At 39.6% G+C, this 225,075-nt stretch overlaps 2 protein-coding genes across 3 annotated transcripts; one reads left to right on the top strand and one right to left on the bottom strand.

Moving 5' to 3' along the window:
- Positions 1-12,034: 12,034 nt before the first annotated feature.
- Positions 12,035-51,001, bottom strand: LOC124544691 (transmembrane protein 242). The gene is made up of 3 exons (XM_047123331.1): positions 50,693-51,001; positions 25,481-25,701; positions 12,035-12,426 (listed from the first exon to the last, which is right to left on the bottom strand). The coding sequence occupies exons 1-3, from the start codon at positions 50,727-50,729 to the stop codon at positions 12,292-12,294; spliced, it is 393 nt and encodes a 130-aa protein (XP_046979287.1). The 5' UTR covers positions 50,730-51,001; the 3' UTR covers positions 12,035-12,291.
- A 77-nt stretch (positions 51,002-51,078) lies between these two features.
- Positions 51,079-203,190, top strand: LOC124625818 (palmitoyltransferase app-like). 2 transcript variants are annotated; one of them, XM_047149280.1, is made up of 9 exons: positions 51,079-51,551; positions 51,625-51,785; positions 102,466-102,621; positions 113,224-113,361; positions 113,462-113,616; positions 138,620-138,737; positions 149,758-149,876; positions 166,142-166,277; positions 196,624-203,190. In XM_047149280.1, exons 1-9 carry the CDS (start codon positions 51,313-51,315, stop codon positions 196,944-196,946), a joined length of 1,545 nt encoding a protein of 514 aa, XP_047005236.1. In that variant the 5' UTR covers positions 51,079-51,312; the 3' UTR covers positions 196,947-203,190. The 2 variants fall into 2 exon arrangements, with proteins under 2 accessions (XP_047005236.1, XP_047005235.1); XM_047149279.1 differs by having other exon boundaries at positions 102,463-102,621.
- Positions 203,191-225,075: the final 21,885 nt, after the last annotated feature.

Raw genomic sequence — 225,075 nt, 5'->3', positions numbered from 1 at the left:
CTGGAACCTTTGTGAGGTTATGGGTGCTAACAAAAGTGAAAATAGCGTTAATTTACAACAATAATATAGGCTTGCTGAAACAGAAAACCAACATGGTATGATATTTATAATATGCGCTATAGTAACTGAATTGCAACTGCCATTTACCACAAAATATGTTATGGAAAACATCCACAACGCCTGAAAAAATGTTTGTTTATTCACATTGATATACACTGACAATTTTGTTGTTGTGGTCTTCAGTTCAGAGACTGGTTTGATGCCGCTCTCCATGCTACTCTATCCCGTGCAAACTTCTTCGGCCCCAAGTAAATACTGCAACCTACATCCTTCTGAGTCTGCTTAGTGTATTCATCTCTTGGTCTCCCTCTACGATTTTTGCCCTCCAATACTCAACTGGTGATCCCCAGATGCCTCAGAACATGCCCTACCAACTAATACCTTCTTCTAGTCAACTTGTGCCACAAACTTCTCTTCTCTCCAATTCTATTCAGTACCTCCTCATTAGTTATGTGATTTGTCCATCTAATCTTCAGCATTCTTCTGTAGCACCACATTTAGAATGCTTCTATTCTCTTCTTGTCCAAACTATTTATCAGCCACATTTCACTTCCATACATGGCTACACTCCATACAAATACTTTCAAAAACAACTTCCTGACACTTAAATCTATACTCGAAATAAACAAATTTCTCTTCTTCAGAAATGCTTTCCTGGCCATTGCCAGTCTACATTTTATATCCTCTCTACTTCGACCATCATCAGTTATTTTGCTCCCCAAATAACAAAACTCATGTACTACTTTAAGTGTCTAATTTCCTAATCTAATCCCCTCAGCATCACCCAATTTAAGTCGACTACATTCCATTATCCTCGTTTTGCTTTTGTTGATGTTCATCTTATATCCTCCTTTCAAGACACTGTCCATTCCGTTCAGCTGTTCTTCCAGGTCCTTTGCTATCTCTGACAGAATTGCAATGTCATTGGCAAACCTCAAAATTTTTATTTCTTCTCCATGGATTTCAATTCCTACTCTGAATTTTTCTTTCGCTTCCTTTACTGCTTGCTCAATATACAGATTAAATAACATCAGGGATAAGTTGCAACGCTGTCTCACTCCCTTCCCAACCACTACTCCCCTTTCATGCCCCGCGAGTGTTATAACTATCATCTGGTTTCTGTAAAAATTGTAAATAGCCTTTTGCTCCCTGTATTTTACCCCTGCCACCTTCAGAATTTGAAAGAGAGTATTCCAGTCAATACTGTCAGAAGCTTTCTCTAAGTCTACAAATGCTAGAAATGTAGGTTCGCCTTTCCTAAATCTATTTTTTAAGATAAGTAGTAGGGTCAGTATTGCCTCACATGTTCCAACATTTCTACGGAATCCAAACTGATCTTCCCCGAGGTTAGTTTCTACCAGTTTTTCCATTCGTCTGTAAAGAATTCATGCTACTATTTTGCAGCCGTGGCTTCTTAAACTGATAGTTCGGTAATTTTCACATCTGTCAACACCTGCTTTCTTTGGGATTGGAATTATTATATTCTTCTTCAAGTCTGAGGGTATTTCGCATGTATCATACATCTTGCTCACTAGAGCAAGGCTGTCAGTAGTTCTAATGGAATGTTGTCTACTCCTGGAGCCTTGTTTCGACTTAGGTCTTTCAGTGCTCTGTCAAACTCTTCACGCAGTATCATATCTCCTATTTCATCTTCATCTACATTCTCTTCCATTCCTATAATATAGTCATCAAGAACATCGCCCTTGTATAGACCCTCTATATACTCCTTCCAGCTTTCTGCTTTTCCGTCTTTGCTTAGAACTGGGTTTCCACCTGAGCTCTTGATATTCATGCAAGTGGTTCTCTTTTCTCCAAAGGTCTCTTTAATTTTCCTGTAGGCAGTATCTATCTTACCCTTTGTGAGATAAGCCTCTACATCCTTACATTTGCCCTCTAGCCATCCCTGCTTAGCCGTTTTGCACTTCCTGTCGATCTCGTTTTTGAGATGTTTGTATTCCTTTTTGCCTGCTTCATTTACTGCATTTTTATATTTTCTTCTTTCATCAATTAAATTCAATATCTCTTCTGTTACCCAAGGATTTCTATTAGCCCTCGTCTTTTTACCTACTTGATCCTCTGCTACCTTCACTATTTCGTCTCTCAAAGCTACCCATTCTTCTTCTACTGTATTTCTTTCCCCCATTCTTGTCAATTGTTCCCTTATGCTCTCCCTGAAGCTCTCTACAACCTCTGGTTCTTTCTGTTTGTCCAAGTCCGATCTCCTCAAATTCCCACCTTTAGTTTCTTCAGTTTTAATCTAGTTCATAACCAATAGATTGTGGTCAGAGTCCACATCTGCCCCTGGAAATGTCTTACAATTTAAAACCTTGTTCCTGAATCTCTGTCTTACCATTATATAATCTATCTGAGACCTTCCAGTATCTCCAGGGTTCTTCCATGTATACAACCTTCTTTCATGATTCTTGAACCAAGTGTTAGCTATGATTAAGTTATGTTCTGTGCAAAATTCTACCAGGTGGCTTCCTCTTTCATTTCTTACCCCCAATCCATATTCACCTACTACGTTTCCTTCTCTTCCTTTTCCTACTATCGAATTCCAGTCACACATGACTATTAAATTTTCATCTCCCTTCACTATCTGAATAATTTCTTTTATCTCATCATAAATTTCATCAATCTCTTTGTCATCTGCAGAGCTAGTTGGCATATAAACTTGTACTACTGTAGTAAGCGTGGGCATCGTGTCTATCTCGGCCACAATAAGGCGTTCACTATGCTGTTTGTAGTAGCTTACCCGCACTCCTATTTTTTTTATTCGTTATTAAACCTATTCCAGCATTACTCCTATTTGATTTTATATTCATAGCCCTGTATCCACCTGACCAGAACATTTAACCGTACAGTAAAGCTGCATGCCCTCAGGAAAAATTATGGCTGTAGTGTCCCCTTGCTTTCAGCCATTCGCATTACTAGCACAGCAGAGCCGTTTTGCTTAGTGTTACAAGGCCAGATCAGTCAATCATCCACACTGTTGCCACTGCAACTACTGAAAAGGCTGCTGTCTCTCTTCAGGAACCACATGTTTGTCTGGCCTCTCAACAGATACACCTCTGTTGTGGTGGCACTTACAGTATGGCTATCTGTATCGTTGTGGCACGCAAGCCTCCCCACCTACGGCAAGGTCCATGGTTTTCATGGGGGGGGGGGGGGGGGGGTATTATATATTATGTGCAACCTACAAGTCATTGTTTATATCTACACATTAAAGTTGTGGAAAATATACTTCAACAATTTATTTCCATAGTCCATACTTTTGAAGCAGACATTATGTTTGACGGTATGAAAAACTACTGCTTGCTCATCTGCAACATTTTTAATGTCCTTGCTGTCATTACTAAAATATCAGCTGTACTTCACGGTATTAATGTTTATACCAATGATCACAGACGAAATATCTGGGAGAAACAGCTGGTCAATAATGGATCTGGGAGGATTTTTTTTAAAGAAAGGAAGAAAAAGAGAACCTTGGTCACAGATATAGTCAACAGAAATAATGTTATAGGTCTTCCACAGAGTATAAATTACTTTTGTGCAGAGGACATTGATCTTAATAATCTGGTTCATAATCTACTTATGCCTGTTACCATGATGCTTATTGCTATGAGTTAGTATTTTGTTTAAGTGTATTGCCAAAGCATTTGAAGATCACTTTCAAGTATTTCATGTAATATTTTACCTTCATATTTTCTGTAATGTGAATATATCTCTAACAGATCCATTTTATGCCCTTCGTTTAGTTGTTGGAGCACCTTGACAGTCTGATATACTTTTGTCATTCTATACTTTTTTCCATAAATTTCATGTTTTGTTGCGTCTTGTAATATTTAGGTTCTAGGCAACTGATGCTTTCATCTTGTTCTTGTACAAATGTAATTTTCTGATGTAGGCTATTGCAGTAATTCATAATGTCTATTATGTCTTTGGCAACCCCTTTCACTAGCAGTAGTGTGACGTTTACATATCTCTTATAAAATTTAATTTTCTTTAGGAAGGATAAATGGCTGTTAATAATTTTTGTTCCAAATGATTTATGTATACATCAACTATAGTACAAGATATAATGGTCCCATTGTTATGTCATTTAGCTGCTTATAGATGTTGTCATTAAAAATAATATAGATGTAACTTAGGATTCGCTGGAGAAGTACCGATGAAATGGAAATGAGAAAAAGATGTTCATCAAAGATGAGGTCTACAGATTCACTTATCAAATAATTGAGGAGCTAAGAGTACAAGTGACATTTCAAAAGAAAGTGATCTAAGCAAACATCTGTCAAGATAATGTGTGAATCTCTTCAGGGTAAAAGAAGTGCAAGCAATTTCTTGCATAGTTCTGCACACTGTGATAATAAAGTTTAGGCTCTAAGCCAATGCTTGGACTGCATTTAGAATACAACTAGTACAAGTGAAATTGAGAACTGCTGCTATCTTTAATGAAGCTTCAGGTATGCATTTCTTAAAAGTATTGCAACAGCCTAATGAGTACACTTTTAGGATTACTTCTAGTAATGTTTAATGCGTGTTTAAGTTTTGAAATAGTGGATGTACACCTTTATGCAAAATCAGCACACTGACACAATAGATCACTAGTTGCTTGAACAGGGCCACAGGTAAGTAGAATGTCATAATGCAAAGAAACACTTTAACTACACTATGTGATTGAAAGTATCCAGACATGTTGCACATCCACGAGGATCTCCTCAGCACGGATCTATGGAACGAATAAATAATCTAATCTAATCTAAGACAGCTGGCTGAAAATGACTTACAAGTTTGTGGCACCCTCCATCGGTAATGCTGGAACTCAATATTGTGTTGGCCCGCCATTAGCCTTAATGACAGCTTCCACTCTCCCAGGCATATGTTCAATCAGGTGCTGGAAGGTTTCTTGGGGAATCGCAGCCCATTCTTCACGGAGTGCTGCACTGAGAAGAAGTATTGATGTCGGTTGGTGAGGCCTGGCAGGAAGTCGGCGTTCCAAAACATCCCAAAGGTGTTCTTTCAAAACATCCCAAAGGTGTTCTATAAGACTCAGGTCAGGACTCTGTGCAGGCTAGTCCATTACAGAGATGTTATTTTCGTATAACCACTCCGCCACAGGCCATGCACTATGAACAGGTGGTAGGTGCTCAATCGTGTTGAAAGATGCAGTAGCAATCCCCGAATTGCTCTTCAACAGTGGGAAGCAAGAAAATGTTTAAACATCAATGTAGGCCTGTGGTGTGATAGTGCCATGCAAAACAACAAGGGGTGAAAGTCCCCTCCACGAGAAACATGACCACATCATAACACCACCGCCTCCGAATTTTACTGTTGGCATTATGTACCATGATTCTTCCTCCACACAATGTTTTTCCACTGTACAATTGTATAATGTTTATGCTCCTTACACCAAGCAAGGCGTTGTTTGGCATTTACTGGTGTGGTGTGTGGCTTATGAGCAGTCGCTTGACCATGAAATCAAAGTTTTCTCACGTTCAACCTAACTGTCACAGTACTTGCAGTGGATCCTGATGCAGTTTGGAATTCCTGTGTGACGGTCTGCGTATTACACATTATGACCCTCTTCAACAGTCAGCGGTCTCTGTCAGTCAACAGACGAGGTCGGCCTGCACGCTTTTGTGCTGTATGGCTCCCTTCAGATTTACACTTCAGTATCACATCGTAAACAGTGGACTAGGGACGTTTAGGAGTGTGGAAATCTCGTGTTCAGTTGTACGACCCAAGTGACACCCAATCACCTGATCACGTTTGACGTCCGTGAGTTCCGCAAAGCACTCCATTCTGCTCTCTCACGATGTCTAACGACTACTGAGGTCGCTGATATGGAGTACAATGCACCTAATACGAAAAACATATGTTTTTGGGGGTGTCCAGATACTTTTGATCACATAGTGTACGTACTTGTCCCCAAGACAGGATGGAAGCAGCGAAGGAGGTTAGCCTATAGTTTTCTGTATTGTTAATGAAAAAGGAAAACTTTCAATTAAAGCCATGGGTGCCATAGCAAAGAAAAAAAATTGCTAAAGACATTCAATGAAACAAAAAACAATGGAGGAATGTTAGTACGATCAGAATCAGCAAAGAAAATCATCTAACAATGCAGTTCAAGTATTCACTAACAAGTGACCTTGAGTGTACTGAAGTGGATTTTAGACTGGTTGCCCATCAATACTACTTCTGCAGCTTTTGCATCAAGAAGAGTATGAAATAAAATTTAAGAAGTGAAAAAATCTTCAGGAAATAAACTACATCCCTCAAATTTATCATGACTTCTGTAACAATATATCCCATTTCCAGACTACAGTTACCATGGATGTAAGGAGAGGTAGTAGGGACAGAGGAGGACGTGGTCAAAGAAGGGAACAAACAAGGCTGCAAATACACAACACACTGCTACAGCATTACTAGTGTTGCCCCAGGAGTGACATTCTTCAAGAGATACCACAGAAGGAATCTATATTAAGGCACTGACAGTAAGGTGGCTATAGAAAATAACGACGACTAAAATCTCTCATATGTATTGGAGCCGTACCAATATATATTCATTTAGGTATTTTATTTGCTTTTTTCAGTTTATTATATTAATTTTGCTTTAATTACGCACACACACACTTGTTTCATAATGAATGTGTATTGTTCCAAGAGTACTGTACTGCAAAACTCATTAGAATAAAGCACAGTAAAGATGATGTTTTTGCCGTTGTACTTATTTTATGCTAAAAAGTTTTAAGACGTAAGGAGTATAAGTATTTATAATATACTATAAAAATAATGCAGAAGCCTTACAATCTTGAACCATATCTACAGCCAAACATGGACTAACTGATGGTTAGAAAAAAATATCTGACATTTCAGTAGTAATTCATGTAATTTATAAATAGCCATTTAACTTTGGCTGTCATTTACTCAGTTTGCTTCAGCAAGCACTTGTACTCCAGCCCCTCAATGATACATTACGACTGAACAAGCCAAACAATTGTTTTCATATCAAAACATTTGTTAAATGAAGAAAGAAAGATTAGGATCTAATGTTCCATTGACAACGCCATTTACTATGGTGTACACGCTTGGATGCAAAAGGAAATAGGCTGTGGTTTTTTCAAAGACCTCACTCCAAAATTCAATATAATAAATGTAGGAAATCTAAAAGTTTAATACTGATGTTCAGTTTGTATTGTGTTGTTTGCTGTGTGGAACTATGCCTATGGTGTCAGCCACATGTGCTGAAGGCTACATTTCCACTGGTCCATTTGTGCAGTGTGACACTAGTGTATGCACTCCTATTATACAAATGCTGCAGAGAATATGGCAGTGAAGTTCTTGAGGCAGGCCCTAGTGAATTCTGGCTGAGGTAAGTTACTAGAGTTATTGATGGTCTGGTGCCTCGCCACATTCTGTATGAAAGAAGTACAAAAGGTACACAGTGGGTTCTGTCATTGAAAATTCATGCACATCCTGATATTGACTATTTTAGGAAAAAATAATCCCTTTTGCCTCATCCTTGAACATGTCAGGATATATTCTGCTGTTAATTAATCATTGGAACTTTGCTAGCAACTACACTAAAATCCTATGAAGTTTGGAGAAAGTCATTTTCATACTCTTTTTCCAGTTACATTAAAATTTATTCTCACAAAAATTTAATAAAATCTTGATCACAGCATGTAGTGGAACACCTAGAAGTGTTTACCCAACAATGCCTCTTGATTACCTGAACTTATATATTTGCTTTTCTTGGACAGCACTGTTTACTGTTTAATATTAGAATGATTCAAGCATTACTAGTGTCCCATGGAGATTTACAAACATATGCATAACATAAAATTTATTCTTCTTTAGTGGTGTATCTGTCTTATGTCCTGTCCTGTTCCAAGCATCTTCCCTCATCTGTTTGTTCATCCTCTCTAATGTCATCTGTCATTCCAATTCTCTCCCTATCTTCCTCTCATTCCTTCCACCTTCCCTCTATAATTCTCTGTTGCGAACAACTCTTACCCAGTACATGTCCCAGCCAAGATTTTTTCCTCTTTTTTATCACTTCCAATAATCTTATTTTCTTCCTTACTTCTTCATTTTTAAATCTGTCAGTCCAGTTCACCTTAAGCATTCTTCTTCATAACCACATTTCAAAACTTTCTAAATAGTTTTTTTAGCTATCCACGATTCACTGCTTTATAACACTACACTCCACACACATTTAGCAAATCTTTTCCCGGCTCCATTCAAATTCTAGATGCTTTCAAATGCTCTCTTTCCTTTAGAAATCATCATCTTTATTTCTTCTGTACAGCTTATGCTACATGTCAGTAAACTTCCATGGCGCAGAAAGAATTTTACTTGTTCTATCTTTTTTCTATCTAAGAATATGTTATGTGCAGCTTCCTTCTTTCTTATTCTCATCACTTTTAACCTATATTTACAGTCTACACAAACACATTTTCAATTCTCAGCAGTATACCACAGTTGACTCAACTAAAACTCTTCTCCCACTCTATCATTCTTTCTCCAGTCCTCTTAAGACAACCTATAGCATCTCTTGTTCCTATACCCTTTCTGAACCCAAATTGGTCTTCACATTATTTTCTTTTAAATTCTCCTAAGTATGACCCTCGTTACGGCCTTTGTAACAGGACTGGTAAAACCAATTGTCTTTGTATTTGTCTTGTTTTGCACTTTTTTTTGTAAAGATACTAGATGATTCTGAAGTACACATTGAGGCCAAATTTCTGTGTCAAATTATGTTTACTACCTCAATCAAACCGGCTACTGACTTTCAAATTACAGACTTGCAGTGCTTCAGACGGTATTCTGTCACAACCCAATACTTTCTTTTCCCAGAGCTCCAGAAGCACTTTCTCTAATTCACATTTCTATATCTTACTTAGTACCTCTGTTTTCTTCATCCTGTTCCCATAGTGTGAATGTGCATAATCAAACAGCATGCGAAACAAGTGCCTCCATGGCCGACTTACAACACTGAGTGTTGTCACGCCTGTCTCCTATAGTGAATGGTCTACTCTACTGGTACTTGTCAAAGGAACTATTGGTACCCTTCAGCCCTGTGGCAAGTTAAAAGTGTCTGTAGCTTCACAATTCATTATTGATACCTATCCCTTACCCTGTCCAGACAAACTTTCAGCACAGCTTTCAGGGGGCCAATATTTTTCCAAAGAAGATTTGTAAGAAGTCTACTTACGACTGTCTCTGGACGATGATTCCAAATGTGTCCCTGTAGTGAATACTTTGTTCAAGTTATATAAGTAACAGCACCCGCCATTCAATGCTAGTGCCCCTGCCATTTTTCCAACGATTTCTGGGGCAGCTCGTGGTCTCCATGCAGTCGTGCTTTAACTACCTAGATGATAATCTGATTTCGGGTCACTCAACAGCCGAATGTTTGCGGAACCTTCATGCCTTCTGACGGTGCTACAGGCTGCTGGTTCTAAATGTAATTTGGACAAATCATTGTAATTAGGGTTCCAGTGTCACTCCTTAAAACATTTATTGACTGACAGCTGTTTGGAAGATTTCCATTTTCAAGTAAGTCTATGTTGTCGTGATGTGTACATAACATCTAGTGTGAATGTATCTCGTGGCAATTCTCATTATACTTCATGTGGAATTACAAAATATCAATTTCATGTCGATTTTGGGCTGTTTTATACTTTGTGGCATAATATATTGATATAATATTGTAGATATTTCCTGTAATTTTTTTGACTGTTCACACCACAGTTCTTTTATGATAAAACAGGTGTGCACTGCACCACAAGGGGCGGAGGTCTGTCCAGTACAAGGTCAGCCGTGCACGGACAGAGTTGGTCATTGTGTCTCAACACCAAGTCGGTGGAGGTGTGCACAATGCAGAGGCAACAGCTTCCGAAGCAATGGATGACTGCTGGTACATGCTTAGGGTGCCGGCCAAACCCATGGACCCAGATGGTGGAGCTTGGATGGAATCGCTGTGAGGCAGGTGCCAACAGGTCACATCACATCAGCCGGAGCAGATTTAAAAGCGTATAGGGCTGGAGCTGTACAGCAGCTCCGGTGGGCTCTGGTTCCCAACTCGAGTGAACGTGTATGAACTCAAGAACATATGAAGGGCTTCCTCGGGAGAAGATTGAGTGATATATTTTTTTTTTTATCTGGGTTTTGAATGTAAGGATCAGCTACTCCACCTCTCCATTAAACTGGGGATGATAGGGAGGGGCCATAACAATAGAGAGCTTAAACAGTTGGTTTTTCCAATTTTCTTGACAGTTCACACCATAGATGTTTTATCATGAAACAGGCCCAGCGCTTACTATATGGTCACCTACGAGACACTATACTGATGTGTTCTATAGTTATGAGACTTTGTACTGTTCTATATTTCATCTGTGATATTGTGGATCTCTTCACGTGGAAGCAGAATAAAACTTGGTTGGTATTACTTTCAAGGGGAGCCACTGAATATATGAGACTTTATGTTCAAAATTAGAAGTTATAACCGATATGAAAGTATGTCTTGTACAAGGATGTGCTGACAAGTAACACCAACAAATTTTTGTTTTATGAAAACTTAAAAGCTTTTTAAACAAAACAAATTTTATTAACATCATAAAACTTTATTCTTAATGCCTACATATTTATTTCTCGACATTCACCCAGGCGACTAACATATTTCTCCCAACAAGAGACCGGTTTGTTGATACCATCACTGTACAAGGATTGACTTTGTTGACGGAGCCACAACCTCACCTCTGCTTGCACTGCTTCATCACATTCAAAGTGAAGTCCTTGAAGGTATTCTTTATGTTTTGGAAACAGATAAAAAATGGATAAGACCTAGTTGAGACTGTATGGAGGACAATCAATGACAGTGAACCCATTGCATCGGATTGTTGCAGATGTCACAGCATTAATGAGCAGTCTGACATTGTCATGCTGAAGGATAGGGTTCTCCATGTGCATACAAACTCTCTGAATAAGTGTTTTTGATTACAACATGCTGTTTCTTATGCAGCAAAATAGTTATGTTACACATTGTCAGATTACACACTACAGTTCACAGCCCTCTAGTGGCAGAGGGTTGCAGCTTGCACCAGCAAAACAGAAAAGGCAACCTCAATCTGACAGAATTTGGTGCCAGATAAATATTAGCAATAACGGTGCCATATGTTTTCTTTTTGAGAATAAATTAACACCAGCCCACTCACATAGATTTCTGCTGATCTGTCAGCAAATGCACTGTCAGCCAAAAGGTACATACCTTACATTCTTCATGCAGCAATCAGTCCAACACTTAAGAGCATTCTTGATTTTGCAAGTCTTACAGATGGGGCTTCAAAATACATTTTCAAGTAGTAGCATAGTCTCTTTGTGTCACAGTTATTCCACCAAGCCCAGAGAATGGATAGTCTTTTAAAGATAAGCTGTTGAACCACTTTCTAGCTTTTCACTGAATTACACATGTACTGCACAGGCAACTATGGAAGAATTTTTCTCATTGTTGCCTGCTGAATGGATAAAGTCCCTGTCACTTTGCTATCTTGGATATGAACACACTTTTATGCAACTTCCTGTTGTCCGTTTTAACACTACTAATTCTTATGGCAAGATCCTCATATGGTCTGTGCCCACTAAATTGTTCCTTCAGAATTCTAAAATAATATTTACTTCGGTATACTAGTTTTATTAATAACCGGAAATATTTTGTGTAAAAAAATACAGGAGCATCAATTTATAAGCTGAAGGAATGAACTGGAGCAGGGCAGGACAAACTCATAAATTAAAAAGAAAAAAATTACCGCTGGACCTCTAGTATTCGAAGTTTTAAAGACTGCAGTTTCCCATTAAAAACGAGGAAAGAAGAAACACATATAAAGGAAAAATAACTTCCATCCCTGCACCAGGAGAGACAATTCTTTCATGTATCTTGCATCTTCTGTTCCAGGGTGTGGTTTACAGATTACAAAATTTACTTAAATTTATTTCATAGCTTTTAAATTATACAAGATTGAATTATTCTCTATTTGTAAGAAAATGATAAATGGGTATCCATGTCACAGTGGAAGTAGCATGCACACTAGCATAATTATATCTGTAGTGACAAACTACTTGATGTTTGGAAAATATAGTAGGTAAAACAGAATTTAACAGAAATTATCTTTTCAGAATTTTTTTGTGTCATTTAACATTATGAAACTCAACTATAGCTCAAGAGAATTACTTCTTCCCATATTCTTCTGAAATGTACTTCAGTAGATCTGTCAGTCCCTCAAATTCTGTCCTGCTTTGTGGAGGGTCGTTCTTTGGTATTCTTGGTAAAGCAGACCCCATTTTTTCTCTGAATTCTTGAAGCTAGAACATAAAGTTTTACTTACTGTTGTATTTAGCAATGTATTTTACATTACAGGCATTGGCTATTTGCATCTTTCACTGGTTTCATCAGTTCAACAGCCTACTGACAGTAATATGTAACAGTCTGCTCTCTGTTGAACAGAGTTAGGTTCCATATTTTAGATACAATTCTAATGTAACAAAAAGAATACTTACACCTCCAAGTTGTCACCTAGAACTACTGCTAGAATAATATATCAGTTATCAATTTTACAGTATTGTTTTGACTCAGAATAGTAAAAACCACATAAAATTCAAGATACACAGTTGGAAAATGAACAGACATAACATAGAAACACCATATTTACAGAAGGCAATACAGCCAACATGCTGTGAAAGGAGTTGGAACCCTGTACTGAATAAGAGAACCCAGCCTATAAAATCTGTATTTGCCTCCCCAAAAGTGTGAGCTGTTGTTTCAAGTATCATACTGGTTTAGTACACACTTAGACATGCCATTGCAATCTTGATGTGTGCAATTAACTGAATCTCAGAAAGTTATATAATGAGTCTGCAGGAGGTTAAGTCGTCATCCTGAAGACTCACATGACAAGTGTAGCACAAATTACAACAAAGCTGCAACCAAAGTAAGCTACGACCAATGGTATTGTTTACTGGAAGGTGGCCAACAAAAAAGGATGCTGCTAATCAGACCTAATCTAATATTGTTTGCCCACCTTCAATGATGTGGAAAGTTCCATTTAATGATAGCACATTCTGCCTTAGTGTCAGTGCACCATCAGAGCGAGTATCAAGCACTCGTACCCAGACCACTTCTGTATATCATTCCAGGGGGGAGGCAAGCCTATCAGAGATCACCAGTTTGCTGAGGGAATACTAAACAGTACACTGTACTAAACAATGCAGGATAGAGCCACATATTTATCCACTTAATTATTCCTGTTTCTATACCATGGAGATGTGCTCTCCCAGCAGTACAATGAGCATAGAAAAATCTCTCTCATAATCAAACATATTCACCAAGATACATCAACTCTTCAGACCATGACAATCATCAGCCTAGTCACACATTGACGAACACGTGGGACACAGTGGGATCATGTTGTGCATGGTCTGTAATTACAAGTGAAAATAGCACCCAGGAACTCTCTCAAGATGATGCACCACACCTTCACACATGATTGTAGCTCAAGGTGGCAATACAAAACAATGAAATGAATTTTTGTCTGTTAATGTATGAGTGTGTCACTACAATCATATACAGGGTGATTCACGAAGATATGCAAATATTTTAATATGTTATTCTACAAGTAAAACTAAAGAAAAAGTCCATATAAACATAGGTCCACATTGTTTACCTACGGAGTTATGGCTAATAAAAGATTTTGCCTGAAATTTAGCAACTTTGCTAATATGAAGCCATCACAAAACTGTACGAGGTTAAAGTAAAGTACGATTTCCATTTATTTTGTTGTTATTGGTCTGGTGAATCTAATAAAACATGTCCCAGATGTGTATCTGCAGTAGTTTTCCAGAACATCCAGACAAGTAAAGAAGTAATTTCACATTTTTTAAAAATTTATTAACTACCTGGCCCTATTTGTTTTTTAAATTCCAGACAATTGCACAAAGTTTTCACCAGGGGCTGTAGAAATTTAATTTTGGAAAAATAATGGTAACAACATTAACTGAAACTGTATGAATGTGTCAGATAATCTGCATTTATTAATACCATAGCACATGTGAATTCATGTTAAATTTGGTGGATCAAATCAAGTTCAACTGCAAATGTCAGCCACCCGGCGAGGAAGAACGGTTCTAGGCGCTTCAGTCAGGATCCGTGCGACCGCTATGGTCGCAGGTTCGAATCCTGCCTCGGGCATGGATGTGTGTGATGTCCTTAGGTTAGTTAGGTTTAAGTAGTTCTAAGTTCTAGGGGACTGATGACCTCAGATGTTAAGTCCCATAGTGCTCAGAGCCATTTGAACCATTTTTTGCAACTGTCAGTTCACAACCTACTATCATTACAAAACAAAGCTTTCATTTTGTACAAATATGAATTGAAGAGAAATAAATAATATAGAAATCATTATTAACACAAACATTGTTAAATAAATAAGTGAATACAGTACATTTACGCTGCTGAAGCTTGAAATAACAGCAGGGGAGGGGGAGGGGGCAGGGAGAAGAGGAAAGAACAGGCAGGTGCATTGCAGGATGGAAGAGATGTGTAGTACCGGAGCCAGGGGGCTTCAATAATGAAGGATATATTGTAGGGAGAATACTCACTTTCGCAATTCAGAAAAGCTGCTGCTTGTAGGAAGAACCCAGATGGTACAGATTGTGAACTATTCTTTTAAGTAAAGAACACTGTGTTGGATGGATTGTTTAGCAACTGGGTAATCCAGCTGTTTCTTTGCCACAGTTTTGCTGTTGCCATTCATACGTGTAGGCAACTTGTTAGTTGTCTTGCCCACATAAAAAGCGGTACAATGGTGGCAGCTTATTTGGTAGATTACATGGCTGCTTTCACAGGTAGCCCTGCCTCTGATGGGTTAGGAGATGCCTTTGACAGGACAGGAGTAGGTGGTAATGGGAGAGTCTATGGGATACATCTTCCCTCTATGCCTACTGCAAGGATATGAGCCACAAGGCAAGGGGTTAGGAGCAGGTACGGAGTACGGATCACTGTGGTTATGAACTGCAGGAATTACATGCCTGAGAGACTCCACCAGCTGTTAGATATGCCAGTTACAAATCCTGCCTCAGTGACTCCACTGCTGAAATCCAGCAGGATCTCCAGTTCCTCAAATGCTTAAAACCATCCCAGAAACTCTCCCTTGAGTCTACCTTTCTCCTCAGCCCTACCCATTACCCTCACTCCTACATGCTACATGCTTCTTAAAGTTCGTAAACCCAACCAGGTAGGACACTCCATCGTGACTGGTTACTGTGCCATCATAGAAAGAATCACTGCTCTTGTGGACCCATTGCCTACCCTCCTAAGTAAAACACAATCCTGTTCCTTTACCATCTGGAGCCCTGCTTGTCACTGATGATGCCACCTCCCTCCGCATTAAAATCTCCAGTGTCCACGGCCTTGCTGCTGCTGAACACTACCTTCTCCAATGTCTGATTGGCTCCAAACTCACATCCTCCTTCTTGGTCACCATGACCTCTATATATCCACTCACAATTACTTCTCCTTTGAGGGCATCACATACAAACAAATAGTGATACAGCAACATGCAACTGCATTGCACCTTCCTAACCACCTAGAATGCCAAATCCCTCATCTGGTTCAAATCCATTGATGATTCTTTGTGAAGACACCTCATCCACATTTCTCCAGAATCTCAAAACCTTTTCCCCCCAATTGCTTCATCTGGTCCTCTTCAACCCAACAAGCCACCTTCCTCAATGTTGACCTTCACCTCAAGAATTATTACATCAGCACCTCTATTCACATCAAACCTACCAACAACCAACAGTACGTCCATTTCAATAACTGCCACCTACTCCATACCAAGAACACCCTTCCGTAGAGGCTAACCCCCTATGGTTGTTGCATCTATGGAAATGAGCAGTCCGTGACTAAATATACCAAGCTTCTCACTGGTACCTTCACAGATTGAAATTACTCTCCCTTTGTTCCAAGACAGATCTCATGTTTCTTGTCTCTCCAGTCACATATCATCCCCCCCCCCCCCCCCCACACACCATCAGGACACAAATGAGCACTCTTCCCATAATTCAGTGCCACCCAGGACTGGAGAAACTGAATCACATTATCCATGAGGGTTTTGACCATCTCTCATCATGCCCTGAAATGATGAATATCCTCGCCACCCTTTCCACAATAGTAATCTGTCACCCACCGAATATCCTTGTCCATCCCTACTCCAACTCTGCTCCCAACCCTTTGCTTATGGCTCAAATCGCTGCAACAGACCTACATCCAAGACCTGTCCCATACACCCTCCTACTAGTACCTACCCCATCAACGGCAGGGCCTCTTGTGAAAGCAGCCTTGTGATCTACCATCTAAGCTACAACTACTGTGCCACTTCCTACATGGTCAACTGTGGCTAAGAGACGCCTGGATAACACAATTGCTGAACTAGCTGCCCAACACGATGTGATTCACTTTAATTTTGAGCTGGGCCTCAGTGCTTTGAGAAAGTGGCCATGTGTGTGTGTGTTAGTTGTGCTTGTGTGAATGAGTGCGTGTTTTCTGCTTTACACACACACACACACACACACACACACACACACACATACTCACTCTGATGAGACAAAATACTATGATCAAACAATGGAAACTCTAGTTTGGAATAACAACAATATTAAGAATAGGATAGATCGCTACTCACTGCAAAGATGACCCACTGAGTTGCAGACAGGCACAATGAAAAGATTGCTATCAGCCAAAGCCTTCCTTAGAAAAGAAAACATTGAAACAGGCAAGCACACCTCATACACACTCAGCTGCCATCACTGGCAGCTCCAAGTAGACATTATGATCAGTGCACATGGCTTGAATGAATGCTGCACAGTGATGTTATGGGCACATGACTTTCTGAAGGAAGTGGAGCAAAGGAAGGACCATGCTAGCCATGATATGGGTTGCAAATGGGGAAATACATAGGCATGCGACTTTGACAAAGGGCAGATTTTTGTGGTTAGTGTCTACAAACAAGACTTTTAAAAACGGCTAATGGCTCTGAGCATTATGGGACTTAACTTCTAAGGTCATCAGTCCCCTAGAACTTAGAACTACTTAAACCTAACTAACCTAAGGACATCACACACATCTATGCCCGAGGCAGGATACGAACCTGTGACCGTAGCGGTTGCGCAGTTTCAGACTGTAGCACCTAGAACCGCTCGGCCACCCCAGCCAGCTAAAAAACAGCTAATCTGGTTAGTTGTTCATGTGCTACTGTTTTAAGCATCTATGGAAATGATTGAAGTATGGTGAAACTGTAAGTAAGAGACAAGATGTTGGACACCTGCAACTCATCACAGAATCTGGAGATCACGGACTTGCTCACTATAAAAGGCAGGATGGGCAGCGATCTAAGGCCGATTCAATGACAGAGTACAATGCGCATGCAGGCACAAGTGTTTGGAGCTCACCATACAGCACACACTCTTGACCATGGTGCTCCGCATAAGACAACATCTACAGGTCCCAAGTTCGATGGGGAAAATCTGTGTGTATACCGAAAGGATAAGTTAATAAGAAATTGAGGTGGTGTGTTTATCACAGTAGACAAAAAACCCAATTCCAATGAGAAAGAAATAGAAGCATGCCAGTTTGTTTGGGTAATGCACAGTATCAAGGGTGGACATAAGCTTATAACTAGAGTCTCCTACTAAGCACCACTCACCTACCAATGTAACTGAGCACTTTAGAGAAAAACTCAGCTCATTAGTACGTTCCACTCCTCCAAAAATCAACTGGAATATTTTTAAGTTTTTTTAGTGGTGTGCATGACAAAAGGTCCTGAGAAACGTTACTAAATGCCTTCTCTAGAACAGATATTTTTGAACCGCACTCATGACCGAAATGCATTGGATCTAATGGCAAAAATTAAACCTAACCTATTTGAGGATATCCACACTAAAACTAGTATCAGTGACCACGAGGCTGTTGTAACAACAATGATTACCAAAATGAAAAGGACAACTGTAACAAGCAGCAACATTTATTTGTTAATTGAACTACACAGATACAGTAATGTCATATCTCAATGAGGAACTTTAAACTTTTAGCCCAGGACAGGAGCATGTAGTGGAACTTTGGCTCAAGTTTAGAAGAATAGCTGACTGTGCACAGTTCATGTTGGGAGAGAACCTTCATGGTATGTACTCACTGTAAATAAACTTCCAAAGAAACAGAGACTACTGAATAATTTATGTAAAACGAAGTATGGCACTATAGATAGAGAGATATGAAGTGAAATGCATCTGGCTGTGAAGAGGGAAATGCATGAGTCTTTCAACACTTGCCATAGGAAAACGTATTGAAAGACCGTACACAAAACCAAAAGAAATTCTGGTTGTATGTAAACGCTGCTAGTAGCACTACAGTTAGTATCTAGACACTCATGGACAAGACAGGAACTGAAACTGAGAGTCATAAAGCAGAAGCAGAAATGCTTAACTCCATTTTTAAAAGTTCCTTTACAAAGGGAAACACAGAAGTATTGCCCCAATTTAATTCTCATACCACTGAAAAGATGAGTGAAATAGATATTAGTTGCACTGGCACTGGAAACAGCTGAAATAATTAAAACTGAACGAAGCTCCAGGGCCTGATGGTATCCTTATTAGATTCTATACCCAATTTGCAGTTGAATTAGCCATTGGTTTAGTCACAATCTACCATAGATCCCTCTTGCCCAATAGCTGAAAAAAAGCACAAGTCACACCTGTGATCAAGAACAGTAGCATATGTGATCCACAAAACTACCACATGATGCCCTTGACATCTATTTCTTGTAGAATCTTATGACATACTCAGAGCTTAAACGTAATGAGATATCTCAAATAGAATGACTTTAATCAAGCAATGGAATCTCCAGATAGGAACATCAACAATGTAGGAAATGACAGATTGCTGCTTACTGTAAAGATGGCATGTTGAGTTGCAGACACACACAACTAAAAGACGCTTACCCAAAGCTTTTGGCCACAGCCTCCATCACAAAAAGAAAAACCCACATAATTCATTTACACAAGCAAAGACTGTGGCCGAAAGCTTCGTTTAAGTGTCTTTTAATTGTGCCTGTCTGCAATTTATCGTGTCATCTTTCCAGTAAGCAGCAATTTGTCTTTTCCTACTTTGTTGATAGAAGAACTGTATGAATGCCAACCACCATTGATTCTAGACACATCGATCACGTGAGACCCAGCTCATGTTTTACTCACATGGTATCTCAAAAGTCAGAAATCATGGCAGTCAGGTATATGCAGTGTTTCTTAACATCGGAAATGCATTTGCCTCTGTGTCACACACACACACACTTATTATGGAATGTATGTTCATATGGGCTATCAAACACCATCTGCTACAGGGTGGAGGATTTCTTGGTGGGGAGAACACAGCATGTTATCTCAGCTGGAGATTCATCAATGGATGTAAAGGGACTTCAATTGTGCCCCAGGGAAGTGTGTTAGGACCCTTAGTGTTCATGCTGTATATTAATAATCTTTCAGACAAAATTGATAGTAACTTCAGGCTTTTCACACATGGTGTAGTTATCTGAAAAAAGGTGCACAAATTTTTAATTATGATAAGATTTCAAAGTGGTGCAAAGATTAGGAATTTACTTTACATGTTTAGAAATGTAAAATTTTGCATGTAACAAAATGAAAAAACAGTATCCTATGACTAAAATATCAATGAGTGGCAATTGGAAACAGTCAACTCATACAAGTATACCTGGGTGCAACACTTTTGTATGGATTCGAAATAGGACAATCACATAGGCTCAGTTGTAGGTAAAGCAAGTGAAGATTGTGGTTCTTTGGCAGAATACTGAGTAAATGTAATCAGTGTACACAGGAGATTGCTAACAAATCATTCGTGTGACCCATTCTAGAATATTGCTTAAGTGTGTGGGACCTGTACCAAATAAGACAAACATATACGGAGAAGGGCAGCATGAATGGTCATAGGTTTTTTGAATGAAAGCTGCTAATTCTTGGGACTACGCAGATATTGTTAACAAGAAACAACAGTACAGATTATGTATATTGAGAGGCCAATGTTAGAGTACCCAGATTAATGAACAGGGGTCGACAAGAGGTTCACGAACTTAAACCTCTTATTGCCCAAACTGCCCATTTCTGAGCCAAAAATATCCTTCCCATTGTGTGAAATTAAAACATCAGGTTTTGGTGAATTGTGTGTTAGAAAATGTAAAAAGTAAGTCTTACTGTGATTTAGCATTAATTTATTTTCTACAAGCCACGAACTACTATAATGAACTGCACTATTTGAAACTGTGTCAATGTTGCACACTACATCATTTACTACCAAGCTAGTGACATCAGCAAACAGCAATATTTTAGAAGCACCTGTAATATTAGAGCACATATCATTTATATAAACAAGGAACTGGAGGGGCCCTAGCATTGATCCCTCGGGCACCCCTCATTTGATTGTGCCCCACTCAGACTCCCATCATAGCCATTCTCGACACTGTGGATAATGATCTTTTGCTGGTTGTTGTTAAAGTAAGAGGTGAACCAATTGTGAGCTACTCCCCGTATTCCGTAATGGTCTAACTTTTGGAGCAATATTTTGTGATCAACACACTCAAATGCATTAGTTAAAAAAAATGTACCTAGTGATTGAAAACCTTCATTTAAGCCATCCAGTATCTCACAGAGAAAAGAGAATATAGCATTTTCAGTTGTTAAACCACTTCTAAAACTGAATTGTACATTTGATAGCAAATTATGTGAAATAAAATGATCACTTATCCTTACATACACAGCCTTTTCAATAGCTTTAGCAAACACTGATGGCATAGAAATAGGTCTAAAATTGTCTACATTATATCTTTCTTTGTTTTTATAAAGTGACTTTACTACCGAGTAATTTAATCGTTCAGGAAACTGACTATTCTTAAAGGAAAAATTACAAAAATGGCTAAGTATATGGCTAATGTGTGCAGCATAGCACTTTAATATTCTTCTAGGTACTCCATCATATCCATGAGAGTCTTTAGTCTTCAGTGATTTAATTATTAGCTAGATTTCTCCCTTGTCAGGATCACAAAGAAGTATTTCAGACACCAGCCTTTGGAAAGGCATTTTCAAAAGAGTTCTATGATTCTAGAAACTAAGTTTTTATTAGTTCACCAGCAATTCTCAAAAAGTGATTGTTACATACTATATCTGATGTATGAGAAACAGAAATATTTTTACTACAAACTGACTTTATACTGTCAACCTTGTGCTGCTGACAAGACAAGACACTTACTTCATGACTGACCATATGGCTTTAACTTTATCCTATGACTTAGTTATTCTATCTGTGCACCACATTCTCTTTGCCTTCCCAATAACATTTTTAAGCACCTTACTGTTTGTAATGGCTGTTGTAGCTTGATTGTGACTACTTCTAATATTTGATGTAATTCCCACTTTCTTCTACATGATATCTTTATCCCACTACTCAGCCACCCAGGATGCCTTTTGCTGCTAGTAACCTGTTTAGAACATTCTAATAGAAAGCAACTTTCAAAGAGCATGAGAAATGTGTTAAGGAAAGTATGATATTTGTCATCTATGCTTTTGGCACTATAAACATCTTGTCATTCTTGTTCCTTAATGAGGTTTAAAAAACTCTACTGCTGTTGGATTAGCTTTTCTACATAGTTTGTAATTATATATAACAGCTGTTTGAATACAAAAACCATTTAGTGTTAAAATTTGTGCATCATGGTCTGAAAGGCCATTCACCATTTTATTAACTGATAGCCCATCCATTAATGAAGAATGAAAAAATATTGTCTATGGCTGTGCTACTGTTCCCCTGAACCTGGTTGGAAAAAACACAGAATTTAGCAGATCATCCAACATCCTTTTTCTTGCACAATCACATACAAAATTAATATTGAAGTCACCACATTTAGCTAATTTTTGGCACTTCCTATAAACAACAATTATTAGAAGCTTAGATTCACTGAATTCAACTGCCCCTGCACAACATTCAAATACCTGTTCAGTGCAGTGCTGTGATATGTCTACGGACTCAAATGGAATACTAGTTTTTACATAAATGGCAACTCCCCCACTCCACAAAGGACTCCTTAAAAACAGCCAGCTAATCTGTATCCTGGTAAAGGAAGCCTCTGAATTGCCAAATTATTTAAGTGGTGCTCCAACATACCAATAATTTCACAGAGTCAACATCTATAGGCAGTTCACTAACTTTATCTCTAATACCTCTTATATTTTGATGAAATATGCTAATTCCTTTACTACTTGGATATCTGGCCTCCTTTGAAGGTGATTCCTTTGTTAGAGGGATTCCTTTGTTAGAGAGACTTCCTTTAAGCAACGATACTTATCAGCTGATTTCAATCTAAAAAAGGTGCAGCTCTAACACCAACTGCTACAGGAATTTTCCCACGAGTGATCCCACCACTGCCCACTGCACTATCACCTATAAGCTTTGCCAGCCTCCCTTCCCATATCTTTTGAGGTGCAAGCCATGCCTAGTGAAACCTGATATATTGATAGACTCAACTGGCACCACTGCAGTGTGAGCCATACACTCCACCATCAGTGCCTTCTCCAGCCCTATGTTAACACACCTGATAGCAGCATTAAGATGAGGCTGATCATGACACAAACAGTTTCATGAAGTGCACATTAGTGCCACCAGTTTGAGTAGCTATCTTTACCAGACCACCACCTACATTGTACTCCCTGTCCCTAACAAGACTATTTTCTGCACCACCTACAATCACTACCTGATCCTCTTTCGTGAAACTCCTACATAACCCCTATGTTGTCAGTTATCTGAGCCAACCCTGTACTAGGCTTCGCAATGCTGGTGACCTGGTACCCATTCCCCAACACTTCCTGTAACTGCTAGCCCACACCTTTGCCATACGAACTACCTTGCAGCAGAACGTTCTTCTTTCAGTTAGAATTTGCAACTGACTTAGGCTCCCTATCTGCTGAGGACTGCTGCATGTTTCCTACACGTACAGCTACACCCTCAGCTAGAAGCATTGGTGTAAATTCAAGTGAGTTGCAAGAGTAAGATAAATTAGCAGCAAACTAGTAAATATAGGATTTTACCATTCCTAAAGGCGATGACATCTTTCAATAGTATAACTGTCTCTATACCGAGGCCAGTATCATACTACAGTGGTTTGAGAAGCATGGAGCCAGGTTTTTACCCACAAGCCGCTGGTCCCTAGTTCACAGGAATTATGTAAACTGTGAGTAGGCACATACCTCAAAGAACCCTACCAAGAACTTGTTGAATCTATTGCAAATAGAATTGCTGCTGTACCAAAGGTGGTTGTAATGTTTTGGCTTGTCAGTGTACATTGTTAAACAGGCATTTACCATTCATTCAGACCACTAGGAGGTATACTGGTTGTTTAGTATTGCAATTCATTATTTGAAAAAGATATTTGTAACTAACTTTCCATCAAAAATTAAGTGAATGCTAGGTTAAGGTTAACAGGAATAAAGTGTTGCAGATCTCATGAGGACTGAATTTCGATACTGATACTTCCTTTCTTGCACAGTGCTTAAATCACTTGTCATTTTACACTTTCCTCGTATTTCATGCAACAAAGTCAACATACCCATAGCAAGTCCTGCACAGTTGTAATCATTGCTTGTTCTAATGTACGTTTAATGCTGCTAACAGTGCAAGTATAGTGAGGTGCAAAACTTAAGGACGAAAGTAATTTTTGCATGAAGTGTCACTGCCAAGTAACATAGCTCAATGAAACTTGGCTGTACATAGAAAGAACTGCTACAGTGTAGTACAGAAGGCAACTGGGGGAAAAAAAAACCACTCCTCACACTGGCCACTATATTGCATGTGGGAATGGAGTGAAATGTCACAATCACGGCTGACCGGATAGTGTACTGTGTTCAAAGATTTGGAGGTTAGTGTGACTGTGCAACATTTTGCCTTCACGCGCTGTAACTGTAGACTATCGAAACAATCCTATTTGACAAAGTTCCTAGGTGTACTGCGTGTTCTCACCCCTTACTATACAAGGGTACACCCAGCACTATCAAACATGCTTTTGTGGTCCAAGTGCTATGGTGTGGGGAGGCACAATGTTGCAAAGGACGTACTGACCTCCAAATCTTGTAACATGGTACACTCATCAGTCAAAGTTATTTTGACACTGTACTTCTTTTCCACGTGTGTCTTTTCAGGGGTGCATTCTGTACTGACTTCACTTTTTTGGATGACAAGTGTGAACACATACAACAGTGCAGATGGAGGATCTTTCGGAACATGAGCATATTTGGTGAATGGACTGGCCCACACGTTCCCGTGACTTAATGCCATCGAGCAGTGTGGAATGTGTTGGAGAGTCATACTGCAGCACGTCCACACGCACCACCGACTATCCAGTAGTTGTCAACCACGTTGATGGAAGAATGGAACATGTTACCGCTAGAACTTACCAGCTTTCTGGCCAGCATGGGAGCACATTGCAAACTGTGCTCCGTCAACCACGATGATCACACTCCCTATCAAAAGCCATGTTCCACCTTTTTTAATGTGAAGGGGACTAGCATTAATCACAGTGGGCCCAGTGTAATTATTATCTTTGAATAAAAGTTTCATCTCTTTCTGTACTGTAACGCAGCATTCTTCATATGTGTAGTCCAAGTTTCTATAAGCTACACTACTTGGCTGTGATACATCACGCAAAAGTTACTTTTCTCACAAAGACAAAAAAATCCTATTTACCTGATGCACCTAATACCAATACTCATCACCACCATCTTGAGAATATTACAAACTAAAGTGGAAAACTGAGCACTGCCTGATTCTGTCAGTTTGGTTTTTCAAATTATCTTTGCACTTCTCTATATCACAGGCAAAACAATTTTCAAATATGGTGTTTATGAATCTATATATATCTTGAATTCCCATTTTGACACATGAATATAGGAAAAAATCATTTTATATTTATTTTAGACAGTGCTTATTCAACTTTCAAGCAGTCCAAATAACTTGTTCTCTGCCTCTGTTGGCAGTCATGGTCTGTAAAAGATGTTCATTTACATAAAAAAAACAAGGAATTGCTTCATTTCCAGTGTATACATGGAACCTTAAAACTCAAAATTGTATTCACAGAAAGGTTACATCAATGGTAAGAAATGCCCTCATTTGCAAAGCTCAAAGTTTTAAAAGAACCAATTAAGCATACATAATACTTGCAAAAAGTTACAGTTTTAAAAGTTAGCATTAATAACTGCTACAACAACATGTGCATGTTTACGAGAGAGACTATGCTACAGCTTAAACTATAATCCTTACATTATTTGCTCCTGAAAGTTTCCAGATTGCATAAAAAAGGCAACCACAACCTGCAAAAGCGTATAATGTTCCTCTACCCAGAGCTCTGATGGCTAGTGAGACACCGGTCTCCTCGAGTCCTTTATCAAAATTGGCAGGATCTTTCCTTTTGACCAAAGCAAGAGTAGAACCAAAGCCTATAAGTGCTGATATACTGCCCACAGTGGCAAGAAATGCAGCAGCTGGAACAATGTATAAAACAAGCCATTGAAATGGGCACACACACACACACACACACACACACACACAAAGGGCATTAAAAATAGTATTCCATATTTTGCGAGATGGTAGTATGGGCCAAAAGAAAAAAAAAAGTTCAGTAAACATGGGCTCTATAATGCATACACTAAGATCTATGAGCTCTTGTTCAGCTTTGCTACTGTGAAACATCTCTTCTATTGCAAGCTCTCTGCTATTACAAATGACCTACAGAATGCAATAAACAAATGAGAATACATTATTATGTGACTGTGAAACAGCAGAACTTCTAATGTAATCTGATTGCTATTACATATGACTTGCACTTGTTAGTCATCGCTAAAGGAGGTGCTCATCATGGTGTCCATTGATAGTAAGGTATACTTCTGTCTGATGTCTTAGGGAATCATCCACTCCCTGAAAAACTCCAGATCAGTCACAGATGCATTGCCAGGCATTGCTAACACATTCCTGTAGTGTTTGTACACCATTAACGGGATTATTATACATCCAAGATTTCAAGTGTCCCCGAAACAAAAAATTAAAGGGAATAAGATTGGGGAACAAGTTGGCCAACACACTGGATATTCCTGAGCAATCCATTGCATATTAAATTCTGTGAGAGATACACCCATACATTTAGGAGGAAACTGGGCTGGTGCACCAGTGTGCATGAACCTTATCCCCAACAGCTGTTAAAGTGGTACAGTCTCTAGCAGAACAGGCAAATTATTTGACAGGAACTGAAAACACCTTGCACCAATCAACCTATTTGGTAGTACCTAAGGTCCTATTAGTCAATCATCAACAATTCCTGTCAATATATTAATTGAAAATTGGAGATGATGTCTTGTTTCTTCAACATCTTTGCAACAGCAATTGGCAGAACTGCATTCTGGCAGACTGATCTTGGGGTCAAAGAGCTTGGAGGAATGTGCCCCTATTTGCTTCCTGTATTCTGTAGGTCATCTGAAATACCAAAGAGCTTGCAGCAGAAGAGATGTGTTTCACTGTAGCGGAAATGAACAAGTGCTCATGCACTTGACTGCAAGTGGAGTTTCAATGGTAGATGGGCATCCCGTACAGTGTGGACGGAGATCAGGAAGACTCAAGTGCTACACCGTTCCCCCTAACCAAGCTTGAGGTGAAGTCTTTCACTGAAACTGAGCCAGTGGGAATAACTTTACTTGTTTTAGGGAAACCTGTTCTGTCCAATGTCAAGAGGCGGCACACACAAAGCCGTAGCACTCTATTAATTGTTGGCAGTTCAAATGTAAGGTGAACAATACTATTCCTTAGGGAAAGGGATAGGGAAGGACACCAGGTGCACACAGAATCTCAGTGTGTGTGTGTGTGTGTGTGTGTGTGTGTGTGTGTGTGTGTGTGTGTACGCGCGGGCGCATGCACACGCCTGCCTTGGGGTCTCGTTCAACATGTGGAAGAGGTTATTCCAGCAACCACTGAGGGAACAGGGTGCAAGCAACTGCAGATTGTGGTGCACATTTGAACAAATATCTGGGCTTCAAGGTCATTCTTGGATTATTCCAGCAACTGGTAGAGAAAGTTGAGAAGACCAGCCTTGTGCACCGACTTTCAACAAAACTCACAATTTGCAGCATTGTCTCCAGAATTGATCATAACCTCTTGATTCTGAGTTGAGTGGGACTGAACCAGATATTTTGGAAGTTCTGTAACAAGTTAGGCTGCAACTGCCTGGACTTGCGCCTAGGGTTGGAAACTGTAGGGTGCCCCAAAATGGGACAGGTGTGCCCTACACATCAGAGGCTGCTCCTCCTCAGCTAGCTGCTGGCTGTGTTTGTGATGCACACAGGGACTTTTAGATTAAGAAACTCTCCATACAATCCAGATGATGACAGCATATTATCTTGGACAGAGAGCTGTTGTCAGATGTAGAAGTAACTTTGGGTGTGCCACAAGAAAGTGTGTTGGCACCTTTGCTGTTCATGTTGTATATTAATGACCTTGTGGACAATATTAATAGTAACCTCAGACTTTTTGCAGATGATGCAGTTATTTAAATGAAGTACTGTCTGAAAGGAGATGCATGAATATTCAGTCAGATCTTGGGAAGACTTCAAAGTGGTGCAAAGATTGGCAGCTTTGTTTAAATGTTCAGAAATGTAAAATTGTGCACTTCAAAAACCGAAAAAACATAGTACAGTATGAATATTATATCACTGAGTCACAGTTGGGTTTGGCCAACTCATACAAATATCTGGATGTAACACTTTGTAAGACTATGAAATGGAATGATGACATAGGCTCTGTTGTGGGTAAAGCACATGGTAGAATTTGGTTTATTTGTAGAATACTGAGGAAGTGCAATCAGTCTAGTACGGAGATTGCTTACCAATCACTCATCTTGCCTATTCCAGAATACTGCTCAAGTGCATGGACCCACACCAAAGAAGACTAACAGGGGATATTGAAGATATACAGATAAGGGCGGTACGAATTCTCACAGGTTTGTTTGATCTGTGGGAGAGTATTACAATGATGCTGAAGAGTGAACTGGCAGACTCTTGAAGACAGACAAACTATCCTGAGAAAGTCTACTAACAAAGCTCCAAGAACCAGCTTTAAATGATGACTATAGGAAATATGTATCACTCACATAGGGATTTTGAGGATAAGATTAGAATAACTACAGTATGTGCAGAGGCATTCAAACAATCATTCTTCCTGTGCTCCACATGTGACCGAATGGTAAGAAACCCTAATAACTGGTACAGTAGGACGTAACCTCTGCCACGCACTTTGCGGTGGTTTTGCAGAGTATGCATGTAGATGTGTATATTTTAGTATATTTTATCTTGTCTTGATCCATACTTCCACCTCTCAAATATGGAATACATTTCTTAAACACCCTGAATGTACATAAAAATAAAACCAGCCAATATTCTTCTCAAGCAGTAATATAGCAGGTTTCGCCAGCTGTCTGCGTGGCAGTATCTTCTGTAAATATTTCAATACATGAACATATGCTGATCCATTTTCATTGAAGGTAAAAACTTAAAGGTTATTATGTCATCATGTTGTTCCACAGTTTCTTCTACCGGTTTAACTCACATAAGGGGATCTTCTTCAGGATATTCTGGTATTCATGGTTAGCTAACAACATAGAAGATTTTGTTTTCTATATTGATAATGCTAATATTTGTAAAATACATCAAAGGGAAATCCAGTCAAGGAAACGAATATTATGAGACAGAACCGTTGGCCAGTACTTGTCTAGTACAGGATGTGAAACGTGTAGTACTGCCAACACACACATACAAAAGTGAGGCATTTCCTAGCTTTCACGACAGATAGTTAATTCCTCAGAGAGGAGACAGAGACAGAGTGGGGAAGTTTATAAGGAACTGCAGGTCCCCCATACTCTAGGATGAGAGGGCCCCACCTGTAGTTAGGTTGAGGGTAGGCAAAGATGAAGAGAGAGGTGGCACATAGAGTAGGTCAGGGATTGTTCGTTAGTAAGGCTTGATGATCCAAGTACAATGTGTCCACAACCAAGGTGGGACTGAATTTAATATTTGTAAATCCATTCTCCTCCTTGAAACTTTGGCATATAAATTTGTAATTTTTTTAACCACCTGTATATACACTAATGTGTATGGACTTGGATTCAAGCAGAACTGGGACTGAAAGATTAAGTTCTTTGAAACTAAAACTGAGAAATAAACACAAAATGATAATCAAAATAAAGGCAGGGTGTTTGGCAGTGCACATATGTGAAATGAAAATCATCTGTTGCTAGGTAAAATTCAATACTGTATTACTTTACCTCATGCATTCCAACACGCTCGAGTCCACCTTACCGTGTTGTTCTAAAGATGTTCTAGGCAGTGCTGTTCAAGCCAGTCCTATCTTCAGTGGCAGTCATCTTGAGGTCATAAAATTTGTTAGGAAGGTTGTGTCGCAGTGTTGACAGAATACTGTAACGTCAAGGAATTATAGGACACAGTGTTGACCAGTTACTGTCCCAAAATCACAGGTCTTATAACACCCGAACCGTGTGACATGTTTTGTCAACCTATGGAAAGACTCCAGTAACAACATGTGAACACAGCATTATGTCAATTGCATGTAGATGTCACCACTGCCAAAAAGCACAAGGGTGCTACAAATAGCTGCCTACCAGCAGCAACCGTCAGAGAAAACTTTGGCGACAGAGCAGCACACCTGTGTCTCAGGTCACACAGCCTCCTCCAGCCTGCCATGCTCCTCGGGCCCAAAGTTAAATTCCATTGTGCTGCCCATGGAATCCTAAGAAGACTTCACCTAGCCACCACCAGCACTGTAACCATGCAGTTCTTCTGACCAGCAAGAATGCTGCACGTTATAGCTGATGGCGCTACTCATCGCCTCGTCAGTGTTCTGTCTCCCATCAGCAGGCGTAACCTTCAGGGGTGACCGGCACCATTGCACCGATGGGAAGATGTTGCAGACTGACACCGAGCTAGGCCCACCAGACGAAAACATACACCTCCATCTGCTCATGCTTGATGCATAATAAAGAGTTTTCCTGAACCCCATCTACTTGATGTGTTCACTTCCACCTCTGATGGATTCCTGCAGTCCCCGTGGCTATGTCAATTGCACATTCAGTATGTGGGAGAGTAGCTACGACATTCTGACAACCGAGAGAATGGTTTTCAACCCCTCTCCAGTGTTTATATCACTACAGCCTACATTTGGTGGCAGAAGGGGGATTTGAGGAGATACTACTAATATCTTCAATGTCATCATGAGTAAGCAGGAGCAGGTGTGTATTTTAACTGCTAGTGAGTTCCTTGTTTTGCTGGGGAGGTATATACAAGCATAAATAGTAGATGAGTGTAGGTGTAGTTTGGTAAATAGTAGACAGGTAAGTTATAAATTTAGGAGTGCTCCCAGGGATCTACGCTAGTAATGGGTGGGTTGATGCCCACGGAGTACCAAAGTCATGTGTGGACCCTTTCTCTTCTTTTCCAGTTTCTGCACCACACTCCTCCTGCTTCTATCTATGATTATTTTCTCTAGTTCAGTAAGTGAAAGCTGTGATTCGGCATAGACTAGTCTCAACATGAATTGATTGCAATAATGTCCTATAGTAAGATTTTTTTGTATTTTAGTCATGCAAAATCTGTCCCAAAACTGCAAAGTATGGTGCTGAGATATCACACAGACATAAGATTGTTATCGGACATAATGTCATCACTATTCCGCTCCTGGCCCCTCAAAGCTCAGCTGACATGATATCAAAAAGTCTGCTTGAGACAACTGCTGAACCAGTGTAGGGGATTATGGGTGAAAGATCAGAACTGTCATTAGGGTAGTACTCAGCAAGTTTCAAGGAAAAAATCTGATGAGGAGAAAATGCTAATAGAAGTTGAAATAAGGTAGCACATATTGAAGTTGGTAGAGCATCTGTGGATAATAACATATATGTCAGTGATATAACACAGCTTATGGAGAACAATATGCTGAATGGTTCTCTCTGGGAAGATGGGCGAAGTTTTATGGTTTGAGCAATGGTTATCCAAGTGTTATGATCAGCAATGCAGATATAGTGACTATCATGAATTCTTCTCGTCAACCATTAAGTCCTCCTGGCCAAATTCTTGTCCTTGCAATTTAAATAGCAGATCTTATGATGTAATTATGAGACACACTCGGTTGATAGGATAATGTATAATGTGGGAAATTTGACGAACATATTGATGATGAGTGATATGTTGATGAAGACAGGTACAGATTTGTTGACCAGGACTTCACTGATTTACACTTAGCAAAGGTCTACATCACGTGTGACTTCATCCACGAACCACTGAAATGTTTGGGCAGCATTGCAAAGTCCAAAAGACATTCAGGTAAATTCAAATAGTCTGAATGGTGTGCAGACATTGGTCTTGGCAGTGTCATCCAGTGCCACAGGTATCTGGTAGAATGCACGAACTATGTCCAACATAGAAAAGATGAGCTTACTGTGGACACTGAACGTAAAATCTTTGATATTCAGCACTAGATATCAATCTGGAAGTGTTCTGGCATTGAGGTGTCTATAATTGTCACAGGGATGTCATCCATTATTCTTTTTTGGGAGCATGTGTTATGGAGATGACCAACTACTCCAGCATTTGCCTGGAGCTATTTAGGGAAATCACGGAAAACCTAAATCAAGATGGCCGGACGTGGGATTGAACCGTCGTCCTCCCGAATGCGAGTCCAGTGTGAGCACATTCAACAACAGAATAAAACACACATAAACACAAAGAGGAAACATAATTCAGTGACTTCACCAAAGATAACCACTAAAAAGTTACCACTTGCGCGTAGCATTTCACGGCACATAACCCTGCACTTCTGATTTTACAAAAATGTTTCACAGATATGAATAGTATATAATTATGTAATGTTCTGTAGTTTTAGAAAGGTCAAACAGGTATGAATTAGTGATTGTGTAACCATACAAAACCTCCCAGGATCCCAAAACCCTGTCCCTACAAGATGGTTAAAACTGTTGCAGGATGGACAAATGAATTTCAGACTGTCAAGTGTTCTACAGACTCGTTTTGTCTAGACTCAGTGGGATAGCATAGAAAGTGTTGCATGAAATAATGAGTGGACTAGGTGAACAGGTGGGCAAAACTAGCAATTAGAGTTGAAGTGTATAAATGTACCACCTGTCCTAGTGTCTGATCAAAGCACGTGTAAATAGTTTCTGGAGTCAACCACTGATTAGAACTATACAAACTATAGAGACCTGTCATTCCTAAAAGTGTCTAAGTGTCTGTCTTAACTAGATTTCATTGGATATGTACCACTGCTACATTCGGGAACAGAGTGTCTCAGAAAGGGAGAGGTATGTTATGGTGTATGCAGAACACTGCAGTGCCAAGTAATTTGAGGATATAGGGATCCATTTGCCATCCCGAAGGCACGAAGCTGACGACGCAACCAGACTGGAAACTTCTCTACACATCAACCTCTGCCAAGATTCTGGTAATGATGTGTCGACCCAGCATTATGTCAATTACACATGCAGGTCAATACTGGTAGACAGCAAACAATGTCAGTGTGATGGTGTACAAACAGCTGCCTAGCAGCAGTGAGGGCTCTGTGAAGAATTCAGCACCAGACTGCAACAGACTTGTGCATCAGGTCAGACAGTCTCCTCCAGCCAGCCACAGACCACCTTCCTTGGGGTTCAAAGATCAACACCATTGGGCTGTCTCTTGAATCCGGTGAAGCCTTTGCCTGTCTGTGCTAAGGACAGTCACTCGGGCCTACAAAAATGATGCACAAGCTGCACTGGCTACCGAAGCTGTGTGTGCTACACAGCAACTTATCACACGATGCCTCCCAACGGTGTGCATGGCCTCCAGGGATGACTGCTGCCACTGCACTGAAGCAAAGACATAATGGAATCAACACCATGCTGCACTCACTGGGCAAAGGTGCGCACCTTGCTCTTTTTCCTGCAATCCACCAATCTTAGTGCGCCTGGAACTACTATCCCTCTTTTTACAGGCCCCCTCCATTGGCTGCCGATACCACTGTGGATCAAAGACTTTACAATAGTTATTCAGGACCCTCAAAGGGCCCTTGAAGCGTCTCACATGACAACCTTTGCCATATCCATCACCACTTTAAAGTGGCTCTATGCAAAGGCTTGCTATCTAATTAAACACAGTAAGAAGGAATGTTGAAAGCACTGTGTTTCTTTCATGGGAACCTATGTCTCTTCATCCCAGATGTTGGCTGAGCTACTCAGTCAACCTGGGCCATGAAAGATCACCAACTCTTCCAGGTCGCCTCCTTCGTGGTGTGCTTTGCACCAATGCATCGGTTCTTGCTGAACACCTCCCAACCACTGTGCAATAATTTTGGTGCCCTCTTCTTATCCATCTACCTTTTGAATGCATAAAAGATAAGTTGAAGACTCCACTATCTTTTACCCACATAACTCTGCGTTCGCTAACCTCCCACTGATTGGGAACTGCTTTGGGCTCCAGATTGATCACAATAGGTCCAGGCTCTTATTAGCTTCATAATCCATGATCCATCATCTGAATGTCACTCACAGACTCCTTATACTCAGAGTCTTTGCCTGTACTGGGTTAATCAGTATCATATAGCGCAGTGTAGTTTAAAAAAGGCCTGTTGTATTACTATTCCAGATGTTCTATGGTGAATTGTCCCTACTGGAAACCACACTCCTAGGGGTACAAAAAGGCACCATGACTCAAATAAGATTGCTGTTACTTACGTGAACAAGTTTCTACATTAATAATCATTTTAGTAAAAGCAACAACGTGTGCATGAGACCCATTCACTCTGGGAGTCAAAGTGCACTACTGAAGTACATGGAGTGCACATGTTTACTTTCATCTTCATTACTGTGTGTGTGTGTGTGTGTGTGTGTGTGTGTGTGTGTGTGTGTGTGTGTGTGTGTAGATCTTATGGACGCTCAACGGCGAGGTTATCAACACCTTTACATATATTAAAAGAAACCAATGTGGATAAAGCATCTAAACTGTCTGTTGCTCAGTGGGAAGGAAACCTATAAAATTATAGTCATTCACTCGAAGTGCAGTGTTATGTGCAGTGTAATGCTGTGTGCAAGTGATTGCCATTTGTGATTATTATCTCTGGTGCAATCTCTGACTTATGTTTCCTCATTTGTTCTATTGTTCAATTTTCTAGTAAAGAAGTTGTATGAGTTACGGCGTGTTTATGTTGCAATTAAATAAATACAACTAGTCCCGCAACATTAGTGACCCGACGTGATGTCCGACGGTCACTAACGTGAAATTTGACGATCACTAACGCTCCGTATCATGCTGCATCGCATTAAATACGAACATCTGTGTCAGCCATGTTGCGCATCTTCTGTGTTCCATTTTGTCGTAACTCACGATGGCAGACCCACCACCAACTGCAGAAGGATCTATTGGCACAGTAATTAATCTTGTGACAGTAAAACCGCCACAGTTTTGGCAAAAGAGTCCCATGCTGTGGTTTTCTCAAGTAGAAAGTCAATTTGTGCTAGTGCACATTACCGCACACGAAACGACGTACAGTTATGCAGCTGCTGCACTCAATGAAGATATGGCCGCAGAAGTACAAGATATTCTGGTTCTGGCATCACCACCGAGTACTGATCGTTACACAACCATCAAGAACGCTCTGATTACCTGGCTCTTGCAGTCCACTTTCATCCTGGCTTTTTGCCTGGGAGGGGAGCCTACAACAGGTGGTGGCTCAGTCTTGGGGCGAGATGACTGCCCTGATCTGACACCAAGCTCTGCCGCCTCTAAAGAAGACAAGTGAGGTGTCAGATATAATGACTTCAACATCGGCGAGCTGTGTACTTCTCATCTCCATCAGTGGGCTATTCTTTGTCTTTGACTTTAAGTTTTTAGTCTCAGGTGGCTTCAGAGGCCCAAGCATGGAGGTGGAAGTGACAGTTTTGGATGGTGGACAAGGCTTTATCTTTGAAGGGGCAGAAAGTTCAACAACGTCAGCAACCACGGCCTTCTCTGAAGTTCTGAGGGGAGAGACAGGCTTCAAAGAAACTGCAGCAGTGCAAGTATACTGACAAAGACAGTTTTCTGGACTGGCTGTCTGAGAATGGAAGCAAAGAAGGCAATGAACATGGGCAGCTGCATGGCCTTGTATATCTTTTTGGTTTCACCCCCATACAGGATGCACTTTGTTGTTTTTATCTCCTGGATCTTCTGTTCTTCAAGGAAGACATTGCAATCCCTCTTCTAAATAGGATGATCCCCAGCGCAGTTTATACACTTCAGAGGAGAAGACCAACCAACTCAGTCATGGGCAGCTTTGCCACATTTACCACAAGTGGCTTATCCCTTACAACCAAGAGTAGTGCGCCCAAATTGCTAGCATTTAAAACAGTGAATTGGGTTTGGAAAATAAGACTGCTCGCTGAGGCGAAGGAAACAAGCCTTAATGTGTTATTGAAGTTTTGTGCTGCTGGAAGTCAGTACAAAAAGAGTCTGATTTCCCAAGATCAGCATTCACCCTCTTCATAATGTTTTGCATGTCAACAACGACTTCCCAGAACCACTCAGCTTTCAATTCTTCAAAACATATCAGTGATGACAAAATGTTGAAGTTGGTGTATCACACTTGGCTTGTTCTTCTGACATATCTGTCACAAAATGGAAAGGCAGAGAGACAAAGTGCATGACCATAAGCAGCAATATGGACAATACTGTAAGGAAGTGATACGTCCACATTTGAGGAAGTCACACATCAGGCATTAAGAAAATGTGTTCAGTTTCTGTATTCAATAAAAGACTACAACCTGTATGTTGACAGTGTTAATTGTTATACCTGCAGTATCTGGGAAACCCAGCTACTGGCAGATGAAGCTATTTTATTTTTTTCTGGAGAACTCAACTGTCACCAGCTACATTTTCTATTCATAGAGTTGAACTTAAAGCAAGTTGAAACCCATTACCAAGATGAATTTTAGCAGTCTAGTTAGTCAGCCTGTTCAGCAAAAGAAAATGAAGCAATCATCTCACCCATAAATCAAGGAGCACAAGGGAATAAAGAAAGTCAAAAGCTCTTGAGCAACAAAGCTGTAGTTTGTATCACTGTAGTTCCATACCATTCCATTCCATACCATTCCATAAATAGGTAAACAGTTAACTGACGTGGCACAGTTTACTGCAACACCGTATAAAAGCACAAACACAGTAAGAATGATTGACAAAACCATGAAGTTGGTCTCTGCAAGTAGTGTTTCACTCTTTATGGTGTAAAGAAGTAACATGGACTATGAAAGAGATGAACTAATGGTTTTTCTGTCATTGTAATTATTTTACTGTAACTGATGTACTGATCATCATTCAGTCTTGTTTCATGGAGTTACTGTAAAAAAGAAAAAAAATACCCACTGTATAATATGTTATTGGTAAGAATAATGCCCCCCCCCCCCCCCCCCCCAATGAACCATGGACCTCGCCGTTGGTGGGAAGGCTTGCGTGTCTCAGCGATACAGATAGCCGTACCATAGGTGCAACCACAACGGAGGGGTATTTGTTGAGAGGCCAGACAAACGTGTGGTTCCTGAAGAGGGGCAGCAGCCTTTTCAGTAGTTGCAACGGCAACAGTCTGGATGATTGACTGATCTGGACTTGTAACGATAACCAAAACGGCCTTGCTGTGCTGGTACTGCGAACGGCTGAAAGCAAGGGGAATCTACAGCCGTAATTTTTACCGAGGGCATGCAGCTTCACTGTATGATTAAATGATGATGGCGTCCTCTTGGGTAAAATATTCCGGAGGTAAAATAGTCCCCCATTCGGATCTCCGGGCACGGACTACTCAAGAGGATGTCGTTATCAGGAGAAAGAAAACTGGTGTTCTACGGATCGGAGCGTGGAATGTGAGATCACTTAATCGGGCAGGTAGGTTAGAAAATTTAAAAAGGGAAATGGAGAGGTTAAAGTTAGATATAGTGGGAATTAGTGAAGTTCGGTGGCAGGAGGAACAAGACTTCTGGTCAGGTGACTACAGGGTTATAAACACCAAATCAAATAGGGGTAATGCAGGAGTAGGTTTAATAATGAATAGGAAAGTAGGAATGCGAGTAAGCTACTACAAACAGCATAGCGAACGCATTATTGTGGCCAAGATAGATACGAAGCCCACACCTACTGCAGTAGTACAAGTTTATATGCCAACTAGCTCTGCAGATGACGAAGAAATTGAAGAAATGTATTATGAAATAAAAGAAATTATTCAGATAGTGAAGGGAGACGAAAACTTAATAGTCATGGGTGACTGGAATTCGAGTGTAGGAAAAGGGAGAGAAGGAAACATAGTAGGTGAATATGGATTGGGCTAAGAAATGAAAGAGGAAGCCGCCTGATAGAATTTTGCACAGAGCACAACATAATCATAGCTAACACTTGGTTTAAGAATCATGAAAGAAGGTTGTATACATGGAAGAACCCTGGAGATACTAAAAGGTATCAGATAGATTATATAATGGTAAGACAGAGATTTAGGAACCAGGTTTTAAATTGTAAGACATTTCCAGGGGCAGATGTGGACTCTGACCACAATCTATTGGTTATGACCTGTAGATTAAAACTGAAGAAACTGCAAAAAGGTGGGAATTTCAGGAGATGGCATCTGGATAAACTGACTAAACCAGAGGTTGTACAGAGTTTCAGGGAGAGCATAAGGGAACAATTGACAGGAATGGGGGAAAGAAATACAGTAGAAGAAGAATGAGTAGCTTTGGGGGATGAAGTAGTGAAGGCAGCAGAGGATCAAGTAGGTAAAAGGACGAGGGCTAGTAGAAATCCTTGTGTAACAGAAGAAATATTGAATTTAATTGATGAAAGGAAAAAATATAAAAATGCAGTAAATGAAGCAGGCAAAAAGGAATACAAACGTCTCAAAAATGATATCGACAGGAAGTGCAAAATGACTAAGCAGGGATGGCTAGAGGACAAAAGTAAGGATGTAGAGGCTTATCTCACTAGGGGTAAGATAGATAATGCCTACAGGAAAATTAAAGAGACCTTTGGAGATAAGAGAACCACTTGTATGAATATCAAGAGCTCAGATGGAAACCCAGTTCCAAGCAAAGAAGGGAAAGCAGAAAGGTGGAAGGAGTATATAGAGGGTCTATACAAGGGCGATGTACTTGAGGACAATATTATGGAAATGGAAGAGGATGTAGATGAAGATGAAATGGGAGATACGATACTGCATGAAGAGTTTGACAGAGCACTGAAAGACCTGAGTCGAAACAAGGCCCCGGGAGTAGACAACATTCCATTGGAACTACTGACGGCCTTGGGAGAGCCAGTCCTGACAAAACTCTACCATCTGGTGAGCAAGATGTACGAAACAGGCGCAATACCCTCAGACTTCAAGAAGAATATAATAATTCCAATCCCAAAGAAAGCAGGTGTTGACAGATGTGAAAATTACCGAACAATCATTTTAATAAGCCGCAGCTGCAAAAATACTAACACGGATTCTTTACAGACGAATGGAAAAACTGGTACAAGCCGACCTCGGGGAAGATCAGTTTGGATTCCGTAGAAACACTGGAACACGTGAGGCAATACTGACCTTACGACTTATCTTAGAAGAAAGATTAAGGAAAGGCAAACCTACGTTCCTAGCATTTGTAGACTTAGAGAAAGCGTTGGACAATGTTGACTGGAATACTCTCTTTCAAATTCTAAAGGTGGCAGGGGTAAAATACAGGCAGCGAAAGGCTATTTACAATTTGTACAGAAACCAGATGGCAGTTATAAGAGTCGAGGGATATGAAAGGGAAGCAGTGGTTGGGAAGGGAGTAAGACAGGGTTGTAGCCTCTCCCCGATGTTATTCAATCTGTACATTGAGCAAACAGTAAAGGAAACAAAAGAAAAATTCGGAGTAGGTATTAAAATCCATAGAGAAGAAATAAAAACTTTGAGGTTCGCCGATGACATTGTAATTCTGTCAGAGACAGCAAAGGACTTGGAAGAGCGGTTGAATGGAATGGACAGTGTCTTGAAAGGAGGATATAAGATGAACATCAACAAAAGCAAAACGAGGATAATGGAATGTAGTTGAATTAAGTCGGGTGATGCTGAGGGAATTAGATTAGGAAATGAGACAGTTAAAGTAGTAAAGGAGTTTTTCTATTTGGGGAGCAAAATAACTGATGATGGTCGAAGTAGAGAGGATATAAAATGTAGACTGGCAATGGCAAGGAAAGCGATTCTGAAGAAGAGAAATTTGTTAACATCGAGTATAGATTTAAGTGTCAGGAAGTCATTTATGAAAGTATTTGTATGGAGTGTAGCCATGTATGGAAGTGAAACATGGACAATAAATAGTTTGGACAAGAAGAGAATAGAAGCTTTCGAAATGTGGTGCTACAGAAGAATGCTGAAGATTAGATGGGTAGATCACATAACTAATGAGGAAGTATTGAATAGGATTGGGGAGAAGAGAAGTTTGTGGCGCAACTTGTCCAGAAGAAGGGATCGGTTGGTAGGACATGTTCTGAGGCATCAAGGGATCACCAATTTAGTATTGGAGGGCAGCGTGGAGGGTAAAAATCGTAGAGGGAGACCAAGAGATGAATACACTAAGCAGATTCAGAAGGATGTAGGTTGCAGTAGGTACTGGGAGATGAAGAGGCTTGCACAGGATAGAGTACCATGGAGAGCTGCATCAAACCAGTCTCAGGACTGAAGACCACAACAACAACAAGAATAATGCAGTAACAATAAAACTACCTTGTAAAATTTTAAGCTCTTGGTGTGTTAGGAAGGCCATTTACTACTCCATATCGCATGGCCAATCTTGAAATACATGATAAATTGAGCGGAAATACGGAAGCGTCCGATCCCACCCGTCTGCTTTGACCCATGACGTCACAAATATGGCGAAAACAAAAACAAACACACACACTTTCCACAAGAAGCCTAATGACACTAACGGGACAAGTGGGGGAAATGGGGTGTTTTAGGTGGGTGGCAAACTAAATATAAACAAATTTAGATGCCTTGCGTAGCTACAACGTGTAAGTGAAGACAGCCGTGCATGAATACCCACCCACCTCCCGAAGGGTCGTAACCCCTGCAACCCATAGAAGATAAAGATGCTTCAGTAGCTGATTAGTGTTTTTTGTCTTTAAAAAAAAAAAAAAAAATCACGAGATAGAACGAACAGATCAGAAAAGTAAATAAGATAAAACAGAACTGGAGACAGCCACACTCAAACCAAACTCCGCGCCGTCATGACGTCACACACGACAACACCCTTACGTCACGGGTCAAAGCCGACGCGTTGGATCGGACGCTTCTGTCGACCCAATTGTGCAGTCTTATTCTTGATTCTCTCAAAGGCTCTTGACTGTGCACGCGACAGATTCTCTTGCAGACAATTAATCATTATGATAAGAAAGGAGAAACAACAGCTACCACAGGGTGAGCAAACAGTTATCAAACATTTCAATATATACACTACTGGCATAAGGAAAGAATGCAACTGATTCACACTGTCATCGCATACCTTCAGTGATGGTCCTACCTCCAAGGTTCAATTGATCTGATTTTTGGAATATCCATTTGCCTTAAATACAGAATTCAGTTTTAAGCAGCCTAATCATGTAAGTAATATACCACTTACAATCTACACAGAAATATTCCCCGCAATTGGTCACTCTCTTTGACTCTGTTGTTCCTAGAACAACTTTTTTTCCCCTTGAAAATCCAAATATTCTGAGGCTTTGAAGACTAGTTCAATATTACAATACTACTTGTAATATGATTTAACTGTGTCATCTATGCCCATCAATGCTATGGTAAGTATAGCCTTCACTTATTTTGTATGATATTCTGATTCTGTATGCAACTAAGGATTCAGAAGCATTTAATCTAGTTATTCAAGGTGCTTTCTGGGACTTTTAAATCTAGCCTATGGCAAAGTTAAGAAATATATTATTTTTTTTTTTTTTTTTTTTTTTTTTTTTTTTTTTTTTTTTTTTAGACATCAAGGGTGTCATACGAATCTTGAAGTCATCAACTCTTTTCCTATTTATCAGTTCGTGCTTGAACTATAAGGATTTACACTATGTATTTGCAACCTTCAAAGGAAATATGTGACTGATGCCCATAACACTTGTTACACATTATATGGGAGGTATTTACAGAACATAAAATGGCAGGGGTCTTAACTATATCTCTAGAATTTGTATGCTCCAAAATAAAAAATTACAATCTCCATTTCATATAACCTCTATTGCATGTGGCAACATCTCCCCAGCTCTGTCCACCTGCGACTCATATATATATATATATATATATATATATATATATATATATATATAAAGAAAGGTCTTTAAATATGTCTGCTTGTGTCTGTATGTGTGGATGGATATGTGCGTGTGTGCGAGTGTATACCTGTCCTTTTTTCCCCCTAAGGTAAGTCTTTCCGCTCCCGGGATTGGAATGACTCCTTACCCTCTCCCTTAAAACCCACTTCCTTTCGTCTTCCCCTCTCCTTCCCTCTTTCCTGATGAGGCAACAGTTTGTTGCGAAAGCTTGAATTTTGTGTGTGTGTTTGTGTTTGTTTGTGTGTCTATCGACCTGCCAGCGCTTTTGTTCGGTAAGTCACCTCATCTTTGTTTTTATATATATTTTTTCCCACGTGGAATGTTTCCTTCCATTATATTGACATCATTAATTTGAATCCAACAATTACGTTTGTTATTGTCACTGTTCCATTTCGAAATCTTTTCTGTCGTCTTATTTTCCTCTTTCTGTTTTTGCCAGTAGTTTCACTTTGCATTCACCTTCTCCTTTTTACCGTAATCTGCTATACTATTTTATCCCGCCTATATATATACTCAACAATACGTAACCCACTTCCAAACTATAACCAAAAAATTTTTTTGCCGCTTTCAGCACTACCGCCGCTATAATATCCACCGTTTCTAGTTCACAAACAGCTCCTTTCACCTTTTAAACAACCATTTCGGCCAGTTCTAATAACTTTCGCTTTATTTCCATTTCCGTTTTTCCCACATCACCGATCATTTTTAGCCGCTTCCCACAGGTTTTAACGCCATTATTTCTTCGTCAGACAATTGTTAGCCTCATTTTCATAATCTGCCACAGGTCTTTAAATATGTCTGCTTGTGTCTGTATGTGTGGATGGATATGTGCGTGTGTGCGAGTGTATACCTGTCCTTTTTTCCCCCTAAGGTAAGTCTTTCCGCTCCCGGGATTGGAATGACTCCTTACCCTCTCCCTTAAAACCCACTTCCTTTCGTCTTCCCCTCTCCTTCCCTCTTTCCTGATGAGGCAACAGTTTGTTGCGAAAGCTTGAATTTTGTGTGTGTGTTTGTGTTTGTTTGTGTGTCTATCGACCTGCCAGCGCTTTTGTTCGGTAAGTCACCTCATCTTTGTTTTTATATATATTTTTTCCCACGTGGAATGTTTCCTTCCATTTTTTATATATATATATATATATATATATATATATATATATATATGTGTGTGTGTGTGTGTGTGTGTGTGTGTGTGCAGAGCAGCACTAACTGATTCTCTTGTATGTCCTTTCAGTGTACCACTCACATCTGCGTACTGTGTCTTGTTATGTGGAGATCCATGGAGCCTATGTTCTGTTATTTTTCAGTGCTTCATGAATAAAGCCAAATTTGGATACTTAGACCAGTCTTGTGTATTACTTACTTACTACACAATTGGTGACGAGTTTAGAGTGATTTCTGCATGTGCAGTCTTTAAGTGCAGTTTCATCAGGTTTATTCATTATTGGACATTGTGCTACCGGCCCTGATTGAACAACTTACTTCAGCTGTGACCACTTTGTTGTCTTCCATTGACAAACAGGGTACCCATCCACCGATCCATTCACCCACATTTCCTCCACATGATGATTTAGCTGAGGATTGGAATGCTTAAGAAGAGAGACTCAGACAGCATTTTCTGGCTTTTGGTGTGACAGATTCAAATTTGTGCAGAACCTTCTTCCTCTTGTGGATTACACCTAATGTTTGTCAATTACTGTGACAGCATACCCTTTACAAGAATCAGCAGCTCTTACTTTTAATCACTTGTGCAGTAATGTCCAACTACTATCGCAAATGAATGTATGTCATAGCAGCACGAGCTGAATTCTACTGATGCCGCAAGAAAACCAAACCAGTCATACAGGGCATGGGCAGCCAAATTTCACGGCCCTTGCCGTGTCAATTCATTACTGACACCCATCATGACTCTTATGCAGACTCAATGGTGTATGACACAATTACCTGCTTAGCTCCAGACAAGGATGTGTGCTACAAGGTTTTACTCTGAGAAAACCCCCCATTGGCAGACGTTTTGCAAATAGCACAATCTCTTGAAGTTTCTTGGGCAGCTGGTCACCAAATTGAAGAGTGCCCGACAGAAAAGCTTCTATCCACAAACTAGCATAGATTCAGCAACCATCATTCACGTGAAACACATTTTGCCCTTTTTCTCACATGATAACCTACAAGCCACAGATGAAGGGCAGTAAGCAGATTGCATATTCCTTGATCTCTGTGCCAACAGAGGAGAATGGTTGTCTCCTTTCCTCGACACACTAATAAGGAAGAAGGCAGTTGTACTCTAGGCCATTCAGTATATAGGAAGAATACACAAGCAGCTCTATACCTGCATGCAACGAGCTGCCACAATCTAGTGCAACGGCAGATAGTGCTGACCGCACTGATATGTAGGGCGCACGTCATCTGCGATAAAGAAAATCTTTAACAGATTCGCCATAGAGAGGAGGTGCTGAGTCAGACCTAGGAACAATAAAAAGACCTTTTGGACGAAAGTTTTAATGTGTAACAGTCTTCTCACTGATCCTGTCTGCAGCTCAAGACCTTCTCTATAAGGTGCAAATGTAGCAAATTTATCCTTTACATACCACTGTGTGTACATGTACATTATATACATTAATATACTCATTGGAAACTTGTCTATATCGAAAAATTTTCTGAATATAGTATGCAGTTTTGGTCCTTATGATGAAAAGCACATAAACACGGTGCAAATATAAATACAGGGCGTTTCAAAAAGAAAGAGCAGATTTCAAACATTTATTTCTCAAAAACTACAAATGATAGAAACACAATTCCAACGGTCCTTCACTCAATATGAGTACCAAATGTTACACAACAAATATCAAAACTGTACCTCAATATGAGCACCATTTGTTACACGACAAATATCAAACCGGTATCTCATTTCTTGCCACACACAACGCAACTGGTCTTTAGTTACCGAATTCACGGCCGCAACAATTCGATGTCGTACCTCTTGAAGAGTAGCGGGCATAGGTGGGACATAAACACAGTCCTTTATGTACCCCCACAAATAAAAATCGCAGGGAGTAAGGTCTGGTGACCTGGGAGGCCACAGACGATGACATTGATCTTGTGCTCCTGCTCTTCCAATCCACCGTCCTGGAATGGTGTTATTTAGGTACCGTCGTACAGGTTCAGAGAAGTGTGGTGGGGCGCCATCTTGCATGAAGATGAAGTGATTTGAATCTTCCTGAAGTTGAGGAAATAGCCAGTTTTCTAACATGTCCAGGTAAATGGTTCCTGTGATAGTTTTCTCCATGAAAAAGAAAGGTCCATAAACTTTGTTTACCGAAATTGCACAAAAGACGTTAACCTTTGGTGAGTCTCTTTCATGTTGAATAACGTCCCTCGGAGTTTCACTCGCCCAAATTCGTACGTTATGCCGATTAACTTTACCAGAAATGTGAAACGTTGATTCATCTGAAAAAATTAATCGTTCGGCAAAATTGTCCTCTTCCATGTCCTGTAGAATTGCAGTTGAAAATTCGAACCTTTTGTTGTGGTCGTCAGGACGCAATGCTTGCAATAACTGCAGTTTGTACGGCTTCATGTGCAGACGCTTACTCAGAACGCGCCATACCGTTGTTTTAGACATGTTTAGTTCGTGACTTGCCCGTGTCGTGGATTTTCTAGGGCTCCTTTCGTAAGCTGCACGGACACGCTCGACATTTTCATCCGATGTGCGTGGACGACCCGTGCTTTTTCGCTTGCAGATGCAACCATCTTCTACGAATCTGTGATGCCACTCATAAATTTGCTTATGACGAGGCGGCTGTTTGTTGAATTGACGGCGGAATGCACTTTGCACACCAACAATGGACTCTAACTTTGCAAATTGCAGCACACAAAATGATCGTTCCTGTGGTGTCGTCGCCATTTTCCTACAAACAAACGCCAGCGCCACTGCGGATTTGCATGGAACTTCTGCGCGGACCATTGAAAAACTTTGAACCTTTCTCTGACAAGAAACGTTTGAATTGTGTTTCTATCATTTGTAGTTTTTGAGAAATAAATGTTTGAAATCTGCTCTTTCTTTTTGAAACGCCCTGTATTACACTATGTTACACGTCAGTCTGTAAACACAATCTTTTCTTGACATTCACTTTTGCTGGCCTCACCAACAATCCAATCAATCTAGTTATCACCTTTCAACCTAACCTTGGCCTGGGACTATGCTACAGATCAATTTGTCACAAGAACCAACATTTCGGGAAAAGGGAGGGAGGGGGGTGGGTGGGAGGGGGGGGGGAGGGTGTTTCAAAGTCATACACTGGACCTCTTTCATAACTGTTGTGATCTTCAGTTTGAAAACTGGTTTGAAGGAATTAGCCAAAATTCAATGTAGGTACACGTGTTTGAGGGATGGGAGGGGTGAATTGCTTTGATTTCCTCTTGCTGTCAGTCATTTCTTCTACTTCCGTCTCTACACCAACTCCTGGGCATAAGCTTCTTTCAAAGATTTCCATGTCAATCTTCACTGGGCAGTTTGTATTCAATTTTTTTTCCTGCATGTCATTGGATGGAATTTCCCCATCCTGTCAAGAGGACTGACACTGCTCTTTGACTCCCTCAAATACACTGTATCAGTGTTTTGGTCCATTTAATGACACTTCAGTCTCTCTGTCTGTTCAATGTCATAGACCCCAATTCTTCTCCTTGCCTCTTTGTCTGAATCCTATCTCTCAGACTCACTCCAAGTGTTGGGTCAGATGCAGGATCAAGAAAGAACATATCAGGAAAAGAACAGGCCTCTACAGCATTGTCGAGCAGACAGTCGGACTAAAGTGGTTTAAACCAAAACACTGATGCAGTACCAGAACAGAATGGCCATGTTGGCTTATGTTAAGTGGCAAGTTGATCATCCACACTGTTGCCCCTGCAACAAGGCTACCACCCATCTTTAATGAACATATGTTAGTGTGGCATCTTCAGAGATATCAATCTAGTGTTATAGGAACCTACAAGACATGCAGAATGCCTTAGCACGGCAAGGTGCACAGTTAGTCGGGAGAGGAAGGGGGTGTTTTGAAGACAGACATCTCAAATTAAGTGTTATGTTTTATTACTATTACAGCTTTCCTAAAGATGTCCATGTATCTGACTGGCACATCTAAATAGCCTATTTTGAACGCACGCCTTCCTCCAACAGGAGAACACTTGAGCACACATAAAAAGATATTATGACATTAGATCTGGCAGATGTGGTGCACTTAAGATCACACCAAATATACAGCAGAGGGCATTCTCCCACCTACTTTTTTGTAACGCAGAAACTTGCAGATCTCTAATGACACTTCAAAAGTAGGTAACTTCACAGACAGCTTTCATTTTATATTCCTAGACAGAATGAGACACCGGTACTCACTGCATGAACATGCAGTGCTAGCCAGGAAGTGGTTATGGATTTCACACCAAGAACTTTTATTTCATCTCATTTCATGACAAGACCAATATCTTAATAAATGTCGCCAGTAGGTCTTGTTATGCGTCAAATTAAAGTTTTACTTTAGAAACTAGGCCTACACTTACATTTAACTGAAGTAAAACTGTATGGTTAAATGATGATGGCGTCCTCTTGGGTAAAATATTCCGGAGGTAAAATAGTCCCCCATTCGGATCTCCGGGCGGGGACTACTCAAGATACTCAAAGGGCGTCGTTATCAGGAGAAAGAAAACTGGCGTTCTACGGATCGGAGCGTGGAATGTCAGATACCGTATCAGGCAGGTAGGTTAGAAAATTTAAAAAGGGAAATGGATAGGTTAAAGTTAGATATAGTGGGAATTAGTGAAGTTCGGTGGCAGGAGGAACAAGACTTTTGGTCAGGTGAATACAGGGTTATAAATACAAAATCGAATAGGAGGAATGCAGGAGTCGGTTTAATAATCAATAAAAAAATAGGAGCGCAGGTAAGCTACTACAGACAGCATAGTGAACGCATTATTGTGGCCACGATAGACACGAAGCCCATGCCTATTACAGTAGTACAAGTTTATATGCCAACTGGCTCTGCAGATGATGAAGAAATTGATGAAATGTATGATAAGATAAAAGAAATTATTCAGGTAGTGAAGGGAGATGAAAATTTAATAGTCATGGGTGACTGGAATTAGAGAGTAGGAAAAGGAAGAGAAGGAAACACAGTGGGTGAATATGGATTAGGGGAGAGAAATGAAAGAGGAAGCCGTCTGGTAGAATTTTGCACAGAGCATAGCTTAATCATAGCTAACACTTGGTTCAAGAATCATAAAAGAAGGTTGTATACATGCAAGAAGCCTGGAGATACTGACAGGTTTCAGATAGATTATATAATGCTAAGACAGAGATTTAGGAACCAGGTTTTAAATTGTAAGACATTTCCAGAGGCAGATGTGGACTCTGACCACAATCTACTGGTTATGAACTGTAGATTAAAACTGAAGAAACTGCAAAAAGGTGGGAATTTAAGGAGATGGGGCCTGGATAAACTGACTAAACCAGAGGTTGTACAGAGTTTCAGGGAGAGCATAAGGGAACAATTGACAGGAATGGGGGAAAGAAATAAGTAGAAGAAGAATGGGTAGCTCTGAGGGATGAAGTAGTGAAGGTGGCAGAGGATCAAGTAGGTAAAAAGACAAGGGCTAGCAGAAATCATTGAGTAACAGAAGAAATATTGAATTTAATTGATGAAAGAAGAAAATATAAAAACGCAGTAAATGAAGCAGGCAAAAAGGAATACAAACGTCTCAAAAATGAGATTGACAGGAAGTGCCAAACGGCTAAGCAGGGATGGCTAGAGGACAAATGTAAGGATGTAGAGGCTTATCTCACTAGGGGTAAGATAGATACTGCCTACAGGAAAATTAAAGAGACCTTTGGAGAAAAGAGAACCACTTGTATGAATATCAAGAGCTCAGATGGAAATCCAGTTCTAAGCAAAGAAGGGAACGCAGAAAGGTGGAAGGAGTATATAGAGGGTCTATACAAGGGCGATGTACTTGAGGACAATATTATGGAAATTGAAGAGGATGTAGATGAAGATGGAATGGGAGACACGATACTGCGTGAAGAGTTTGACAGAGCACTGAAAGACCTGAGTCGAAACAAGGCCTCGGGAGTAGACAACATACCATTGGAACTACTGATGGCCTTGGGATAGCCAGTCCTGACAAAACTCTACCATCTGGTGAGCAAGATGTAAGAGACAGGCAAAATACCCTCAGACTTCAAGAAGAATATAATAATTGCAATCCCAAAGAAAGCAGGTGTTGACAGATGTGAATATTACCGAACTATCAGTTTAAGAAGTCACAGCTGCAAAATACTAACGCGAATTCTTAACAGACAAATGGAAAAACTGGTAGAAGCCGAACTTGGAGAAGATCAGTTTGGATTCCATAGAAATGTTGGAACGCGTAAGGCAATATTGACCTTATGACTTATCTTAGAGGAAAGATTAAGGAAAGGCAAACCTACGTTTCTAGCATTTGTAGACTTGGAGAAAGCTTTTGACAATGTTGACTGGAATACTCTCTTTCAAATTCTAAAGGTGACAGGAGTAAAATACAGGGAGCGAAAGGCTTTTTACAATTTGTACAGAAACCAGATGGCAGTTATGAGAGTCAAGGGGCATGAAAGGGAAGCAGTGGTTGGGAAGGGAGTGAGACAGGGTTGTAGCCTCTCCCCGATATTATTCAATCTATATATTGAGCAAGCAGTAAAGGAAACAAAAGAAAAATTTGGATTAGGTATTAAAATCCATAGAGAAGAAATAAAAACTTTGAGGTTTGCCGATGACATTGTAATTCTGTCAGAGACATCAAAGGACTTGGAAGAGCAATTGAACGGAATGGAAGGTGTCTGGAAAGGAGGATATAAGATGAATAACAACAAAAGCAAAACGAGGATAATGGAATGTAGTTGAGTTAACTTTGGTGATGCTGAGGGAATTAGATTGAGACACTTAAAGTAGTAAAGGAGTTTTGCTACTTGGGGAGCAAAATAACTGATGATGGTCGAAGTAGAGAGGATATAAAATGTAGACTGGCAATGGCCAGGAAAGTGTTTCTGAAGAAGAGAAATTTGTTACCATCGAGTATATATTTAAGTGTCAGAAAGTCATTTCTGAAAGTATTTGTATGGAGTGTAGCCATGTATGGAAGTGAAACATGATCGATAAATAGTTTGGACAAGAAGAGAATAGAAGCTTTCAAAATGTGGTGCTACAGACGAATGCTGAAGATTAGATGGGTAGATCACATAACTAATGCGGAGGTATTGAATAGAATTGGAAAGAAGAGGAGTTTGTGGCACAACTTGACAAGAAGAAGGGACCGGTTGGTAGGACATGTTCTGAGACATCAAGGGATCACAAATTTAGCATTGGAGGGCAGCGTGGAGGGTAAAAATCGTAGAGGGAGACCAAGAGATGAATACACTAAGCAGATTCAGAAGGATGTAGGCTGCAGTAAGTACTGGGAGACGAAAAAGCTTGCACAGGATAGAGTAGCATGGAGAGCTGCATAAAACCAGTCTCAGGACTGAAGACGACAACAAAACATAAAAAAAAAAAATTAAATTATCCACTTGAGTGAGATAGCTAGTGCAGTGCTCTCCAGCTACGAACATGGCAGGGATTTGCGTTCTATTACTCCACACTCAGCAGAAATCTTTAGCGACTCCAGAAACTAATTAGGCTCCTCAGCTTTATTTCTCTCTCAACCACAAAATTAATCTAATTATACGAATCTTTTCATGATTAAAAGACTGAACTTCAACAAAGCAAATCCAAGTGTTCTGCAGCTCATCAAGTGCAAAATTTCTTAATTCTCTAGACCATTCTTGGCATCCATTCATGTCCAAAAATACCGCAACATGTTCCCTGCATTGTCAAGAGACCAAACACCTGCATACACCGATTATGCGGGAAATAAGTTGCAGAATGCATTTTGATTTTGAGGTCTGTGTACCTACTACGATATAGCACTACTCCTGCGAGGAAGTCATTATTTCCAATATTCAAAGTGGATAAGTTGTACGAAAAGTTCCATTGTGACTTCAACATAAATAGCTACGAACCTTTGGCCTTGAATTTGTTGTCTTTATCTTCAGTCATTGATATCACACGATTAATAACGATAAGCGTTCAGTCAGTTGCTTCTCCTCCATTTCTTCTATTTATGCAGTTGATTACAGACTGTATTTGCGTTACAGACTATGTAAGTCTTAGAAACTTGTAAATTTAGTCATCACTTCTCACCGAGGCTTGCAAACACTAACCTATTTTGCTTGTTTCAACAATAGTTATAGATATCTAAATCGCATTTGAACTTCGCACAGACTACAGACGATACTCCGCACGATGCATTGCATGGTTCCCTTTGGCGCCCGATAGTGGATTGTTCGTTGTTGTAGTACTGTAGTTCCCCACGGAGTTTTGCTAGCGCTGTGATGTGTGTGATGTTGATTGTGTTAAAAGGGAGTGTAGCAGAAATAGCTGTCAATTATGTTTTTTGCTGCAAGTTCGAGGCATGTTTAAAGTGAAAATGGGCTATGGTTGTCGTGATGGAGTAAAAATGAAATACGATCTAACATGAGATTCCATAAGCAACAGAAGAGCTATAATGGCATTTAAATAGTGCCAAGCTGATTATTTCTTGTCATGTGCCCCTGGAGAATCGTAGCTTAGTTCAAAACTAATGGTCAAGGACCATAACCACATCTATCAACCTGTCCTCACAGAGTCACCAACTGGACCATCTTGTCAGTCCACTGACGAGGTTAAAAAAATGCCTCATGTTACACGGAAATGGGAATCATTTCCAGGGAAAAATCGGTTCTGCTGCGATGGACGAATAATGATGGCACCACAGACTGGCGTCTTTTACATTACTCTCATCCTTATAGTGGGAACTAGCGCACTGTTTTTTGCATTCGAGTAAGTAAAATCTTTTATGACACAGGATACCTCATCACAAGGGAGGCATTTCATGAAACGTTATCTTTTTCAGCTGCCCGTACCTAGCAACGAATTTGACGCCAGTAATACCCATCATCGGAGGAATCCTATTTATTTTTGTCATGTCAGCGTTACTCCGCACAAGCTTCAGTGATCCTGGTGTAATACCAAGGGCCACACCCGACGAAGCAGCCTACACAGAAAAGCAAATAGGTGTGTGCATTTCTTTCAGTTGTAGTCCATAGATTGTTGTCATGTCGCTCAATACTTCAGACGCTAATTAGCAGTAGTTGTTTTGTTTGACTGAGGTAAAATCAGTTATACGCGAAACTCTGTTTGTTCTTTTTGTACACTTCTGGTTAACAATCAACATTTGTGGGACATAATTCGATTTCACATGCATGTGGAACATTTAGTCTCACCCATGAGGGAAATTTACTGGACAGTTATTAAAGAAATATGTTTTAGCTTATAGCTATACTGCAGTCCATTGTAAATTTGTCATTTGTACAGAGAAACAGGATTATAAATAGTGTATATTTCAAGTTCCTCAACATCTTCCACCTTAATTTATAAAATTAACTCCGTCGACACCAAAGTATCGGAAAATGCTGAACAGGTTGTGTAATCTTTCATTTGTAACATTTTTCCATCTGAATTGTGGGTCTGAGAATTCATTATGATACCCACAGGCCCATAGCTTTATCTTTTTCATGAACGAAAATAATAGATCCAGGCCTAATACAGATGTTTCATTGTATTAGAGATTTGGCCTTCAAATTTGTTTCTATGAGTCATTTTGTTATGTTGAATTTTTGAATAAGGAAACTTAAGATTTTTTTTACAGCTGGCTTACATTAATCACTTATCTGAATGGAATATGAATTTCACAGACATTGTAACAAGCAGAATTGGACGTCTTTAAACTATCCTTCAAAATATCAGACAACAAAATGCCATTGGTATGGAATTGGGTCAACTGGACTTTGATACCGAATATTGACTTTGTCCTGGAATGGAATGGTGAAATGCTATGTGACAACATATGTGCATGAACCGAAAGAGAAGAGAACAGAACACCAATAAATTTCTTCTCCATCTATATTAGATTTTGAAATGTAGATTGTGGTGAGAGAATGATCCATGACGTAGTCCAAAGTCTAGGTTTGGCAAAAAGGTGATTGACTAAGACTTGAAGGCACTAGATATGAATGTAAACTCTTAGACGTGATGACATACTGATCTGTAGCAAGAGTTCTAGGTTAGATTAAAAGGTGACAGTTTGATTGTGAGTTGGCAAAACAGTATCTGACCACTTCAGTTAATCTATAGAGCCACCACCAGAGATGTATTAATATGTTTACATGGGTCAAGTGAGGATTATGATGCCACACATCAGCTTTGACCCATGACTTAACATTGTTAACAGATTAAAACACAGACTCAGCCCTTACCTATGTTGAATGATGCTTTTATTGGCTAAACCCTAGAGACTGTACTTGTAACACACTTTTACAGCTTTTTATGCTGCCAGTATCTCACTTGTGCATTCCACATTCCTCAGAAATTTTACAACATGATTTGATGGATTAACACTCCTGGTAGATAGATAGTCTGGGCTAATAGAGGAGCTAACACATCTGCAACTTTACAAACTGTTAAAAATTCCACGAGGCCTTGGGGATATTTCAATTTTATGAATTTCAGCTGCTTCTTATGACAATATTATTGTCATATAACAAGTAGAAGAGAGTGCAAATCTTAAAGAAAGGTCAGCAGTGAAATACAATATGTGGCACTGAAAGAACATTCGTTACGAGCACCAACATACAGCCAGAACAGAACTGAACTCCTGGACAGTGTGTGTGCAGCTATATGTAATCGTCAAATATTCCAGAATGCTCAAAAGTTACAAACATAAAATATATAGAGAACCTTCCGTAGATGATAAATACTAACATGACAAATAATTGGATATTTGACTGTTTTCTGGAAACCATCTGAAATTGTTAATCACATTATTTTATGCTCATAACATGCATTTCTTTCCATGTGAATTTCAGAATTAAAAGAAATTCAAATAATTTGGAAGTTTGCTAAAATGCTTCATTTGAATTGTGATGCCTGTGACACAACCAATTAGCATGCTTCTCCTACTGTCATAAAGCTCGATCACAGTACTATCTTGTTTTGGAATTTACATTTCGGAAATGGGTTACAGACGATGTGTAGTATCGCATTGTACAAATATAGCTATAAAAATTCCTGAAAAGTTGTTTTTGAGTGTTCAAAAGAATGAGAAGATGCATAAAATTTGGATATAATTTGTTCATAGAGATCCATATGAGATAGTGGTCACTACATGCGCTTATTTCTGTGAGGATCATTTGATATAAATAAACGCTCTACATGAACGCATTGTCACTTGTTGCGTATCAGGTGGCATGTTGTATTTATGATGTAGTGTTCACAAGATTGATCGTGTTTTGAAGTTCCCCCCCCCCCCCCCCCCCCCAATACTACTGTCTTCTTAAGTTTTCATTATTTTCGATACAGTTGTGTAAGAGCTTAAAATTCTATATCATATTATATTTTAATATTGTTTTCATTTATTAGCTTTGTTTCTGATCAATTTGAGATGAATCACAAAGGTGGTGTTAGGGAACTGGATATCATGACTTCATGTAGCTTTTTTCCTGAAGAATCCGAGAAGCCATTTAATAATTTGTGGCCCTATTATGCTTTCCAAAAAAGACATTGCAAACAGTAATTTTTCGCTTCAACTGTCTCCATTGGACTTGTCATAAAACTGTAAGGTTTTGACAATGAGAAAAATTGAACATTGCTTGGAACCCATGAGGAAATGTAATAAGACCATGACATTATAATAAAATGAAAGTTGGTCTCACTTTTAAGTAAGTGCTTAAAAGCACTTCAAAATTGAAGTGTTTGAGCAGCAGTTATGTATTCAGCAGAACAACAGATATTTTTAAGGTTCTGCTGCATCAACTGCATGTTTATAGACGTAATTTACTTTGGTTTAAATTAATGGCCTGGAAGAGCAGAAAAACTATAGCGTATAAATCTGTTGAAGGTAAACACGATGATGCTGTGCAGTTCCCCACAAGTCATATTACGCTGTTTGAAAATTGAGGAAAAAGATAACTGGAAAATAGCACTAGTTCTTGCAACAACCACAGCAATTAACAGTTAGCATTATCTTCTGAATGAAAAAGTTTCCACTGTGTTTCATTGTGCAGGCTTTCACATGTTGTTTTGGAAAACCTATTTAGCATGGTCCTAGCAATTAACCCATTTCCAGATTCCCTCAGTTTTAAGACAGTTGTTTGACTTATTGCTGTGTCACAGTACTTCCATCTTCATTGTCATGAGTGCAGTTTTCACATTTCTCATTTATGGAATATAAAAATCTGGGTTGTCTTTTAAGAGCAGAGAGACTGTAAATGCAACAACTTTCTAAAGGTTTCCACAATTAGACTTCATAAAATTCCTTTCCATTGTTACTTAAAAATTGTAAATTCATTTTCCTTCACTAAATAACTACACTGACTGCAGAAGTAGTACCAAAAAACACTAATAACTTTTTTGCCAACACTCATACAATACACATATAGCTTTGTCTTATTTCTAGCCTACGATGTCCATTCCTCGTACTACCTCTTCTTCATGACGCCTTTCCGTCCCCTGGTGGAATGAGGCTTGTAGAGACGCTACCCGTGCTCGACGACGTTCTTTACGCACCTTTCGCCGCCATCCTACGTTGGCGAATTGTATTGGATACAAACGACTCCGGGCGCAATGCCGTAGAGTCATCAAAGACAGCAAAAAAGCTTGTTGGGCCTCTTTCACCAGCTCCTTTAACAGTTTTACTCCCTCTTCTGTCGTCTGGGGTGGCCTGCGCCGGCTGTCGGGCATTAAGGCCCACTCCTCGGTACCTGGCCTGACTTCAGGTACTGAGGTCCTTGTTGATCCTGTGGATGTCTCCAATGCCTTCGGCCGCTTTTTCGCGGAGGTTTCAAGCTCCGCCCATTACCACCCTGCCTTCCTTCCCAGGAAAGAGACAGAAGAAGCTCGGCGACCTTCCTTCCACTCGCTGAATCTGGAAAATTATAATGCCCCCTTTACTATACGGGAACTCGAACGTGCACTTGCACTGTCCCGGTCCTCTGCTCCGGGGCCAAATGCCATTCACGTTCAGATGCTGGCCCACCTTTCTCCGGCAGGCAAAAGCTTCCTTCTTCATACCTACAATCGCGTCTGGACCAAAGGTCAAGTCCCCATGCGTTGGCGTGACGCCGTCATTGTTCCTATACCCAAACCCGGGAAGGATAGACACCTTCCTTGTAGTTACCGCCCCATTTCTCTTACAAGCTGTGTCTGTAAGGTGATGGAGCGCATTGTTAACACTCGGTTAGTTTGGATTCTTGAATCTCAATGGCTACTTACCAATGTTCAATGCAGCTTTTGTCGGCGCCGCTCCGCTGTTGACCACCTTGTGACCTTGTCGACATTCATCATGAACAACTTTTTGCGAAAGCCGTAGCCGTGTTCTTCGATTTGGAGAAGGCTTATGACACCTGTTGGAGGGGAGGTATCCTCCGCACTATGCACAGGTGAGGTCTACGCGGTCGCCTGCCCCTTTTTATTGATTCCTTTTTAACAGATCGCAAGTTTAGGGTACGTGTGGGTTCCGTATTGTCCGACGTCTTCCTCCAGGAGAATGGAGTGCCTCAGGGCTCTGTCTTGAGCGTAGCCCTTTTTGCTATAGCAATCAATCCAATTATGGACTGCATTCCACCTAATGTCTCAGGCTCTCTTTTTGTCGATGACTTCGCGATCTACTGCAGTGCCCAGAGAACATGCCTCCTGGAGCGCTGCCTTCAGCGTTGTCTAGACAGCCTACACTCGTGGAGTGTGGCAAATGGTTTCTGGTTCTCTGAAAAGAAGACGGTTTGCATCAACTTTTGGCGATATAAAGCGTTCCTTCCGCCATCCTTACATCTCGGTCCCGTTGTTCTCCCATTCGTGGAAACAACTAAGTTTCTAGGGCTCACACTGGACAGGAAACTTTGTTGGTCTCCACACGTCTCTTATTTGGCTGCCCGTTGTACATGTTCCCTTAATGTCCTCAAAGTTGTTAGTGGTTCATCTTGGTGAGCGGATCGCACTGTCCTGCTTCGCTTGTATCGGTCCATAGTCCGATCAAAGCTGGATCATGGGAGCCTCGTCTACTCGTCTGCTCGGCCATCCCTCTTACGCCGTCTCAACTCCATCCACCATTGGGGGTTACGTCTTGCGACCGGAGCATTCTACACTAGTCCCGTCGAGAGTCTTTATGCTGAAGCTGCCGAATTACCATTGACCTACCGGCGCGACGTACTGCTTTGTCGGTATGCCTGCTGGCTGTTGTCAATGCCCGACCACCCCTCTTATCAGTCCTTCTTCGCCGATTCTCTCGACCGTCAGTATGGGTTGTATGTGTCTGCCCTGCTGCCCCCTGGAGTCCGCTTTCGTCGCCTGCTTCGACAGTTGGATTTTGCCCTCCCTACCACCTTCAGAGAGGGTGAGAGCCCGACACCACCGTGGCTCCAGGCTCCGGTGCATATTTATCTCGACCTCAGCTCGCTCCCGAAGGAGGGTACTCCAGCTGCAGTGTATTGCTCACAGTTAGTCGAACTTCGTGCGCGGCTTGCCAGTCACACCTTTATTTACACCGATGGCTCCAAAACTGACGATGGTGTCGGCTGTGCCTTTGTCGTCGGGGCCGGCACCTTTAAATACCGGCTCCTTGACCAGTGTTCCAGCTTTACGGCCAAGCTTTTTGCTCTCCATCAGGCCGTTCAGTATGCCCGCCGCCACCACCACTCATCGTATGTACTCTGCTCTGACTCACTCAGTGCTCTCCAGAGCCTTGGAGCTCCATATCTGGTCCATCCCTTGGTGCAACGGATCCAGCAGTCCCTCCATTCTTCTGCTGCTGATGGCTCTCCTGTCAGCTTTCTGTGGGTTCCCGGCCATGGAGGAGTGCCTGGGAATGAGGCTGCTGATGCAGCAGCCAAGGCTGCAGTCCTCCTGCCTCGGCCAGCCTCCCATTGTGTCCCGTCATCTGACATTAGTGGGGTTGTTTGTAGGAGGCTTGTGTCTTTGTGGTGGGATACTTGGTCATCACTTCAAGGAAACAAGCTCCGGGCAGTAAAACTGTTCCCAACTGCTTGGACAACCTCCTCCCGACCATCTCGGCGAGAAGAGGTCCTTCTGACCAGGTTGCGGATTGGGCATTGCCTGTTTAGCCACCGCTACCTGCTCTCCGGTGACCCAGCCCCGCAGTGCCCTTGTGGTCATGCATTAACAGTGCGCCATGTTTTATTGTTGTGTCCCCGTTTTAGTCAATCTCGTGTTGTCCTGTCTCTGCCATCTACTTTACAGGATATTTAGCTGATGACGCTCGAGCGGCTGCTCGTGTTCTTCGTTTTATTACTTTGACTGGCTTGTCCAAAGACATCTAACTCCTTCACTTATTTTTTCTGCATCTTTGTAAGAACTTTCTGGTGTCCCCCCCCCCCCCCTCCTTTGAGTTTTACTAGATTCTATGTGCTCTAACAATTGTGACTGGGCGCTAATGACCTCAGTAGTTGAGCGCCCTTAAACCCCAAACAAACCAAACCCTACGATGTCATTGGAGCTTGAGCTGGTAACAATGTTTTCAGTAATGTGACCAAGTCTTGAAATTTAATGATTGTTAAGATTTAATTACATAAAAATAACAGATACTTTGTGGAAATATTGGCTGAAAATGCTCTTTGACTGTTATAATAATTCATAACAACAATTCAAACCATATTTTTAACACAAGAAAATAGTGTGTTGTGGCTGACCGGATTTGAATTGACAGCCCACAGCATGCCAGCAATGTAAATTGCTATGCTGTACTTCATGCAGACCTGCTCATGCATTACTTCTTCTCCTGGAGAAACAGTGATTCACTGTTTCAGAAGTTCTCATTTTAACTGACAACACTATACTGGATCTGCAAGTTCTCAATAGCCCCCTGTATGGCAGTGCGGCAAATCCTCAAATCCTGGTCATTTTGTCATGTCATTTTCACTATGATGAGCATCAAAGGTCGCTCCTCCCACTAAAGCTTTGTGATAGTCGAGCGTGTCTTCAATTTACTTGAATGAGAAACTCCATCATTACTCTTTGTGTATCAGAACTGTAGTAGGGCTGCATACAGAGTATTTGGGCAACATCTATTGTCTTCTTGATGAAAGGTCAAAATCCTCAGCTTCGTATGTGATGTCCAACAAGCCATGGAGGATGTGATACGGCTCAGAGTAGCACTGTAATACCTTTTCTGGCAGTAACACTTTCCGCATGGTGTAAAAATCCACAAGTCTCCCAGCCTGCATGTTACTGGCCAGAACTTCACATTATAATGCTCTCGGTCTTTCTACTGGCAATCCAGGGTCCTTATGCAAGCCAGTTTTTTTTTTCCTTTGGTCTTGGGCATCCTGAGGCTCATGTGGCCAAAACGGAGACAGTGTCATTTCGACGTTGTACCTGTGGAGCAGAAAGAAAATGGTGTGAAACCTGTAGTGTCTTCTTCTCTTTGCTGTATATGGATATCATGACATGCAAGGTTGTACCCCAATCTCTCTGTTCGACATCAGAAAACATAAAAATCAAATTGCCAGTGTCTTAAGTTCTGTGAGATGTTCATTTGTGGGTGTTGGGCATTTGTCATCCTGTGGATGAAGTTGCTATGTGAAATTCTCTCTGGTACTAGTCTCGACCGGAAAACTTTTCCACGATCAGAGATCACTATACAGCATGCTCTATGCTTGAAAATGATGCATTCTACAAATAACACTGCAGTGTTCTGAGTGTCGGCAGTCAGCACAGTGTTGGTGACAGTGCAGTGGGTGAGAAACTTAGTACAGACTGTTAGCCATGAATTTCTGTTTGTAAGCTTCGGAAACCTCTTCAAGAGGTTGATTCCAATTTGGTGGAATTGTGATGCTGCAGGCAGAATTGGTACCAGAGATAACTACAACATGTGCTTCCATTGTTGACATTCCGAACAAATCAGTAGAGACCTGGCATGCAGTATCTGCTCTAATTTGGTCTAGAGCCTTCATGAATCTCAAGTGACAAGATCATTGGAAAGGTTTGGTATAGCTGGCCTTAATTGAGCTGGGGTTATGAGCTTCATCGTATCATAGCTTCTCTTGTACTGTGTTGTGTGTATTAGTTGGAGCTCTCCTTTGATTGGTTCCTCATTGTTCGAAGTTTCTGTGGTTTTCAGCAATGCTAGATCTGGTACCTGGTGCTGGGTCAGACAGTGGGTTGGCGTTCAATGCCAGTGGCATAAAGCTGAGTTACCGGAGTCCTGTAGTGTTCCTGGTGGAATTGATGATAAAGATTGATACACCTCTTCTTCAACACATTTTATTGCATCCTGACTTACAGGGTCGACATTCATGGCTGCTATTTCTTGCTGATGTGACCCAATAGTTCTGGCTGCTATGAAGTTCTGTATCTCTTCTCTTACAACCTGGCTTCTGGCTTATGATACAGCCGAGGTTATGGTAATCTTTCACAGCTGCCCCCCCCCCCCCCCCCTCCCTGCGGCCTGGGGGGTAGAATAGGCCCGAGGTATTCCTGCCTTTCGTAAGAAGCGGTTAAAAGGAGTCTCACATCTTCTGGCCTTTGTGATGGTCCCCTGTAGGGTTTGACCTCTGTTTCTTGTTTTTCAAAATTTTCTTGAAGAGCGAGCCAATTGGGGAAGAGCACCTTACATAGTTAATCACGTCCATTGTGCATCAAGATCCATAGCTCGCTTTCTCATCGTGGCATTGCAGTTCCGCTCATCCTCCATCTCTTGAGTGAGGACACCTTCCTGTGTGCGTTTTCCTTCACCCATTATGCAGTGTCATTTTCTGCACTGACGAGGACCATGGAATTCTTTGCACCTCGTATCCAGCATGGTAGCAAGTCCGTTGTGGTGGGACTGCCATGTACCCTGTTGGTTGTAGCCCCCTGACCTCACAGGGATGGCTCTATGGCTCTGCTGATGCCTGCACCATTAACTCCCCACATATGCCAAGGAGTAGATGCCCATCACCCTGGGGCGTCGGGACTCCTGGCAGTGGCCATCCTGCCAGGTGGCCTTTGCTGCGGCTGCCTGGTGCCCTTGGGGAGGGCCCTTGGTCAGAGTGGGTGGTGTCAGGGTGGAAGATGTGCGATGAAGCATAACATGTCATCACTTGCTGATGATCAAACACCAGCAGTCTCAAAGTGTTCTATGCCTCAGTTCAGTGCAAGGAAGTAAGATTCTGTATTGTTCCTCTCCCTGCCCACACCATGGGAAGAATGCCAGGCTAAGGATGGCAGTGAACCTTATTCGCCCCAGTACCTCATATGTTCCGTATTGAGTGTGTCTCTATTTTTAGTGGCTATCAATGGCCTAGCACCAGCTGTTTGGCTGTCAGTCTCTCCTTCTCTATATGTGGATGACTTCTGCATTTTGTATTGCTCCTTCAGTACTGGTGTTGCTGAATGGCGCCTACAGGGAGCCATTCGCAAGGTGCTGCCATGGGCTCTAGCACACGGCTTCCAGTTTTCATCCGTGAAGTCGTGTGTCATGCACTTCTGTCGGTGTTGTACCATTCATCCAGAACCTAAACTTTATCTTAATGATGATCCACTCACTGTAGTGGAGACGCATACGATTCATAGGACTGGTTTTCGGTGCCAAGTTGATTAGGCTTTCTCACCTTCATCAACTTAAGTGGAAATGCTGGCAGCACCTCAATGCCTTCTGCTGCCTGAGCAACACCAAGTGGGGTGCAGATCACTCTATGCTGCTGCAGCTCTACAGAGCCCTTGTTCAATCCCACCTTGACTATGAGAGTCTGGTTTACAGTTCGGTGGAACCCTCAGTGTTGCGTTTCCTCGACCCACTGTGGTGCTCGCCTAGCGACGGGAACTTTTAGAATGAGTCCGATGACCAGTGTCCTGTTGGGGGCTGGAGTGCCTCCATTGCAGATCCGACGTGCACAACTGCTTGCACCAGTTATGTTGCACACATTCGTAGTTCTCCTGGGCATTAGAATTACTGTCTCCTTTACCCACCCATGGCAGTTCATCTCCTGCATTGGCGGCCTTGGTCAGGACTCACGATTGCATTTCGCGTACGATCCCTTCTCTCCAAACTGGAGTCCTTTCCTTTACCACTTGTGCTTGAGGTCCATTTATGTACACTTCCATGGTGTACACCTTGGTCGAAGCTTCGTGTGGATCTTTTGTGTGGCCTTAAGGACGACGTAAACCCCGCCACTCTCTGCTGTCACTTCCTCTTGTTCCTTGACGTGTTCCGGGGCTCTGAAGTGTTTACATCGATGGCTTGATGGCTAATAGTAATGTTGGCTTCATATATGACCACAGAGGCCATATTGAACACCATTCCTTGACCACTGGCTGCAGTGTATTCTCTGCAGTGCTTATGGCCATATCTTGTGCGCTTCAGTACATCTGTTTCTGTTCTGGTGAGTCGTTTCTTCTCTGTTCTGGTTCCCTGAGCAGCTTACAAGCTATCGAATAGTGCTACCCTCACCATCCTTTGATAACGAACATCCAAGAGTCCATCTCTGCCCTGGAACAGTCCAGTCATTCAGTGGTGTTTGTGTGGACTCCAGGTCACGTCGGAATCCCAGGCAATGAACTTGCTGACTGGCTGGCCAAACAAGCTATGCGGAAACCACTGCTGGAGATGGGCATCTCTGAAACAGACCTGCGTTCTGTCTTATGCTGCAAGGTTTTTCGGCTTTGGGAGACAGAGTGGCATAACAGTATGCACAACAAACTGCGTGGCATTAAGGAAACTGCGAATGTGTAGAAGTCTCCCCTGCGGGCTTCTCGCAGGGAATCAGTTGTCCTTTGTCGACTCTGCATTGGCCATACGTGGCTCTCACATGGTTACCTCCTCCGTTGCGAGGACCCACCTCAGTGTAGCTGTGGCTCCCAAATTACAGTCCACTTCTTGCTGGACTGCCCACTTTTAGCCTCTCTGCAGCAGACTTTTAACTTTCCCAGTACCCTACCTTTGGTGTTGGGTGACAATGCCTCAACAGCAGCTTTACTTTTACGTTTTATTCGTGAGGGCGAGTTCTATCATTTGATCTGAGTTTTAGTGCATGTCCCTTGTCTCTCTGTGTCCTCCACCCTAGGGCTTTTTGGTTGGAGGTTTTAACGTGTTGCAGAGTGGCTGGCTTCTACTTTTTTATTCTCATGATCAGCCAGCCATGGTAATCTGCTTTTTTGTTTTTAATCTCTTCTCCCTGTTTCTTGTGTCTCTCTGTGGTGTTCTTGCCCTGTTTTGTCCATTGTAGTGTTTGTTGTCCTTCTGTCGTTCTCCTGGGTCTTCCTTTCTCCTGTTATTGTGCCGTACATCATCTTTGTTTTCTTATTTCCCTTGGGTAATTGTTCTACTGGGAACAAGGGACCAATGACCTCACAGTTTGGTCCCTCCACCCTCCACCCCTCTTTTAAACCAATCAACCATTCGGATGACCTTTGTGAGTTTGTCATACCGCTTTCTTCCAGCTCTTTTCTATTGCATTCCTTCGATGCACTGGTGCCACTTGATGAATTACTCGGTTTTTGTGAAATCCTTTTCTAGAAGATCTTCAAACATTTCTTATGCAACTTCTTTCTTCAAATGTGAGACTTTGTCAGCTTCTGACATATTCGGGATTGATTGGCAACTCCATGGCGTGTTGTGTGTACCACGACCAAATAGTGGATAGAATTTGAAGGAAAATCAGCATTGGCCATATTTTGTGGTTTTATTGTCAGCAAAATCGATTTTCGGTCACTTAGTGACCATCCTCAGTGCTGTAATATACAATTAAAATTGGTAGGCACTGGTATCAAGCTATAACCCTACTCTTCAGTATTTTTTTTCTCCAATAGTCTTGCTGCTGATTGTATTAAAAAAAAAAAAAAAAGAATTCTTTAGTTGGGTCTGGAATTTATAATTTATCCCAGCTATTGAACTTCTCTTACATTGTTGTCGTATCATTTCTGTGCTGTGCCATCCAAGTAAAAGAACACAGTGGCAAACACATCTTGTCATCCCACCTGTTGTATTTGGCCACTTGGTTGAACCCATCAGCCATTTCGCCATGTTCTGACCAGCATCTCTAGAAAACATTGATGGATGCCTGAAATGCAGCTGTCTTGCTGCTTTTATGAAATGAATTGGTCTTCTAAATATATGGACTGTGTGAATGATTAATTGCTTGTATTCTGATTCCTGTCCATGTAGGTGGTGATGTCTTTTATATTGACTAATTGAAGCCACGATGATGTAGATGCTTTGAAGTACACTGCGTCTGCGCCAAATGGTGTCGTGTAGTAACCACAATCGAATCCAAATCTGAAACCAGGATTCTCTGTGAAATAAAATACTAAGCACTAAAAGCACATTTATTATGAACACCCTGTACAACTACAACAGAACCGAGCCCCTGGATAGGCTGTGTAGCTTTTTATACAAACATAAAATATTCCAGAATATACAAACATAAGAAATTTTGAAAACTTTCCAGAACTGTTAAATACTAAATGACAAATAATTGCGGGTGTTCAGGTTTGACTTGACGAACAATAGCATACCAGCCAGCAGTGCTAACGACTACAGCACACCACATGCAGCACAGCTCGCAGCAATATGTATGTATCACTCACCTTTGCAGTGGTGTGAGAATTAAACTGTGGCCAGTACTCCTGGAGTCTCCTTCGTACAGTAGCATTTAAAGTCTCCAGCATGGTGTCTTCTCTGACATTAAGTTTGCTCAAATCTCATTTTTCCCTTCCAGTCATCTCATGGTGTTTTTTAATTTGGAAATGAAATTAAAAATTTTCTTCATTGGCCTGTTGTCATTCGTTTCCTATGTTTGTTTATAGATCTTCATTTCTTCTCTTTGTGCAGTTATTATATTTCTTCTTTTGTGGTTTTAAAATTTTTTGGAATATTTTCCTTTCTTTTCAAGTTGTTCAAGTCGTTCATGTTCATCTCTTTTAGTCGATGTTATACATTCAGCTCCATATAGTGCTCCCACTTTAATTACTGTTTAATTACTTGCTTCTTCCAGTGCTAGGAATACTGTCTGTCTGTCCTTGGAATCAGAGGTTTTTTTTGAAATCAGTTAATGTAACCACTGTGCTAAAGTTCCACATTGTTCTGATCCTGAAGGTTGTTTTCAAGTTGAAAATTCGCTCTGGGCACTATCTGCATTTTCTGAACCGTGCTTGGTTCTTTCCAGTTGCGTGTTCTGCCTGGTCTTGCATCTTATTCAGTAGAGCTTTGGATATAATTTTGTAGGTGACTGGGAGCGGAGGTTTACCTTGGTAACTGAAACTGTCTGTCCTGACTCCCTTCTTATGTACTGGATGGATTATGAATCGTTTCCAGTTGTCTTTTATTCTTCCTTTCTCCCAGCAGTCTGTAATAACTGCATAAATGATTTAAGCAGCCCACTTCCCTCCCAGTTTCCACATCTCATCTAATAGCCTGTCTTCACCTGGCACTCTGTTGTCTTTCAGCTGGCCAATGTACTGTTCAGACAGCCTGATATGGAGTTGTTGTGTTGGTTCCTCACAGTTTAGAATATTATTGAAGTATTTTGCTAGTAACTCACATTTGTCTTTGTTAATGGTAATCAGTTTGCATGTTGAATCTTTGAAATGAAGGCTCACTGGGTTGTACCCTGTTATTTCTTCTTTGAAAACTTTGTAGGAATGTTCTGTCTGAAATTTGTATCTGTTTCCTCTAATTATTTTTTGTCATAGTGCTGTTTCTCTCTTTGAATAATTTTTTATGTCTGGTTTCTTATCTCATTGAATGTGTTCCAGTGTCTTTCCTTTTTATAGGAGCTCCATTTTTCCAAGCTATTAGTCTACACTCTGTTGGTTCATCAAACATCTTATTCCACCACTTTTGTTTCCTTCATCTTGCTAATTGTTCTAGGTTTTCGCCATTTCTATCATTGCTTCTCTGAGCTCATACCAGTTTCCCATCTTCTTTGTGTGAAGCTTTTTAATGAACTTGTTTCTGTTGTTTGAAAGAGATTTTGTGTCAATTCTATGGACTTTTTTAATTTTGGGGTTTGGTTTTTTAGGTTGAAAGTTGACTTTGATATCTATTAAAAAAGAAAGAGGTCTGAGTCTATGCCTAGTCCTCTACTGACACATACGTTCATGATTTTTCTATGGTTTTGTTTGGTCATTTCCATGTGATCCAGTTGATATGGTCCTAAATGTGTATTAGGAGAAGCCCAGGTATCCTTTTTACTTGGCAATTTTCTTAAAAAGGTTGGCATTAGTCTTAAGTCGAATTGTCTGCAGAAGTTGATGAGGCTTTCTCCATTCTTGTTGGTGTGTTTATGTTTAGGATAATTTCCTGCTATTGCCTTGTATTCCTCTTCTCTGTCAATCTGTGCATTGAAGTCTCGTACGAGTACTTGTATGTGGTGCTTTGTTACTTTTGATGTCTCATTTTCTATTGTTTCCCAGAATTGTTAGACTTTTTCTCAATTTTCTTCTGTTGTTATTGTTTGGTAGGTGCATGTTCATTTATGATGGTATGGCCCTTGTTCGCAGGTCTAAATGAGAGAAGTGACATTCGCTATGATGGAGACACAAAATTTTTTTATGGATTATGTTAGATTCTTTTTGGCCATGAAAGCTGTTCCAAGTATATTGATTTTCTATTTATTCTTAATGTGGTTGGTTTCCTTTTATAAATCCTTTAGCCCTCTGATTCAAATGCATTCTCATCTCCGTATCTGGTTTCCTGAAGTCCTAGTAGGTATGTGTTGCATCTTTTTAAAGTAAAGTGTTGATGTTCAATGTGCCTATCTGATGTTTTTTCTTAGGCGAGAAGCCCTGATTCTTCCTTACATGATGTTCCAGGCTTTCCTGAATCTGGTGGCCTACCTGCATTGCTGTTTCCGGTGGTAAAGCATTGTTTGCCTCCTGGAGTACTTTTTCATTCACTGTTTACCATCATGTCTTCATTGAAAATAAATTGGGAAGGGGTGTTGATGAGGTGGGTCTTAACAGACTGCCTGATATGGAAACAAAAGCCTTTCATAGCTGACCACTTTGGTAACAGACTCTACTGATTTTTGCAGCTGTCATCAACATGTAGGCAGGTGCTGATGACATAGCTGCTTGTTAAGAGTCAGATGCGATGTAGATCTTTGTTCTGCTTCGTGGCAGTTGTGCTTGGTGGGTTCTCTCTTCAGGTAGATCTGCCATACTGAGGTCTGTCCTCTCTGCCTCTACTACTACTGAAGTATCAGCTGTCTGGAGAAAATGACTCGTCCACCTATTTTGGCATTGAGATTAATATTTCCATCCACCACAGGCTCCATTGATTTTCTTCACCTTGCATTGATTGTCTGTATCATTGAGTACTGGGGACCCTGCCACATCAAGACTTATTTCTGTTTAAATATGCCTGGAATTTAAATAATTGCATTAACAGTATTTGTACAGTCAACAACAAATGCGCTTGGTGGAAAGGAAAATGCAGTAACATTAATTGTGTAAATGGTGACTAATGATTAGGGCTCAGATTTTAATTACCTAAAAAACAGTGAAATATGCAAACATTTATGACCTAAAACTTACATAAATATGATCTTAAAAAATAATAGAAGTTTATTTAAAGCATTCTTGTTTGTTTATTAAATTTTTTATTCACCATAAAGTAATACAAAATTCACTTCTCAAAATATTGTAAGCATAGTTCTTTATTTCTGTAGGGTTTGTGGCTAATTTGCACCTATTTTTTGAATGTCTGAATGTTTTATTTTCTAAACACGAAGTACAGTGAAAAGATCATCTATCAAAACAGTAAAACAATGTTTTTATTTCTACATAATATTCAAAGAGTTTCACATTATTTAATACCATATGTCAATCTTCAGTATCTACAAAGTTGCACTGGATCACAAGGTGCATTTTCTGGTTTTCCATCGTCAGAGATCTACGGTTGTCGCTGAGGATAGTTTTGTGCCTGTAAAAGCTCCTCTCCACTTTACAAGACATCAGTGGAGCTTATTTGAAGGCAGCCAGGTCACTGGAGTTCAGCTTTGTTTCAGTATCTTCAAATGTTGCAGCATTCCCTGAAAGACTGTCACTAATTTTGTACAGTGTAGAATATCCAGGATTCTGCTGGAGAACACTTTGCAATTTGGGTTTCACTTTGTCAGCCACATGACCACGAGCTCGACCCAACTCACTCCGCACATGTTGCACAATACTCAGGGCCTCACATAACTGAGTCCCAACAGCTTCCAGTCGTTTGATGGCTTTTGATATCACTGAAAAATTGGCGTTGGTGTATGCCAAGTTTTGAGACAATATATCTGTAAAAACTTCTTTCACAATTTTGATAACACTTGATTCATAGCTATCAAGCTCACAGAAGATTGTCTTTATTTGGGTGTAGTTGGTGCAGTAATACTCAGCAGCATTAAGCCAAGAACCCCATCGTGTAAGAACATGTTTAGGTGGGAGGGGCGTTGAAGATGCTTGTTCCTTGAATTTATGCACCTGTAGCAGAACTTTCACATAGATTTTCTTGCCACAGGAAATTAATTTGTCCACACCGGGTAATTTGATCGCACCTTTTCGGCAACTCTGTGCAACTCATGTGCAAGGCAAGTGGTGTACACCATACTGGGGTAGAGAATCTGAAGCTCTTTGGCTGCTTTAGCCATATATGAAGCACCATCTGTTACAAGCAGCAAAACATTGTCTCTTTTCACACCATCCGGCCACAGTAGCTTCAGAGAGTTGTCAAACAAAATAGCAATCGTCGAATTGTGTACTCTATCGAGAGCTTCACACGTTAGTAGGAACACATCTCCAGGGCCATCAACTTTCAGAACACCAACAACATCATTTGCAATATATCGCCCACTACTATCTGTAGTTTTATCTATCGACAGCCGGATCTTTTGCCCAGCAATAGTAATTCGTATTTTGTTGAGCACATCATTGTAGCATACGGATAAATAGTTCTTTCTCAGTGTAGATTCATATGGAACTGGATGTGTTGTGTACTTCTCCAAGAACCATTTGAAGTGTGGATTCTTCAGCTTTTCCAATGGGATGTTGCAGGATACCATCATCTCACACAAATCCTTGCAGAACGATTGCACGGTTGACGATTGACCTGTCTGTTCAGATAACAGTGTTTGCCTGCTGTTATTTTCAGCACTTCGTTTCACACAGCTGCTGTGTTTAGCAGTATTGTAGTGTTGTTGCACATTAAAGTGAATTTTCTGCACTAACTTTAACTTCACACAGTTTACAAAATAATATTGTCCCATCAGTACTAAAGAACTTCTCTCCAAATTCTTGAACATATCCTCCCAACTTCACGCTGTCAGAGCACTTTGCTTTAGGCATGTTGAACAAGGCAGAGGCTGTATTCAAACAGGTCACTGGGAACACCTGTACGACTGCAATGATTATTATGGCAGAAACTGCCTTTGTTCGCTCTGAGAGCGTATTGTCGACTCTGTACAAAAATGTTTTATGTTCGCGAAACGACTGTTGTGGTACACCGATTTTCTGCTACAGTCCTGAGAAATAAAGCTGTGTACTAATTTATCTGTTTATCTTTCATAATAGCACGTTAAATATTGTCTCGTGAGCAACATATTCATTTTCTTATTCGTGTGTCCTGTAAGATATGAGGAAAAGGGTATATGCATTTTTTTGCAGAAGTTGATGGAGATATGACCTATTACATTAAAAGTTAGCCGCAGTATGACCTATTACTAAAATTTGTTCAAATATGACTTTATATGCGCAATCAAAATACATTTTTCGACACTAAAATGCCTTGATTTGTGTATAAATTGTTCTAAAATTCACCCTATAGTTCAGAAAAAATATGACTTGTCATTAAAATCTGGGCCCTACTAATGCTAACTGTTCCTCTGCTTAGGATTGATGTAATCTGCTTGATTGGAGAACATCCATAAAAGTAAAAATGGCATTGTCAGCACAGTTGTTTCACATATCTACCAAGACAAATCATGTAACATGATTTTGTTTATGTTTCTGTGGCATACCTCTGTGTTTCTGCAATTCAAGAGCACATACCATTTTCAGTCAGTTCTGACTGTGACCTTTTGAGTGCTGCCATCTGTCAGGGATTATCTCTCACCGTATTGAGTACAGTTCCACAACACATATGTGTTTGCTGTAGCTGTTAGGATCATGAGAAAGAACAGTTTTGTTTTACCAATTCATCTATTTCTCCTTCAGTGTAACATTTGCCGATATACGCTTTGCTCTCATATTAAAACTGTCTTAATAATCTCTGATCGGAGGATGTAAGATGAGAATCAACAAAAGTAAAACAGGGGTTGTGGAATGTACTGAAAATCAGGCTATGCTGAGACACTAAAAGCAGTAGAGGAATGTTTTCACAAAATTTGACAACTATATAAAGCGAAGTTTTCAGGAAACATATTTTATTGAATTACTTGAACAGTATACATTCTGATGCCTTGCAAAATTATATTTTACAAATAAACTCTAGATATACAATAAAATGGTGGAAAAACACTTCTATCTGCTTTCAGTTGTAAATAAAAAAAATAATGTAAAAATCATGACTTTTCCAAAACTGAATATCTGCAGGTTCATTTTTTATAGCAATAATGTTCTAGTTTATTTTAATGTACTGAACAAATAATTATTTAATAAATGGGTTCTTTAAGGTACTTTATTTCATTAGTTTCACTGTCATGTTCATGCAACGGTCTCTGGCTTCTTCTGATAAAGTAACAAAAATTGTCTTCAGTTCCTTTACACCATCAGCTGTTTTGACACTTGCATGGTGTCTAGGTTTTATTACAGTTGCTCAATCAATGTCCTTGAAACATCCTATCTTAGATTTCTTCACGTCAACAGTGATCGGAGAGGAAACATATGTTGCGTTGACTCTGCAAATGGCACTAACCTTGTTGTTGTTTTTTTCCTCACAATTTTGTTTGCAAGATTAAACTGGAAAACAGTAAGCTTTGATAAAAGCCATGTGCTGCAATGGATTTGTTTCATTGAGAAGTACGCAAATGCATACATAAGTCATTTTTGCAAATTTTGTAGTTGTTGAGCTTTATGAAAACAGTTCACTGTTTTTCTATTTGGGCAGCAAAATAACTTAAGATGGCCTAAGTTGTGTATACATAAAATGCAAACTGTTAGTAGAAAGAAAAGGTTATCTGTAAAAGGTAAACTAGATAAATTTGTTAACACAGAATATAAATTTCAATGTTGTAAAGTCATTTAAGGAGTGTAGCCCTGTGCAGAAGTGAAACATTAACAGTAAGAATTCAGACAAGAAAGGAAAAGAAGTTTTTGAAATGCTTTGCCACAGATGACTGCTGAATATAGAATGGGTAAATCAAGTAACTAATGAAGAAATATTAAATCAAACTGGCAAAAAAAAGGGTGGGTTGGGGGTGGGGGGAGAAGAAAATTATGACCCGCAGTGTGGGAGTTAAAAATTACGGTGGGAGAGCAAAGGATGAACACAGAAACCAGGTTCAAATGGATGCAGGTTACAGTAGTTATACATAGAGGTAGTGGCTTATTCAGTATAGACTAGCATGGAGAGCTGCATCAGAACAGTCATCAGACTGAAGAAGAAGAAGAAGAAGAAGAAGAAGAAGAAGACTCTGTCACATGTTTTGCAACTCTTTGCTCTAGCCTTGTTTGTGCATCAATGAATTAGAATCTTTGTTTCAAAATTTATTGTGAATCTGTTGATGGCTGATGTTTGTTAAATTTTCCACGCAAGGCTTTGCCATCCCCACCTCTGCCCGCACAAAATCCCTATCTCCTTCTGTAAATATCTAAAAAGCTGTGTGAATTTTGGAATGTTGGAGCTTGGTATGTCATTCTGTGTGGCAAATGTGTTTTAAACCTCTCAACAATACTTGTAGTGTGAAATGGAGAGTATAAATAAAATCTGACACTAAAATTACAGAACCAGATAGATAGTTTGCCATTAAATAAAAAAAAAGAAATTTGTGCAACCTTCATCTTATTCAGTATTTTTAGAGTGAACTCTGAAGAATCCTGTTTAGAAGAAAGAAACCTATTCGTGCAAGCAGTGTTTCTCAGTGGCTCTTATTGTGTCAGTTCAAACCAAGCAAGGTGACACAGACCTTAATATAGTAAACTCACATTCAGGTTTGATGGGTTTGAGGTTTAGGTCTCCATCCAGATATAGGATACCCTGGTGTCTGTGTGGTTTCATGATTTGCTCAGTTTAGGTAATGGCCTGACTTCTAGGATGGTTTCTTTAAGAAATTTATATCCAGTTCCTTTGCTTGCACTTTTCTAGCTGATATAGGTCGCTGTCTCCGATGGCCTCTACAGAGCATTAAACTGTTACTTTCCTTCCTTTTACATCAGATAAATTAATAATGGAAATCTCAAATTTTACTCTCAAAATAACCTTGTGTAAATCTGAGAAGCTCCAGAATCTTAGAAGCTCCAGAAACTCTCCTACAGTTTAATAGAATTTATGTGATTGTACAGAAGTGTCATAATTGTCAGTTCTGTGTGAAGTTGTTATATTCACTTAGTATTATTTTGCTTACCTATAGCTTTGTGTTTTGAGTTAGCAAATGTGTATATTATCCACTCAGATGCAGCAGCATTTGATGGAAGAACAGCAACTGAAACCTGTGGATGCATCAGCAGTTTCTGGAACAGGAACTGAATGCATCAAAAGAACAATGTTGGTTGTTAAAACTGCTGAACAAATGCAATGCAACATCACTGAATCGAAAGTGAAATGTACCAGCATTTTTAGCATTCAAAAAATCAAAGGAACACTGGAACATGCACCTGTGCAGTCTAGATAAACATTTCAAGGCACGCCCATTGACAGGCAACAACCACAAATGGGCATACTTTCTGTTGTGGATCAGCATTGACACATTTGACCTGCTAACAAACCTCTCTGAACAAAAGGACATCCATAGAGAAAAATATTCTGAGCTGGTTAAGCACCTATTGACCTCTTTTAAAGCAAAAGCGCATGTGCAGGGGGTCACCTACAAATTTCTCAATACACAAATGAAGTCTTCACCGTCATACTTAGAATGGATGAATAGTTTATGGGATATGAACTAAGGATTGCAGTTTCATAGATCAGATTAAATTTACTTTTTGTTCAATAGATGCACAGTGAGGAAATCATAAAGGATGAAGAATATGCCAGAAAGCAAGAATACACAGTACATATTTACAAAGAAAAAGACATATCTTATATATCTGTCACAGTGAAATGGTCCTTACAGATGTGCAGTAAAAAAAGATTTAAAAAAATCATCGTTTAAACGTACAATAAAGTAAATCTAAAAAACAAAGATGATGTGGCTTACCAAACGAAAGCGCTGGCACGTCGATAGACACACAAACAAACACAAACATACACACACAATTCTAGCTTTCGCAACCAATGGTTGCCTCGTCAGGAAAGAGGGAAGGAGAGGGAAAGACGAAAGGATTTGGGTTTTAAGGGAGAGGGTAAGCAGTCATTCCAATCCCGGGAGCGGAAAGACTTACCTTAAAGGGAAAAAGGGCGGGTATACACTCGCACACACACACATATCCATCCACACATATACAGACACAAGCAGACATATACAGACGCAAAGAGTTTGGGCAGAGATGTCAGTCGAGGCGGAAGTGCAGAGGCAAAGACGTTGTTGAATGACAGGTGAGGTATGAGTGGTGGCAACTTGAAATTAGTGGAGATTGAGGCCTGATGGATAATGGGAAGAGAGGATATATTGAAGAGCAAGTTCCCATCTCCGGAGTTCGGATAGGTTGGTGTTAGTGGGAAGTATCCAGATAGCCCGGACGGTGTAACACTGTGCCAAGATGTGCTGGCCGTGCACCAAGGCATGTTTAGCCACAGGGTGATCCTCATTACCAACAAACACTGTCTGCCTGTGTCCATTCATGCGAATGGACAGTTTGTTGCTGGTCATTCCCACATAGAATGCGTCACAGTGTAGGCAGGTCAGTTGGTAGATCACGTGGGTGCTTTCACATGTGGCTCTGCCTTTGATCGTGTACACCTTCCGGGTTACAGGACTGGAGTAGGTGGTGGTGGGAGAGTACATGGGACAGGTTTTACACCGGGGGCGGTTACAAGGGTAGGAGCCAGAGGGTAGGGAAGGTGGTTTGGGGATTTCATAGGGATGAACTAAGAGGTTACGAAGGTTAGGTGGACGGCGGAAAGACACTCTTGGTGGAGTGGGGAGGATTTCATGAAGGATGGATCTCATTTCGGGGCAGGATTTGAGGAAGTCATACCCCTGCTGGAGAGCCACATTCAGAGCCTGATCCAGTCCCGGAAAGTATTCTGTCACAAGTGGGGCACTTTTGTGGTTCTTCTGTGGGAGGTTCTGGGTTTGAGAGGATGAGGAAGTGGCTCTGGTTATTTGCTTCTGTACCAGGTCGGGAGGGTAGTTGCGGGATGCGAAAGCTGTTGTCAGGTTGTTGGTGTAATGGTTCAGGGATTCCGGACTGGAGCAGATTCGTTTGCCACTAAGACCTAGGCTGTAGGGAAGGGACCGTTTGATGTGGAATGGGTGGCAGCTGTCATAATGGAAGTACTGTTGCTTGTTGGAGGGTTTGATGTGGACGGACGTGTGAAGCTGGCCATTGGACAGGTGGAGGTCAACATCAAGGAAAGTGGCATGGGATTTGGAGTAGGACCAGTTTATTGATGACATCTTCATGATCTGGACTCACAGTGAAGAAGAACTCCAGAATTTCCTCTCCAACCTCAACTCCTTTGGTTCCATCAGATTCACCTGGTCCTACTCCAAATCCCATGCCACTTTCCTTGATGTTGACCTCCACCTGTCCAATGGCCAGTTTCACACGCCCGTCCACATCAAACCCACCAACAAGCAACAGTACCTCCATTATGACAGCTGCCACCCATTCCACATCAAACGGTCCCTTCCCTACAGTCTAGGTCTTCATGGCAAACGAATCTGCTCCAGTCCGGAATCCCTGAACCATTACACCAACAACCTGACAACAGCTTTCGCATCCCGCAACTACCCTCCCGACCTGGTACAGAAGCAAATAACCAGAGTCACTTCCTCATCCTCTCAAACCCAGAACCTCCCACAGAAGAACCACAAAAGTGCCCCACTTGTGACAGAATACTTTCCGGGACTGGATCAGACTCTGAATGTGGCTCTCCAGCAGGGGTATGACTTCCTCAAATCCTGCCCCGAAATGAGATCCATCCTTCATGAAATCCTCCCCACTCCACCAAGAGTGTCTTTCCGCCGTCCACCTAACCTTCGTAACCTCTTAGTTCATCCATATGAAATCCCCAAACCACCTTCCCTACCCTCTGGCTCCTACCCTTGTAACCGCCCCCGGTGTAAAACCTGTCCCATGCACCCTCCCACCACCACCTACTCCAGTCCTGTAACCCGGAAGGTGTACACGATCAAAGGCAGAGCCACGTGTGAAAGCACCCACGTGATCTACCAACTGACCTGCCTACACTGTGACGCATTCTATGTGGGAATGACCAGCAACAAACTGTCCATTCGCATGAATGGACACAGGCAGACAGTGTTTGTTGGTAATGAGGATCACCCTGTGGCTAAACATGCCTTGGTGCACGGCCAGCACATCTTGGCACAGTGTTACACCATCCGGGCTATCTGGATACTTCCCACTGACACCAACCTATCCGAACTCCGGAGATGGGTACTTGCTCTTCAATATATCCTCTCTTCCCGTTATCCATCAGGCCTCAATCTTCGCTAATTTCAAGTTGCCGCCACTCATACCTCACCTGTCATTCAACAACATCTTTGCCTCTGCACTTCCGCCTCGACTGACATCTCTGCCCAAACTCTTTGCCTCTGTATATGTCGGCTTGTGTCTGTATATGTGTGGATGGATATGTGTGTGTGTGTGAGTGTATACCCGTCCTTTTTCTCCCTAAGGTATGTCTTTCCGCTCCTGGGATTGGAATGACTCCTTACCTTCTCCCTTAAAACCCAAATCCTTTCGTCTTTCCCTCTCCTTCCCTCTTTCCTGATAAGGCAACCATTGGTTGCGAAAGCTAGAATTGTGTGTGTTTGTTTGTGTGTCTATCGACGTGCCAGCGCTTTCGTTTGGTAAGTCACATCATCTTTGTTTTTTAGATATATTTTTTCCCACGTGGAATGTTTCCTTCTATTATATTCGTACAATAAAGTAAGATGTATATGATAATTCTTAGGCTATTCTAGCCATTCATCATCAAAGAGAAAATCCGTTTACAATATTTATTTACATTTATCATATTACTTCACTAAAGGTGTACGAAAATCTGATTTTATGTAATAAAGTATTTGATATTATTAATACTCATTAGTGAGAACAGGATGTCCAAATGATTGTCTGAACTCTCAGAACAGTCAAGGTTGTCGTACTGCATACCTCTCGTGTAGAATTTGGTCCAGAGTATAACCGTCTTCACTGGATGAAGTTTTAAAGTCTGCTACTCAATACACTGTAATTACTAATCAAGGGTGAAAATATAAAAGGTTCCCTTGATATTTTTTTTTAATGACCAGCTGCTACAAGTCCAGAAGTCCACGTTCAAGAAGCTCGTCAAAAGACTCAAACCCTGATCAGGAAAGATATTGGTCTTGCCCAAAATGTGGCATGAAACTTGAAATGAGTGGAAACTCAGGAATGCAGTATGCAACATTTGCAAGAAGATTGGTCACATATCCATCATATGCATGGGGTGAAGTAAAAATCATGTTCTACTGCCAGGAAACATCAGCATCCAAACCCCTGGACAGGAAAACACAAAATGAAGTAAATAAATTCGCATTTCCTGAATAACTCAACTGTAAACAAGCAGGAAAAATCTGTAGATCACTTGAAATCAAAGGCTGCACAATCAAATTTCTGCTGAATCCTGGTGCAACTTGTGCCCTGATATACTTAGATGCCCATGAATTAATGACATCACCAGAATACTTTAATTCAAATTGAACATTGAGACATTCAATGGATCCTAGACAGACTTAAAGCAGTGTCATTGGACAGATACAATGGAACATCCAGGAACTTCCATTCAACTCAGAAAAACAGCCAATCTCTTTGGCATGGACTGGCTCATTGTCTTAAAGTTGAATATCAGTGAAAATACGTCACTGATTGTAAACTTGATGGATCAAAACAGTTTTAAAGGAGCTGGGGAGAGGAAAAAACATGATCAGAAATTTCTTTTCCAGCCTGAGTCTGAGTTATGCACCTGCAAAACCTACAAACCAGTCCTGAAATTGCAGACAGTAGCCACAATAAAATTTTCCAAGGCCAGGCCAGTACCATTTGTTATGATGGGACAAAGTTAAGAAAAGGGATTGAAAGGCTGACCAAAGAAGGAATATGAAAAGCCAGTGAACACTAGCTAGTGGGCTACACAAATTGTGGCTATATCAATGGCAAATGGATCAATAAGAATATCTGAAGCCTTCAGAGTGACTGAAATCCACAGCTGGAAATAGATCAGTATCGAGTCCCAAGGCCTGAAGAGTTCTTAGAGAGAGAGAGAGAGAGAGAGAGAGAGAGAGAGAGAGAGAGAGAGAGAGAGACGGTGTGTGTTTCACAGAAATAGATTTATCAGGTGCATATGTGGAGTTAGAACTGACAAAGTAACGAAGAAGCTAATAGTCATCAATACCCCAGTTCAATTGTTCGAGTACAAGAGACTATTGTATGACATTGCAATTGCTCTTCCATGTGCCAATTACTTTGATGAAATTTCAACAGTACATGTATGGAATACAGTTTGAGTTGTTCATAGATCACAGGTCTCTGGTTTAAGTTCTGGTTTAAGTATTGCATCCAGTCAGAGAGCTGCCAATGATGATTGACCAGAGACTGGAAAGATGGACAGTCACACGGATGGCATACAACTATGAAATGCAATGCAGTCCCATAGAAATAAAGGGAAATGCTGATGCCTTTCAGGGCTGGCTACTGGTCTAGATGAAAAATTCATGTCTGAAGAGTCTTGTTGTCAGCTGTATGTAGATATTAACAAACAAATCAATTCATTTTCAGTTGATCGCAGAAAAAATTGAGAAGCCATAATCAATGGTGAATCACTACCAAACTATTTCTGTAAGGTCACAGAATTTTTGCAGGCATACTTTCAAAGAAAGGGCTGCCTTCAACACTGGTCATAGATTTTTACTTCTTCAGACAGATTTCGAAAGTGTCACTATGCCCAAAATGTGCTGAAAGAAAATTTTGTAGGGACTTCAGGGTAGACTTCTGGGGTATCATCAGAATAAAACAAATGGCAAGAAGGAATTGCTAGTGGGCAAAAATGTACAAAGAATTTGTAGAAATGGTTTCACAATGCAAACCTTGTCAAATCACAAAACCAAATGACAAAAAGGATTTTCGAAATTGACAACAAGTAACAGAACCATGAAAAGAACCAATATTGAATGTACTAAATCATTTTTTGCACAGCACCTTGATTCAAATGTGTGGATGCAGACTCAATGTTGTCATATATGTTAAAGTGATTTCAACCAGTGCAAAACCTGTAATATAGGTGCACAAAAAAATCTTTACTCTAGAAGGGCTCCCTGAGACCATAGTTCAGACAATGAGACACAATTTGTATCAAAGATTCTGTGAGAGGAATGGCATAGAACATCCAAATACAGCTCCATTTCACCCTACTTAAATGTGGTAAAGCAGAAGGAAATGTCAAATCAAACAATGGAAACTCCATATAGGAATATCAACAATGTAGGAAAAGACAGATTGCTACTTACCGTAAAGAAGACACATCAGGTTGCAGACAGGCGCATTTAAGACACTACCATAAAGCTTTCAGCAACAGCCTTCGCCAGTAAAACACACACACACACACACACACACACACACACACACACACACACACACACAAGCGAGTACACCTCATGCAAACATGACCGCCAACTCCAGCAATTTGTGAGGTTTTCACGCTTATGTGTGTGAATAGTATGTGTTTCTTTTTTACTGATGAAGACTGGCCAAAAGCTTTATGTAAGCATCTTTTAATTGTGCCTTTCTGCAACTTGATGTGGTTTATTTATTTACATGTCAAGTCCCGTAGGACCAAATTGAGGAGCAAATCTCCAAGGTCATGGAATGTGTCAGTACATGAAATTACAACATAAAAGTATTAACAGATAAAAATAAATGTTTATGAACTCGAAAAAAGTCAGTCCATAAGTTTAAATAAATGCAACCAACAATACAATAAGAATCAGCTAAATTTTTCAAAGAACTCATCAACAAAATAGAAGGAGTGACCCTTGAGGGAACTCTTCAGTTTTGATTTGAAACCATATGGATTACTGCTAAGAGTTTTGAATTTCAGCAGTAGATTATTGAAAATGGATGCAGCAGTATGCTGCACACCTTTCTGCACAAAGTAAGTCCAATCCAAATGCAGGTTTCATTTTTGCCAAATATTAACTGAGTGAAAGCTGCTAATTCTTGGGAGTAAGCTAGTATTGTTAACAAGAAATGACAGTAATATTTGAACAAGATCCTGAATGTGGGCTTTCCACAACAGTCTGAACACCTAGAAATTTGAACTTTTCAGTTTCACTAATCATATGCCCGTTGTGTGAAATTAAGACGTCAGGTTTTGTTGAATTGTGTGTTAGAAACTGTAAAAACTGTGTCGTACTGTGATATAGTCTTACTTTATTTTCTAAAAGCCATGAACTTAGGTCTTGAACTGTGCTATTTGAAACCGAGCCAATGTTGCACACAACATCCTTTACTACCAAACTAGTGTCAGCAGCAAACAGAAATATTTTAGAGTTACCCATAATACTAGAGGATATATCATTTATATAAATAAGGAACAGGAATGGCCCCAACACTGATCCCTGGGGAACCCCCGAATTGACTGTACTCCACTCAGACCCCACATCATATCCATTTTCATCATTTAGGATAATGACCTTTTGCTGCCTGTTGCTAAAGTAAGATGTGAACCAACTGTGAGCTACTCCCCGTATTCTGTAATGGTCCAACTTCTAGAGCAATATTTTGTGATCAATACAATCAAATGCCTTAGTTAAATCAAAAAAATTGCCTAGCGTTTGAAATCTTTTGTTTAACCCATCCAGTACCAGTACATTTTCAGTTGTTAAACAACTTCTAAATCCAAACTCTACATTTGAGAGAAAATCGTGTGATATAAAATGATCAATTATCCTTACATACACAGCCTTTACAATAATTGTAGCAAACACTGATGGCATAGAAATAGGTCTAAAATTATCTACATCATCCCTTTCTCCCTTTTTATAAAGTAGCTTTACTTCTGAGTACTTTAATCACTCAGGAAACTGACCATTCCTAAAGGAAATATTGCAAATATGGCTAAATACAGGGCTAACATGTGCGGCACAGTACTTTAATATTCTGCTAGGCACTCCTTCATAACTATGAGAGTCCTTAGTTTTCAGTGATTTAATTATTGACTCAATCTCCCTTTTGTCTGTATCACTGAGAAGTATTTCAGACATCAATCTTGGAAAAGAATTTGCCAAGAAAGTTACATGATTCCCTGCTGAAACTAAATTTTTATTTAATTTACCAGCAATACTCAGAAAATGATTGTTAAATATTGTACATGGTAAGTAGCTATCTGTCTTTTCCTACATTGTGTAAAGATTTGTCAGAACTTCCAAAGAAGCCATGAGAAAGCCTAACTGGTTTGGAGAGAAGAAGCAAGATGCATTGCAGACAATTTTGATAAATTATCGCACAACTGGTAATACAGTAACTGGAAAAATCACCTGCTGAAATACTTAGTGGACATCAGCCAAGGATCACATTGTTGGATCCTTTAGTGAAAAGGAAAAAAAAAAGCAAAAGAAGAATTAAAAGTTTCAAGTTTGCAGTCAAGTATGTACCAAAAATTTCTTGAAGAATTTGTCAAGAGAATTGCAATGGATCATTGGCAGTATAATCAGACAGCTAGGAAAAATGCTGCCTCACAGATTCATCAGAAAGCATCAGAACAGATTTGGATAATGCAGCATTTTGGATAATAGTAGCCTACACAGAATTGAATATCAGTGACACTTAATTCAACCACCTACTGAACTAGCAGTAGAGAAAGATAAAAATGGACTCCAGAGGAAGGAAAAGGAAAACAAAATTGGTGACGAAAAAGGTGAAGGACCCAGAAGTAGGAAACGAAATTTCATGGGTTGTGAGAGGATATGTCATGTTATCTCACCAATTACAAAATTGAGTCAAATTTACAAAAAACTTCGCAGTATGAGACCACTTATCTATATTATGATGCTGCTCCCTTATGACTTGGTGTATTAATGCACTGGTTCATCTACATCTACGTACATACTCCGCAATCCACCATACGGTGCGTGGCGGAGGGTACCTTGTACCACAACTACCACAACTAGTATCTCAACATCATGTATGCAATTCATAGACACACATGGCATATGTGGACAAGCATTGTCCTGTTGAAGAATGGCACCATAACACTGTCACACTACTACCAGCAGTGACTTAAAATCATATCCGATGGCACCCCATGCCATGCAACCAGGTGTAGCTGAATGGGACTTTCTCCCAAGTCGCCACCATAGTAGTTGACAAGAGTCATCTGGGCTAATGCAGAACTGCATTTCATTGCTAAACACAGTGTGACACCATTCTTCATCTACTGATGTTTCTTGGTCACAATAACAACTCCAGTTGCAGCCATTTGTGTTGTGCTAATGGTAGCCTATGCCTAGGAAGATAATTCCCTAGTCCATCTTCTGCTAGTCTTTGACCACTGGTTCAGGATGACATAAAATATTGTAGGAAGTTCCTTACTTATCAAATGGCAGATGCAGATGTGAAGGGGCTACCATGTGCTTGGCACACAACACAGCAACCTTGCCTCGTGGTGGTCATACATGGTTAACTGAAACCTTGATGTTGAGTATGCCTGCCCTCGTGTTCCCATGAGGTCCAACATTGGGCTATTATCACATGCAGTTCCCCATAAATCTTGATATTGCACGATTCAACCATCTGTCCAAATGGAGACCTGCAATATGCAATTGTTAATGGCACTGTATCACATGAGTACCTGGAAATTCCATGTCCTTCACAATGTTCACTCAGCATCTGATGTAACAATACTAAACACTCTGTTGATCATGCTACCTATTGTGGGCATTTCAGCTATAATCATTTGCATACCTGCCGATGGCGTGTTCTTCTATGAAGTTACATTGATACCCAGCCTTGTTTTTTGGGTGCATAGCTTTTCCTCTTCTTAACCCTTCGGTGGGCACGCCTGCGGCAGTTAGCCGCAAGATTTAGTTTTCTGTTAGTATCACAGATAGTGTTACAGTTGCGTCCATGTCCAGATACGTATTTGTTATTCTCAACAGATGTCACCACTTACTACATTTGTGCGATTCATGCTTTCAGCACTTTGGTCGTTATTGTTGTTTGAAACGCGAGTGTTGCATTTGCGGTGTGTGTGTCGCTACATGCCTTGTGATGTAAGTATTTTCTATACTTGTCTTCCTTTCGCCTCAAGCAATCTTTCTTCTATATTAGTATATAATGAATATTCAAATCGAATCAAAGTTCCCATATGCAATTTTCATTACTTTTTACGATCTTAGATCTTGATTCGTTACAATGTATTACTTTTATAAAAACACGTGTTTCATTAGGTCTTATAAAAGTGTGGAAATGGAGAAAAAGAAGGCCTTTGACAGGCACCGTCTAATTGAACGTCCTGAAGACTATGAGAAAGTATTGCGAGAATTGTCAGAAGAAGAATTACAAGAGTTGTCAGATTCATGTGAATCTGAGTCAGAAGAGGAGGTTATCGAAGAAGAAAACCACAGCAGTGACTCCGAATGATCAACAGAGGAAACAGATGACCACCTGGTTGAAGAGGGGAGACAACAAACAGATGATTACCGATTTTATGTAGGAAAAGATAAAGAAACTATTTGGATGAATGAACCCTTTCCTTCATCTAAAACCAAGGCCAAGAACATCCTAAAAGTTTCGCCAGGTCCAAAAGCCAAGTACTGAAATCGCAGAAAAAGAAATTGAAGCGTTTTGCTTATTTATTACTGATGGGATGATTGACAGCGTTGTGGAAAATACACTCCTGGAAATGGAAAAAAGAACACATTGACACCGGTGTGTCAGACCCACCATACTTGCTCCGGACACTGCGAGAGGGCTGTACAAGCAATGACCACACGCACGGCGCAGCGGACACACCAGGAACCGCGGTGTTGGCCGTCGAATGGCGCTAGCTGCGCAGCATTTGTGCACCGCCGCCGTCAGTGTCAGCCAGTTTGCCGTGGCATATGGAGCTCCATCGCAGTCTTTAACACTGGTAGCATGCCGCGACAGCGTGGACGTGAACCGTATGTGCAGTTGACGGACTTTGAGCGAGGGCGTATAGTGGGCATGCGGGAGGCCGGGTGGACGTACCGCCGAATTGCTCAACACGTGGGGCGTGAGGTCTCCACAGTACATCGATGTTGTCGCCAGTGGTTGGCGGAAGGTGCACGTGCCCGTCGACCTGGGACCGGACCGCAGCGACGCACGGATGCACGCCAAGACCGTAGGATCCTACGCAGTGCCGTAGGGGACCGCACCGCCACTTCCCAGCAAATTAGGGACACTGTTGCTCCTGGGGTATCGGCGAGGACCATTCGCAACCGTCTCCATGAAGCTGGGCTACGGTCCCGCACACCGTTAGGCCGTCTTCCGCTCACGCCCCAACATCGTGCAGCCCGCCTCCAGTGGTGTCGCGACAGGCGTGAATGGAGGGACGAATGGAGACATGTCATCTTCAGCGATGAGAGTCGCTTCTGCCTTGGTGCCAATGATGGTCGTATGCGTGTTTGGCGCCGTGCAGGTGAGCGCCACAATCAGGACTGCATACGACCGAGGCACACAGGGCCAACACCCGGCATCATGGTGTGGGGAGCGATCTCCTACACTGGCCGTACACCACTGGTGATCGTCGAGGGGACACTGAATAGTGCACGGTACATCCAAACCGTCATCGAACCCATCGTTCTACCATTCCTAGACTGGCAAGGGAACTTGCTGTTCCAACAGGACAATGCACGTCCGCATGTATCCCGTGCCACCCAACGTGCTCTAGAAGGTGTAAGTCAACTACCCTGGCCAGCAAGATCTCCGGATCTGTCCTCCATTGAGCATGTTTGGGACTGGATGAAGCGTCGTCTCACGCGGTCTGCACGTCCAGCACGAACGCTGGTCCAACTGAGGCGCCAGGTGGAAATGGCATGGCAAGCCGTTCCACAGGACTACATCCAGCATCTCTACGATCGTCTCCATGGGAGAATAGCAGCCGACATTGCTGCGAAAGGTGGATATACACTGTACTAGTGCCGACATTGTGCATGCTCTGTTGCCTGTGTCTATGTGCCTGTGGTTCTGTCAGTGTGATCATGTGATGTATCTGACCCCAGGAATGTGTCAATAAAGTTTCCCCTTCCTGGGACAATGAATTCACGGTGTTCTTATTTCAATTTCCAGGAGTGTACAAACCGATACATCCAGAATAGTAAAAGAGCTGAAGTTCAATATTCAAGAGAACAAAGACTGCAGACACACCACAAAACCAGAGATAAAGACTCTTTTAAGTGCATTATATCTAATAGGTATAAAGAAAGGAGGACACACACATTGCTGTGAACTGTGGGGTGCAGATAGTACAGGAATGATTATTTTATGAGCTCTCTTCAGCTATAAGCCCTTTTGCTTTCTGCTTCAAACTGTTACATTCATCGCTTTCTGCTTCAAATGCTTAGGTTTGACGACCTGGGTACCTGGAATAAAAGTAAACAAACTGATAAACTGGCACCTATTTGGGACTTCCATCAAGAGTTTGTCAACTGCTTTGCTCACTACAATGTCATCGAGTTTGTCACTGTTGACGAGATGTTGCATCCTTTCAGAGGATGCTGCAGATTTGTACAGTATATCCCTAATAAGCCTGCAAAATATGGGATCAAGATCTATACCTTTTTTATGCCAAAACATTTTACACCATGAACTATGAAATTTATTGTGGCAAGCAGATGCCAGGACCCTACCTGAAGTATTAACAAGCCTGATGACAGTGTGCAAATATTAGTGACACCAATTGAGAAAACAAACAGAAATCTTACAACTGACGATTACTACAGTAGCTACCCTCTGGCTGAAAATCTCCTCGGCAAAGGTTTGACTTTATTGGGAATCATGGAGAAAAAAAAAAAAAGAAGAACAAGGAAATACCTCAAGAATTCGAAGCAAATAAAACCCCAGTTATGTCTCTTTGGTTTTCAAGATGATTTTTGTATGGTGTCGACTGTTCCTAAAAAGAACAAAGCTGTGAATTTCTTATTGACAATCCACAGTACAAATGGAATAGATCAAGAGACTAACAAATCGAGAGTGAATTTGGACTACAATGTTACCGAAGGAGGAGTAGACACTGTAGATCAGATGTGCTCATCCTACAGTACTTCCAGAATAATGCAACAATGGCCACTTGCACTTTTCTACAGACATCTAAGTATTGCTGGGATAAATGCAAACATTATTTTCAAATTCAAGAATCCTGATAATAAAGAGTGTTGTTTTTTTTTTTAAGCATCTTGCTCTGGACCTAATGGAAGAACATCTGAATCAACGAGCGTTACTTGAAACACTCTCCAAGGATATCCACTCCGTCTTGACCAAGTATAGGCATGAAGAGGAGACCTAGGAATCAACAAAACCTGGAATTTGTTACCTATGTGGCAGGCATAAAAACAACAGAACCGAAACAGTATGTACGAAATACGAGAAAAATGTATGCAAGAAACATGGTGTCACAGATACAAAATGTGTGAATGTGAAAGTGAGCTGCAGGTGGAAGTTGAGTAATTTATTCACAATCATAAACAGGGGTGGGAGTTTACAGATGCACAATTTCATAATGTTTTCCCTTGTTACTTTCTTTTCATGTGAATCAGTGCAATTAAGTGATTTGATTAAAAGAACTATGAAGGCAATAAAGAATATCGGCTTGTTATAAATTACAGTGACAGATGATTGCCTGAACTGGTACCTTCCCAATTGCTGTTTGGTCCCTCTTCATGGAGCTTGAAAAGTGTGGTGGGAGATGTGAACAGTCACCTAAGATGAGTACTTCTGTGTGGAAAATCTCAAGAAGGTAGGAACACACCATTGAAGACCCTGGCAATTGTTAGTGACCAAACTGCAGTAAGTTCTGCAAAGTGATCTCTTTAAATCTTACCTCTGAAGAAATAATGGAGTAGGATCCTCCTGCTACTGAACACTGTTGTGCAACACATACAAAACCAGTGTTTCTAAGATAATCACCGCTAATGCTGTAAATGTCTCTTTTTCTTGAACTGGAGGACGACGGTTCAATCCCGTCTCCGGCCATCCTGATTTAGATTTTCCGTGATTTCCCTAAATCGCTTCAGGCAAATACCGGGATGGTTCCTTTGAAAGGGCACGGCCGATTTCCTTCCCCATCCTTCCCTCACCCGAGCTTGCGCTCCGTCTCTAATGACCTCGTTGTCGACGGGACGTTAGACACTACTCTCCTCCTCCTCCTCTCTTTTTCTTGAATGTGTCTATCTTTTGGTAGAAGGTGTCTGGTATCAGATCACATAGGAGAGAAGTGCAGCTGCCACAATGTTCACAGTCCCCACCTCATACATGTCTCCTAGAAATGAAAATGCACCGTCAAGACCACTTTGATCTTCTACACTTCACCCTGGAACATTGTGACCTTCTCACAGAAATATAGAAGGAAACACTTTGATCTCTTTTGTTAATTCTTGTAATAGTTTTACACTATCTGCTGTGGTCTGTGGCAAAAATGTCTGTCTTCCAGTCCCCAGTTTGACTGTTGCAAATGATTTCTTCGTAGATGATGATCTCTTAACCTTGGGCTGACACTTCACTGGGATTGCAAGGTCTTTATATTAACAGTATACCTTCTTACTTCAGAAGTGAACATTGGAGGGTTCAGAAAATCTCGTTCACTTTTCATAATTGTGAATGCTGCAATACCATTTTTCCTGTGAGGGAGTTGGAGCATGACCTTTCTTCGTCACAACTCCCCATCTCAGGACAACATGACATTAACATTCAGATGTTGCAATAGCAAGCACTTTCACCTTCATACGGCCCTCCAGGGGCTCGCTGCTCTTTGGCGGGTTCGTGCTCGGCTACTGTGGGCTCCCGGCCTTTGCAGCATTTTTCCCTTCCCTGCTCCATGTCTATCCTCTTGCTGTTCTTTTTCCTCTCCCTTGGGGAACATCTCTGGGCTATTTTTGAAAATGTATTCTGCATTTTCGGTAGTCAGTATCGGAATACTCTCCACTGTTCCTTTTTTTCATTCTTAGTTAACCTTCTCTTATCTTTCCTCCACTTTGGAATTTGAGGTTCCTCTTTTTCTTCCTCCCTGTGCACTCCTAAAGGCCGGCCCACATGTCTGACATGTAACAGGTGACTGGGTAACGCATAATTTCCAGCCCTGGGTCAACAGGTAGGGTTTGCACGTACTCCCTCATACAGGCCAGACTCAAGGAGGGGTGATTGCCTGAGCTGCTTCCTTCTCAAATTGCTGATTTGTCCCTCTGTCAGGTGTTCGGGAGGTGTGATCTGAGGTGTGTCACCTAAGGCGGGTGCATTCCCTTCTCAAGGGGGCCCCCAGTTGGAAGGAGCGTGCCATCAAAGAGGTTGGCAATCATGGGGGATTTTCTCGCAATGAGCGAATCATCTTCACAGTTGCCGGCTACGAAATGTAAATGGGATGAGGCTAGCGATTCAAGAACCCTCCGAGCTGCACCAAGATTCTTCATGGTTTCACGTACTGAAGACAGGCACTCCTTAACTATGGTAAATCCAGTTATTATTCAGAAAGTGTTGATGCAGTTGTTTGCCCTGTGAAATCCTGCTTTCGTTAATACAATGGCACTTTACTTTTGGAGACTACTTCTGATTCTCAAGCACAACAAATGCTTGCAGCTTCGCTCCTCCATAGCTATCCTGTTCGTGTTGAGGCCCATCGAATGCTGAATCCTTCCTGTGGTTTTATTTACGCTTCGCTGTGCGATGGTCTGACTGAGGCAGAATTCCAAATGTATCTCTCTAATCAGGGTGTCATAGCAGTCCATCGGGTGATGAAAAAAGTAGTTGCTGCATTAGTACCCACACGCGCCCTCTTTCTCACTTTTGATAGAGAGATTCTTCCGTCAAAAATCAAAGCAGGGTATGAAGTTATCACAGTCAGACCGTATATTCCAAACCTGATGTGCTGCTACCAGTGTTGTCATTACAGCCACACTCGAGAGTCCTGTTGATACCCAGCCAAATGTGTAACCTGTAGTAGGGATGCTCATGAGGACAATTGTTCACCGCCTCCTCCCCGCTGTATCAACTGCGATGGCAACCAAGCTGCCTTCTCCCACAATTGTCCCATGTGTCTTGATGAGTGGGCTGTCTAGGAGATCTGGATGAAGGAAAAAGTGCTTACCCAGTCACACACAAGTTGCTGGCTAGTCGGAAACCTGTGTTCTACCATCAGGCACCTGCAGTACTGTTCTTGCTATATCTTGCTCCACAAAGGACATGGCCACGCAGATGTGTGACCTCAAATTTAGCACAGTGGTTGTGAGATCACCCAGCATCATGATAGAATCCTCATCTCCTCCTCCAGCTGCGCAACACACCACAAAACTCTTGCCTCATGGGGCGAAGTGACCAGCTGCACAACTGGCAGGCCAGAAAGGACAGAAGGAATACTCCGGTGAAGACTTCCTACATCCCTCCAGCCAACGAACACCTGAGCCTTCCTCTGTTAACCTGAAAGGCTCTAAGAAGTCAAACAAAGGCAAACAGTCTCTCCTTTGCCAACTCAAAGATCCTCTTTGATGGTGTTGCCACGTGATACCCTCGTTTGGCTAACCTCCATATGCATACCACCAACCGTTTTTCTGCCCAAGACTCTGCAGGCCGAGAGCAGAAGAATGCCGATGCTTCTGTAGACCTCGTGGAGCAGGACCCTCCTGCCTCTGTGCCATGTAACTACGAGTCTTCGAAGGCTGGCACTCGGCAGCTGCCAGGGTGACACCCCTTTATTTTTTCCTTGTCATGACCCTCCTCCAGTGGAACTGCTCTTAGGCTCACAGCATCCACTTGTTCTCTGCCTTCAGGAAACAAAATTACGTCCTCACGACCGCTTTGAGCTCTCGCATTTTTTTGTGATTTATTTTGACCCTCCATCTCAAGGTCGGCTTTCCATCTCATGGGGGAGTCATTCTGCTCATATGGGATGACACTCATAATCAACTCATCTCCCTGACTACCTGCCTTCAATCTGTTGAGGTTCGCCAGTTCCTTCCTCACTTGATGTTTTCCGTTTGTACTGTTTACACCCCTTTGTCATACAATGTCACCAGGGTAGACTTCTTCTCCGTAATTGGGCAGCTACCTCATCCCTTTCTGCTCCTTGGTTTTTGCACCATCCCCTTTGAGGTTCTCCCAGAACCTGTCTGAGAGGTGCCCTCTTGTCTGACCTTCTCAATAAACTTAACCTCTTCTGCTTAACATAGGAGCGCTCATGTTCTTTTCAGAGAGTCACACACACCTATTCCCATTTGGACCTATCCTTCTGCACTGCTCAGCTTGCCCATCATCTTGAGTGGGTCATTCTCTCTCACACATACTCGAGCGACCATTTCCCTGTCCTATCCATTTGCTGACTCCGTGCACCCCCAAATGACAGCTTATTAAGGTCAACTGGAGGTTTTACTCCTCCCTTGCAACTTTTGATCAACAACATTTCCCCAGTTGAGATGAGCAGATGGAATATCTTACAAATGTTATCCTTACCGCTGGACGACGTTCCGTTCCTCACACTTCCTCTGTACCACTCCGTGACCCAGTCTTTTGATGGCCTGAGGCATGCTGCGGTGCAATTTGTGTGTGGAGATGTGCTCTCTGTGTTTTTAACTGCCATCCTTCGATGGCAAACTGCATTCATTATAAACAGATGTATGCACAGTGTTGTCGCATTCTTCGGAATAGCAAAAAAGCTAGCTGGATTTCATTCACTAGTTCTTTTAATAGTTCCACTTCCTCTTCCGTCATGTGGGCCAACCTCCATCCTGACAGTAGCAGATGATGTCATTGTGGACTCTATTGCTATCTCCAACATTTTGGACCACCATTTTGCAGAAATTTCGAGCACCTCCCACTATCACCCTGCCTTCCTCCGTTGGAAATGAGCGGAGGAGCCTCGGGCGATACCCTTCTCTTCTCCAAATTGTAAGTGCTACAATGCCGCCTTTGCTATGAGGAACTAGATCATACTCTCACTTCATCCCAATCCTCCGTCACATGGTCAGGTGCTGTTCACATTCAGATGTCGGAGCACATTTCTCTTGCTGGCAAGCAGTTTCTGCTTAATACATTTCCCAGACACTGGCGTGAAGTCCCTGTCATACACATACCTAAGCCCATAAGGACAAACACCTTCCTTCTAGCTACTGCCCCATTTTTCTCCCCAGCTGTGTTTGCAAAGTGATGGAATGTACGATTCCTGCTCATCTGGTACAGTGGCTCGAGTCTCGCAATTTACTAACCACTGCACAGTGTGGATTTTGAGTGCGGCGTTCTGCAGTTGACCATCTCATCACTTTGTCCACCCATGTCATGAATGGTTTTCTGTGGAAATCCCAGACTATAGCCATGTTTTTCAATTTGGAGAAAGCCTATGACACCTGCTGGAGGACTGGTATCCTCTGTACGCTCTACACGTGGGGTTCCGTGGCCACCTGCCCCATTTTCTTCAGGAAGTTTTAAGAGACTGAGTTTCCAAGGTATGTGTGGGTTCTGCCTTGTTGGACACCTTCATCCAGGAAAATTGTGCATTTTGCTATCGCCATTAACCCTATAATGGCCTATCTCCCACCATGGATCTCTGGCTTTCTTTTAGTTGATGATTGCAGTTTTCGAGACAGACTTGTCTTGTTGAGTAGCATCTTCAGTGATGTCTCAATTGTCTTTACTCGAGGCCCATCAACAATCGCTTTCATTTTTCCACTGACAAAACTGTTCATATGAATTTCTGGTGGCACAATTGATTTCTTCCACCATCTTTACATCTTGGGCCTGTTGCTCTTTTGTTCGTTGAAACTACAAAATTGCTGGGGCTCATGCTCAGTAGGAAACCATCCCCTGTCTGTTTGAAACTAGACTATGGGTGCTTCGTTTAGGCAACATGGTGCCACCCATCCTGAGCCTTCTTCTTCGATGAGTCCTTTGATTGCCAGTATGGGGTGTGTGCCTCTCCCTGTTGCCTTCTGGAGTTCACTTTCAGCTCTTGCTCTGGCAGCTTAACTTCACACTACATCTACATCTACATTTATACTCCGCAAGCCACCCAACGGTGTGTGGCAGAGGGCACTTTCCATGCCACTGTCATTACCTCCCTTTCCTGTTCCAGTCGCGTATGGTTCACGGGAAGAACGACTGCCGGAAAGCCTCCGTGCGCGCTCAAATCTCTCTAATTTTACATTCGTGATCTCCTCGGGAGGTATAAGTAGGGGGAAGCAATATATTCGATACTTCATCCAGAAACGCACCCTCTCGAAACCTGGACAGCAAGCTACACCGCGATGCAGAGCGCCTCTCTTGCAGAGTCTGCCACTTGAGTTTGCTAAACATCTCCATAACACTATCACGCTTACGAAATAACCCTGTGATGAAACGCGCCACTCTTCTTTGGATCTTCTGTATCTCCTCTGTCAAACCGACCTGGTACCGATCCCACATTGATGAGCAGTACTCAAGTATAGGTCAAACGAGTGTTTTGTAAGCCACCTCCTTTGTTGATGGACTGCATTTTCTAAGGTCTCTCCCAATGAATCTGAACCTCGCACCCGCCTTACCAACAATTAATTTTATATGATCATTCCACTTCAAATCGTTCCGTACGCATACTCCCAGAAATTGTACAGAAGAAACTGCTACGAGTGTTTGTTCCACTATCATATAATAATACGATAAAGGATCCTTCTTTCTATGTATTCGCAATACATTACATCTGTCTATGTTAAGGGTCAGTTGCCACTCCCTGTACCAAGTGCCTATTCGCTGCAGATCTTCCTGCATTTCGCTGCAATTTTCTAATGCTGCAACTTCTCTGTATACTACAGCATTATTTGCGAAAAGCCGCATGGAACTTCCAACACTATCTACTAGGTCATTTGTACATATTGTGAAAAGCAATGGTCCCATAACACTCCCCTGTGGCACACCAGAGGTTACTTTAATTTCTGTAGACGTCTCTCCGTTGAGAACAACATGCTGTGTTCTGTTTGCTAAAAACTCTTCAATCCAGCCACACAGCTGGTCTGATATTCCGTAGGCTCTTACTTTGTTTATCAGGCGACAGTCCGGAACTGTATCGAACGCCATCCGGAAGTCAAGGAAAATGGCATCTACCTGGGAGCCTGTATCTAATATTTTCTGGGTCTCATGAACAAATAAAGCGAGTTGGGTCTCACACGATCGCTGTTTCCGGAATCCATGTTGATTCCTACAGAGTAGATTCTGGGTTTCCAGAAACGACATGATATGCTATAAAAAAACATGTTCTAAAATTCTACAACAGATCGACGTCGGGGATATAGGTCTATAGTTTTGCGCATCTGCTTGATGACCCTTCTTGAAGACTGGGACTACCTGTGCTCTTTTCCAATCATTTGGAACCTTCCATTCCTCTAGAGACTTGCGGTACACGGCTCTGAGAAGGGAGGCAAGTTCTTGCGCATACTCTGTGTAGAATCGAATTGGTATCCCGTCAGGCCAAGTGACTTTCCTCTGTTGGGTGATTCCAGTTGCTTTTCTATTCCTTGGACACTTGTTTCGATGTCAGCCATTTTTTTGTTTGTGCGAGGATTTAGAGAAGGAACTGCAGTGCGGTCTTCCTCTGTGAAACAGCTTTGGAAAAAGGTGTTTAGTATTTCAGCTTTACACGTGTCATCCTCTGTTTCAATGCCATCACCATCCCAGAGTGTCTGGATATGCTGTTTCGAGCCACTTACTGATTTAACGTAAGACCAGAACTTCCTAGGATTTTCTGTCAACTCGGTACATAGAATTTTACCTTCGAATTCACTGAATGCTTCACGCATAGCCCTCCTTACGCTAACTTTGACATCGTTTAGCTTCTGTTTGTCTGAGAGGTTTTGGCTGTGTTCAAACTTGCAGTGAAGCTCTCTTTGCTTTCGCAGTAGTTTCCTAACTTTGTTGTTGAACCACGGTGGGTTTTCCCCGTCCCTCAGAGTTTTACTTGGCACGAACCTGTCTAAAACGCATTTTATGCCTTGAACTTTTTCCATAAATACTCAATATTGTCAGTGTCAGAACAGAAATTTTCGTTTTGATCTGTTAGGTAGTCTGAAATCTGCCTCCTATTACTCTTGCTAAACAGATAAACCTTCCTCCCTTTTTTTATATTTCTATTTACTTCCATATTCAGGGATGCTGCAATGGCCTTATGATCAGTGATTCCCTGTTCTGTGCTTACAGAGTCGAAAAGTTCGGGTCTGTTTGTTATCTATCAATAGGTCCAAGATGTTATCTCCACGAGTCGGTTCTCTGTTTAATTGGTCGAGGTAATTTTTGGATAGTGCACTCAGTATAATGTCACTCGATGCTCTGTCCCTACCACCCGCCCTAAACATCTGAGTGCCCCACTCTATATCTGGTAAATTGAAATCTCAACCTAAGACTATAACATGCTGAGAAAATTTATGTGAAATGTATTCCAGATTTTCTCTCAGTTGTTCTGCCACTAATGCTGTGGAGTTGGGAGGTCGGTAAAAGGAGCCAATTATTAACCTAGCTCGGTTGTTGAGTGTAACCTCCACCCATAATACTTCACAGGAACTATCCACTTCTACTTCACTAAAGGATAAACTACCACTAACAGCGACAAACGCCACCACCGGTTGCATGCAATCTATCCTTTCTAAACACCGTCTGTGCCTTTGTAAAAATTTCGGGAGAATTTATCTCTGGCTTCAGCCAGCTTTCCGTACCTAAAACGATTTCAGCTTCGGTGCTTTCTATCAGCGCTTGAAGTTCCAGTACTTTACCAATGCAGCTTCGACAGTTTACAATTACAATACCGATTGCTGCTTGGTCCCCACATGTCCTGACTTAGCCCCCGCACCCTTTGAGGCTGTTGCCCTTTCTGTACTTGCCCGAGGCCATCTAACCTAAAAAACCGCCCAGTCCACGCCACACAACCACTGCTACCTGTGTAGCCGCCTGCTGCTTGTAGTGGACTATCCAGCAGAATCCGAAACCTCACCACCCTATGGCGCAAGTCGAGGAATCTGCAGGCCACACGGTCGTGGAACCGTCTCAGCCTCTGATTCAGACCCTCCACTCGGCTCTGTACCAAAGGTCCGCAGTCAGTCCTGTCGACGATGCTGCAGATGGTGAGCTCTGCTTTCATCTCGCTAGCGAGACTGGCAGTCTTCACCAAATCAGATAGCCGCCGGAAACCAGAGAGGATTTCTTCCGATCCATAGCGACACATGTCATTGGTGCCGACATGAGCGACCACTTGCAGATGGGCGCACCCTGTACCCTTCATGGCATCCGGAAGGACCCATTCCACATCTGGAATGACTCCCCCCAGTTTGTACACGGAGTGCACATTGGTTTTCTTCCCCTCTCTTGCTGCCATATCCCTAAGGGGCCTCATTATGTGCCTGACGTTGGAGCTCCCAACTACCAGTAAACCCACCCTCTGCGACCGCCCGGATCTTGCAGACTGATGGGCAACCTCTGGAACAGGACAAGCAGCCATGTCCGGCCGAAGATCAGTATCATCCGGAGACAGAGCCTGAAACCAGTTCGTCAGACAAACTGGAGAGGCCTTCCGTTCAGCCCTCCGGAATGTCTTTCGCCCCCTGCCACACCTCGAGACGACCTCCCACTCTACCATGGGTGAGGGGTCAGCCTCAATGTGGGCAGTATCCCGGGCAGCCACAGCCGTAGTCCGATCGGGGGATGCGTGGGACGAGCTGGCCGTCCCCGACAAACCCCCATCCGGACCCCCACAGTGATGCCCATTGGCAACAGCCTCAAGCTGTGTGACCGAAGCCAACACTGCCTGAAGCTGGGAGCGAAGGGATGCCAAATCAGCCTGCATCCGAACACAGCAGTTGCAGTCCCTATCCGTGCTAAAAACTGTTGTGCAAAGAACGTCTGAACTAATCTACAGAGAGCACAAACAATTCGACACAAAATTTAAACGGTTATTAAAATACAAGATTGCCTAGTAAATGCAGTAATGCTGCTGCTTGCGCACTGTTGACACACTGCTCAGCGGCAGGAGGAGACTACGCGATTTTACAGTATTCAGGTACTAAAACGGCGATGCTACAACTCTCAAATACTGTAATACGCCCGAAATTTATGAATTAAACAATGCAAGTACCCAAAAACACGGAAAGAAATTAAGAATTAAACTATGTAACAAATAAGTCAGCTAAGAGTGTACGACTTGCTGCTGGCAGCTGCTTGTCCAACGGCAGCAGGGAGCAACTTTCCCAGTTGGTGTGAACCCTTCACCACCTTGGCTTCATGCGGCAGCCCGTGTTCACCTTGGCATTCATTTGCTTACTAAGAACACTAACCCAGCCTTCAGTTTCACGACCTTCACATGGAATTTCACAATAGTGTACACTGATGGCTCTTGGACTGACCATGGTTTTGGGTGTATATACATCATTGATCCCGAAGTTTTTTGGTATTTCCTTCTGGAACATTGCTTAGTATTTACAGCAGAGCTCTTTGCCCTGTATTAGGCCATGCAATACATCCAGTGACACAGGATTTTCAATTTCATCATCTGCTCAAACACTCTCAGAACCCTTCAAAGCCTCTGTGTGCTGCATACCATCCATACCTTAGCGCAGTGGGTACAGGGAGGCTGTCACTTGCTCACAGACTGCTTTGTGCAGAAGTGCCAGAGTTTACCTGTGTTTTTTTATTTGTAAAATACCTGTGGTGCTTGCTGGAGGATGGGATTCCCCCATACACTGCACAGGTGGGGGTTATGATACCACCTGCTCCTCTTTATTTGAGAGTTTTTGGAAGACCAGACTTTCAGTGTATTCAAGAGGACAGTGCACCATAGGACTCAGTGCTAATTGTGGCCTTATTGCTAGAGCAATCAACCCCTTATCGACTGTCACTCACCGCGCATGTCAGGCTCTTTGTTGATAGATGATCTTGTGGTCTATTGCAGCTCTAAGCAAGTCTGGTTACTTGAGAGATGATTTTAGCACTCTTGCAACCACCTCTGCTTGTGGGAGTGTAGGCTAAGACATCCACATTTTCACTGAGGAAAACACGTCTATGAATTTCTGGTGGCAAAAGGATTTCCTTCCACCACCCTTTGACCTCAACCACACTACTCTTCCATTCATCAAAACCACAAAATTCTTGTGGGTTAACTCTTAATAGAAAACTGTGTAGCTCCTCCTGTATACTGTACCTGGCAGCACACTGCTTCCATTCTTTGAATGTCCTTTTCATTGTAAGTGATACCTCATGCGGAGTGGCCAGATGGTCATTTTTGTTGATAATTGGTTCAGTGAAGCTGTACTATAGATGTAAAGTATATTTATCTGCACAATGATCAATTTTATGTCATCTTAACAAGGTCTATCTTCACAGGATCCGCCAGTTCAGAATCTGTACGCAGAAGCTGCCAAATTGCATCAACCATTGCAGTGTGGTATTATCCTGTGCGAAAAAGCTTGCTGATGGTGCTGTGTGTCCAGTCACTCGTCTTATGCTTCCTTTTTTGGTAACTCCCTTGAATGCCAATTTGAGGCAAGTTCTGCTACTTCTTGGAGTTCGCTTTCATATTCTGCTTTGAAAGCTTCATCCCATGTTTCTTGCTATACTATTTGGACTCTCATAGACATCTCTCCCCTCCCCCTTGGCTTCATGTGAAGCTTTGTGTCCATTTTGGGCCTGCTTTGCTTCCGAACAACACCTCTCTTGTTTTGATCATTCAGTAAGTAAGAAGGTAGGAAGGTAGGAAGGTTAGGGTTACACACCACACCTGCAACAAGGTCCCCTGAGACAGACCACAACCTCAGAATGAGAGAAGGAAAGGAATGAACTTAGCTGGATCATCTACATAAGAACTATCCTGAAATTAATGGAAACTAGGTAAAATTTAAATGTGGATGGGTACATAGGGATTTGGACTCCACTTCTCCAGAAACACTTAGCACCAAAATTTGTCCCTAATTCATTGAGTAGCAACCAAAAGCAGTGCCAAATGAAAATTGCTCACAAGTCTCTGAATGAAATTCATGCTAGTTGAGAGCTGCTTAAGTGGGTTGTAACTAATAAATAAAACAGTTTTATAAGAATTGAGCACCTGAATTAAATTAGCAAATAGTTTAATCATGGAAAAAGACAGTCATGTACATTACTTTGTGATTAAGTAATGACAAGACGGTGTGGCATAAGCAGTAATGTTGAAAATTGTCTGATAACTATGTGATTGTTAGACTTTAAGTGCATATAAGCTCTCATCTTGTAAGAATACTGTAGTTTGTTGCTTATGGTAACTTCTTAAAATGATGGCATACATTCCATAGTGGCTAGAAATGGCACTGTCTGCACCCAATGCATTTCCAGGATGTGATGATGAACCTCAGTACACCCAAGACTTTAGCTTCCTTCTATGACAATATGGAAGTAAATTTTGACTCTACACATAATTTTGAATTTGGGCTCTCATAGACATCTCTCAGCTGTAACTTTGTTGTGCTATTCTGTCACATTTTTAAGTACAAATTTGAAACTGTCATAGTTTGCTCTGTCATTTTTTAAATGGTCTGTGGCCTGTATTTCTCAGAATCGTGTAAGCTGCGTCTGTTCTGAGGTTTCCTTGCTTTGATTGAGACAAGGTGTATTTTTTGTTTCCAGTCAGGTCGTGAATTGTTTGTGATCCAGAGTATTTCATTTTATAACCCATTATCTTAATAAGGAGTTGTGAGTTGTGGTCTGGATTGTGCTCACTGTATGGATTCCAAACATACTGTAAAATATTGTTGATAAATTTGCACTATTTATTCCTGCGTTCATAACTAGGTGCTCACTATCCTGGAAAATAAGAGCATGTCAAAGACAATGTCAAGCATTTGGCTAATATGGCAAAATGCTGCCCATTTACATGACCCATAAGATTTGTTGTCTCAGACTTTTGTGGTTTAATATCTCATATCTTCGTGTGCCATGTCAAAACTGAGTAATAGTGTAAATAGTGCCATCTTCTAGTGTTATATTTGTCTATGTTACTGTTATTTTCAAATTGATTGATTATTGATAGCACTAAGGTGCTGTTGTCAGTACGACCAAATGTTTGGTGCTGTCTGAGAGGGTTTCTGGAGTAGACACCACCTTTTATCATAATTACACACTTCTGTGCAACAAACCCTTCTTTCCTCGGTGATGATTTGTCCCAGAATATGATGTCATGAGACTGTAGTGAATGTAAACAGGAAAGTATGTCAACATTTTGACATTTTCATCTCCAAACTCTGGTATCTGTAATGTAAAAATTGAAGGGCTAGACTTTTAAGAAGGTCTATGACATGCCTTCCATTTCACTTTCTTACCAATACAGACATACCAGAATTTAAAACATAGTTCGATTTATTGATTTACCCACGTACATTATTTCTAATGGTATGATCAGGCTGTGTGCAATACTGAAATGCATATAGGCCTTATGTTTTTTTATCTCATTTCATTGAGAGTCCATTTGCAGAAATTCACTTATTGATTTTCATGCAATAATATTTACATTCCAATTTGTTGAAGTTAGTGCATTAGGCTTGATGATAATACTTGCATCATCAATTTTATACTAATGAGTACAATGACTCATTCTTTTTCAAGCTTTAGGTCTGGTGCTCCACATATAATTGTGTGTTAGATTATACTGATTTGCTGTTCTTCCTTTTACTCCCCATCCCTTCCTTTCCTCCTCCCTACAGAACTCACATCCAACCATTGTTGTTTCATCTGAAAAATTTTATTTTTATCATATAAGATATTTTAGTATCATTATTATTGAATTGACATAGTTTTAAATTACTTCTAAATTCAACCATTATCAGTAGTAGTTAAAATGTTGTTGTTGTTGTTGTGGTCTTCAGTCCTGAGACTGGTTTGATGCAGCTCTCCATGCTAATCTATCCTGTGCAAGCTTCTTCATCTCCTAGTACCTGTTGCAGCCTACATACTGCTGAATCTGCTTAGTGTATTCATCTCTTGGTCTCCCTCTACGATTTTTACCCTCCACGCTGCCATCCAGTACTAAATTTGTGATCCCTTGATGCCTTAGAACATGTCCTACCAACCGATCCCTTCTTCTAGTCAAGTTGTGCCACAAACTCCTCTTCTCCCCAATTCTGTTCAATACCTCCTCATTAGTTATGTGATCTACCCATCTAATCTTCAGCATTCTTCTGTAGCACCGCATTTCGAAAGCTTCTATTCTCTTCTTGTCCAACTATTTATCGTCCATGTTTCACTTCCATACATGGCTACACTCCATACAAATACTTTCAGAAATGATTTCCTGACACTTAAATCAATACACGGTGTTAACAAATTTCTCTTCTTCAGAAACACTTTCCTTGCCATTGCCAGTCTACATTTTATGTCCTCTCTACTTCGACCATCATCAATTATTTTGCTCCCCAAATAGCAAAACACCTTTACTACTTTAAGTGTCTCATTTCCTAATCTAATTCCCTCAGCATCACCTGACTTAATTCGACTACATTCCATTATCCTCGTTTTGCTTTTGTTGATGTTCATCTTATATCCTCCTTTCAAGACACTGTCCATTCCGTTCAACTGCTCTTCCAGGTCCTTTGCTGTCTCTGACAGAATTACAATGTCATCAGCGAACCTTGAAGTTTTTATTCCTTCTCCATTGATTTTAATTCTACCTCCCAATTTTTCTATTGTTTCCTTTACTGCTTGCTCAATATACAGATTGAATAGCATTGGGGATAGGCTACAACCCTGTCTCACTCCCTTCCCAACCACTGCTTCCCTTTCATGTCCCTCGACTCTTATAACTGTCATCTGCTTTCTGTACAAATTGTAAATAGCCTTTCGCTCCATGTATTTTACCCCTGCCACATTTAGAGTTTGGAAGAGAGTATTCCAGACAATATTGCCAAAAGCCTTCTCTAAGTCTAAAAATGCTAGAAACGTAGGTTTGCCTTTCCGTAATCTTTCTTCTAAGATAAGTCGTAGGGTCAGTATTGCCTCACTTGTTCCAACATTTCTACAGAATCCAAACTGATCTTCCCCGAGGTCGGCTTCTACCAGTTTTTCCATTTGTCTGTGAAGAATTCGTGTTAGTATTTTGCAGCTGTGGCTTATTAAACTGATAGTTCGATAATTTTCACATCTGTCAACACTTGCTTTCTTTGGGATTGGAATTATTATATTCTTCTTGAAGTCTGAGAGAATTTCGCTGGTCTCATACATCTTGCTCATCAGATGGTAGAGTTTTGTCAGGACTGGCTCTCCCAAGGCTGTCAGTAGTTCTAATGGAATGATGTCTACTCCTGGGGCCTTGTTTCGACTTAGGTCTTTCAGTGCTCTGTCAAACTCTTCACGCAATATCATATCTCCCATTTCATCTTCATCTACCTCCTCTTCCATTTCCATTATATTGTCCTCAAGAACATCGCCCCTGTATAGACCCTCTATATACTTCTTCCACAATTCTGCTTTCCCTTCTTTGCTTAGAACTGGATTTCCATCTGAGCTCGTGATATTCATGCAAGTGGTTCCCTTTTCTCCAAAGGTCTCTTTAATTTTCCTGTAGGCAGTATCTATCTTACCCCTAGTGAGATAAGCCTCTACATCCTTACATTTGTCCTCTAGCCATTACTGCTTAGCCATTTTGCACTTCCTGTCAATCTCATTTTTGAGATGTTTGTATTCCTTTTTGCCTGCCTCATTTACTGCATTTTTGTATTTTCTCTTTTCATCAATTAAATTCAGTATCTCTTCTGTTACCCATGGATTTCTACTAGCCCTCATCTTTTTACCTACTTGATCCTCTGCTGCCTTCACTATTTCATTCCTCAAAGCTACCCATTCTTCTTCTACTGTATTTCTTTCCCCCATTCCTGTCAATTGTTCCCTTATGCTCTCCCTGAAACTCTGTACAACCTCTGGTTTAGTCAGTTTATCCAGATCCCATCTCCTGAAATTCCCACCTTTTTGCAGTTTCTTCAGTTTTAATCTACAGTTCATAACCAATAGATTGTGGTCAGAGTCCACATCTGCCCTGGAAATGTCTTACAGTTTAAAACCTGGTTCCTAAATCTCTGTCTTACCATTATATAATCTATTATTATTATTATTATTTCTTTCTTTTCTCAGACGTTATGTCTGGTCAAAAATGGATAGTGACGCGGACCTTGATCAAGCTTGACTTCCTTTTAACTGTACAGTATATGTTATATTGCATTTAGGAACTTTCGGGTGATTGAACATGTATCAATAATTACGGATTTCTGTACTTGTATATATGAGTTTGGATGTAGCTGTATTGCATTGATGTACTGGTGGATATTGTGTGGTATCGACTCCTGTAGTTGATAGTATAATTGGTATAATGTCAACTTTATCCTGATGCCACATGTCCTTGACTTCCTCAGCCAGTTGGATGTATTTTTCAATTTTTTCTCCTGTTTTCTTTTGTATATTTGTTGTATTTGGTATGGATATTTCGATTAGTTGTGTTAATCTCTTATTTTTATTGGTGAGTATGACGTCAGGTTTGTTATGTGGTGTTGTTTTATCTGTTATAATGGTTCTGTTCCAGTATAATTTGTATTCATCATTCTCCAGTACATTTTGTGGTGCATACTTGTATGTGGGAACGTGTTGCTTTATAAGTTTATGTTGTAAGGCAAGCTGTTGGTGTATTATTTTTGCTACATTGTCATGTCTTCTGGGGTATCTGTATGTGCTAGTATTGTACATCCACTTGTGATGTGATCTACTGTTTCTATTTGTTGTTTGCAAAGTCTGCATTTATCTGTTGTGGTATTGGGATCTTTAATAATATGCTTGCTGTAATATCTGGTGTTTATTGTTTGATCCTGTATTGCAATCATGTATCCTTCCGTCTCACTGTGTATGTTGCCTTTTCTTAGCCATGTGTTGGATGCGTCTTGATCGATGTGTGGCTGTGTTAGATGATACGGGTGCTTGCCATGTAGTGTTTTCTTTTTCCAATTTACTTTCTTCGTATCTGTTGATGTTATGTGATCTAGAGGGTTGTAGAAGTGGTTATGAAATTGCAGTGGTGTAGCCGATGTATTTATATAAGTGATTGCTTTGTGTATTTTGCTAGTTTCTGCTCATTCTAGAAAGAATTTTCTTAAGTTGTCTACCTGTTCATAATGTAGGTTATTATTATTATTATTATTATTATTATTATTATTATTATTATTATTAATGTATTGAAATGGCTTTAATGCTATGTTTTCTTTGCCAGAAGTTCCCAACAGTGCAAACTCTCCCACATATCGACCACCACCAAGGACAAAGGAAGTTCTCGTACGAGGACAGACAGTGAAGTTGAAATATTGTTTCACGTGCAAAATATTTCGGCCACCAAGAGCTTCGCATTGCAGCTTGTGTGATAATTGTGTTGGTATGTATGCTTGTGATTTTTGTCTATTAAATAAGCATGCAAAATACTTATTAAAGTATTATTTGTATGGTGTGTTCAGTGGCTGTAAGTAACTTAATTATAGCATAAAGAGCAAGCACCACGAATTCACCCAGTGAATTTATTATGTAGCATTTTCATGGACAGTGCTCTCTGGAATGTATGCTAGGAGTGGTAGCTGAGACATTTGTATGTTCTTAAAAATCCCTTCAAAAGAACATTCTTGAAATGTTAATAACTGTCAGTTATAGAACTGATTTATGAAACTTCTGTTGCAGACTATTTAATTCTAGTTTACTGAGAATGCACACAGGCTAAATTATATAAATAGTAGAGGTAGCACCAAGGGAAAGGTGTTAATCAAAATACAACTTCTTGGGGAGTTACAAAAATAGTGAAAGGTAAAAATAGGTGTCATTAAAAGTGTGCGTAAGAAGTGTTGGCAGAAACCTCAGGGAGAGGTTGTGCTGTTGATTAAAAAAAAACCTGTTGGCAGAATGGTAAAATACAGGAGGCTGACAAAAAAACAGAAATGCCAGGAAGAGGTAGGGTGAAACTGATGCAGCCAAGGACCAACAGTTGCACGAGGCGGTTAACAAAATGCAAAAAAGAGCAATGAGAAAAGTGAATGCAGCTGCCTTGAATGAAAGCTGTGAAAAACTGGAGACAAAAGCAACACACGCCTTTTTTGGAATAGTGTAGACCAGGGACAAGGATTTACTCACATTTCACAGGATCTCTGTTCAAAGATGATGATGGGGTTGAAGGACATTGAAAATATTACTTTGAGAAACTTCTGAATGAAGAAAACCAAAGAACCTTCTCAGAAAAAGTGGTGCCAATGGACCATAATATGGGATTGATAATAGGAAGGGTTAACAGTGCTGAAGAGAATCAAAGCTGGATGAAATCCCCATCAAAGTATACAATTATTTGAGTGTGGCAGTAATATATTGTGCGGCTTCATGAAGCAGTTCTATAAAGAAGAGGCTTTCATATGAATAGAGACGTAGTGCAGCCGTGCTCATTTACCAGGAGACAAGGGATATACAACACTGCTCATCATAGAGGAATTAAATTTACTGCATTCACCATGAAAGAATGGGCCGATACAAAATATCTGCAGGACAGCAATGGTTAAAGGAACAACATATGTTGTCTTCTCCCTCTGCTAGCTTAACCCTTTGGTACAGGTGTGGGGTGGTGGGGACACCCCAGACTTTAAAAACTGCCCGTATTATTAGATTAAACTTTCATAATTTTCTAAATCTCTTGTTAGCTTTGTAACAGTTATGTGAATAATTAAATTATAAAACATTAAATTCTAGTTACCATTATTAATAAATTGTCTCATACACTGGGGTGTTGGAGACACCTCGGACCAGTCCTAGTGTAACAAAAATCAAAATAATACTGAGCGTCAATTTTTTAAATTTTACAGGCATTTCATTTTCATTGCATTTCATGTTATACCGGGTGATCAAAAAGTCAGTATAAATTTGAAAACTTAATAAATGACGGAATAATGTAGACAGAGAGGTACAAATTGACACACATGCTTGGAATGGTATGGGGTTTTATTAGAACCAAAAAAATACAAAAGTTCAAAAAATGTCCGACAGATGGCGCTTCATCTGATCAGAATAGCAATAATTAGCATAACAAAGTAAGACAAAGCAAAGATGATGTTCTTTACAGGAAATGCTCAATATGTCCACCATCATTCCTCAACAATAGCTGTAGTCGAGGAATAATGTTGTGAACAGCACTGTAAAGCATGTACGGAGTTATGGTGAGGCATTGGCGTTGGATGTTGTCTTTCAGCATCCCTAGAGATGTCAGTCGATCACGATAAACTTGCAACTTCAGGTAACCCCAAAGCCAATAATCGCACGGACTGAAGTCTGGGGACCTGGGAGGCCAAGCATGACGAAAGTGGCGGCTGAGCACACGATCATCACCAAACGACGCGCGCAAGAGATCTTTCATGCGTCTAGCAATGTGGTTGATTCTAATAAAACCCCATGTCATTCCAAGCATGTGTGTCAATTTTTACCTCTCTATCTACATTATTCCATGGTTTATTAAGTTTTCAAATTTGTACTGGCTTTTTGATCACCCGGTATTAAGTGAACCCATTGTTATCTATTACAGTTATTGTAATTGCTTTCCAAGAAAAATAAAAGTCTTGGAGTCAGTTTACTTTCTGTCATTATAGGCTAACAACTCAATCAACAATATGTGTGCACATGAAGAAAATGAAAGACAATTACAGAGATTACTCGAAGTTGCCACAGAAGAAATCTATGACAAATCAGATTCGAAATCATCTGGTGGATATGGAGAACAGCACTATTATGAAAAGGCTAGATTGCTACTCACTATATAGAGGAGACATTTGAGCCACAGATAGGCACAACAGAAAGACTACTATACATTTTATCTTTCGGCCAAAGGTCTTCTTCTGAAGTAGAAGGTATTCACACATTGAACAGTAGCAAATCTCATGCACTCATGGCTGCTGTCTCTGGCTGTTGTGGCAGCATAGTTGTTGAAACAGATTCTGGGTATCCAAGGTGCAGTTTGATACAATCTTTCAGGAAGGCATAGCACGGCCATTGGAAAGCACAAAGGCATCACAGCTGCCATTTGTTGGCAAATAAGCCATTTGACTTGTATCTGTGCTGTAATTATAGACCACTGAATGCTCGGACAGTTCCCAAGTGCCTGGTGTGACACATTGGGGATTTTACGTAATTGTCATCTTTCTGGCATGCAGTTTTTCTTACACTGGTTGTCATCAAGATCTAGAAACAGATCCCATTGAGCACAGAGGATAGACACAAAATAGCCATCACAACATGTTTTGACTTAATGAATTACCCTACATGTTGTGTGGGTTGTGCAGTGCTGCACAGACTTTTCAGTGGTTTATTGGTAAGGTGCTAAGGGGCTTAGATCTCTGTTTCACCTACACTGATGTGTATTAGTAGCATCGTCATGTGCAAAATAACACAAATGCTACCTTTGAGAAGTTTTTCATCATGTTAAACTTTGTAATAAGCATAATCTCGCAAAATATGGTATCATAATATAATTGGATAGATAAAAAATCCACTCACCAAGCTTTCCTTCTATCCTCTTTGGAAAGTCCCACCTAATCTGGGTTCCTGGTCAACTTTTTGGAACTCCCCATTTCCTAAATCTCAGCGTCCTTTTGCTTCACCCCACTTCCTTACCTTTAACGCTTCAACTCTTGTGCCAGGAGAAGTAGTCACTGGCTATGAACACTTGCAAATTTAAGTATGTTTATATGTGTATGCTCCTGGAGCCGCTTGGTGAGTAGATTTATATGTATCCAATTACATTATATTTTCACAAATTGATTATTTTTGTTGATATACAAATGCTATATCAGCACTACATCTGTCCTGAGAATTATCTAGTGCCAACAACAGAATGAGAATTGTGCAGTTAAACTTCTATTATCATTTTATCTGCCTCACTGCCAAAGTTGAGGAAGTCCCAGTTGCCACCACAGTGCATAATTGCACATCATTTAATGGATTAAAGACATACAGAAGACTTTGGAGAATGTCAGATGAGTCTTGCAGAAGTTGCACTGCTCACACATCCTGTTGGAGACCTTTTCAGCTGTTTTAGCATGTTCAATGGGTGTGATTTTGCAGCAGCACATCAATGGAGCCTGGGTATCCTTAGGTTTTCTCATCAAAAAAGCCAACTCAAAAATAGTACTCTAGCCCATCATTTTATACAGAGCTCCTGGATGTCTGTGTATCCATAAAATGTTTTTGATTTATGGTCAAAGGCTAAGTCTGACCTTATGCACAGGCCATCAACTGCTGATGTTCACATTTTGGCCATTAAAACTGAACCGTGTAAATTTTATTGCATAGTTCACGACCAACATTCACAAATCAGTAGTGCCAAATAGTGGTTGCTGATGGACTGTCTTGAGCCTATACCATACCTGATCCAATAGCTTTCAACAAGCTAAAAATGACACAGAACAATAATGCAAAACTGAAGGACTTGCTGCAAGAAATGTCGGAATTTGCAGTTTGCTGTGATGAAGCCACAGGCTGGCTGCAGCAGTACATACACAGGTAACTACACTGCTGTGTAATCAAGTCCTTGCATAGCATCTGTGCTATGAAGGCACTGGTGACCCAGCACTTTTTTTCCCCAGAAAGATTGCTGCTCATGGACCGAAATGTGTGTGCCCTGCCAGAAGTGCAGAGTGACACATCATGTACAGGCACTGTTTCAAAACTTTGTTACTCCCAACACACAGTCTGCACATCTGCATGTGGATCTTGTTGGCCCTATTTGTTTCTCACAACTTTCTCTAATGCCTGACAGTGATCGACAGGTTAACAATGTTGCCAGAAGTAAGGTTATACAGTGTAGTCTTTAGACTACACCTTTACATTTGGTTGGGTAGTGAATCAAGGCTGCTTGGAATGGGCAACATCAGATCAAAGTTGCCAGTGGGATGCTGTAGAATGACAGTATGGCTTTCACCTGAAAAAAAAATAAAAAAAAAAAACATATCATACCTCGCAGCTTCTAATGGTATGATAAAAATCCTCCACTCCTTTGAAGCTGCACCTTTGAACTGCTATCCACAGTTTGTGCAAGCTTGTTCAACTACAGTTCATGTGTTGTTGACAGTCGGTGCAGTGAGTTTCTGGCAAGTGTGATACCCATGTAGAGTGCAGGAATTTGTCTGGCACTTGTGAATCTGTCAGCAAGCAGAGGTGCTGCTAGAATTGAGCTGGTTTTCAGATTCCCAGCTGCTCCTTGTACAGCAGCAGCTGCAACCATTGCGTACTTGCAGGTGTAGCCACCACACAACATCTTCTTTCAGCAGCTCCTATGGGTCTGTCAGTGGAAGTTTTGGGATTACACTGAGGTGACAAAAGTCATGGGATAGCAGTATGCACACGTATAGATGGCAGTTGTCACATACACAGGGTATAACAGGGCAATGCATTGGCGGATCTGTCATTTGTACTCAGGTTATTCATGTGAAAAGGTTTCTGATGTGATTATAGCCACGTGATAGGAATTAACAGACTTTGAACGCAGAATGGTAGTTGGAGCTAGATGTGTAGACATTTCGTTGTGGAAATTGTTAGAGAACTCAATATTCCAAGAACCACATTCTGAAGAACGTGCCAAGAATACCAAATTTCAGGCATAACCTCTCACTTTGGACAACACAGCGGCAAATGCCCTTCACTTAAAGACTGAGAGTAGCAGTGTTTGCTATAGAGTTGTAAAGACAAGCAACACTTAAATGAAATAACCACAGAAATCAATGTGGGATGTGTGACGAATGTCTCCGTTAGGACAGTGTGGCGAACAAAATTTGCTGTTAATGAGCTATGGCAGCAGATGACCAACGTGAGAGCCTTTGCTAACATTACATTATCACCTGCAGTGCCTCTCGTGGGCTCGTGACTGTATCAGTTGGACCTTAGATGACTGGAAATCTGTGGTCTGGTCAGATAATCAGATTTTAGTTGGTAAGAGCTTGGCATGTTGGTGTTGCACAGACCCCATGAAGCCATAGACCCAAGTTGTCAACGAGGCACTGTACAAGCTGATGGTGGCTCTGTAATGGTGTGGGCAGTGTTTACATGGAATGGGCTGGGTCCTCTGGTCCAACCGAACTGGTCATTGACTGGAATTAATTATGTTCAGCTACTTTGAGACCATTTGCAGCCATTCATGGACTTCATGTTCTCATGAAATTGCACTGTGCCACCAGGCCATGCACTGCGTCACCGTGCTGCAATTGTTTACGACTGGCTTGAAGAATGTTCCGAACAATTCGAGGAAATGATTTGGCCACCTGGATTGCCCGACTTGAATACCGTCGGACATTTATGGGATGTAATCGAGAGGTCAGTTCGTGCACAAAATCTGCAACGGTAACACTTTTGCAGTTGTGGAGACCTATAGAGGCAACATTTCTGCAGGGGACTTCCATTGACGTGTTGCTACACTACACTGGGCCGAAGGAGGTCTGACACCATTTTAGGAAGTACACCATGACGTTTTTCACTTCAGTGTACATCGCTCACATCCAGGGCAATTGCACTGTGTTAACAGGGCCGTCAGGTGACTATATTTTGGAGCATGTCGTATCTAGGCATGACTGAACCGTAGTGCTGTGCAGTTAGTCGAGAACAGTGAACCTTTCAACATTAGACTACACTTCTGAACTAGAATATCACAGATATTGTGGCTGCAACTGGCTGGCCTTACTGCTGTGGCAGGTAATGCCTGACTCGTGAAGTCTGTCATTTCGGTGATTGGTCTTGTGCTTAGCGTGTCTCACGTATCTTATTGTTGCTGGCTTACATGGAGGCCATACGGCAGTCTGATTTTTGTAGTTTTTTATGTTTGAATACCTACAGGTCAATGCAATTCTCAAAAATTCTCTAGAAAATTGACTTTGAAGTACTCCAAGCTACTTTAATTCTCTAAAGAGAGGGCAGTTTTTGATGTGCTGCTCCACTCTCAGTAGAATGGTAATTCCTGAGTGTCACTTAGCTCATCATTTGGATATTTTTCTATTCAATTCAAATAATTAAATTGTTAAATCTAAAATTAATCAAGTATGTGCTGATTAACACATTAAATTATGAGTTTTTGTTCTGTATTGTAGGCAACCACAGCCAAATGTCTATGTTTTTATAAGAAGGCAGAAAACAAGGCTCTGCCTGTAGAAAGATTTTTTATTAAAACTACAACCAATTTCACTCCAATTTATGTACATCCTCAGGTGATATAAATTGTCTACAACATTATTTTATGCTCTCTTGGTAGCCAGTTGTAATCATGACAGGGCTCCTACTGCTGATGTTAATGTTAATTTAGAACTAGAGCCAGATATTTTGGAGAGCGAAATCCAGTGGGCCCTTGAAAATATGGCTGATAACAAAACTAGTGGACATGATGAAATACCTGCAGAATTGTTTAAAGTCACTGGAAAGGATGCAGTGAAAGTGCTGCACTCAATATGTCAAAAAATATGGATCACGCAGCAGTGGCCAGAAGACTGGAAAAGATCAGTATTCATCCCCATTCCAAAGAAGAAAAGTTCTAAAGAATGCTCAGATTACCGAACAATCACACTTATTTCACATGCTAGCAGAGTTATGTTGAAAATCTTACAAAATAGACTTCGCCAATGTCTAGACCGAGAGCTACCAGAAGAACAAGCTGGATTTAGGAAAGGAAGAGGAACTAGAGATCAATTGCTAACATTCGGTGGATTATGGAAAAAACGAGAGAATTCCAGAAAGATGTGTACCTCTGCTTTATTGACTATGCCAAAGCCTTTGACTGTGTCGATCACAACAAATTGTGGAACGTACTGAAAAACATGGGTGTACCAAATCACCTCATTCATCTGATACGGAGTTTATACCTTGACCAAGAAGCCACGGTGAGAACTATGTATGGAACAACGAAATGGATAAAGATTCAGAAAGGGGTCCGGCAAGGCTGCATACTGTCACCGTACTTATTCAATCTGTATGCAGAACATGTTATGAGTAATGCAAGGCTAGATGAAGGAGAAACAGGAATTAAAATAGCTGGAATAAATGTAAACAACCTCAGGTACGCGGATGATACGATCCTGTTGGCAGAAAGTGAAGAAGAATTGAGAACACTCTTACAGAAGGTGAAAGATGAAAGTGAAAAGACCAGTCTTATGCTGAATTTGAAGAAAACGAAAATTATGGCAACTACACCTACCAATTCGTGCGATATAGCAGGAGACACCATGGAGGTAGTGACCACATTCAGTTATCTCAGTTCCCAGATCTCTGCTGACGGCGACTGCAGCCATGAAATCCGGAGACGCCTGTTGCTCAGTAGACAGGCGATGTCAAACCTTGACAAGGTTATAATGTCCAGAGATATAACACTAGCAACAAAGATCCATATTGTGAGGGCTATGGTCTTTCCAGTTGTGATGTATGGATGTGAGACCTGGACCATTAGAAAGGCTGAACGGCGAAGAATTGACTCCTTTGAATTGTGGTGTTGGAGGAAACTACTTAGAGTTCCATGGACTGCAAAGAGAACCAGCAGATCAATATTGGAGCAAATTAAACCAGATTTCTCCCTGGAAGGTCTAATGTTAAAACAAAAGCTGACCTACTTTGGACACACAGTGCGAAGGCATGCCTCGCTGGAAAAAACATTAATGCTGGGGAAGATTGAAGGAACTAGAAGAAGAGGACGTCAGAGGATGAGATGGATCGATGGCATCACAGAAGCAATGTGTTCCAACCTGGAAGGTCTACGGGAGAAAGTGCAAGACAGGAAAAAGTGGCGTGATTTGGTTCAAGGGGTCACGAAGAGTCGAATCCGACTAAACGATTAGAGAGAGAGAGAGAGAGAGAGAGAGAGAGAGAGAGAGAGAGAGTTGTAATCTATTACTGATGTGAAGGATGGGGAGAGGCTTCAGAACAGTGTAAAATAATGTTGTAGACACAATTTATGTCAACTGAGAATGTGCTTAAATTTGTGTGAAACCAGTTGTGGTTTTAATAAAATACTTTCTACAGCCAGAGCAGTGTTTTTTTGCCTTCTCATAAAAACTCTTCATTTGTTACAAACTTTGCTTAGTATAAAGCTTGTGTTTTGGACCTTCTGTTAGTAGCATTACTTGTTCAAGAATTATTGCAGATGATGTTGTTTTGATGAGATTGTTTTCTGTGAGATTTTGCTCATAATATACAAAAGCATCTCTCATTCATAATCTTGAAAATGTACTGCGTAAGGAATCTTCAACAGCATATCCTTCTACCATCGAAGAAACAAGTAAATTGTTATCATCCATGTTTGACATTAATTCTCTCTCTCTCTCTCTCTCTCTCTCTTTCTCCTCTCCTCCTCCAAACTCAAGAAAATAATAAGGAAATTTTCTGAGCACACTTAGCTCTGCTTAACATATAAGTTTTTCATCCATGAAAGGAAAATTCTCTTATGTTCATAAAACTATCAAGAGTTTATAGACAATACAACCCTTATGAATTGATTTGAAATTTTTATTTTTAAACAATCTGAAATACTACAAAAAGACAAAATATAGTCACAAGGATTTTATCTACGCTATATATTGCTGGTTATCTGCACAAGACCAGTTTTTGGGTTGGCACTATCTTTTGTTCAAGCACAGATACACATATTCTAGCACTTAGCTTTTGATGCAGCATAAGTAGTTGTCACTATGGCTAGTGGCCTAACACAAGAGGTAGAGGTATCCACCAAGCCTCAGGCTGGTATTACAGCTGTATAAGTTTTTGTGAAAACAAAAACAAAGAGAGTATTTCTGTAGCATAAGTAGAAAAAGTGCTCTCTGCCCTCTCCTGTTTCCTACACTTCCTCCTCCTCCTACCCCCTCTACCCCCTCTCCCCCCTCTCCACCCCTTCCCCTTCTACCCCCTCTCCACCCCATCCCCTTCTACCCCCTCTCCACCCCATCCCCTTCTTCCCTCTCTCCTCCTACACCCTCTCCACCCCCTTCTGCTTCTACCCCCTCTCCACCCCAGTCTCGACTGCCCCGCTGGTCTCTGCCGCCATCACACTCCCTCCCTCCCTCCCTCCCTCCCTCTCTCCCTCCCTCCATCCCTCTCTCCCTCCCTCCATCCCTCTCTGCCTCCGTCCCTCCCATGCTTTATTGACTTAAAATAACATTGTAGAAATTCATCGAAAGCATTCTGAATGTCAAGAAAACATGGTATCCATCTGATTGTCTTTCTTCTGAATGTTGTGAATGCAGAAACGGAGGAGTATTTCTCATAATTGTTGCTTCTGAAATAGAAACAATTACTAATAGGGTAAATGATTTCCTTCGGTCACTTATAATAAGACTGTGACAGGAAGGGCATCCAACAGCATACAAAATTAATTCCATTATATGAGTTATCATTAAATCCATTGAAAATAAACAGTTATAATTATGGGTGCCACAATATGGGTAAATAACTAATGAATGCTTTGTTATCAAGGCTTGTTTAAGGAGAAACAGTTGTTACCCTTTGTACACCTGCTTCCAACAGCAAGAGAGTAAATGAACACCTCTCTGCTTCAACAACAACAACAACAACAACAACATCAACAATTACTGCTACTACTACTACTACTACTTACTACTTACTACTTGTTAAATAATTATTAGATGTAGACAATCATGTCCCTTCAGTATAGATCTGACTATTGCATCAAGTTATTTGTACGTTGTAATTGTTCTCATTATGATAACTCGCAGTACTGGTACTACAGCTTCTACTTCTATTATTAACATAACATCGATAGTCTTATTATGCATGTATTCTTTCATTGTTTCTCTTAACCAGTATCGACTTTCATATTTCGTATTAGTAGATACTGTAAGGATAATCCTGGTCTTGCAGGAGAAACAAATGTGTGACTAAATAAAATAATAAGTTTTATCTTTGCACTACTGAACAGTTTCTATTTGTGTTAGTGGCAATAGTATTGTGGTTGACATTTCTTTGTTTTTATTGCCAGATCGTTTTGACCACCACTGCCCTTGGGTTGGAAACTGTGTCGGCAAAAGAAACTATCGCTACTTCTATATGTTCATCGTATCACTGGCTTTTCTCTGCGTTTTTATATTTGCTTGTGCTATTACACATTTAATATTACGTAAGTAAAATTTGTCAGATATATAGAATCATTTTGAATGTTGTTGATAAGCTTCAGTTTTGAAAACGGTATATTGATGATTTTCTTGCCACTTTTCCAGTTACAAAGGATGACCGTCCATTCCTTGATGCTGTTAAGGACTCTCCAGCCAGTGTTATTGTAAGCCTCGTCTGCTTCTTCAGTGTGTGGAGCGTTATTGGCTTAGCGGGCTTTCACACTTATCTTGCCACGTCAAACCAGACTACAAATGAAGACGTTAGTTGTTTTGTCATTTTTATATTGTAATTGTGAAATGGTATATTTATTTGGACAGAAAAGCCAACTAAATAAGGTGATGGGAATATCTGCTGGAAAGAAAATGATTTAAGGAACCTAAGGAGTAAAGACAACAACTCACAAGATAGTAGAGGCTCCTGAGTCATTGAAAGGCTTATAAACTACATTGAGAAATTTCCTAGCCTTTGGATGAATCCTTTTTAGAGATACAGAGGACACAAACATACTCAATCATGAGACAGCAACAAAGGACAGATGGTGCAAGTGTGTGCACTTTTATTGTTCTGAAACAAAATTTTTCTGAAAGCTAGCGAGGTTTTTAGTCTTCTTTATGTGCCTTCTGGTGATTAAGTGCCTCTACTGTTGTGTAAGTTGTAACTTTTATTCCTTACATTATGAAAAGAAAAAAAAAAGTGTACGAAACTGAGATGTGCTCTTGCAGACTACCGTAGTGGGAAGAAACATGCTTAATAATTAAATGTCTAATTCTTATGCTGTGAAACTTTTGTAGTGAGCACAAATTTCTTTTATAATGCTTAATTGTTTATAGATTACTTGTGAATTAGAAAATACACACCACATGTTGATAACACTGCTGATATGTGTGTGTGTGTGTGTGTGTGTGTGTGTGTGTGTGTGTGTGTGTGTGTGTGTGTGTGTGTAGGAACACACTACAGTCAGCTATTACACATTATTGCTATTCATTAGGTCCTGATGCTACACCATATAAGGGGCGATCAAAAAATTTCTGTTTGAGTACATTCCTGCAGCATATATGAAACACAGTGCAATTCAAATGTGACTAGGTATATAAGCACTAACATGGAGGCAAGGGATTAGTGTGGCATTCATGTCTTTCCAACTTGGATGCAGTAAATTCAAAAATATAACTATGATGACGTTATTACGAAGTGCATCTGAGGAGGACCAACATGATGATATTCTTTTCTTGGTTGCCAAAGCACAAACACCGCTAGGCATCTATCGGAGAGTGAAGAATTTGTATGAGGCAGCATGTCTCGAAAACCACCATTGTGCAATGGTTCACTGTAGAGGGGTGCTGCTGCTTCGTGACAGTGCACGTCCCCATATAGAAAATGTTGTAATTTAGACATTATGCTGACTCAAGTCAGACACACTAGAGCCCCCATCCTGTAGTCCTCTTTCCCCATGCAATTATCGCACCTACAATCTTGAAGGGTCAACAATTCCTGTCAGATGGGGACGTGGAGCAGGACTTTTTCGCTCAGCAGGACGTGGTGTTTTTCCAAATGGGTATCTTCAACTTGGTGCGTCAGTGGGGTGATTGCCTCAATGCTCACAGCAGGCAATTTTGCCCAGTGGCATGCTGATTCTGGACAATACGCACTTTGTATGGAAACTTATTGATCACCCCTTATATTTATCAAAGAAGGCAGCAGCTAGACACTGTTCTCGTACAACTTGAAACACTAATGTTGTTTAAATATGTTTTAAAGTAGATAGATCTTTATTGCTCTTTTAATGCCAACTGAAATATTGATGGAATATAGAAAAATGTAGGATAAATGGTTGGCAGCATTCAAAGAACTGCGAGTCGCAGAGTGTTCATGTTATTTTACAGCCAAATTGATGTTATTTCTAATCAAATTCAGTGTTATTTTTTGCAAAATTTGATTTATTGCGTCACATTCCATGTGGTTTATTGCCAAATCCGATGTCCCCCCCCCCCCCCCCCCATGTTCAGTTTTTTGCCAAATTCGGTGTTTTTGCCGATTTCCATTGCTTTTTAGATTTTGGTGCTGTTTTAGGCCAAATACAGGGTTGTTTTTGTTAAATTTGGTGGTTTTCCAAATTCAGTGTTGTTTTCTTACCGAATTAGGTGTTTCATGCAAGTTTCAATGTAGGTTTTTGTTTCAAATTCAGTGGTTTTTTACTGAATTAGGTGGTGTTTTACGAATTCTGTAGTTATTTGAAATTCACTTCTATTTTTGCAAAATTCAATGTTTTTGCCAACTTTTTTTGTAAAATTTGGTGTTACTTTTTACTTTTTTAATTTTTGTAAAAATTGCTGTTACTTTTTACTTTTTTAATTTTTGTAAAAATTGCTGTTAGTTTTTGCAAAAATTGCTGTTATTTTTTTGCAAAATTTGCTGTTATTTTTTTGCAAAATTTGCTGTGATTTTTTTGCAAAATTTGCTGTGATTTTTTTGCAAAATTTATTTCAGAACAGTTACTATCTACATGCAGTTAATGGCCATTGACCTTCTTCTGTGCGAATGCGCACACTTTGCCCGAACTCTTACGGGAATCGTCACCTTAGTTGGTGCGAGTAGTGAGTGAATGAGCAAATATCCTTTAGGAACATTACGAATGTAGGTTGTGGACAGTTGGGAGTGTGGGTCTCACGGGAAGCATGCAGGGGCTAAGTTGCTGCAGTCGCGCTATCCTCTGTGCTCTCGGTGGCTCAGATGGATACATCGTCTGCCATGTAAGCAGGAGATCCCAAGCCCGAGTCCTGGTCGGGGCACACATTTTCAGCTGTCCCCATTGAGGTATATCAACAACACCTGTTGGCAGCTGAGGGTTTTGATTAGTTATTATTTCTTTCTAGAGAAGCTGCATGGTCATAATTGGTATCTGTTCTTTAGAACAGTTACTATCTTCATAATGAATATAACCATGTTTACATTTTAACTCTGTTTACCATCTTCGATGTGTGGCAGAGTATATCATGTGCAATTATAACTTCACCCTGTCTTCAGTTCTATTTGCAAAAATTGTACAGCAAGAATTTTTTTTCAGTAAGTCTATGTAAATGTTCAAATTTCTCTGATTTTACCGTCGTGGTAATTTCATGACACATAAGTGAGGAAAAACTATGTAGCTCGACAGTCCTTGTTGCGCACTAAGCTAAGTTTTGTATAGGTGAGGGCACTGGACTTACATTTGAAATGAACACATTTCAAATCCCCATCTGAATGTCTTAGCCTATATCTTCCCTCATCTTTCTCAAGTTAATCTTGTACTCCATTTAGTGAGCCTTTATTTGAAAATATTTCTGTCCTTGGATGAAATCTTCTTGGATTGGCAGTAGAATCATGGTGCCATGTTGTCAAAGTGTTTCACTAAGTTTCTAACTCATTCCCTTAATTGAAATTTGCTGAGAAAGTCTGCATTCCCATATAATTTAATTTCTATCAGCAGTTGCAATACAAAATTTTCACACAGTTACCCTTTTGAGGTGTGCATGGCAACCTTCAGATCTGTTTGTGACACAATTTGATGGTCAGATTTGAAGATGATGAATACAGCAGACACTGGTCATTGTAATGAAAATTTCACTTTGCATCTATTGATGTAAATAAAATTATTTTCAAATAAATCATTTTCAATCTCTGATCTGCATGAATTTTACCCACTGTTCCCAGGACCTCATCAGTGAAATGTCAAACGCTAATCTCCCTTTTCGCTTTCTTCCTGCCAGCCTTCTTAGAATTTTGACAATAAGCCTCTTGGTAACCCACAACACATCTCTTGTAGCACTCAGTACTTGATTTGCTTTAGTATCGCCACTACTCACATGTTGAATAATTGAACCTGTAATGAAAAATATTCTTCTTCTTTGAATCTTCTCTATATATTTTACTTGTCCTACCTTGTAAACACTTCCACTAATGAACAGCTTTCAAGGATTGGATTGTGGATGAATTACATTTCCTTAGAGTTAATCCTATGAATTTCGGTCTTGCATATGCCTTATGAGCATCTGGTTGTGTTGTTGTTGTAGACTGCTTTTGCTTTTCTGGTTCGCATTGTAAAATCACAATGAGCAAGGACCAATCTCAGATCTCACAAATGGTACCTCACAATCAGTTTTTGCATTCTATTCCAACTGTAACCACCACATTCTGAGTGGACTGCCATATTTGTAATGAAGAAGACAACCTGTGCAGGTGGGCTTGCGCGTGGGCATGGGCGCGAGCGTGTGCGCATGCTCGCTCATACCCGAGGAAATGTGCGTGGGTAGTATATTGAGGGTAGACTGAAAAGTTGTTTAGAAACAGTCACTTTTTCCCTTTTTCAGAAACCACAAATTATTTTCAATCATGATTCCCATTGAATCAGTTTATTTTGTCAATGAAAATTTTCGTTTGTCCCTTTCAACTGAGTACAGTAATTACTTATTCCACGGAAAACTTATTCATTCAATGAAAATTTCTTCCCAAAAATGCATGTTTGACTAGAGTTTTGCCTGCAGTGCAGCTTCACAACCAGCCTTTAAAGCAATGAGATAGGAGAGCCAACAGTCTGCACCACACAAGTAAACAGTGGATGGTGGATGCAAGTTATCAGCTGTGTAAACAATTATCTGGCCTTCTGTTAAACTGTTGTAGAGTGGCCATTGTGAGATTTAAATGCCCACCACTGATGAAGAGAGAGACTGACACACCAGAAATTTACCAGAAGATGGAGAGTAGTGTTTCTGAAATGTCACTCTCACAGTCTTTTGTGGCAAAAAAAAAAAAAAAAACTGTGAAGATTTTATTGAGGTTAGAAACCAGGAAAAAAATTACTTGGTGGCAAATCTCTGGAATGGAGTGGGTGGAAAACAATTTCAGATCCAAGCTTGTGCGCTTTTACCCTTGAAACGATCAATGCACTGTCGGGCATAATATCTTGATGTTAGAACACCTACTTGTATTTCAACAAATTATGCAGATGGTCAAATAATGTACAATTTGAACCAGTACTGATTTATCCTTTACTTAATAACCAGTGTCAGTGCTATGTTGAGAGTTCCATAAAATGTCATGATTAAATTTCCCATTATCAATATGTCTTTTTGCTTTCCTGGCACACTTTCACATTCCACACTGCACTGTTTTGACAGCAGCCATGTCTTCTGAGTGTAATGTTGCTCCTATGTTACCTCTGCAGTCTCTTAATAAATTCGGAACTGCTTTGAACTACACTTCAGCTTTTACCTTCATTGAATATTTTTGGTCTGTAGACAGCTATCTATAGACAGCTTCCATTGCTCACTTAGCTTTTACATAAGCAGAACTCACATAAAATGCCTACCTTCACAACAATCATGTGACCTGTAAATGTGACAGTAATCTGCCACAATGAAATGAGTTTATTGTCGTTTTCTTCAGAAGAATCTCAGCCAGTTGTTGGAAATGTATCAGATGTGTGCTGCACATATGACAGTGTTGAAACTTATTTCACCAGGAATAAATTAACTCCGCCACCTGTTTAGAGCCCCTGTGAAGTTCCCTCAACTCATGTTTTCTCTGGACCACATTTCAGTGTTACAAATGAAGCATTTTGTAATGTTATTCCACCCTTGACTTGCCATTGAGTTAGCGTAACGGCTTTTCTCCCATCCCACAACCCAGTACTGTTTTCCTTTGTTACTACACTGATTATATTGTTAGATGTAGAAATGGAGTCTTTTCTTTCTGGGACAGTTTGAAGAGTGGCAGTTAAAAGAGTGGCGTAAGACTAAGTAAAAAAAAGCTTGGATATTGTTATCCAGCTTCTGTACTACAAAAATTGCACGATCTTTGTGCCTTACCGGCAGAAAATTAGTCACAACTTTATTATATATAAAACAAGTGTTTCTAGAAGTCAGATATTACATTTCCCACTTTTGTCTGTACAAGCAGTTGGTATTGAGCTACAGTGGTGAGTTGCTATAGCCAAAGTCCTAGTGGAAGGAAGAGCTTGTATTAGTTGTCAACAGAGATGTTTCAGCCTGAGTTTAAACAGTGACTGCAGTGTATGGTCTCACAACATGGCAGTAAGATGTCCTCCTTGCAGCTGATTATGAATGAAGAGGAGGCTGTAACAAGTTCATGGTTCAAATCTTCATCCAGCCGTCAGATTTTGATTTTCCATGATTTTCGTAAATTGATTGAGACAAATGCCCCAGGGGACACCAGAAAAGGAAGTGGCCCATTTCCCCTCTGTATCCTTTACCAATCCAAGCCTGTGCTTTGCATCTAGTGACCTCACCGTTGATGGAATGTTAATCCCTCGTCTTTCTCTCTTCTTGTAGCATGTTGAATCTGTGACTCGGTCTTTAGCTCATGTTCAGGTGACTTGCTTATAGATCGCTGCCTCTGATATGCAGGTGTCCATAGCAAAGCCCCAGACCAGCATACAATTTTAACTTCTCACAAATTTTAATTGCAATTTTTCCTTAAAGTCAATTAATTATAGGCTTGCATGACATCAGAATATGAGTTAACTGTGAGATGGGTTTGAGTTTGGGATCTATTGATCAAATGAAACATTCACTTAGACATAAAACTGTACCTCTCTGCAGGGAGCCTGTGCCATGAGATATTTAAGTTGCCATTTTCAAATGATGTCCATATCAGAACATAAGCATCACTATTGGAAAGTCGAGTTTTTGGTTTTGAGTGTAATATTTGAACCTCTAATATTATAGAGCAGTACTGATGGGCTTCATTGCACAATGTCAGATGATTTGTGATGTGTAGAATCAGAACTGCATCATAACCAAGATGAAAGTGATAGTGACAGCTTAAAATAGAAATTTGTAAGTGTTAAATCTACGGTATGTGTTAAATACCTACTGGAATTTTTATTTCTTCCTGTTCTTCTTTTGCTGCTGCTGCTGCTGCTGCTGCTCCTACTACTACTACTACTACTACTACTACACTTAAAGTGTTTGGATCCGCATCTTGTGTATACCAATCTTTTTCTTAGTCTTCATTGACAGTTTATCTCTTTAGGTTTGTCTACGTCTGATTTTGAGCGGTAATCTTGTGCTAATAATACTTGCAAGTGTTCATTCCAATTTGTTCTCTTTTCATGGTTTTTTTTTTTATTTTCCATATTTTACTTCAGGTCATTCCCAACATCCTTATTCTTAATTCTGTCTAATTACTAAATTTTATTGTTAGCGCAGTTACATATTGTTGTTTATATAAGAATTGGGTTAGTTTCTTATAAGTATCTCGTACCATATTCATATTTAATGTCGCATTTTAGATGTTTAAAATATTTAACTTTTTTTAATATTTCATTATTAACAAAAATGTTTGGTCTTTATGGGTCTTTTTCTTTAAAAACAATTTTTTTTTTTTTTCATTTTCCTTACATTGCATAGTCTGCCCAACAAATAATTTCTGTTTTGTTTATCATATTCTTTTTTGACCAAAATGTGACATTGTTTGTATGCAAGAGACATGATAAAATAGTGTGGCAGTCTATTGGAATAGCTACATAATACTGGGCTATCCATTCTTGTTTCTCAAGGCAAGAAAGTTAGTATGTACAATGACATGCAAAAAAGATTGCCTGGCCTGAATAATTTATAGTACAAGAACAGAGCATTGCACATGCCCAAGTTCAGAAGTCCAGTGTTCACAACTCTGGCAGTCTGTACAGCTTCAGCTTGGCGTTTACATTATCAAATAGAAGCAATATCATAGTTAGGATACAGTATATGTCAAGATTCATTGAAATTTAACTCATCGTATCATTTCTTTTGAAAATCATTATTAGATCACGTAGAAATGGTTGAAATATAGGGACTCCACATTGCTAGAATTACTGCAATGGTGAGTGTTTCACATCTGTTTCAATGGCTGAGTGCATGGGTTGCCGGTTTATGAACGAATGTAAAGGACATGCATTCGAGTCTAAGAGGAGGCAATTGTCTCTCTTTTTAAAGACCTGTGCAGTTAATGCTTTAAACCTTAATTTGTAAAAGATTACATTTTGTAATGGTCTAACATATAAACATATAGACAAATGGTCATAGTAAAAATACTAAAAATGGATGTATTTATTTGTAATTACTTCGACCACAACCTGGCATGACTACTGTTATCACCTAAGAGAAATGTATCAACTGATTGGCGTATCTTTGTAAGTCCTTATATCCGGTTTACATGAGCGAGTGGATGTGCCTTCCAATATGTGTTGTTTCCAGTTTAGTGTCAGATCAAATCTCACTGCAACCTTTTTTTATCCTGTCGCAGATGTTTCGTTCTGTATTTACTTTTTGTTGTTAAATTAGATTTTCTTTTTTATTACAGGGTGTATATGCTCCGGGACAGCCGGGAAAAACCCGGGAAATTTTTCATCTGGGAGAAAACTGGGAAAAACCGAGAATTTTTAACAATTAGGGAATTTTCATTGTTTTAGTGTTCAGTTAAATTTTTGTAGTTTTGACTGGTAAGAACTAATACTCTAACAAAGAATTTTACTTTAGCCCATTACTGCAATATAATACTGCAGCAATAAAATCTAAACGAGGGGGGAAAAAATTTAAGTTGCAAAGGAAATGTGCCATTTACAACAACAAAACATAGCGCACACACAATTGCCTGCCAACAGCAAAGTGTGTCAAAGGCTTTCAGATGAAGAGTGCAATACAACAAACTGCTTCCAAACAGCAGTTAACATTAGATTCTTTTGAGAAGTTGACAGCAGTCTTATGCGTATGCACAGTTGCAGTTGAGTCGCGTATGAGCAGTACCTTCTTATGCTTCTGGCTACTATAAGTGTGGCTGTTAGCTGTATCCAAGGTAACTAGACACGAGCTGTATCAGCAGTAGAAACAAGCAGCCAGATGATACCTGGAAACATTTCTCTGGTACACCCAAGCTGCCAGATTCGTGCATACGCAGAGCATTCGGAGTTGTAGTGGCATGAGGGGTAGTCTCCATGTGAACCGTGTTTATGTTTAGTGATTTTACTGTTTCATCTTGGTTTACAGCTCTCTAGAACAAAACGGATTTCTGTGTCCGGGAGCTATGTAGCAAATTAAAATATTACATAATTGTGGAAGGCTAAAATATATAATTAGTTTCAGTTTTCTGATTTTATTTTATTACCTGGTTTTTGGAAGTCGGGTATTAATTCCCTTGAGGAACAATGAATTTATTTTTGTTGATTTGCAAAAAAAAAAATGTCTTTGATTAACCTTTTCCACAGAGGCTGTCAATTTATTTGAAACACTATTGGATAGTGTCAACTTTTGCGGAATTTCAAGTGCACATTGTTATCTTTTGCGACATTTGGCATTATGCCATAGAACTAAACATGAGATAATACAGTACTGGTACTTCAAGAAAATTTGCATTCTGAAAACCACAGCTTGGGACCTACTTCTTTGTGAATCTGGACGTATGAATATGCTCTATAAGTCGAATTACGGATTTTAATATGATTTACGAAATTCAGATTTCTAACAGGTCGCCGAAAAATATTGCAATTGGTCGTTTGAAAAGCATTACTTTCAAAGTATGTTTAATTTTACACAATATTAGTTATGTTCATGTGCGAATGTGCTTTGAATTTCTTAAATCACAGAGTGTTTCATTTTCATTTAAAGCCTAACACTTTGAGGGCCAGCCACTTGGAAGAATTTCAAGCCCAGAAGACCAGACACTTACGTCATTACTTAAAATTTTACTGACTCATTTGCGAAAGCAAAGAGAGCTTCACTGCAAGTTGAAACGCAGCCGAAACCTCTCAGACAAACAGAAGCTAAACGATGTCAAAGTTAGTGTAAGGAGGGCTATGCGTGAAGCGTTCAGTGAATTCGAAAGTAAAATTCTATGTACTGACTTGACAGAAAATTCTAGGAAGTTCTGGTCTTACGTTAAGTCAGTAAGTGGATTGAAACAGCATATCCAGACACTCTGGGATGATGATGGCATTGAAACAGAGGGTGACACGCATAAAGCTGAAATACCAAACACCTTTTTCCAAAGCTGTTTCACAGAGAAAGACCGCACTGCAGTTCCTTCTCTAAATCCTCGCATGAACGAAAAAATGGCTGACATCGAAATAAGTGTCCAAGGAATAGAAAAGCAACTGAATCACTCAACAGAGGAAAGTCCACTGGACCTTACGGGATACCAGTTCGATTCTACACGCAAGAACTTGCCCCCCTTCTAAGAGCCGTGTACCGCAAATCTCTAGAGGAATGGAAGATTTCAAATGATTGGAAAAGAGCACAAGTAGTCCCAGTTTTCAGGAAGGGTCGTCGAGCAGATGCGCAGAACTATAGGCCTATATCTCTGACATCGATCTGTTGTAGAATTTTAGAACATGTTTTTTGCTCGCGTATCATATCATTTCTGGAAACCCAGAATCTACTCTGTAGGAATCAACATGGATTCGAAACAGCGATCTTGTGAGTCCCAACTCGCTTTATTTGTTCATGAGACCCAGAAAGTCTTAGGTACAGGCTCCCAGGTAGATGCCATTTTCCTTGACTTCCAGAAGGCGTTCGATACAGTTCCGCACTTTCGCCTGATAAACAAAGTAAGAGCCTATGGAATATCAGACCAGCTGTGTGGCTGGATTGAAGAGTTTTTAGTAAACAGAACACAGCATGTTGTTCTCAATGGAGAGATGTCTACAGACATTAAAGTAACCTCTGGTGTGCCACAGGGGAGTGTTATGGGACCATTGCTTTTCATAATATATATAAATGACCTAGTAGATAGTGTCAGAAGTTCCATGCAGTTTTTTGTAGATGATGCTGTAGTATACAGAGAAGTTGCAGCATTAGAAAATTGCAGCGAAATGCAGGAAGATCTGCAGCGAATAGGCACTTGGTGCAGGGAGTGGCAACTGACCCTTAACATAGACAAATGTAATGTATTACGAATACATAGAAAGAAGGATCCTTTATTGTATGATTATATGATAGTGGAACAAACACTGGTAGCAGTTACTTCTGTAAAATATCTGGGAGTATGCGTACGGAACGATTTGAAGTGGAATGATCATATAAAATTAATTGTTGGTAAGGCGGGTGCCAGGTTCAGATTCATTGGGAGAGTCCTTAGAAAATGTAGTCCATCAACAAAGGAGGTGGCTTACAAAACACTCGTTCGACCTATACTTGAGCATTGCTTATCAGTGTGGGATACGTACCAGGTCAGGTTGACAGAGGAGATACAGAAGATCCAAAGGAGAGTGGTGCGTTTCGTCACAGGGTTATTTTGTAAGCGTGATAGCGTTACTGAGATGTTTAGCAAACTCAAGTGGCAGACTCTGCAAGAGAGGTGCCCTGCATCGCGGTGTAGCTTGCTGTCCAGGTTTCGAGAGGGTGCATTTTTGGATGAGGTATCGAATATATTGCTTCCCCCTACTTATACCTCCCGAGGAGATCACGAATGTAAAATTAGAGAGATTCGAGCATGCACGGAGGCTTTCTGGCAGTCGTTCTTCCCACGAACCATACACGACTGGAACAGGAAAGGGAGGTAATGACAGTGGCACGTAAGTTGCCCCCCGCTACACACCGTTGGGTGGCTTCCGGAGTATAAATGTAGATGTAGATGTATGCTAACTCTAAGTGTAACACCTGCAAAAAAGACAAATATTATATGTGAAACATCAGCTTTTCTTGTAGCTGCTCTATGTACATTAATTTAAATCAATAACTTTTCCTATCTGTGTTCGCATAGTGACATTGCTACAGGCTAATTACATCACATGTCCTATGCTCTGAATCACTACTTTTATATGCAACACATCTTCTGAAAGACGAAAACCAAGTTTTGGAATCTGTTTTTCACTGTTTCGTTTGCGTGTTAAGGTCTGAAGCAGATTTGCTAACCCAGTTAACTATGGCACCTGGAAAACAGCAGGTGTAGTTTATGATTTAGCCAGCACAATTGCTATTTCTCTTCAGTTAGACAAGGTTGTAAACAGCTTCAGTCTAATATTTCTGCTTATCCTTCACTGTACAAAAAGCCACTCCATCAATATTGGCCGAAATTTTTAAAAACAAGACAAAACCTGACAGTCCGAGCACGTTTCAATACCAGCTGCTTTTACATGGCAGCGAAAATAGATTGTGGAACTGGAAAACAGGCAAACAGAAGCGGATTTCCAGAATCAATTTTGAAGTGATTACCTGACCACCCAGAAGCAGTATTGGGAGGTCGATTTACAAAATCAGGTGTGGTTATCACATATGGTTGGTCGGTAATAACGCACACTAAGAATCGTATATACATTTATTAAACACCAAGACATAAAGAACAAAATAGCAGAACACAAGTTGCATGCCGAGAGAAGGCATAGAACAAAAGCAGTTCAAAGAAATAAGACTCAAAGATAGGGTGCTCTGTGCCAGAGATGCTACAGAGCCCCCCCATCCCCCTGGTAGTGCGCAGCACGACGGATGGAACTTCATCACTCGAATTCATGATCTTCGTGCCAGCGCAGCGGTTGTAGGCGGCGGCCATCGCGAGAAGTGTGCGCTTCAGAAACTACGCTCCAAGAGTCAAGGCAGGTTGGGAGCATCCGGTGGCAGGGCAGCAGCATCAGGAGGCAGGTCGGTGAGTGACCACACCAGTTTCATGTTGTTATCAGACACAGTCTGTGGTCACCCATGTAGGTGGATTACAAACGTGTTCGTACCCCGATGTAACACGCGTGAGGGCCTGAATAAGGTGCCTGCAAGGTTGTTTCCATAGTGTCATTGCGCAACATCACAAATTCACACGAACCAAGGTCCTTACGGACGAACACAGGTGGAGTGGAGTGAGGGCGTGGAAGGGGGTGCGGAGGCATGCAATGTGCACACGAACCCATTCAACCAGAGCAGGAAGATCCACGGTTTTGGCTGACGGTGAGTCCTCCACGAATTTTGCGGAAAGGGGGATGGGTTCACCGTATAGAATCTCGGCGAGCGATACGTGCTAGTCTTGTAGACCGAGCAAATGCCTAGCAGGACCTAATGGAGTACCTCGGACAATAAGCCAACGTGGCACATTAGCGCGGCCTTGGGAGTGCGGTGCCACTGTTCGACTAGGCCGTTCACCTGCAGGTGGTAAGCTGTGGTGTGGAATGTGACAACATCAAAGAGTTCGCACAGTCGTGCAAAGAGGATGGACTCGAACTGTCATTCCTGATCAGTCATGAGAGACAGGGGACAGCCGAAATGAGCAACCCATGCCGAGACGAAAGAACGAGTGATGGTCTCAGCCGTGACTGCCTCGACCCAGTGGGTCGCGATTGATGATCGATTAGATGTATCTGTAATCCTTGGTAGGGGGCCAACAACATTGATGTGAATGTGCCAAAGACACCCCTTTGTAATGTAAAATTTGCCCAACAGAGGTTAAGTGTGCCTGCCGACCTTGCTATGCAAGTACGGGTTCAAATGTGGCAGTTGTGCTTCACGCCGGGCCAGACAAAGCACTCAGTAACCAGCTGCATCGTTGCTCGCATTCCAGGTTGGGCCAGGCCGTGCAAAGCAGTAAAGACTTCGTGACGAAGGGCGATAAGAACCAGGGGGCGGGGAGTGCCAGTAGAGGTGTCGCAAAGGACAGTGATTGTTGATCCGTGTAGGATATGGATTTGTACAGAAAGCAATGACTCATTGTCTGATATTATTCACTGTATATCATCGTCTTCGGCCTGAAGTCAGGCGAGCTCTTCCAGATGCAGTGGTGCGGCTAGCATGCAGATGCGGAAAAGATAGTCTCCCACAACAGTCTCTGCACCACGGATATAGCATGCGTCAGAAAAGTGCTGATGGACGTAGTCCATATGGCGGAAATGCCTTGGCGGAAGGTCCTTAGGCAGGTTACGAATAGCATCCACGAGTGGCTTGTGATCTGTGTAGATCGTGAAAGGTCGCCCCTAGAGGTCACTACGGAAATGTTTAATTGCCTTACACACAGTGAGGAGCTCACGATCGAAAACCGACCACTTACACTGGGTCTTAGTTTCTTGGAAAAGAAGTGGAGTGGTTGCATTTAACTCGCAGTGTGCTGTTGTAAAACAGCATCCACAGCTGAGTCAGTCGCATTAGTCGTGATAGAAACTTGGGCCTCTGGGTCAGGGTGGGCAAGTGTAACGGATTTGGCAAGGGCAGTTTTAAGGTTACCAAAGGTGTCGAGTGTGGGTTTGGTCCAGTCCAGCTTCTGTTTCCCTGTGGTGTTTTTGCTGGAGAGGTTGTCAGTGAGGACCATTTGGACGGAGGCAGCTTGAGGAATATGGCGGCAGTAAAAGTTTGCCATACCCAGAAAACGACAGAGCAGAGCATAATCCTCAAGAAGAGGAAGATCAAGTATGGTTTCGACACAAGAACTCATCGGTCGGAGGCCATCGGCAGAGACATTATGGCCTAGGAAGGTAACTGATGTGGAACAGAGTTGAGATTTATTATGATTCACCACTATGCCATTGGCAGCAAGGGCTGAACAGACTGCATCGAGATGAACGTTATGCTCCTCAGCAGAGGAGGAAAAGATCAGTATATCATCTAAGTAAGTGTAAGCAAATGGTAGAGGTCGCAAAATGGAATCAATGAACTGCTGCCAAGTCTGCGCAGCATTTTTCAATCCGTAAGGCATGTAACAGTATTCAAATAGGCCGAAGGGTGTGATGATGGCAATCTTCGGAATATGCGGTGGATGCATAGGAATTTGATGGTACGCCTTGGAACAATCTAAAACAGAGAAAAACTTAGAACCATGTAGTAATTGCTTGAAATCCTCGATATGAGGAATTGAGTAGTTATTGATAATGGTGCGAGCATTAATGGACCTGTAGTCCCTGCACATGCGTAAGGTGCTGTCCTTTTTAGGAACAAGGTGAATAGGTGAAGACCAGTTGCTATTGGAAGGATGAAGCATGCCTGAAGCCAACAAATCCTGAACGATTTCCTTGGCGTGCAAAAGTTTGGAAGCATTAAGGCGTCTGGCCCTGTAACGTACAGGTGGGCCATCTGTGGTGCAAATCTTATGACAACTGCCATTACTCGCAAAGGGAAGTTGTCAAGAGGGGTCAGGAAGGGATCCGCAGGCAAGTTGGTTCACTGACCTAGCTGAACCGGGGCGGCGTAGGCAGTGCGTGAGTGGGGGGGTTCGACTATAGGCATATAAGAATTTGCTACCCTGTGCGTAGAAATGTTCGAATCAAAGTTCTGGAACTTCATCTGCACGTCGAAGCAACCCGAAGGTACCTGAGTAGATGAGGGGTAAACCACAACGTCTGGATGATCATCCACAATGTTGTTAGGCGGCGTGCACTGTCCATGTTGTGGCCATTGTTGTGCTGCCACACTAGATGGTGGCCATGTTGAGCCTGTTAAGGTTAGATGGCCGCTGGCGTAGCTGGGGGTAAATAATTGTTCACTGTGAACCAAACGTGCATTAGGTACACTTGACCACTCATGGTCACAAGCACTATTAATAGGGTGCGTGGCACTAGCACAGAAAGACACTGATAGATCCATTGTGGTGAGAACAATGTGGGCTGGCACCCGAAGTTCGTTAATGACGAAAACAAGGACAAAATAACTTGCGATCACACGACAAAGATGTTGGGGTCACCACTGTGGTTGTCACGTATGGTTAGTCGGTAATAACACACACGAAGTCTCGTATATACGTTTATTAAACACTGAGACAGAAAGAACAAACATGGCAGAACACAAGTTGCATGCCGAGAGAAGACATAGAACAAAAGTAGTTCAAAGAAATAAGAGTCAAAGATAGGGCGCTGTGTGCCAGAGATGGCACACAGGTTTTGGGAGCCCCATGTCAATGTGATGAATATCTGCTATTGTTGGCTGACAAGATCACGTGGCGTGAGGTATAATTGGCTCACAAAAGCACATGGCGATCTCAATTTCAATGCTTCAGAAACTACCCTTCTGTGTTTGGTTGAAATCAACTATATACATTCGTAATACGGAAATATGCAGCTTACATGTTGCTGCAAATCGAATATCTTTCCAAAATGCATTTTTTTCTGAGTTTGTTTCCTAAACTGGCGGGAAGTTCTACACTGATGTATGAAACCTTAACCATTCAATGGATTGATAAGTTTTACGATCCCGAGGGAAAGTATACTATCACTTAACACAGAGAAAGCATATTTTCACGTGGAAGGAAGTTTATTTTTTAACCGGGAAAAAGCCGTGAATTTTTTTCCTTGTCCACGTATACACCCTGTATTACTTTTTTCAATATTCTCTTCAGTAAATAACTAATTATGGTTTTCAACAAAGAAAATAATCAGTTATTGATAAGATAATATAAGCGGATGGACAAAAAAATCTACTCACCAAGCAGCGGCAAGTGAACACACACACAAAAGGATTTAACTTTTTCAAGCTTTCGGAGCTTATATAAATAATATAGTAGCAAGTTGATTTGTATTTTGAAATTAATATTGTTGGCCTTATAACTATGTAGGCCTTTTACAGAAAAATGAAATAAAATAAAATGAAGAGTACACTATGTATAGCTTCAGTATTTTGTCCACATGTCATTGACATCAAGAACAGTGTGGATCCTTCAAGGCATAGAATTGACAAGTCTGTTGAAAAAGTCCTCATCCATGGCAGTTCTCTCCCATGAAGAATGGACTAAATCCCATAGGGCTTTCACAGTTCCTGGAGGTGGGTTTGGCCAATTGCCCCATATATTATTCTTGAACTGAGCACATGAATGCTGTATAGGATTGGCCACAGAAGACAGATAATGTTCTCCCTCCTTTGAAACCAGCTCCAAATCATAATGCTAGTGTCTGATGGATGATTATCATGTTGATAAGTGAGACATTCTTCAGTGTACCAAAATCGAGCTCCAGGCATGATTATATTTTCAAGGAAATGTTCATAGTGTGCTGAATTGAACTTGACTTGGATACGTTCTAATGTTCTTGCACCCATGTAAGACATCCGGACCCAACATTTCACACTTATTCGTCCGCTTCTAGTGCATGTGGGCACAAAGTGCGCATCATATTGTCACCCATCTCCACAGTAAACAAGAACAGGACCCCTACTCATGATCTCAGTCATGCAGTCATCAGACAAAATGACTTTCCTCCAATCAACATCTTCCCAGGAGCTATAATCCATCTCCTTGCTGTGGAAATATCAACACCATAATGACATACTGCATCAGATGCACTAACACAGTTTTTAAAGAGAAATAATTCGCTCGTAAATTCACATCAGCCATTTTGATGCAGGTGTATGATGTATGCCAATCAGCTGGTACGCTTCTCTTAGCTGAAACCTGTAGTGACACCAGGCAGTGGTCGAAGTAATTAAAAATAAATACATCCATTTTCAATATTTTTGCTATGACCATTTGTCTGTTTGTTTAAAGATTAGACTTCAATAAAATGGAATCTTACAAAAGAACGTGGAACCTAGAAATGCCTACAGCTGAACAATTTGAAACAAATTAAGGTTCAAAGTATTATCTGCACAGGTCTAAATAAAAAAATCCACACTTGACTCTAGCTAGATTTGATGCTCATGCTTTACATTTATAAACTGTCAGCCGACCCACTCAGCCTTTGAAACAGATGTGAAATGCTCGTCATTGTGGTAATTCTACCAGCATGAAATCCATATATTTCAACCATTTCTATGTGCTCTAATAATGATTTTCGAAAGAAATGATGCGATGAGTTAAATTGCAATGAATCTTGATGTGTACTGTATCCTAACTATTATATTGTTTGTGTTTCATGATGCAAACACAAGGCTGAAGCTGCAGAGATAACCAGAGTTATGAACACTGGCATTTCTGAACTTGAGCATCTGCTATTTTCTGTTCTTGGACACTAAATTATTTGGGCCGGGCAATCTTTTTGCCTCTCTTTGTACTCAGATATTCCTAGCATTTGCACTGGCTGTAAACTGACCATGTATTCACCAGTTACAGTTTCACAAGTAAAACTGTATTGCTCTGCCATCAGTTGATGACAGGCAACACCACTTTTTGAGATAAGTACAGGGATGTTGTGCTGATGCATTGCTAAGATGTTTGTTGGGAAGTGTGCAAGTCAGAAAAAAATCGGGAACAGCAAACTGTTCTCGTGCAAGGAGAAAAATTTATAACGTGTTATGTGAAGATATTTAGAAGACTACTAAATGGGAAATGTAATCATGGTATGTTATGAAGCACAATGTAGCACTGTGATTGATTATTATGTAATGGATAAAGCAGTGCTGGTTCAAATTATACCAAATTATTTGATTATTTTTCAAAGTTTGTTGAAGCACAATAAGTGTTCTCACATCAAGATAATATGCCTACTCACGCATTGTAAGGATAAACGTGCAGAAGCTTGCTTTTGAATCAGTCTCCCACCCACTGTATTTCCCAGATTTGTCACCATGGAACTATTTTCTGATTCTTAATCACAAAATGTGGAATAAAATCTTCACAGGTTTCTTGCTGCATAAGATTGCAGTGTTATAGTGATATTTCAGAAGTCTACTCTTTCTTTCCATCTTTTGGCAAATTTCCAGCATTGTTTATGAATCTGTTGAAACGACAAAGAAAGATGTACTTATAAATTTCAGACTCTCTCTCTCAACAGAACAGCTGAAAACTCACAGGAACCGACTGCAGCGTAGAACTTTGTTTTGTAGATTTATTCAGAGTGTACCACACTGAAAGTTCATTTTTATTGATGATGTGGTTTTTAAACATAATAAATGTCTATTGTTAACAATTCTTGGAAATTTAATTAATTTTGAACAAGTAATTCCTGCACTAGAACAATTTAAATAAAACACTGCATTCCTGTGCTAACCAGCTGTGTAAGCTACTATCACTTAGCTAGATCCAGGTAACACATTGCAGCCAGCTCATATCCCTTTATTTGTCGATATAGGTTGTGTTTATTTGCCATTAAATTTCCCATGATGGTGTAATTTTGTTGAGGCTTCTTAGAAAGTCTACCAGATGTAATAGGTAACCTTTTTCTACGTAGATGTTCTTTATTAACATTATAAAATGCTTCTATAAAGTCAATAAAGGTAACAACTGAATAGTGAGATCCTCTATTCCATTCTCCTTCTTTTTTTAATTATTTGCTTTAACACAAATGCTGCATCTGCCAAACCTGATTTGTTTTTCACTTAACAGACACCTCAGTCTGTATACTTTTCACAGTATTATACAAAATCTTATTCTAAAATTTGTCTAGAGTGTTCAGCAGGTTGGTCCTTAATAGTTTTCAGAATTGTTCCTATCTTTATGTTTGAATAATGAGATTACATACACTATGTGATCAAAAGTATCTGGACACCTGGCTGAAAATGACTTACAAGTTCGTGACGCCCTCCATCAGTAATTCTGGAATTCAATGTGGTGTTGGCTCACCCTTAGCCTTGATGACAGCTTCCACTCTTGCAGGCATATATTCAACCAGGTGCTGAAAGGTTTCTTGGAGAATGGTAGCCCATTCTTCATGCAGAGCTACACTGAGGAGAAGTATCGATGTTGGTCGATGAGGCCTGTCACGAAGTTGGTGTTCCAAAACATCCCAAAGGTGTTCTATAGGATTCAGGTCAGGACTCTGTGCAGGCCAGTCAGTCCATTACAGTGATCAGAGATGTTATTGTCATGTAACTACTCTGCCACAGGCCGTGCGTTATGAACAGGTGCTTGATCGTGTTGAAAGATGCAATCGCCATCCCACAATTGCTCTTCAACAGTGGGAAGCAAGAAGGTGCTTAACACTTTCACTGCGACACCGGTGCAGGCGCGCAACTCTCCAGTGCGGCCCAGCAACGTGCGGTTGCGGGCTGGTAATGCTAGAGTGCGGGCCGGTAACACTGAAACGGCAGGCACCGCTTGGAGACGACGCTCCTAAGCACACCTGAGCTACAGGCTGACATCAAGACCTTGTAAGATCTGTAGGATCATGTTCTATACTGACTTAATGGTGACATCTTAGGTGCATTACTTTAAATAAGCTTCGACTGTATTGTGGTCAGGTTTTGAAGTCTGTTTGCTGCTCACAGATGTCATTCTAATGTTCGTGATTCGTTGATAATGTAACAAAAAATACAGTTCAAACAAGTAACAAATCCACTGCATTCAGGAAAAATTTGGATTCCAAAATGCAAATTCTTAAGAAGAAGAAAAAGTAAACAGGAAACTGGATTCATTTGAAATTATATTTACTTCAAATGTGCATTTTTAAGATTGACTCTGATAGAGGTCGTCAATTTAGTAGCATGTTTGCTCCTGGTATGAGAGAATTAGCCGTCTACATTTATCATAGATGCCCAGGGGACGCCTGGATGTGTAGATATTAGTAAGCGAAACACACTCTACATGGAGGCTTCTCTCATGTCTCCCACCACTTCAATTGCGGTGCTATTAAAACAAATTTAACACAACAAATTCTTTCGCAAAAAGCTGAAGTGAACGCTTTACAACGCAATAAGAAATAAGTCGACTTAACACAAAAGAAAACCTCATTTTCTGAGTAATCGTGAAAAAAAGTTCTAACCTTTTATGTCATAAAAAGAAACCATGCAATGTCAAAAGAAATAAAAGAAGTTGTCTTTGATAATCAGAATTTCCCCGATATTATCGCGTTTTTGCTACTTATCGGAAATTATACAGCAGTTCAAGCAGTATCCATGTTTGTCTGGTAAGATTGTACACTTGTATGGTGTATCAGTGTGCTTGCCTTGTTCCGCGCTCTTCTTACACCACTTTTCATAACTTGCTTCTACCCTGCAGTAGCTTCCCGCTTTTGCACAACATGTATTTGTTTGTTTTTTATGTTTCTTGCTCACATTTCGTGGAACGTCCATTGGTGGAAGGAAGCCCTTTATAATGTTCATTCTGTAATCGTACGACGTCATTTTATTTCCTGAGTATTTGCTGTACAGGTATTGAGAATTGAAAACTAGCATGTCAATGACATGAAAGAATAGTTTTTTCAACCATCTGATCTTGGTTATCAGTCCCAGACATACACACATTGTACCTAATTGTAGACAAAGGTTTTGTGACTATTTGCTGGTGCGCTTTCGTCACTTGCTCCATAACATCTAGATGTTCTGTGGAAATGTAGGAAACCTCTCATCGATCCTTCCATTTTCCAATCAAAACTCCATTAGAATACCACGCAATTGTCTCTCCTCTCCCAAGTTTTGCCGATACAACGCCTTCGGTGGTATATTTCCTGTTTAATTTCAGAGTTCTTGTGGAAAGTGTTTTTAGGTTCAACATAGTTGTAGCTAAATGAAAACTGTTATAATAATTGTTCAAAGAAATGTGATGACCAACATGCAGCTCTTCTGCCATCAAATGCAAAACGACCTTTTGAGTGTGACCTTTTCCCCCCATATCTCCACTACTTCCCGTGTACACAGCGCACTTATTTATGAAACCGTCTGGATTGTTGAGCATGTGCATCTTAATGCCATATTTATTAGGTACATTTGCTTTTTAGGTATTGTCTAAATGACAATCTTCTCCTCCAAAGAATCATTGATTTATCTATTGATAAATCCTTTCCCAGGTAATACACTTAAGACATTCTCGTGTTAAAATAATCCGATGTAGATCGTATCTTATATCAACGATCGTCTGGTTCCGGGTTTTCTGGAAGTGGATTTTTTGCAAAATGCAGAGAGTGTAATAAGATCAAATAGCGGTCTCTGCTGACACTCATCACTATTCCTTTATTCTCAAACAGCGGTTCTTTCTTCCAGTAGTCTTGTAATTGCGGATATTTAATGTTACCCATATGTAACGAAACTCCCAGGAAAACTAGTAATTTGCCTATACTTAGAGGTTTCCATTTACAGATCCTAGATCTCTCTTTTGTATTTTTGCTCAGCAATATGTTGACTGCGTTATCGTTCGTTTTGTCAACTACAAGTTGCAATAATTCCTCTGTTAGCAATAATCTGAAGAAATCCATAGGAGAATTACCAGCAGGATGAATTTGCAAAACTTCTTCCTTTGTAAATGGGTGATACTGCATATTATGTGGTTCTTTATGCCAGGACTCACCTAAATTATCTTCATGTGACAGGTCAGACTCTTTTTCATTGTCAATTTCCACACAATCGTCATGATCCATATCGTCAGATTCAGAACTGTCATGAAACAGATGTGAAAGCGGTGCTGCGCTTCCATGCTATCATCACTCTGCAATTCTTCTGCAGCCTCTAAACGACAATCTCCGTGGTATACCTCGTCCTCACTACACAGAAAATAACTGTCGCCTAGTACACTAAGTAACTGTTCTTCTGTCAGTTCAACACTTTTCCTGCTCCTTTTCACATTCGAAGGTCCAGATATCTGTTCATTAGCCACCATTACGAACAATATACGTTCAATAACTGACCACACAAAACAAAAGTTTACACACCTTGATGCTAGCTTAGGTGCAGCAACTAGACTGAGTAATCCGACAGTGAGCGCGGACGCTTATAAGCATCAGCCACACTGGCTCGTGGCTTGTTGTGACACTTATAAGCTTCAGCCACAGCGAAAGTGTTAAAACAGCAATGTAGGCCTGTGCTGTGATAGTGCCACGCAAAACAACAAGGGGTGCAAGCCCCCTCCACGAAAAACACGACCACACCATAACACCACCGGCTCTGAATTTTACTGTTGGCACTACACACAGTGGCAGGTGACGTTCACCAGACATTCACCACACCCACACCCTGCCATCGAATCGCCACATAGTTTACCATGATTCGTCACTCCCCACATAGTTTACCATGATTCGTCACTCCCCACAATGTTTTTCCACTGTTAAATCGTCCAATGTTTATGCTCCTTACACCAAGTGAGGCATCATTTGGCATTTACCAGCATGATGTGTGGCTTATGAACAGCCGCTCGACCATAAAATCCAAGTTTTCTCACCTCCTGTCTGTCATAGTACCTGCAGTGGATCCTGATGCAGTTTGGAATTCCTGTGTGGTGGTCTGGATAGATGACTGCCTATTACACATTACGACTCTCTTCAACTGTCGGCAGTCTCTGTCAGTCATCAGACGAAGTTGGCCTGTACACTTTTGTGCTGTACATGTCCCTTCACATTTCCACTTCACTATCACATCGGAAACAAAGGACCTAGGGAAGTTCAGGAGTGTGGAAATCCCGTGTACGGATATATGACACAAGTGACACTCAATCACCTGACCATGTTCGAACTCTATGAGTTCTGCAGAGCACCTCATTCTGCTCTCTCACAATGTCTAATGACTACTGAGGTCGCTGATATGCAGTTCCTGGCAGTGGGTGGCAGTGCAATGCACCTAATATGAAAAGCGTATGGTTTTGGGGGTGTTCGGATGCTTTTGATCACTTAATGTATGTATGTCACCACGCTTTTGATACCACCAGTTTTTCCAACACATGTAGAGCTGTAAAAACCTGAAAGATAAGGGAAAACTGATGTACTTAAAAATTAATTATTTATGCATGGCTTTTTTAAAACAAGTTTTCATGGTGTTTTATCAGTTATTCTCTATCCACATCATCCAGCGTGTTCATGTAGTTTTGTATTGTTATAATGGAAAACATGAACACAGATGAGTGGAATTTTATCAGCTTTAAAGTTTGAAAGAGACACTGTGGCTGGCCAGTACTTACCTTTAGTGTTTGAAATTTTAGTACTGCCAATAGACACTTTTAAAATTGAAATCACTAAGATGGTATATTGGTAAGCACACTGCCAGCTTCAGTCCAGAGACAATATAATGACAGGCTGAGAAACAAAAGTGGGACAGAGGAGGAGAAATGGGAATTGAAATGAATAGTCCATTTAAAAACTTAAGTGAAGATGGTGGAGGAGGAGGGAGGGGGGGGGGGGGGGAGGGGCAAAAGGAGTGGTGGAAAGGAATAGTGTACATAAAAAAGTAAATAAAGATCTGTATAAAATGCCATGAAGTGAAGTGAACATGCATAAATTGGTAAACAGTATGCAAAGTTTCAAACGTTGCTTCATCTTTTATGTTGTGGGATTTACTAGTGGAGGAGCTGGAGTAAGCTATTGGTCCTGAATGGAGTGGGATTTACATCAGGAACAATTGAAGGGATTAAATCACCAAGAAAGTCACTCGGTAGAAGGAAGAACTGCAGTAACAGATGGATTATAAGAGCAGAATAACTATGGATAATGGTCTGGTCTGGGAATGTCATATGGTTTAAAAGGGATGTCAGAGGTCAACGTAGGACTACAGTGAGTGATGTGGGGATGATATGAGGAGGAGAGGATCTCATTTCAGGTTCTAACTTAAGAAAGTCATAGCCTTGGTGGAGTAAAATATCGAGGTGTCCAAGCTCTGGTTGGTACCAGATGACAAGGGGATGCTTCTGAGTCTTTTGTGAGTGGGAGCTGCATTAGCCAGAGTATGAGAGGGTGATAATGCCCAGCAGATTTCGTTTGCAGAGGAAAGAGAGGGAGGAAAGCATAGGTGAAGTTATTGATGTATGTGTTGAGGAATTCATTGGTGGAGCAGGTATGTTGGCTGTGAATGCCCAGACCGTAGGGAAGAGAGTATTTAATGTGGAAGGGATGGGAACAGTCAAAATCCAGGTATTGTTTCTTATTGGAAGGTTTTATGTGGACCGAGGTATGGATGTGAGCTTTAATGAGATGGCGCTCAATATTTGGGTTTTGAAGAGGAACATGTGAATTTGAGTTGAGATAAGGAATTAATTTGTTGCAGTAAGTGAAGCAGCTCATTTTCATCACGAGTCCATTCCACAAAGATATCATTGATAAATCTGTACTAAGTCAAAGAGGACTAGCTTCTGGGTCAGTTCTTCTTCCAAGTGGTGCATGGAAAGGTTAGCGTAGGACAGGACAATTCCAATTCCAATAGTGGCTGCTCTGATTTGTTTTTCATGAACTGCCAGCCACTAAATGCAGAATATGGGTTTCGGAAAAGTGATCTAATTATGCCAATACTTGTGTAGGTGTACCTTGGATACAAAATACTAACAAAATTGTAAGAGAAATTTCAACACCCATGACTACTTTTTTGTCTTTTGAAGGGTGTTTCTTTAGCTCACTACTTCACATGCCATAAAGAAAAAGAAATTTGTCTTTTCATGCTGCAAGATGCTTAGAGTATGCTTAATCCCTTATATTTGTTTCATAAATGAAAACAGTTGTAAATTTTCTTGTTAAATCATAATAAATAAATAGATAATTCATTTTCACTTTACAGATCAAAGGCTCTTTCACAAGCAAACGAGGACAGGAAAACTTCAACCCCTACAGCCAAGGAAACGTGTGTTCAAACTGCCTATACGTTCTCTGTGGCCCTGTGCCACCTAGCTTAATTGGTAAGTCCTTTATCATGAATTATGATTCCATTAGCTCCAGCAGCATTAATTGAAATGCCCTGATGGCATACATATTAATATTTGGCTGCTACTAATGGCCATTAGAATGTTCTGAGATAGAAGTGACAAATATTGAAGAAAGAAAGGATGGGGGGCACACTTTGAAGGCTGAGAGTAATTTTGATCTTCACACATCATGTGTTTGCAGTACAGCAGTAGACAATCTCATGAAGTCCACTATTACATGATGTGATTATTCAAGATTAGCTGTACACAAAGGTTAATTGCAGACAGCGGCAGGGTCAGGCATTTCTGGGTGAAAAGTAATATGGATATGGCTACACAATTGTTCCTGTGCTGTTTAATAATAGGTATGATGAGTTGACTAATGCTGAGAAGATTTCTGATTCATCATGAGTTGCCTAATGTGTTGGGACTTCGATCTTCGTACACAGTCATAACTGTCACAGAGAAGGGACTTGTTCATATTTAGGAGCTCCCGTTCTAGGCAGGTGATGGAGCAATTAGCAAAGAAATAAGATGGCAGTTTAGTTTGCATACAGTATATTTGCCAGGATGAAGAAAATAAACTTCATGAAGGCTCCACCGTGATTCATTAACAACATTGGAAAGTTACTCTGAAAGCAGAGAGCAGCAAGGCAAATTCAAAGCAGACTTCCATTCTGAATAAATAAATAAAATAATCTACAAATTCAAAACACAAGCCAAGACAGCTGTGAAAGATGCATTCAGTAAAACTTTGAACAAGATATTACCAACAGATTGGTCAGAACTTTTGAAGTTTAAGTCCTGCTTAAAATTGGTCAGTGGAGGAAAATCAGTTGCCCAGATTCTAACTGAACGTGATGGTACCAAAATGAAACATGATAAATGGAGACAGAATAATTCAATTATCCCTTCCAAAATTAAATCACCAAGAAAGTCACTTGGTAGAAGGAAGAACTGTAGTAACAAATGGGTTATAAGAGCAGAATAACTAGCTGTTTTTTAGAATGAGTCAGCTGTCAGGTGCTTGAACAACAGAGCATTCTGTGATTTTGAGAAAAGGCATAGACTATCCTGACTACTTTAAGTAGGATCTCACATCAGACATCCAGAACCGTAGACCTACAGATTAGCCTCACTAGTGTTAATTTATTGTAGAGTTATGGGACCCCTTTTCTTCTATGGCAACAATTTTTAGCTGAGAATCTCCTCAGTGGAAATAAACATGAATTCTGCAGCTGATGATAAAGTGATACTCAACATGCCCTATTTGATTTCAATACACAGATGATTTTGGAAGTGGAGTTGAGGTGGCTGGCATGTTTCTTTGCTCCCTTAAAACTATTAGTACAGTTCTGTCCGTTAATGGGAGGACATGACCATAAATGTGCCGTGTTCCTCAGGAAAGTGTTGTGAGGTTGTGGTTGCAGTCAGATTCTTTCCTTTGGCACTAGGGAGAGAGAGAGAGAGAGAGAGAGAGAGAGAGAGAGAGAGAGAGAGAGAGAGCTAACATGATCCTTTTTGGAATTACACTACTGGCCATTAAAATTGCATCACCAAGAAGAAATGCAGATGATAAACGGGTATTCATTGGACAAATATATTATACTAGAACTGACATGTGATTACATTTTCATGCAATTTGGATGCACAGATCCTGAGAAATCAGTACCGAGAAAAAACCACCTCTGGCTGTAATAACGTCCTTGATACGCCTGGGCATTGAGTCAAACAGAACTTGGGTGGTGTGTACAGGTACAGCTGCCCATGCAGCTTCAACATGATACCACAGTTCATCAAGAGTAGTGACTGGCGTTTTGTGACGAGCCAGTTGCTCGGCTAGCATTGACCAGACATTTTCAGTTGGTGAGAGATGTGGAGAATGTTCTGGCCAGAGCAGCAGTCGAACATTTTCTGTATCCAGAAAGGCCTGTACAGGACCTGCAACATGCAGTCATGCATTATCCTACTGAAATGTAGGGTTTTGCAGGGATCGAATGAAGGGTAGAGCCACGGGTTGTAACATATCTGAAATGTAACGTCCACTGTTCAAAGTGCCGTCAATGCGAACAAGAGTTGGCTGAGGCATGTAAACAATAGCACCCCGTACTAACATGCCAGGTGATACACCAGTATGGTGATGACAAATACACACTCCCAATGTGCGTTCACCGCGATGTCGCCAAACACGGGTGCGACCATCCTGATGCTGTAAGCAGAACCTGGATTCATCCGAAAAAATGACGTTTTGCCATTTGTGCGCCCAGGTTTGTCATTGACTACACCATCGCAGGCGCTCCTGTCTGTGATGCAGCATCGAGGGTAACCACAGGCATGGTCTCTAAGCTGGTAGTCCATGCTGCTTCAAACGTCGTCGAACTGTTCATGCAGATGGTTGTTGTCTTGCAAATGTCCCCATCTGTTGACTCAGGGATCAAGACGTAGCTGCACGACCCGTTACAGCCATACGGATAAGATGCCTGTCATCTCGACTGCTAGTGATACGAGGCCGTTGGGATCCAGCACGGCGTTCCGTATTACCCTCCTGAACCCACCGATTCCATATTCTGCTTACTGTCATTGGATCTCAACCAACGCGAGCAGCAATGTCGCAATATGATAAACGGCAATCGCGATAGGCTACAATCCGACCTTTATCGAAGTTCGAAACGTGATGGTACGCATTTCTCCTCCTTACACGAGGCATCACAACAATGTTTCACCAGGCAATGCCGATCAACTGCTGTTAGTGTATGAGAAATCTGTTGGAAACTTTCCTCATGTCAGCGCGTTGTAGGTGTCGCCACCGGTGCCAACCTTTTGTGAATGCTCTGAAAAACTAATCATTTGCATATCACAGCATCTTCTTCCTGTCGGTTAAATTTTGTGTCTCTAGCATGTCATCTTCGTGGTGTAGCAATTTGAATGGCCAGTAGAGTATTTTAATGCTGGAAAAAAAGGGAGGAAGTTTTAGCTGCTCCTATCATTTAGTAACCCGAAATGTTGGTGTACCAATTCAAGATCACATCCACAGATTGCACGAATTTGGAGAAATTGATCTAAACAAGCAAAATGACAGCAAATTAAATCAGATTTGTCATTTTATTACCTCAGTCATGGAGGACTGACATGTGGTGTTATCCCCCTCATCTTATCCCAATGCTAACAGAACTGTCAAGTTTTAAGGATGACACCCTTGTTTCTTTTATAGGGGCAGGGGAGGTGGGCCCTCTTCCTGAGCTTGGTAGGCACAGAATAGAAGCCAGGTTCCCGTGTAGATATACTTGGTAAGGATCCTCACACCACTTTTTCTTAATGGAAGCTGCCAAACAATCCCTCAGTACAATGGGTTTTTTGGGTGTGTTCTGGTTGCCCGTGGAGGACAGAACTTTCTAAATGAACCATCCACCATCTTAGTATTCCCTTAAATAATTGACCGTGGAATATTCAGAAGCTGGAATATAGGTGCCCAGTCTATGATACAAGCGCGTGAGTTGATTACAAGCATGATTGCAGGTAGAGTGCAGCCCTTTTATGCACTGTGGCACTGGAAGGGGAAAGGTGATGGCCCTCTCATACCAACAGCCTTTTATTCACAGGAAAATCTTCAGTACTCATTTTGACACCGGTCTGTATGGATTTGGGGTCATCCTGGATAGACTGGAACAAAGTAAAACCAGCCCCCCCCCCCCCCAAAAAAAAAAAAAAAAAAAAAAAAAAAAAATTCAGGGAATTAACCTGTGAGCTCTAACACCAGAGACTAGTGCTCCACCCGCCAGACCACCATGCCTCATTAGTTCACCAGTTCATCAACATAATAAGATGGCTAGTTGAATTATAATCCTTTCAATTGGCATGAAATTTACATATACATTTACGTGAATTCTTAACCAAGCAGTTAATCAAAATTTTAACGCAAGTGATCTGTTCCCAAAGCCATACATTACTCATTTGTTGGAATTGTTATTTGCCATTCACACTTTGTTCTTCACACTTATCAAAGAAATGATGCTTCACAGCTTGATGGACCATTGCTGCTCATTGTTTGTAAATCTTTCTGGCTGTATGCAGATGACAGTTGTATACAGAGGGTGAATGCTGTTAGAAATTGTTACGAAATGTCTGGAGCCTTGCAGAGCATCAGCACTTGATGTAAGTCAGGGGCATACAGACTCGTTAGTACCGCAGCATGCATACCACTCACTGTCAATATGTAAGGGCCACCGGAGGGGTGGGTTGGGGAGTGGCGGGGAGTAAGAAAGAAAAATTGTATCCCAAAATATTTACTTTACTGAAATTTTATACTGTTCCTATATTATTATTGACTGATAATCATGAAGTAAACGCTTATGGGTCCACAGAAATACATACAATTTTGTACCTTTGTTGCAGAAAACGTACTGACACAAAGTGTGTACTGTGGAATACGCAAATCACTGATGACTAATCAATGTCATTCTCAGCAGACCCACGTGCAGCACCTGTTATCACAACTACATTGTTCATAAATGATGTGCTGAGAGACAAGTTATTATTCTGAATTGGGATCCCTATGGCCGAATGCCTGGCATAGCACAACAGAACTACATTTTACATGGGCTGACCTGACCTTTCCGGGAGGGAATGAAAGATAAGTAAAAAATGTACAAGAACTAATAGGGGTGGGCTGCCATCAGATCGATGATGGGCCATAAGTGACCTCCAGGCCGTGGTCTGTGCAACCCTAATGTAAAGACTAACTGACCATAAATGTAGTGTAAAGTGCATACGTAGACCAGAAGACCCATTATTGTTTGACTGCAAGGAGGCAAACAGTCCTACTTCCAAGTATAAAGGAGCCAGAAAAATCTTAGGAAAAGATATACACTCATAAAAACATCATTTACAAAACTTTCAAAGCACTCTGAGTCGATCTTGTCATCTAAATGAAATTTAACCTCCCAGGAAGAGCTCTGACAGAAATGGTGACACTTTCAAATAATTTGTCACAAAATTCAATGATTTCTGGCACAATCACTGCAAGCTGTGGTCCTAACCAAATACGAACGCTTTAGATTTACTTGTGCAGACACTGCATACACCATGAACAGGCATTACCTTCTTTTTTCCTTAGTTCTGTATGTGGAAGGAATGGCAGGTAAATGTGACAGATGCCGATCGTCTGGCTGAAGTAGACGAAGTGTTGTCCACGGTTGGTGCTGTGCAATATCTTGACTAAGTTCTTCACCTTGTTGCAGCACAGCCACTTCCTGCTGTGGAGGTGTATGTATGGGAAGACGTTCTACAGCAGCAAGGTGAGCGCCAAGTCGAGAATGTTTACTCAAAAAAAATTACACTCCTGGAAATTGAAATAAGAACACCGTGAATTCATTGTCCCAGGAAGGGGAAACTTTATTGACACATTCCTGGGGTCAGATACATCACATGATCACACTGACAGAACCACAGGCACATAGACACAGGCAACAGAGCATGCACAATGTCGGCACTAGTACAGTGTATATCCACCTTTCGCAGCAATGCAGGCTGCTATTCTCCCATGGAGACGATCGTAGAGATGCTGGATGTAGTCCTGTGGAACGGCTTGCCATGCCATTTCCACCTGGCACCTCAGTTGGACCAGCGTTCGTGCTGGACGTGCAGACCGCGTGAGACGACGCTTCATCCAGTCCCAAACATGCTCAATGGGGGACAGATCCGGAGATCTTGCTGGCCAGGGTAGTTGACTTACACCTTCTAGAGCACGTTGGGTGGCACGGGATACATGCGGACGTGCATTGTCCTGTTGGAACAGCAAGTTCCCTTGCCGGTCTAGGAATGGTAGAACGATGAGTTCGATGACGGTTTGGATGTACCGTGCACTATTCAGTGTCCCCTCGACGATCACCAGTGGTGTACGGCCAGTGTAGGAGATCGCTCCCCACACCATGATGCCGGGTGTTGGCCCTGTGTGCCTTGGTTGTATGCAGTCCTGATTGTGGCGCTCACCTGCACGGCGCCAAACACGCATACGACCATCATTAGCACCAAGGCAGAAGCGACTCTCATCGCTGAAGATGACACGTCTCCATTCGTCCTTCCATTCACGCCTGTCGCGACACCACTGGAGGCGGGCTGCACGATGTTGGGGCGTGAGCGGAAGACGGCCTAACGGTGTGCGGGACCGTAGCCCAGCTTCATGGAGACGGTTGCGAATGGTCCTCGCCGATACCCCAGGAGCAACAGTGTCCCTAATTTGCTGGGAAGTGGCGGTGCGGTCCCCTACGGCACTGCGTAGGATCCTACGGTCTTGGCGTGCATCCGTGCGTCGCTGCGGTCCGGTCCCAGGTCGACGGGCACGTGCACCTTCCGCCGACCACTGGCGACAACATCGATGTACTGTGGAGACCTCACGCCCCACGTGTTGAGCAATTCGGCGGTACGTCCACCCGGCCTCCCGCATGCCCACTATACGCCCTCGCTCAAAGTCCGTCAACTGCACATACGGTTCACGTCCACGCTGTCGCGGCATGCTACCAGTGTTAAAGACTGCGATGGAGCTCCGTATGCCACGGCAAACTGGCTGACACTGACGGCGGCGGTGCACAAATGCTGCGCAGCTAGCGCCATTCGACGGCCAACACCGCGGTTCCTGGTGTGTCCGCTGTGCCGTGCGTGTGATCATTGCTTGTACAGCCCTCTCGCAGTGTCCGGAGCAAGTATGGTGGGTCTGACACACCGGTGTAAATGTGTTCTTTTTTCCATTTCCAGGAGTGTATTTATTATTTGTTGCCTCTCAAACAGAATGTTGACGGCAGTGGGCAGACGGCAGTGGCTGTTGGTGGGCAATACCCTTGCTGGTGCAAGTTGTCACCTCCTCGGCACAGTGTGGCTAGGTGGCAGGACTGGTGTGCCACATCTGTGGCCCGTGGCAGCTGAGAGGCCCCATGTTAAACCTGGGATGTCTGGAGGTTGACTGGAGTGTCAGGCAGTGACAGCCATTGGATGATCTCACGTCAGAAAATTCAGTTTGAAGTCAGGAACTACCAAAGCTGATGGCTCGCAGATCAGCTAGTGACACTTCTCTGTTAGGATGGAGTAGCTGGGCTGTACAGTCGACTCTTAACTGGCGCTGAGACTGCACCTGTGAATGGGCAACACAGAAGGAATGCAGAGCTGGGAGAATTGACATTCCCTCTGACAGGGTGCATTATGACAGGAGCAAGGCCCCCATCATGTAGTCAGCTGTGGAAACCCGACATTTTCCTGCACTGTGTAGCAACACAGTCACACACTGATGGCAGATTGTTGCATTGCAGGTGCTGCACAGAATATTGCAGTACCCACCCACAGAATTAAGTCAGTGGCTGGCTCTCATCTTGCTTGTCTGGTTGAAAAAGCCTCCCTGAAATTCATGATGCAACACTCCCAATGGGTAGAATGTCATTAAGAAGGTTGTTAATGCTGTGTGACAGGGTGATTCAGCTGTCTCTACCATTGTAGTTTTATGCAACCTGCAATGTTCTATCTTGTCTCCATTAACAACAGACGAGATTTTCATATTCTCCTCCCTGCTATGCACAAACTGTTAGTCCGGCAGAGAAAACGAACAGGATCTTTTTGTAGTAAATTTAATGTAGCTAAATTTTGTAGTGGAACATGTCTTCACTAGAGTCTGTAGTTTTTGAGAGGTTCAAGAAAAACATAACAAAAGTTACCTGCAAATGCACCCCAACTCCCACACACAATCCCCACTGGTCAGAATATCTAGAATGTTGTTCGTGCCACTCCCTCCTAAGACTGTACAAAAATTTGCGACTGCCCAGATTATTTCCCACATTTGAATTTTTGGTCTTCACTGACTGGATTTATTACACCACTGGCTTAGTTGAGAACTTGAAAATCGTAAAACTGATGTTTGTGTAAATTTTACCTAACAATTTTGTGACTTTTAACAGCATAAACTAAACAATTATGTTGTCTTAATTGTCAGGCATTCTGACTGCAAAACTACTGTGCTTGTATTTTAAGGGTTAAGTTTGATCAAATTGTCAAAGTAATTAGTTTTAGTGTACAGTTTACAAAAGTCATTTTTCCTTCATTACCCTCATGGGCACATTAAGATTAATAATGTCAATGAAATAGCCAGCTGTGCTGGTAGTGTAATAGCCCAGTCAAGAGAGACCAAAAAAAGCTGAATATTGGGAATAGTTCCTGTAGTTGTAAATTTTTGTAGAGTAATAGGAGGGAGTGCCACAAACAACATACTAGAAATTCTGACTGGTGAGGGATGTGTGTGGGGGTGCAGGTGCATTTGAAAGTCACTTTTATATGTTTTTTCTTGAATAACTTGAAAACCATGGCCTCCAGTGAAAATGTATCCTGGTACAAAATTTAACTACATCAATTTTCTTACAAAATAAGGTCCTATTTATTTTTTCTGTAGGACTAATAGTGAGTGAGGGTGTATGAAAATCGCGCATGTCACTAATGAAAATTGCATATAACATTGCAGGCTGCATAAAATGAAATTGATAGGGACAGCTGAATCACCCTGTATAATTGGCTTCTTGAAGGCTGAATGGCGTTATTTGAAAGTCCAGTGTAAGACATGCTCTCAGACAGTTAGTAGAGGGGTTGAATGGTACGTATGGTAGATAGCAGATACCATTAATGGCGCAGAAGCTCTTGAATACACAGGATCGGAATTTTGACATCCAGAAGGCTTTCTATCTAGAATGGCTTCCACTGAGGTGGAGCGGACATTTGAATCACATATGGTTAGGGTGACAATGTGTTCAGCACTATCGTCGATATAAATGACCGGAATGTGAACACAAAGTCCACATGGAGGTGACCTGAGGAACCCTGAGGTGATGGCCAAGACAGAAACTGCTGACAGGATGCTGGCTGGGATATGGTGTACACTTTGATGATGTTCTAGTTCATTCTGTGCCACTACATACTACAGTGTTAGACTTCAAGTCTCTGGTGCCGTACCAATGTCCCTGATGGCGCAAATTTCCCTGATGGAGGAGTGTTAAGAAGTCTGATGAAAGACTTTGTAGATTGACCACACAGTCACCTTCTGTGTACCCGAGGCTGATGGCAGATGGAGAACATGCTTTAGGCCTCCCGTTGTTTTGGTTAGAATTTTTCAGACCAGCTGTTGATTCCGCAGCCTGCAGCTCTGTCAGGGGTAGACCTGTGAGGGCAGTGGGGGTAGCTTCTCCAATGTAACAGCAGTGCTGTGAAGAGGAGTCTAAGGATTCATCTTGTCTTCTACATTGGCACTGCATAGTGAGGATTGAAATGAAATTCTATATTGGTAGTTACAGTGGAAGAGAGCCCAGCATTGTAATCATTGGGCATTTAGCATTATGGAATGTGGCAGTCAGGGGCAAAGATTCAAACAAGGAGATTATGATTAGTGACTAGTTTGAATGAAGTGCCAGAAAGGTGTTCGTGGAATTTTTGCATGCCAAAAGCAATAGGGAGAACACTCTCCTCTCTGTGTGAGTAGTTGGTTTGGGCTGATAATGCTTTTAACACAAAAGAAACTGCTCGCTCAGATTTACGTGACGGATGATGGAGTATTACTACACCAATTACTTGCTGATACATGTCAGATGCCACAATACGGGGCAACCGGAAATGAAGTCAGTGAAGTCATGTATTCAGATCAAGTAATGACTGAGGTTAGAGAAAGCACTGTTGTGTTCCAAAGTTTGCTCAAAAGACACACTACAGCAATGTGGAGCTTAATCGATGGTTTGGCAGCTACAGCTTCATTGACTGTGAAATAATTTAACTTGCCGAGTACTCCCTGTAGTTCATGAAGATACCAAGGTGTAGGAAGGTTGTGAATAGCTTGGAGGTCGCACATGGTTCTTGACCATGATTTGCCCTGGATATGATCTTCATACTGTAAAAAAATCAGCTTGTGAAAGTTGCTACACTGGTCCTTTGTTGTAGCAAAGACATTGTAAATGATTTCCTCGATCTGTTGTCATCACAATTATATTGTCTAAATAGATAAACTAATGCAAAGTATTGCCTATATGTTGTTCCAGGAAATGCTGGAAAATAGAGTCCACTGGACACACCAAATTGCAATCTACAGTATTAATATAGCACGAATAAGTTGATAGTGATCATAATTACATGGTATTCTGCATGAAGGGGAAGCTGCAGTTGATGAGTAAAATTTCTTTTTTTTTTTGAAGGGGTATTGAACATTCAAAATTTGCCTGTTACTTAAATTAGCATCAAAGAAAATTCTTGAATTTCTTTAAATGCAGATACAGGCTTCCGGCATTGGACGGAAGTGAGAATTATGGAACTTCTTTAATGGAATGTGTTTTTCAGTTTTGTAAGTTGCACAAAAGAGAACTTGAGGTTATAGTGTGATATAGAACTTTTGAGACTGATGAAATTTCAGTACAAGTTAGTGAAACCATAATTTGACAAAATCTGGCACACACTTTCATTAAAGGTCAGTGAGACTGCAACAAACCGAAGTCATCTTCTCTCCCTGGCACTCGAGCCCCCCCCCCCCCCCCCCCCCCAAAAAAAAAAAATCTCAATCTCTCTCTCTCTCTCTCTCTCTCTCTCTCTCTCTCTCTCTCTCTCTCTCTCTCTCTCACACACACACACACACACACACACACACACACACACACACACACACACAGAGAGAGAGAGAGAGAGAGAGAGAGAGAGAGAGAGAGAGAGAGAGAGAGAGAGAGATAACAATAATGATTGCTATTTCATTCCCTGTATTTCGGTGGTGATGGTTCAGAGATCGTATGTTATACCATGTTTCAGTATATAATAAGTGAAATTTCTTGGAAAGTTCTCAGCTAGCTCTGACAGAACTTCAGCAGCTGTAAAAGTCCATTATTCAGACATCAAATTATGATTTTATACAATGCAACCATGTCATTGTAGAAATAAATGTTATGTTGCTCATGCCTGATGTTATATAAGATTCATTATGAGAAAAATTATGGAGTTGTCATTTGTTTATTTGTAGATCGACGAGGAATTGTGACTCCAGAGTATGCAGCAGAACAGATGAAGGTCATTGAAGACAGAGATACTGTTGTAAACAGCAACAAAACTTATGGCAGTGTGAAAGCCATTCAGACATCAGTGAGTGACAACTATCATACTTATTTTAGTTGTATTGTTGACGTATGATGAAGTGTTAAGTCTTGTTTCAGCATTTTGAAATACTTCTGGTTATTGTTGTTGTTTGCCACATTTTTGCTCCCTTCACCCCTATCTACACTATCCCTTCTCTTCTCACTTCTAACTATTTATTTGCACGGACCACTGAAAGTCACCCTTCAGGCAGAGTAAAGAACTAGTAGTTGAGTATTAGCAGTTGTTGAGTATTTGCAGTTGTTGTGATAACCAGTTACCTGTGTTGGGAAAATTATTTTTCTAGTTGCCAACACTGTGTGCTTTCTCTCCACCACAGTTACAAATGTTGGATACCATTATTCTTACATCTCCAGGAATAATGTTAACTGACATTGAGGTAATAATATTATAATGTATGGCTCACTGTTCATTGTGCTCTACATTAAATTAACCACTAACAAAACTGTGAATATTTCACAGCTCTTATTTCAGTTCTCCATGCTGTTACTGCTACATGAAGACATTGCCGTCTGTTGATTTCTTTCAGTGTCATGGTTAAAGAGAGCATCAAATGCTACTTAAGTCAGATAAAGTTTTAATTTAATGTTATATTCATGTGTGGGTTCTCAGTACATTTCATGAGTGTTTTTGTTGGTTTTGTTGTTGCTGTCTTCAGTCTGAATATTGATTTGATGTAGCTCTCCATGCTAGTCTGTCCTGTGCATGCCTCTTCATCTCTGCATGAGTGCCACAACGTACATCCATTTGAATCTGCTTACTGTGTTCGTGCCTTGGTCTCCCTCTACAATTTTTACTCCACACACTGCCCTCTAGTGGCATGTTGACAATTCCTTAATGGCTCAGAATATGTCCATGTCAGGTTGTCTGATAAATTTCTTTTCTCTGCAGTTGGATTCAGTACCTCCTTATTAGTTAAACAGCCTACCCATCTAATCTTTAGCATTATTCTATAGCACAACATTTCAAAATATTTTATTATTTTTTCTGAACTGCTTATCACTCACATTCCATATCTGTACAAGGCTACAGTTCAGAGAAACAGCATCAGAAAATATTTCCTAACAATTAAATTGGTATTAGATGCTGAAGCAATGCTTTTATTTCTACTGCCAATCAGCATTTTATATCTTCTCTACTTCACCCATCATCAATGTTTTTTATTTTTTATTTTTTTTATTGCCAGCACTGCAACACTAATCTACTACTCACAGTTTCACATTTCCTAATCTAATTGCCTCATCACTGTTGTTGTTGTGGTCTTCAGTCCTGAGACTGGTTTGATGCAGCTCTCCATGCTACTCTATCCTGTGCAAGCTTTTTCATCTCCCAGTACCTACTGCAACCTACATCTTTCTGAATCTGCTTAGTGTATTCATCTCTTGGTCTCCCTCTACGATTTTTACCCTCCACGCTGCCCTCCAATACTAAATTGGTGATCCCTCGATGTCTCAGAACATGTCCTACCAACCGATCCCTTCTTGTAGTCAAGTTGTGCCACAAGCTCCTCTTCTCCCCAATTCTATTCAATACCTCCTCATTAGTTGTGTGATCTACCCATCTAATCTTCAGCATTCTTCTGTAGCACCACATTTCAAAAGCTTCTATTCTCTTCTTGTCTAAACTATTTACAATCCACGTTTCACTTCCATACATGGCTACATTCCATTAAAGTACTTTCAGAAATGACTTCCTGACACTTAAATCTATACTCGATGTTAACAAATTTTTCTTCTTCAGAAACGCTTTCCTTGCCATTGCCAGTCTACATTTTACATCCTCTCTACTTCAACCATCGTCAGTTATTTTGCTCCCCAAATAGCAAAACTCCTTTACTATTTTAAGTGTCTCATTTCCTAATCTAATTCCCTCAGCATCACCCGACTTAATTCGACTACATTCCATTATCCTCATTTTGCTTTTGTTGATGTTCATCTTGTACCCTCCTTTCAAAACACTGACCATTTCGTTCAGCTGCTCTTCCAAGTCCTTTGCTGTCTCTGAGAGAATTACAATGTCACCGGCGAACCTCAAAGTTTTGATTTCTTCTCCATGGATTTTAATACCTACACCGAACTTTTTTTTGTTTCCTTTATTGCTTGCTCAATATACAGATTGAATAATATCGGGGATAGGCTACAACCCTGTCTCACTCCCTTCCCAACCGCTGCTTTCCTTTCATACCCCTCGACTCTTATAACTGCCATCTGCTTTCTGTACAAATTGTAAATTGCCTTTCGCTCCCTGTATTTTACCCCTGCTACCTTCAGAATTTGAAAGAGAGTATTCCAGTCAACATTGTCAAAAGCTTTCTCTAAGTCTACAAATGCTATAAACGTAGGTTTGCCTTTTCTTAGTCTATTTTCTAAGATAAGTTGTAGGGTCAGTATTGACTCACGTGTTCAAACATTTCTACGGAATCCAAACTGATCTTCCCCAAAGTCGGCTTCTATCAGTTTTTCCATTCGTCCGTAAAGAATTCGCATTAGTATTTTGCAGCTTTGACTTATTAAACTGATAGTTCGATAATTTTCACATCTGTCAACACCTGCTTTCTTTGGGATTGGAATTACTATATTCTTCTTGAAGTCTGAGAGTATTTCGCCTGTCTCATACATCTTGCTCACCAGATGGTAGAGTTTTGTCAGGACTGGCTCTCCCAAGGCTGTCAGTAGTTCTAATGGAATGTTGTCTACTCTTGGGGCTTTGTTTCGACTCAGGTCTTCCAGTGCTCTGTCAAACTCTTTACGCAGTATCACATCTCCCATTTCATCTTCATCTACATCCTCTTCCATTTCCATAACATTGTCCTCAAGTACGTCGCCCTTGTATGGACCCTCTATATACTCCTTCTACCTTTCTGCTTTCCCTTCTTTGCTTAGAACTGGGTTTCCATCAAAGCCCTTGATATTCATACAAGTGGTTCTCCTTTCTCCAAAGGTCTCTTTAATTTTCCTGTAAGCAGTATCTATCTTACCCCTAGTGAGATAAGCCTCTACATCCTTACATTTGTCCTCTAGCCATCCCTGCTTAGCCATTTTGCACTTCCTGTCGATCTCATTTTTGAGACGTTTGTATTCCTTTTTGCCTGCTTCATTTAATGCATTTTTATGTTGCTCCTTTCATTAATTAAATTCAATATTTCTTCTGTTATCGTTACTACTTGATATAATTTGATCACAATCCATTGCCATTGTTGTACTTTTGTTGATGTTCATCTTATAATGTCTTTTCTAGATACTATCCATTCCATTCATGTGTTCTTCCAGTATATTCCTTTTCCATCTCTGACAGAATGACAGTCATTGGCAAAGCTTAACATTTTCATATCTTCTTCCTGAACTTTTAACCCCATTTCATAATTTCTGCTTGGATTCCTTTCTGCCTGCTCAGGTGGGATTATACAAGGCATGGTATTCACCTTAACAGGAAAAGGAAGGGTAAATTGGTTGGAAAAATAGCAGGAAAGTTAAAGGGGGAGGCATTGTCATGAGTGATAAAATACCAGTGGTTTTAGGGTTCAGAAAAGACCTTTTTAGCGTAGGGAGGAGAGAAAGAAACAAAGTCATGAGAGAGGTTAGGCTTGAGACAAACCTTCAGTTTGAGAAAGAAACCAAGAAACATAATTCTATCTTATTACATCAGCATAAACAGCTGTTTGTTAAGTATTTTCAGTAGTCATTAGAAATTTCAACTCTACCCAATTTTAATTCAGTCAATGTGAAATGTCAGCTATCTTTATTGCATCAAAATATTTGAGGACTGAGAAATAAAATTAATGAATTAATTATCTGCATAGATGAATTAGAGTCCTCAAATCCAGGTGACATAATCTGCCTCTCTGAACATCATCACTGGTACAGAACTTTTAATTGTTACAGGATTTAGGTTAGCATCTCACTTTTGTAGAGCAGAAATGGAGAAAGGAGGAGTTTCCACATTCATCAGGGACTATCATAAATTTAAGAAAATAGACATTCATAAATTTTGTCTAGAACAGCATTTGGAAGCAAGTGCAATAGAAGTAAAATTTCACAAAAAATTCATCATAATATTAAGTGTATATCAAACACCTGCAGGTAACTTCAATCTGTTCGTAAACCACCTTGAAGCTGTACTGGCCCATTTAACAACCAAAAACAGAGATAGTGGTTGCTGGTGTCTTCAATGTAGATTTCCTTAAAGACTCTCCCAGTAAGAACTTATTTGAGTTAGTAACACTATCATCCAACCTAATTCCCACTGTAAAGTTCCCCACTAGAGTAGCCAGTTGCTCACAAACAGCCAACATCTTTATAGAAAAGTCCAATGAACAAAATTATATTACAAAACCAGTAGTCAATGGCCTCTCAGATCATGACATGCAGTTCCTTCTGTTAAATGTTAATACTGAACAGGGTATAAAATCTGTTAAATCTGAGCTCAAGAGGGTAATCAATAAGCCAAAAATGGATTATTTCAGGACACTCCTCAGAGACATTCAGTGGAGTGATGTTTACAGTGCCCATGGCATGAATGAAAAATATAACATTTTTGTGAATAAAGTGATTACCTTATTTGAACACTGTTTTCCCCCAAACTAACCAAGGTTAGAGCAAAGTCTACAAAGAAGCCATGGATTACTCAAGGAATAGAGGTATCTGTTGTGGACTGGCAAGACAGCCAATCCACTATGACAGGAAGCCGAAAGGCACGCGTTTAAGCTCACGCAGGCTGGCGTGAGGTCTGGAACAGGTCAGGGATATGAGACTAGCAAAAATAGTACGTATCTGTTGGAATACTTAACTTTAATCCATAATTGGTGAACATCGCTCTTGACAGTACATGCATCACAAGATAAATAGCAAATGATAATGGCGCCTTGCTAGGTCGTAGCAAATTACGTAGCTGAAGGCTATGGTAACTATCGTCTCGGCAATTGAGAGCGTAATTTTTCAGTGAACCATCGCTAGCAAAGTCGGCTGTACAACTGGGGCGAGTGCTAGGAAGTCTCTCTAGACCTGCCATGTGGCGGCGCTCGGTCTGCAATCACTGATAGTGGCAACACGCGGGTCCGACGTATACTAACGGACCGCGGCCGATTTAAAGGCTACCACCTAGCAAGTGTGGTCTCTGGCGGTGACACCACAGTATCTTGTAAAACAAAAAGAAAACTGTATCTGTCAATGTGAAACAGTTCTGATGTTGATGCTATAGCACATTGCAAGAAATACTGCAAAATATTAAAGACTGTAATACGGTTATCAAAGCAAATATATTACAAGGAAAAGATAGTCATATCAGATAACAAAATGAAGACAGTAAGGGATATAGTGAAGGAGGAGACTGGTAGAACCAGACATGAAGAGGGACAAATAGCATTAAGAGTAAATGATACATTGGTGACAGATATGTATAGTGTTGCAGAACTTTTTAACAAACATTTTATAACTGTTACTGAATAGATGGGATTGTCATGTTCTGTAGATGCTGCTATGGAATACCTCAGACCAGACATTTAAAGAAACTTCCATAATATGAATTTGACCCCCACTATCCCAGCAGAAGTAATGTCCATCATAAAATCTTTAAAATCAAAAACATCTAGTGGGTATGATGAAATATCAACAAAGTTAATTAACTTAAGTAACATATTAAGCTATCTGTGTAACCAGTTGTTTATCAGTGAAATATTTCCTGAATGGGTGAAATATGCTGAAGTTAAGCCATTGTTTAAGAAGGGAGGTAAAGAAATAGCATCAAATTTCCATCCAATTTCACTTTTGCCAGCATTCTCAAAAATTTTAGAAAAGGTAATGTACAATTGGCTTTATAACCATCTTATCATGAGTAACATGCTGTCAAAGTCACAGTTTGGATTTCTAAAGGGTTCTGATACTAAGAAGGCCATCTTCACTTACAGTGAAAATGTACTTAATTCATTAGACAAAAAATTGCAGGCAGCTAGTATATTTTGTGATCTGTCAAATGCATTTGATTGTGTAAATCACAATATCCTTTTAGGTAAATTAGAATATTATGGTGTAACAGGAAATGCTACAAAATGGTTCAAATCTTATATCTCTGACAGGAAACAAAGGGTGTTATTAGGAAAGAGACATGAATCAAGCTATCAGGCATCATCCAACTGGGAACTAATTACATGTGGGGTCCCACAAGGTCCCATACTTTTTCTTGTGTATATCAATGACCTTTCATCAGTAACATTACCAGATGCCAAGTTTTTATTGTTTGCTGATGATAGAAACATTGCAATAAATAGCAAATCAGGTGTAGTCTTAGAAAGATCGGCTAATAAAATATTTGTTGACGTTAATCACTGGTTCCTAGCCAATTCTTTGTCACTAAACTTTGAAAAAACACACTACATGCAGCTCAGAACTTGTAAGGGGTGTCCCACGAGTATATGCCTAACATACGATGACAAGCAGATAGAATAAGTGGACAGTGTTAAATTCTTGGGATTGCAGCTTGATAATAAATTCAACTGGGAGGAGCAACCACAGAACTGCTGAAGCGTCTTAACAAATCTCTATTTGCAATGCGAATGGTCAGACATAGGGGATATAAAAATGAAAGAGCTGGCATACTATGCTTACTTTCATACCACAATGTCGTATGGGCTTATTTTTTGGGCTAATTCATCAAGTCAAGCTAAAGTTTTCCGGACACAAAAACATGCAATAAGAGTTGTATGTGGTGTGAGCTCAAGAACACCCTGCAGAAGCCTGTTTAGGGAACTAGGAATATTTATTCCTTAAAGAAATTTGTCATTAAAAGTATATCACTTTTTCAAACCAACAACTCAGTTCATGGAGTCATTACTAGAAATAAGAATAATACTCACAAGGATTTAAAGTCACTTACTCTTGTACGAAAAGGTGTACAGGAACACACATTTTCAATAACGTGCCAGCGGCCACACCCAATCTAACTTCTGCACCATTTCAGCGCAGTAATGTGTTCATTGTAAATAAATATTGTAGTAGTTATATTGTTCTATTATATGTCTATTACCTTATGAGTGTTTGTAAAATGATCCTTTCATATAGTGTTCATTAAAAAAATGATGATCATTCCGCTTGGGACCTGTGGAAGGTACATAAGCTTATTTGTTTCGGTTGTAAATACTTGTCATGTATTATTTGTTTTTCTGACATGTTCTACATCCTGGAGGACCTCCTCATTACGGATCAATTGGAATGAAAGTAAATCTAATCTAAAAAAAATCTAATCTGTACATATTGAATAATATGAGGGGTGAGTTGCAACCTTGTTTCACTCCCTTTTTCAACTATGGCTTTCTTTTCAAGTCTGCAGTTTGTTTTCTGTACAAATTTTAGACAACCTTTTGCTCCCTCTCTTTGATCCCTGCTACCTTCAGAGTAATTTTCCTATATTTCTGCAGAAGCAAAACTAATCTTCCGCGATATTGACGTCTACCAGTTTTTTCAGTCTTCTGTAAATAATTCATGTCAATATTTTGCAACCATGACTTAATAATTGATGGTTCAATAGTATTCGCACTTGTCAGCACCTGCGTTCTTTGGAATTGTAATTATTATCTTCTTCCTAAAGTCTGAGGGTATTTCACCAGTCGCATCACAGGCTCCTGAGGATCTCAATGTTTCTGAAGGAATGTCATCTATTCCAGGAGCATTATGTCTTCCAGTACTCTGTTAAATTCTTATCGCAGCATCGTATCATCCATCTCATCACCTACGTCCTGTTCCCTTTCAGTAAGTTTTCTCAAGTTTGTTTTCCTTATAAAGACCCTTTATATATTCCTTCCAACTTTCCTTTCTTTGCTTGGTACTGGCCTGTCGTCTCAGCTCTTGATATTCAAACAGCCGCTTCTGTCTTCTTCAAAGGTATCGCTAATTTTCCTCCAAAGATACCTCTAGTTTTCCTAAAGGTGGCATCTATCTTTCACCTAGTTATGCATGCTTCTACAGCCTTGCATATGCCCTCTAACTATTCCTGTTTCATGATTACTGGTAGCTTATTAGTGAAATTTGTCACACTGTATAGGACCTCATTCTGAACTCAAGATTTCAAATATTATATTCTTCTTCTTCTTCGTCTTAGGCTACAGCAGCAGCAGAAGCAGCAGCAGCAGCAGCAGAAGCATAAGCATCAGCATCAGCAGCAGCATCATCATATTCCATTTAGCCTTCTCTGTCTGATAAAATACTCCTCCAGATTTCCCATGCAAAGTCTTCAGCTATATGCATACAAAAGTTGGGTTCCCTGTTTTCTATCATTGTCTACCCATCTTCCATTATATCATCATCTCAATCCTTTCTAATATCTTGGGGTCCAGCAAACAACTACCTTGGTGCTTCTACCATCTATTTGCTTGACTACATATGCCACTCACCTTCATTTCAGTTTCATTACAGCCATAATTTCTTCTTCCATTCCAGTCTGTTTCCTTATCTATTTGTTTGCTTCCAGTACCTCCTGGTAAACCAAACATGCATATCTCCATCACTCATTTGGTCGACCACAGTTTTTGAATGGTTTTCACATTTAAAATTCATGTTTTATTGCACAAGTCCAATCTGCTAATACACATGACTTCTGAATGTTTCTTTTCACACTTATTTGAAGCATAGTTTTGAAAACCTTAAATGTGGTTTATCAAAAGCCCTCTACGTCATTTTTATTCATCTGTTAATTTCATTTGCTGTCCTTAATATGAAAACTTATTAACTGGTTGTATGACTTCAGTGTTAATTTGTACTAATTTCTTTTTGATTTGTTAATGATACATTACTTTAGCTTTATTGTAATTCACTTGCAAGCATTCTTTAAAAATTGCTCTATGATTTTCTTCTATTTATTGCTGGAGTTAATCTGCATTAGGAGCAAACAGTGTCAGGTCATCGGCAAAATGCTTCTTTTTTTCCAGCTTGAGGGTCTGAGAAACTTTCATTGGACTGTAGAGAATGATTTGAATGGTGTAGAATCTCCTTGCCTGACTCCTCTTTCAGTTTTGAATTTTTCTGTATCGTAATGGAGTATACTGGAATCTGTAGCAGTGACATCTATATTCTTCAATGTACTTGTTTCTCCATGTTTACCAGTGGTTTTATTGAAACTGAGTCAATAGCTTTCTCAAAATCTATTAATCCCAGACAAAATGGTAATCCATACTCATAGCTCTGCTCTGTACTTTCTTTCATTACTTGCAGATGGTTCATCCACTTCTAGAGGCGACTCATTCATTTGCCTGCTGAAAGTCTAATGTTTTTTGTGTAATTGATGACAGTTTCAGTGACTATTTTGTACATCATGGAGAGGAGGCTGATTATTTCTTCCATTTTGTCTGTACCTTTATCTGTGAAGTGGAATAAGTATAAAATATTGCAGTTTTGTGCAATTGTCTTCTCTCAAAACTAATTTTGCAAGTTGCCTTTGTATGTGTACCTCTAGCTTTAATCTTTCTGTTGAAGCACCATCATCTCCCACCATCTTTCCTTTCTTCATACCTCAAGTGGCTTTACATATTTCTCTAGTACTACATCATGAAATTCGTTGCTAATTGTTTCTGATTCATTTCTTGAACAATACCAACAGTGAAGAAACCTGGGAATGTTTGTTCAGTTTTCTTTCTGGTGTTAGTTACTGAGCCATCTGCCAACTTAACTAATGAAATGTAGTTTCTATGCAACATTATTTCTATTTTTTAAAATTCTAAGTGTTCCCATTTGTTTCTTTTACCAAATTTTCATTGTATTTACACATCCTTGTCAAGACATTTATGCATAGTTCAGTTTAATTCAACATTTAGAATAATGCTCAAGTGTGTGGGTCCCATACTAAAGAGAACTAACAAGTGATATTGAGCGTATGTCTAGAAGGGCAGCATGAATGGTCACAGGTTTGTTTGACCCATGGAAGAGAGTCATGGGGATTCTGGAAAAACTGAATTAGCAGTCATTTAAAGATAGATGCAGTCAATTGAGTGAAAATTACCAGCTTTAAGTGAGGAATCTAGGAATATACTAATATCTTCAATGTGTTGCCCCCATAGGGATTGCAAAGACAAGTTTGGACTGGTTATATATTGCACACAAAGATGTTAAGCAATCATTCTTTCCATATGTGAATGGAAGAGGAAGTAACCCTCGTAACTGATACAATTGGAAGTATCCACTATCTCGCATTTCACAGTGGGTTGCAGAGTATAAATATAGAGGTATATATTCTGGATCTTCGTATTATTGTTTATCTGAAACTCTTGCAGTTTCTGTATAACTGTCTTGCTCCATTTAAGCTTTTTATGTGTATAAAAGCCTGCAAATAATATAAAGGCCATGTTCGCTGGGATATAACTTGCTGAGACCTCTCCGAGGCTTTTATATAATATTTAGTTGTGAACTAACACATAGTAATGTTACTGCTCACATTTGTGACATAAGCACACTTTGTTTCAGACAGAATTCATCAGAATATTGTATGACAAGACAGGTGACATTCGTACTGTAAAATCTTGATAGATATTGTTAGCATCATTGTTGGTGTGTTTCATCAACAGTAATCATTTTCTGACTACGTGTGTCCCTCATTGGTATTCACAAATCACCGGCCAGTCTGGATTATCAGATACAAAATTCGATAATTTAATTTTCTGGAGTATATTAAAAGATGCTATAGGTTACTCTTACCTGCTATCTTCCAGTATGGTATGATATGTCATACAGTAAAACCTCGCTTTTACGCTTCTCAAGGAACTTCAAAAAAATTGTGTAAAATGCGGGTAAATGTAGAATGTGGGAAATAACATTTTAAGCTATAAAAGTTATGTATAGGATACCCGTTTGATTTATGCACTTTATCTGTGATACATATACATAACAGACATTAAAAGACGTGTTTACCATCTAATGAAGGTTTATTATCTAATAAACTGCTGATGTAACTGGAACTGATAACTGTCAGGGAAGTAGGAATGTTTGACTCAATTTCATACGCCATAATCAACATTTTTGAAAGTCTGCAGCTATCATTCATTATTTAAATAATGAAGTACTGCACTAGTTACATATTTTTCATGTTTAGCACAACGCGTTTCGAGAATTTTTCCTCATTGTCAAGTGTAAATGTGTACATAAATGTTTTATGTGCTGTTTGAATATGTGTCTTTCTGTTTCTCTTGCACTGTAGTCATCTTTTTAAGGTTATCAGGTACTGTGCCTCCTCACTTATGTGTTGGTGGAAAACCACACACATGCAAACTATCGCTCACATTGTTTGTTTGTGTAGCATCACAAAAAATACATACGTAAATACTACACTTGACAACAAGAATAAATTCCTGGAATATGTTTTGCTCAACATGAAAAAAATATGTAACTGGCACTGTGTTTAAACTAAAAGTATTTGAGCAACGCAAAGCTAATGATGTTGTCAACTAGCGCTACAAGTGGCCAAACACCGAATTACACTGCATATGGTTTGGTTAGAAAAAGTTGTGACAATGATGGCAACAATCACGAAACTGCATTTGCGCAGTTTGGAAATGGATGTGATTGGTCACAATGTCTTTATTCAAACAAAACTCCCTCAGCCACCACGCCAAGTAGGGCTTGGCAGCGGCAGGAGATGAGGCACAAATTGTTCCAAATTTTACATGTCTGTGGTTCAGATCCGTTGAGTAGAGTGCCCTGGTGTCAAGAACTTAACCATCTAACATTTGTAAACACTTCTGGATGGACAAAAGTATGCTAGCATCATTTTCTTCTCCACGAACATTTTTTCGTAATGTGTAAATCGCGGGAAAATTATAAATATGTTGACCCAAAATCGGGTGCAAATTAACATTGTGTACATAGGAAATTAGACGGGAACAATTAAAATAATATTGTAAATGTTAATTCTGGGAGTGTAAAAACAAAGTTACACTGTACCAATTTTTTTTTTTTTTGCAGGAAACAATGGGACACAGAACAAGTGTTTGAACTTAAACCTAATATGCTGTAGAGCAATACACTATCTGGCAGGGATTGTTGCACTTTTGGTCCAGAAAAGAATACAGAAGTGTTGACAGGCAAACTTCAGTAGACACTTGGGGTCCATAAATAGATCAGTGCACAAAACATAGTTTCCACTGTCATACATTAGGGACAGATCTTGCTGAGAACCCAAGAAAATTCTGGTCCTGCATAAAATCATAAAGCCGGTTAAAGGCTTCGATCCAGTGATGTGATTTGTCTGGTGTGGCAATAGAGATGACAAAGGGAAAGTGGAAATTTTAAATTTCACATTCACAAAATCATTCATACAGGAGGATTGTACAGGCTTGCCATCATTTTACTGTCATACAGACTCCTGTATGTAGGTCATACAAATTGACATCCCTGGCATTGAGAAGCAGTTGAAAGAGTTAAAAACACACAAGTCTCCAGGTCCAGATGGAATACCAGTTTGTTCTTAAAGTGAGTACTCTTTGATATTGGCTCCTTATTTAACTTATATTTATCATAAATCTCTCACTCAGTGCAAAGTCCCAAGCAACTGGAAGAAAATGCAATTGAGGTCTTATATAAGGATAGAGGAACAGATGAATAAAATTACAGACCAGTGTAGTAACATTGCTTTGTTGCAGAATTTGTGGGTATATTCTAAGTTTAAATATAATAAATTTCCTTGAGATGGAAAAGCTTCTACCCATTAAACAGTATGGGATTAAAAAGTATTGCTCCTACTTAAATTGCTCTTTTCTTGCCTAACATCTTGGATGAATTGCAGCAGGTAGAATCCATATTCCTAGATTTCTGGAAAGTGTTTGACATGGTGCCTCACTGCAGACTGGTAACCAAGGTACAAACATACAGGATAGGTTCCTAGATATGTGAGTGGCTTGAAGACGTTTTATGTATTAGAGCGCAATATGTTATCCTTGACAATGAGTGTCCATCAGAGGCAAGAATATCGTCAAGGGTGCCACATGGAAGTGTGATAAGGACTGCCCTTATTATCTATATACATAAATGATCTGATGGACAGGGTGAGCAGCAATCTGGGCTGGTTTCTGAGGATGCTGTGCTGTACTGGAAGGTGTCGTCATTGAATGACTGTAAAAAGATACAAAATGACTTAGACAATATTTCTAGCTAGTGTGATTAACAGCAGTTTGCTCTAAATGTAGAAAAAAAATGTAAGTTAATGCAGGTGAATAGGAGAAAAAAATCCTCTGATGTTAGAGTACAGTACTAATGGTGTAAACAGTTTTTGGTATTGCTGAGCAACAGTCATACAATGATTTTTAAATGAACAACTCACCATTTGACTGTATTGTTTATTTAATTACGACCCAGGTTTTGGCCTTGTATGCCATTTTCAAGTGATTGAGTTCATGTCATTGACGTACAAGTGCAGAACATCAAGCTCATAATTGACCATAAATTAAGAATAGTAATCGCTCCCCACAAGATCTTGTAGAAAGATGATGAATTTACATCTGGAATTTCATGGGGAGCAGTTATTTTTGTTAATTTAAGTTCGGTAATAGAGAAGGAAAATGGTTGACTTTGGTTTAGTGGGAGAATCTTAAGAAAGGGTCATTCATCTGTAAAGGAAACCACGTATAGAACACAGTGCATCCCATTCTTAAGTATTGCTCAAGTGTTTCTAATAAAAAGATGATGAATTTACAGCTGTCATTTTGTGGGGAGCTATTATTTTTCTTAATTTATGGCCAATTTTGAGCTTGATGTTCTGCATTGTATGTCAGTGATGTAACCTTAGTCATTTGAAAATGGTGTAAAAGGCCGAAACCTGGGTCATAATTAAATAAACAACAATACAGTTAAATGGCGGTGTGTTCATTTAAAAACATACTAGTGATGTGTTACTTCAAACAGTCACATTGATTAAATATATAGCGTAATGTTCAAAGCAATACAAAATGGAACGAGCACATAAATTGGGTAGTAGAGAAGGAAAATGGTTGACTTTGGTTTAGTGGGAGAATTGTAGGAAAGTGTCATTCATCTATAAAGGAAACCACGTATAGAACACAGTGTGGCCCATTCTTAAGTGCTGCTCAAGTGTTTGGAATCCCCGCATGTCGGATTGAAGGAAGACATCGAATCATTGGTAGGTTCAGTCAACACATGAGTACTAAGGAAATGCTTCATGAACTCAAGTAGGAATTTCTGGAGGGAAGGCGACACTCTTTTTGCAAAACACCATTGAGGAAATTTAGAGACCAACATTTGTGGCTGACTGCAGAATGATTCTGCTGCTACCTGTGTACATTTCATGTGAGGACCCCAAAGACAAGATAAGAGAAATTAGGACTCATGCGGAGGCATATAGACAGTTGCTGTGCCCGCATTCCATTTGCAAGTGGAACAAGAGAGGAAATAACTAGCTGTGATAAAGGGTATCCTCTGCCATGCACTGTATGGTCACTTAGAGTATGGATGTGGGTGTATATGTTAAAAATGTATTGATGACAGATTCAGTCTTTGTAGTGCAACATACTGAGTGCTAAACTCATAACAAAATATTGCTGAATTTATAAAAAATATTAAGTGGGTTTTATTTCATCAGAATCTCCACGAGATAAGATGCACACCAACACATTTTGTTAATATTTCGATCACAATACACATTTTGTATCACAGGTTTCACAATTATAAAGCCTTCTTCAGGACACAATTAGTTAGTTGCATTCATGTTCCATGTATCATTTGTATCATAAATCATAATGATGCGGAATGAGTCATTTCACACTTACATTGCAGATTGTGTAAATATGACTAGATGCTGATCATTTATAAACATTTTTGTTATTATTATTATTATTATTATTATTATTATTGAACATGCAGATGTGGATTAGTAATTCCTGCCCAACCCATTTTACATATTACAATAATAGAAATTCTTCTGTGGAGTAGGAGGGGTTATCAGAGAGAGACTTTTTCGGTTTGTTTTTGAATATTCCTTTGCTGTCCACCAAACATTTTATATCACTGAGGAAGTGATCACTTTTTGTTGCAGCTCTGTGAACCCCTTTTTGTGCTAAAAACAGCATTAATTTGGAGTAGTGAATTTCATTTTTCCTTTTGATATTGTAATTGTGTACATCACTGTTCTTTTGAATTGCAGTGGATTATTTACAACTATTTCGTGAGGGAATAAATATACTGTGAAGTGGTAGTCAAAGTTTGCAGCTCCTTAAACAGATGTCTACAAGATGATCATGGGTGAACACCATATATTGTTCTTTCAGCACTTTTTTAACAGTGAAGACTTTCTTTCGTAGATGAGTTACCCCAGAACATTATTCCATATGACATAATTGAATGAAAATATGCAAAATAACCTATTGATTTGTCTGTACCCAAGATTTGCAGTGATTCTAAGTGCAAATGTGGCTGAATTAAGGTCTTTTAGGAGTTCCAAAATGTACTATTTCCAGTTTATATTCTCATCAACATAGATGATTTAAAAAAATTGAAGTTCCCACTATATTTATTAGTTACACTTATCATTCGTATAGTAACTCTATATGTGCAGGACTGAGTATGTTGTGTCATTTTAAAATTGAGAATGAGACCATTCACAGAAACCAATGACACTGTTAAGAATATTGTTTACCATTCTGTCTGTTGCTGTATGTATGCTTGAATTGATTCCAATACTAGTGTCATCCACAAAAACAACTAATTCTACTTGTTGTACTTCAGACAGAAGATAATTTATATATATGAGGAAGAATGGCAGACCTAAGATTGATGAGTTAACATGTAAATGTCGTTCTCAGTAGAGCAACTCTTTCGAAATCCAAACTCTGATTTACTGAGAATATTATAAGCCTGGCATGCTCTATCATAATTATCTAATTGATTTTCTATGTAAGCAGTCTTCTTGAGTCATTTTGACTGAGACCTATCTTGTGGATATGTGCCAGATGAGTAGTTTTCCCATAAACTAGACTTAAAAGAGCTCTCTAGAGATAAACTGAGTACTCCAGTAAATCTTACATTCTTATCATTGTTTATGGATTATATATTTTAAATAGAGACAGGATTCGATTCAGTTCTTGCATAAGAAAGTGATAATATTTCTTTTTTTCTTATTTTGTGTCAAAATATTGCAAGGATAATCACCTTTCACTGCAGACAATAAAAACCAGCACTGTGCAGGAAATAAATGCAAATAAATGCCCGACACTCAGTGTTGTAAAAGTACTTTGTTTTTCAATAATCAGTACATTTTCTTTGCTATTTCAGAATGGTGCTAGCCAGACAGGAAGTGTCGCAAATGACGCTTTGGGTTCTACACAAAATCTAGTGACTTCACCTTCTGGAGCCAGTGCCATCAGAGGGAGTGGTGGTACAACCACGACTCTGGCAACGTCATTGCACGGTGCGTACAGATTACGAAGTGTTGTGTCTGCCTCTTCAGCTTTAGTAAATGAAACAAGGGGGGAGAGGCTGACGGGCCGTATTCGACACTGTAGACCTGCTCTGAGAGGCCCTCACGCTCCACGTGAAGCCAGTCCGCTGGTCGGAGGACCTGTTGTTTCAGCAGGAGGTTTTCGTGGCCTCAGCAATCTCGTAGCTCTTGGTGATGCCTTTGGGGGACTCGTGCCCCTTGACTCTTCTGTCATTGTCAGTGAACCTGATTCTGAAGATGAAAATGGAGATATTTAGTCCCACTATGTTGAGTGCTTCAATAGTGCTACTACATATTTGAAAACTGCCCATAAATTCCTAGTTATAACAGATGCTGGTATGCTTTATTTCCAGTGATAGCTGCATCTGATGAAGGAACCTGCTATCAGTATTTCAGCTTTTTAATTATTATAATTATTTTCCTGTCTTGTGTTTAGTGGCTGATAAGGTTGTGTGAGACTCATATGTGGAAGAATTCACCTTTTTGGATAACTTTCAACACTCGGTATGTACAACTTTTCCAATACTGCAAAAAAGAAGCTTTCTCCAGATATGGTTACTATTTCTCTGTTATCCATTGCACACACAATCTCCATAATATAAATGTGTACACACACTAGATGGGTGTGTGTTTTCATGTGCATGTGTATCTCTGTCCCTGCACAGAAAAATTTTGGTGTGTTAAGTCATGAATTTAATAATATGGTTTTTATAATTTTACGTGCAACTTATTTTAAGTGCAATTTTACCCAGTACCCTTCACATGCATCTTAATTTTTCTCCTGCATGTTTCATATGAGAACATTACTTCTTTATCATATTTTTCCACGCAGTTTTAATTTGTAGTAGTTCACATAAAGAATCCTCACATTCTGATTAAACATAATAAACAACAATATCACAATGCTTGTCACATTCTAGTCCAAAAATTACACCATAGAAAAGGTGAAAGTTACTGCATATCATTTCCTGTGTGATGATTGATAGGGTGTAGTCTGCAGATTGTATAATTGGATTTTTCAAGTTTTCAAAACCATTGGTTGAAACAGAGGGAAGAAGCAGATCACAAGAACAGCACATTGGAGGAATACAGCAAAGGACAGTTGACCTATTTGACTCTTATCTGCTATATTCCAATAAGATTCTCACATAAATCTCCCCAGTAAATTTTTCACATAACTCTCCCTAAATAATGAACTGAATCCTTTGGCTGGTATTATTCTGCAGAGGAGGAAACATTTGAGTAAGAGAAGGGGAAAATTTTTTACACCCTTCACCTCTCCCCCTCCCCCCTCCTCTCTCTCTCTCTCTCTCTCTCTCTCTCTCTCTCTCTCTCTAACACACACACACACACACACACACACAAATTTTATCCAAGTATATATTTCTTAGGTGACATCCTGGTTCTCATGATGATCCAGCTGGGTTGTCATATAATTCAGAAAAAAATGATAGCACAAGTAGCTGTAATTGGTTAAGGAAGTGGAAAAACTGTATTAGCAGGAATACTTGAACTTTGTGAATAGTAATTCATTCATCTTATAATCTGGTATTTATGATTTACATCTAATCGTCTACCTGGAGGCACATAAAAAAAAATTAATACAACTTTGTTGCTATTGAAGTTCATTCAGGTAATTCAAGAAACTTTCAGTCAGCTGGTAGGAAGACTAGAGTTACTTTTGTGTCCTCTACTGTGGTGCTCTTGGAGGCTTCTATCCCAAGACTGGTTTGATACTGCTGTCCACACTCTCCAGCCTCCTCTTCTCCAAGTAACAGCTGCTATCTGCATCCATTTGAATCTGCTTCCTGTATTCATCCCTTTCCCTCCCACGTTAGGATGTGTCCTATCGGCCAATCCCTTCTTTTAGTCAAGTTGTCATGAATTTCTTTTTTCCCCCAGTTTGATTCAGTATCTACCATTAGTTACCTGACCTGTGTATCAAATACTCAGCATTCTTCTGTAGCATAAAGTGTCAGAACCCTGTGTTCTCTTCCTGTCTGTACTGTATACTGTCCACATTTCAATTCCGTATAAGGCTATACTCCAGACAAATACATACAGAAAAGTCTTCCTAATACTTAAATTTATTCTAAATGTTAGCAAACCCTCTTTTTCAGAAATGCTTTTTGTGTTAAAGTCAGTCTGCACTTTATATCCTCGCTTTCTGCGATCGTCAGTTATTTTGTTGCCCAAATAGCCAAACTCATCTACTACTTTTAGTGTGTCATTTCCTAATCTGATTTTTCCAGCGTCACCTGATATAATTTGACTACATTCCAATACCTTTGTTGTTCTTTTGTTGATAATCAATTTGTAAACCCTTTTCAAGTCACTGTCCATTCCATTCAAATGCTCATTCAAGTCCTTTGCTACCTTTGACAGAATTACAGTGTCATTGACAAACTTTAAAATTTTAATTTTTCTTCCTGCACCTTAATTTCCTCTCAGAATTTGTTCGTGGTTTCTTTTACCGCTTGCTCAAAGTACAGAAGTAATAATATTTGGGATAGGCTACAAGCCTGTCTTACTCCCTTCTGAACTACTGCTTATTTTCACGTCTTTCAACTCTTGTATAGAAACCAGATAGCAGCTACAAGTTATAAATAACCTTTGGCTTCCTGTGTTTTGTACCTGCCATCATCAGAATTTCAAAGAGAATCTACAAAAGTGCCTGCCTTCTATAGAATTGTAATTATTGCATTCTTCTTTAAGTCTGAGAGTATTTCACCTGACTCATATATCTTGCACACCAGGTGGAATGCTGTTGTCGTGACTTGCTCTCCCAAGGGCCTCAATAACTCTCAGGGAAAATTGTCTACTCCAGGGGCCTTCTTTTGACTTAGGACTTTCAATGCCGTCAGATTCTCCTCGTAGTATCAAATCTCCCAACTCATCTTTATATACTTCCTCCACTCTTTGTACTTCATTGTCCTCAAGTATGTTTCTCCTGTATAGCCCTTCTATATATTCCTTCCCCCTTTCAGCTTTCCCTTCTTTGCTTAGTACTGGTTTGCATCTGATATTCATACAGCTTCATGTCTTTTCTCCAGAAATTTCCTTAATTTTCTTATATGCAGGATCTATCTTTCCACGAGTTGTGTGTGCTTGAATTTCTTGTTTAGCCATTCCTGATTTGCAGTTTTGTAGTTCAACAGTTTTCTTTTTATATTTTTTCCTTTCATCAGTTAGGTTCATTATCTTGTAAGTTATCTAAGGATTTCTACAAAGCATTTTCTTTCCTGCAAGTTGAACCTGTGCCAGCTTTACAATTTCATCCCTCAAAGCTACCCATTCGTATTTCATTGCATTTCTTCCCTTGTTTCAGTCAATTGTTGTCCAATGATCTCTTTGAAACTCTCGACAATGTCTGGTTCTCTCAATGTACCCAGATCCCACATCCTTAATTGTGTACATTTTGTAATGTTCTCAGTTTTAATATGTAGTCATAACCAAAACATTATGGTAAAGAGTCCACATGTGCTGGTGAAAATGTTGTTTTAGTCTAAAATCTGTGTTTTTAATCTGTGTTTTAGCATTATGTATTCTATTTGAAACTTGGCTGCATCCCCAGATCAGATATAAAACCTTCTGTGATTCTTAAACCAGTTGCTAGTGTTGATTAAATTATGCTCTATGCAAAATTTTATCAGATGGCGTCATTCATCCAGTCCATGTTTTCTTACTATTTTTCCTCCTCGTCTTTTCCCTACTGCCAAATTCCATCGCTGTTAATTTTTCATCTCCCTAACTATCTGAATAATTTCTTTTATCTCTTTACAGTTTCTTTCAGTTTCTTTATCATCTAAAGATGTAGTTAGCATATAAAATTGTAGTGTTGTGGTGGGTGTTGGCTTTTTGTCTGTCTTGGCTGTGAATGTGTTGACTGTGTTGTTCATAGTAGCATATGCATATTCCTATTTTCCTAGTCATTTTTAGACCCCCTCTTGCCTTATTTGTGTTTGATTTTGGATTTGTAACCCTGTACTCATGTGACAAGAAGTCCTGTTCATTTAACAGTACCGTAGAGCTGCATGCCCTCAGAAAATGTAATGGCCGTAGTTTCCACTTGCTTTCAGCCATTCACAGTACGAGCATAACAAGACCGTGGTGGCTAATGCTACAATGCCGGATCAGTCAGTCGTCCTGGCTGTTGCTGCTCCCCCCCCCCCCCCCCCCCCAAATCGTCCCCCGTCCCATACAGCTATAAATGGCTTTGCCATCTTCAGGAACCACATGTATGTTTGGTCACACCACAAATACTTCTCTATTCTGGGTACAGCTGTGCTAAAGGCTACTGTATCATTGAGGCATGCACATCACCTCATTTCACCATGGTCAGTGGCCCATATATATATGACAAAAATAATATTCTTTCAATGATTCGGTTTTGCTCCACCTAAAAGTTTAATTTCAAACAATGAAAATTCAAGGTGGAATATAGTAATGTCTGAAAAGGATAGTTGCTACTAATCATATAATGGAGATGATGAGTCACAGGCACAACAAAAAGACTGTCAGAAAGTAAGCTTTTGGCCAACAAGGCCTTCATTGGAAATACACACACACACACACACACACACACACACACACACACACACACACGACCACAGTCTGGCCACTGAGACCAGACTGCGACTAAAACAGCGCTTTATGGGAGAAGCAACCTGGTGGGAGGAGGGGGGGGGGGAGGTGGTAAGGAGGAGACTGGGATTCGGAAGGGGGAAAATGCTGCCAGTAGGAGCATACAGGCATACAGGAACGAGGTGGGGAAAGGTTAGGACATCTAGTTGCAGTCTAACCTCCCAACTGCACCTAGCTACCCTATTCTCTCCGACCTCAGCCCTGTATGCTCTCATTAGCAGCACTTTACTGTCCACAGCCCCTCCCTTGCTATCCGTGGCCCTCCCTCCTCCTTACCCCCACCAGCCTGTTGCTTCGCCCATCATGCCACTGCTTCTTTCAGTTTGACCTCAGCAGCCAGAGACTGTGGTCGTGTGTATGAGAGTTTTGTGTGTGTGTGTGTGTGTGTGTGTGTGTGTGTGTGTGTTTCCAAAGAAGCCCTTGGTGGCTGGAAGCTCACTTCCTGGCAGTCCTTTTGTTGTGCCTATCTGCGACTCGGCATCTCCACCATATGGTGAGTAGCAACTACCCTTTTTATAACATTGTTAAAAGTTTAATTTCATAGGTGTGGTGGTGGTGAGGGGGAGGGTGTAGCCACTGTTAAGTGAGCTCCCAGTCATTAGGGGTAGAAAGGCCAATTGATGAGAGGAGGAATGGGTCATGGTGTAGGATGAAAAAACTGAATGTGATCAGTTAATTCAGTTTCTTCAGGGGGGGGAAAGTTAAGTGGTGGCAGAATGACAGTCGACCCATCTGATGTTAAGCCAGCAAAGAGAGTTTTGAAACTTCCAAGAAAAGATTGCTGAGGGTGACTGCAACCAGCAACAAATGTTCCTAGGTGAGGTCTCATTTGACAATCTTTAACTGAGAAATAATATTTATGCTAATTAAGTTCTGATTTAAAGGGGAAAATGCCAGGTAATAGAAACTGTTTAATTAGGCAGCAGGTGTGGTTAGCTATCTCGTGATGACTTTGCAAGTAAAAAACCGGTTTGGTGGATAATAAAGAAATATTAGGGGAACAATTCATAGTTTGTTTGCTTTTCAAGCTTAAAAATTTGAGAAATGTCCGTGTGTGTGTGTGTGTGTGTGTGTGTGTGTTTTACAGTTGGTTATTACTACTATCTGTATGGTTGGTGTTAATTTTTATATTGTGCTTTTGATCATTCGTAACTGACAACATTATTCAGGATTTTCTTAATGTTCTAAATTATAGCTTTATTTGGTTACATTAGTTTGAATCATTACTGCAGTTTCTTTTCATATCTGCAGTAGTGTTTTGCAGTGGTTATTTATGTAATTGAAATTCTTTGTATGAACAATTGTGGGTTTGCATATAGAACTTGCTTGGTCTCCCTCTACAATTTTTACCTTGTACATTTCATTACCAAATTGGGAATTTGTGTATCCCTTAGGGTGTGTCCTATCAGCTGACCACTTTTATTAACCAAATTCCTTTTCTCTTCAGTTCTGTGTGTCTTCCTTAGTTACACTATCCAACTATCTAGTCTTTAGCATTCTTCTGTAGAAACACATCTCGTACACTTCTATTCGCTTCTCATCTAAACTGTTTATCATTTACTTTCTGTTTACATACAGAGCTGTACTCCAGAAATCTATCTTCAAATAAGAATTTCTAATGCTTAAATTTATATTGAACGTTAACAAATTTCTATTTTTCAGATATGCTTTTCTTGCTATTGTCAGTTTGCATTTTACATCCTCTCTACTTTGGCTATCATTAATTATTTTTCTGCCCAAATATTGAAACTTGTCTGTTACTCTTAATTTTTCATTTTGTAATCTGATTCCCTCAACATAATTTGTATTAATTTGACTACATTCAGTTATATTTGTTTTACTGTTGTTGATATTCATCTTATAATCTCTTTTCAAAACACTATCCATTTTTTCAACTGACCTAGGTCTGTTGTGAATTTGATAAAACTACAATGTTATAGGCATACCTCAGTTTTAATTTCTTCTCTGTGAACTATAATTCCATTCCAAATTTCTCCTTGGTCTCTCTGTAGTGTCTTACAGATGGTTATTGCAATGCTGCTATTTGTGTGATAGGTGTGTTAAGTCGTATATTATGCAGGCTTGATTTTCTGTTCCTCTGAAATATTGTTTTATTTACTTACAATGAGTCCATCTCCGCAGTGGGATTTTCTAGCAGATGTGTGTTGTGCATATAATTCAAGTTTTTCACGTATAACAATTATGGATCTGTGTATGGAGCTAGCTTAGTCATATTCATATTTTCTCGTGGATGATTAATTTAAATAACTGAGAGGCTGTATTCTGTGCACATGCTTCTGCATTAATCACATCTTTAAAATGCAGAATGTACTAGCTGTGAAATAAATTTTCACTCTGATTCATGTTAAAGCTAATGTTAACAAAGAGTAATAAAAATTACAGTAGATGACACTGTGGATTGTGAACAAGGACTATGGAGGATGCCTACTTCACTACTGAGCTCTGCCCACCTCCAGAGCTGCAAGACCCTGCTGCCACCTTTCCTTTTTTCACTTTTTATGTGCTTCCTGTCAACTAATGCAATAGCATAACTTTTATAATCATTGGAAACTAATAGACATATGGAAGAAACAGAAGAAGATTTCAAGTGACAGTGAGGTGAGGCAGGGGGCAAATGAGATATGGTTATGATTACAGGGAAAGTAACACAACTGAAGAACTATGAATATCCATAAGCAAGCTAGGTGGCATAGATGGAGAAGTTGCCAGAAAAATCACAAGAAAAAGTGCAGGTCAGAATGATGATTGTTTCAAGCAAAAATCACACAAAATACCAAATTTAAAGTAAATATAAATTGGCATCATGGTTAGTAAGAATGAGAGAGGCATATAAAAATGAGAATTATATAGAATAAATGAAAGTAGAAACAGAGAAAGATGAGGTGGCACACAGATTTAATCTCCATTCTACTTCAGTTTTTTGTCTCCTTTCAAAAATAATTGTTTCTCTGTGGTTTAGTTCAGAAAATTATCTTTTCAGTTTTACTTTGAGTATTATTCATTATTTTTTACGTTCTACAGTTTCTACCACAGTCTCCTTCTCCTCCTCCTCCTGCTCTTCCTCTTCCATTTACTTATTTCCATTTTTATTTCCTTTCTCCATGATGTTTCTGTTTCTTCTAGCACTTCTCCTTACATTTGTCTATGAAACGGAAAGTATTTTTTCCTCATTCCCTTGTACTAAAAATTTTGATACTAAGGTCATTCATAAATGATGCACTCATTTTATTTATTTATTTCCATGTTTTGTGTTTTTCTTAACATTGTACTGAAGGGCTGTAAAGAGATAATCTTGCTGCTTCTCAGTGATCACATCCCAACATTAGGGAAATTTTAACAATTCCATCAACATATTCAGCTGATGAATGGTTTGTGTAGTGGCAGCAGAAACCTTTGTCCAGGTGAATAACCATGTCAGCTCTTAGGGACTCCCTGCTTCAAGAATAATGAAAGTCTGGTGGACTCATGTCAGGTCTCCAGGCTGCATGAATTAACAATTGGCATGTTTACTGAGCTTTTCACTTAAGACATTGACAAGTAGCAGATGAATGTGTCCTCATAAATGAGATACCCAGCCTCAAGCAACAGAATACGTTAACCTGTGACAGTTTGTATACATGCAACTCTGCCTGGAGCCTTCCCCATGTTGCCATTAAGACAGATTTCTGAGTATTTATTTCTTGAAGTAGCAAACAAGAATACACACTTACTCATACTGTCCTAACCACCAGCTGAGCAATGCTGCAAGACGGCGAAGATTTAACACTTTGAGTGCTAGTCACTTATTTAAACATACTCATCCCAATAGCAGCCTGTTATATCCTTCACCTCATGCTGGGCAGTTTATCTCTAATTTGACCCTCTGCACTGGAAAAAAATGAAACTAATTTTCACACTTAAAAATAAAGTGCATCAGATGCTTTTTTAAATGAGCATAAAATATATTTTTCTTCTGGTAAACCTCTGATCATCAGAGGTCAAGAGAAAGACTGCCTTCTTCAGGTGAATAAAGGTTTATATTAGTATTTCATTTATAATTTAAGAGTGAAAGTACATATTTAAATCTATGTATACGGTGAAAAGGAAGAATATATTACGATAACAACTTAATGTTTGACATAGTTATTTTTTGTGTGGTAGAGCTGGCAATGTCATTGCACACAAAACACCACTTTGCATACACCACACAGAAATGATTTACCTTTCCTTTTGGCTACTCCTTCTTTCTTCTCTCTTCCTGAGCACACTCCATATGCATTCTGTGCTTCTTTTTTTTCCCCTGATTGTATTGGTACTCTTTTACAGGAAATTATTTCTAATCACCTTTGAAATCTCAGTAGCACTTGTGGAAGTTGAGTGTTAGTAACACATCATTGACAGATCTTTGCAAACAGAACTAGTGAATTGGCTGGTACTAATTTTCTTCTTCATGAACTGTGTATTTAATACAAACTAATCTGAAACAGCAGTGAGAATTAGGTGCAGCAAAGGCTTTGTTCACCACTTCAAAGAGCAATGGTTGAATATTCCATGTGACATTCTCTGGCCACTGGAGTCAACACCAAACTTGTTTTTATTGTAATCAATGATTGCCACTAGTCTGATTCACCCCTTCCCTTCTGTCAGTATAGGAGGGCATGTCTCCTCTGTACGTTGTGCTTATCATATAAATGTCTGTTGTCTTTCCTTCACAGTGGATAACTGTTGCTGTCTGTTCAAGTGATTTAGGAGGCAGGCAGCATTCTTCTTCTTTACTTTTTAATGCTACCGGTGAGAGTAGTGCACTTTCTTTCAAGAGCTGTCGATGGCTGTACACTTGTATAGTACCGATCAGTTAACATTGTGTGGCCCTACTGCTAAGTTATCAAGAAGTCTTAGCACTACATTCATCACAGCATTGTCCTGCCACAGGATACATCAAAATATCAAATACATTCTGATTCTGCTTGCACAAGCACATATTATTCAGTATCGGTGTTCCTTCTGTGGCATATACTGTTTGAAACAAAGACATCCCTGAAATGGATGCATCCCTTCATTAATTGTGAGGTTATATTTGCCTTGATATCCTCTCTTGCATCAGTGACATATTTTGTCATATTCTGCCATATTTCAAATAACGAATCAATCCTGGTTCACCTTTAGCTTTCACATGAATTTTTACCATTCGTGTGGAAGTTTGAACATATTAGTAAAAACCTATTTCTACTCATTATGGTCAGACAGAAACTGCATGACGCTACTGGAGCTATGCTCCAATGATCTGCAATTGATAGTTGCTCGCTAATACTCAAATCTAAAATGATAGCAGTAAATTTTCAAATGTAGTCCAGAGTGGCTGTTTTCCACCACTAGTGTGCCGTTTGGCTGTAGTTGATTAAGGTGTTGTTTTCTTTGTATTTTCTGCCCTTCGTACAGGTTTGTCTGCTCTTTCATGAGGTGTTCCAGCTCATCATCGACAAAATAGTGAAATAAATCTTCCAGATCACTTTTACTCTTCACGTTTGTATCCATGTGTATACTTGCATTAAGGCCAGTATAAATTCAAATACTATTTTGAATATCATCCCTCTTGTTCCAGTCATTTTTCTGCACTGACCTAGTTCTTGACCATTTTCATGCTCTGTCATTTGCTACTTGCAAGTGCCTCTCAGTTTCTGTGGGCCCAGCAGTAGCTTACGTTACTCTTTCATTAAACACACTTGATTCTCAAATAATAAATAAATTATGAGTGAACATGAGCATGTATGTAACATAATAGCAAAGAAACATGAATAAAAACATTGTATTGTATTATTTCATGATATGCACATATGTATAAAACAAAAAAACAAAATCACAGAAGCCTTCTTGCCTGGATCAGATAAATTGTAAGTGTTGTCTTCAACCATGCCATCAGCATCAAGAAGATTGCTAAGATCACTTTCAGATCCCTCAAGAATGCAAAGAATCTCTATGTCACTGAGTGGACTGTTATGAGATGTACTGTTTAGCTTGCTGATAATGCTAAGAGTGGCATCTCAAACTCCACTTTCTGATATAATTGTTTCAATTACTAGATTGTGTTGTGAACCAAATTGGCTGTAATGAGTATGACTTAGCAAATGACCAGGTACATTCAGTTCCACCACCATGAATTTACTTTGTTGTGACCTTCATTCATGACCAGTGTTTAAAAGTAGTAGTCTGTAACTTTTAATTCCTGATTAAGAGCTCCGGATACCTTGCTGTCATACCCCTTTGGCACTATTTTGACTGGCATATAAACACTGAAAAACTTTACTTCCTTTCTTTAGTGTTACAATATTAGAGATGGAAAGTTGCTACTCACCATATAGCGGAGATGCTGAGTCGTGATAGGCACAACAAAAAGATTCACACAATTATAGCTTTTGGCCATTAAGGTGTTTGTCAGCAATACACGCACACACACACACACACACACACACACACACACACACACACACACACACACTAGATGTTGACCTCCACCTCAGAGATGGCTACATCAGTACCACCATCCATATCAAACCTACAAACCACCAGCAATACCTCCACTTCAACAGTTGACACCCATTCCATACCAAGAAGTCTCTTCCATACAGCCTAGTCACCCATGGTCGTCACATCTGCAGTGACAAGCAGTCCCTCTCAAAATATACTGAGGGTCTCACTGAGGCCTTCACTGACCGTAATTATCCTCCCAATCTTGTACAAAAACAAATCTCCTGTGCCTTATCTTTCCAGTCTCCCACCACCTCCCAAAGTCGCACAGTCCGGCCACAGAGGAGCATTCCCTTCGTAACTCAGTACCATCCGGGACTGTATCAACTGAATTACATTCTCCGCCAGGGTTTTGATTACCTCTCATCGTGCCCTGAAATGAGAAATTTCCTGCCCACTATCCTTCCCACCCCTCCTACAGTGGCATTCCACCATCCACCAAACCTTCACAATACTCGTCCATCCTTGCACAACCCCTGCTCCTAATCCCTTACCTCATGGCTCATACCTCTGTAAGAGACCTAGTTGCAAGACCTGTCCCATACATCCTCCTACCATCACCTACTCCAGTCTGATCACTAACATCACCTATCCAATCAAAGGCAGGGCTACCTGTGAAACCAGTCATGTGATTTACAAGCTAAACTGCAGCTACTGTGCTGCATTCTATGTAGGCATGACAACCAACAAGCTGTCTGTCCGCATGAATGGCCACCGCCTAACTGTGGCCAAAAAACAAGTGGACCACCCTGTTGCTGAACACGCTGCCAAACATGATATCCCTCATCTCAATGACTGCTTCACAGCCTGTGCCATATGGATCCTTCCCACCAACACCAGCTTTTCTGAATTGCACAGGTGGGAAGTTTCCCTGGAATACATCCTACGTTCCTGTAACCCTCCTGGCTTCAACCTTCGTTAGTCACTGTCCTCGTCCATGCAGCCCCCTCTCTGTTCCCATTCCAGCACTACACAGCCATCTTTTCACTGCCACACCCAGTTTTTTAATTTCTTTTTATTTCTCTCCTTTCCACTACTTCCACCTCCCCACCTTATCTCCTGTCCTCCATCTAAACTGCAACACTTCACTGTCCACCACCCTCACCATACTATCCCTTCCCCTCCCCACCCCAGCCTCCTCCTTACCCCACCCAGTCGCCACTCCCATCATGCACTGGTGCTGCTGCTCGCAGTGTAGTTTCAGTTATCTGAGACTGCAGATGTGTGTGCAAGTTGTGTGTGTGTGTGTGTGTGTGTGTGTGTGTGTGTGTGTGTGTGTGTATTGCTGACAAACACCTTAATGGCCAAAAGCTATAATTGTGTGAATCTTTTTGTTGTGCCTATCACGACTCAGCATCTCCGCTATATGGTGAGTAGCAACTTTCCTTCTGTAATATTGTTACATTCCATCCTGAATTTTCCAGTGTTTGAATTTCTTTAATGTTATGAATACTTGGATGAGGCTTTGTGGTGATGTTAAGCAGATCACAGTTTTATGGTGTAAAATTGGTATTTAAGTATTTGGAGTAATTAAACAAAAGTTTGCCAGTTTCCAAAAATTGCTGTGAAAACATTATGTCAATGATCATCTCAGAAGTTTGTTAAGTATTTTTCTACTGGACAGTAAGATATTTATTTCCTTTCCAGCAGGACTTTCCTGACAAAACTCCAATAATGTGTGAACAGAAACATACATGATTGCAATCCTCCTGGATATTAGCCATATCATTCTCTAAAATTCAATAGAATCTATAAAACAAAAGTAGAATTTTCAGTCAACTTTTGGTGGTCCTTCTTAGGATGACAAAGCATTTAGTGATATGATAAAATTCACAAATTTCTTTCTTCAGATAATTTGACACACACACACATAATCCACCCACCTACCCAGTAGGTAGGCTAGTTTTAAACCTAGTAACTGAGTCATTAACATGACTGTAGATATAATGAAAAAATATAATGAGTTAGCTTCGAGAGATTAAGTTAAGGGAAAGTTCTTCCCGCCTTGCGCTCAGCAAAGTTGAGCGACTTTTCATCTCTACTTAGACATCTCAAATTGTTCAGTCTCATTTGGGCTTCTTGTCTGTCTGTTATTTCATTTCCTTTGAATTGTCTGTCCCTCTTTTCGCTCTTATCCAGCAGACAGGAAAGAAATCGGATTCCAAAAATTGGAGCAGGTTCTCTTTGAGTACTTAACTGTTTGATAAAGTAATCCTTTCATTTGTATTCTTTATTTTGTAACAACTGTGAACAGAACAAAGCATCCAGACCAGTGATAAAATTTTAGATAAAGTAAAAATATGATGTAATAAGACAACTTGTCAGCAAGAGCTTTTAATTCTTCCTAAGATTCTCTTTCTTTGCACTGTTAGTAAATTTTGTATCATTAGAGAAATAGAAAAGCAGAAAGAAACAACTTTATTTCTGAAAGTGTAATTCCAAGTCATGTAGCTTGTCCAGAATTAAGCTACAGAACACCATTCTGTATTATCACTGCTGGAATCATTATCTTATAATGTTTTGCTGTAGGCTTGTTTTAAAAACTATTGTTGGTATTTAATGATATTTTCTGAATCACAAGATGATGACAGTATCTCTTCATCCTGTTCTAAGTTTTGATGCATGGTGCAGAAACCATAACAGTGATCACGATTCGTTCAATGATTGGAGAGTCAGCCACCAGACATACATATCAGTAGGCAGTCAAAAAACTTACCACTAGATGTAGCTGATGTGTAATTACAGAATTATTCAAATTGTTCCTTTGGAGTAAAAAAACAACGTACAAGTGACAGTACTACTAATGAAATATACATCAAAAATTTTATGGTGAATTCCCACAAATTAGAATTTAGTAATGAGATCTGATTCCAGTGGTGTTGACTTTTAATAGGAAATCTATTTATGCACAGTGGATGCTGATAGCACTAGCACTACTTTTAGTAATAAACTAGACAGGTTATATGATCCTGAAATCTTAGTCTAAAAAGTAACAAATTTTTTGAAGAATTTCCATTTAATTTCCAAATGCCCTTGCTAGTTTTCATTAGTTTGTCCAATCGCCCCATTTCCATTGCTGAGTGACAGCTGTTGCTCTCACTAAATAATAGTAATATTCAAAACATTAGAACTTATTTCTGCCTCATAATAATGGAAGCATACCAGATACACAAAGGACCCCATTACAATTATCTAAAAGACAGTGTGGAGTAGCTACGAATATGTTCACCTAGCAGAATCCAAAGTTCACAGATGTTACTGGAGATGAAATGCTGGAATCTCAGGATTATAACATATCCGAAACTAAGAAATCAGAAAAATGATAGAAATGGAAGAGAACATAATGGAAGCTATTAAGAGGAATAAGTTACTGTGGTATAGCCATCTCTGGAAGGGGGTGAGGGGGATTTGGAAGGTCCTACACTGTGGTGGAGGTTGAGAAGTGAGGAATGTTATAAGCTGTGAACAACTCACAAAATGAATATATGTATATCATGGGGGGGGGAGAACCTCTTGCGTATTCAAAGTCGATGGTGTTCTCGACTTCTGATTTCATTAGACTTCTGATTTCATTAAAACCTTCTCAGAGGCCCTGAGAACATGATATTTAAATATGGAGATATGGTAATAGTAGTTTGAGGGAATGCTATGAGAGAACCACAGTCTTACTTGCAAAAAAATCATTTTACGATTTGTAAATAATTTTGTTGATATTGGTTCCTTAGGGAATTGGTTTTAGTTGTTTTCATGGGATTATTATTTCAGGTTAAAGTGAAATTGCTTCAGTAACATTTCTGTCAACGCTCTATCTGTTTTACTCTCACCAGTTTTCCAATTAATTTGAACTAGTGTAAAGCTTATGGGCCACTAGCTAAGTATTTGTGGGGTAAAAACATGTGCAGTTCACTCACATAATCTTTGACAGTGATGCACAGTAATACAATTCTCTGCCGATCCAGAAGAAAATAGAATGGACCTCATCAAAACATTACATTTTTTGCTGAGCTAACTCTAATGGAAGCCTGTGAAATTTATTTTTGGAATTTTGTGTGTTTTCTTGGATTTAGTAAACAACCAACTGACTTATAAATCAGACCAGAAGGAAAAGGGTATAGTGATGATTTGCTGATGGATAAACATGGTATATATTAAATCACATGAGTATCTTCCCTATCAGCTTCATATTTTCTGTGCTATTTCTATAGCACACAGCCACTCAGCTGTTTGTGCTGCTCGTTGCTGACTAATTTACTAGTTTTATAATCTTGTCTAATTCATTCTTCTCTTCCTGTCTTTTGTCATCTCTTATTCTCTTCACACAGTATTTTGAGGACTTCTCCTCTGCACCATTCATAACTTTATTTGCCTCCCTTTTTCCTCTTCTCTTAACTGATATTTCAAGAACAGGCTGTAAATAGTATTTGTTACCTTGAGCCTTATCACAACTGCTACTATTGATGAGTACTAAAGTGTTTATACCTTATTGAGAAATCTTTCTTTTTCCTTTATTTTTCTGTAAACAGTTGTTTCTTTGTTTTTTCCTTCTACCTCTGTGTTTTTTTTATATTTGTTTTAGACATTTTAAATGCCTTGTTTATTGAGAATGGAAGTCATCATGTGTGAGTGTGCTAAACATAAAAAATAGAGAGATACACATCAAATTAATATTTAGTTTTATTGTTCATGCTACCTACTTTGTGTCTGTTGTTAATTATTCAAGTGATGAATATCATCAAAAACAAAGAAAATACAGTTTTGTTTGTCTTTAAATGGCCTTTGATATAAAATGTAACTGTAAGTTGTCACATTAGTAATATGGTAAAAGCTCCATCCCTGAAACTAGTAGACTTTACGTGAAAGCAATGAAATGATATCCTACTCTAACTTTTATAAGACAGCAATTCTACTACCCTCCCTATAAAATCCATTACTGCAAGAAATGATTAGTAGTATAATCTTACCACTACATTCATAAAAAGTAGTTTACCAAAAGCAACATTTGCGTTTGATATTGTATCCGCTTGATATGAAAAACATTTGTGTATGGTCATGAAGTGCATTTTCTGCATTCAAATTTGTCTTGCTGAAATACTTTTTCGGTGTGTAATGTATGTATGTTTTTTTATTGTTCTTATAATTATTCTTAGCATTTTGGTAGCACCATATATCCAGAGTATTATGTACATTTTCATGTGTAATTTTGTTTAATACTGTATGGTTGTTATGCATTTCAATGTGTATGATGATGAGTTTCTCTTTGTTTAAATTCCCTTTTACTTTTTCTTTTCATTCCGTATCTTTGGAGGGTCAAACATTTAGGGTAAGTGAGGGCTTTATGGTTATGATTGTTTTCTTAAAAAAGAGAGAGAGAAAAAGAAAAATGCATTTGCATGTTGCTGGTAGCTTATGAGTGATAGCTGCTGAGTGCTATTACACAAGTACAGCAAAGTTATGTGTGTAGTTAAGTTCTGCATGCTACTGCCACTTCTATCCTCCTAGTATTGAATGCAGTCTTAAGTATGGACACTACATTGTGTATGAGGCATTAGTTTGATGTGTGCATGGCCATGATTTGCCCCATTATAAATTGAAATATTGGCAAAAAAAAGACGCTGGAGTTTCATTTATAGAAACTGAGTTGGTATGGTCTCTGAAGCTTGTCTAAATTGGGTTATTTGTGCTTTGCTCATTGTATGTTTATTTTGCATGTGAATATAAAGAAAATAGTGAACTTGATGAAAACTATGTGTTCTTTTTGTTAAATAAATTTGTGAATTTGATTCACAGTGAGATATGTTCTGCATGTATGTGACATACGTGTTAGTAATCAATCAATGAAACATTATTGTTGTTATATGAGTCAGCAGTGTGGAACATTTGAAGCATCCAGTTCTTGAACTGTTGGGAATTATATACTGAAAATAGAACCATGTTCGCCTTTATATTTTATGCCAGTTTTAGTAAGTACAAAGTGAACAAAATCACATGCATCCTACAATTCCAATCTGTTTTCACTTAATCACCTTGCGCAAAGTGTAACTATTTTCAGAAAATTTCCATTAACTAAGTAATTTGAGCAGTTCAGACATAAATGTCTGATATGATTTTGGACAATAAGCTTATTACTTTAGTACGTGGATTGGTAGGAGTATTGTAATAAAGTTCCAGCAGTTGTGGTGTATACTTATCTGATACTCTCATCTCAGAAGCTGTCATTGCATAATTTTCTCATTGAAACATATTATAATGTAATTTACTATTGTGTGTTGTGCATTTTTATTGTTGTGAGTTCAGCTATTATCAGAGTCTGTTATAAAGTTTAATTTATTATTATTACATTACAAAGAAAATAGTGCTCCTGGCAGTAGAGAGAACTAGACCTGTCCATGTTAGTAAATACCACCAAATTCTAGACGTTAGTGGTATGCACTGTTCACTCAAGATCGTCAGAATGCAAGAATGGAAAATAACTGAGGGAAAGGTACTTACACAGGTGTAACAACTCGCTATTAAATTTGACAAAGAAAAGAAGAAAGGAATGGGAGAACTAATGCAGAATGTAACACTCATGAAGTATTAAACTTGTGTGATTTGCTAGCTAAGGGTGGAAAACACAGCACCAAGGGGTAATAGGCATGAGATATCTACCTAAGCAACGAGACAGAGAGAGAGAGAGAGAGAGAGAGAGAGAGAGAGAGAGGGGGGGGGGGGGGGAAATGAGGCTTACAAGAAGTATTCATAATACAGATAATGGTGCAATTTCTACATTATTATGAACAATGTAATGACTCTATATTATGTCCCTTATGATATTATTTGCTTTATATGTTAGGAGCATGTTTCCTTAAAATTGTTATCTTAATGCCGTATGCATACGTTAATGGACTGATGTTGACTCCGTTAATCTGAAGATGACTCACAAGGGCAAAGTGCGTCATTGGCAGTAAATATATGAATAAAATTTGCAACCAAAACTGTCTTATTTCGAGGAATGTAAAAAAATAGAAAAGCTTTACAGCTATGTTAAACTGGAATTGGTTTGTAGGCTACCTATAAACAACAGAATTAAAATGACCATCTATTTGTTTCAACAAGATATTGATCTATAAACTTTACAAAGTAAATAGGTAAAGTGATTCTGTGTGAGGAGTTTTTCGAAGAGGTATGGCAGTCAATCTTAAATTGTTGTGCATACTAGTAGTGACATTTTTTAAATTCAGATTTTACTGTCCATCTACACTGAAGTGCCAAAGAAAATGGTATACATTCAAATACAGAGATATGTAAAGAGGCAGAATACAGTGCTGTGGTTGGCAATGCCTATATAAGACAACATGTGTCTGACGCAATTGTTAGATTGGTTACTGCTGCTACAATGGCAGGTTATCAAGACTTTAGTGAGTTTGAACATGGTGTTATAGTCTGCACACAAGTGACCCATATAACCATTTCACGAGTGTACTGTGAATATCAGGAATCGGGTAAGACATGAAATCCAACATCACTGCAGTTGAAAAAGATCCTGCAATAAAGAGACCGACGATGACTGAAGAGAATCATTCAGTGAGACACAAGTGCAACCCTTCCGCAATTTTCTGCAGATTTCAGTGCTGGGCCATCAACAAGTGTCAGCATGCGAACCATTCAATGAAACATTACTGGTACTTTTTGGAGCCAAAGGTCCACTCGTGTACCTTTGACGACTGCATGACACAAAGCATTACACCTTGCCTGGGCCCATCAACACTGACCTTGGACTGTTGATGACTAAAAACATGTTGCCCAGTCGGGTGAGTCTCGTTTCAAACTGTATCGAGCGGATGCATGTGTATGGGTATGAAGACAGCCTCATGAATCAATGGACACTGCATGTCAGCAGGTGACTGTTCAAGCTGGTAGAGATTCTGTATTGGTGTGGAGCATGTGCAGTTGGAGTAATATGGGACCTGTGATATATCTAGATACGACTCTGTCAGGTGACATGTATGTAAGCATCCTGTCTGCATCCATTCATATCCATTGTGCATTCTGACGGATTTGAACAATTCCAGCAGGACAATGTGACATCCTCACACATCCAGAATTGCGACTGAATGGCTCCAGTAACACTCTTCTGAGTTTAAACACTTCCGCTGGCCACCAAACTCCCCAGACATGAACATTATTGATCATATCTGGGATGCCTTGCAATATGCTATTCAGAAGAGATCTCCACCCCCTCGTACTCTTACAGATTTATGGACAGCCCTGCAGGATTCTTGGTGTCAGTTCCCTCCAGCACTACTTCAGACATTAGTCAAGTCCATGCCATGCCATGTTTTGTTGCAGCACTTCTGCATGCTCACAGGGCCCCTACTGGATATTAGGCAGGTGTACCAGTTTCTTTGGCTCTTCAGCATATAATTACAAAAGCTTAAATTCTGTTGTTCATTTAAAACTAAACCATAACTTACCCTGGATTACAAAGTGTTTTCATGAATTGTCGATAAAACTAAGCCTTAGCTCTATTGCTCTTACAAGTGGTATTTCGGTGTATGACAGTGCTACACTTGTAACAATACACATGTCTGAAGTGTTATCTTTGTCTCTGAAAAAGTCACATCTCATGAGTTCACCCTCTACAAGAGAAATAATGGCACATGACACATTTGCTCTTCCTAGTGGAACTCATTATTTCATCCACAACTTCAAAAATCTTCTAGTCATTAGTTTCTGCATTCTGTCACATTTACAGTCATTGTAGTGAAAATAATTTTGAACTTTACAAAGTTACACTTTTACCGTCAATCATATGGCAAAAGGTAAAAAAACTTGCAGCTTTCATATTTCCAGACTTTGTCTGTAAGAATTTATCAATTTTTTACTGTTACCATTTTGAGCATAATATATGAACTGCTGAGCTAGCACTTCTTTGTACTCCATATTTATTTCTGTTCTGATCTGCAGAATACTTTTATTACCAGTTGACATAAGTCGTTAGTTGCTCTCTAATTGTATTTCTATTAAACCTCATTGCATGTATCTGAATATAGTTTATATTAATAACCATGTTTAAGGTATAGACAAAATTAGAAAAATAAAATGTGTTGCTAATACTAAGAAAAGAAGATATATCAATGTTAAATAGCTGTCACCATATTATTATTATTATTTTATTATTATTATTGTATTATATTATATTATTATTTATTTTATGGCCTTCATTGGACCACTGTAGTAAAAAATACAAAGTTCTAAACAAGTTGTTACACATGGATACAATTTGGTTCAACAATAACTTAATATATTTAGGTAATATAATTATTAGAGGCTATTCTTATATGAAAGGTGTTTTGTTCTTCTGTCTGCCCAGTATTTCTACATTCTTTCAGATATTTTCTTTCTTTCTTCATCTGAGACAACTCTTCCTGTACTCCTTTTATTGATTTTCATTTGGTTTGCGGGTCTTGCAGTATTCTGGTTTTCTCTGTCTTGTTTTTTTAGGTCATCTACTGTAATTTGAAGTTCTTTTATATCTTCCTTAATTTCTGTGATCCATTTAATGTCGCTCTTGCTATTCCACAATTTTTGTATTATTTTTTTACTAATTCTGTTTTCTGGAGTTCTCATCAGATGTCCAAAGAATGAGATGTGTTTCTTCCTGATTGTGCTCATGACTGGTTCTATTTTCTTATATACTGTTTCATTTGATGCTATTCTCCAATGTCCATTTATTTTATACTGTTCATTTATACATGTCCTAATTATTCTTCTTTCTGTTTTTAGTATTCTGTCAATTTCTGCTGTATTAGTTGTTTTGAAGATAGTTTCAGCTGCATACGTTATTTCTGGTTGTGTAACTGTTTTGTAGTGTTTTAATTTTGCATCTATAGATAGGCTTTTTTTGTTGTATGTAGTTTTGGTAATGTAATTTGCATAGTTCAGTTTTTTATTCTATTTTGCCATGATGGCTTCTCATTTAGATTGTATGTTATTATTTCGCCTAAATATTTAAATTTATCAACAATTTTGATTTCCTGTTCTCCTATTGTAATTTTGTTTGCAAGTGGTGGATCAGTTAGCATAATCTCAGTTTTTTCAAATGATATTCTAAGGCCTACTTTCTCTGCTATTTCTTGTAGTGAATTCACTTGTTGCCTGGCTTCTGGAACGGTGTTGGCTAGGAGAGCAAAATCATCAGCGAATCCCAAGCAGTTTAAGCTAATATCATCTTTTGCACTTCCAATTCTTATCCTCTTTGGATTGTCCTTGTACCATTCTCTCATTATGTATTCCAGTGCACAGTTGAAAAGTAATGGTGATAGGCAGTCACCTTGTCTTAAGCCTGTTTTTATGAGGAATGGTTCCGAAATTTCTCCTCTAAACTTCACTTTTGATTTGGTGTTTGTTAGATTGAGTTGTATTATTTTAATTAGTTTTGGATGGAGTCCTAGATTTCTTAAAATTTTTAATACTGAAGGTCTGTGGAGACAGTCATATGCCTTCTTAAAATCTACAAATGTTATTGCCAGAGGTTTGTTCCGTTTCTTGTAGTATGCCATAATCAATTTAACTAATTATCTGCTCTGCACAGCTTCTCCATGGTCTGAAACCTCCCTGATATTCCCCTAACTCCTGTTCTAATTGCTCCTTGATTCTCTCATATAGGATCTTGGATAGAATTTTATATGTGCAATCTAGGAGAGGGATTCCTCTAAAGATTTCTGGGTTGCTCTTATCTCCCTTTTTGTGTAGTGGGTGGATGATAGCTGTGGTCCAATGTTCGGGAAATTGTTCTGTTACCCAAATTTTTGTTAGAGCCATGTGTAAGGAGGTCTTGACTGTGTCACTTGCATATTTCCACATTTCACAAAAACCTGATCTTCTCCACATGCCTTATAATTTTTTTGTTCTTTAAGAATTTCTTCTACTTCTTGGAAAGTTGGAGGGTCTAGTTTGTTAGGTTTGGTTTTTATTGGGGTATTTATGTTGATTTGTAAGGGTTCTTTGGGTTCCTCGCAATTCAGAAGTTTGTAAAATGCTTTTGCCATGATTTCTGCATTTTCCTTGTTACTGTGTGTCATTCTTCCATCTTCATCTTTCAGTATTAGTGTAGGGGCCTCATATTGTTGTAGTTGTTTCCCAAAGATTTTGTAGTAGTTCCTGGAGTTGGTTTTATGATAATTACCTTCTATAGACTTTATAATATCTTTATGAAATCCTCTCTTGATTCTTCTAATATTTTGAGTGAATTTTTTTCTTTCATTTTTTAGGTTGATGGGATTTTCTTCAGTTTTATGTGTTTGAAACATTAACCATGCTTGGTGTCTATCTTCATGGAATTTGTCACATTCTGATGTCCACCATGCATGTTTCCTTCGTGGGTTCAAGGGAGCTAGATTCTCTGCTTCTTTTTTAAGATTAGGCACTAGTTGTTCTAGATAATCTGTTAATTTGATGGTTTGTGTTATTTGTTGGTACTTATTATTTTTAATTTGCTGATGTGGGTCAAACCTCCTTTTTATTTTATTAGTTTTTCTGGTCCTCTTCTTTAACGGTGTGAATTTGATTTTAATTTTAACCATATAATGGTCTGAGCCTGTGTCTACTCCTCTCAGTACTTTAACATTGTGGATCTCCTTATGAAAATTTTTGTCCATACAGACACGGTCTAGCTGCCACTCGCCCTTCCTCCAGTCTGGATGTTTCCATGTTTTAAGTTTATTTGGCTTCCTCTTAAAGTATGTTGATTTAGATATAAGGTTGTGTTCTCTACAGAGTTCTACAAGTCTTTGACCGTTTTTGTTTATGTGGACTCCATTTTCCAATTATATTTCCTTTCTTTCCCAACTGAGCATTGAAATCTCCCAATAAATTTTTACATTCTTTTTATTTACTCTGTTCACAGTTTGTTCTAGAAGGTCCCAAAATTTATCTACCTCTTCCTTTGTTTTTGTTAGACAATTTTTTCATTTGTTGGGGCATGAGCATTTATTATTATTATTATTATTATTATTATTATTATTATTTCTTTACTTTCTCAGACGTTAAGTCTGGTTAAAAATGGAAAGTGACGCAGACCTTGATCAAGCGTGACTTCCTTTTAACTGTACGGTATATGTTACGTTGTATTTAGGAACTTTCGGGTTATTGAACACGTATCAATAATTACGGATTTCTGTAGTTGTATATATACGTTTGGATGTAGCTGTATAGCGTTGATGTACTGGTGGATATTATGTGGTATGACTCCTGTAGTTGATAGTATAATCGGTATAATGTCAACTTTATCCTGATGCCACATGTCCTTGACTTCCTCAGCCAGTTGGATGTATTTTTCAATTTTTTCTCCTGTTTTCTTCTGTATATTTGTTGTATTGGGTATGGATATTTTGATTAGTTGTGTTAATTTCTTCTTTTTATTGGTGAGTATGATGTCAGGTTTGTTATGCGGTGTTGTTTTATCTGTTATAATGGTTCTGTTCCAGTATAATTTGTATTCATCATTCTCCAGTACATTTTGTGGCTCATACTTGTATGTGGGAACATGTTGTTTTATTAGTTTATGTTGTATGGCAAGTTGTTGATGTATTATTTTTGCTACATTGTCATGTCTTCTGGGGTATTCTGTATTTGCTAGTATTGTACATCCACTTGTGATGTGATCTACTGTTTCTATTTGTTGTTTGCAAAGTCTGCATTTATCTGTTGTGGTATTGGGATCTTTAATAATATGCTTGCTGTAATATCTGGTGTTTATTGTTTGATCCTGTATTGCAATCATGAAGCCTTCCGTCTCACTGTATATATTGCCTTTTCTTAGCCATGTGTTGGATACGTCTTGATCGATGTGTGGCTGTGTTAGATGATACAGGTGCTTGCCATGTAGTGTTTTCTGTTTCCAATTTACTTTATTCGTATCTGTTGATATTAATGTGATCTAAAGGGTTGTAGAAGTGGTTATGAAATTGCAGTGGTGTAGCCGATGTATTTATATGAGTGATTGCTTTGTGTATTTTGCTAGTTTCTGCTCGTTCTAGAAAGAATTTTCTTAAATTGTCTACCTGTCCATAATGTAGGTTTTTTTATGTCGATGAATCCTCTTCCTCCTTCCTTTCTGCTTAATGTGAATCTTTCTGTTGCTGAATGTATGTGATGTAGTCTATATTTGTGGCATTGTGATCGTATAAGTGTATTGAGTGCTTCTAGGTCTGTGTTACTCCATTTCACTACTCCAAATGAGTTGGTCAATATCAGTATAGCATAAATATTTATAGCTTTTGTCTTGTTTCTTGCTTCAATTCTGTTTTCAGTATTTTTGTTAGTCTTTGTCTATATTTTTCTTTTAGTTCTTCTTTAATATTTGTATTATCTATTCCTATTTTTTGTCTGTATCCTAGATATTTATAGGCATCTGTTTTCTCCATCGCTTCTATGGAGCCGCTGTGGTTATCCAATATGTAATCTTCTTGTTTAGTGTGTTTTCCCTTGACTATGCTATTTTTCTTACATTTGTCTGTTCCAAAAGCCATATTTATATCATTGCTGAATACTTCTGTTATCTTTAGTAATTGGTTGAGTTGTTGATTGGTTGCTGCCAGTAGTTTTAGATCATCCATGTATAGCAAATGTGTGATTTTGTGTGGGTATGTTCCAGTAATACTATATCCATAATTTGTATTATTTAGCATGTTGGATAGTGGGTTCAGAGCAAGACAGAACCAGAAAGGACTTAATGAGTCTCCTTGGTATATTCCACGCTTAATCTGTATTGGCTGTGATGTGATATTATTTGAATTTGTTTGGACATTAAGTGTGGTTTTCCAATTTTTCATTACTATGTTTAGGAACTGTACCAATTTTGGATCTACTTTGTATATTTCCAATATTTGTAGTAACCATGAGTGGGGTACACTATCAAAAGCTTTTTGGTAATCAATGTATGCGTAGTGTAGCGACCTTTGTTTAGTTTTAGCTTGATATGTCACCTCTGTATCTATTATCAGTTGCTCTTTACATCCTCGTGCTCCTTTGCAGCAGCCTTTTTGTTCTTCATTTATAATTTTGTTCTGTGTTGTATGTGTCATTAATTTCTGTGTAATGACTGAAGTTAATATTTTGTAGATTGTTGGTAGGCATGTTATGGGGCGATATTTAGCTGGGTTTGCTGTGTCTGCTTGATCTTTAGGTTTCAGATAGGTTATTCCATGTGTAAGTGTATCAGGGAATGTGTATGGGTCTGCAATGTAACTGTTAAATAATTTAGTTAGATGTGAAGGTGTTGAGGTGAACTTCTTTAGCCAGAAATTTGCTATTTTATCTTTCCCAGGGGCTTTCCAATTGTGAGTAGAATTAATTGCTCAGGTGACTTCATGGTGCAAAATTATCACTTCAGGCATTTGTGGTATCATCTTGTATGAGTCTGTTTCTGCTTGTATCCACCGTGCATGTCTGTTATGTTGTACCGTGTTTGACCATACGTTGCTCCAGAAGTGTTCCATGTCTGTTATGTTTGGTGGATTATCTATTTTAACGTGTGTGTTATCTATTGTCTGGTAAAATTTCTTTTGGTTTGTGTTGAATGTTTGGTTTTGTTTCCTTCTATTTTCACTTTTTTTGTATCTTCTAAGTCGTTTGGCCAATGCTTGTAATTTCTGCATCTTTTCATCTAATTGCTCTATTGCTTCTTGTTGTGAGATTTTACCTAACCTTTTTTGTTTTTTGTCTGATATTTCACTTCTTATAAATTGTGTTAGCTGTCCGATGTATTTTCTCAGTTTTTCTATTCTGATCTGTAGCCTGTGTTGCCATGCTGGTTTTGTAGGTTTCTTCTGTGTGTTGGTTGGTTCTGATCTCTGCCTAGTGTGTATATTTAGTGTAGTGAGTGCTCCTACATAAACCAGTAGTTGTAACTCTTCCATAGTTGTATTTTCATTTATTTTGTTGTGTATGATTGTGTTGATAGTTGTTATTGTTGTTTCGACTTGTGGGTTATTTGGTGGTGTATGCAAGAATGGTCTAATGTCTGTATTTGTGTCTTTGTATTCTATATATGTCAACTGAAATTTTTCTTCTATATCTAACATGTGTGTCACTTCATGTTCTATTTGTGCTTGTTCTGGTGGCTGTCTTAAGATTTCGTTTTCCTCTGATTGTTTAATTGACACATTTTGTTCTTTGTTTGTTTTCTCTGGGACGTTTGAGTCCATTACTGTATTTTCTTCTTCTTCTAATTGCACATTATTTTGTTCCAGTATTTGTTGTACTTGTTGTTTGATGTTTTCTAATTCTGACTGGGGTATCCTGTTATCTTTGATTATTACACGGATCTGATCAGCTAGTCGTTGTTATGTTAAAAATTTTAATTCTGGGTATCTGGTAATAAATGTTGTGTATACTTGTGATCTGTATCCAGTTGTGTTGGTTCCTAGGTTTGTTGCTTGGTAATAACAGAACATGAGGTGTCGATTAACTTCATCTGACCATCTCATCCTCTGTCTTTGTTTTCCTTCTAGGGTGGTTGCAGGAAGCATATCCTGCAAAACACCTGTATTTGGATTTAAATCATTTTGATTTATTATTATGATTATTATTATTATTATTATTATTATTCCATTAAGCTTAATTATATTTTTTAACTGTTGTATTCGATTTTTTAACTGTTGTATTCATGTTTGTGTTAATCAGTTAGTCATAAGAGATAACATCAGTGTCAGCAGTTCACTGTGCTGTGCTAGCTTTAAATTGGAGAATCGTGTGAATACATCTTTATAACCTCTGAGGATGCCTCTTCTAGTAGGAGACAAAAAGCTAGGCACAAAAAACCGTGGTCTTAATTGACAGAAAGCCAATTTCTTCATAAGGTAAATATGAAGACTGACTTGTACATTCCGTGCCTTACTGGGCATGGTCATGTTGGGGATTGGAGGTGATATGTCTTGCGTAGATGCAGAGTAAAAACATATTCAAAGGTAGAAAGAAATAGTGTCTTCCAGAAGGAGAACTGACAAAGCAGATTATGAGAATTTATTTAGGAATACATAGGTGTACGAGGTCAAATTGTGCTGCAAATGCAGAATCATAGAAATAAAGTTTATATCAATATAGATGAAAGAAACTTGTACGGACAGCATATGTTGCAATTATGAAGAAACCAAAAGAAAAGGAAGTTCCGAATGGAACAAGGCAGCTATAAAATAGAAGGCAATCTGCAAATAGTGATAGGAATGTGATAGATTTATAAAAGAACTTACTATACATATCAGCTTGAAGAAAACTGAACAAACTTTTGTTGGGTAGACACCACATTTCATCAGGTAAGATGGCAGATGGCACAATAACTATCAACTGAGAGAAAACTGTGCAAGCATTCTAAGATTTCTTTAAATGTTTGTGGAGTTTCAGAAATGAATCAGCAATATAGGTAGTTGATAATGAAAATAATGACCTTTTGGAAGACGTACCAAGTGAGGAATATAAAGCCGTTTGAGATACGGAAGAGGAGAGGTGCATGGACATGACGGTATAGAAATGGTTAAATCAGTGGAGGAAAAGTAATATGAAAGGAACTTGCAATATTGTTTTCAGAAAGTTTGCAAAACAAAATTCCCCTCGCGTGGAACAGTGCTTCCGCTTCACAATAATGGGGCAAACAATGCTCAAATGTTGACCCATCACCCTCCCCCCCTTTCTCATAATGTACACGTGGATGGAAAAAAACATTACACTTTAATCATTTGGAGAATCAAGGTGACTTTAGAACTGCTTGACCATGTGCAAATTGCGAACGAAAGTATAGAATGAAGCAGGGAAGTATGAATTATCACTTTGCTGGGTTTCATAGGCTTTTAGAAAGCTTTTGACTTGGGTAGTATACAGGGTGTTACAAAAAGGTACGGCCAAACTTTCAGGAAACATTCCTCACACACAAATAAAGAAAAGATGTTATGTGGACTTGTGTCCGGAAACGCTTAATTTCCATGTTAGAGCTCATTTTAGTTTCGTCCACCTACGCTCAATGGAGCACGTTATCATGATTTCATACGGGATACTCTACCTGTGCTGCTAGAACATGCGCCTTTACAAGTACGACACAACATGTGGTTCATGCGCGATGGAGCTCCTGCACATTTCAGTCGAAGTGTTCGTACGCTTCTCAACAACAGATTCGGTGACCGATGGATTGGTAGAGGCGGACCAATTCCATGGCCTCCATGCTCTCCTGACCTCAACCCTCTTGACTTTCATTTATGGGGGCATTTGAAAGCTCTTGTCTACGCAACCCTGGTACCAAATGTAGAGACTCTTCGTGCTCGTATTGTGGACGGCTGCGATACAATACGCCATTCTCCAGGGCTGCGTCAGCGCATGAGGGATTCCATGCAACGGAGGGTGGATGCACGTATCCTCGCTAACGGAGGACATTTTGAACATTTCCTGTAACAAAGTGTTTGAAGTCACGCTGGTACGTTCTGTTGCTGTGTGTTTACATTCCTTGATTAACGTGATTTGAAGAGAAGTAATAAAATGAGCTCTAACATGGAAAGTAAGCGTTTCTGAACACATGTCCACATAACATATTTTCTTTCTTTGTGTGTGAGGAATGTTTCCTGAATGTTTGGCCGTACCTTTTTGTAACTGAGGATTACATATGTCAGTGCTACAGCTTCAATTAGGCTGTATCAGGTTTCAGATTTCAAATAGAACTCAAACAAGGGATTCCATATCACAGAAATTATTCTCACCAGTCAAGGAAGTTTTCTGATCCTGAACTGGAAAAATAAAGAGGGAATATGTATTAAACAGAAATATCAGAACCACATTTTTTTTTTGCAGATAACTCTGTACTGTTTGCTTCTAGTGCAGATAAACTTCAGCAGTAAATGGAACAAACTAATTTGGTGAGTTTGACGGGTCAGAAAATTCAACTATAATAAGACTAAAATTCAGCTACAATAAGACTAAAATAATGTACATTGAAGACTCTGAAAAATAAACTGTAAAAATTAACAGTGCTGTCCTGTTTATGGGGTTCTGTATTTAGTAGGACTCTGGAAGACACTGACTGGATGGACAGTGAAATAAATGCAGCAAAGAGTAAAATATAGCTTGGAGTGCTTTTGGTGAACCAAACAAGGTCTTCAGAACTGTTTCTGATATCTCTTAAATGGGTAGTTCACATTTAGTGTCCCTTAAGAATTTTGACTTATTGAAATAGGATATTGTCTTTTAACACAAAACCACTCAAAATTGAATGATTGGGAGAGGTGCAAGCTGGGAATTCCAAGGAGAGGCAGAAAAAAGAAACAAATTGACCAGGGAACAGAATGGAGTGAAGTACATAATTATGATACTAATGAAAATGAAATGGCAGTTGGCAGGACATGTAGCCAGACGATTGGGTGGAAGATGAACCAAGAAGGTTGTCTGCTGGATTTGGAGATATAAGAAAAGACCCCAAGAAATTGATCTAATGGAAGATGGGTAGAAATATGCAGGAGTTACATGGTTCCACATAGCTGAAGACTGTAATACATGTAAAAATCTAAAGGAAGATATTCAACAATGTAGAAGATAAATTGCCACTTACCATAAAGAAGACACCTCAAGTTACAGTAAGTAGCAATTGATCTTTCCTACAATGTTGATATTTCTGACTGGAGTTTCCATTGTTTGATAAAGGAAGATTTTATTCAGCAGTGGATGTCAACCACCACCACTACCACCACCACCGCCATCACCTTCCAACCTTCAGATTGACTTACTTGATCAGTTAGGCAATTTTTCATGGTCTCCAAACCATGGTACAACTTGGCATTTTTCACTTATAAAAATCATAGCTAGGGGTAAAGAAGTGATAAGTGATGGGAAAAAATGCTAGGGCTGACTGAGAATTTAGTGCTGAACCTTTTAGTGGTCATGCTGAAGAGTATGTACTGATGTATAATATTTAAAATTATATACTTTAAATGTAGTCAGCATGTAGCAGTTAGCATAATATCAGTTTATTTTAAATGTCTCTCGTTCCCACCCCAGAGGTATTACACAATAATGTTATGTAGTATGGATAAGCAAATGACGTAGCAACATTCACTTTGTTTACAGTTTCATTATTATGTCTATCTCAACTTTGTGGTGGGATAATTAACATATTGACATTTTTCCGCAGGTAGTAATGCGAGTAGCACAAATGGCAGTCCCACTGGGGTCACCACAGCAGCCATTAGTTCAAATGTGTCTCCAGCTCAAGATGCAGTTGCTCCCATTCACCCCACACTCATTACCCAAGTACCATGCGAAGAAGCTGCAGGTACTGTTACGGACTTCACACTCTGTGATGCTTCTGTTGCAATGCCCTTAAGTGCATCAAGATTACGGTTGCTGCAAGACACCACCATGATAGAATCTGCCTTGGATTTGGACTCTCTGGAGGAAGCTTCTGTGGGGGCTGGCAGCCAGGCCGGCTTGCTCCATGTCGGCAGTGTTGTTTGACAGGAGTCTCTGTCTGCTGAGAGATGTACATTTTGCATTTTCTAGGCTAGTAACAGTGCTTTGGTGTGTGTGTGTGTGTGTGTGTGTGTGTGTGTGTGTGTGTGTGTTTGTGTGTGTGTGTGTAGCAAATTTTCCTGGCACTGAGATACAAAACTGTCTTCAATCTGCAGTACTGCAACCTACAGAACATCACTTTTGTGTAATTGTGGCAAACAAGGCTACACTGGAAGAAAAATCTTTTTTTGTGTGTATGTTTTAGAAATAATTTGTACATTTTAAAACAAAATGGGTGAAGTACTTCAGTTATTATTAGTAGCTCATAGCATAATTTTTGTATCGTGCCAAACGTTATTGGTCATTATCACTTTTTAAGGAATTTAAGCTCTGTTTTGTGATCTTTGCAAGTCCGAAATCATTCTCTTTGCATGAACAGTTTTAATGTGTTGTGTGTTGAGTGCTAAAGAGGTACTTTTCTCCCAATGTGTGTGCCTCAATTTTGCGATAATAAAATCAGTACTAATTTTTTGGTTACGCATTTGAAAGTGTTAATTAGAAAACTTTAGCAAGATTGCTATGTTCAGTCAGTGTGGACCAAAATTTTCTCAGTTACTGTGAATGCAGGATATTTAAGATCCTTATTCACAGTGGAGCAAACATTCCAAAATTTAAATGGCTGCATTACAATGCAATTTATTCGTAATAAAATATATTGAATGGTGTGTGGCAGTTGCACGATTCAAAAGAAATTTCTTGCTTTTGTATAAACAAGCTGGAAAGTCAGCATTGCTATAAAAGTTGCATTTTCTGATTCACTGTAAACAGATTAATGCCTTTAGCAATTTTGAGTTCTTAATTGAACACGAGAAGCTAATGCACATTTAGAAATACGTAAACTTAAAATTTTATATTTTTCGTCGAACCAGTGCTGTATCTCTGTCCAGTTAGATATTTGAACTTTATTTACTACTTTTAATTTGTCAAATGTTGTCTCAAAACTACTCTCTCTTAGTCCCATCACATTCTTCTGCCACAACCACACCTCTCTAACTGTGTAATAGCTGCTTGTGTCTTTAATTTTCATTTTAAAAGTGTGTTGTGTTTTTATCAATCAGAACATAAGATGACGACTTAATTTTCACCACTTTGTAATCAAGAGCATTCTATGACTTTCAGAATCACTTTTAATAACTTAAACACAGTTTCCTATTATTGTCTCTGCTTATGAAGTCAATTATCGAAACATATTTTAGCAGCATGTACCATCCTTAAGTTCCTTATATTGATGCCTTACATTTCTGCATTAATATACAGTTACTGTAAGGCAGTAATAGGATACTTTAGATTGGCAACATGTTATTGGAACATGCTATTCTAACTTAATTAGTAAGTCGCGAATGAGAAAGCAGTTCATGTTTAATTTAGTGTGCCAACTATGATGTCTCCAATATATAGTGTATTCAAACATTTGTAGCTTCATTTCTCATTATTTTGGATCTACTTAATTTTATTTTACTAATTATCTAATTTTGTAAACCACAGGTATTACGCTTTCTGGGTCAAGTATTGCTTCATTTCATATTCAGGTAGTTGTTTGAAAATGTCTTTTTAAATTTAAGTGATGGCAGTGAAAAAATTCATTTTGTGATGATAGTCAAGATATATGCAGTTTTGTCACTAAGTGTATTTGGTTATGACGTGCACTTTTGAATTCATCAGATGTTTTCAAATGCTAATAGAACAGGTTAATACATACTAACTAGATGTTACATATCTTTTCATTCTGTATATGCTGTATGTAGGGAGAGGAGACTATTTGAACAGTTAGGTAATACATAGAGGCAGAAGGGATGAGGGATGGGGATATGTATATGTACATGAATTTATAGACAGGCAAGAGGTAATAAGAAAGAAGGCCACAGCCGTATTGACACAAAAACTCTATGTGGACAAGATAAATTGTGGTTGTCCTACACAGTTTTGTAAATTATTTTATTACTTTTGTGTAGAGTTTATTGTTACTATTATTGAAGTAGTAACAATTAAAATCTTCATGGTATAGTATGTGTTACCTGACATTCTAAACTTTTTTTGTGTCAGTCCAGTATGTTATAAGAGCTTATAGACAATTCTGTGTTAGTATTTCTTTTTCGCCACTTCAGTTGTCCCATACATGCCACAGTGCTAAAACTGATTCTTTTATTGTGGTTCACCTTTTTTTAGTTGTATGTTGGTGCTGCATTTCTTTTCTTCATTATTTCAGAATTGTTCACTGAAAAAACTATCACTCAGATGAGGAGCAAATTTATGTGATTAGAATTTTTCAAAGTCATCTTGCAGAATGACGCCACTTTAACTATAAAAGCCTCATGTCAGAGAGGGTTGATCATATAAGAATGTTACAAAGAATGGTGAGAGCCATTGTAACATAAGTTTGCCGACCCTGTTAACAGATAAGATAAGTCTGCATTTAAATTAAAACTGAAAACATTGCCTTAAGTATCAGCATATAACAATATTTAGTTTAATTTGCCACCAAAACTATACCCAAGTGAAGGCTGATAAGTTTTTCCACCAGTATTCATACACAGAAAAGTGATACACATACAAGCAAATATGACAGTGTGATAAAATTAAAGCTCATCATGTTGCTAACCTTTGGCTCACACAATAGCTTGTATGTTCACCCCTTTACTGATGCAGAGGTCCTTTTCTTGCCACTCCAGGTGTGAGGTTACCAGATCAATCACTCCATAAGCAAGGAACAGGATATTTGTGGATTGATTTGATTGTTTATATTCCCCTTTCTTTCTTGCTTTTTTTTTTTTTTTTTAAATGAAGTTTATTAACAGCAAATATTAAGTTTTGTTATCTCCTTTATTTATATAACAGGTTGTACATTTGCATCTGCGAGTGCCCCCCAATCCCTAACATTTGGCTTCGTGCTACAAATGCTTCAAACAAGGTGTGAAGCCTAATCCAGATGCACATATTCCTTATCAAGAAAAAATTGCATGGGGCTGCAAAAATATTACAATGTTTTAAATATAAAATTTAGAGTCAAATGTGATAAAAAGTTGCAGCAGCTGCTGTTTAAGAAGAGTGTAAGTCTTAACAGATTAAAAACAAAAGAAAAGAAAAAATGACTTCCTGCAAAGTATTTAACTATAATTAAGAATGATTTGTATGCAGACTAGTCTGTCACATTTATATTATTTCTTGGAAGAGATTTGTGTACAGCATTTTGGAAGAAGTAATATGCATTTTGCTTCTTCTCATTCATTTATAATTTTTTACCCTTAAAAATCACAGGCACTCCAGCAGTGTGTTAAATCTTAAATCTTTTGTGTTATTCCATGACTCAATATCAGTAATATCTGCAACTAAATTAGTGTCTTCCATTGGGGTCATGTTTCTTAGCACACGCACTCTTGCTTGTGTCACATTTCCTACAGGACCCAGTGTGTTTGAAACTTTGTATACCTTTTCTGCTTAATTGGATTTCATATAAAAAAGATTTTCTTCTGTTTATTTCTCAGTGAAAGGAAAGTGTTTCATCTTTTGGATAAAATATGAACTTAAAAATACTAATTGGCAAGGTCATTTAGCCCACTGAACTTTCTAAACAGTTAGTCTTGTAATCCCCAAATAAACAAAAAAAATTCATACAAATTTTTAGATTTGTATAGAGTAATTTGGTGAAAGTATGCGTATTCCAACTTGCTGCCTGGTTATTTATAAGAGAAGCTGATGAATTCAAAAGTTTAGTGATCATTGTATATTTTGTTACTGGCGTATTGATATCTTTAGTTTGTGTAGATAGCTTCTTCTCACATAACTAATTACTTGTCTTTACTTTCTCATCTTCTGTACCTTTTGTGATGAAACAGTCAGACTGAAGAAAAAGGTTACTATTCACCAAGTTCCAATATCCATATTGTATAGCATAGGTACTGTTCTTTAAGTTTTTCATTCAGTCTTTTTCTCTAAGATTGCTAACATATCAGTGTTGAAACATTCTATTATCAGTACCCTGTACTTTATGGTATGAGCAGTGCTGACCGATAGCTTTTTGACAATGATAAAAGTACAAATAGAACTTCAAAATTACGATGATGGAAAGGTACCTTATTTGAAAGTTGGTATATTTAGTGTATCTATGTCATGTGTTGCATCGTTCAGTATTGCCACTGACTTCAGTACTTTCTTACTTGAGTTACAATACAGCGTGTTTTGCGTGTATATGTATTATGAGGGTTGTGAGAAATGTGCTGACAAAAGATATCCCCAAGCATTTCACAATTCACACAAATTTTTGTAACAGCACTATTATAGCCTCAGTATAATATGAATATAATTACATATATGTAATTCTTATTGTTTGAAAGCAAAGATTTTCAGATCCTTTGTCACTGCTGAAACTCCATAGGAATCAGAATATTTTTCTAAAGACTGTGTACATTTTTTGAAATCTTTTTATTTTAAATAGTTTGTTGAGTGAACTATTTACTCAATTGCCTTTTGTAAATAGAAAATGTCAAAAATAAGTTCATTCCGTGTGAACTAATCTACAAATTGTTTATAACAAAATTCCTTATGTCCAAATGTTCAAACTGTACAACATGTAACATTTAATGAAGATCGTGTTTGTATAAGTACCATTAATTTATTTTTGTAAATTTGCTGTGGAAACCTGGTTGGTTGTTTGGCTGATCAGTTAGTGTTACCTGATGATTGATTGTGTGTGAGTACAGATGTAAGACAGTGCCTTTAAGCCATGGAGGTCACAATCATTAGATGGTTAAAGATCTCATGCTTTTGTTGAAGTTTTGCCTTTGGTCTTTTTCTAAAACTCTCGCATCGTGACTAATATGAAATATTAACTGTCTTGTGTAAATCTGGACAGTGTAGTGTAAATGTTAAAAATGCCAAAAATCTTCATTAATTTATTTCTACTTGTATAATTACCAGATAGATGATAGAAGATAATGTGTGTGATCATATTTGGTTATTCCCATGTTAGGCAAGCTAAAAGGTAGCATAACATCCAAACTGCTTTCTTGGATGGCAGTAGCTTTCATTTTATACTTGTTCCTATTTTGTGTGCCACACTGATCATAAATATATCCGTATTTAATTATGTTATGGATGGCACAGGCGAAAAAAGAATTTATAAATGCTTGAATATTTTTAAAAACTTAGGTGATATGTTTTAATGTGAATATCATAGTCATGGCAATAATTTCCCAATTGTATTTAGGCGTGTTAGCTTTTGTTGCTAAATTCAATGATTTGACTTCCGTGTTGTACACAATTTATATTGAGACAGACACCCCTTTTGATCTATAAAATGTTAGTTATCCTATGTTGCAGCCACAGCTTTCTTCCCTGTTGCAGTTTCACTGACAAGTGCACATAACTTCAAATATATGAAAAATATTGTGATCTCTGAAACTGCTCATGAGAATTGCAGAGATTCAGTGTTCGTTAATAGCGATTTAAGTTTAACCACTTATTTATTGCAAGAAAAACATTTAGATTTTGGAGTGAAGCAACATCATTTACAGTTAGTGTTCAGTTTCATTAAAAAATTATATCTTAATTTCAAACACTGAAGTTTGCCATAAAAGCTGTAGACACCAGACAGGAATGGTTGTTGTTATTTTTGTTGTCAGCTCCTGTTGATCACTCAGCTCTCTGTCAAACTGTACATCTTAATCTGTAGTGCAATGATTTTATAATTTTTAAGAAGACCATGGATATTTTTTATTATTTATGTAGCATTTTTATTTAGCTTTATGGAGACAGCAGAATCAATCGCATTCCCAGGAAGTTTAACACACGGTGGGAATAAATAGTTTGCACTAAGTCTCCAGGACCATCACTCATACTGTAAAGGAACATTTTAGTTCTCAAGATAATTTATTTTAATTTTTAATGCCAAAGCAGATTTTGGCATCCTCTAATGTGATACTCATTAGATTTATTTTGTCTAATAACAACTTATTTTCTGTGGGTAGTAAAATGACAACCATTGCAGTGTGACAAGCTATGGATTTCTTCATAATGTCTGTTAGTTGCAATTTATGTTGTACACTGTCCAGTTTATATGTAATATTTCAGCAAATTTGTATACATTTGTGTATGTACATATGTATGTATATATATATACATATATTATGAAGTGATGTATGTAAATGTAAATAGACTATATTATAAAGCAGATTGAAATCTGTGTGTGAACCTATTGGCATTTTCCTTCTTCTCCCATTGCATATAAAATTATTGAATGCAGTATTTAATGGTATATTTCTACCAATAGCAGCCATCATTCAAATGTTAAGAGACTATCATTGCTGCAGGCATAAATAATTGTTGTTAGTTTCTGGCAGTTCCATCACATTGTTACTAATAAATTCATTTCGCTTTGATCCTGTGTCATTCACATTCTTCATTATACAGTCATTACCTCCTCCTGTAGCACATCATGTTGTGTTATCCGACAGGAGATAAAACTGCACTGGAGATTTTGTCATATGAATCTGTTAATGGAGAACTGCAAATTGGAATAAATAATGCCCAAACATCAAAGAATAGAGTTTTAGTCATATTGCACAAGTCATGTTTTTACATTTACTCCTCCAAGACATGAAGTCTCTTGAACATCTTCCATAAATAGAGAGGCAGCAGTGTATTTCCACACACTAAGATTACAGAAAATATAAGCTGCTTTTTAAGCCAGTTTTTATAACATAGTCATCAGCCAAGTAAGAAACAATATAAAATCCTATCCTAACTCTGAAATTGGTTAAGTTTGGTCCCTGGGTACAGATATGCTTTGCATACTCCACTGAACAGAAAATTATTAATTAACGCTTTGACTGCTAGAGATGTTATCCCTGCATTTCATGCTGATTGTGTCTTTATTGTCATATACTGCTACCGGCATTGAGACACACCGTTCAGATCACAGTCTAGTTCTGCCGCATAGATTGACTTACTAATCCAGTCAACAAAGGAAAATTAGGAGAAAAAATTCGTGTAGTAATAAATTTTTATGCAGTGGTAAGAGGGAGTGTCATGAACAACATACAAAAAATCCTGACCTATGGATTGTGAATGTTGTAGAAGGGAAGATACTTTCTTATGTTTTTCTTGAATGATTCTTAAAACGATGGTGTATAGCGAAAATGTTTCCCAGTACAAAATTAAACGACATTAAATGTCCTCCAAGAAAGGTCTTACTCATTTTTTTCTCCAGCACAAATAGTTTCTGCATTGTAGGGGATGGAAAAATCCGTTATTTCTAAAAATAGTGTTATAATACTTCTAACAATTTTTTGGTGTGCTGCCAATTCCTGTTGACATTCTGCTACAATATATAGGTACAGAGATGGTAGGCCATCTTCATATGATTAGGCAAGTACTGAAGAGCCGAGGTGTACGCACAGTATTTATGCCAAATCTCTCGTGCAAAATGTGCTGGTGTCTTTCGGCACCCGTGTCAGATGATGACATGCGTGTGGCAGCCAAGTTGTGTGTACTGACCTTGGTAGTGGATGTGAGAGATAATCTAACTATTGAGTATCAAATGACCCCATTGCCTGTGACTGGATAATTTTAGTTCTAGGATTCGAGTGGCCTATATATGCAACGCCACACTCAGGGAATTTTTTAAATGCTCACTTTTTTTTCAGTTGTAAGTCATCTTTAACGGATCCAACCAGATACAAGCTCTTCGCTGCTGCATGGAAGATAACCTTGATTTTATTTTTCCCAAGCAATCTGTCTATCTTAGAAGACTCATTCCCAGAATATGGAAGGAACACAGTTGATTTATAGTCATTATCAGTGCCCTCAGTGTGTTGCTCCTTGTTATTATAGCTAACCAAATAATTGGTGGAAATACGTCTTGCTGATAATCTTCTACACCATGACAACTGCTTTCAACTGGATAAAAATTGAAATCCTATAATTAAAATTATCCATTGATAGTGGAACCATTGGGGTCATTTGATACTCAATTCGATCATTTGTCACTTCCATCACTGAGGGCAGCATACACAACTTGGCAGTCACCTACGTCATCACCACACGTGCCCCGAAAGTTGCCAGCACCTTTTGCTTGTGTGAGATTCGGCATAAATACTATGGGTGGACCTGTGCTCTTCAGTAGTTGCCTACTTGCCTGAAGATTCCAGACATCTCTGGGCTGAAATATTGGGGCCGAATGTTGACGGGATCTGGCAGCATACCCAAAAATGTTGAAACAAGAAATACACCAGGAAAAGTTCAGAAATTACAGTGTTATAATAGTATAAAATTAGATTTCTATTAAGTAAATTGGGTTAAGATAAAATATTAAATGTATATACCACATATAAGTGTAGTAGAACTGTATTGAGGGATAAATTGTGTTCTGGGCTTGTAAAAGAATGGAAGGGCTTGAGGGGAGGGGAGGTGGGGGCAGATTAGAGCATGAGGGGATGTAGTTTGCTGGATTGTAATCACGCATTTACCTCCTTCATAGGTCCACAAACTGAAGAGCAGTCAGGTGATTCCCCACTATCTCTATCCCTTACACCCCAAAAAGCTACTACAGGATGTTTCACAAAGTTAATATTGGCCGTTCTGCAGCGCATTCCTGATGGTGGCTAGACATGCCCAGATGGCGATTACTTTGTACGTAGTATGTTAACATTACGTGGAATACAGATATGAGTTACCAGTAACACTAACACAAGAAATGCATACGGACAGAATGTATGTAAATCTCTGAACACTGTGTTACTCTGGTAGTAGGGATATTGATTCATAGTCAGCTTGTACAGCAGCTGTAGTGTTAATCCAGAAAAGGCAGTATCCTCCATCACTAACACTGATCACTTTTTATTTTGCAGACAAGCTCTATGTCCTCAGCATTTCCTGTCCAGTTGTCTTATATGGGTGAACAAATAACTCCACTCGCGTTTATGTAGCAGCTATTTTCAGTTTCTTAAATGGGAACTTATTTGTGGTTGTTAAATGAGCTCCAACTGTCTGCCACACTGAAGAGCCTGTCTCAAGTGTATCTTGCTGTCAATGTGTATTCGGGCATCTAGATTTCATTGTCTCTAATGTCAGTGCCTGGATCACTTTTCCAACATGACGATTATCAAATCCATCACCCCAGTCTCTGCTCTTGGAATTTGTGAAGAGACCCAGAAGCTTAAATTGGTTCCCTCTGCAACATAAATAGATCATGCCTGGGTGTTATGGAACTTAAGATATTTTAAAATAAGTCAAGCAATTCATTTCAGCAGATTACTGCTTTGGACCTGAACATGATCAGCCTCATTCCATCAGGTATTCTGCAGGTGTGTGCTAAATGGCTCCAATCAATGCAGCCCACTCTAAAAGTATCAGCAGTTCCTGAATGGAAGAGATTTATGTAGTCTACCACTGACACAGTTAACAATAATAAGTAACACAATTAATGGTGAGAGAAGTGCAATAACTTTCGGACTATTCATTGATTCATCACCAAATGTCTATGACATAGTACATGGCTTTAAAATGCACTGTCAGTGATACACAGCCGCAAGATGCCACATTTACCAATCCAGTCTCATTCCTATCACCACTGCATCTACATCTACATCTACATGACTACTCTGCAATTCACATTTAAGTGCTTGGCGGAGGGTTCGTCGAACCACAATCATACTATCTCTCTACCATTCCACTCCCGAACAGCGCGCGGGAAAAACGAACACCTAAACCTTTCTGTTCGAGCTCTGATTCCTCTTATTTTATTTTGATGATCATTCCTACCTATGTAGGTTGGGCTCAACAAAATATTTTCGCATTTGGAAGAGAAAGTTGGTGACTGAAATTTCGTAAATAGATCTCGCCGCGACGAAAAACGTCTTTGCTGTAATGACTTCCATCCCAATTCGCGTATCATATCTGCCACACTCTCTCCCCTACTACGTGATAATACAAAACGAGCTGCCTTTTTTTGCATCCTTTAGATGTCCTCCATCAATCCCACCTGGTAAGGATCCCACACCGCGCAGCAATATTCTAACAGAGGACGAACGAGTGTAGTGTAAGCTGTCTCTTTAGTGGACTTGTTGCATCTTCTAAGTGTCCTGCCAATGAAACGCAACCTTTGGCTCGCCTTCCCCACAATATTATCTATGTGGTCTTTCCAACTGAAGTTGTTCGTAATTTTAACACCCAAGTACTTAGTTGAATTGACAGCCATGAGAATTGTACTATTTATTGAGTAATCGAATTCCAACGGATTTCTTTTGGAACTCATGTGGATCACCTCACACTTTTCATTATTTACTGTCAACTGCCACCTGCCACACCATACAGAAATCTTTTCTAAATCGCTTTGCAACTGATACTGGTCTTCGAATGACCTTACTAGACGGTAAATTACAGCATCATCTGCGAATAACCTAAAAGAACTGCTCAGATTGTCACCCAGGTCATTTATATAGATCAGGAACAGCAGAGGTCCCAGGACGCTTCCCTGGGGAACACCTTATATCACTTCAGTTTTACTTGATGATTTGCCATCTGTTACTACCAACTGCGACCTTCCTGACAGGAAATCACGGATCCAATCGCACAACTGAGACGATACCCCATAAGCCTGCAGCTTGATTAGAAGTCGCTTGTGAGGAACGGTGTCAAAAGCTTTCGGGAAATCTAGATATACGGAATCAACTTGAGATCCCCTGTCGATAGCGGCCATTACTATATAGGTCGCAGAGAGCATCACACAAATTAAACACATCGCAGCCATTCTTTATAGGAAAATATTTTACATAAAAGCTCATTTGGCAGGTGCAAATAAGTAATCGCTTGATAAACTAAAAATAACTCCGCTATATAAATGACGAGCTTAGTGATGTTATTTTGTCTACTCACGTAAGAGACGTGGATAGCAAAAGTTGAGGAAGGATGCTCTGTCTGTAAACTGAAAAGTGAGCAGAGTTCATGGTGGAGGAAGCCATTTTACCTGGAAGAGCAATGCAACTGCTGTACAGGATGATTGAGAATCAATTTTGCTTCTGGCTGTGTGCTGAGATTGAGGCACACCTGTCCATAAGCATTTCTTGTGTTAGTATTGTTAGTAGGTCAAATCTGTATGCCATCGAGTGTTGATGCGACCCCCCTCTGGGCATCGGGAAGTGCCATATAATTTTTTGAAACATCCTGCAGTTGCTTGTTGTGACTAGTGGGGTACAGAGTGTGAGAACTGCATGACCACAATTGAGCAACTTGTCTTTCCTCATGCTTCTATCCTTCCTCACACTCCTCCAGTCCCGTCCTGCCTGTTGTACACCAAGAACACAATTTATCCATTGATATGGTTCTACTACTCTTAGATGATACATACATTTAATATTTGTCCATATCCCACTTCATGTACTACGTTGTTGTTGTGGTCTTCAGTCCAGAGACTGGTTTGATGCAGCGCTCCATGCTACTCTATCCTGTGCAAGGTTCTTCATCTCCCAGTACCTACTGCAACCTACATCCTTCTGAATCTGTTTAGTGTATTCATCTCTTGGTCTCCCTCTATGATTTTTACCCTCCACACTGCCCTCCAATACTAAATTGCTGATCCCTTGATGCCTCAGAATATGCCCTACCAACCGATCCCTTCTTCTACTTAAGTTGTGCCACAAATTTCTCTTCTCTCCAATTCTATTCAATACCTCCTCATTAGTTATGTGATCTACCCATCTAATTTTCAGCATTCTTCTGTAGCACCACATTTCAAAAGATTCTATTCTCTTCTTGTCTAAACTATTTATTGTCCATGTTTCACTTCCATACATGGCTACACTTCATACAAATACTTTCAGAAACAACTTCCTGACACTTAAATCTATACTTGATGTTCACAAATTTCTCTTCTTCAGAAATGCTTTCCTTTCCTTGCCATTGCCAGTCCACATTTTATATCCTCTCTACTTTGACCATCATCAGTTATTTTGCTCCCCAAATAGCAATACTCATTTACTTTAAGCGCCTCATTTCCTAATCTAATTCCCGCAGCATCACCCGATTTAATTCGACTGCATTTCATTATTCTCGTTTTGCTTTTGTTGATGTTCATCTTATATCCTCCTTTCAAGACACTGTCCATTCCATTCAGCTGCTCTTCCAGGTCCTTTGCTGTCTCTTGACTAAATTACAATGTCATCGGCGAACCTCAAAGCTTTTATTTCTTTTCTGTGGATTTTAATACCTACTCCAAATTTTTCTTATGTTTCCTTTACTGCTTGCTCAATATACAGATTGAATAACATCAGGGAGAGGCTACAACCCTGTCTCACTCCCTTCCCAGCCACTGCTTCCCTTTCATGCCCCTCGACTCTTATAACTGCCATCTGGTTTCTGTACAAATTGTAAATAGCCTATTGCTCCCTGTAATTTACCCCTGCCACCTTCAGAATTTGAAAGAGAGAATTCCAGTCAACATTGTCAAAAGCTTTCTGTAAGTCTACAAATGCTAGAAATGTAGGTTTGCCTTTCCTCAATCTATTTTCTAAGATTATTCGTAGACTCAGTATTGCGTCACGTGTTCCAATATTTCTACGGGATCCAAACTGATCTTCCCCGAGGTCGGCTTCTACCAGTTTTTCCATTTGTCTGTAAAGAATTCGTGTTAGTATTTTGCAGCAGTGGCTTATTAAACTGATAGTTCGGTAATTTTCACATCTGTCAACACCTGCTTTATTTGGGATTGGAATTATTATATTCTTTTTGAAGTCTGAGGGTATTTCTCCTGTCTAATACATCTTTCTCACCAGATGGTAGAGTTTTGGCAGGACTGGTTCTCCCAAGGCCGTCAGTAGTTCTAATGGAATGTTGTCTACTCCCGGGGCCTTGTTTCGACTTAAGGTCTTTCAGTGCTCTGTCAGACTCTTCACGCAGTATCATATCTCCCATTTCATCTTCATCTAGATTCTCTTCCATTTCTATAATATTGTCCTTAAGAACATAGCCCTTGTATAGCCCCTCTATATACTCCTGCCACCTTTCTGCTTTCCCTTCTTCGCTTAGAACTGGGTTTCTATCTGAGCTCTTGATATTCATGCAAGTGGTTCTCTTTTCTCCAAAGGTTTCTTTAATTTTTCTGTAGGCAGTATCTATCTTACCCTTAGTGTGATAAGCCTCTACATCCTTACATTTGTCCTCTAGCCATCCCTGCTTAGCCATTTTGCACGTCCTGTCGATCTCATTTTTGAGACGTTTGTATTCCTTTTTGCCTGCTTCATTTACTGCATTTTTATATTTTCTCCTTTCATCAATTAAATTCAATCTCTTCTGTTACCCAAGGATTTGTATTAGCCCTCATCTTTTTACCTACTTGATCCTATGCTACCTTCACTATTTTGTCTCTCAAAGCTACCCATTCTTCTTCTACTGTAGTTCTATCCCCCATTATTGTCAATCATTCCCTAATGCTCTCCCTGAAGCTCTCTACAACCTTTAGTTCTTTCCCATCTCCTCAAAATCCTACCTTTTTGCAGTTTCTTCAGTTTTAATCTACAGTTCATAACTAATAGATTGTGGTTAGAGTCCACATCTGCCCATGGAAATGTGTTACAATTTAAAACCTGGTTCCTAAATCTCTGTCTTACCATTATATAATCTATCTGAAACCTGTCAGTATCTCCAGGCTTCTTCCATATATACAACCTTCTTTTATGATTCTTGAACCAAGTGTTAGCTATGATTGAGTTGTGCTCTGTGCAAAATTCTACCAGGCGGCTTCCTCTTTCATTTCTTCCCCACAATCCATATTCACCTACTACATTTCCTTCTCTCCCTTTTCCTACTATCAAATTCCAGTCACCCATGACTATTAAATTTTCGTCTCCCTTCACTGTCTGAATAATTTATTTTATCTCATCATACATTTCATCAATTTCTTCATCATCTGCAGAGCTAGTTGGCATATAAACTTATACTACTGTGGTCAGCGTGGGCTTCCTATCTATTTTGGCCTCAATAATGCATTCACTATACTGTTAGTAGTAGCTTACCCGTGCTTCTATTTTTTTATTCATTATTAAACCTACTCCTGCATTACCCCTATTTGATTTTGTATTTATAACCCTGTATTCACCTGACCAGAAGTCTTGTTTCTCCTGCCACCGAACTTCACTAATTCCCACTATATCTAACTTCAACCTATCCATTTCCCTTTTTAAATTTTCTAACCTACCTGCCCGATTAAGGGCTCTGACATTCCACGCTCCACTCCATAGAACAGCAGTTTTCTTTCTCCTGATAACAACATCCTCCTGAGTAGTCCCTGCCCGGAGATTCGAATGGGGGGATTGTTTTACCTCTGGAATATTTTACCCAAGAGGATGCCATCATCACTTAACCATACAGTAAAGCTGCATGCCCTCGGGAAAAACTATGGCTGTAGTTTCCCCTTGCTTTCAGCTGTTCGCAGTACCAGCACAGCAAGGCCGTTTTGGTTAGTGTTACCAGGTCAGATCAGTCAATCATCCAGAGTGTTGCCCCTGCAACTACCGAAAAGGCTGCTGCCCCTCTTCAGGAACCAGACGTTTGTCTGGCCTCTCAACAGATAACCCTCTGTTGTGATTGCACCTACAGTATGGCTATCTGTATCGCTGAGGCACGCAAGCCTCCCCACCAGCAGCAAGGTTCATGGGGGTGGGGGGGTTCATATACTAATAAACATTAATTTTATACTGTTACAACACTATTTTTAAAAACCTGCAGTTTTCCATCCCCTGCAATGTTGAAACTATTTGCCCTAGAGAAAAATGAATAGGAAATTTATTGTAGGAAATTTTATGTAGATTAATTTTATACTGGGAAACATTTTCACTTTAAGCCACAGTTTTACAGTTATTTAAGAAAAACATAAAAAAGTGACCTTTAAACATGCCCCCAGACCCCGGTCACACCCCACCAGTCTTGATTTTTAGTATATAATTCATGGCAGTCACTTATACCACTGTACAAAAATTTGTGACTACGTTAATGTTTTTCTATGTTTTACGTTTTTGACCCTGTGCTGGATATTTTTGGAGTGACAGGCGTGAAAATCTTGTCTGTTGGCTCTGGAATTCGTCACCCTCAACAAAGTACAGTTACTCTGGCACCTAAAAGTTTTTCATTTTAAAGCTCTTCTGGAAGTTAAATTAATGCATAGACAAATATACAGGTATGTCAGTATTGTTTTGCACTTGAGTTTTACATCTTACCTGCAGTTTTCTGTAGGATTTTAGTATCCTATGACAAAAGCCACATTTCACTTTAGATTCACCTCAGTAACTTAACATTCTTTCTTAGGTACTCTTCCATAATACCTGCTTTCCCCCATATATTCGTCATTGTAATAACTCAAGGAATGGATGAATCTGTGTGATATTGCTCAAATGCATCAGCAGTTGTTGGGAACCAATATAATAACTTTTTTGGTCCATGTTTGTTGATTCCAGTTCATGTGATGGCTTTGATAATTATGTGTATGATTTGTTTAATATACAATAACAAACTGAAACTTTGTCATGCTTGCCTCTACTACGTACACTAGTCCCACAATCCAGTTTAACAGTAAATCAAACAATTTCTATTTATTCCTTATCACTGGAAATAGGTGGCTGACTGCAATGGAGCTTTCTTTAATGCAGTGATATATTATAAGTCTCAGTTTTTTTTATTGGAACTTATGAAATAAATCCTGTAGAAGTGAAAAACTCAAACATTTCTTTTTTGTCTGTGCTAGCACAGTGGCTCTTCCATGAGCATCTTTCAAGGGAAGATTTCTTTGTACAGGAGAACTTGTTGGAAGTTTGCCATTATATTTCAAGAACATCAGCCAAGTAAAATTTCTCTAGGCAGGTCCAAAACCAGATAATCAAGGTTTCCGAATACTTTTTGCTGGGCTCCAAGTAATAGTTGCTAATTGGAAATAGGCAGTTATATATAATTTCGTTTCATTGACACAATGGATGCTGTAATTTTAATTCTTGTACTTCATGTACTAGATAGATATTATAGCATCCAAAGACTGTGAGGTTTTTTGCTTGTGACCGCAGAAGAAGATTTAAAATAAGCATCTCTTAAATGTTCGAATGCCTTTCCTATCTTCTGTACATATATATATTGGTGTCCAAAACTTAAGGATGAAAAGAACTGGCAAGTAACGTAGTATGACGAATCATAGACCATATATAGAAAGAACTACTCCAGTATAGTACATAAGGTAACTCAGAGAAATGTAACTAACAGAAATGACACTTTTATTCAAGGACAATAATTACACAGAGGTCATCGTGATTTATTAGGGTCCCCTGGATATTACAAAAATTTAAACCTCTATTTGGCTGACCATATTTAGGTTTCCCATTGTTTCCTTAAACTGTTGCATTGAAAGTCCAAAGCAGTTTCATTTTGTGATCCTAATATGTTCTCAATCCTTAATGACTTCATCATCGACAGAACAACAAACCCTAATCTTTCTTCCTTTTGTCACTGTTACTGGGATGCTAGGCATGTTCAGTAATATGATAGAGAATGCAGATAAGATTATTACCCATGTCTTGTGTTGGATTATTCATAAGTATCTCTGTGGTTTTCAGAAGACAACTATCTGAATATTACAAGACATTGCAGCATAAATGTTTATTAAAATTTGTAACTGTTTCTTAAAATATCTAACTGTTTCTTAAAATATCTAACTGTTTCTGCAAATGTGGAGCTCTTAATATACTTGTATAACAGCAGTTTGACTGTACTTTCCACTTTGATCATCCAGATTTCATCACCAAAATTCCTTTAAATCCAGACAGTGGTATCTCATTTACACCACATTAGACATTAGGATAAAATTTCACACCATTTAAAATTGAACTTACTATATATTTTCCTCTGCTTTAAATACATCAACAGTTCATACTAATTTGATATGCTCATTTTTTCCAATTGTGACATCAGTGTCAACTCAAAGAGTTCAGCATGCTTCCATTACGCCATTTTTCTGTTCTTGATGTAACAGGTCTTGAGAAGTCTGTACACCTCCAGTATGAAATACCTGATGCCACCTCTGAGCAAGTATTTCCTCTCACTAAATCACTGTGACCATCATTCCCCACTGAATACCCACGTCTTCTCTCCACATAGCTCACCATGTGCACCATAAAAATACACACACACTGTCAGCCCATTTACATTGGACATAATTGTATATTATTTTTTTCCTCACCAGACATTACTTTTGTTTTAAGTCTCATTCCTAGGTAAAAATGTTTACGGATGATCTTCACTCCCCTGAAGTGGTATGCGTCACTATAATATACAGAAATAGACACATCAGTGGATAGGCCATCCCTCCAAGTTTTTAGCACGTATTATAGGTGCTCAGTATGCACACAGTTTTTGACATGGCAAATACCATTACGATAATCACATTTGTGCCTCATACATCCATAGGCAAGAGGAGGCACTGGCCCCATCCTGGAAACTGGGTATAGTTTTTATTCATTATTGAGTTCTCTCAGACTTGTAGCAATCATTTTTTGCGACTTGACTGAGCTATAGCAATAAATAACCATATGTCATGTGTTTTCTTAGTTGTCACACTGTTCATGGGAAATTATGTTGATTCCTCGTTGCAGCTGCAGTTTCCATGTTTCCACATGTAACCATGCTGAAATAATGTCTTGTATCTTTTTCTATCATTTCCTTGTTCAACCTTTACCAAACTTCAGAAAGGAGCCAGTCTAATACCCTGGAGCACAGATTCCATAGTCAGTCCCCAACACAATTTGTGACAGTCATCCATCCCAATTTCCTGTCATACACAATAAAATCACAACAGTAGTTTACCATTTCTCTGTGGAAGATGAAAATCCTTGATACTGTCCTTCTCTGTATATAGTTAATATCCTCTGTTAGTCCTATTTGGTATGGGTCCCATACACTTGAGCAATAGTTTAGAATGGGTTGCACAAGCAATTTGTAAGCAATCTCCTTTGTAGACTGCTTGCATTTCCCCAGTGTTCAATCAATAAACCAAAGTCTACCTCCATGAGATCACTTCATTTCATATCCATGCATGCTGTTATACCCAAGTGTTTGTATATATCAGCTGATTTCAATTGTGACTCATTGATATTATAGTCATAAGATACTATGGTTTGTTTTTTTTCCATTTTGTGGAGGGCGCAATTCTACATTTCTGTTCATTTAAAGCAAGTTGCCAATCTTTGTGTCACTTTGTAATCTTGTAAAGATCTGACTAAACATTTATGCAGCAACTTCCAGATAGAACTTCATTATAGATAACTGCACCATCTGCAAAAAGTCGGAGGTTACTTTTAATATTGTCCATGAGGTCATTAATATATAATATGAACAACAAGGGTCCCATTCTGAAGTCACTTCTACATCTGATTATGACTCTCCATTCAACATAAAATGCTGCATCCTAAATAATAATAATAATAATAATAATCATACTTCTGACAATAAGTGTAGATGTGGTACTTTTCCAAAATCACGAATTACTGAAATTATCTGACTGCCTTGATACAGATTATTGTAATTACATTTTGTTTATTTAATTTGTGATACTTAGTATTTAAATACATGCCAATTTGAAAAGAAGCTCAAACAAGTAAATTTGAATAGGAAATAGAAATGTTGTCCTAATACGAGGCCATCAGAGGAAACACTCAGCATTGACCACTTTAAGAACAGGTAAACTCTAAACTAATAATATTCTCTTCCTTGCTGTCCAAGTGCTGTCAGAACATATAAAAGCTGTTCTGGAAGTTACCACTCTTTGGGCACCCAAGCATAACATTCCATGCACTGTGCCCATTTCTCTCTGTTAGCCTTCAGACAAATGATCTCTGCAGAACATGCACTCAGTGTCTTCTTCTTTGTGTTCAGATTGCATGTACGAAACATACTATGAATGACTGGAAGATTATTTCTGGTGTTTTTCTCTTTTTCTTTTTCGAGAACAAAACTTTCGCTTCTGTCTCCTTTGGTTCTGCTAAGCTGTCACATATCTGAATTGTTTTGAATGTTCCCTGTACAGAGATGAATGATCACACAAATATTGTTAAAACAGCTACTCGACTTCAGACATTAAACCCCCACGAGCATATGCACTCAAAAAAATTGAAATTGAACACCTCTAAAGAAAGGATTTTTGACAACATCCAACTCTGCAGTGGTCTTACTGTCACTGCTGTACGCCTCGTGCACTGTGAGAACTACATTATGATACCCTCCAAGAAAGCTGATCACTTACTTCAGCCAGAAAGTAGCTTTCCCACATTAACATGTTAGTGAACCCTCCTGTAACAGGCACCTTTACTCCATATTCAAAATCATTTTCAGTAATGGTAGTATCTTATGGGTAAATTAAAAACAATGTCAAATCAGAACATAAATAGTCATTTGCACAAATTAAATTCTAATAGTAGTTAGACAAAGAGTCATACACTACATCATTGGGTATCTACGGAGTTATGTCCCTGCTTATTTCTTTCAGATTGTTATATGTGTCCAACAGCATTTTAATAATTTTTTTAGTTCTTTTGATACGGTTCTTTTAGCTCACTACAGTAGTTCTCTTAAGGGGAGCCGGAGGTGGTCAAATCCAAAAATTATGACCTTTTTTTTTTTTTTTTTTTTTTTTTTTTTTTTTTTTTTTTTTTTTTTTTTTTTTTTTTTGCTACCGAAAATTAATTGGAACATTCCTCTTTAATGTAAACTTTGAATTATTGTTCTACTCACCCTAGAAGTGGAGTTATTACCATTTTCCCCCACGCCTGCAGAGGAAATGGGCGGCCGCTGAATGCATCTAACACTCGTGACTTCCTGGCGAACTGCTTGGGATTTTCTCGGCCTGTTACGCATACAGAGAGAGTGCAAGGGTTGGCTAAATGTTTTCTGTGACAAATCAAGCGCTAAGAGCGCGGAACATCGTCTCTTTGCTGTTTACTGTTTCGAATTAGTTCAGCGTTGCGCCTGTTGTTGGTAGTATTATACTTCTTGTGTAAAGCATTGTTCTGGTTACGATGCCACGTTTTAGTAACCGTGTATATAAGAAGAGGAAGAATGTAGGGAAAAGAAAATTAACACTAATACCAAGTTGCGATACTACAATTACTGAAACAGTGCGTTCTTCTGCTAAGCAACACATGGCCGGCCATAGCCCTGTGACATCTTCTAGCAAGAAGCTGACTGGTGGAAGTGACAGATTTCGTGAATATGTTAGTGACAGTGATGATATTAACGAAGTACTGAATATTGGATTATTATCTTCTGTGCTGAAAGAAAGTGTTTGGTTTAGCTTGTGAGATGAAGATAATCTGTGCATGTTGCAAGTATCAAGTGACTTTCTACAATTCACATGCCAGTCTCTTTGGTGAAAATGGACGCTCTAGAGTGTTGGATGTGAATGTTCGACTTGTGTATGGTCTTCGATCCATTGGAAAAGGGTCTGCTGCTGGTAAACTGTTTTGTGGTATTATGAACTTGCCATCGCCTCCAAGCAAATTTGGGTACTACTTGAACTGGTAGGATCCTCTGTTGAAGATGTGGCTTGGAAAACCATGAAGGAAGCAGTGGAGGAATCTGTAGAAATGAACGGTGGTTCTAGGGATTTGGTAGTGGCATTAGATGGTTCCTGGCACAAGAGGGGTCATAAATCCCTGAATGGGGTTGTAACTGCTACTTGTGGTGATAGTGCAAAAGTGATAGATGTTGCAATATTATCAAAACATTGTAGGTGCAAAAATAAAATCAAAGGAGAGCACAGTGGAACCTGTGTGGCAAATTTTAGTGGATGAAGTGGAGCAATGGAAGTGGATGGAGTGAAACAAATTTTTGAATGTTCAGTTCCCAGATACAATGTTAGGCACAAATACTACCTTGGGGATGGTGACTCCAAAGGTTTCAAGACTATAGAGGAACTGAAACCATATGGAAATGAATTTGTAGTTGAAAAGTTGGAATGCATTGGGCATGTGCAAAAGCGTATGGGTGCACGGCTTCGAAGTCTCAAACAAACTTTGGGTTCAAGTAAGCTCAGTGATGGAAAGACAATAGGAGGGAGAGGCAGGCTTACTGATGAGGTGATTGAACGTCTACAGAGATACTATGGGTATGCTATAAGGCAAAATACTAGTAATGTTAGTGACATGCGAAAAGCAGTGTGGGCATTGTTCCTTCATACTGCCTCTTCCAATGAATACCCTCAACACAGCCTGTGCCCAAAAGATTCCTGATGCAAATATAATGCAAAAAAGGACTATGATCACAAACATGGTTTGCCAGCAGCTGTGATAAATGCAATAAAACCAATTTTTCATGACTTAGCACAGCCAGAATTGTTACACAAATGTCTACACGGAAAGACGCAGAATCCTAATGAGAGCGTAAACAATTTGATTTGGAAAGTGATTCCTAAAAGGGTGTTTGTAAGCATAAAAACACTGCACTTTGGCATTTATGATGCAATAGCAACCTACAACCAAGGGAACAGTGTGAAGTTCTGAAGGCATTAGGATTTACAGCTGGGGTGAACACTGTACGAGCACTAAGAAATATTGACAGAGAAAGGATAAGAGGAGCAGAAAGAAGAGAAAGGCATACGAAGTATGATGGAACAACAGGCCAGAAAAGAAGACAGAAGAGGAAGCTTTTGGAGGATGAAGAAGAAGACCCTGATAATCCATCCTATAGTGCAGGAATGTATTGAGAAACTTTGATAGCCATTTCCCGTAAATTAGAATTTTTCGAATATAAGGAACATTTTCTCAAAATCCACTCACGCTAGAGAGATGAAATTTTTATACAGCACTCCTAGTGGTCAAACTTACATTGTAACACAGCCATTTGGCAATATGTTCAGTAGTTTCATTTCAGTTTAATTATAAAGCAATTATTTGTAAAAAAATTTGGGTCATTAATAAAAAAAATAATTGGAAGGAAACTAGAAAAGATACTCCAAAATCCCTCTGTCATAACTGCAATACTAAACCACTCTATATGTAAAAAAAAAAATTCAAATTTTCTATTTGGTAGTTTATTCATAAATGTTACTCAAACTTAATGATTTTAACATGGGCAGCATAGGCACCTCCGGCTCCCCTTAAAGACTACAAATAATATACACCAGTGTTATACTCATCAATACAAGAAGAGCTACCACAGAAAGGCCATTGGCAACTGCCACAATGGGGACACGAAAATATATCGACCATATGGAGGAACTGAACTCTGATTTTAGGAGTGACAAATAGACAGTTTGACCATAAGCTAGTGGCATAGTGATCCCAAGACCTCCTTTGGACTGCTTCTTGCATTTCTGGTCAGATAACAACATATTTTGCAGTCACTTCGATATCTGATATGTCCACATGTAATGCTTAATTGGTATTAATTTCTAATCTTGTCTACAGTATGTTTCACTGGCATGATAATATGTTGTCACTATAATGCAACATGGACATTAACGGGACGAAAGAGTTGTCAAAAATTGTGACATGGCTGTGCATGCCAAGAATGCCTGGTGTGGTACTTAGTCATATTCTGTGTGAACAGTTTTGTTTTGTCAACTGTACCTGGACATGCTGGAGCAATGAATTCTGCCGTAATTACAGCAAGACAGTGCAGACTTCATTTTGCAGAAAGATGGTTCTCCCGGACACTTCCTTTCAGTTGTTCAGTAGCAGCTCATTACTGGACTGCCTCAGCATCACAGTGGATGTGTTTCCCACAGGACACTCCAGTTCTTCAGTGGCCCTCACATACTTCTGAATCAACTTCATATGGTTTCTTCTTATGGAGTTATCTCAAAGATTATGTGTTCCTCACTCAACTGCCATTGAAGAGCTGCATGGAAGGATCATTCATGCAATCATTGATATTAACCATGACGTGGTGGGATGTGCGCATGTGCATCCGCAAAATTTTTTCCTGTAAACATATTGTATGCCGACAGTTTGATATGTGTCTGCTTAGTATTTTTAAAGTAGATTACTTTGGTACCTAAATGGTAAGTGTATTTCAACAGTATAAGCAAAGTACCTCTTTTTATCTTGGTAATGTGAATATGGATGTCACTTTTTTCATTGGATGATCAGAAATTATGTCCTCATATGATTAAATTTAGGATATCAGTGAGTTATCAAATAAAGCTATAAAGGATTCACAAAAAAATGACACTCCCATAATGGTAGATTGAAAATGAATGTGAAACAGGCAAAGAGGATGATCTATAAAATCCTGCTAGACATCAACAAAAATACTACCTTAACACCCCTCAAAGTGGAGAAACAGAAAATAAACTTTAAGAAAGGGGTGTTCAACTCTCAGCCATACATAAGAATTTGTTGGCTTATAAAACTTCGCATCTGTTCACATTAATGGATCTTTGGTATTATTTTCATGATCTATATTTTTTTAGTATTGGCTAGCATAAGTGAAGTGGATTGTAATGTAATTTAACAGCTTTTTTTTCTGAGTTAGGTAAAGCATAACCCATGGCCAACATATGACTACACAAAGGTGGAAAACCTCCAAAAATCATTCTCAAACTGCCCATTAGAAGCAACTTTTAGCAAACTAGAATTGCACTGAGGTAATCCTCATCTCTACATTTTGCCGCATTATTGTGCAGCACGCCAACTGGAATGCAGAATTTGTAGCTCTGTGATTGCAGATGGTGCATTATTGCACACACAGGCTTAGAGGAGGTCCCGATCCTGGAGAGCCTTTTTTTCCACTCTCCTTTAACGTAGAAAGTGGTATTTCCATTTTTTTATTGACATGTTTGGAATTAAATACAGACATACACACCTACAATATAGCACAGCTATTTTCTTACAGAATCTGTTGTATAAGACAATGTGGAATCAGCAAGCTATCATGGATTTTCGTCTTCCACAGAGAAATGGTAAACTACTGTTGTGATTTCATTGTGTATGACAGGAAATTGGGGATGGATGACTGTCACAAATTGTGTTGGGGACTGACTATGGAATCTGTGCTCCAGGGTATTAGACTGGCTCCTTTCTGAAGTTTGGTAGAGGTTGAACAAGGAAATGATAGAAAAAGATACAAGACCTTATTTCAGCATGGTTACATGTGGAATCATATCCATCTTGATGCAAAACATGGAAACTGCAGCTGCAATGAGGAATCAACATAATTTCCCATGAACAGTGTGACAACTAAGAAAACACATGACATATGGTTATTTATTGCTATAGCTCAGTCAAGTCGCAAAAAATGATTGCTACAAGTCTGAGAGAACTCAATAATGAATAAAAACTATACCTAGTTTCCAGGATGGGGCCAGTGCCTCCTCTTGCCTATGGATGTATGAGGCACAAATGTGACTATCGTAGTGGTATTTGCCATGTCAAAAACTGTGTGCATACTGAGCACCTGTAATATGTGCTAAAAACTTGGAGGGATGCTCTATCCACTGATGTGTCTATTTCTGTATATTATAGTGACGCATACCACTTCAGGGGAGTGAAGATCATCCGTAAACATTTTTACCTAGGAATGAGACTTAAAACAAAAGTAATGTCTGGTGAGGAAAAAATAACATAAAATTATGTCCAGTGTAAATGGGCTGACAGTGTGTGTCTATTTTTGTGGTGCACATGGTGAGCTATGTGGAGAGAAGATGTGGGTATTCAGTGGGGAATGATGGTCACAGTGATTTAGTGAGAGGAAATACTTGCTCAGATGTGGCATCAGGTATTTCATGGATCACCACCCTGTACTGGAGATGTACAGACTTCTCAAGACCTGAAACTTCCTGGCAGATTAAAACTGTGTGCCGGACCGAGACTCGAACTCGGGACCTTTGCCTTTCGCGGGCAAGTGCTCTACCAACTGAGCTACCCAAGCACGACTCAAGCCCCGTCCCCACAGCTTTACTTCTGCCAGTACCTCGACTCCTACCTTCCAAACTTTACAGAAGCTCTCCTGCGAACCTTGCAGAACTAGCACTCCTGAAAGAAAGGATATTGTGGAGACATGGCTTAGCCACAGCCTGGGGGATGTTTCCAGAATGAGATTTTCACTCTGCAGTGGAGTGTGCGCTGTTATGAAACTTCCTGGCAGATTAAAACTGAGTGACGGACCGAGACTCGAACTCAGGGCCTTCTGTAAAGTTTGGAAGGTAGGAGGCGAGGTACTGGCAGAAGTAAAGCTGTGAGGACGGGGCGTGAGTCGTGCTTGGGTAGCTCCGTTGGTAGAGCACTTGCCCGCGAAAGGCAAAGGTCCCGAGTTCGACTCTTGGTCCGGCACACAGTTTTAATCTGCCAGGAAGTTTCATATCAGCACACACTCCACTGCAGAGTGAAAATCTCATTCTGGAAACATCCCCAAGGCTGTGGCTAAGCCATGTCTCCGCAATATCCTTTCTTTCAGGAGTGCTAGTTCTGCAAGGTTCGCAGGAGAGCTTCTGTAAAGTTTGGAAGGTAGGAGGCGAGGTACTGGCAGAAGCAAAGCTGCAAGGACGGGCTGTGAGTCGTGCTTGGGTAGCTCAGTTGGTAGAGCACTTGCCCGCGAAAGGCAAAGGTCCCGAGTTCGAGTCTTGGTCCGGCACACAGTTTTAATCTGCCAGGAAGTTTCATATCAGCGCACACTCTGCTGCAGAGTGAAAATCTCATTCTGTTCTCAAGACCTGTTACATCAAGAACATAAAAATGGCGTAATGGAAGCATGCTGAACTCTTTGAGTTGACACTGATGTCACAATTGGAAAAAATGAGCATATCAAATTAGTATGAACTGTTGATGTATTTAAAGCAGAGGAAAATATATAGTAAGTTCAATTTTAAATGGTGTGAAATTTTATCCTAATGTCTAATGTGGTGTAAATGAGATACCACTGTCTGGATTTATAGAAATTTTTGTGATGAAATCTGGATGATCAAAGTGGAAAGTACAGTCAAACTGCTGTTATACAAGTATATTAAGAGCTTCGCATTTGCAGAAACAGTTAGATATTTTAAGAAACAGTTACAAATTTTAATAAACATTTATGCTGCAATGTCTTGTAATATTCAGATAGTTATCTTCTGAAAACTACAGAGATACTTATGAATAATCCAACACAAGACATGGGTAATAATCTTAACTGCATTCTCTATCATATTACTGAACATGCCTAGCATCCCAGTAACAGTGACAAAAGGAAGAAAGATTAAGGTTTGTTGTTCTGTTGATGATGAAGTCATTAAGGGTTGAGAACATATTAGGATCACAAAATGAAACTGCTTTGGGCTTTCAATGCAACAGTTTAAGGAAACAATGGGAAACCTAAATATGGTCAGCCAAGTGGAGGTTTAAATTTTTGTAATATCCAGGGGACCCTAATAAATCTCGATGACCTCTGTGTAATTATTGTCCTTGAATAAAAGTGTCATTTCTGTTAGTCACATTTCTCTGAGTTACCTTATGTACTATACTGGAGTAGTTCTTTCTATGTTGTATCATCAATAAGATATGTTTAATCAGTGTAAAACAATGTTTACATAAGTAAGAAACATGCATAAAAATTTCAATGTAATTCAGATGTTTGATGCTTTCATAGGTAGTCGATGTTCACAGTAATTAGGTTTCGACCCCTTGATTATTTGATAGTACTCAACCTTAGTTCAGCATCATGATATGTGACATACTGCAACTGTTTTCTTCTTCACACACTTTCACACTATCACATTAATACATAACATAAATTTACAACTATATTTACTTGTAGTGCAGTCTTTTATTATTTTTATATGGTACCTAACAGTCTACAAGCATTTATCTTTCTTCACTTTAGGACATGTCAATGCATTATTCCCTGGAAGAAAAAACTTAATACTAACTTAAAACTAAATCTTCTTAGATAGGTGTATAGTGGCTCGATGGCTACTAATAATTTTTTCATATATTCAACCATTCACTTCAGTGTCATTCACTTCAGTGTGCAGTCGTGCTATCACAAAACTTATTTAACGTAATGTGTGTGTCTCTACTTACCTTATAAATCTAAAAGATAAAGTGTATTAGAGACATGGTGTGACCTCTTATTCAGTTTTTGATAAAGTTATTTAATATTGTTTAATAATTATAGACCTCTCCAGTCCTTTTCCTTCACCCTTTTTCCTTCCCCTTCAATCTTTCTGCCTGGAGAAGGAGTCACTGGCTCTGAAAGTTTGCCAGACACAACAGTCTTTTATGTGTGTGTCCTCCTGCCACTTGGTGAGTAGATTTTTTTGCCTATCCAATTAAATAATTTTATCAATAATTGATTGTTTTCTCTTATTCAGTTTGCCACTTATACTGTACTCGCTTGTTTGCCAGCAGCAAGACTTTTCTTGTCCATTAAGTATAATTAGTGCGTGCACTTGCAGTACTTAAATTTGTAAATATTATACATATATACAGGGTGTTACAAAAAGGTACGGCCAGACTTTCAGGAAACATTTCTCACATACAAATGAAGAAAAGATGTTATGTGGACATGTGTCCGGAAACGCTTAATTTCCATGTTAGAGCTCCTTTTAGTTTCGTCGTCCTCCTACGCTCAATGGAGCACGTTATCATGATTTCATACGGGATACTCTACCTGTGCTGCTAGAACATGTGCCTTTACAAGTACGACACAACATGTGGTTCATGCACGATGGAGCTCCTGCACATTTCAGTCGAAGTGTTCGTACGCTTCTCAACAACAGATTCGGTGACCGATGGATTGGTAGAAGCAGACCAGTTCCATGGCCTCCACACTCTCCTGACCTCAACCCTCTTGACTTTCATTTATGGGGGCATTTGAAACCTCTTGTCTATGCAACCCCGGTACCAAATGTAGAGACTCTTCGTGCTCGTATTGTGGATGGCTGCGATACAATACGCCATTCTCCAGGGCTGCGTCAGCGCATGAGGGATTCCATGCGACGGAGGGTGGATGCATGTATCCTCGCTAACGGAGGACATTTTGAACATTTCCTGTAACAAAGTGTTTGAAGTCATGCTGGTACGTTCTGTTGCTGTGTGTTTACATTCCATGATTAACGTGATTTGAAGAGAAGTAATAAAAT

This window comes from Schistocerca americana, chromosome 8 (assembly GCF_021461395.2).
Source record: "Schistocerca americana isolate TAMUIC-IGC-003095 chromosome 8, iqSchAmer2.1, whole genome shotgun sequence".
Lineage (NCBI taxonomy): Eukaryota > Metazoa > Arthropoda > Insecta > Orthoptera > Acrididae > Schistocerca > Schistocerca americana.
This window is presented reverse-complemented; position numbering and strand designations above follow the sequence as displayed.

Bases quoted from the DNA above. Each gene is read 5' to 3' on its own strand.
- LOC124625818 (XM_047149279.1), top strand. From the start codon at position 51,313: ATGGTCAAGGACCATAACCACATCTATCAACCTGTCCTCACAGAGTCA. The intron at 102,622-113,223 runs GTATGTATGCTT...TTTTATTGCCAG, and splicing joins CTTGTGTGATAATTGTGTTG to ATCGTTTTGACCACCACTGC. The intron at 149,877-166,141 runs GTGAGTGACAAC...TTGCTATTTCAG, and splicing joins TGAAAGCCATTCAGACATCA to AATGGTGCTAGCCAGACAGG.
- LOC124544691 (XM_047123331.1), bottom strand. From the start codon at position 50,729: ATGACTGAAGATAAAGACAACAAATTCAAGGCCAAAG. The intron at 25,702-50,692 runs GTTCGTAGCTAT...ACATTGTTCCAG, and splicing joins CAACAAATTCAAGGCCAAAG to CTGCTGCATTTCTTGCCACT. The intron at 12,427-25,480 runs GTAAGGATTATA...TTTATGTTCTAG, and splicing joins AACTTTCAGGAGCAAATAAT to CTTCAAGAATTCAGAGAAAA.